The 247,386-nt window shown below is 29.9% G+C and overlaps 40 protein-coding genes, 1 long non-coding RNA gene and 13 other non-coding genes across 58 annotated transcripts; 19 read left to right on the forward strand and 35 right to left on the reverse strand.

Annotated features, from left to right (window-relative positions):
- Window positions 1-3,157: 3,157 nt before the first annotated feature.
- Window positions 3,158-5,596, forward strand: LOC124923921 (probable polyamine transporter At3g13620). The gene is made up of 2 exons (XM_047463920.1): window positions 3,158-4,209; window positions 4,925-5,596. The coding sequence occupies exons 1-2, from the start codon at window positions 3,271-3,273 to the stop codon at window positions 5,381-5,383; spliced, it is 1,398 nt and encodes a 465-aa protein (XP_047319876.1). The 5' UTR covers window positions 3,158-3,270; the 3' UTR covers window positions 5,384-5,596.
- An 8,787-nt stretch (window positions 5,597-14,383) lies between these two features.
- On the reverse strand, window positions 14,384-15,643 carry LOC124926971 (feruloyl CoA ortho-hydroxylase F6H1-3-like). Its single transcript, XM_047467306.1, has 2 exons — window positions 15,094-15,643; window positions 14,384-14,980 (listed from the first exon to the last, which is right to left on the reverse strand). Exons 1-2 carry the CDS (start codon window positions 15,606-15,608, stop codon window positions 14,407-14,409), a joined length of 1,089 nt encoding a protein of 362 aa, XP_047323262.1. The 5' UTR covers window positions 15,609-15,643; the 3' UTR covers window positions 14,384-14,406.
- Window positions 15,644-37,129: 21,486 nt separating this feature from the next.
- LOC124927079 (feruloyl CoA ortho-hydroxylase F6H1-3-like) lies at window positions 37,130-38,486 on the forward strand. The gene is made up of 2 exons (XM_047467423.1): window positions 37,130-37,652; window positions 37,754-38,486. The coding sequence occupies exons 1-2, from the start codon at window positions 37,165-37,167 to the stop codon at window positions 38,325-38,327; spliced, it is 1,062 nt and encodes a 353-aa protein (XP_047323379.1). The 5' UTR covers window positions 37,130-37,164; the 3' UTR covers window positions 38,328-38,486.
- Window positions 38,487-41,472: 2,986 nt separating this feature from the next.
- LOC124927068 (feruloyl CoA ortho-hydroxylase F6H1-3-like) lies at window positions 41,473-42,792 on the forward strand. The gene is made up of 2 exons (XM_047467411.1): window positions 41,473-42,010; window positions 42,106-42,792. The coding sequence occupies exons 1-2, from the start codon at window positions 41,517-41,519 to the stop codon at window positions 42,677-42,679; spliced, it is 1,068 nt and encodes a 355-aa protein (XP_047323367.1). The 5' UTR covers window positions 41,473-41,516; the 3' UTR covers window positions 42,680-42,792.
- A 3,387-nt stretch (window positions 42,793-46,179) lies between these two features.
- LOC124927102 (feruloyl CoA ortho-hydroxylase F6H1-3-like) lies at window positions 46,180-47,419 on the forward strand. Its single transcript, XM_047467450.1, has 2 exons — window positions 46,180-46,705; window positions 46,813-47,419. Exons 1-2 carry the CDS (start codon window positions 46,206-46,208, stop codon window positions 47,384-47,386), a joined length of 1,074 nt encoding a protein of 357 aa, XP_047323406.1. The 5' UTR covers window positions 46,180-46,205; the 3' UTR covers window positions 47,387-47,419.
- Window positions 47,420-49,399: 1,980 nt separating this feature from the next.
- Window positions 49,400-50,900, reverse strand: LOC124926913 (constitutive photomorphogenesis protein 10). The gene is made up of 4 exons (XM_047467236.1): window positions 50,618-50,900; window positions 50,050-50,123; window positions 49,797-49,944; window positions 49,400-49,701 (listed from the first exon to the last, which is right to left on the reverse strand). Exons 1-4 carry the CDS (start codon window positions 50,814-50,816, stop codon window positions 49,604-49,606), a joined length of 519 nt encoding a protein of 172 aa, XP_047323192.1. The 5' UTR covers window positions 50,817-50,900; the 3' UTR covers window positions 49,400-49,603.
- Window positions 50,901-51,100: 200 nt separating this feature from the next.
- On the reverse strand, window positions 51,101-53,112 carry LOC124927738 (glucan endo-1,3-beta-glucosidase 4-like). 2 transcript variants are annotated; one of them, XM_047468201.1, is made up of 2 exons: window positions 52,924-53,112; window positions 51,101-52,819 (listed from the first exon to the last, which is right to left on the reverse strand). In XM_047468201.1, the coding sequence occupies exon 2, from the start codon at window positions 52,799-52,801 to the stop codon at window positions 51,491-51,493; it is 1,311 nt and encodes a 436-aa protein (XP_047324157.1). In that variant the 5' UTR covers window positions 52,802-52,819; window positions 52,924-53,112; the 3' UTR covers window positions 51,101-51,490. The 2 variants fall into 2 exon arrangements, with proteins under 2 accessions (XP_047324157.1, XP_047324156.1); XM_047468200.1 differs by having other exon boundaries at window positions 51,101-52,830.
- A 360-nt stretch (window positions 53,113-53,472) lies between these two features.
- Window positions 53,473-57,234, reverse strand: LOC124926943 (serine/arginine-rich SC35-like splicing factor SCL30A). Its single transcript, XM_047467277.1, has 6 exons — window positions 57,154-57,234; window positions 56,670-56,836; window positions 55,243-55,320; window positions 54,274-54,456; window positions 54,020-54,157; window positions 53,473-53,935 (listed from the first exon to the last, which is right to left on the reverse strand). Exons 2-6 carry the CDS (start codon window positions 56,828-56,830, stop codon window positions 53,689-53,691), a joined length of 807 nt encoding a protein of 268 aa, XP_047323233.1. The 5' UTR covers window positions 56,831-56,836; window positions 57,154-57,234; the 3' UTR covers window positions 53,473-53,688.
- A 9,936-nt stretch (window positions 57,235-67,170) lies between these two features.
- Window positions 67,171-69,922, forward strand: LOC124926588 (IQ domain-containing protein IQM2-like). Its single transcript, XM_047466838.1, has 8 exons — window positions 67,171-67,295; window positions 67,456-67,998; window positions 68,096-68,161; window positions 68,252-68,340; window positions 68,416-68,506; window positions 68,598-68,834; window positions 68,926-69,027; window positions 69,123-69,922. Exons 2-8 carry the CDS (start codon window positions 67,477-67,479, stop codon window positions 69,708-69,710), a joined length of 1,695 nt encoding a protein of 564 aa, XP_047322794.1. The 5' UTR covers window positions 67,171-67,295; window positions 67,456-67,476; the 3' UTR covers window positions 69,711-69,922.
- A 7,045-nt stretch (window positions 69,923-76,967) lies between these two features.
- Window positions 76,968-79,728, forward strand: LOC124927812 (G-type lectin S-receptor-like serine/threonine-protein kinase SD3-1). The gene has a single exon (XM_047468292.1). The coding sequence runs from the start codon at window positions 77,199-77,201 to the stop codon at window positions 79,518-79,520; it is 2,322 nt and encodes a 773-aa protein (XP_047324248.1). The 5' UTR covers window positions 76,968-77,198; the 3' UTR covers window positions 79,521-79,728.
- Window positions 79,729-81,893: 2,165 nt separating this feature from the next.
- Window positions 81,894-84,054, forward strand: LOC124924088. Its single transcript, XM_047464141.1, has one exon. It carries the CDS (start codon window positions 82,159-82,161, stop codon window positions 83,794-83,796), a length of 1,638 nt encoding a protein of 545 aa, XP_047320097.1. The 5' UTR covers window positions 81,894-82,158; the 3' UTR covers window positions 83,797-84,054.
- Window positions 83,994-85,168, reverse strand: LOC124924089 (cytokinin riboside 5'-monophosphate phosphoribohydrolase LOG8-like). Its single transcript, XM_047464142.1, has 7 exons — window positions 85,033-85,168; window positions 84,869-84,966; window positions 84,745-84,775; window positions 84,575-84,674; window positions 84,431-84,501; window positions 84,213-84,356; window positions 83,994-84,126 (listed from the first exon to the last, which is right to left on the reverse strand). The coding sequence occupies exons 1-7, from the start codon at window positions 85,129-85,131 to the stop codon at window positions 84,052-84,054; spliced, it is 618 nt and encodes a 205-aa protein (XP_047320098.1). The 5' UTR covers window positions 85,132-85,168; the 3' UTR covers window positions 83,994-84,051.
- A 5,287-nt stretch (window positions 85,169-90,455) lies between these two features.
- On the forward strand, window positions 90,456-93,210 carry LOC124923767. The gene is made up of 2 exons (XR_007098264.1): window positions 90,456-90,630; window positions 92,654-93,210. It is a non-coding gene; the product is annotated as an uncharacterized LOC124923767 (long non-coding RNA).
- Window positions 92,369-93,601, reverse strand: LOC124923766 (transcription repressor MYB5-like). The gene is made up of 2 exons (XM_047463737.1): window positions 93,291-93,601; window positions 92,369-93,204 (listed from the first exon to the last, which is right to left on the reverse strand). The coding sequence occupies exons 1-2, from the start codon at window positions 93,599-93,601 to the stop codon at window positions 92,607-92,609; spliced, it is 909 nt and encodes a 302-aa protein (XP_047319693.1). The 3' UTR covers window positions 92,369-92,606.
- A 1,238-nt stretch (window positions 93,602-94,839) lies between these two features.
- Window positions 94,840-97,064, reverse strand: LOC124926461 (peptidyl-tRNA hydrolase, mitochondrial). The gene is made up of 8 exons (XM_047466689.1): window positions 96,747-97,064; window positions 96,583-96,667; window positions 96,435-96,502; window positions 95,653-95,703; window positions 95,497-95,570; window positions 95,349-95,407; window positions 95,188-95,264; window positions 94,840-95,091 (listed from the first exon to the last, which is right to left on the reverse strand). The coding sequence occupies exons 1-8, from the start codon at window positions 96,861-96,863 to the stop codon at window positions 94,960-94,962; spliced, it is 663 nt and encodes a 220-aa protein (XP_047322645.1). The 5' UTR covers window positions 96,864-97,064; the 3' UTR covers window positions 94,840-94,959.
- Window positions 97,065-97,864: 800 nt separating this feature from the next.
- Window positions 97,865-105,618, forward strand: LOC124923829 (importin-5-like). The gene is made up of 20 exons (XM_047463805.1): window positions 97,865-99,181; window positions 99,402-99,605; window positions 100,220-100,324; window positions 100,428-100,493; window positions 100,576-100,740; window positions 101,006-101,080; window positions 101,187-101,341; window positions 101,539-101,674; window positions 101,752-101,821; window positions 101,915-102,042; window positions 102,186-102,242; window positions 102,549-102,734; window positions 102,836-102,928; window positions 103,035-103,120; window positions 103,204-103,270; window positions 103,351-103,417; window positions 103,506-103,642; window positions 104,345-104,436; window positions 104,516-104,582; window positions 104,957-105,618. The coding sequence occupies exons 1-20, from the start codon at window positions 97,952-97,954 to the stop codon at window positions 105,119-105,121; spliced, it is 3,351 nt and encodes a 1,116-aa protein (XP_047319761.1). The 5' UTR covers window positions 97,865-97,951; the 3' UTR covers window positions 105,122-105,618.
- Window positions 105,619-107,218: 1,600 nt separating this feature from the next.
- LOC124925848 (mitochondrial dicarboxylate/tricarboxylate transporter DTC-like) lies at window positions 107,219-108,784 on the forward strand. Its single transcript, XM_047465964.1, has 6 exons — window positions 107,219-107,475; window positions 107,563-107,646; window positions 107,734-107,795; window positions 107,880-108,241; window positions 108,322-108,536; window positions 108,619-108,784. Exons 1-6 carry the CDS (start codon window positions 107,356-107,358, stop codon window positions 108,673-108,675), a joined length of 900 nt encoding a protein of 299 aa, XP_047321920.1. The 5' UTR covers window positions 107,219-107,355; the 3' UTR covers window positions 108,676-108,784.
- Window positions 108,785-108,795: 11 nt separating this feature from the next.
- LOC124925849 (elongation factor P) lies at window positions 108,796-111,198 on the reverse strand. The gene is made up of 11 exons (XM_047465965.1): window positions 110,872-111,198; window positions 110,657-110,687; window positions 110,511-110,530; window positions 110,387-110,437; window positions 110,072-110,141; window positions 109,860-109,926; window positions 109,694-109,761; window positions 109,421-109,544; window positions 109,246-109,285; window positions 109,087-109,154; window positions 108,796-108,981 (listed from the first exon to the last, which is right to left on the reverse strand). Exons 1-11 carry the CDS (start codon window positions 111,097-111,099, stop codon window positions 108,975-108,977), a joined length of 774 nt encoding a protein of 257 aa, XP_047321921.1. The 5' UTR covers window positions 111,100-111,198; the 3' UTR covers window positions 108,796-108,974.
- A 1,464-nt stretch (window positions 111,199-112,662) lies between these two features.
- On the reverse strand, window positions 112,663-113,755 carry LOC124926600. The gene is made up of 2 exons (XM_047466851.1): window positions 112,963-113,755; window positions 112,663-112,883 (listed from the first exon to the last, which is right to left on the reverse strand). The coding sequence occupies exons 1-2, from the start codon at window positions 113,672-113,674 to the stop codon at window positions 112,771-112,773; spliced, it is 825 nt and encodes a 274-aa protein (XP_047322807.1). The 5' UTR covers window positions 113,675-113,755; the 3' UTR covers window positions 112,663-112,770.
- Window positions 113,756-116,881: 3,126 nt separating this feature from the next.
- Window positions 116,882-117,490, reverse strand: LOC124927055 (arabinogalactan protein 21-like). The gene has a single exon (XM_047467396.1). The coding sequence runs from the start codon at window positions 117,370-117,372 to the stop codon at window positions 117,184-117,186; it is 189 nt and encodes a 62-aa protein (XP_047323352.1). The 5' UTR covers window positions 117,373-117,490; the 3' UTR covers window positions 116,882-117,183.
- Window positions 117,491-121,491: 4,001 nt separating this feature from the next.
- On the reverse strand, window positions 121,492-135,526 carry LOC124925398 (calpain-type cysteine protease DEK1-like). The gene is made up of 30 exons (XM_047465393.1): window positions 135,235-135,526; window positions 134,920-135,114; window positions 134,533-134,783; window positions 134,182-134,364; window positions 133,694-133,829; window positions 133,436-133,566; window positions 133,084-133,198; window positions 132,088-132,988; window positions 131,858-131,968; window positions 130,951-131,009; window positions 130,638-130,797; window positions 129,652-129,925; window positions 129,384-129,534; window positions 129,169-129,280; window positions 128,922-129,087; window positions 128,775-128,845; window positions 128,408-128,499; window positions 126,703-126,865; window positions 126,485-126,556; window positions 125,616-125,993; window positions 125,433-125,548; window positions 125,038-125,335; window positions 124,556-124,872; window positions 124,122-124,476; window positions 123,724-124,044; window positions 123,432-123,536; window positions 123,206-123,334; window positions 122,705-123,085; window positions 122,256-122,636; window positions 121,492-122,161 (listed from the first exon to the last, which is right to left on the reverse strand). Exons 2-30 carry the CDS (start codon window positions 135,042-135,044, stop codon window positions 121,856-121,858), a joined length of 6,360 nt encoding a protein of 2,119 aa, XP_047321349.1. The 5' UTR covers window positions 135,045-135,114; window positions 135,235-135,526; the 3' UTR covers window positions 121,492-121,855.
- A 1,312-nt stretch (window positions 135,527-136,838) lies between these two features.
- LOC124925255 lies at window positions 136,839-137,159 on the reverse strand. Its single transcript, XM_047465225.1, has one exon. It carries the CDS (start codon window positions 137,157-137,159, stop codon window positions 136,839-136,841), a length of 321 nt encoding a protein of 106 aa, XP_047321181.1.
- A 1,108-nt stretch (window positions 137,160-138,267) lies between these two features.
- Window positions 138,268-142,435, reverse strand: LOC124927359 (ruBisCO large subunit-binding protein subunit beta, chloroplastic-like). The gene is made up of 13 exons (XM_047467764.1): window positions 142,278-142,435; window positions 141,576-141,819; window positions 141,348-141,473; window positions 141,108-141,245; window positions 140,686-141,024; window positions 140,348-140,582; window positions 139,861-140,030; window positions 139,714-139,791; window positions 139,560-139,631; window positions 139,355-139,459; window positions 138,921-139,106; window positions 138,710-138,833; window positions 138,268-138,606 (listed from the first exon to the last, which is right to left on the reverse strand). Exons 2-13 carry the CDS (start codon window positions 141,810-141,812, stop codon window positions 138,593-138,595), a joined length of 1,824 nt encoding a protein of 607 aa, XP_047323720.1. The 5' UTR covers window positions 141,813-141,819; window positions 142,278-142,435; the 3' UTR covers window positions 138,268-138,592.
- Window positions 142,436-145,022: 2,587 nt separating this feature from the next.
- On the reverse strand, window positions 145,023-147,002 carry LOC124927360 (probable serine/threonine-protein kinase PBL16). Its single transcript, XM_047467765.1, has 5 exons — window positions 146,506-147,002; window positions 146,099-146,418; window positions 145,883-146,018; window positions 145,552-145,812; window positions 145,023-145,473 (listed from the first exon to the last, which is right to left on the reverse strand). Exons 1-5 carry the CDS (start codon window positions 146,567-146,569, stop codon window positions 145,115-145,117), a joined length of 1,140 nt encoding a protein of 379 aa, XP_047323721.1. The 5' UTR covers window positions 146,570-147,002; the 3' UTR covers window positions 145,023-145,114.
- Window positions 147,003-149,216: 2,214 nt separating this feature from the next.
- On the reverse strand, window positions 149,217-152,661 carry LOC124927978 (3-dehydrosphinganine reductase TSC10A-like). Its single transcript, XM_047468492.1, has 4 exons — window positions 152,505-152,661; window positions 150,162-150,901; window positions 149,901-150,048; window positions 149,217-149,817 (listed from the first exon to the last, which is right to left on the reverse strand). The coding sequence occupies exons 2-4, from the start codon at window positions 150,699-150,701 to the stop codon at window positions 149,513-149,515; spliced, it is 993 nt and encodes a 330-aa protein (XP_047324448.1). The 5' UTR covers window positions 150,702-150,901; window positions 152,505-152,661; the 3' UTR covers window positions 149,217-149,512.
- Window positions 152,662-154,765: 2,104 nt separating this feature from the next.
- LOC124925256 (beta-glucosidase 44-like) lies at window positions 154,766-157,255 on the forward strand. The gene is made up of 11 exons (XM_047465226.1): window positions 154,766-155,018; window positions 155,112-155,170; window positions 155,240-155,315; window positions 155,398-155,469; window positions 155,557-155,644; window positions 155,746-155,998; window positions 156,089-156,204; window positions 156,337-156,557; window positions 156,671-156,702; window positions 156,788-156,890; window positions 156,984-157,255. Exons 1-11 carry the CDS (start codon window positions 154,766-154,768, stop codon window positions 157,253-157,255), a joined length of 1,545 nt encoding a protein of 514 aa, XP_047321182.1.
- Window positions 157,256-159,002: 1,747 nt separating this feature from the next.
- Window positions 159,003-161,520, forward strand: LOC124925257 (beta-glucosidase 44-like). Its single transcript, XM_047465227.1, has 11 exons — window positions 159,003-159,255; window positions 159,348-159,406; window positions 159,478-159,553; window positions 159,647-159,718; window positions 159,806-159,893; window positions 159,993-160,245; window positions 160,338-160,453; window positions 160,602-160,822; window positions 160,936-160,967; window positions 161,053-161,155; window positions 161,249-161,520. Exons 1-11 carry the CDS (start codon window positions 159,003-159,005, stop codon window positions 161,518-161,520), a joined length of 1,545 nt encoding a protein of 514 aa, XP_047321183.1.
- Window positions 161,521-162,068: 548 nt separating this feature from the next.
- On the forward strand, window positions 162,069-164,856 carry LOC124925674 (2-oxoisovalerate dehydrogenase subunit beta 1, mitochondrial). The gene is made up of 13 exons (XM_047465746.1): window positions 162,069-162,357; window positions 162,671-162,782; window positions 162,921-162,956; window positions 163,049-163,108; window positions 163,188-163,245; window positions 163,329-163,426; window positions 163,665-163,754; window positions 163,827-163,895; window positions 163,970-164,056; window positions 164,141-164,236; window positions 164,334-164,411; window positions 164,515-164,601; window positions 164,681-164,856. The coding sequence occupies exons 1-13, from the start codon at window positions 162,197-162,199 to the stop codon at window positions 164,714-164,716; spliced, it is 1,068 nt and encodes a 355-aa protein (XP_047321702.1). The 5' UTR covers window positions 162,069-162,196; the 3' UTR covers window positions 164,717-164,856.
- Window positions 164,857-164,946: 90 nt separating this feature from the next.
- On the reverse strand, window positions 164,947-168,247 carry LOC124925673 (TATA-box-binding protein). Its single transcript, XM_047465745.1, has 10 exons — window positions 168,045-168,247; window positions 167,536-167,638; window positions 166,883-166,970; window positions 166,617-166,688; window positions 166,316-166,366; window positions 166,177-166,221; window positions 165,978-166,070; window positions 165,701-165,802; window positions 165,561-165,634; window positions 164,947-165,391 (listed from the first exon to the last, which is right to left on the reverse strand). Coding segments are annotated over exons 2-10 (603 nt in total). The 5' UTR covers window positions 167,613-167,638; window positions 168,045-168,247; the 3' UTR covers window positions 164,947-165,390.
- A 14,243-nt stretch (window positions 168,248-182,490) lies between these two features.
- Window positions 182,491-182,580, reverse strand: LOC124928333. The gene has a single exon (XR_007098535.1). It is a non-coding gene; the product is annotated as a small nucleolar RNA SNORD24 (small nucleolar RNA).
- A 72-nt stretch (window positions 182,581-182,652) lies between these two features.
- LOC124928353 lies at window positions 182,653-182,726 on the reverse strand. Its single transcript, XR_007098553.1, has one exon. It is a non-coding gene; the product is annotated as a small nucleolar RNA R12 (small nucleolar RNA).
- A 146-nt stretch (window positions 182,727-182,872) lies between these two features.
- Window positions 182,873-182,962, reverse strand: LOC124928335. Its single transcript, XR_007098537.1, has one exon. It is a non-coding gene; the product is annotated as a small nucleolar RNA SNORD24 (small nucleolar RNA).
- A 281-nt stretch (window positions 182,963-183,243) lies between these two features.
- Window positions 183,244-183,333, reverse strand: LOC124928334. The gene has a single exon (XR_007098536.1). It is a non-coding gene; the product is annotated as a small nucleolar RNA SNORD24 (small nucleolar RNA).
- A 92-nt stretch (window positions 183,334-183,425) lies between these two features.
- On the reverse strand, window positions 183,426-183,499 carry LOC124928350. The gene has a single exon (XR_007098550.1). It is a non-coding gene; the product is annotated as a small nucleolar RNA R12 (small nucleolar RNA).
- A 140-nt stretch (window positions 183,500-183,639) lies between these two features.
- Window positions 183,640-183,729, reverse strand: LOC124928339. Its single transcript, XR_007098539.1, has one exon. It is a non-coding gene; the product is annotated as a small nucleolar RNA SNORD24 (small nucleolar RNA).
- A 94-nt stretch (window positions 183,730-183,823) lies between these two features.
- LOC124928351 lies at window positions 183,824-183,897 on the reverse strand. Its single transcript, XR_007098551.1, has one exon. It is a non-coding gene; the product is annotated as a small nucleolar RNA R12 (small nucleolar RNA).
- Window positions 183,898-184,037: 140 nt separating this feature from the next.
- On the reverse strand, window positions 184,038-184,127 carry LOC124928340. The gene has a single exon (XR_007098540.1). It is a non-coding gene; the product is annotated as a small nucleolar RNA SNORD24 (small nucleolar RNA).
- Window positions 184,128-184,221: 94 nt separating this feature from the next.
- LOC124928352 lies at window positions 184,222-184,295 on the reverse strand. Its single transcript, XR_007098552.1, has one exon. It is a non-coding gene; the product is annotated as a small nucleolar RNA R12 (small nucleolar RNA).
- Window positions 184,296-184,434: 139 nt separating this feature from the next.
- LOC124928338 lies at window positions 184,435-184,524 on the reverse strand. The gene has a single exon (XR_007098538.1). It is a non-coding gene; the product is annotated as a small nucleolar RNA SNORD24 (small nucleolar RNA).
- Window positions 184,525-184,616: 92 nt separating this feature from the next.
- Window positions 184,617-184,691, reverse strand: LOC124928354. Its single transcript, XR_007098554.1, has one exon. It is a non-coding gene; the product is annotated as a small nucleolar RNA R12 (small nucleolar RNA).
- A 64-nt stretch (window positions 184,692-184,755) lies between these two features.
- Window positions 184,756-184,845, reverse strand: LOC124928332. The gene has a single exon (XR_007098534.1). It is a non-coding gene; the product is annotated as a small nucleolar RNA SNORD24 (small nucleolar RNA).
- A 53-nt stretch (window positions 184,846-184,898) lies between these two features.
- Window positions 184,899-184,972, reverse strand: LOC124928356. The gene has a single exon (XR_007098555.1). It is a non-coding gene; the product is annotated as a small nucleolar RNA R12 (small nucleolar RNA).
- Window positions 184,973-190,166: 5,194 nt separating this feature from the next.
- On the forward strand, window positions 190,167-191,372 carry LOC124925605 (uncharacterized protein At5g19025-like). Its single transcript, XM_047465655.1, has one exon. The coding sequence runs from the start codon at window positions 190,546-190,548 to the stop codon at window positions 191,251-191,253; it is 708 nt and encodes a 235-aa protein (XP_047321611.1). The 5' UTR covers window positions 190,167-190,545; the 3' UTR covers window positions 191,254-191,372.
- Window positions 191,243-192,532, reverse strand: LOC124925606 (transcription factor HHO5-like). Its single transcript, XM_047465656.1, has 6 exons — window positions 192,351-192,532; window positions 192,199-192,275; window positions 192,083-192,134; window positions 191,936-192,002; window positions 191,763-191,817; window positions 191,243-191,670 (listed from the first exon to the last, which is right to left on the reverse strand). Exons 1-6 carry the CDS (start codon window positions 192,490-192,492, stop codon window positions 191,413-191,415), a joined length of 651 nt encoding a protein of 216 aa, XP_047321612.1. The 5' UTR covers window positions 192,493-192,532; the 3' UTR covers window positions 191,243-191,412.
- A 2,135-nt stretch (window positions 192,533-194,667) lies between these two features.
- LOC124925603 (glucosidase 2 subunit beta-like) lies at window positions 194,668-200,326 on the forward strand. Its single transcript, XM_047465653.1, has 16 exons — window positions 194,668-194,910; window positions 195,062-195,187; window positions 195,299-195,394; window positions 195,910-196,149; window positions 196,634-196,830; window positions 197,599-197,679; window positions 197,783-197,887; window positions 198,288-198,618; window positions 198,701-198,805; window positions 198,892-198,993; window positions 199,114-199,171; window positions 199,256-199,324; window positions 199,479-199,566; window positions 199,701-199,762; window positions 199,845-199,896; window positions 199,996-200,326. The coding sequence occupies exons 1-16, from the start codon at window positions 194,799-194,801 to the stop codon at window positions 200,056-200,058; spliced, it is 1,887 nt and encodes a 628-aa protein (XP_047321609.1). The 5' UTR covers window positions 194,668-194,798; the 3' UTR covers window positions 200,059-200,326.
- Window positions 200,327-202,029: 1,703 nt separating this feature from the next.
- Window positions 202,030-204,690, forward strand: LOC124925604 (pyruvate kinase, cytosolic isozyme-like). Its single transcript, XM_047465654.1, has 3 exons — window positions 202,030-202,421; window positions 202,662-203,123; window positions 203,559-204,690. The coding sequence occupies exons 1-3, from the start codon at window positions 202,179-202,181 to the stop codon at window positions 204,375-204,377; spliced, it is 1,524 nt and encodes a 507-aa protein (XP_047321610.1). The 5' UTR covers window positions 202,030-202,178; the 3' UTR covers window positions 204,378-204,690.
- Window positions 204,691-204,807: 117 nt separating this feature from the next.
- LOC124926356 (E3 ubiquitin-protein ligase SIRP1-like) lies at window positions 204,808-206,538 on the reverse strand. The gene is made up of 2 exons (XM_047466563.1): window positions 206,253-206,538; window positions 204,808-206,069 (listed from the first exon to the last, which is right to left on the reverse strand). The coding sequence occupies exon 2, from the start codon at window positions 206,053-206,055 to the stop codon at window positions 204,991-204,993; it is 1,065 nt and encodes a 354-aa protein (XP_047322519.1). The 5' UTR covers window positions 206,056-206,069; window positions 206,253-206,538; the 3' UTR covers window positions 204,808-204,990.
- A 1,106-nt stretch (window positions 206,539-207,644) lies between these two features.
- Window positions 207,645-209,239, reverse strand: LOC124926801. Of its 3 annotated transcripts, XM_047467104.1 has the most exons (6): window positions 208,962-209,239; window positions 208,756-208,868; window positions 208,472-208,665; window positions 208,090-208,396; window positions 207,887-207,994; window positions 207,645-207,800 (listed from the first exon to the last, which is right to left on the reverse strand). In XM_047467104.1, exons 2-6 carry the CDS (start codon window positions 208,849-208,851, stop codon window positions 207,768-207,770), a joined length of 738 nt encoding a protein of 245 aa, XP_047323060.1. In that variant the 5' UTR covers window positions 208,852-208,868; window positions 208,962-209,239; the 3' UTR covers window positions 207,645-207,767. The 3 variants fall into 3 exon arrangements, with proteins under 3 accessions (XP_047323060.1, XP_047323059.1, XP_047323058.1); XM_047467103.1 differs by lacking the exon at window positions 207,645-207,800 and having other exon boundaries at window positions 207,813-207,994; window positions 208,970-209,239; XM_047467102.1 differs by lacking the exon at window positions 207,645-207,800 and having other exon boundaries at window positions 207,813-207,994.
- A 1,396-nt stretch (window positions 209,240-210,635) lies between these two features.
- On the forward strand, window positions 210,636-214,089 carry LOC124925840 (RGS1-HXK1-interacting protein 1). The gene is made up of 8 exons (XM_047465953.1): window positions 210,636-210,917; window positions 211,183-211,249; window positions 211,405-211,482; window positions 212,311-212,363; window positions 212,869-213,005; window positions 213,101-213,165; window positions 213,449-213,507; window positions 213,677-214,089. The coding sequence occupies exons 1-8, from the start codon at window positions 210,714-210,716 to the stop codon at window positions 213,767-213,769; spliced, it is 756 nt and encodes a 251-aa protein (XP_047321909.1). The 5' UTR covers window positions 210,636-210,713; the 3' UTR covers window positions 213,770-214,089.
- A 968-nt stretch (window positions 214,090-215,057) lies between these two features.
- Window positions 215,058-218,730, forward strand: LOC124924064. Of its 2 annotated transcripts, none has more exons than XM_047464111.1 (9): window positions 215,058-215,211; window positions 215,752-215,874; window positions 216,661-216,751; window positions 216,851-216,910; window positions 217,356-217,418; window positions 217,561-217,755; window positions 217,854-217,962; window positions 218,171-218,385; window positions 218,487-218,730. In XM_047464111.1, exons 2-9 carry the CDS (start codon window positions 215,759-215,761, stop codon window positions 218,577-218,579), a joined length of 942 nt encoding a protein of 313 aa, XP_047320067.1. In that variant the 5' UTR covers window positions 215,058-215,211; window positions 215,752-215,758; the 3' UTR covers window positions 218,580-218,730. The 2 variants fall into 2 exon arrangements, with proteins under 2 accessions (XP_047320067.1, XP_047320068.1); XM_047464112.1 differs by having other exon boundaries at window positions 215,066-215,211; window positions 215,755-215,874.
- A 110-nt stretch (window positions 218,731-218,840) lies between these two features.
- Window positions 218,841-222,157, reverse strand: LOC124924063 (protein kinase and PP2C-like domain-containing protein). Its single transcript, XM_047464110.1, has 11 exons — window positions 221,989-222,157; window positions 221,783-221,900; window positions 221,498-221,664; window positions 221,336-221,403; window positions 221,032-221,255; window positions 220,897-220,948; window positions 220,306-220,816; window positions 219,798-219,867; window positions 219,497-219,713; window positions 219,316-219,420; window positions 218,841-219,240 (listed from the first exon to the last, which is right to left on the reverse strand). The coding sequence occupies exons 1-11, from the start codon at window positions 222,101-222,103 to the stop codon at window positions 218,950-218,952; spliced, it is 1,938 nt and encodes a 645-aa protein (XP_047320066.1). The 5' UTR covers window positions 222,104-222,157; the 3' UTR covers window positions 218,841-218,949.
- Window positions 222,158-224,415: 2,258 nt separating this feature from the next.
- On the forward strand, window positions 224,416-225,171 carry LOC124923910 (cysteine proteinase inhibitor A-like). Its single transcript, XM_047463910.1, has 2 exons — window positions 224,416-224,704; window positions 224,810-225,171. Exons 1-2 carry the CDS (start codon window positions 224,495-224,497, stop codon window positions 224,993-224,995), a joined length of 396 nt encoding a protein of 131 aa, XP_047319866.1. The 5' UTR covers window positions 224,416-224,494; the 3' UTR covers window positions 224,996-225,171.
- An 8-nt stretch (window positions 225,172-225,179) lies between these two features.
- Window positions 225,180-227,008, reverse strand: LOC124923909 (cytochrome P450 98A2). Its single transcript, XM_047463909.1, has 3 exons — window positions 226,477-227,008; window positions 225,994-226,388; window positions 225,180-225,924 (listed from the first exon to the last, which is right to left on the reverse strand). The coding sequence occupies exons 1-3, from the start codon at window positions 226,958-226,960 to the stop codon at window positions 225,274-225,276; spliced, it is 1,530 nt and encodes a 509-aa protein (XP_047319865.1). The 5' UTR covers window positions 226,961-227,008; the 3' UTR covers window positions 225,180-225,273.
- A 6,002-nt stretch (window positions 227,009-233,010) lies between these two features.
- LOC124926325 (WAT1-related protein At5g07050-like) lies at window positions 233,011-234,900 on the reverse strand. Its single transcript, XM_047466526.1, has 5 exons — window positions 234,524-234,900; window positions 234,311-234,427; window positions 233,835-234,240; window positions 233,599-233,750; window positions 233,011-233,498 (listed from the first exon to the last, which is right to left on the reverse strand). The coding sequence occupies exons 1-5, from the start codon at window positions 234,781-234,783 to the stop codon at window positions 233,243-233,245; spliced, it is 1,191 nt and encodes a 396-aa protein (XP_047322482.1). The 5' UTR covers window positions 234,784-234,900; the 3' UTR covers window positions 233,011-233,242.
- Between the last annotated feature and the right edge of the window lie 12,486 nt (window positions 234,901-247,386).

Raw genomic sequence — 247,386 nt, forward strand, 5'->3', positions numbered from 1 at the left:
CCGCCGCCATAGAAATTCTCTAAAATAAAATAAACTTGTGTTCCAAAATTGAAGATGCCTCTGCAGAAAGTGTATCAATTTATTATTATTAATATTATCAAATTCAAGCATTTTTTTGAAGCTGTTATTCTTCAAGTTTAATAATATTAATTATTATTCCTGAAACTTTATATTAAATTATAACATACAAATAACGTGACGGCCTAAAAGGCTGTTTGCAAGCATATGTCCTGTCTATCAACTAATTAATTAATCCTACCTCAAATTATGGTTCATTATATTAGTAGTAATTAATTAATTAATTAATTAATCAGCTAGCTAGGTTATTTAATAAAAATCAAAAGCACAAGACTGTTTGAACTTATTTAAATTGGAATATGTAACAAATGGACAAACTCACTTAATATATAATTGGTTACTATATATATGCAAGTAATTCTATATTGATCCTTAAAAAATGATGAAAAACTTTAATAAAAAAGTGATGACATAATTTGAAGATAGATATTGAAAAGTGTTAAATATTTTACTGGTAAGAATTAAAATGTTTCTTCTTGCTATAATGTTTTTGTTTTTAATTTATAAGAATTAAAATTGAATTACAGTTTAATTATAATGAATTATTATGTTTGATTAAATTTATAATATTTAGGAAATTCATTTAGACACCCACATTTCAATTTTAATTATTCCTAACCAAACTTAACCTAATGACTTTTTTATAGTCAATAAGTAAACTCCAATTATTCAATATTTCAACACATTAAAAAACATGTCATGGGGTCAGGCCTAGGAATTTTGTTATCCCTACACACCAAAAAGTCACACCACATAACAACATTTTTAAAAAAACTCCTAATATAATAACATACGAATAATTATAAATAGAACAATATTTTTTCATTTAAACTCAAATTCGAAACAATCTTTAACGTGTTCAAAGTTAAACTATTGCATTATGAGGAATTACTTAATGAACATTTACATTAGAGGTTGGAGATATTTGAGGTAATAATCATCCAAAATAACTTAATATGGAAATGTCCAAATCAAAAGAAAGAGTCAAAAATCTTATAACAACAAGGAATAATTTATTGATAGGATCAGAACAAATTACATTATTTTTTTTTAACGATTAGGGAATAAAATATATATATATTCATGACCAATTGGCATCACAAAAGAAGAAAATAAAAGGATATTGATCACATGTATGTTGAGTTATTTAATTTAAATATATCAAAGATATCATTGAATGAGTGTGACTAGTTATTTTATTAGGTTATATATATACATTAATTTAGGTATATAGCTGTCACCCGAATTAAGGGATTGTTTAAATGATGTATATTATTTGAATAATCTAATATCTCATGAATATGCGTGTGGTGTCAATTTAGATTTTTGTTATCCCTAACTAAGAATTCTGAATTATTTATTAAATAATTTGAGACTGCAATTTTTCCATATCCATTTTAAAATATGGCATTGTTAATCTTTGATTTTTTTTTTCTTTTACCTTTGTCCAAACTTTGTTCTCAATTGATCTTTATACAATGTTAATTTTTTTTTTTTAAATCAACCAATCAAATTATTCAAGCATCAAATTAAATTATCAATTTAGAATTTAGAGAGTTTGGACTTGGAGTGATAGTATTTGACTAGCTAGTGATGGGTAAAATCTAGATGAGACTTTTAATCTTTAATTTGTTGTGTGTGAACTTAATTAGTGTAAGGAGAGTTTCTTGGAGCATTCCTCTACCACTTTAGTGATGATAACAAATTGAACTTTTTATTAAAAATGTTATTTGTCACAATTTGACTTTTTTTTTCCTAAGATCATGTTGAAAGGGGTATTGTCATGCCATGTGGGACTTGATTATGTTTTTTTAGTACATAAAATTAGAACGAATTATAATAAGCGACTACAATTTAATATGTTATAAGGGAGAAGGGTAAACTTTGATCTCTTATACATTTATCATTTGAACTACCTTATTAAATAAAAGAAATGTGTAGAACGATACTATTTAAGTAAGGAGTGAAAACAATTTTGTTTATATTTAATATAAAAAATATGAATAAATTAAATTAAAAAATAAACTTTGATAAATTTATAGATTATTTTACTCAAAAAACAAAACTTTGATAAACATTTTTTTTATAAGATTTTTGTCACATTGACAAAAGTGTATACAAAGAAAGACTTGGTAGAAAGTGAAAATTATAATACAATATCTAAATTACTATAATATTATGTTATGTTTTCTATTTATATATTATAATTTGACTGTAGTTGTTGCATTAGGATTTGCACTGTCACTCCCAACATAATAAATATCCATGAATTTGACAAATATTTAGCCATATGGTGTAAATTCCGTCACAGAATACCCTATAGTAAACATTCTATTATAATATCTGTGAAAATCAACTTATTTGTTGGTTACTTAAAGATGGTTTGTGAATAATATTTTTTAAATGATGATTTTACCTTATTTTGGGTTGATATATTAGTAGCAAGTAATTGTTATGTCAACTTGTTTGGTCATTTTAAATATAAAATTGTAACAAAACAATTTATGTAATCTAAAGTACTAGTATCACATAAACATATTAATAATAATATAGTTATAACTTAACTTGTTTCTTTATAGAAAAATCATCAATTATGCAAAACATATGAAATCTCATTATTCCAAATTTCCAAGATTCCTCCAAATTATATTTCCTTTATTGAATAGATTTTAGAGATAATATTATCAAAGTGATGAAGATACGATTCCATTCCATTCCACATCACTTATAAGCAAATTTATTCCAATTATATTAATATAAATAACTAGGTTAGTTTAATAATATATATATAATTTGATAATGAGTTATTATTTGTCTCAAATAACATACCCTAACAACTTCTTAATTATTTCCATAATAAGAAGTTTTACACTAACTTTGTAAATTAAATAAATAAAAATAATAGTAAATTATACTAAATAAATAATTCCAGTTTCTAAAATTTGTGATTAATATATTGTATGGAATTAAAAATTTTATCTAAAATGTTTTAGAATTATGAAAAAATTACAGATTTATAAACTGTATTTCTTCTAGTTTGACCATTTATCTCTCTTTCTCTCTCTCTCTCTTCCCTTTATATTGAAACCTCCCACCACATAAATCAGGAACCTTGAAATTGAGTCATCCAACGCTCTCAAATCTCCCTCATCCGTTTCCGTTTCCGACGCCGACGACAACATCAAACCATACATGACTTCTTCTGTCACTACACTTCCGACCACCACCGCACCCGCCGGCGGACCAATTCAAACAGCCAAGAAACTCACCCTCATCCCTTTAATCTTTCTCATTTACTTCGAAGTCGCCGGTGGCCCATACGGTGAAGAACCAGCAGTCAAAGCAGCCGGACCCTTTTACGCCATCATTGGTTTCCTCGTATTCCCCTTCATCTGGAGCGTGCCGGAGGCACTCATCACCGCTGAATTATGCACGGCCTTCCCCGGCAACGGCGGTTTCGTAATCTGGGCAGATCGAGCTTTCGGTCCCTTTTGGGGAAGTTTAATGGGTTGGTGGAAACTACTTTCAGGTATAATTAACATCGCAGCTTTCCCTGCTCTCGGCGTTGATTATCTCGAGAAACTATTTCCCATCTTTGAAGGTGGTTATCCACGGCGATTAGCGGTTACTTGTTCAACTCTCTTTCTATCATTCCTTAATTATCTCGGTCTTACAATCGTCGGTTACGTCGCTGTAATCCTAGGAGTGGTTTCTCTTCTTCCATTTTTAATCATGTCTGCGATTGCGATTCCGAAAATCAAACCAAAACGCTGGCTAAATCGCGGCCAACATGGGGTAAAGAAGGATTGGACTCTGTTTTTCAATACCCTGTTTTGGAATCTGAATTTCTGGGATAACGTTAGTACTCTCGCCGGAGAAGTCGATAAGCCGCAGAAGACTTTCCCGAAAGCACTCTTCGCCGCTGTCATCTTCACTTGCGTCGCTTACATTATACCGTTACTCGCCGTTACCGGATCTATATCCGTTGATCAGAATTTATGGGATACTGGGTTCATGGCTACGGCGGCGGAAATGATCGCCGGAAAATGGCTCAAAATCTGGCTTGAGATCGGCGCTGTGTTGTCGGCCATCGGATTGTTTGAAGCCCAATTAAGCAGCAGCGCGTACCAGGTATGCCTGTCAAATTTCTTAGATTTTGACCTTTTTTTCTTTTTTCATATAAATATAATATAAAATCATTTCAAAAAATTAAATAATTAATACCCATAATGTGAAATTATTTGTTATTAATAAAAAATAAAACTGATGTTATTAATAATAAATAATATTTTAATTTCTGAATTAAATAGTATATTATTTAAAATTAATATTAAATAACTCAGAATCATACTTCTTAGTTCTTAGTAATAAATATTATGGAAATAACATTTAATACGTCGATAATCAGCCTTTTTTAAAAAAAAGTATTGTTTTATTAAATCAAAGTTACTTTAAAAAACTAAAAATGATTTTATCTCTATTTCATATGGGAACATGTTTTTAAATTAGATGAAGTTATTTTAAGTAAAAAATTAATGTAAAAATCTTTTCTTTTTTATTATTTTTTGATAAGTTTGAGATTTTGCTAAAATGAAAAAATAATGTAGCGTAAAGGTTATTCTATGAATAATTTGTTTTAAAAAAAAATATATTTTTTATTAGTTTACAAGTTAAGCAAGTACAAGTATATAATTGTTCAATAATGAATTAATAAAAAAACGAATGGACTCAATTGATTGGTATGGGCCTTCCGGACCCATAGAAGGGCTTGTTCAATAGACTATATAGATTACTAAATATAAAAAATTTACTTATAGAATACATGAATTGCTATGTTATTTATTAGGTTCTTGGCATGGCGGAGCTTGCGATTTTGCCCAAATTCTTTGGCAAGAGATCTACAATCTTCAACACGCCATGGGTTGGCATTCTATTATCGATGATCATCACTATAGCCATGTCCTTCATGGAATTTGAGGTCATTGTGGCATCGGCCAACTTCCTTTATGGTTTGGGAATGATTTTGGAGTTCTCGGCATTTCTATGGTTGAGGAGGAAATTCCCGGGAATGAAGCGTCCTTATAAGGTGCCTTTAGGGTTATTCGGATTGACAGTGATGTGTTTGGTTCCAACGGGGTTCTTAGTCTTGATCATGGTCATTGCGAGTAGACAAGTTTACTTAATAAGTGGGGTTATGACTGTGGCGGGCATATTATGGTACTTTTTGATGAGGTTATGCAAATCCAAGAAATGGCTTAAATTTATGGAAGATGATGGAAGAGTTGAACTTGAAAATGAGGGATGACATTTTATAATGATCCATGAATGGATTCAAATTCGAGTAAGTATTTCCATGTTAACCTGTCCTACCAAGGCTTCAACAACCATCTTTTTCTCTCTTTTTTTTTCCCTTTTTCTTTTTTGGAAGTTTGTAGGGTTACAAAAGTGTTGGTGGGAAAAGTATAATAATGTGTTTGTATATTTTGGTATATTGATATTATTAGTACAAGATAATTTCTTAGATACATACATGATCTCTTTATTTCCATTTAAAATTTAAAGGATACTTCAAATCAATAAGGAATCAAAAAACCCTCAAAACAAAACAAACAATAGGAGTGACGGGTAAATTTGTGTAACGGATTGAGATAAAAACGCAAACTCAAATAAGCTTAATATTTCACTTAACAAGTAAAAAACAGGATTATAAGAATAAGACTCACTATAATTGTATAAAACAAATTTACCATTTCCCCTAATCATTGCAACATAATACTAAGGAACTTTCGTTAAATTTTAAAATAAAAATATTATATCAGTAATTTTAATACAAATACAAATTTTTAAAATGATCAAAGTATAATAAAAAAAATGATAAGAGACGTTTAAATATATCGATACAATCATGACATGCAAGAAAATATTAATAAAATAAAAATTCAAAATGAAAAAAATACAGTACATGTCTTTTATTTTTTTATTTTTTTATTTTTTTTAATATAAGAGGTTAACATGAGCCCACCTTTATGACACCCACTTCAAATTAAGACACAAATGTCTTCTAATAGATTATCAGCTAAATGTTGGATAACAAGATTAACTCACAATTTTATTTAAAATAATAAATTTTTGTTTGATCTTAATAATGTGGCTAGTGAAGGTATTTATTGTGGTCTCATCTGATGTTGAATGCAATTAATTGAGTTAGATAGACATCATGAATATCCTCACTCAACCCCTTTTAATTTGGCATTTGGACTTGGAAAAGAAAGAAAAAAAGGTATATATTCTCATTCAAATAAAATCAGAACCAAACAGGACATTGGAGAGATTACCAAAACTTTATATGGTCAGTTTAAGCATCTTATTCAGACAATAAATGTTCCTTTCCGATGACTGATAAATTTAATGATAATATAATAATTATAATAATTCACAATGGAATATATTCACAGCGTGAACAAAACGCTTCCCACATTCAGAAATCAGAATCTACAGTTCAATCATCTAATTTAAAATGTTTTTATTTTTGTAAAGACTCTTAATTCAAGGAGTCTTTCAATATTTTAAAAACAAACATGCATGCATCACTTTATAAATATAGTTATTTTATGATATCACAATTATCAATATTGTGCATGCAAGACACTGGTACACAAAAATTAAAAGGGTTCAAACCCTCCAAAAAGGCTTCATTTAAAAATAAAAATAAAAACTAAGATTGATTTCGAAAAAACTAACATGACCCGACAAATTAAACATGACCAAATATAAAACAAGACTTATAAAATCTTAATATATATTGTCTTTAATAACTGAATAATTTATTTTCCTCCGTTGTTAAAGTCTATTATGTAAATTAAAACCCTAATTTAAAATCACGCTCAAGCAGAAACTACACCAATATAATAGATGAATCTTCACTTATTATTTTTGGAGGGAATAAACATGAATATATAGATAGATGGTTAATCACTTGGAAAAGTTTGTCTCTACAAGGCAACAACAACATATGATATATATTTTTTTATAAATCATGATCACATTATTTTATAGATAATGATTCTATCAATATATATATATTTTTTTTATTTTTGTATTTTGACAAATTAAAAGCTTCAAAAATTGAACTTTTGTAACCAAAACAATAAGTCATGGGCTTCTTTGGTGAAAGAGCCCAAATGCTTTGAGTGTTTTGACTAATTATTGAAGAAAAGCCCAACCCAAGTTTTCTAAACAATTCTCTATAAACTGCACATAGAAACACATTTTATTTTGTAGCAATAAAAAATGCATAAACATTCAGCCCATTTTGGACCACATTTCTAATTAATTATATATATGCGACAGCGAGATAAACCAACTATTAAAGTTTTCATATATTTGAAAGATAAGTGATAGAGGAGAGAAAATAATGTGAAAATCATCCTAAAAAAATAAAAAGGGTAAAAAAAAATAAAGGTAAATTATTTTTTATTTTTTCAACCAATCAGATTACGCAATCATATTTCATAGTTCAAATTCTCTCCCAACATTTCTTTATTTCAAATAAGCAGTTTTCATCCCAATTCAATGGGCCTGTCTTTTGTTTATTGTGAAAGATGTTTCTCACCCTTTTACTTCTTTTTAGTTATTTTGTAATTTCTACTCTAAAACTTTATAAATAAATATAATCATTATTGTAAAAAAAAATGTACCAATTTATCAAATAAATTGATGACTGTGTTTTTGTAATAATAAAAAATGTTTTTATATATGTCGCTAAAAAGACGAAAAAAAAAGAATCAACAACAATATTAGAGTAAATGAAAAGCATATAGAAAAAAATGAATTAAACTAACAAGAATCACCCAAAAATACTTTGAACAAAATCAGAACACATCCTTATAAGCTCAAACAAGAGAATGAAATACATGTATGAAAGCTCATGCAAGAGGTCATTACCTTTCTTCAATGATATATTTAAATAATTTTGTTTGAAATGAGATTATGATAATTAGATTTAGTGAGTGACTATTAATATATAATAATTAAAATTATATATATATATATATATATATATATATATATTAATTTTTAATTTAGTTGATGTAATATGAAAGAGCAATTTGAAAAGATACTGAGTTAGTTGAGAATTATTCAAATAATTCATACCTAACTAACAATGTCTAAAGAGGTCATTTGATGTTGGACTTCTTACTTAAAAAAAAAAACTTTTTAACTATTCAATACTACAAAATATCAAAATTTTCTAACTATTCAATACATCAACCAAAATATCAAAATTCTCTTAACTTTATTTTTATAAAATGTAAATTTAAATTACAAAATAACATCATAATAATTTAATAAATTAAAAACTAAAATAATTCATTTTTATTATAAGAATTATTTTAAAACTTAATAAAAATCTCAAATAAACTAACATGATACTATTGACTATTTCATAAATACTCACCCATAACTAGCTAGTTATTTATTGAAAATGTTTATTTTCAAATAAAATAAATGTTTAGTAAGTACAATCATTTAGAAATTAGTATTTTTCTTTTTGTCAGTATTACATATATTCTTAAAAATTATTAAAGTAAAAAGTGAAATTGATTTATTTTTATTTGTCATGAAATATTAAACATTTTATCTCAACCTATGTTTGGAGGAATATAATTGGAATTATAGCACTACATAATTAGGGCCTAATTTATATTTGGGCTCTCAATTTTTATTTGCAATGTAGAAAATTATCCTTCATTTTTTTAATATAATTCACCAATTATTTATCTACTTTTTTTTTAAAACCCACCTTAATTCAAATTTTTTGTTTTTATTTTGACATAACTGCGTATAAATTTAATTATGATCATAAATATATTAAAGTTTTAAAAATATATAAATTTTAATAATTTCGAAATGGGAAGAACTAATTTACAAAAATCCATATACTTTACTATTATAATTCTATAGGCTGGAATAAAAGTTTGATTAGACATTTTAGTTTATAGTTATGATTATTGTTGACTAGTCAGTTTTTTTTTTTAAATTTCATTGGAATTCCTTATTTAAAATTATCAAACCATGGAACACTATATTTTGAAATTGTATAACATATTCCAAATCCAGTCAAATTACAGCATTTGAACCGGCAGATGTCTTAAAGTCAAATTGCAGCACTAGTAGATATTTATTATTATTATTATTTAAGGCCGACGTTGTTTTTTTTGTATTTTTTTTTATATATATATTTATAGAGAAATGAACGGAAATAAATTTGTGATAGAATTTGATTCTTTAAAAAAAAAAAAAAAATCTCTCTTTCTCTTTAGTCTTTATTATTTTTTCAGTCAATTATGTAGTAACATGTTATTTTTTAACTCATTCTCTTTCCCATATTTCATTCTTTATCATTCCTCATTTTATATTACAATTAGTCTCCTCTCCAAAATACAATCTAGGAGTGCTTTATAAAAAAATAATTATTAAAAAAAATAATTTTAATTCTTTCTTATTTATTATATAATTCATTAATTAATAATTAAAATAATTTGATTGTTTTTACTTATTTATTTATAATCGTCGCCAATTATTTTATTTAAATATTCTAGATTAGAACGATGCCATAATATTTGATTCTTATTCAAACTTAATCTCTAATCTACTTATTTTTTATTTTAATCAGTTCTACTTTAGAGATGTGACGAGTTCAAACCATCAATCTTTTTTGTTTATATAAAGTTAAATTATTCTTTAATTTTCTATTTTTTTCAATTTATTTCACTGTTCTATAATCATTTACTTTTCAAGTCCACCCAAAAACATTTTTAAACAACTCAAAATCCTATATTCAGCTATCATTGACCGCCTGAGCCAACCCCGGTTGTGGCGTTCACGTATTTGGTCGCGACCTCAAAATTGAGGCACGACTAAGGCCTTAACCAATCACTAATCAGAAAACAGGTGTAGGCCGCTTTTATCTATATATTCAAGTCCAACATCAATAATATTACACTATTAAGAAATTTATATCAAAATCATTTTTTTACAAATTAAACTCTCTAATCATTACTTACATTAACTAATGGTTGAAGGATTGATTCAATCAAGGTGTCATGATCAAGACTTGGTAGCATGATCAAGACTTGGTAGAAGGAGAGCAGTTATAGTTAGTGACATAGAGTTGGAGATTATGTTTTGGAGAATTTTTATAAAAAAAGTAAACTTGTTTAATAAAATAATAAGTTATTTTAGTTTTTAATTGATTTAATTAATTAATATCGTCTAGTATTTAAAATTTAACAAAAGAGTACTAGGGTTAGGAGAAATAGAAGGAAACATCCCTTTGTAAATTTTACCTTTGGGGGTCAAATATGGCATAACTTATAGCTAAAATCTTTGAAATTCTTGCCAAACCTCACATGGCCTTGTTTGAAGTCAACTTGTCATATTTCAAAGCCTAATTTTGAGTTTTTCTAGGTCAACTTCTTTGAATCTAACTGAATTTTAAGTCTTCTTTAATTTGTTTGTAAGACTATAGCTCCCGCTAGAGGGACCAGGTAATGTCTATATCAAATTGTCTTTAATATGAATTATAGGTATAGCTAACTTCAAAATTTATTACAAAATCATCACAATTTGAGCAACGACTCTCAGAAAAATGATCAGACCAATGTCACGACTGAAGTTAGTTAAGAAAATTATCAATAAATTAATTTTTTATCAATTTTTTTTGTAAATTAATTTTGTTTAACCATCTAAGATAGCTTAGGTGAAAAAAATCTTGCATCCAAAAGTTTTTATGTTCAATTCGCGTTAAGAATGTATTGACTTTGAAAGATCGTGCTATAGTATAAATTTTACATTTTTGTTAGAGTAAAAGTAAGCATTGATGTTGATGTATTCATATCCTGATTATTTTTTGTTGGACTATTTGGCTCGAAAAAAATCATAAGACGTTCAATGATCACAGTCGACTGATATGTTTACTCCACGATATAATTATGACGAACTGAGAGATCTTTTTGGGAAAATTGATATAGACATTCATGAACTTATTAATTTTTTTAGAATTTATGAACTCCTTACTAATTTAATTAGTTCGTTGAATTTTGACTTATTTTTGTATTGTTACTAGGTTAATCTTATATTATTATTATTATTTGTTAGATTTAAATTAATATATTTATATAAAGTAAAAGTAGGCATTTATATATAAAACACATGTTTACTATAGAACTGGACAGAGGGTTGGTTCAATGTTGCCTTTTTTTACATAGTATTATGGGTTGTTAGAGGAGAAGCAAAGGAAAACTTGAAAGAATAATAGGTGTTTTTTATATAAAAATTTAACTTTCTAAATAAATAATTCGTGAGCTCCACTATAAACGGTTTCGCAAGCCCAACAAAAATTCGGCTATACTCTTTTACATCCTTACATGAGATAATTTTAATTGATTTTTAGAAGCTTGTTTGGTTGCGAATTATTTAAATAAATCCTGATTTATTTTTAAAAGATGTATGTTTTTTAAAAAAAAAAATAGATGATATATTTATATTTTAATTAATAAATTAAGTGAAGTAATTATTAATAAATAAAATGTAATAATATTTGATTATTGTTGTCTTTATTTCTAAAACCCAACTGAAAAAGAATGTCTTTATTTGGATTGGGTTTATTTGAATAATCTAGAAGCAGAAAATAAATAATGATTAATGATAATTTTGAGAATGTGAAAATATTTTTGGTAAAATAACTTAAAGAGTATTAATATATAATAAAATAAAAAATAATAATTTAAAATAAAAAATATTTTAATAATTTAATTAATGAATTAAGTAATTTAATTAATAAAAGTGGAAGGAAATAATGTTTGAATGATTTAAGTTATTTAAATAACTCAAATCGACTCAACTATATAAAGTTAAAAATACAAAAATATTAAAATAACTTCTCACTATTTTTTTTTATATTAAAAAGGACAAGACATTGTTAATAAAATAACTTATCACTATTTTTTATTTTTATTTTAAGTAGGACAAGAAGACATTGTAACCTTAAAATTATAGAATTTTCAAATGGTTGAAAGTTTACAAGCTGGCATGGATATTACAATTTCTAAGAACTTGGGATCCATTATTTCTAATTGATAAGACCATCAATCTTATCGTTTAAGTAATTAATAGTGGAGTCAGTAGGTATTATTATTATTTTTTAATTTAATAGTTAATTTTTTATATTGTATTAAATAAATAATATAAATTTGTATTATTTAAAAGAAAAATTATTTAGTTAGTTAAATATTTTATTAATATATATATATATATATATATATATATATATATATATATATATATATATATATATATATATATATATATATATATATATATATATATATATATATAATAGTTTAAGGTCAAACTTTGTTAAAAAAAATTATTTTTATTTTTATGATTTTGGATATATGTATAGGAGGATAGACGCCTCTCGTTTACCTTATTGAAGGGGCAGCTCTGAATGAGCATATAATGTTGAAATAAAGTAAAACTATTAGGTAAGATGGTTATTGTTGGCATATACCGCTGGTAATGCAATTTTTTATTTATCTACCAAACAATTAATTAATAATTAATTACCCATAAACTAGCTACTGTAGTTAGCCGCCTCAACACTTAATTAACAACTCTAGCAATATATATATATATAGTAGGGTCCATTAATTTAGCTATAAGTTGTACTAAGAGTTATCCCTTAGTTAGTTGGAAGGAGCTCCATATAAAATAAAAAAAATAAATCAATTGTAAATAAATGAAAAAGGAATAGGCAATTAATAAAAGTACTCTTAAATGTTTTTGCATACAAATTTGAATGATTGTAATTATAATGAGCATTATTTACTCTTTAAAACTACCTATTAATAATAGCTACAACAAACTAACCGTAAGGTTTTACAAAAATATTATTATTATTTTAACTATTAATTAAATTGCTAAAATATTTTAAATTTATTTTTAGAAATTTAAATTTTAAATATAAGGATATAATTTATTTTATTAAATTAATTTAATCAAATCTCAATGACATTTTTCTATCAAACAATTTAAAAAAGAAAATAAATCCATAAAAATCTTGAAAACCCTAAAATTAAACGAATCTTAAAATATTTATTCATTGATCAATTTATTAACCAAATTAAATTATTATATTTTTTAAAATTATGTTTTCATAACAGTAATTCAACTTTTAGTAATCCCAAATCAAGTTGAGTTAAATAACTCCAAAACGATTAAAATAATCCTTATGAGAACAAGTCAAGACAAAATAATAAAAAAACAACAACTCTATTATTGAATGTTTCTTATGTATATATTATTGTTCTCCGTTTATTTAATTATTAATAACAATCAATGTCTAAGTATTAATTAACTTTTTTTTATTTTCTGGTGGCTACTCCAACTTTTTTATATGTTTTAATTTATAAGATAAAATAATGAAAGAAAATCAATATGATTAATATATCAAAGTTTGAGTGAATCTTGATTACAATTATATATCTTTTAAAATTCACACCAGATATTAGAGGGTAATTAATTTGACCACCAACAACTTCCCACTTGTTGTATTTGTATAATTGTTACCATCAAATCATGTTTTCTTCTCAATCTTTTACCATAGAAAATAACAATCTTTTACTATATATACTAGCTTATTTGGTTGAAATTAAAAAAAATATATATTATAATATAATCAAATATCGTTACCATTCCTCATCAATAACTTCACTCACCAACCAAAAGACTATATATTTCAACTATCCTAACATAATAATGATAAAAAAAAAACAATTTCCTCAAAATCACTAATTATTTACAAATCTCTATTACAAATCACTCTACCATTGACGCCTATAATTTAATTTTATATATATTAAAGTAATATCACAATCAATTATTTACAAAACTCTATTCAGAATCACGTCTATGATTTTAATAAACGGACATTATCAACTAGATTTACTAATAATGATCATGTAGACTGTAGGGTCGGACTTCCTTTGAATCAATTGTCGGCTAATCAAATTATTTTATCTTTCAAAAATTTAAAAAGCATAACCAGAATATATCTTTAGGATGCAAGATTCTAATTAAACATGCATGCTTAAATGTTATTCTGAATAATATTACATAACTCCTCAAAATATTTATAATTACATTGATATTATTAAGTACAATTGATCATCTTCTTTTCTCTTCAACAAACAAATTAAGAGAAACATTTAACCATTAAACTTACTACATATTATTATTACTATTATTTATTAGTGGGAGCTTGTATTAAATCTTGGCGAAGTCCACAGTGCCCTTACCGTCATGAGCCTTCCTAAAGAAGTGCTTCACGTAGTCGGAATAGAGCACTTGCTTGTAGATCGGAGTCTCCCCGCCCTCTATGACCTCCCGTAAGGGTCCGATCACGTCGTTTGGTCTAGGGTTCACGAATATGGGAACCGATATCCTGTTGTGGTTTCCGTTTGCAGCCACCCTGTGCTCCACACTCTTGTAGCGTCCGTTGCTCATGATCTGAAGGGCGTCTCCGATGTTGATGACGATGGCCCCCTCGATCGGTGGAACGTGGATCCAGCTGTCAGTTTCGAGTTTCCTCACGTAGAGCCCGCCCACTTGGTCCTGTAGAAGGATGGTGAGAGTGGAGACGTCGGAGTGACGTCCGACTCCGATGGTGAGCTCGGGGTTGGGGCATTTGGGGTAGTAGTTCATGTTGATCCTCTTCGATCCCATCAACAGGTTTTCCTTCTCTTCGTCAATCTCTTTCACGTTGAGCCTCTGAGTCAGCGCCCCGAGAAGCTTCTTGATCATGATTTCAGAGCTCTTCAAGAATTCCAAAGCCTCGTCCCTATATATATATATATAGATGATAATTAAGAAGCATGAATTATTTGTAATAATATGATTTGATGCATGCCTAGATAGATATGCATATATGAATGATAATGTTTAATTAATTACTTGCAAGCTTGTGGCCAATAGGCATCGGCCTCTTCTTGAGAGACGTAAAAGAGGCTGAGAAAGTCTTTCCACTCGAGAGCTTTCTCGGCATGAGGAGTAAAGCTAGTCCCGAACCGGACATTATTGGTCGGAGAATTATCCTTGGAATGTTTATTCTTCTCCTCCGCCGCCTGGCTGAAGAAGCGGTAGGTGGATTCCTTGACCTCGTCGAGTACCTTAAGTGGAACCCCGTGGTTGACGACTTGAAAGAAGCCCCACCTCTCAGAAGCGTCGCAAATGGAATCTGCGACTTTTTGATCGGAAAGGTCGGACATGTCGATAACGGGAATGGAGTGTTCGTCGATGACGGTAGTCATGTCGATTCTCTCGTCAATGGGCTGAACGTATTGGTTGGGGAGGGATTTTAAGCCCAATTCAGAGAGACCCTTGACTCCATGCCCTTGATGAACAGCATAATTGATGATATCAAATGTATCATCAGATGATGATGATGTGGTTGTCATTGCAGGGGCCATAATTTGATTAATGAAAAATTTAGTTAATTAATTATACAAAGAGAGAGGAAATGATATTTGTTGAGCAAAAGAAAGATGGTAGCATGTTCTTATATAGCTAAAGATTGAGATATTATTATTATTATTATTATTTATTGTAAGAAATAATATGGATATGCAATATTGAAGAATTTGTCCTCATAATACTGTAGCAGGAAAGCTCCACGGAGATTCTTGTGTGATAGACAAGAATAGTTATTGGGTAATTATTGGGACTTGTTTGATGTGTGGTTATCTTGAAACTTTTTTCTTATTTTTATATTTGGTTTTGAGAATAAATATTCTTTATATGAAAATAATAATAACATTTAAATATTACAAGAAATAAAATAAATTATTTAATTCACAAATTAATAGAGAAGTTAATTAATAAAATCAAACAAAACCTTGAATATAGTGTAGAAAACATAATAATTTAATTTAATGGAATAACACCACTAGGGGCAGCAGCTTTTCTAGTCAAAATTGTCAGACTTGGTTGTTAAGTTAACACTATTCTTCCAATCACATGCCAAATAATTAAAATATTCAAAAACTTTATAGTATAGTTATTTATTTTAATTCAAAAAATTATATTATTTTTAAATAAAATTATAAAAGAAAATAATATATATAAATTATTTTACAGTCCAAATATATTTTTTCTTTTCTAAATACAATCAATTCAATTTAAAAGGTTAGAGAAATCTATAACATATATTCAAATATTTAATTAGGAGTTAATCTATGGTCATATATATTAATATACAGATACACCAAATTATAAATAATTTGATAAGTAATGATTAGTTGGTTGGTTTGTATCCGAGAATATAAAGCTGGTAGTGAGATAAATTAATACTCAAATTAGTGTGTAAACACATATTTAAATTAAATATTCTTGACTGAACTAAAAAATTTATGCTTAAATTATAAAATGATAAGTCAATATTTTTATTATTTTTTATTTTAATTTTAATTATAATTCTAATGACGTCTTATATTTAATTATTTTAATTCAAATGTATAAATTTATAATTGTCATATATTTTAAGATAGTATTTTAAAATAAATAAAAATTATTAATCTATATAATATCAAAATATTTTTTATGATTTTTAGAATAATTTAATTATTTTAAAATAATTTATATTTGTAAAATATATTATTAATAATTTTTTGTTAATAAAATTGTTTTACAAATTATTACTATTGAATTATTTAAAAATAAAGTGTTTCAACAAATAATAATTCATAAATTATGTAAAAAATATATTAATAAAAATGATATATATTGTCTAAATCTGAAAAATAAATTATTATTTTATTTTAATATTAAAATTAATTAAATAATTATTATGAATTATTAAATTTAACAAATAAAACACAATGAGTTTTTTCTAGTTAAAATATTAACACTGCAATTTATAAATAAAGCTCAAGTTTTCCCTCAACCAAATGTGTTTGCACATGTTTTACCCTAACTTTATTTTTATAAATAATTTATATAAAACTTGCTTAAGTTGCTCAATCTTGCCCATTTTTTCTTGTTTGAATTCCTTTACGTTTAATCTTTTGGTTTCTAATCTCAATGTTTAAGATACATTTTTCAACTCTTAATTTTTTTATTTTTTTTTATCTTTCTAGCTAGGTTTTGTTTAAACTTAAATTAGCTAGTTCAAATAACATAAAATATTGAAATTAAACTAGTTCAAATAACATAAAGTATTGAAATTGAATTGTATTCTTTACATATTGAAATTTTGTGTGGAGTTCCATGATAAATCATAAACAATGACAAGCAAAATCTTGTAAATATGATACAATTTCTATTTTATACCAGCTACTTTCATTATCAGGTCTATGTCTATGTGGGCAGTGACGAACCAATGATTTCGAACTGCGGTGAACTTGAAAAAAATTTAGGATGGTCTTAAAGAGAAAATTTTGAAAAAAATAAATATATAAAAGTAAAGTTTTATCATTTTTTTAATAATTAAATAAAAAAACAATGAATTATATTAATTTCTTTAAGAAATTAAAGGTAACGTCATATTTCTACCGTAAAAATTTTTTATTTTTATTTTTACGGACTGGGTTGAAACATAGATTCGTCCTTGTCTGTGGGCACAAAACAAAACAGCATAAGATTCTTCCCTGGTTTACAAATCCACTGGTCAACTAAGAATATTTTATTTTAAACAAATTTCATGCATTAATAGTTTGTGAAAAATTAAAACAAAATGATCAAAAACATGAAGATAATACCAAATCCCATGACTCGTCCTAGGAAGGGGCCGGAGAATATTGGTCCCATGAGCCATATTCATAAAGCATGCTCACAATAATTATGGCTAATAAATTGACCCTATCTTCTTAAATCACCTAGATAGCTTCACATTGGACAGTTTCCTTACATTTTCTTGTTCACATTTTGTCGTCACATATATTTTTTATTATATTTTTAGTAAAATAAATTTCTTTTAATGCATTATTTTTGCGAAAACAACAGAAAAAATGATTAAAGTCCCATTCAAAATAAATGCGATCAACATAACTTAAAACGCAACATAAGAAACATTACATCTATAAAGGATATATGAAAAAAAAAATGGAAACATCACATTCAATCAAGATCAAAAGTAATTATGTCTCAAAATCTTATATTTAATTATTTTTATTAATATTCAAAGATATTATATATTTATTTTATTATTTTAATTCAAAATCATAAATTACTAATTGTTATATACTTTAAGATATTTATTGTATTTTAAAATATATATTAAATAATAATTTTTTTTTGAATTAAAGAGAATTAGAGTACTAGACCCTACAATATGCCCATGTTTCAACTTAGAGCACTCTCAAATTAAATCAAACTCGCTTTAACTATTGTGAGTTAGATTGCCGCATACCGAATTTCAGATCCTTCTTCTGCATGTTCCCAAGAGATATTCATTATGTCATATTCAAATTTTCCATAGCTTTGAGTGATCTTCCCGTTGGCTTTAGGATTTTTAATACGTTGAGTTAGCCAGATATTATAGGTTTGCAACTCTAGTCGAATCTGAGGTTAGGCCGATCCGGGTTACTACGGATGTGATGATTTAGTCGATTCTGTATAACCGAGAGAATGGATCAAGTTGGTCATTTTGGTTTGACGAATTTAGCCGATTCGGTTGAAGCTGTCCTACACATATAGTTGAGAATTGATTAAGTTTTTTGGATAGTTAATTTTCTTTTAATAAATTAACTATCTTAATTTTTCTAACAATATATATATATATATATATATATATATATATATATATATATATATATGAGAAATGATTGACAAAGGAAACGAGAAAGGAATGATCACGGGTCAAAAAATAACAAAATTTTGCTATTTTTTTTTATCATTTTCTAACAAGTGATGTAATGACACATCATTTTCTTTCTCCTCGTATATATATATATATATATATATATATATATATATATATATATATATATATATATATATATATATTTATTGGTATGTTCAATTTTTTCTACTCATTCTTATACAAAAAATTGAAGTCACCCTAAAATTCATTCTTATACAAAAAATTGAAGTCACCCTAAAAAATTGTTTGTTATTAAAATTTTATTTTTTTATAAATTTGTTATTTTATGTAATAATTAGATTTATATTTAATTGTTTTATTTTTGTTAATGTTATACATAATTAAAAAAAAGGTGTAAGACATATCCAAAGAATAACATGACAAATATTAAACCAACACCTGCACATACATGAAACCAATATCTACAAATATTAAACCAACATCTGAAAATGCATGACAAAACATCATTGTTCATGAAAAACTAGGAACTAAGGCCCAAAATCCCACAAAAGAGAACGGCTATAGGTGCCAAAGGTTGTGCCAAAAAAATACAATTTAACCAAAAGATACAATTTAACCAAAAGAAATGTTGTCTAGAGAATGTTGTGAAGGTTGTTCACTAAACTGTGAAGGTTGTTCACTAAACTATGAAGGTTGTGACACAGGTTGTCTTGCAGTAGATGGTGCATGCATCACTGCTGAGCATGTTGCCCTGTTATGGCCTCGACCGCCACATGAGTTGCACCGTCTCTGTTCCTTACGAGGCTCACCTTGTGATGGCATACACTTTGTTGTTGTCCGACCCTTCTTAATCTTGATAGGGAGTTTTAGGCAAACTCGTTCCTTGATATTTTCTGGAATATCCCAAGAACCTTCATTGCAAACTGGATAACATGTCTCCGCATATGCCATGCACCACGCTTCAGTTGTAAAAACCTGAAAAATGATATTTAAGTCATATAAATTCAATCTTAGAGATTAAACATACAATAAATCTCTAACCTTGATTAGTACTCATAGGGAATAGATTTTCGGGAACGGGCAGCATCTAGGGTATGTGTACAAGGAAGACCAGATATATCAAATACCCTACAAGTACAAGTTTAAGTTTGGAAGTCAACTTGAAAATCATGTTCACCGTCGTTCACATGAAACTCGAATCTGTTAAGCGGATTAATATTGTAGAATCTGGTCTTCTTGGCTTGTTCACGTAAGAACTTTTCATAATATGGAGATAAAAGTTCTGTGTGGTTGGAAGTTTTTTCTCTTCTATTATGAAACCAATCTTGTAGTGTAAATCGTAAATACTCAACTAATGTTGTTATGGAATATTTCTTAGCATTCATGCTCTAACTATTAAAGCTCTCAGCGTAATTGCTTGTCATTTTACTGTATCGCAAACTAGTGAAAAAGACACGACTCCATCTCTCCACTCCAATTTGTTCCAGATAGGCAACAATCCGAGGGTCCTTAGCCTTGATCTTGTCAAAATGGTGATGGAACTTTGACATTGTGTATGCGCGTGAAACCATATCAAACTCAACGTGGCAGTTATCGGTTTTAAATTTGGCCATAATATTCATTTTGATGTGGTATGTGCATGCACCGTGATGTGCTTCTGGAAAAACTGCAGAAAAGGCATTGACAATACTTGAGTGTCTATCAGATACGAAGACGAGATCCAGGACTACACCAATTGCCACCCTTAATTATTGCATGAAATATGTTCAAGAGTTATTATTCTCAGAATCAACGACGCCAAATGCAACGTGATATAGTTGTTCGTTCGAATCCAATGCAATCGCAACCAATAGTTGACCTTCAACCTTATGCTTAAGAAAACTGGCATCGACGCACAATACAGGACGACAATACCTAAAACCTCTAATTGAGCAGCATAGGGACATGAACATATACCTGAAGTGACCATGCTCATCCATTTGGATGTCAGTTATGGTACCTGGGTTATTCTTCGCCAACATGAACAGGTATGATGATAATTTTCCATAGGATTCCTCCACAATTCCTCGCACCGCCATTAAAGCATTTTCCCTGGACCTCCAAGCTTTATTATAGGCCAGCTTAAACCCATAACTTGTCTGCATTTCTTCTATTATTTTCTTAGCCATGTGGTCAAGTGATGGTCCATGTACTTACGTTTGATGAATTCGCAATTACCCATGATGGTGCTTGCCTCACATTCTCTTGTCTCGTCAAAATTGAGAATGTATGTTCTTTTACTAATTTTCGAATGTCAAACATCTCTTGGAATTTTCCTTTCACAACACGCAATCTTCACTTGTAGTTCTCATTCACACATTTCACAAACCAAAGATCTTTTGTTCACTTTTCCACTTTGAATTCAAAATGATTAGCCATTTCATATCTATACACCCTCAATTGAAGTTCTTTTTTGTCATAAAAAACGTACCCACTTCCAATCCCCTTTCAAGGGTTAATTGAGCATGTGTTTCAACCTGGATTGGTTCAAATGAATCAAGCAACTCAATATGGCTGGATGTTTTCCTCATATGGGAAGTGATGGGTTGCCGGAGTACAAAAGAAGGAGGGGTACTAGCAACCAATTCACTCGGACGCAAACATGGAACTTATTGTTCTTCATCTGCATGGTGTATGTCATTTTGACTTTGTAAGACATCCTGCTCAAATATAGGGAATTCAAGAACCTACTCTCTTTGGATTTCATCCGTTGGGTGTGAAGGTAGTGTCTTCTCTACTAAAGAGACACACAGAGGAGTGCGAAGCTCATGTAGTGAAGTCGAAATTTCTTATATATAGAACATCACATCTTTATCATATTGGATAACAGTAGGAGGAGCAGTTTTCAAAACTAAATTATACTTGACTTTTTACACTAAATTATATCTCAATTTGTCCACACTAATAGTATCATAAACAATGTCAATTAATTCGTCATATGTAGTATTTAGTGATAGAGACACACATACTAATGAACTTGAGTCAAAAGAACTAACACCATCATCATCTTTCCTCCACTCTCCATCATATAGGACAAAACAACTAACAAATAAAGTGGGATATGCAATTGATACAAATTGAAATGTTAGTGTAGTAAACAAAACCATATTATTGTGGTGTGGTGCGTGGTATTATCGAGGGACGCAAAGGCAATTGCGTGGGTTGTGGGATGCAATAGTGTGTGGTGCGTGGGACATCACTCAAATTGCGTGGGACGCAATAGTGCGTGGGACGCAATAGTGCGTGGGACGCAATAGTGCGTGGGACGCAATAGTGCGTGGGACGCAATAGTGCGTGGGACGCAATAGTGCATGGGCTGAATTCGTGGTGTGTGGGTTTTGGTCGTGTGTGGTGCGTGGGTCATGATTCGTGGTGCGTGGTGCGTGGGATGCCACTCAAATTGCGTGGATTGCAATAGTGCGTGGGTTGTGTTCGTGGTGTGTGAGTCTTGGTCGTGTGTGGTGTGTGAGTCGTGGTGCGTGGGACACCACTCAAATTGCGTGGGTCGTGTTCTTGGTGCGTGGGACTCCACTCAAATTGCGTGGGACGCAATAGTGCGTGAGATGCAATAGTGCGTGAGACGTAATAGTGCGTGGGTCGTGGTCGTGGTGCGTGGAACGCCACTGAAATTGCGTGGGTAGTATAGTAAACATACTCATTTTTACACATCATTTCAAACGTACCCATTTTGACACAACATTTCAAACGTACCAAACATATTGAGTGTTCAGCTAAATAAGAATGAAAGAAATGAGGAACATACCCATTTTGAAGGCAATGATGCTGGTCGATCGGGTCTACACGACAATGTTGTTGGGTCTAGTCGTCCTCCAGTATTGTAGGTGGGTCTCGTCGTTCCGAGGCGTTGCTTGGTGAGTCGAGGAGATGAGAATGGGGATCCCTAAGAATGGGTGGCAGTTGGGTCGCGGGGGACCAGAGAAGGGGAAAGGAAAAGAGAGAAAGTGGGTTGGTGAAATGAGAGGGAAAAAATTAAAAAATAATGTTATGGGTAAAATCGTCCAAATTTTTTAAAAAAGAGTTATATTTAAAAAAATGAAATTATTGAGGTTACTTTTGAGAATGACCCTCTTTTCAGGGTCATTTGATCAAATTTCCCCTTTGAAACCATATCTTTGAACTAATTCCAAAACTAATCTTGTTTCACGTTTAACTTTTCAAATTAACTTACTTTGTTCATTCATTTCCAAACTAACCTACTTTACTATTCAAACTCAGTTTTCTTATTTATTTTTATTTTTTTAATTTATTTGTATTTAAATTTATTATTTTTATAAATTAAATTATTTATATTTTGATATATATTTAAATTATTATTTTTATAAATTTGATTATTTATATTCTAATATATATTTATTTTTAATTATTATTTTATATAACATTTTATTTTTATTTTAAAAAGTTTAATCTAATATTATATAAATGAGAATTATTTAAATATAATAACAAAAACATTATAAAAATATATAATAGTTCAAATTGTCACCGAATAAAGTAGAAAATAAGAAATTAAGCATTCAAGAAATAATAATAAAAACATAAGTCAAATATGTTTATCAACTAACAAATCTAACATAAAATATAGTGTTAAGAAAATTAATATTGGACATTCTTAATAGTACATGATTGAAAAAATATGATAATTTTATTCCCAATGAAATTTTGAGAAAGAAGAAAAATTAACGAAGTTAAAATCAGCGTATTCAAATTGAGATAAATAGCTCACGAAAAACCATAATTTAAGAGAAATATGCCAAGAAGGTTATATAAAATGTAGTTAAAGATGTATTTGAGTAAAATTGTCAATAATTTAGAGAAAAATGATTATAATTATTTTTATAAATTATTATATATAATTATGGTTAAAATATTTTAAATATATTAATATTTATTAATTATTTATGAGTATGGTAAAGTGAATATTTATTATATTATACAAATAATAATTGAAATGTAAAAATATATATTAAAATTATAATTATAAAATTATAATTTAAAATATATATCAAATATAAATAATAATGTAAATATATACATCAAAATATAAATAATCTAATTTATAAAAATAATAATTTAAATATTTTAATAAATAATAATTTAAATATATATATTTAATAATAAATTTAAATATAAAAAATAAGTAAAAATAAGTAAAAATATAAAAACTGAGTTTAAATAATAAAATAAATTAATTTGGAAATGAATTAACAAAGTAGGTTAGTTTAAAAAGTTAAACATGAAATAATGTTAGTTTGTAAATTAATTTCATAACATTGAGTGGTCAGAATTTACAGCATTTTTGATATTTTTTTTATCTGAATTTATTGTTATCATGACCCATATTCTCTCTTATTGAAAGTAAAATTTGGGTCGGTAAAATAAATGAAATTTAATCATGAACATAAATTTACACCAAATTAAAATAAATGTAATTTTTTTTATTTAATTTTAATTTAAATAAAGATGAAATATGAAGAGACAAGAAAAAGTAATGGTTGAAATATCATGAGTAAAATTTTATTATTTTTTCGCCAATTGCGTTAATTCATTTTCTTTAAAATTTATTTTTCAAATTTTCACTCCAATCATTTCTCTAGTTATAATTTATATATATATATATATATATATATATATATATATATATATATATATATATTTGTTATCATTCTTTTAATATATATTTTTTTTTTCCATTAATCTCATTATCTTTCTAGAATTTCAAAATCGCCTTATTTTTCGAAAGTGTTATTCCAGTTATTTTTATCATTTTTTTGCTGAAACTCGTGATTGTCATTATTGTATTTTTATCTAGTTTGTTGAGCAGTGAATTTTTTTTTTTACTAAACCTGGTTGTACATTGGAAAGAAGCCATCGAAAAAAACTCTTCAGCACAAACGAGATACGGAACAAACGAGAAAAAAAATATTCTTTCTATTTAATAATTAATTGTATTTATTCTATTATCATTTTGTTTAATTTTGTTTAATGATGATGAATTATTTGAAAATTTTATTAAGTTATTTAAAATTTTATTGGATTAAATTATTATAATTAATGTGATTCTATATTTAAATTTTATAAAAATAAGTAAAAATATTTGAATTGTTTAATTAAATAAAAAAAAATTGTGTGACATGAGTTCTTGGACGACAGTTTTGAGAAAATGTTTTATTATTTTAATTATAGTGATATATATTTTCCCCGTTAGTAAAAAAAAAAGAAAAGAAAGTGTGATAAAACATTTTGAACCCATCATCATACAGCAATAGCTTGCATACTCACATTATTCAGCTGGCATTTATTTTTCAAAAACATCTACGGCTAGCTATCATTAATATATTGGTCCCATCTTCATAAACCATGCTTCACGTGATACACGACTTGGGGGTATCTTTCCTTTTGTTTTTTTTTTTTTTTATTATGTTAGAAATAAAATATATTAATCTATTTTATTTTACAAATATCGAAGAAAAATAATTAAAACCCATAAATAAAATTCATTGAAGTTATAACATAAATAGTAATAAATTATTCATAAAAAAAAAAAAAAAACTCAACATACAACAAAATAACCATGAGACCATCTCCAACCGAAAAAATCCATTTTTAAATTCATTTTGGTGTAAATGTCACATCAACCAGTAAATTTTCTCCAACCGAAAAACTTATTCTCAAACCCAAAAGAATATTCTTATAATATTCTTTCTTATATCAACTTTTTAATATCACCTCATATATTTTACAATATTATAAATTACACCACAATATTTCAATATTACACCATTATTTTAAATTTGATTATAAATAAATTATTAAAAATTACATTACACAAACTGAATAAAAAATTATTGTTCACTATTATAATATTTTTAAACATTATTATAATTTTTTAAATATTATTATAATTTTTTAAACATTATTATATATATATTTTTAAATATTATTATAAATTTATGTTATACAAAAATATTATATAAATAAATTAAACTATATAAATAAATTAAAATAATAAATTATATAAATAAATTTAATGTATAGAATTGTTATAAATTAAGTCTATGTGTTAAATTTAAATAACAAAAAAAAAGTTTTAAATTCCATGAATATATATTGCTTTTAGTAGTAGAGGGAAAATGAGGAAACCATTTTGGTATCAATTGGAGTGAAAAAGGGTTTTAAGTGTGGGTTTGGTGGGCGGAATTTTGAGCAAATGACCCTAAAAAGGGGCTTAAATGCATATGGTGTGGGTCACTAAATTTAATAGCGCTGATGATCCCTTTTTTTTTTTTTGACGAAAATGCCCCTACTGCGTCACGCATCCTCAGGTGCGTGACGCAATTTTTTATTTTCCAAAAAATTTTAATTATGAAATTTTTTGACGAAAATGCCCAGTTGCGTCACGCAACCCCAGTTGCGTTACGCAATCGCGTCACGCACCCCCAGTTGCGTTACGCAATCGCGTCACGCAACCCCCGATGCGTCACGCACCCGCTAGACAAAAAAAAATTTGAAAAATAAATAAATAAAAAATTCGATTGCGTCACGCAACTGGAGTTGCGTTACGTAAGGGTAAAATTGTCATTAAAAAAATAGGGTCACCAGCGCTATTTAAATTAGTGACACACCATATGCAGTTAGGCCCTTTTTAGGGCCATTTGCTCAAATTTCCTGGTTTGGTGTTTGGTGTGGATTTGGTGTTGGAGTTGCTATTACACTTAACAAGCCTACATAATTTTATATTTAATTATTTTTATTAATATTTAAAGATATTATTTATTTATTTTATTATTTTAATTCAAATATATAAATTTATAATTGTCATATATTTTAAGATACTTAATTGTATTTTAGAATAAATAATAAATATTAATTTATATAGTATCAATTTATTTAATATGATTTTTAGAATAATTTAATTAGTTTAATATAATTATTATTTTTAAAATATATTATTCATAAATTTTTATTATAATAATTTATAGCTGTTTTAAAAATTATTATTATTGAATTATTTAAAAATAAAGTGTTTTAAAAAATAATAATTAATAAGTTAACTATATATAAAGTAATATAATTAATTATATATATATATATATATATATTAATAGAAATAATATTTATTGTCTAAATCTAAAAAATAAATAATTATTTTAATTTAATAATTATTAAATTTAACTCATAATGAGATTTTTTTTCTGAGAAATGATTTAGAGAAGGAATTTGCAGAGAATGATGCAATTTGATTAACCAAAAAAATAACAAAATTTTTCTTTCTTCTCTTCTTCTCACCTTTTATTATTTTTCCAACCAGTGATTAATGTAGTGACACGTTATTTCCTTCTTCGTTCCTTCTACGTGACTCATCTTCTTTTCTAGTTAAGATATATGACGAGCCATATATGAAATAAATTTAAAGTTTGCCCTCAACCAGTTACTGCTTGCACATTTTTATCCTAAACTTTATTTGTATAAATAATTAATTCAAAACTTGTTTAAGTGGCTCAATTTTGCCCATTTTTTTCTTGTTTGAATTTCTGTAGGGTTGTCCTACTCGTTTTTTTTCACTACGTTTAATCTTTTGGCTTCTAATCTCATTTTTTCCAACTCTTAAAGTTTTATTTAACTTTATAAGTTTTATTTCTCATGTTTTGTTCATAATTTAATCTTAATATAATATAATATAATATAATATAATATAATATATTTTTAACTTAAACTAGTTCAAATAATATAAAATATTTAAATTGAAATGTATTCTTTGCTTAGAGTGATAATTAAAGCAAATAATTTTGACTAAACATGAGTAATTAATTAATTGATAGCACGATCTTAGATAAAATAGAACATAATCTTTTGACTGTTTTGAAAGTTTTATATTTTGAAATTTTGAGTGGGTCCATGATAAATAATATTCATAATTTATAATATACAATAACAAGCAAGTCTTTGCTAAAATTTCTATCTATAAGATAGAAGATTATGAACTACTTTCATTTTCAGTCCCTGTGGGAACACAAAAAAGTAGCCTAAGAATCTTCCCTGGTTTACAAATCCAGTGGCCAACTTAAATTATTTTATTTTTGTGAAAAAATAGAAAAAAAAAAATGATAATAAAATGAAGATAATCCCAAGACCCATGTTGAAGTATGTCATTACTCAAACCCCACCGGAAGGTACTAGAGAGTAGGACCTTAATTTTTAGCCTAGATTCCCACCAAGGTTTTGGAGTCAAACATCGAGGGGCAGGGATTTTATCGTGTGTTTTTTATCCGAGTTTATTTTCAGGAATGTTATCAATGACCCCACATTCTTATCTCTCTGTGATAATCGAATTTGAAATCAATGGTTTTTAAGTAATATATTTTGTCACTTGAACTTTTATAGTTTTATTTGTGTTGAGTTATTTGAATTTTTTATTAAGTTATTTAAAATTTGAATTGGTTAAATTATTATAATGTATATGTTTTTATATTTAAATTTTATGAAAATAAATAAAAATATTTTAATTGTTTAATAAAAAAAAATATGTGAAATGAATTTTTATTTGGATAACAGTTTTGAGAAAATGTTTTACTATTTTAATTGTAGTCATATATATTTTCCCCATTAGTAAAAAAGGAAAAAGAAAAGTGTGATAAACATTTTGAAAATATTGGTTCCATCTTCATAAAAGATGCTCACATTATTCAGCTGAATATAAAATCTAAGGTAATTTTTTTTTTTTACAAAAATGACATTTATTTATCAAAATTATCTATGGCTAGCTATCAATAATATATTGGTTCCATCTTCATAAACCATGCTTCACACTATACACGATTATAGGCATCTTTCCTCCTATTCTTCTTAAGTTAGAAATAAATTATATTAATTTATTTTCTTTTATAAAAATTGCAGAAAATAGTTAAAACCCATAAAAAAATCTGTCAAGTTATAACATGATTGTTAATATATTACCCAATAGAGAAAAATAAACACAAACTCAGCATTCAACAAAATAGAGTAACGATAGAGAATAATTTGGAAGAAATAGGAAAATGGATAACATTATTTAATCTATTTGTTTTAAAAAATAAAAATATTTTATCTCTTCTTACACTTTTTCAGCAAATAACCGTAGTATCACTATATTACTAGTTAGAAGAAAGAAATTTTTTGATAATTTTCGGTTTGTGTCACCTCATTTCCTCTCCAAATCATTTCTCATTATATAAATGATCGGTTTTATAGAAATTCTTCAGTTTCATTGGTTTATTCAATTAGTTATACTATTTATTTATTTTTATTTAATTGTTTTTAATATTATTAATGTTAAATATAATTAAAAAAATATTTGAGACGTGTGGATAATATTGGTCTCATGACTCACATCACCATAAAGCACGCTCACATTTTCGGCTGAAACTAAATTTAAGGTCATTCAAAAAAAATAAAGAAAAAAAAAGGCATTTATTTAAAAATAAAATATGGTCTAATGGCTCGATGTTTATAAAATACCCTAGTTTCACATTATACACGATTTTGGACAGCTTTCCTTACATTTTTTGTGAAACAAATTTTAGTCACATTTATTTTTTATTTTTTTTAGTAAAATAATTCTTGTAATACATTTTTTTTTGCAAAAAACAAAAGAAAAAAATGATTAAAAAGTCATTTAAATTACTACATAATTTATCGTAAATTGTCAACAACAACAAAAAAAACTTAATATGCAACAAAAGAAATATTACACCTCCTAAGGATATATAAAAAATAAACATTATATTCAATCAAGACATAAAAGTAATTATGTCTCAAAATCTTGTTCAATTGGTAGACTAATAAAATATGGAGGAGTCTAATAAATTTTGTGTTATTTTCTTTGTAGATAGTCTTCCGGCTCATTTTGTGTTATTAGTAAGACCTCTTTTTTATTATTATTATATATAATAATAATAATAATAATAATAATAGAGAAAAAAAATAGATATTTTATAATAAAATATTTAAGAGATGGCAAAAGTGGAAAAAATGAATATAAGATAAAGAGTGAACAATATAATAATACATTAACGCCCATGTGACATCAAATATATAAATATATGTATTACAAAGTTGGACTATTCAAAGTAAGACTAAGTGAATTGAAAACATTTGATAATTAAATCCATTATCCCTAATTAATTGATGTGAAATATTTTAATAAATGGTTTACTAAATTAGCGGTGAATATGATGTTCCTTAAATAAAAGTATTTCATTATGTGCTACATAAAACGGTTTGATTAAATTAGGGTGACCAATTTAACAGAAAATTATATTTAATACAACCTGCCACTTGATTAAAATTAATATATAATCACTAGTGAATACAGATTTGAAACTGTTAGATAATAATTTTTTATTTTATATAACCGAAATTAATCAAATCCAACACCACCACATACAATAATATATTATTTTTAATATTTAATCTTTATTTATAATATAAATAAAACCCTAAAATTAATTAGACCAATTGGAAGATTTTATATACAAAATTTAATGACTAAATATAAATATATTAAGATTTATTTTTAATTATTTTATTTTTATATATAAATATATATAGAAGATGATATATATTTTTAATTATATATTTTAAGATTAAAAAAAAAAATCTGTCGAATCAACCTAGAAAAGGACAAATACATTAATTAAATAAGTTAACATCGCTATTAATAATTTTTATATGTTTATAATAAAATATATAATTAAATTGACTAATCACATATTTAATTAGTTGATTGAACCGCTTGTGTAAGTCCGATTATAAATAATTTTATATAACATCTTAATTATAAATAACTTTACAATTTCATGAAAATTAAATGGTTATTATAAAATAAAAATTAACTAGAATATTGAAATATAATGACAGTTTAAATATAACTATACAAATATCACATTTGAGAATGAAAAAAAAAAGTCACCAAACATATAAATATAAATAAGAACAAAAACAAAAACATATCGCCCAATAAAATATTTAACTTTTAGATTTTTGAAAAAAAAAATTAATTATCTTATAGACTTCATCGACTCCCTGAACAAAAATGAGAAAACAACGTCATAAATGATATGTCACTAAATTTATTAACCAAAATAATAACATTATATATATATATATAATTTTATGATTTCAAATTCATGTAAATTCATATATATTTTTAATAAACATCAATTAATTTTTTTAAAATAATTTAATATTTATTCAAATAAATTTATACTGAATATAGCATCACTTATACATTCTTTAATGGCCGCCTCAACATCTTTCAACGAAAACCGAGACTCCAACATATATTTTTGCGTTAAACTAATTAAATCAAAATTAATATCATTCAATTTAGGTCTAACTTTAAATGGCTCCTCAAACAAATCCTTACAAAAAATTGACAATACTCATAGAAATTTCTAGTTCAATATCATGAATTTCTCCTCGATTGAGATAAAATTAATCACATTATTTATTGATTGCGCGTTAGAAATTCTGTGAAAAAATTTAGTGTTTTTATCTCTGACATTGAATCGGGATAGGATCATCTGCTCCCCATGTTCTCTCTCAAAAGAAGGGAGAAAAACAGTCATTATGCCCCTGCCTATAAGAGGAAAAAGGTAGTAGAGGAGATTTGAGAGTAGACAACTCTAAGTGCTTTTCATCATGTAGTTAAATTTCGTTGATATACTCCAAATTATTAATAATGTAAATCTGAGAAGTAATTAATCTTCTCTATGGAGAGTTAATGAACCATGAGTTATTTATTATTTAAAATTTATAAACAAAAATTAAAAACTAAAAACATTAGCCGTTAATGTTTTAAAAATAATACATCTAAATACCTAGCTCCTCTAGTGTAATGAATAAGCTATATCAAATTATTCATAAATTAGGATTCAATCAAAGCAATCAAAACCTTGATGTTGGTTATTTAATCATATCATGATCACCTAATAACTAAAATATGATACTATATATTAATCTCATGGTAAGAAAAATCATAAAATTGCATGGTAAACAAATATCAATTTCAGTTGAGCACTTAAGTTATATAATAAAAGATGAATTTTATTTATTTTTATTTTAAAAAAAAATAACACAACCTATCATAATTAGCTTCACAATTAGTCTTATATCATTGGTCCATTTTAATTTAAGTTATCATTAGGAGCTAGAAACCGTATTCTTTAATCTAAGCCTTTTTAAATGATTAATGTGAAAGCAAAAACGCATCCTTCAATCATTGTACCATGGTATTTAGTTTTACCGACGACCTGTATAAACCTGTTTTTTTCAAACAATTACTTTATTGAATAAAAAAATGATTTTTTTTTTAAATATATTTTTTTTTAAAAGATTTATGTAACATAATATAAATGAGAGTCTTCAGTAATTTAATCATAAGCACATAAAATTACAAAAATACAAATTTCCAAAGTATATTTATTTAAATATTTTTTTGTATTTTAAAATTAAAATTTAATAAAAATAAATTAAATTTATTTAAATATTTTAGATGAAGAATAAATAGATTTGATAGTTAGAAAGACACTTAAATAATAATGAAATATTTTTAAAAAACAATCAGATCAAACTACTTCCAAGTACATTAATTCTGTGTTAAGATATTTATAAAAATCAACTTGATATAAAGTGATTTATGATTTCATCATTACATGTTGATTACTATTTTGTGTGCATTTTATTTCATTTATCGTGATATATATATTATATAATTAAGGGTGAAGAAAATAATTAACATTAAGGACAAACTAATTAACACACCTACCATCCCAATGATATTTGGATTTTGGCATGTTACTGTTATTAGGGTAGGTGAGATAGTTTGGTGTGGATTTTTATATATTCTTTTAGAATTTTATTTTGTTTTTATATTATATTATTATATTTCTAATTATTAATTTTATTTACTAAAATATTCTCTCATTTTTATTAAATTTAATTTTTAAATAAAAAATATTTTAATAATTAAACTAATTAAAAATCCAAATAACCTACTTCTTGTGGAGAAATCAAGATTTTAGAAAAAAATATAAAAAACTAAAAAAACCAATATCAAACAAGTTCTTCTTCTTATTTTTTTTAAGAAAAAATTTAGAGCTTGTTTGGATACGTTGTTTGGAAGATGCTTGTAATTTCCTCAATGTGCTCCTATGTGTACGTATATATATTTAAATAAGTTTCAAAATAAAAAATGGTTTTAATTTGCATCATTTAAAAAATTAAATAAATTGTGATATTAATTTTTTATGTATTTAAAAAAAATTGTACTATTTGTCATATATCTTTATAACCTACTTATTATTATTATTTTATTTAACCTATTTTATTGAATGATATTACTAATAAATAAATAGATTGGATTATATGGAAAAAACAAATAGAATCAATAGTTGACAAAAGAAAAAGTAGAAATCATACCCAACTTGGTCAACAAAAGCATATTTTAGATTTCCTTTGTTGATTTCACATATATTACTACTTATTTTATTTTAACTTGCTAATTAGTTAATTAGGTCTTTTATTGTATTAATTTGATCTTTTAATATTCAAATCAAATTACCGACACAATATATAGGTTCATAACACAATGCAAAGACACAATACTCTACGGAAAAGATTTGGACTATGTGAATATGAGTTAGGACTTAGGGTTACTTAGGAATGTTACTATTTTATAACAAATCCATTTTAAATTAAAATCTCTTCTCGATATATCTATATATATATTTTATAAGAAAATTAAAATAAAATCTTATATTAATTAGAAACAAAAATTACATAACTGATAAATGAGTATAAAAGAACATTGAGGATATAAGTGGAATAATTTTTTAATTTTTGGTCTCTTATGTCGACTCTTACTACTGGGATAACTTGGTAGATATCAAATGGGGTAATTAATAAAACTAAAATGATGTAATTGTCTTACATGGAAATTAGTTCAAATGTGTTTAAGTTATAAATAATTTTTTTTAAATGTTTTTTATTTTATTTTTAAAAAACCATTACGATCTCATAGTTTTGAGATTCATCCATCTCAACTTAAAAGTTGACTGAACAGTACATATTATAAAAAAAATGAAATAATAGAACAAAAAGTCAAAAAAAAATAACAAAATTTAAATGAAAACAAAAGTTGTTGAAAACAACAAGCCAAGTAAGAAATGGACTTGAAAAATCATCAATTACAGCTCTATATATTAGAGACATTGACCCAGTGGATAAGGTGAGTTGGGCAACGCTTGTTACACGGACACACTTACGTCCAAATCATTAATCTGACTAATTTGTACATAAGTAATAGATTAATCGAATCATATAATTAATAATTTTTAATAGCTTATAAGTATTTCTAATTTATCTCGAAAAATGAAACTAAGGAAAACGAAAAGAAAAGCTTAATTAGTATAGTTCAATCATTGGCCCAACTCTGATTATAGAATGTGATTTCACAAAACCATGAACAATGAGCATAATAGGGTATATGGAAATATATTGTCCTTTATAAAATTTAAGGTTTCTTTGTATCATATCTTTATCCATTTTAAGAAAAGTTCATAGCTAGTTGAAGATATCACTTTATAAACATCTTATAAAATCAATCGATACAACAAAGAAGTACATAATCGCAGAAAGTTGCGTATTTCTAACTAGTTTAAGATAAAACAAAACAAATGTCAAATTAAGAACAGTCCTGAATGATCTTTGAATTGACAATAGATTGTAATGCTTTTTTTTTTATTTTGTTTCTTTAGTTAGCTTGCTGGTCAAATGAGAATTGGTAAGAGCTGAAGTGTTAAAACTCTTTAAGAATTGAACTTATTATAATATATTAGATTTGAAGTGTAAAGTTTATAATATGAATGGATTTGTTTTAGATGATAACTTAAATTACTAACTATTTAATGAGAATGATTATCTTTTCAAAAATAAATAGAAGGAATATAAATAAAAAATTGTCAAAGAAAGTTGTGATAAAAATATATATATGAGATAAGGATAATGGAAATTAGATATTAAAAAGTGCAATGTATTTTTATTTTATTACTGTATATCTTAATTTATAAGGTTGCTACCAAACCATTTTTTTTAATTACTTTCAGCTAAATTAATTTTCAAATCGGATTATAAAATGTTTATGCTGATTTTATTAGGTTATTTATGACAATTATTCTAAATTCATTACATGTTTTATTGTTGGAATAAGACATTTTATTTTACGTGAAAATGGAAACGAAAAAATTTCAACACTATTTTTATTTTTATTTTTATTGATGTCACTTGTAATCTTGCTCTACTTAAATGATTAATTTGTTGGCTAAATGATTTGAATTGTTAGATCATGATTCGTGTACTTGTTGCGTAATCAAGCACGATAATCTCACAATGAAATCGGGTTTTTTATGTCCAACGTAAGTTAGTTATTACCCTTTTAAAGAGCTATTGCCTCAACTCTTGTGATCTCCTCTCTGGATACCCAAAAAAGATGTGGATTAAAATATGTGTAACATAATCAGGCTCCTGTTCTATGTGAAGAAGTGGGAATGACCAATAAGAGACGACACACAATTGAAATGGGTTAAGAATGATGTAATATGTATTGATCATATGCTCAAGAAATGTTTGATTTTTTGTGTAGTGACATGCAGGGACGGACTCAGGATTTCGAATTAGATGGGCTTAAAATAATAACGAGAAAATTTTGAAAAAAATAAGTTTATAAAAGTAAAGTTTTACCATTTTTTTAATAATTAGATAAAAAAACAATAAATTATATTAATTTTTTTTAAGAAATTAAGAATAATGCCATATTTCTACCGAAAAAAAATAATTCGGGGTGGGCTTCAACCCATTCGAACCCCTACATAGATTTGTCCCCGGTGACATTGTCAAAAACCCGATTGAATGCTTTTTTGTTGAATGAGGTTAAATATTTATTTTTGTTTAAATGATTTATCTCAATTGAGTTTTAACGTTGGTTTTTTAGATTAAAAACTTGTGATAATTTGTCTCATTACTTAATTTAAATCATAATTATTTTGAATTAATAATATGGAACTTAAACTAAAGGAGGATTGATTAGTATTATTAGGTGGAAATAGTGGGTGAGGATTGTTGTATCTAGTATGAGCCTGGCCCTGACCCTGTTCCATTATTTAAATTAGGTTTGTTCTAAAATTTTATGTGGGTTAGTTTTTCAATTTGAAGAATGGAACAGGTTTGAATTTTTTAAATAATTCAAATAAAATCAATTTTTTAATCAATTATTTCTCAACAATCAACTCACTCATTTCATTAATCAAAATACTTAAATATCATTTATTTTAAATTATTATTTTTTATTTATATATATCAATATCATTTAATTTTTTTTTTTATAAAAAATAACCATTATTATTCAAAACCATTAACCATCATTATTTTTTCTCTCTTTATATTTAAAAAAAACTAATTCCAACGAGGCTTTAGGAGGTTGTTCCATAGATTTTTATTAACTGCTATTGATATTAAAATTGTTTTATTTATTATTTTTATGATCATAATTTGAAAACTAAAACACTAATTATTTAAATTATATATAATAATAATTTCTCTTAGAAAATATAAAATAAATAACCAACCAATAAAATAAATTATAAAATATATATTTTTCTAAAATTTCATTATTTTAATTAAAAAAAAAACTAAATATCATTGAATTCACTTATTAAGTTTATTTTTCTTATATATATATTTTTTGTTCGTTTGGATCCTGTGAGTTTCTAAACAACAGGATGATATTGAAGACAATATTATAAATATATATAATTTCTTGTTATACAAGGAAACTTGAATCAAACAAACTTAGTAATATATTTTGCAGTTTCCGCGAAGAAGATGATCTCTTTCTCTTAACATTAAGAATGAACAATGACTTCACCTACCCACTTTAATTTCAGTCCGCCCGCCATCATAAGTATCCATTGGATCACATGCCAATTATTATTATTATTATTATTATTATTATTATTATTATACACTATATATATCCCATTAATCCATCCTTGAAAATCATTCTCATAGTTATCAACATCTTAATTAATTCTTTCTTACTCTTTCGTTTTTCAATGGCCCCCTCTTCTGATCATAACACATTTGATGTCATCAACTACGCCGTTCACGAAGGGCATGGAGTGAAGGGTCTCTCCGAGTTGGGCCTCAAATCCCTCCCTAAGCAGTATGTTCAGCCCATTGACGAGAGAATCGACATGACCACCGTCATCGACGAACACTCCATTCCCGTCATCGACATGTCCGATCCAAAAGTCGCTGATTCCATTTGCGACGCTTCCGAGAGGTGGGGCTTCTTTCAAGTCGTCAACCACGGGGTCCCTCTTAAGGTACTCGACGAGGTCAAGGAATCCACATACCGCTTCTTCAGACAGACGGCTGAGGAAAAAAATAAACATTCAAAAGATAATTCTCCCACCAATAATGTCCGGTTTGGGACTAGCTTTACTCCTCATGCTGAGAAAGCACTAGAGTGGAAAGACTTCCTCAGTCTCTTCTACGTCTCACAAGAAGAGGCCGATGCCTGTTGGCCCCAAGCTTGCAAGTAAGTAATTAAACGTTAATTCATGCATGCATATATGCCTCAAATCATATTATTATAAATAATTCATGTTGCTTATCATCTGTGTTTAATTGTATGTATAGGGACGAAGCTTTGGAATTCTTGAAGAGCTCAGAAGTCATGATCAAGAAGCTTCTCGTGGCGCTGACTCAGCGGCTCAACGTGAAAGAGATCGACGAAGAGAAGGAAAACTTGCTGATGGGATCGAAGAGGATCAACATGAACTACTACCCAAAATGCCCTAACCCCGAGCTCACCATCGGAGTCGGGCGCCACTCCGACGTCTCCACTCTCACCATCCTCCTACAGGACCAAGTGGGCGGGCTCTACGTGAGGAAACTCGAGACCGACAGTTGGATCCACGTTCCACCAATCGAGGGGGCCATCGTCATCAACATCGGAGACGCCCTTCAGATAATGAGCAACGGACGCTACAAGAGCGTGGAGCATCGAGTGGCTGCAAACGGAAACCACAACAGGATATCGGTTCCCATATTCGTGAACCCTAGACCAAACGACGTGATCGGACCCTTGCGGGAGGTCATAGAGAGCGGGGAGACTCCCATCTACAAGCAAGTGCTCTACTCTGACTACGTGAAGCACTTCTTTAGGAAGGCTCACGACGGGAAGGGCACCGTTGACTTCGCCAAGATTTAGTATTTGAATCATATATACCATACGAATAAATTTATTATTTTGATTTAATTGATAAGTATTTGTCATAATTTGTTTGTTGAAGAAACAAGGAGATTAATGTACTCAATATCAATGTATGTACTTATTAAGTTTATAATAATTTTTATGATGAGAATCTTACATCTATATATGTCAAAAATCATTAAGAGAATTGATATATCAATGGAGATAAGATCAAAACTGTGAATAATATATATAAGAAATGGAGGAGAATAAATAAAATGCAATGAAAAGAAGGTGTTGAGTTTTAATATTTAATAAATCAAGTATATATTATAACTTGGGAAAAGTATTTTGTGTAACCCAAAGATCACTTAACATGTCATTAATCTAAATTTTCAAAACAGATGGAAAAATACATCTTTTAGACTTTTGTTTTGTAACTTTTTTAATTCTCCACGTATCTTAATGACAAAAACAATCTACATATCCAATCTAGCTTTAATATATGATAATATTTAAGAGAAAAGCTACAATCCATCATCTCAAATTTGTACTGTATGTAAATAATTAATTAAGTGTACGATGGAATTCGGGTGGATAGAATGAGATGCGAGTATTTTAGGACGTATTAAGCGTCGTTATTTAAGATAATGATATATGTAACTACAAATATACCGCTGGCGTAATTTCAAGTAAAACCAAGTGTTTGCCATATTTTCAAGCGTTTTTTATAGTTTATTTTATTTTCTCCTATAAACATTAATTTGTGATGAATGAATAATTCAACTCATTTAAATTTTATTAATTAGTGGGTTGAGTTAGATAATAGTTAGGTATATATACCATAATAATAAAATCCTACGCCGGCACTTAAAATATTCCTTTCCGACGTATTTAAGCGTTGGTAAATGTTTGATTGTGCCTTAATCTAGTGTCAGCCAGGAGCTCTGACGGAAAGTTTTTCCCATCCTTAAATTGGCTCTGATAAAAGAATTCTGCCGCTATTGTTGAACCCTTTATGTTTTGTGTGTATATTTTTTTTTTCAAGCTATTTATTATTGTTTTCTTTTCAAATATTAAAAAAAAATTAAGAAAAATATTTCTTAATATATAAAGAATTAATTCTCATTTATTATAATAAATAATACAAAATAATATCTACAAAATTAAAATAAATAATTAATATTTATATGTCAAATTGTATGAACAATTTTAAAAAATAAAATTTCTCAATAAAGAAAATAACTCAATTTGTTAAGAGTCATACCAAATCCAAACTCTTTTGAATTGAGTTTTTAAGCGTGATTGAATATACAAGTCAATAGAACCAATGAAGCGGTATCGAAAAAATCTATATCAAATATTTTAAATGAATGATAATTGAAATTATCCTTAGCCCGAGAGTTGAAAACATCGTCGAATTTTTTTGTCAAACCATCTATATATATATATTGTTGATATAGAAAAATTGTACCAATCATTAGAACATAAATATATAGAGTGTCTCTATATAAAAGATTAGTCTAGTAATTTTAATTTATTGGAAAAACATGAAAAAATAACTCGAGATCCGTTAATATATTTTTATTTTGCATTTAAGAAAAAGACGAATACATTCGATAAAATATTAATATAACACAATTGACGGGTATGAACAACAAACGTATCACCAATAGTATTATTTGGATTACAAAAATTTGAGACGATAAAAAATCCGAACCAACTAAATAAAATATTGAATAAAATAAAGCGCAACAATATCTTAAATCTGATTAATAAAAAAATACATAAGACACTTTAGATTTAAAAAACAATTGGAAGAACATAATTAAATAAATTTTCAAACTTTTATTTTTTAATTTGTGAGAGAAAAAAATAGAAACACGTTATTAAACGTAACTCAATTAATGGATCCATAATTATCACAAGAACACACTTATGTATATTGAATTAGTTAAAATTCAAACTCAAATTCAATTCAAATTTGTAAAATATCTTAGAGTTTCGTTAATTCTTATTACTAATCACAATCTTCAGGTTCTAATTAATCTCTCAGATGCATTTAATTCACTCTAAAATTAATTTATGAAAAGGATTGTCTACACTTGAAAATTAATGCTAGCTTTCTTTGATTTTAGTATATATGGTAATAAGAAATTAAGTTGGTAAGAGCTGGCCGTATTAAGACTTAATTGAGATATATTTTAATATAGATTAATTTATTAGAGAGTAACTTATTTATTATTCAACATGTTTTAAATGAGGTTACAATTATTATTATTATTATTATTATATAGATTGAGAAAGAGAACTCGGTTAATTTCACTAGGATTATAAGATGCATGTATTTGATTAATGAAGTAATTATTAGCAATAGTGATATTTGAATGTGTTTGAAAATAAATAAAATTATAATATAGTTTTCATTTAAATTTTTCTAAAATTTAATTATTTAAAATTTTAGATGTCTTACTCAAGCAAAACAGTCTATATATATTTTTTTTTTAAATGAGATTATTTTTCAAAAAAAATTCATGTTATTGACGTATAATTTTTTTTAATTATTTTTTTTTAAAGAAAAAGAGGTAACACAATATTCCATCTATATGATTTCAATTAAAGTTCCTTTAGAAGAAATATTGAAATTTAAAACATTAATCTCTTTTTAAGTCCAAATCCTAATCTTAGACATGAACTACTATATATATGGGAGGTGGTTGATTGCCGGAGAGATTTACCATCAATTGTAAATTTGAATTAATTCATTAGATGTGACTGAATACAATCAAAGATTACTCAACATCCAAAGTGGTTTTATCACGTTAAATTTTATTTATTAATTATTAGTCATACAAAGTTGACCGGACCCGACCACCTACTGGTGTCTTTTTCTAGCATTATTTATTTATTAATTTATTTTTGTTTGTTGGTTTGTTATACTCTATATTCCAATATTGACCCCAAAATTACTTTCACGCATTTCTCACACACGAGCGAAACTCCCTAGAGCTTTCCAATTCGTCGCTATATTATTATTTATTTATTTATCTTCTAGGCAAAATAATAATAATAATCTCATCCTCTATATAAACGAATTCCCTAGCTAAACATTAATTCCATCATCTTCTAGCTATTTATCTATCTTCTTCTCTATATAATTAATAGTTATACATTAACCATATACTTTGATTAACAAATCAATTATATATGGCACCGGCAATGGCTGATACCTTTGATATCATCAATTATGCTGTTCATGAAGGACATGGAGTGAAGGGTCTCTCCGAGTTGGGACTCAAATCCCTCCCCGAGCAGTACGTTCAGCCCATTGACGAGAGAATCGACATGACCACCGTCATCGACGAACACTCCATTCCGGTTATCGACATGTCCGACCTTTCCGATCAAAAAGTCGCAGATTTGATTTGCGACGCTTCCGAGAGGTGGGGTTTCTTTCAAGTCGTCAACCACGGGGTCCCTCTTAAGGTACTCGACGAGGTCAAGGAATCCACCTACCGCTTCTTCAGCCAGTCGGCGGAGGAGAAGAATAAACATTCCAAGGATAATTCCCCGACCAATAATGTCCGGTTCGGGACTAGCTTTACTCCTCATGCCGAGAAAGCTCTCGAGTGGAAAGACTTTCTCAGCCTCTTTTACGTTTCACAAGAAGAGGCCGATGCCTATTGGCCACAAGCTTGCAAGTAAGTAAACGTTAATTCATGCATGCATCATATATATCATATATAGTAAATAATTCATCTTGCTAAACATCATCTGTGTTTAATCGAATGTATAGGGACGAAGCATTGGAATTCTTGAAGAGCTCGGAAATCATGATCAAGAAGCTTCTCGTGGCGCTGACTCAGCGGCTCAACGTGAAAGAGATCGACGAAGAGAAGGAAAACTTGTTGATGGGATCGAAGAGGATCAACATGAACTACTACCCTAAATGCCCCAACCCCGAGCTCACAATCGGAGTCGGACGCCACTCCGATGTCTCCACTCTCACCATCCTACTACAGGACCAAGTGGGCGGGCTCTATGTGAGGAAACTCGAGACCGACAGTTGGATCCACGTTCCTCCAATCGAGGGGGCCATCGTTATCAACATCGGAGACGCCCTTCAGATCATGAGCAACGGACGGTACAAGAGCGTGGAGCATCGAGTGGCTGCAAACGGAAACCACAACAGGATATCGGTTCCCATATTCGTGAACCCTAGACCAAACGACGTAATCGGACCCTTGCGGGAGGTCATAGAGAGCGGGGAGACTCCCATCTACAAGCAAGTACTCTACTCCGACTATGTGAAACACTTCTTTAGGAAGGCTCACGACGGGAAGGGCACCGTTGACTTCGCCAAGATATAATACCCCAATAACAATAATAATAATAATAATAATAATAAAAATAAAGAATATAATATTTAATTAGATTTAATTGATAAATATATTTATCTTAATTATTTGTTGAAGAAGAAATTACAAATAGATGCAATGTACTCAATTAATGTCAATGTATCTACTTATTATATAATACTTATCTTTTTTAAACGTGTCTTATAAGGTTAATAATATATATTGTGATGACAATTTAGATGATCAATGTTAATATCATTTGGAGAATAAATAAAAATTATTGTTAAAATCATTTGGAGAATAATTAAATAAAAAAATAAATAAAAATTATGTGAAGACTTGAACTTACTTTATTGAGAACATAAAGTATTCAGCCAGTGTCTATATATACAGGCAAACATAATCAAATGAACCCGACTTTTTATCTACAAGCTATGTGTTTAATATGGAAGTTGAATTTCTTATACCTTCAATTAAAGTGGGTGTTAGCTAACTTTCTATATTATAAAATAAAAAATATGAATTTTCATTAAAAACTGTAAATAATATTTATAAATAAATACATACATACAACTAAAATAAGGTTCTGGATTTTAACATTTAACAATCAATTATTATCATATAATTATAATAGCTTGTCATTAATTAAGGACTGGTTATGATTGAAATTGAGTTATTTAAATAACTGGCATGGTTGAGATTATGAAATTGATTGTAAAAATTTAAAATATATTATTAATTATAATAATTTTTTTTTCAGATACAATCAAAATTTTGATTAATAATTTAACTTATATCATTCATGAAAAAAATATATGTTAAAGAATAATAATAATTAAAACATAAATTTACACAAAAGATATATTTTTTAATACTGATGCATTCAATGGTCTGAACGAATTTTTATTCATTTAATTCGAATTATATTTTTTATTTTTGAATCGAATTTTAAACCGATTAGAATTCAAATACGGGTTTGTGTTTGATTTTCGAGTTTACAAACCGAATTCAATTTATATAATATATTAAATTACTATGGGTCTCCTACTAAATTCCTAATATTCAAGCTCAATAATTCAATAAATCCATAATTTCTCATTCATTTTCTCCTTTTCTAGTCATCCTCTTTCCTGGCCTTTGTGTTCCTTCTAATTACTCACATATCTCTAATTTTAAGAATATTTAAATTATTCACTTATCTAGCTATTTCACTAGTAACATCAGCACTTTCATCAACACCTCTCCACCGTCATAATTATCGTCGTCGACACTATTTTACTTCCGTCGTTCATCAATTGACGAATATTGACGGTGAGTCACTAAACTTAGTTTGCGTGATTTATATTTTTTTATAATTAAATAGATAAGATTTTTTTTAACAACTTATTTGTTTTGTTAATTTTTTTTAAAAAATTTATATTATGAGTAGTTGATGTTCAATATATGGTTTAAACTGAATATCCGACCGAATTTGAACGAATTCGAATTTACTAAATTCGAATATAAATCGAATTCGAATTTATTCAAATTGGTTCGGTTTTTAAATTTTTTAAAAAAATAAAAATTCGAAGAACCTGAAAACCGAACCGATACATTCCTAGTAAAGAACTTGTTTGATCTTAATTAAGTAAGAATTTTTGGGTTTTAAACAATAGATTACTATCATAATATTATTATTATTTTAATCATTTCATTAATAAAAATACAAAAAATATTCTTAATTTATTTTATTAAATTTAAATTGTAAATACAAAATTTCAAGATTAAACAAATTCAATCCACAATCTATCAATCTTTTCAAATAAACTAGTTGAGCATCACCGCCCCTCTAAATAATTAAATAATGTATAATTTTTTTTTCAAATTCTCGTCAATTACATTATTTAATCTATTAATCAAAAATATTAAATTATTTTTTACTTTTATAAAAAAATATCATTATTTATTAATACATTTTAATTTTTTTTATTAAAAAATATATATTTCTCAAAATCACCCACTATCAACATTTATTTTAGTAACTCCAACACAAACCTCTTGCCCAAGCAATATGCTTTTTGTTGTGTCATGTTTTTTAGCGTATTTTGTGGATCAATAAAATTTAATGTGATTTTATGAACCCTAAATGAATTTCCTTAGGCCAAAAATATATTTTAATTTGTGAGTATGTTTTGTTATAAGGATAGTTAAAGTGATCCTTACAGTTTTAATTGCAAAACTTATATATAGAAATTTTCCACCCATTTATCCACAACTAATTAAACTAGTCCTACGAATAATCTATATCATATAATTGTATGGTATAAGATATCTTCATAATTTCTTAATGGAATATTTGAATCCTCGAAAAAGGTTGGCCGAAATGATATCCTATCGAATATTTTCTCTATTAAAATAACTTATTTAGCTAATTAAATAAAGTAAGTGAAATTTCTTAATGCATGTTTTGATCACCTTGTAAAAAATATATTTAAAGAAAATTAAATACAAACATGGGAATTAAAATCTCAAACAATCATCTCGACCCATTGTTTAATTTCCATTCTTACCGAAGACCAATCAAATTCAAAATGTAACACCATATATATTTGCATAAATTTATATGTTTACATGTGCTTAATTAGAATTTTATATACAACTAGATGCATTTAACGTTAAGAATTAATGCTTTAATTTATTGATTTATTACTTGCAGGTCAAATGGAAGTTGGTAGGAAGGAGCTAGATAGAGTATTGTTATGACTTAAAACAGTATTTAATAATTTAACTTATATATTGTTGAACATGTTTTAAATGAGGTTAAAATTAATTTTGTTATATAGATTAAGAAAGAGAACATGGTTTTACTAGGATGGTAATTAAGATATGCATGTATGTGAATTGTGAAATGAAATTCAAAAAAAAAATCATATATATTAGCAATATGTGGTAGTTTTTTTTTCTCTTTGTGGCAAAATAAAAAGAAAACCCACTTATATTATGTTTTCTTTTTAACCAGGGTTTGGATGGTTCATGGTTTTGAAGGAGTTAATTACACAAGGACTTTTCATGACCCATCAATTCAGCTAAAGTATTTTCTAATTATTTTTTTTAATAATATTTATTGCATATTAGGTGGTGGTCCTTTTTAATTTCTTGCTTTATTTATTAATAAGTCGAAAAAGCAACTTGCATCTTTTTCTAGCTTTATTTATTTATTTATTTATCTGTTTTCTATTTAGTAATCAATATTGACCAAATATATTACTTTTTCTCTCACAGAAATGAAAAAGGAATCTGGTTGGAGCTTTCCAACAGACAAATAGCGTCACTAATAAATAAAATAAAAGGAAAGGAAAGGAAAATTCGTGGATATTGCACACATCTTATTATCTTCAAAAACAAATTAAATAATAATAATAATAATAATAATAATTTCAACCACTCTATATATAAACTATCTAGCTCTTACTTCCATCAACACTTAACACAACACAACACTTAATTTACTCAATCTGTATAACCTTAATTAATTATTACTTAATTTGATTAACAAATTATGGCACCGGCAATGGCAATGGCAGAGACATTTGATATCATCAATTATGCTGTTCATCAAGGGCATGGAGTCAAGGGTCTCTCCGAGTTGGGTCTAAAATCTCTCCCCAACCAATACGTTCAGCCCATTGACGAGAGAATCGACATGACCACCGTCATCGACGAACACTCCATTCCCGTTATCGACATGTCCGACCTTTCCGATCAAAAAGTCGCAGATTCCATTTGCGACGCTTCGGAGAGGTGGGGCTTCTTTCAAGTCGTCAACCACGGGGTTCCACTTAAGGTACTCGACGAGGTCAAGGAATCCACCTACCGCTTCTTCAGCCAGTCGGCGGAGGAGAAGAATAAACATTCCAAGGATAATTCTCCGACCAATAATGTCCGGTTCGGGACTAGCTTTACTCCTCATGCCGAGAAAGCTCTCGAGTGGAAAGACTTCCTCAGCCTCTTTTACGTCTCTCAAGAAGAGGCCGATGCCTATTGGCCACAAGCTTGCAAGTAATTAATTAAACATTATCATATGCATATTCAGGCATGCATCAAATTAATCATATTATTACAAATAAATAATTCATGCTTCTTAATTATCATCTGTATATATATAGGGACGACGCTTTGGAATTCTTGAAGAGCTCTGAAATCATGATCAAGAAGCTTCTCGTGGCGCTGACTCAGAGGCTCAACGTGAAAGAGATCGACGAAGAGAAGGAAAACCTGTTGATGGGATCGAAGAGGATCAACATGAACTACTACCCCAAATGCCCCAACCCCGAGCTCACAATCGGAGTCGGGCGCCACTCCGACGTCTCCACTCTCACCATCCTCCTACAGGACCAAGTGGGCGGGCTCTATGTGAGGAAGCTCGAGACCGACAGTTGGATCCACGTTCCACCAATCGAGGGGGCCATCGTCATCAACATTGGAGACGCCCTTCAGATAATGAGCAACGGACGGTACAAGAGTGTGGAGCATCGGGTGGCTGCAAACGGAAACCACAACAGGATATCGGTTCCCATATTCGTGAACCCTAGACCAAACGACGTGATCGGACCCTTGCGGGAGGTCATAGAGAGCGGGGAGACTCCCATCTACAAGCAAGTCCTTTACTCCGATTATGTGAAGCACTTCTTTAGGAAGGCTCATGATGGAAAGGGCACTGTGGACTTTGCCAAGATATAAAAAGTAATTAATATTGAATTCAATTCAAATTCAATGTACCAAATGCCAAACATAATATTATTTTCAATTAAACACTCATAAATATTTTTATTTTCTTATCTCAAATTGTCACACAATTTCATGTGTGGGTGAAGAAGGTAAAGCGTTATTATAAAATTAATAAAAATAAGTCTAACAAACGGTTAATTAATTAGTTTAAAAACTAGTATTTAATTAGTAAAATGGAGGAGAAAATAACCGCTATGCTCAATCTAGTCAGATTTGATAAATTCGTAGGAAATTAAATGTGAAAATTAATTAGTTTCTTATTTTCTGAGAGATTGAGGTTAGGAGTTCATGACTCATGAGTGAAGTAACTTTATTTTATTTCAAGATGGTTGTTGTTTATTGTTGCATTCCATCTTGTTTATTATGAAACTCCTCTAGATGTAATTGTTTGATATATATAAGAAATTAATAATAAAACTCACTAAAATGGCCAGAAGGACAGAGTCACTTAAGAGATCAGGTCCAGGATTAATAATTTTAAATTTTCAAAATAAAATATTTTATTTTAATTTATTATTATTTACTTGATTTTTATATTTATTTAATAAATACTTATATTTATTCTAAATAAATATTTTGTTTTTACTCAAAATATTTTCTTATAATATTTGAAAAAAAATAGAGTAAGAAGAATCATGAAAATAGAATATTTTTATTATAAAAATAAGGAGATTTTTTTTTAAAGTAGTCATATATTATAAAAGATGAGAATGGTTTAAATACAACAAAACTAAATATAAAATAAAAAATTGAAATCAATATATTGGTAATCTATTATAAAAGGAGAATTGCATGTTACATACATGTAAACAAAACAAAACAAAACAAACAAAGTATGAGAAAATTAACTTTATTTTTTATTTTTTATTGAATCATTGTCTTGATAATAACAAGTTAACTTTTTTTAATTATATATTACCATTTAAAAAGAAAAAGAAAAAGACCTAATTTGCATCCATAAAGTATGTATGAGAAAATTCGTTAGAAAGAAAAAATAAAATTCAAAGACATAGCACTAAAATCCAAAGAGCTTGTTTGGGAGTTTTTGTTTAGTTTTCTTAAAAAAAAATTATTTGATGATAAAGTATATTATTTAAAATTTTAATTTCTTAAAATATTTTAAAGTTTTATTTTTAAAATTTAAATTCTATAAAAGTAAGGTAAGTAAATTTTAGTATTTTAGTTTATAAATTAAATAATTTGAATGTTAAAAAAAAATATGATAAAGATATATGCTTTTTGGATAATAAAAAAAACTCAAATAATTCAAATCAAACTACCTCTAAGTATTTTTAGGGGTGAAATAACTTGTTTGATACGATGTTCTTGGAAAAAAAACATGGGTCTCCTTTTCAAAGTCATAATTTATCAGGAGGAAAAGAAAAAAATGATGTGAACATTTTAAGAAATGAAATTCAAAACTGATTTTAGTTTTTATTACATTATTTTAATTCAGACAAATTGTAATAGTGACTTGGTTTTCAATCTATTTTCTTGACTAGCAGTAATATTCTCTCTATCCCATCTACCCTCTTAATTAATTGAATTTATTTTATAATAAAACAATTTTATATAGTCACATTTACTTTAGCTTTAGTCAAAAGTCTTGATAGTGTTAATTTTGGCATTTTAGGAGAAAATTGACTCCTTGTCTTAATTTTCTAACATCTCAAAGTATAGTAATCATAGCACTAGACCTCACTAAACATGTTTTTCCAATAGTAAATTGCACTTATTTCATACTCCAATTTGTCACACCACCAAATTCATAGACTGCCCAATTTGACTAACTATGAGACCTATATAAAAATAATCTCTCAAACTATAGATTAACTTGTAATATTTTTTCATTTAATAAAAGCATTTTCAAATGGGTTCTATGTTCAATGATAGACTTGTAGGTTTAGGGTAAAAGCAAAGTTCAAATTTGTGTTGTTTGATAAGAAAAAATGAACTTACAAACTATTAGCAAAAAGAAAAACAAACTTATAAAGGAAACAACAGTAAAGCTTATTGTGTGATTTGTTCAATTATGGCCTCAAACCGTTGTTTAAAAAAAAAAAAACACCCCAAACTGAACATGATACTTACTCCGTCTCATCTAAACCCCAACTGATACTAGGATTCACAACAAAATCTTGTACATGATCAGAAAAGTTTGTTAAAAATCTATTTTGCGAATCGAAGAGTCCATTCGGCAGCTAATTTGTCATGCCTCGCCCGATCAGCTAGATACATGTGGGCAATTCCCGGAAGTACTGGGTCATCTGTCAATGTACAAGAAGCAAGCTTCATGTTAATCCAATGAACAATTAAACGAGAAATGAAAGAAAGAAAAAGAAGGGAAAAAAGGATTATTCACATGGATCAGGATTGATGAGAATAGATCTGATAGCATGGAGAACTTTTGAAATGGTTAAAGCTGGACTCCAACCTTCTTTCAGCATGCCTAAACTAACTTTTCCAGTAGAATCAACATTGCAGTGGAAGATACGGGTTCTAAATACCACCTGCATCCTAAACCCTAAAATTTATAAAGCAAAAAAAGAAAGAAAGAAAGAACACTGCAGCCTATTTGGTTATTTATCATAAGAATTGGATTTTATGTCCTTTACCTTGGGAGGATTGAATGGATAGTCACTTGTAAAATCTATTTCGAGAAAAAATATACCACCTTCATATGGTGTTCCTGCAAAATAAATTGCCATAATTTAGATTGAATACTATAGCTTCTATAAGAACACAATGAAGGGTTTTTTTAGAACAGGGCAAGACCCTTTGTTCTGTTTTCGAATAATTAGGTTAAGATGAATAAGAATTGTGTAACAACTAAGTTTGATTAGCCACCCAATTAGGAATGATGCAATGAAGATCCTTGAGGGTACTAAATTTTGATCCTGAATTGATTTTCAAGCAAAAACTCTTGAACATGATTTATAAAGACACTAAGACATATGATTTCAAGTTAACCCCCATGTACATGTAATCATCATCCACACAGTAACAAGGCTATGATCCCAATGAACAACAGCATAATACAGAAACAAGATGAGTAATACACGAATATTACAGCTTGGTTTTGGTATTGCTTTACTGTTAAATTTCTTTCAAATTTGGTAACTTTATCATCAGATTTTTAAGGAAATATGTATAGAATGTAGAAATAGGGAAACAGGACAGGACCTGAGGGGCCAATGATGGTGGCGACCCAGTTGTAGAGATTGTCGCCTTTAGGACCGGCAGAGCAATCGGGGGGACAGTCGGTATTAAGATCCGACATCTCCTTCTGAATCCTCTTCCCCGACGTAGACACCGATGTCGTCGACGGCCACGACCGTCCTCCTCCACTGCCGCCGCTAGATGTTCCTAAGAAGCTTCTCATCGCCGTCGCTAGAACAGGATCAAACCCTTCTTTCTTCTTATCGCCGCTTAATTCAACCAAAACGGCGCCGTTTGTTATACTCGACGATCGATGCCCTCCTTATCCTTTCCATATATTCTGACCAACCAGTAATAAATAATATCTTCTTGTAGTCATTTTTTTATTACCTTTTTACCATGGTTATAATGTTTTAATTATTTTTGAAAACTCATTCATAATTTAAAAAATCAAACAACCCACTTCAAAAAAAGGCCTTATAAACAAACAAACAAACAAATAACAGATTAAAACCTACCATAACTACACATCTACTTAAAGTCAAAAATAAAATTAAAAAGTAACCATGTTTTGTTCATCAAACAACAAGCAAAATCACATTGATACATAGCAACACAATTCGCGACAAAATCTCCCCAACCCGAAGGCTTGAACTTGATCCCGTGTGGCTAATGGGTCTTGACGATGTAGGTGAGACCGCGGAATTCAAACTCGAATTTAAACTATACAAAAAAAACAAATGACTTATTAAAAAAAAGAAAAACAAAACCAAAATTGTAAAGATAACAAATATAGAGTGTACCTTCCCGTAAATATACAAGAACCATGACCTATAGAAAAAACACAAAACAATAAGTTAACCATCAACAACAAAAATAAAAACACGACGTTAACTACTACTCACTTGGATCGACGACAGTTAACATAGCAGTCCCGTCAAAATCACAATCTCCGCCAAACCTAATCATTTTCTGATAATAATCATTGTAACTATACGAGGCGTGATCATTTATCGTGTCGGGATTATAACACGCCTCCCCCTTTTGTATAGCCGAACAATTTGCACCACCTTGCCCGCACGCCCAATTCAGCCCCTTCTGCAGCTTCGACGTATCAGCCCCGTTTCTCACAACACAAAACGTCGATGAAAAAGATGCGTTATTGTTATTCCCCGTTCGTTTCTGAGGATTCGATAAGCTCAAAGCATACACACGACTCCCATTCGTCGTAAAAAGTCCCCAATCCCGTTTGTTTTCCTCGTCGAACATCTCGTAAACATATGTGTTAATAGGAACCGAAGGCCGACTAGGCGGACCGGAGTCATTCTGAACCCGCAATACCAAGTTCTTAATAAACGTCGCTGCATTCTCATTAGTGGCGTCGGTTCCACCAATCGAAGGCCATCCCGACTCTGTAACGAGGATCGGGATGGTCGAAAAGTTAAGAACCGCCATTGAATTGTAGGTGGCGTCGAGCATTGTGTCGAACATGCTGTCGTATCTTAAGAGGGTGTTTGGATCGACAATTTGTTTAACCGGGGGAAGAGGTTCGAGAAGCGCGAACTCTATCGGAAAAACCCCGTTCCCTTTAAGGAAACCGTAATACGGATACGCGTTCAACATGAAATACGAATTCGTGTTCTTCAGGAACTGAAGTAACTGAAAAACAATCGAGTCAAACGAGGAATTGAAATGTGCGATCGAAGGTGGAAACATTTTGGCGATTATATCCATAGATTGTGGGCTAGAAACCTTGATTAAGTTATTCAAGTTCGAAGAAACGAGAGCATTGTGAAGGTTATTCATCGCCGAAACTAAAACAGAGGCTGCTTTACGATTCGTCGTAAGAACATTACTTCCGACAGCGATAGCGGTGATATTGGTCGCCGGAAAATAAGCGGCGACGTTCTTATTAATCCACGATGCAGCCTTTGATGGGTATTCTCCGATTTCTAATACTTCTTCATTTGTGACACCAACTATGACTTGTATGCTAGTGTTGGAAAGGGCTTCGAGCAAGTGAGCATCGGCATTGAAGAGACGAACATGGGTTATTTGGTTTTGTTTAAGGATGTTGACAATTTCCGGTGCCGGAGGTAGACCGGAGAGTTGAGTGCCGATGTTTAATCCAATAAATGCAGAACCAGCTGCGGTTGTCGACATTAAGCCAAATGAAAACAAAAAAGTGACGATCCATTTCTCAAGCATTATTGCAATTCTACTTCTCTGTAAGGGAACTAAAACAGAACAATTCAAAATATGAATATACTTCTTAGATTTAGCAGAGAACCCTACAGCTTAAACGAACATTAGAAGAAGAAGAAGCGAACCTTGAAGATGAAGAAACTGGAAACCCCAATAGGCGAGCGATCCTTTAAAGATTTGAGAAACTATAAAAGCAGCAGCAGCAGCAGCAGCAGGAGCAAGACGAAGAGACTAGTGTCCGGAAACAGAGCATTACTTATCACATTAAATGCAAAGTACATCATAATAAATTAGGAAATGAAGGAGCTTTAGAAGAAGAAGATGCTCTCACCTCTTTCTTTCGCAGCAATGGCAAATTCAGTATTGAGGGTATACCCCATTTCACACCTTTATCTAGAACATTGTCATTTTTGTCAAAAAAAAAATTTGATCTTTATTATGTGAAAGTACTATAGAGTGCTTGTTTGTTTTCGGTTGATATTTTTGAATTTATTTACCAAACACGATTTTGATTCAAATTATCACCCAATAACCCATTTTCCATTAAACCAGATTTCTTCTAAAAATAACTAAAATGGGTGGAAATTGGCTGGCAGTGGACACATCGTGATTCGTGGGTGGGAAAGGGAGCGTCTGGGAGTAACTTTACAGAGACAGACAGAATATCATAACAGCATAAAAAAAGAAAGACTTTTAAGTTTCTTAGGCTAAATTGTCAACAAAACAAACAGTCTGACTGACAAACAGATAATAAACTTAAGTAGAGTAGATAAATTCAGTTTTAACCCTAAAAATTCCAATCTTGATAAAACCATCAAACAGCAACAGAACAAGAAAGAAGAGATCAAATCCAACACATAAAATAGCATTTCATTTGGCAGCTAGAGAGATCAATCCTCTACTGGGCTACGGCTGCGACTTCCACTAGGGCTTCTTCGGTTCACAACTACTCTTTCGACCCTCCTCCTCCCCGGAGAGCCATCCCTTACTGGGCTTCTAGATCGCTCCACCACAGGGCTTCTACTGCGGCTCCCTTCATACGGGGGAGAATGCTCTCTTCTAACCGGGGGACTCACACTTCGTGAGTATGACCTCTCTCTTTCTCGACTATCCCTTCTCTCTTGGGGGGAAACAGATCTGTCCAAAATTTATAAACCACTTTAGAAACTTAAAAAATTTATTCAAATCTAAATGAGAACACTACTAGGGAATAATTATTACCTAGAGTATTGCCTTCCTCCCTTGGGAGGAGAATAGTAGTCTGATCGGCCATGGCGTGGAGGCGGTGAACGAGAATAACGTGGAGAGCGCGAATGACGTGGAGGAGGAGAGCGTCTTCGGTCATAAACCCTGCCCCTACTGCAGCATGTAAAAAAACAACTTAAAACAAAATCATCTTCTCTGGAAGGAATTCAACAAGCAATTTAGATCACAAAGATAATTATTAATTGTTGGGGAGAGTTGTAAAACTAAACCTGCCACCGCCTCCGCCACCACCACGCTCCCTTGTCCTCATCTCAACAGGCTTTTTTCGGTTTTCTTCTGCATAAACAACAGTCAGCTGTCGGCCTAAGAGAACTTGACCATCCATGTGGTGTTTAGCCTCAGAAGCGTCAGCAGGATCAACATATTGAATGAAACCAAACCCTCGGGGATCCCTGCAATAATCAAAATGTTAGATAACCATCCATCTTTACAGGTTTTAACAGCTCAACAACCTCGTGATTGTGCAATTAACAACCCTTCATGGGTAAATTTTGTTAAAACAATATTAACCCTATCACAGTTGACGGTAACTAAGCTTTCTGTTTCATTAGTAACTTATACCTGCATAATGAAAGCTTGCACAGTAAAAAGTGCATAGAGCAAGCTAGCACATGGCTGCTAACCTTGGAAGTGTTAGTTTTAAAATCTTGAGATCTTGAAATCTTCACATTTGTATAGAGATATCAAAATCTTGAATCTTCCTTGTATAGAAACTCAATTTCCGTCACTTCTTCTTTACCATTATATCACCCTGAACACAATCTTTTACTACTTCATTGATCTCAACAGAACTCTTTACTACTTGATTCTCTCAATGTACTCTTAAAACTTGATTGGTGTCTTCAACACTTTTATTCCACTGTTAAGTATCAAGAACCTTAACGGAAAAATCAAGTGTAAATAACAGAACATTAGATTGATCAAAAAGGAGAGACCACCTTCAGGAAATTACACAAAGTGAACGGGGTTGTGTACAAAATGTTTTGTTTTCATGTGGATTTAGATGAGATCACGTTTGGGAATATAACTTAGCCAAATACACATTCAGAAATTTATTAGTGTTTTCCTTGTGTGGATCCAGATTCAGATCCAGAAACAGAAAGTGATTCTATATAGGTTTCAAAATGAAGATAGCCTGTAAAATCATGGGTGTTCCTCCCTAAAGGTAGGAAACTTACCCGGTATAGTAATCCCTTGGAAGGTAGACATCCTTTAGAGGACCAAACTGCCCAAATGGCCTACGAAGGTCTTCAATTCTGCAGAAGATCAAAAGTAATAAAGATATGAATACTCAAAATTCTGGAAAGTACAAAGACGATACAACAAAAAGTTAAATGGCTAAATAACACTCTTGATATTTCTCATGTCAACTAACAGCTTAATTGTTCCTCCACAATCTACATTATAGATGAAACGTGTTTGATGTGGGGTGTTTTATAAGAAAACGTGAAAAGGCGGATTATTTAGGTTAAATGACAGAAGTATCATTTGAATTTATTTTTCGTATTTTAGTCGATGATTTGAATAAAGTGATCGATAAAGAAATAAGGGACTATTTGGATCTTTTGTCTTTCGTCCTCGATATGGAAAGGTGGGCCGATTCTGGTAATAAGATGTTATTCCCGCTTCATAGAGTCCTTAAATCTTTTCCCAGACAGCCTAGATTCCAGGTATTTGTTTAGTCATTCAGATAGTGACTGACATTTTTTTAGCTATGCATTACACAACCCATGTGTATCTAGCTTATTTTTTAATTTAGTTAGGAAGTTAGCACGACCTCCGACAGATATATCCCCCCACTTCAACTTAGGAATCGAACCTCAAGCCTACGATCTCTTGCCTATGATTATTTGGAAAAAAAAATTGAATTCAGGAAGTCAGCACGAACTCCCACAGTTATGGTCCCCCACTTCAACTTAGGAAGTTCTTAGTGGTGATCGAACTTCAAACCTATGAACTTTCCACTTGAGCTACCTAGTGTGTTCATCAAACAAGTCCCGACAAAATAGCAATAATACAAAATAAAGATTAGGGTTTTGAAGGGAAAACCAGACAATGACAAGCGGCTGGAAGATTATAAGTATTAGACAACTAACTAGTAGATAATTATTAATAGTTTATTAGGATAGCTATGTTAGTCTTTCTGAGATATCTTTTTTGTTAGTATAGCATATAAACATAGGATTATGTTTTAGTTCTATAAATAAGGTCATAATCCTATGATGATTATTCAACGCTTATTTAACATAAAGAAAGTTCATTAACAGGTAATGCAGTCAATTCCCCTTTCTACATTGAATTCTACAAACCCAATTTAGGGTTCATAACGCAAAATCATTAAATAATGCTACATCAAAATCAATAGATGTGCATATCTAACAAGATAATAGCTTCATCACATATCAGATAAGTCGTGGGTTATATTAACAGATTCATCAAATAAGACAAAAACTACTCCCCAATAACACATAGGAGACCAAATAAAATCAAAAAGTTCGATCTTAAATACCTACACATGTCAAAGAAGAGTAATTTATCGGACAAAGGTGACATAAGAATGAACATACAAATTTAGAATCAAAACAATGAAGTTTGTCAATCATACCTGCAATCATGACGAAGGTTACGAACTAACAAACTAGTGGGAAGATCTCGGCTATGACCCCCACCACCACCACCTCCACCATATCGTCCTCTAGGGCTAGGGCTCCTTCCCCTCCTTCCATAACCCCTTGGCGGTGATGGGCTGTAACTTCTACCTCTCATCTCTTTCTACGAGTATTCAAAAACAATAAATTTATAATAGAACTAAAGAGTAAAATATGATCCAAGACAAACAAACCCTTGATAATACAAGAAATAGAGAAGCGAAACAGTAAATTGGATCTTATACAAGAAAGTATAGACCTTTAATCATCAAATAACAAAAACCAACGAAATCGGTACTCATAGCATGGAATGAATAAAGAAAGGGTTAGAAACAGCAAGATCGGCCGATTAAACGACATGGATTTCGAAGTTCACATAATATCTACAAAAGGGAAAGGATTTGTATGCATATACAGAGAAATAGAGAGAGAGAAGAATACCCTAATCTCTGAAGAAAGATGAACAATCAAAGCTTTTGCATAAACGGCGGTCTAAAGCTTAACCCTTTAAGTCGAGAGTTATATTACTCCCTGAACCAAATAATCAGAAGAGCACCTAAACTTTACTCAAGGGACCAAATAGACTTTATATTTTGAAACATTACCTTACAACCCATAACTTATATTAAAAAGTCTAAATTCACCAAACCGTTTAATAATCAATAATAGTTGGTTGTTAAAATTTTTATTCAAATTCTTAAAATAGTATGATTATAATTTTAAATAAGCTTAATAAGTTTTATTGAGAAAAAAAAAGTTAAACTTTTATTAAAAATTAAATTTTTTTTATTAATATCAGATTTGATGGAAACCATGCTATTTTAAAAAAATATAAAATAAAATAAAATAAAAATAAACCGAATAGGAAAAATCGTCGCAATATTTGTCTTAAATTACAATCAGATAATAAGGAAGGTTTCATATTTATTTATTTTGAAATATTAGAGGTTGAACGTTCTTATTTTTTTGTTATACTATTAATATTTTTGACTGGGCCTGTTATTGGGCCTGTACAGATCAAATATTTATTTTTGGGATATGTTGGATCAACTAATACAATCAAATAGAATTGTTGAAAAAGTCTGAGGCCTTATTACTTATTAGATTTGAATGTTTAAATAATTCATTAAATAATAAATTTTTACATTCTCTAATTAATTATGTTATGTTGATTTTTTAATAATTAAACTAATTATCTTTTAATTTTTTTTTTAAATATATATATATATATATATATATATTATAAGAACAAATATTATTTTATTCAAAATAACCATAAACAATAATTTTCTAATAATTGAAACAAAATAAAGTTGTTTAAAAGTATTATCCATATAATTATCTACATAGAAAGTAACAATAAATTTGATCAAGATGAATGTAGATTAATATTATTAGATAATAGTATGAATAATTATTACTCGAGCACTCGAATTTTCACACTCAAATTATTTACATAATCATGAGTATTTTCGATAGATATATATAAAATTATATTTTATAATTTATAAGATAAGTCACAAATTATATAATAAAAATAACTTGAATCGCTAATTTTTTAAAATGATTATACATTATTATATACAAGAAAATACAATTTAGTTTGCATCATACCTAAATAAACAAAGTAAATACCAGAAACCATTTTCTGGGAGTTTTTTTACCAAAAAAACTAATCCCCCTACAAGATTAAGAGCTGGTTTAATCGTCATAATTATGTTCTTAATTATCAGTTAATCACGTGGCAAGTTGGCAATAATGATCTTCATTATGATTAATCATATCTCAATCACACGTTTGCCTCCTTAAATTATTAATTATATCACTATTTTTTTTAATCATAAAAATAAAATAAAATATAATAATTAGTATTATAAATAAAATTAAGACATTGTTTAGTTAAGATTATTTAAATAATTCAAATCAAATATCATTTAAATCTCTTCTAATTAATCATATCACTTAATTCATTAATATAAACAAAAAAAAAACTCATATTTTTAAATAATATATTTATATTAACATTATATATTAATAATTTTGAAATAAAAATAAATAAATAATAGGAACATTTCCTTAAAATCACAATCCTCTATTGAGTTGGGTTTGTAAAGAGCGACATAACAAAATTAAGATAACTATTTACATGTTAAAAAATGGGTTGACCTAGAGCGGTGGATAAAAAAACATAAATGGGCTATACTACTGGTGGATGGACTATCCTTCTGGCTCTGTTCAAAATATGTTATCGAAAACGAAAATAGGATGACAATGGATAAATTTGTGAGCAAATATTGCTTTTATCATTGAGTATCAAATAATTTGCGCTAAAAAAATTCATAAAATTGTATAAACATATTATTTAATATATTGAAATATATATTATTGTGAATAAATAAATTCAGTATTTTTATAAATTATAAATAATAAATAAATATTGATAATGTTATATATTTAATTTTGTTTATTAGTGTTTATGACAGAATTTGGTGAAATCGAGAGTGGAGACAAATATCATCTTCATACTATTTTTTGTCGTCAAATCGAGGAAAAATCGCGGAACAATTCACATAAAAAAAACGCAGGACGAAATATAATTTGTATTTATAAATTCAAGAGATTAATTGAACATTAGTTGAAAAAATATAAAAATAAATGATTCCTTCAACAACAATAATAAAAATAATAATAATAATAATAATCTTTAGTTGGAATGGATTTTGAGCAAATTAAACATAAAAGGGAAAATACTATGAAAATAACACAATTGTATGACACGTTAAATCAAATTAAAAAAAGAAAAATGACTATTATTTTATTTATTTTTTATAAAACTAAAATTGTGACGGAAGCATGTTACTTGAGTAAATTTCCTATCTACTTCACTCTAGTCAATTGGTTTTTTCAAAATTTCCAGATAGTGAATAAAGAAAAATCTATTTCAATTTATATATAACACGTCAATCATATATTGCTTAAGGAAGCAAGTACGTAATGCATTTATTGTGTCTTTGATTCGGTCTTTCACATTAATTAGTGGCTAGATTTTATATTTACAATATTCAACTAGCGAACTATTCTTGTAACATATATATAACACTGTATGATTAGTATACAATTTTATATCAATTTAAAAAAATCATTAGTATGTATGATATTATTTTTTTTAATAAAAGTATATGTCATATTAAAAATATATGAGTTAATTTAAAAAGAAATGATAGTAAGAGTAATTTGGAAGAGATAATGGATGATCACCTTATTGGTCAAAAAAATCTCTATTATCTCTCCTAAACTAATCTCAATTAATAAATAAAAATTATTTTCTTTCTCATTATCATAATTTCAATTTAATTCTATAAATGTATAAATATCATCCATTTTAAATATGATTTTTTTAAAAAATATTTGAATATCTATAATTAAAAAGATAAATACATATTTCTTAAAGTTATATAAAAAATATCAAATAAGTTTAATTTTTATCTAATTTAAAAGATTAAATGTTGTATTCAAAAGAATAGGTTCAAGAAAGTATCCAACCTCTCTATGGTTATAATCTTATATATTTTTGGAATAATCAATAAATTTAAAGTGAATGGTGAGAAATTGAAATTATAAGTATGGATGGTTGAACGTGTGTTGAGGACCTAAAGTTGGACTAGGCAGAGTCGTTAAACGAGTACGGCACGGTGGTGCGAATGAAAGAATTAACAATCAAAATTAAAAATAAAATAATTATTTGGCTAACTTTTTTCTATCTAGCTAGCGTGTGCTGCATGCAGGCAGGTCCTCAGTCTTTAAAAGCGCGTTACATCTTTTTGCGTTGTTCAATTAAAAATATTAATAACTCCCCATTTTTCAAATTTAATAATATCAAAAGAATACAATTAGAGACCGTCACACAATAGACAGCAGCAGCAGCAGCTGGCTGTGTCGTACGACACTTCTTTTTGTATATATGAGTTGTCAGCTGGCAGTTCGTCGGCTACTTTTCAACACTAGTTGACTTTCTTAATAACAACAACAAACAACAACAACGTTTTTGTTAATTAATCAGTCTCCCACCATTTTCTACTTCTAGTTTCTCTTCAATTTCCCAAATTTATCCAATCAATTTATAACAAATTAATTTAAAAAAAAAAAAAGATAGAGGAGGAAATTTTTGTAACGACTATAGAGATAATTCGTTATTAGTATAAGTGCGTTAGTTACTGATACTCTTTTATATCAGTGATGAATGGTAACGACTTGTAATATAGTCATTGAAATTCATCTGTAACAATTTTTTTCAATTTCAAAAACAACTTTGACTCTCAAAATGATGTCATTTTATTTTATTAGTGGAGGATAACTCAAATATATAGTATATATGTCATCTCAATCGCATAAATGTAAAATTAAGTAAGCTGCTGACTTAACCAGTAACTCTAGTATAATATATTTTCATGTATATATTATCTGTTAAAAAATTTATCGTAAATAACTTACAATTTATCTAAAGAAGACTAAGATCTTTGATAGAATCTGTAAGGCCATTTCTTTTTTACAAAATATTGATTAAATATTATACGTTTGAGGTTTATAATTAAAATAAAAATCGTGGGAGTTACGCATAGCGTATGGGAAGGAAACACGTCGATTAGCAATGGCATTAATCCAGCTTGTACGGATATAATGCGGCATTGGAATCCTCCCTCGTGTAAGGGTCCCACACATCCTCCATTCCATTTTCAACGAGATCTGAAAATGACAGATATTGATTGGACTCTCTCTCTCATTTGATCTTCAACGATTTCTTTGTCTTCTCATAATTAAAAAATTATAAACATCTTTCTCTCTTTTTTAATATATAATAGTCATTGGTTTATGCTTATTTGTTTATAATTATATTTTAATCTTTTTCTTCCTTCAATAATTACACTCTCTATATATATTTTAACTTATGTATGGTTCATCTTCTTTCTTCTTTATTATGGATTTGATCATATATACGACCTTTATTTCATGAGATATATAATTTGATCCTTATATTTTTTTATTATAAAAAACAATTAAAGAAAAATGACATTAAACAAGCCCTGGGTATACGTAATTATACATTCAACGCTGACTTTATGTAGTGTGTGTAAAGTACGGCGGTCGGTCGGTCTAACATTACTAACAATGTAAAAACGATGTCGTCGGTTTGCTATTAAATAAACAAAACTTCCCTTTATTGCTTTTTTGCTTTTTGAATGGTGGGGTGGGAAGAGGATTGAGGCGGGTACTTAGTATGCAAAATAAACAAAACCCACTTTATTTGTGTGCTGGATTTCCTTTTACCTTTTTAACAGAAAATAAGCTAAATAATTGTTTTCTTCTCAATCAATATATATTATGCAAATTGTTTTTTCTACACATTCTTATATTTCCATTTTCTGCACAATGCTTAATTAACTTCAAAATTATTTATTTATCTTTATTATTTTTATATATTTATCTTTTTTATTTTATTTTATTTAATTATTAAGTTTTTTAACATTAAATATAATTAATTAATTAATATTTAATATCTTTTTCTATTTTATTTAATTAAAAATATAAAATATTATTATTTTTATATTATAATTATTTAAAATATATAAGATATTAAAGTGTGTCTTGATTTAATAAAATATAAATATTTAATATTTTATTATATTAATTATATATATATATATATATATTAAAATACTTATAAAAATAATAGTTGAATGATTCAATTTTTTTTTATATAAAAATAATTTAATAATTAAATAAAATAAAATAAGTAAAATAAATAAAATAAGAAAGGTAATATATAAAAGTGATAGGGATAAATAAATAATTTTGGAGTTAATTAAGGAGTGAGGGTGAAAATATGGGAGGGGTGAAAAAAACACCTCCCATATATTATACAATATATATTATAAGATGATCAATTTTAAAATAAATACTAACATTTTCAAATACTACCTAATAGTAATTGATCTGCTACTAATTTGCTACTAATTAATTAAGTAATTTGAATTGTTTTGAATTGTACGCACTTACATATGTCACACACTCACTCCCACCTACCTACGTAATTGGATAAACTTTTGATAATTTTTGGGTGAATTATCTAATTAAAAATATACCATCGTAATATTAATTATATCGTAGTCGTTCAATTCGTATAATTCATAAGGTTATAAATATTAGACGTTTTATAATATTTATCCGAAAATTTAAAAGAGTTGACCGAGAAGTTAATCGTCTCTTAAGGACTTAAGAGTTCTATAATCAGTACTGGCATCATGATTGTATCATATTTTTTATTTTTATATTTTGTGACTTTTAAATGTTCTCATGTAATATTTTCTTGGTTATACATTAATAATTCTGTCATTTTATAATACACAGACTTTTAAAAAATATAAAAAATAAAAATACTATAATTTTGTTAAGAAATTATATAAATTCCCAAAAATATTAACAAAAAAAAGTTGATTGAAGAATTGAAATTTAATACGAGAAATAATTTTTAGATTTTCAATTTATTCAATAAATAACCCATCATTTCTCTCAATATTTTTATTAATATATTTTCGCTCCATATCATCTATTTTTATATTTTTAAACCGAATAACTTAGAAAATTATATATATTAACCGTTATTAAAAAATTATTTTTGAAATTAAATAAAATAAAATTTTCATACCATAATCTTGAAAATGATATATTTATACTAATTTAAGCAAATGAAGTCACATTATAGTCTTAATAATAATAAATTAAATAATCTTATATTTTCAATATTTTTAATATCCCACTAAGACAGCTCAAGTGTTAAAAGTATTTTTTAAGAGAATAAATGTAACTGTATGGTTATTTAAATTAGATGAATATATTTTTTAGAGAAATAATTTGAGAATAGAATTTGGAGAGAGAATTTGAAAGGAAATAACGTGTGATTCAATTATAATTTTTTTCTGTTACTTCTTCTATTCACCATTTATTATTTTTTGAGTGATGCAATGACATGTTATTCTCTCTCACAAATTCCCTTCTTTATTTCTCCTTTTTTTTAATCTCGTTTTACCTTTTTCAATTTAAGATTTGACATTTATTTTCTTAATTACAAATTATTGTTATTTGAGTTAATTTTAGTTAGTTAAAATTAGAAGGCTAAATAATATTATGAAAAATAAATAATATTAAATTAATTAATAATTTGAATAATGATTGATAACTAAATAAAGAATTATGAAACGATAGTAAAAGGTAAATCATAATTATGTGTTTATATGCACGTCTACCTTATCCACAAATTATTTAATTAATTAAGTAGGAAGGAAAAATTAGACATAAAATTCAATAATTACAATAATTTGAGTGACGTCAAGTAGGTTAAGTGGTCTCCTTTCTTTCCCAAGTGTCTAACCATTGTCGTCTCAACCTAACTCTCTTTATCAATTGGTCAACTCTTGTATTCTTTTTCTTTGCTAACAATTATTTCTTTATTTTTAATGTAATTTATTAGTTGGGTTTGTTTGAAAAAAAAAAAAAAAACTATTTAGATAGGAACCCATCACACTTGAGGCGATCACTGCCTATGAACAGTGTTGTGTCGTCGGGTTACGAGTTTATATCTAGACCAAATGAAAATACAAAAATGGTTCGTGACACCAAACGAACTCAAACAAATTTATAACACTCATAGTGGAAGAAAATCCAATTAAAACAAATAAAAGGGTAAATTGAATGGGCTCAAATGAATGTACTTAGCTGGTGGTTAGCTTGTATGGTGGGGATAAGACTCATCTGGGGTTATCATGAACTGTTTAATTAGAATATGTCATATTTTGTTAATATATATTTGGGGATGGATGGTTCTAGGATTGGCTAAAACATATTTTCTCAGCATATGAATTTTCTAGGGGTTACCAACAAATAAACATTTTTTTTTATAAAATTTTATCGAAAATCAATAAAGTTGTGCTCAGAACATTGATTCGATTAAACAAAGTTATTTAATTTGCTTAATCAGAAACTTCAAAAATTTTACTTTACTAATGAAATAAAAAATTAAACTATAATTTAGATTATTTCTGTGTACCAAATAAATTGATCAACAAGGATTATCGTGTAATATGACTCAAAAATATGATTTCATCTCAATTATTTAAGTTGTTTGTTAGGACTATTTCATATAATTTTTATAGAAAAAACTTTAAGAGTTAAAGATTTCATCCAAAATCTTGTTATTTGAATAAAGTGTTATTCAGGGTGAAATTCTAACAGATAATATGTGCATGAAAAATATTGTATTATTGATAATCGTATGTGTCAAGAAGAAGTTGAATCGACAACTTCTTTGTTTTTGCATTGTCGATGAGTGACTAGTATTTTGAACTTTTGTGAAGTAATATTGACATTAATTGGGTGATGTCTGAGTCTTTAGGTAGTTACTGAGAAATGTGGATTGATACGGCTGATATGCAAGACCTATATATTTAGGTTATCATCCAAATTAATCTTTGGTAGACTAACTGATTAGAGAGAAATTGCCGAACTTTCAATTATCGTAGTCATACGATAAATATCATTCATAATATTATTATTTTGATGATTTCTGAGATTCGTTCAAGAAAATCAGTTGAGTCTGACGGAGAGTTAATCGTTTTCTCGATAATTTGCGAGCTCAATAACTTATTAAGTATTATTTTTTCTTATTTTTTTATTTTTATTTGTTATTTTCATGTCATGATTTTTTGTTATGATTAAACGATTTTTATTTTTAATATATAGGAATTCATAGAAAATAAATGTCTCAAAAATAATTTAGTTGATCCTAATCAATCTTTTAATAAATAAACAATTTTTATTCTCTTTTTTACATTGAAATTAAGCAAAATAATAATTAATCACAAATCTTACCACAATAGTGATAGTTTTTGAATTCGTTGAGAATTTCACCAATTTTTTACTTATATCTACTCTCTGTTATATATTAATATTATTTATTAAATTCCTTGAGAAGCAAGCAAAGCTCATTGGTCATGGGAAATTCAAGATCATCAAGGAGTCAGTTTCCATGCAAAAGGTAAGCTTTGAAATTTCAATGAAATTAATTAATATTGTAAATATAGGGCTAGTTTGATTCTGTTTATTCGTAACTTATTATTTTTAAGTTCATTCTTTAAACTATTTGATTTTAATACGTTTAATCGTTAAACTTATCATTTTTTAGTTTATTTTTTTTACTAAAATTAGGGAAATTAACATATAATGCAATATGATTCTTATTTTGTTTAAACTTCAAATTGTACATATCCAAACAGAATCTCATAGCTAGGTAAGCTCATAACTCATAAAACAGCTACGATAACGTCATCATTTTTGGTTCGACTGTTTGAAATATATAATAAACACAACCACTAATTAATTATTTTAATAAAACCCACTATTTCAAAATACTTTTTATAACAAATACATATGATTATATGAAAGTACCATATAATTATATATAACAATTAACAATGTCCGGTGAGTTGAGACATAATTTTGTTTTAAACATTTAATATCAAGCTTCTTATGACTTTAATTAATAATATATATTTATTAATGGGTTGAATACAATTATACAAATATTGTTTTTATTATAATTATTATTATACGTAATAGATGATTGCAAATGTTAAATAGTGATGATTTTTTTATATACTTGTTAGATTAGTATATAATGAGATACTTTTCAATTAAACTGATTAATCAAATTAAAATACTCATCAAGGCTTTGAATTTGACTTATAAATTTCTCAATCAACAAATATATAATCTTGATTTTATTTATTATTATATATATCACCTCAAAATGTGAAATAGTGATGGATTTTTTATACTTGTTAGATAAGTATATATATAGGTAGTGAAATACTTTTCTCTTTAAATCGATTACTTATATTGGAATACTTCAATAAGACTATGAATTTGACTTTATAAATTTCTCAACAAATATAAATTTAATCTAGCTAGATTTTAGTTTTACCAATTCTCAGTCAAAATCTGATGTAAATAACATTAGTATATATTTCTCTCTAGTAAAAAAACATATATATACAGCAATAATAATAAAAAATAAAATGAGTTTATATTTGGGTAAAAAGTTTTGAGATACAACAAAAATACAAATACTGTCATGAATGGTTATTTAGTATTATTTTATTTTGTATGTGTAAGCGCAACACTTATAAAGTGAAAATTTTATTTATATTTAAAAAAGAAAATAATAATTAGAAAATAAATTTCGTCTAAAAAGTCAAATCCACGTGCCCTGGGGGTCTGCGTTCTCCCATTTACCGACCCTTTTCATTCATTCATACTCTCTCTCTAGTCTCTAGTATTAGTATTGACCTAGCTCCTATATATATATAAAAATGGCTAAGCTAGTAGAGAAGACAACATAAGTTAAATGAAATAGATACAGAAACAGACCCATGAAAAATTCACAATCATCCTGCTCTTAACAAACGAAAGCAAACATTGAATTCTGTTCTTCAGCCCTTCAAAACCCTCTGTCCACCTCTATTATTACAAAGGTAATATCTCAATTCCTCCTTTATACTGTCTATTTATCAGCTTCAAATTTCTGGGTTTCCAAATCTAATGATATGTTCTTCGGCCTATAATATTCAATTTCAGAGTTTTCCCTTGATGGGTATGTCTCTAATCGGATCTGATCTGTTTTGTTTCCCACAGGAATCTGGAATCAAAATCCGTATGGGAATTTCTTCGTCTTGCCCGTTTTCAGCCAACAATGACTTAGAAAGTGGCATTGAATCAATCATCGTGAGATCAATCAGTTTCGGAGACGATGAAGTGAAAACACCAACTAGATCAATTAGTTTCAAGGGAAAAGATTCAATGCCCACTATAATGCAATTTGATGGGACTGGTAAGATGATGGTTGAAGGATCAATTGACATGAAAACAACTTCGACCGAAACAATAGTCACAATTGAATCATCTCATCCTTTACCCATTATTGAATCTCCAAAACAATTAGTGCCTGTTCTTGACATGAACAATCCCAGGCATGAAGCTGCTATCAAGTTACAGAAAGTTTATAAAAGCTTTCGAACAAGACGAAAGTTAGCTGACTGCGCCGTCTTGATTGAACAAAGCTGGTGGAAATTGCTCGACTTTGCTGAACTCAAAAGGAGTTCCATTTCTTATTTTGACATCGAGAAACGCGAGTCTGCAATTTCTCGCTGGTCCAGAGCAAGAACCAAAGCTGCCAAGGTATATATATATATATATTTTACTTTTCAAAAAAGTTTTGATTTTGATTAAGATGGTCAGTTACTTAACTTGTTATAAACATGATTTTTTTTTCCAGGTTGGGAAAGGTTTATCCAAAAATGGTAAAGCACAAAAACTTGCTTTACAACATTGGCTTGAAGCGGTAAGAATTGATTTATGATGATTTTATAACATTAATGTTCTTATGGAATGTCTTCAATATTCATGATTTGATTCTGTTTTCTCAAACCAGATTGATCCGCGACACAGATACGGGCACAATCTTCATTTCTATTACGATAAATGGCTAAATTCTCAGAGCAAAGAACCATTTTTCTACTGGTAAGCTTGTAAACTAATAATATGACTTCTTCTTTTTCTTCTCCAATTTATTAATGATGTTGAAATCTGCTGCAGGCTTGATATTGGGGAAGGGAAGGAAATGAATCTTGTTGATAAATGTTCAAGATCTAAGCTTTTACAGCAATGCATCAAGTATCTCGGCCCGGTTAGTAATTCTTGTTTGATGCAAACTATATATAGCCTATGGGAAGTTATATATGATTTCTTAACGGGTTTTCGATTTGATGTTGTTACAGATGGAAAGAATGGCTTATGAAGTTGTGATTAACGATGGAAAGTTGATGTTCAAGCAAACAGGGGAGCTTCTTGACACTAGTGAGCCCAAAGGGGCTAAATGGATATTCGTCCTTAGTACATCAATGTCTCTTTATGTTGCTCAAAAGAAGAAAGGAAAATTCCAACATTCTAGTTTCTTGGCCGGTGGAGCTGCTTCTTCAGCGGGTAGGATTGTCGTTGAGAATGGCATCTTAAAGGTATTACATTTACATAAACAAAACAAAATCTGAATCTGGGCTTTTGATTATTTCACAGATTATTAATCTATTTTTTTAATGTTCTTGACAGTCAGTTTGGCCTCACAGTGGTCATTATAGACCAACGCCAGAGAATTTTCAAGATTTCATCTCCTTTCTAAAGAAAAACAACTTAGATCTCGAGGATGTTAAGGTAAGAATATTAGCTTATGTTAATCAATTTTGATCATGGATTTGTATCTTTTCCAAATCATGAACTGACTGCAAATGATTCTTTTGTATGATCAGCTCGATCCGGCAGATGAAGACGAAGAATCTCTTGCGAAAACAAACAGTATTCAAATAAGAAGCATCCCATCCATGGAAGTAGACACAATCGATAAAAATGGGTTGGAGAAAGCTATTTCATCCTCTGAAAAACCGTTAGTTAACCATGGAAGAAGATTGTCTGCCCTTTCGATACCAGATAAAGAAGATTTTTTGGAGACATTAAGGAAGGAGAATGAAACATTAACTGTTCAAGAAACAAAACAATTAACATACTCGGATGATGATGATGAAGACGAGACACCAGAAGTGAACCGAATTCTTGAAGGAATCAACTCGAAGGAGAAGAAGAAGAATTCGTTTCAATTAGGAAGGCAAATGTCGGGTAAATGGAGCACGGGTGCTGGACCACGAATCGGGTGTTTGAGAGATTACCCACCCGTATTACAGACACATGCTTTGGAACAAGTAAATTTGTCGCCAAGAAGCATAATTAACCGTCAAGAAGAAGAAGTTGTTCATATCAAGAAAAGTGGTTTTAGTGGATTTTCAACTCCACAACCTTCTCCTTTAGGTAATAATAGGAGAAAATTACCACGGTTAATTTGATAGGGTAAAATATTATTCGTTTCTTTGAATTCTTTTCTGTAAATAGAGAAGATGACATAGAAATTATTCTTTTTTTTTTCTACCACACAACCATTATACCATTTTTTGTTGTTGGTTGGTTGGTTCATATTTAATTTGTACAACACACACTTACACACACAAGTATTGTACAATTTTGTTGTTATATTCAAATGAAATATCACTCACTTCCTAATTTAGGTTAAATATATTCTTCATTCCTCGTTATTAATATGTAAATTTTATTGAAGCCCATTTTAAACCTTAATTATTATAATTTATTTTATTTTATTTAATGTAAAAAGTTAGTATGATCCTAATCCTACCGCATGATTTTCATCGTAAAAATATAAATTTGATTTTTTAAAATATCAACAAATTTATAGATGATTGTGAAATCAAGTTATATTTCAAAATATTATCTTAGATTAAAAAATAATTTTCAAAAAAAATTATAAATGTTTTATATCTTAAACATAATCCCCTCTAAGAAGGGTTTTCAAATGAATATTGTTTCATAAAAAATTAAGTTATATTGAAAAAATATATTTTTTAATAAAAAAATTGAAAATATTTTATTTGTTAATTTAATTGATGTAATTAATGAAGCAATAAATAAAAAATAATGAATTATTTAAATGTGATAGGATATTTTGTTTATATTTTTATTATTATTTTTTATATGGTTAATTAGGTTGTGTTTTGAGTGTGTTTTATGGTCTTTACTTTTATATTATTTTTTATCGTTGAACTCGAACAATTTTATATTATACGAGTCTTTTACCATTCAAATAGTAATTGACAATTTATGGAATAATTTGAGGTATTATTTAATATACTTAATTATCATTGCTTGATAATATAAAAAAAATATTACCAAGTAAAGTTGAAAGTGATCACATCATGATCAAACCTAGCTATTGAACTATTCAAATCACTTTTCATCCTCAATTCAAACTTTCTATTCCTTGGACCAAATCATGGTTTGATTATATCCACTTGACCTTTGAAAATCACTTTCTCTAAATCCATTATCTTAAAAAGTAATATTACTGTTCACGTATGGAATTTAATTATATATCAAATTAATAAAGCTCATTAAAGTGGACGTGGACATGGATCAATGATAGAAAAACTTAGAACAAATGAAATTATTATTTTTTCAATTTTAACTTACTATTTTTATGGAGACAGATTTTGACAAAATATTAATAAGTTAATTAATTTAAACATTAAAAAAATAAACGAATTGCTTACCAACTACCTACTTCGTACATGGCAATGTTTTTCAAGAAAGGAATAGTAGTAATAATAATAATAAATAATAAATAATGAAATTGGTAGGTAGTTGAAAAATGGGAGTGAGTCGACATTAAAAGGGTTTGGAATTAAGCAAGTGTGATTGACTATTGGAAATTCCATTGCCGCGTATTGACATTGACAAGGAAATTCAAACCTATTTATTTTCTTTAATTTGCTTGCTCTTTAGGTTACAAAATATATTATTATTATTATTATTCTTATTATTCTTACTCGTCTTAATTTGTACTCTTCCTGTTTTCATTTAATTAAATTTTGAGATATTAATATTTCTCTAGTTTTGAAAACGACACACATAGAAACTTAGTCATTGTTTTGCTTGCTTGCTACGTACATATGTGTTTGGGTATATTCATTAGTTTTAACTAATTTTTAGTTTTTCTTATAACTTATTATCTAGAAGTATATATAATGAACCATGATAAAGATCAAGATCAATATTAATACTAAACCACAAAAAGGTAGAAGAGAAACAAATAATGACAGTAAGATACTAATAAAAATTCGATCATAATATCCTCTCTTTTAGCATAGCAACAACAAAATGTGGATATCTCTCCGGTCTCAAAGATGTCGAGCCCGTCAGACAACAAATTTTGCGTCTGATTAAATGGTAATTAATGTATTTGCGGGTTAAGTGTTTAACACGCATGAATTAATCGCACTAAAAAAACGAAACCAACATTCTCAAAAATAAAATTATTTCGTAATCACACTAAACCCATTACCCGGGCTAAGAAAATCAAAGGTAAATCAGATTAAGTACAATAATAGTATAGATGACTGCTCCTTGTCTAGACAGGCTGGCAACAACTAGATATTTTAATTAAAAGAAAGAGATCGAGGCAAAGACTGATTTGAGTCAGTCTTTTATATTATTATTGGATGCTTTGTGCAATAAAAAGTACACATAAATCCGTAGAAATAAATGTACTTTTCGAGACATAGTAAAATTATTTATTTGTGACCCATAAAAATATCATTATAAACAAATATATATATGTATGGACATAAGAATCTTTGAACTTGTATTGTCTCATAAACATTATTGATCAAGAATTCGACAATGCACTATATATTTTGGTTAAATGAACAGACAATAGTATAGTAATTACTAATTAATTATGCATTAAATTCAGAATTTGAATCAATCATTAACTCACAATCTTAGTTGTCCATTATTAAACTTAACAATAATAGTTCAAGCATATGAGGGTTTCCTAGAAATCGCTTCTCTGCCCGTCGCCCATAATTTGTGTTTTATTATATTTCTTATCTGATATATAGTTTAATTATTTTATATAAATAATACTTAAAAATTCTTTAGTCATGAGTGTTTTTATTACTTATTCACTTTGATTGTGTAAATATGGTTTATTTTTCTGAGTTTAAATATTTAAATAAACTGAATAACCAAAGATCATTTGGATCTCATTAACTTTGTTTTTTCTTAAATGACAGTATTATTATTATAGGACTGTGACACCTATGTTATATGCATGGGTGTGGCCCCCACTTAATTACATAATAATTGCTAATTTTGAATTGGAGTAGAAATAGTTATAATATGATAGTATACTTTTATTTAAATGCCTCCAATAATTAATATGATTCAAACAAACTATTATTTTATTGTTATTAAAATGGTAAGCCTGATAAATGTGGAGATGGCTGGCTGGCTGCTTGCCTTTGACATGCATCTCCTAGAAGATTCACTGCATTTGGATTTGGTTGGTTGTTATCAAAATTATTGTGAGAAAGTTCTTTTTAGTTAACAAATCTCTAACTAAGATTATTAGGGTCATTTAAGGTTGTGACTTATGATCAATGTCCCACAACCCGAGTCTACCTCACCAAATGACAAAGTCTTAATCGCGATAGATTAAGGAACTTATAAAAAATAATAATTCATGTAAGTGGTTAGGGATAACCAAATTTTCTTAATCAAAAACAACTAGCTTGTAGCATACACCAACTAGTTGCATCTATTTTTCTTTTCCTAACAAATATTTTCATAACATTTTAAATCACTATAATAATTTTAGTATTGACTAAAAATTAAAAAGTTTTAAGTTCGATTTATACTTAAAATAATGTTGTAAATTAGAGTGAATCGGGTTGTTAGTTTTAGAATAAACTTTTGTTTCAATTAAAATAATAATAAATGTACTAGCTAACAATTTGTAGGTAGAACTAAAACTAGTTGCATATATACTTGCATATGCTGTACTTGATACATTAATTTTCAAGCTGTGGGTCTCAATTCCATCTTTGGTCGGGAAATTTATTTATTTTTGGCAGGGCATCATAAAATAATAAATTCTCAATCCATTTGAATTTTGAATTTCAATTAAATTATTAAATAAGGCCCAGCCCACTATACATCGAATATTTCATTATTTAATAGGATCTATAGGTGGCTCTAGGGTCGCCAGGCCTCGGTTTCTCCATGGGTAGTTAATTTGTGTTCTGTCAAAGGGCCCGCCCAATGATGGTCCCTCCTACTTGAGCATTTTAGTCTCTCTCATTTTTTGTTTTTTAATAGGAAACACATTTAGATGAGAGCCAGACATCATTTTCTCTCATTTTTTTTCCATATCGGTGGAATATATATTGTTTTTAAATGGTAACTACAACCATATTATAAATGGATGGATGTTTAAACATTTTTGACAAAAACCTAACAATATTGGAGTGAAATTAAATAAATAAAAATTAATATGGGCAAAAATCTTCTATAATGAGATCTCCACTTGAATTTGTCGGATTTTTCCTATCGAAGTTCATACAATATCAAGATGATAGCATTTTGAATAATTCATCATTAACGTTTGATATTAATATCGAAGGTTCTATAAGTACATGTATTTTATTTAAATATAGGTGTAATCAATGACGAATCCAATAATTATAGTTGGTGTAGCCGAATTTTTTTTAAGAAAAATTGGAAAAGAAAAGAAAAACTATGGATAAAATTATTAAGTTTTTTAATTTTTTTAAGAATTTGATAAACATAAAAAATATAAAAAAATAATAATTCGGGTGAACTTAAGTCCACCTCAATCCTAATGTAGATTCACATGTAGTTTTCATTCAGCTTAGTTGGTTAAATTAATTTATTCGATAAATACTAAGATATATTTAATAGTATTGAGTTTACTTAAATCACTAATATTAATTGTGTTTGTCACTATTAATATTTTAATTGTTCAAAATTATCTATGTAAGTTTATATATATATATACAGTATATATATTTGATTTTAATTATTTGCAGATAACTTTTTTGCTAAAACGATAGTAATTATTAATATTTAATACTGAATCAAAGTAACTCCTAAATTTAAACAAGAAATAATTGGTTATTATTGAATTGGTCTCAATTTTAGTTTTAAATATATTTGTATCCTAATGTACCATATCAATAACAAATAAATATTAAATATAAGATGAAATCATGGATACATTGCCTGTAACATTGGATCCAATCTTTCTTTGTAATGTGATTGTTGTTCGGTTCAATTTCGTCCGCTGCATTCAGATAGAATAAATATTTTATTTTGTAAAAAATCAAAATAAATGTTAGAAAAAGTTGATAATATTTTTTTAAATTGATCAAAATAATATTTTATTCTCATTTTTTACTTACAAAAATTTAATCACATTTTTTTACCAAATAAAAACAAAACTACTCTCACTTTTTACTGCAATAATTTTAAAAATAATGGTGATTTTGATGATGACATTAATAAACTGTTGAACAAATCTTTACATTACATTTGAGGTATAAATGATGTTAGCATATGTGTGATAGAAGCAAAATCAACTTGACAAGAGTCTCTTTCAAACCAAGCCAGTTTATAATCATGAATATACAAAATCTACCTTTCAAGTTCAAATTTTAAAGGAATCCAAAAACATTACCAATCATATTAGCTAATTCAAATTTAAATTACTTGTTTATTTTATTTCTAATTTTCCAACAAAATAAAATAAAATTCTGGACACATCTTCCCAAATAGGTTAAAATATATTTTAATCTCTCCATTGGATACTCCTACAAAAAGGTGAAAAAAAATTACCTCACATTTTTGTAAACTAATTTATTGTTCATAGTAAGTTAGCATTATAAGTTCCATCATTTCAATTTTCAACCCAATTTATAAAAATGTTTTTTACACACAAAAAAAACTTTTAATTTAGTTAAAAATATTATAATTTAATAACGATGATAAATAATTGAGAGAGAATTTAAAAGAAAGAATGAAATAGTAAATAAAGTGATCCACAATCTAATAGAAAAATAAAATTATTTATTTAAATTCTCTCTTTCTCAAACTTTTTTATTTTTTTTAATTTTTTTTTATTCACTTTCTTGTTAAAATACTTTCGGTATCCCTCTTCATAAATTATATAAAAAAAAAACATAAAAAGGAGGAGAAGTGTTAAAAATATATTAAGAAAATAGTAGGTTGAAGTGAAGAGTGAATGCAGTCAAGACACAATGAGTGGTTTGTTGAATTTCTTTATGAATTTTCACGTGCTATTAATTATTTCACTTTTTGAAAAAGCTCATTTCTTGGCTATTTCTTTAACAAAAATATTTGATGCATTCAATTCAAAAATTTAAGAAATGTTCCAAGTATTATTCAATATTTTAGAGAATCTCAAATTATAATTTAAATATGGTGTATGCTTAAATCTAAACTAATTTGAGCCTCAATAATAATAATAATATATGAGTGAATTTTTATTTTTTTCTATAATACCAAATATTTCAAATTTAATTATACTAAGAAAATTTTAAATTAAAGTAAAAGTAATGATGATAAAATATTGTGCTAACTTACTCTATTTAAAAAAGCAAGATTCAAATTTGAAAAGTTGTCTAAATGTGCAAAATAACTAGCTTTGAATTGGTATCTATACAAATTTTGATTCTTAAATTAGACAAACCTGTCTTATTTTGAACTGAACTTAGTTCAAATTATTTTTATTAAGAAAACAAAATTAATATAATAAGATAAGATGAAACAAAATAAGTAAAATAAGTTACCAAAATATATATATATATATATATATATATATATATATATATATATATATAAATAAGAGATATTTATAAGTTAATGTCTTTATTGATAAAAACAAAAAACATATAAATGATTCGTTAGTGAAGATTTGAAGATGATATAAATTATTGTGCTTTATCATTAAGTCTCAAGTCTCCAGATTATTCAAAAAAGAATTGTTACTATTTTTCACTTATAAAAATAAAATACTAAAATAAATTTTATTTTATATATTATATAAAATACTTAATTTCTTAAGTCTTAAAAATTAAGTATGAACAACTCATTGCAATCATCCAAATTAAATATTCTTCTATTAAGTAAAATTATTTTCACATACTTTAATTGTTTATATTTTAATATTAAAGATTAAGAGTTATACATTTATTTTTAAACTAGTAGAACATAATATATAAGAGTAGCACATGAATCATGATATATCAAAAGTTTATTATTTTACAAAATGGTAATATATAATCTTTTAAAACATGACCATTCAGCGGAATAGTAGATTCCTTCGAATAGTTACGTCTCTTCCCTGTGAGAGAGATCATTTTATAGTTTAGCGACAATAAAATGTGGATACTCACCTTAAAGTTTTGGGTTTAAGTCCGTCAAACGTTAAGTTTTGCGCCCGGTTAAATTGTTAAGTGTGTTTACGGGCTACATACTTAATCTGTTGTTTGGTTAAATGATTAAGTGTGTTTACGGACTACATACCTAATACTTATAATTAAGAATATTTGCTCTGTAAAGTGGTATTTTAGTTTCTTAAGTTAAAATAAATAAATAAAAAATTGAAACAAATGGCATAATATATAAAAGAAGAAAGGAAATAAAGTGAATGATAAAGTGGGCGAGCAATGTTTTATATTATAGGAAAGATTCAAAACATGGCCAGCAGAAAATCTGTTCGCAGGTCTCCAGATATTCTCACCCATTCCCTAGCCCAGCTCCTTTTCATATCGCACTTTCCTCTTTTCTATCTGTGATAATATCTCACTCTCCATTCTCTCTCTGTGTTAGTACTACATCATCATCTATAGACTATAGACTATACACCAGCAGCAGCACTTCAAATGTTCGGCCATTTCCATTCCCACCTTCCTTCTCCTGGTAAGAATTCCACTCTTCTGAGGTTTAATTCTCTTTTAGCCGCGATCACATTTCTGGGTTTTGCTTTCGTTGGTTTCTGTGATGAATTCAAAATGGTTTCACTTCCTCTTGGTTTTCGATTTGACAATACTAGGATTTGGGTATCTCAAAATGGACTTTTTCAATTTGGGTTTTTGGAGACCAACGATGCTGCTGGAGGGTTTGTTCTCGGCATTAGGCATAACTTAGGTGATATCAAAACAGGGAATTGGCATGTTTGGTCAGCTGGTGGGGGTGTTAGGGTTTCTATGAACTCCACATTCACTCTTTCCTTAGATGGAAGGCTGCTGTTATGTGATAAACCTAGCGCTCTCATTGTTTGGAGTAGCAATACCTCTAATATGGGTGTTCAGAAAGCCAGTCTTTTAAACAATGGCAATTTGGTTCTTACGGATGTTCATGATAATCTTCTTTGGCAAAGCTTTGATAGCCCAACAAATGCTCTTCTTCCCGGTCAGTCTCTTCATTTCCCTCAAAATCTTAGAGCTCCTTGGACTAATTCAATTTCCAGTTACTACACCTTTGTAATTCGTCGATCTGGGGAACTGGCTCTCCTTTGGGAGAACAATGTGACTTATTGGAGTAGTAGTAGTAGCTTGAGCAGCAGCATCATCTCTAAATTGAGGTTCAATGATAATGGAACTTTGGGGCTTTATGATTCTAATGAAAAGATGGTTTGGTTTGTTCAAAGCATCGACTTTGATGAAGTTACCACGGTTTTTAGGCATCTCAGGATTGACCCGGATGGGAATTTGAGAATCTATTATTGGGACAACTTGGTTCGTGTTTGGAGAATCGGTTGGCAAGCGGTTGATGATCAATGTCGTGTGTTTGGCACTTGTGGATTGTATAGCCTATGTGGGTACAATTCTACAAGACCGGTTTGTAAATGCTTGTTGTTTTCGGATTCGGATTATGGTGGAATTGGATGTCGAAAAATGGTGGATTTAGGAAGTTGTGAGGGAACAACTAGCATGTCTGTTATGAGACAAACGGTTCTTTACGGTCTTTATCCTCCGAACGATGTTGATCTTTTGTTGAGTCAAGAAGACTGTAAACAGTATTGTTCTCGAGACAGTACTTGTGTTGCTGTGACATCGAGAAACGACGGTTCTGGAATCTGTACTGTCAAAAGAACCGGATTCATTAGCGGTTATAGAGGCCCTTTTGTTCCTGCAACGTCGTTCTTGAAGGGCTGTTTGATTCCCCAGGCAGTTGAAGCTCGACGACCAGACAATGTTATTAATGTGGGATCGATGAGTGGCGGTAGGAAGAAGATTGCTTGGGCTGTTTTTGCGATAATCTTGATAACTGTCGGTATTATCGCGGTTATGGAAATTTCCGTGATATTGTATCTATGGCGGAGGGGAAGGGAAGTTAAGGATGGAGAGTCTCGATTGATCCCACTTTGGAGAAATGCTCAGCCGGCGAATATTCTCGTCAAACTATCTTTCGAGGAGGTGAAGAAGCTGACGGATGATTTTGCTATTCAAATCGGCCCTTCTACTTTTAGAGGGTCCTTGGATAAGATGGCGGTTATAGCGAAAGTCTTGAACGACTCGCCTGTACCCGAGAAGGATTTTTGCATGACGGTTTCGATACTATGTTGTGCAAATCATAGGAATCTTGTTCCTCTAAGAGGGTTCTGTTTGGAATCGACGAAAGGAATTGTTCTCGTCTATCAGTTTATTGAGAATGTTGTTTCCCTCGACAAATGGTTGTTTGACTCGGAGACGCGTAATTGGGAAGAACGACTCGAAATAGGCCTCGGGATTGCAAGAGCCTTAGCTCATTTACACTTGGGATGTCAAAAGTGCATACCTCATGGGAATTTGAAGGTGGAAAATGTCCTATTGGACCAAGAATGTGTCCCCAAGTTGACCGATTATGGGGTGGAGAGTTTAGTTCGAAAACAATCTTCTTCTTCGAATGAATCGCTTCCGGAAAGAGATATTTACATGCTAGGTGAAATGCTTTTGCAGATTGTAACTTGCAAAAGGGATATTAGACCCGATAAAGTCGACAACATAGTGGGGGATCTTCGACATAATGACAACGAGTGGAAAGGGGTCGAAAGAGTGGTGAGAATTGCTTTGTGGTGTATGCAAAGTAAACCTTTCTTGAGACCTTCCATTAGCGAAGTTGTTAAGGTTCTCGAGGGCACGCTTTCGGTTGATAAGCCACCGTCTCGTCCAGACATTCGAACCGTTGATCACGAGATCATCGACGAGGCTCATAGTTCTTGAAAATTGCCTTGAATAACTGCTTCTTTTTATTCTCTAGGAAGAAAATGAAAATCCTAGAAGTAAACATCAAACCGGAATGAAAGATTTGGCAAAAAGGCAAATGAGTTGAATATCTTTTGTAATATTGGAAAATCTTTTTGTTGGAGTAGAAAGAAAGCATTGTTGATAACTTAGATTAAAAGATAACATATAACTCTTAGTTTTTGTTTACTAATAAATTCAAAATAAAATGTTAATGTTCAATAAGTATTTCACATTCTAAATACAGAATAAAATCTCAAAATAAACTACGAACATACACAACTAAGAGTGAATGTTATTTGGTCGATTAAATACGAAATACAGCACCGAATCTAGTTCAATTTGATCAAGTACAAGATTAGTCAATTATAATTAAATATACAAGTATATCTAAAGTTAACTTTTACAAACAAATAGCACCAATAATAATAAAATGAACTTAACATAAATAATTTCTTTCCAAAAAATAAAATCTTTTCTAATATTATAATTTTTCAACATCTAAGATTTAAATGGTTGAAAAGCTCCTTAGGGAGATAATGGTTAGATATGTGAAATGTTTAGATATTATCTCGGGTCATTTGCATGTTTTTTAAAAATATTTCGAGATAATTAAAGTGCTGAATGGGTGGGTTGAACCATTTAAAAAATATATTTTAATTGGATTGAGTAGTTTATTTTAATCCCTTATATTTAACTATAATTAATAAAATGATTTTTGAAAGAAAAAATTTATACATAAAGGATATTAAAATAATATAAAGATTTAGAAAAATTTATACATAAAGTATATTAAAATAATATAAAATTTAAAAAGATTATCTTTTTTCTACCTCAAATTTGAGTTAATATTGTGTTTTTTAATACTGAATCTTATTTAATCAGATTAAATATTTTATCATAGATTTGTGAATAATATTCTCAATCTTTAATCAATTTGTTGTTCATATCATCCAATTAAGGCCGGCAAGCCCTCGGGTTAGGGTAGCCCATTTATTAAAAATAGTAAGGTTTTAATTAAAATTATTGTAATTTTGAACATAAAATATTGTAGTCTAGTGGTTCTAGATAAAAATTTAAAATTTTTATTTAGTTATGGGTTTTAAACCTCACTAAAAACTATTTTTTTATTAAATTTTTTAACTCGACCTAGGACAACAAAAAATATTGAGTTTTTTTTCTAACGGGGGCTGGGACAGCCCAAAACTCGTGGCCGACTTTACATCCAATATATATAAAAAAGAGTAATTGAATATTTAAGTTAGATCGTAAGTTGATCGTTCATAAAATTTTAAAAATAAAATAAAAAAGCTATCATATTTTTATCCTATTTTTTTTTCCAATTTTTTTTATATATATTACTCGCGCAAATGCATAGGCTACATACTAGTTATATTAGTGATGCTTATTCAAGTCCATGTCGTCCCCTTTTTTAACCGCAAAAGAGACAAAATTATCATATAGATCTCTAGATATTTTTATATATATTTTCAATAATAAGTTATTTAATTTATTCTTTAATATGGATGTCATATAAATCATTTCATTATTTGGACAAGTTTTTACTATTTCAATCTTATACGTAGATGATCAATTATCATTTAATAATATGACGTTATTTATCGCACTCGGAGAATTAATATAATTTCAATTATCGCTAAGAAATTTAATAGAGATTATTTTAACAACTAGCATGTATCCCGTGCATTTGAACGAGTAATAATATTAAAAATAGTGAGAAAAAATATTACGGTAAAAATTTTATGGGCGGGTCAACCCACAATACGACCCAAATATCCATATACTCTCACATACATCCAAATTAACCACAGCTCTCGACCCGGCAATCCGGATACTTTAAAAATTAAGCATCATTATATATATATAGATTAGTTAGTTAAAAAGTTGAACTTATATTGTTAAAATGTCACGCGTTTATCAAATTTTGGGTTGAATTTAAAATATAAAGTGTTATTAACCTAGTTAGTTAAAATGTTGTACTTGTTTTTGTTACATACCTATAGCATCCGACCCAAGTATCCATTTACTCTCACGTATATCCAAATTAACCATAGCTATCGATCCGACAATTCGAACACTTTAAAAATTTAGCTTCATTTTATATATATATATATATATATTTATAAGGTTAGTTAAAATTGTTCTAACTCAATATTTGTATGTTTATTTTTTTTTTAATATTTTTTATTAGATGAGAACTAATTATTTATAAAATAAATAAATAAAATAATTAGGGATATTAGTTTGGATAAAATTTAGTAAAGGGGTCAACATCCATGATTTAGGTGCAGAATTGAAGTATTTTGTTGAAGAAAATGGCAGGAATCTTCAGATCTTTCGCTTTCCTCCTCCTCATCATCTAAAAACACTACACCACCGACTCCAGCTCTCACAGATCTACTCTGCAATCCCAAGATTCTCTCTCTGTCGGCGCGCGCGTTCGCCACTCATGCGGCAAACTCTACCGTTACATTCTCCTTTAGATCGGAGGTGAGTCAATCTTGCTCATTTCATACTCTTCCTATTGTATTTACATCATTCTAGCTAGGGCTTCCATAATTCACAGTTTTCAGTTATAGAGGATCTCCGTAAAACCATGGTAGAACCCTCGAACTCGACCACGGACCCGATTGGGCAAAACCTAATTAAATTGATTAGCAATGTCTGTTTCTCCGTCTTCGTTTTCTCTGCCCTCATACTCACAGTAATCGCCATTTCATACAAGCCTCCCGATCCATGGGAATCCTCTAGGGCCCTAACTCGAGTTTTCACCCAAGTAGTAAACGCTACTTTCCAAACCGATTCCTCCGTCCTCAAAACAGGCGAAGACATGTCAGGTATTGCCGAATCCCCTTCTGCATCCGCAATCACCGAGGCAGTAATCGAGAAATCCGAAATGCAAGCTAATAGCTCCAGCTTCAGAACAGCTGGTTGTGAGGACTTATCTCGGGTAAATTGTTCGGATCCCCGATTACTGTTTGCGATTGAGAAGTTCAATCTCAGGGTTTTCAAATCCATTACATTTCTTGATTATCAAACTCCAGTAAACGGCACGAATCCGAGTGAATGTGATGTGGCTTGGAGGTATAGGAACAAGAAGGAAAAATCATGGAGAAAGTATAGAGATTTTCGTAGATTTAGAATTGGGTATGGAGAGAATTGTACTTACAAGATCTTGAATGCAAAGGGTTGGCATTCTGGAGTTAACGCTCGAAGACCTAGACCGATCAGATTCAGACCAAACGCAACAAGAGGATCAGACGACAATATCAACGACACGATCCCAGTTTTGTCATCTGAATCAGCCTTTAGGAAAGGAAAGTACTTATACTATTCAAGAGGAGGAGATTACTGCAAAGGAATGAATCATTTCCAATGGAGTTTCTTATGTGCTCTTGGTGAAGCTCAGTATCTTAACAGAACGTTCGTTATGGATCTAAGCATTTGTCTAGCATCAACATACACATCCAGCAATAAAGATGAAGAAGGAAAAGACTTTCGATTCTACTTCGATTTCGAGCATCTGAAAGACGTGGCTTCTATTACTGAAGAAGGAGACTTTATTCGAGACTGGAGAAAATGGGATAAAACCCACAAGAAGAAGATTCCGGTAAGGAAAGTTTCGGGTTATAAAGCGACTCCGATGCAACTCTTGAAGGACAAGAGCACGATCATATGGAGGCATTTCGATGGTCCCGAGCCTGAAAACTATTGGTACAGAGTTTGTGAAGGTCCGGCTGGGAAATACATTCAGAGGCCGTGGCATTCTTTGTGGAAATCGAAGAGACTGACGAACGTCGTTTCTGCAATAAGTGGGAGTATGGATTGGGATTTCGACGGAGTTCATGTGGTTAGGGGAGAGAAGGCGATGAATAAAGAGAAGTGGCCTCATTTGGACTCGGATACTTCTCCTGAAGCTATTGTTTCGAAGCTTGAGGGGATTATACAACCTTGGAGGAATGTCTACGTGGCGACGAACGAACCTTATTACAATTACTTTGATAAACTCAGGTCGCATTATAAGGTTCATTTGCTTGATGATTACAAGGAGTTGTGGGGAAATACGAGCGAATGGTATAACGAGACGAGGATATTGAATGGGGGTAAACCTGTTGAGTTTGACGGTTATATGAGAGTTGAAGTTGATACTGAGGTGCTTTACAGGGCTAAGACGAGGGTGGAAACATTTTATAATCTCACGAGCGATTGCAAAGATGGCGTTAATACATGTTGATCAGGTTTGAATTGATCGAATCATCTCCTTGTTTTCTTTGTTTCGGAAAAATTATGTTTCATATATATGAATTGTGAAGCAATCATCATCATATCAATCAATGTATGGAGTAGTGAAAAGTATTCTTCATCTTTAGCTGACATATTTTTGTTTGAGATATTTTCATTTGCAAATATTTTGTCAAACATTCTTGAATTTGATAATTGTAAGTAAGTAAAAGAAGAGAAGGATGCAATGAATTTGTTTTTTTAGATTTCAGTTTGCCTCCCCTGTTGTTCCTCGGCTGTTGCTGCTATCATCATCACTTGGTCCGACCATTGATGCATAATCCTATAAAGATGGATCAGATGTTTTGTTTGATCTAGGTTATTTTTTTTTTTCCAAATAATCCTATTTGAAAATCTGTTGGAAAGTACCTCAATCTTGTCTAGTAGTTCGGAAGGAGTCGAGGCAGAGATGACAATGTTTCTTGCCGAAGGATAAATGAAACCTTCCTCCACTCCTTTGTCGAACAATCCTAGCAACAAATCGTAATACCCGTCCGTGTTTAAAACTCCAACCTGCAGTTTTTCCATCCAACATTCGTAATCGAATTGATTTTAAAATCGCTAATGAAAGAAAGAAAGAGACTGACAGGCTTGTGATGAAAACCTAGTTGAGACCATGTTATGATCTCAAGCAGCTCTTCCAAGGTTCCATATCCACCTATTAATGAATATTATTATTATTAGATTAAGGTTGGATTAATAATATTAATTATGTAGCAATTATTAACTACTGGGAAGAGCAATGAAAGCATCAGCTTGACGAGCCATGTTGGCTTTCCTTTCGTGCATATCTGATACAATCATCACTTCCCCCACACCAGGCCCTGATATCTATTTCAAAAAAATCATATATATGACTGCTAAAATGGATTGTTAATTGATTGATATTTTATATTTATACCTCAATTGGAACTAGTGCTCTTGGAATAATTCTGCAAAAGAACAAAAACCCATATTATTATTTATCATAATATATATAAGATAATTAAATGAAATGAAATGAAAGAAAGAAGATTGTAACCAACCCAAGAACATGACGACCACCATGAAAGACAGCTTGAGAAACTAAACCCATGAGGCCAGCACTTCCTCCTCCATATATTAGGTCCTTTTTTCGATCAACCTATGTATATATATAAATATAATTAAATAAAGTAAAATAAAATAGGAATATATATATATTAATTACCAGTTGTGTAGCAAGATCAAGAGCTGCATCACTGAATATCTTTCTATAACCTTCATTGCTTCCACAGAAAACACAAACCCTTTTCATCCTACTACCCATTTGATCTCCAATAATTATAATAGAAATTAGTAATTTATGATATATATAGACCAAAGTTCTTGCCGCTCTTCATTTTTCTTTCTAATATAAAAATGTAATAGTCATCATTTTATTTTATTAAAAAAATCCACATTAATTAATTAATAATTAAAACAATAATAATATCAAGTACAGTTTGATAAACATACAACAAATTAAAATTCCTTTTTCTTGGGACTCAAGAACAATATCAACTTGCTTAACCTTGTCCCAGTACTGATCATCAGCTCAATGATCAAACCCTAAGTCAGGTTGATGATCATTCTGCTAGCTCTGGATTGTAGAGGGTCATTTGGTTTTATAATTAATTATCTCTCTTTTTTTCCTTTTTGAAGTGTATATAATTATTAGTTAACTAATTTATAATTAAATAAATACACAATTAATTAATAATGTATCCAAGCAAGCAAGCGTGCGGTAAGGATGATGATGATCATGATATTAGAGGGAAGGACCCACAAAATTGATTCGGTCGACTATCATTCAATAATTCATATTTCATTTACTCTCACTAATTAATCAATTAATTCATTAGTCATTGCATGCCTAATGTTGAATCCTTTCATTTGATTAGTTTGTTTAGAATTTTGGATTGAGATTTTATATATATTGTGATCAGCTTGTTTAAAAGAACTTGATTAAATAGCTTGATTAAAAAAAAAAAAAAACTTAATACATTTTTTGATAATCATTTTAATTATTATTATTTTCAAATTTATATTATAGTAATAGTTTAGTTAATACATTACTATCATACGTTAAAAAAAGTCAGTCTCGGTTAGAGAATTAATCGCCCTTCTCGATGTTCTACGATCACGATAATTTGATGGATGACGTGTTTATTTTTCATATAATTTTATGTTTTGTGATTTTTATTTTCTATGATGTCATATTTGTGTCGTCCTTACTCATTTTATTTATTTTTTCACCTTTGTAGTCATTTAAAAAATAAATAAAAATAATAATGAATTAATATATAAAAAAACATAAGATCTTAGGCTTTATTCACTTGCTTTCTATAACCCAAACATAATTTCTTTTACACAACGTGCTACTCCTATTAAACTCCATTTGGCTTTATACAACTTTTTCTTCAATAAAATCTTGTATATAAATTATTATAAAGTATATGTGAAAAATAAAATTAGGAAAACTCAAAACCAAAACAAAATAATTAATGGAAAAAATCTTCATTGTAAGATTTTTTTTATAAAAAGTAGTTTAAACATATACATGAGTAAAAATATGCCCGAACAAATGGGTGATTAAGATAAGCAAAAAAACTACATTGTTGACGTGTCAATTGATTTGAACAAAGAAATATTGGACCAAATCTTGCAATTAGCTAGTTTTGGAATTATATAGCTAATTAATTAATAGCTAGGAAAAATGTTTTCCACATAGAAAAGTTTAAACTTTTTCCTTGAATTTGCCTTCTTTGGGGGCAATGAAAATAACAGGTGCATGCATTTTTTATTTCTTTTAAATTAAAGGAAGCTAAATCAAATGGTCTTTCTCATCATCTATAATATATAATTAATATATCGATTATAATATTATTTAATTCACTTTCTAAACTCTAACTTTACTCTTTATATTATATATATTGCTCTTTGAACTATAACAAATAAATAATATTCTTGGAAAAAACCAAACCAATGAAAATTAATCATATTTTCCCCTATTATAACTATTTATTATTATCAGTATATTATTGCAGTTCACCACACTTAATGCACATAATACAAATGGTTTAATTTGAATTTTGAAATAATTGTTACAAATTTTTAATATGATCCTTAATTAATTTGTTTGGTTTCTAAATAGAGTTGACATGTGACTAAATAGAATGTTAGTATACCTATGATAATAATTATTTTATGACATGCTAATTAGTTGTATTATGTTAATAATTAAAGTAAAAATTTCTAAACTAAACTTGTAAATAGTTCTTCTTTTATATTGTTAATGTAAGATATTACTTAGTTGTGTATTTTTAAATAAAAATTAAGAGTTTGATCTTAATTAACGTGTTTAGTCTTTATTAAAAATGTTTTCTTCTATATTTTACTCATAATATAATATATTTTCTCCATCTAATTTATAGCTATTCACTTAATTTTTTAATTTAAAATTAATCTATTATTTTAATATTTTATAAGTGTTATTCTAAAATTAATTATAAACACCACAAATAATGCAAATTAACCAAATTATTCCTTAATTTTGAATAAATATTATAACAATATATGATCAAATAATTTAAGAATTAATATTTTTTTTTTAAATCCATGTCATATACAAGAAATTATAAAAATCTATAAAATCAAAAATAACAATCAATTTCGATAATAATCTTACTATTCTATGATAATAGTAGTTCTATGTGTATCATTCATAATACTATTATTACGACGATTTTTAAGATTCGTTTAATAAAACAAAGAAAATTCGTTGGAAGTTAATCGTTAGGACTTACAAGTTTGATAACCTATTAATTAACGAGTTTTTTTTATTTAATGTTTTGTCGTTATGTTTATATGATTTTTATCATTTTAATATACCTAAATCATTTAAAAAAATAAATTAAATTAATAAAAAATAAAAATAATAATAATTTTACTAATATTTTTAACGAAGATACTTGAATCTTTCTACAAATGAGTCAAGTAAAATGTTATGAGTTAAGCAAATAAATAACCAATAAAAATGTAATAGCTAACTAAATTAATCCAATGAACAAAACTAATCGTTCATCTTGTTAAATTATTGTTATTATTTATTTTCTAAATAACATTATATATATATATATATATTTTTTTTTTTTTTTAAAAAAAAAAAGACAAAAAGGTGGTTGTTGGGAAATTTCATGGACCATACGCAACAACTGGTGGGCCGGGCCGTCATCCAGCCTAATATAGACACCGGATGAAATCCAGTGATCAAAATATATATATTCACACAAACTTAATAGTAAAAAATAAATAAAGTGAAAAAACAAAGATAAATAAACTTTTTATTCAAGTTGTTTCACATTTTAATATCAGTCTAAACTTTAATTAGTTTTTTTTTTTAAAAAGGTCCTCTAAATTTTAATTAGTTTTTTTTTAAAGGTCATCTAAACTTTAATTAGGTACAAGAAGTTTCATTATTTTATATATAATAACTTTTTCTAATAAACTTATTAGAATAGTTTTAACTGGCAAGTTTCGTGCATAAATCATACTAAAATTACGAATACATTTATACTAGTTTCATGATACTAGGAAAAGTTTGATGTTATTTAAATTAAAGAATACATTTCATTTTCATGTCTATTTAAATTTTTAAAAAAATATATAGATATGCCTTTATTAAAAAAATAAATTATAATGGCCCAATTTGAAAATACCCAGGCCTATTTGTGTTCAAATAAAAAAAAAAATTAAATTTGTTTAAAATATACTTTAATTATATATATTAACAAATTTAATATCATTTATCTGTTTAAACTTAACTCTACTCTACTGCAATCCAAAGTGTTTGTGTAGACTGTGGAGTATCTACTTAAATTTATTCCAAATTCATATTGTATTATGTAGTTTCATATGGCCCAAGATATTTTGGATAAAGTGTTTTAAATATAGTTTGGATTTGGATATCAAAATATATAAAAGGTAATATGTTCAATTTTATTAATGTAGGTAATTACAAATTGGGATTTTAAAAAAATTATCCAATTAAGGGAAAATATTACAATTTATGACTCATAATAAATTACTGAGATACTATTAAACAATGAATATATTTGTCTTTAAAATAAAATTAAAAATATTTAAATATTAGTCGTGGGCTGTAAATATTTTTTATAATGTATAAGTAAATTGTTGAAAGATGTAACAAATGAAGCATAAAGATGATGGAATTTCTTGTATATTTCTTCAGAGGCATCAGAATCAGCTAGGACTAATATTGTATTTACATAGAATGAATTTGGTAAAGAAATATACGAAAATGAAAATGGTACAATCTAATAAAAGAAATAATATTGTTAGGACACCATGTGAATGACCAACTATTCTTGCTTCATGGGAGACCGTTGGAGAAAAATAGATTATCTGTATGACACCCTACTATAAATCTTATAAGGTTGAGAGGAATAATATATTATATGTGCACACATACATGATAGTAAAGACCAAACATAAATAAATAAATAATTCTTCAAAAGATTATCGTATTTACCTTTTTAACATGTCACTAGTCATACTTAAAAAGCAATCACAATTTTCAAATCACTTTTTATTCATCTTTTTCTTACAAATTATTGGGTTAAAATATATATTTTATATTATTACTTAATAGGTTTATTTAAATAATATACATATTTTAAAACTATAATTTTATTTTAAATTTAAAAGAGATTAATATTGTGTAACGTGTTTGTATTTGTTTCATATTTAATGTTTTGTGATTTTTTTTTTATCTTCGTCGTTATACTTAAACGATTCTAACATGTTTGTATTTGTTTAATATTTAATGTTTTTTAATTTTTAAAAATTAATTACCTTCTAATTTTGTTATACTTAATTGATTCTTGTAATTTTTTAATATACAATGACTATTTTCAAAACAAATATATTATAAATTTTATTTTAAAAAGAAAAGCTTATTATATATATATATATGTATAATAAATAAAATCAAATTTTCAATATATTTTATTATTTGTTATTTTAAATAAATTATTAAATAAAATTATAAAATATATATTTTAAACCAGAATTGTGATTGAGCTTAATTAGGTCTGGAATCCTGCATTGGGGGGTAATAACTCACTCGATCGACTATATTTATAAGGAAAATTGTATATATAAATATGCACATGTATATGCTTTGTTTCACTTGTGAAAACAATTATATTATATTATATTATATTTAGAAAGAAAGAAAATATTTACTGGATTTTTTTCAAATCCACAAAAAGATAGAAGGTAGTTGAGAACACATGCATTTGACAGTTAGGTTAATTAATTGAAGAAGAAAGATTGGTGTCAAAATAAATATAGGCAGACTGACCATGACTTGAGGAAATATATATTGAAATTAGAACGTTTGGTATTTATAATTAATAGGATCTTCATCTTCTGGTCATATATATGATCATATATATATATTACAAAATCTTGGATACAAATTAAATCTACTAGTCAATCTTAACAGACAATAGATGATCAAGTACATATTGCACCTTATAATTATTATTAACAAGTCAACAACTTCCTTCACATTAACGTTTTAAACAGTGTTCAATATATCTATATCTATATATGAAATCATCATCTGCTTCAATGAGAAATATATATCAATACTTCCAATACAGAAACAGATTGTATTTTTTTTGAAAATTCATGTTCCATGCATAGATAGCTAGAGAGAATTACTCGATCGTCTCTCGATCGATCGCCACTTTCATTTCAGGTCAGTGAAATAAACTTTATTCTTCCTCTTTCTCTCTCTATTTATCTATTCATGTGTTTGCTTTCAGCACATGAAATCTTATTATTTCTTTCTTTTGAACAAGATCAATAAAGAAGATCATGAGATGTTTGATCAGCATTTTCAATTGTACGTTTCTGGGTTTATTATATATAATATAAAACTACAAACATATACACAGGCATATAAGATCATCATAATGATTTAACATAATTAATCCCCCAGAATTGTTTTGTTTTGGAAGTTACTTCATCTAAATGATTTAACATAAACCGGCCCACTCAAATAAATTTGAAAAAACATGGTATTTTATAGTAATGAAAATGTAAAAATATACCCAATTTCTTACTGCTGGAGTGGGGTCAATCCATACATGGGACTATATTTTGTTAGTTTTTCCAAAGGAAACAAATTAAATACAACAATAGTAATTTTTAAGTACATTATTAAAGCACAAATTAGTGACAAAGAAAATATCAAAGTACATTTAGATCATGTAGGTTTTTGCTAACAAAAGGTATATATTACTTCATTTGAGACAAATACAAGTATTATTGCTTGACGTTATATTGTAGTATGCTAGAAACAAAAATATATTAGAAAATGAAATATAGTAATACTTTGAAGGTAAATTATGTTCTTTTTTTTTCTTAATTACTAGTAGAAATATGTATGCTGCTTGTATGAAATATATGTGTATATATATTGTATTCTTTTACACTTTTTTATATATATAAAAGTGTAATAGAAAAACGACCCAACATGCTTAGTGCAATGGTGTAAATATTTGTGAACCAAATTATTAATTATGAATTTTTGCAGATTTTTTATAATCATTTTTTTAGGTCTAGAATATAAGGATTTAAGTTAGATATTTGAGGGGTTGAATAAGTCAAACAATTGGATTTTGGGACTATTTTAAATTTTGAGGACAATAGCCAATAGGTCAGCCATATCTACCAATCATGCACTACAAGAAGATTGGTAGCTTGAGGTTTGAGTGTTAGCTAAAAGTCCATTCAAAATCTCTTTTATTTATTTATTAGAGATCTACCAATTATCAAAAAAAAATGTACATTAACGTCGAGTTCTCGAAATTACTTTGGTCACGAAAGTCGTTAGGTGTTGTCACATTCATTAACATTTTTCTAGTCATTATTAACTTCGACGCACTCTTATAATTTCTTTATTCAATTTTAATTTATCAAATAATATTATTTTTCCATAAAACGACATGCTAAAAATCTTCTTGATTTTCCTTTTTTTTTTTGATATACCAACATGAACTTTTCTATTGGAATGAGTTTGCACTTGTTGTTCATACAAGTATTGCTATAAAATCATTGCATCTCTTTTTTAACGTTGGTCAAAATCAAATCTCTCATTTCACAAGTTTCCCTTCACAATACATGTGGTTCTTCTACTCAATTGGTTCAAATCCTAAATACATCCTTATGAGTACCGAGTACCCTCATAAGGGTTCTTAGTTTTTCTTCCATCCTATTCATGTGTTCGAATGAAGGGAAGAGTACATGAGATCCTACTCATAAACGGTGTTCCCTCCTTATTATCAATTCACAAACAACAAAAACTAATCAAATGAGGCGATAGAAATTAAGTGATCAAGCTTGAACATATAATATTTATTTCTTTGAAAAGACAATTTTCGCTACACAATTAGTGGTGAATAATATTTAATATCGTATATTAATACCATTTGTAGTAGAAATATTATAATTCCTCTTACAATTACTCAAGAAATCAAACCAAATTGAATTACAATAACATACAATACAACAACTTAAAATTACAAAAAAAAAACTCAAAATAGAAATACATAAATCGAAACACATAAAATTATATCAAGACACACTTGTCATTTCAATAGCAAATATAGATCGAGCAAGCCCAAGCATAAAATAGTAGGGCTGTAAATTATATGCATATGATAACTCAAGCTAGTCGATGCTAAGCTTCTCCGAATCTTTTGTTTTCACAATTACAGGCTCCGAAGAACACACTGCCTGAGCATCCCACCCGGCTCCAAAGATGGAAAGTTGAGGCGCGTTCAACAACGGGTGGTGATCGTATGGAAAGGCTCCATTAGATACTTGGGGTAGTTCATGATGTTCTTGGAGTAATTGGGCGTTAAATAGTTCCTCGTCAATTAACGAGTTCAAGAATGACGAAAAAGTGTCATCGTTGTTCCCATAATTTATCTGATCATCGTGATCATGCTCTTCTTTGTTGCTTATCACTCCAATTGCCTCGTTATTTTCAGGTATAGGACTCGAATTTCTATTTTCTTTTGGCTGTTGTTGTTGTTCTGGTTGTTGGTGATGATGATGGATGACATGGATATTAGGGTTAGGGTTTGAGATAGAATTGGATGGTTTATTCTCTTGTTGATCAGGAGGATAGGTAAGATTGACGAGTGGCTTGTGGGTTCTTGGATCTATACCTTGACTAATAAGTTTCTTACTGAGATGGGTATTCCAGTAATTCTTGATTTCATTATCGGTTCTTCCAGGAATTCTTCCGGCTATCAAAGACCATCTACAAGTAAGAGGAATCTAGATCTGTAAGAATAGTGAAACCCTAGATTGAGAAACCCTAATAATGATCTGGGTAAGTTTAATTACCTATTGCCGAGGAGACGATGGAGACGGAGGATGAGGTCTTCTTCATCGGGAGCTATATGGCCGCGTTTGACGGAAGGGCGTAAGTAATTCATCCAACGGAGGCGGCAGCTCTTGCCGCAACGGAGAAGGCCGGCGCGTGTAGGTAGAGTACGCCATCGACCTTCTCCTTCTTTGTTAATGTATGAAGATAAAAGCTCGTCTTCTTCCGGCGTCCATGGACCTCGCTTCAGACCGACTTTGGTGCAGCACGGCGTCGTTTTGCTCCCGTTTGCAGCGGCGGATGATGAAGATTTTGATGCTGGGATCCTCATTCGATCGTCTTTCTCACTCAAGAATGTTGTTTCTTCACTACTCTTTCTCTCTCTAGATGACAGATATATATATGTGCGTCAATGGCGAATGGATGGATGCGTCGACGTTTTGCTTTAGACCTACACATGCGAGCTCTGGCATTCTTTTCTTTTTCTTTTTCTTTTATAAGTCCCCGCACTATATTGGCGCGTGCTTCCCAATCCCAGTACCTGCAAAAATAACATTATTTAATTATGTTTTAATATTAATTATATTTCCATTGTATTATTATTATTATATATTTTTTTAAATGTATATATATTAGAAATGAAAAAAATGGTTAAAAATAACCAAAAAAACATGAGATAGAAAAACTAATACTCACCATTATATTATTATTGGAATGTAAATTAAGCTTTCATATATATATATATATTATATAAAATCTTAATAACTTAGAAGTGAAAGAGCACAAAAATAGTGCTTAAAAGTTCGATTAATACTAAAAAAATATATTTTAAGTTATAGTTAAGATATTATCTAAATTTAAAAAGAAAAATATATATATATAATAAAAGTTTAATTTAATTTATTTTTTTATATTATTTAAAAGAAATTAAGTTACCAAAATAATTCTTAAAAATTAAAATTCACAATTATTTTGATACCAACAAAGAAATGAAATAAGTTTGTAATTGTAAACAAACAAATATTATTAAATTTAATAATATATATATATATATAATTAAACAAAATTCAAAATATTATTTGATGTAAAATTAATACCCAAAATATAAAAAAAAAAAATATATTTTTTAATTAAATTAAATAAATAATTTGTCATAATCAGCTGTGCTGCGGATAAACTATAGAAAAAATATATAAAATAATATTCTCCAAAACCAACAATAGGATAGAGCAAAGGGATAAGATACAGAATTCAAGTTCCCCACTCGCCATCTATAGCGGTACAGTTCACATATTTTCAATATAATACTTTATTTTGTTTAATAGAGTGCCAAATAAATTATTGAGGTCCCTGAAAAAATTCATACTGTGTATAATTGACCCAAAACTATAGATTGATGAACAGAAGAAACAGTACCTTGTGGCTCTCATGTGGCCAACTAAGAAGGAGATGAAAGATTTGTAGCAAAATTTTTTATAAATTATAAATACAGACACAACACATGGAGAGGAATTGATCTACCAACAATTGAATTATTCCTATGTAATACTTAGGACATGACAAATACAATAATATAAAATTTAAAATATATTAACTTAAAATAAGAAATCTTGATATACAGATACAATAAAGGCATGAACCAAAATTCAAAGTCTTGTTTGATCAAAAAACAGGCCAATTTTTTTTAAGTTATGTGGGCAATGTCTGAAATCTTATATGCTTGTACTTCTGTTCTATGTTGAATCGTCTGGAACTCTCTGTGAAGCCAATGTGTATTATTTGTTTCAAAACATCAACCCCTTCTGGTAAAGCAGCATCAATCTTTCAGTTCATGAGAAAACAAAACGTTTTATCAGTTATAGTCGTCGTCATCATCATTTAAATGAAAATTTACAACGATTCTTGGCTCAAACCTACCCGCTCTCGAGCAATTGCATTAAACTTTTGAAGCAAAAACGCTTTGGGATCCATTTGACCAGGTGGGCTACCAATACCTAACAGATAAAAACAGTGTTTTTTAAACAAAGCCGAAACATCCTATAACAGATTTTAATCAACAGTTTGAACATTAAGCTAACCTATTCTCAGTCTACCGAAGTCTTTGATTCCACGAAAATGATGGATCACATTCTTCAACCTGATAAATGAAGCTACATATAAGAAGAAAAAAAAGAGAACAATCGTTTTCTTATTTATTTTTGCCAGAAACAAACACAGCAAGCATACCCGTTATGACCTGCATGACCTCCTTTAGGCTGAAGCCGAAGTACACCACATGGTAAACTCATATCATCATGAAACTACAGTAATTATACACAAAATGTAAGAGCAAAAAGCAACTGAAGAAAACATAAAGAAGAAAATGTGCATTAGGTAGTGTACCACAACAATGCGGTTAATAGGAAGTTTGTAATATTGTGCCAATGGACCGCTCTGTAAGTAGCCAAACAAAGAGAGAGTAGAATTTAGTTCTTCATTATCGTATTTCAATCTATTGTTTTTATTGTATCGAAAGCCAATGCTAAACTAGAAAGAAAACACAATCTTTTTTTGTGGGGGGCATATGAAGATACAAAAGGATGTAACATCAATTTCTTCTTTTTAAAGCAGAGCTAGAAATGTGATAGGATCATGTTCCATAACTGCACAATAATGGTCTTTGGAAAACATGAGCAATTATTGAAACAATGAACACTAACCACAAAAACCCAGAAAGGTTCTTTAAGTTAAGAAATAAGAGTATGGAAATATTAACATTCACTCAGTTTGTAGATATGTAACATATATTGTATTATTAATCTCATTCTATTTCAAGTTCTTGGAAGCCCAGATCGTCGTATCATCGTGAAACTCTATCGATAATCATTTCCTCTATACCTTTTACAGTAGTTTTCCTTACAAATCCATGATCCATACATACAGAAGGTGGCAGCATTCAAGTGATTTCTAAGATTCAATTATCAGTCAAGTAGAGGTATAGTTAGTGATTCAAAACCCTAGGCTATGTTTGGTTTTGAAGCGGAATTGATCCAATTCCAATGGAAGTCAAACCTATACATTTCCAGTAGTAACCAAACCTAGCAATGAAAGTTCTTATAAGGATACATTATTGCTTCTTACAAAATGAGAGTGAATTCTTAAGTAAATTTACACAAGTAACTTACTGATTCACCGCTCAAATTCATGTAAGTCTGGGGCTTTGAAAGAAAAATAGGCACGTCTCTCACCAAACCTGAAATGAATCAGAAAAAATCTGAATAAAAGAACATCCAATAGCATTCTAGAAAGGGATGGGAGGGAAGAGGAACATGCCTTTTCCAAACGAAGCTTTGCAGAAAACGGTATCCATGGAAATTCCCTGCGATTCTGCAAATGCATCAATCATTTCAAATCCTACCTGTATTAAGCAAGAACAAAGCAGAAGTTAGATGTATTTCAACAACAAGGCAAAATCATTCTTACACTCTTTCTTATACATTGTGCCTGGTTCCTTTGAACTTATCCCCAGGATTTCCCAATCCGACGAAGAGCCATGGTTGATGTGCAAGAGAAGAAGTGCAGAAATGACGCTTAGAAACACTGCGGGCCATCATTTTCGCTCATCTCTTTCGCATACAACTCAATGCCAAATTCATGGAACAATAAACCAAAACGCCTGGATGGATGTTAATAAATTTTGTATCTTGCACAACTTCACGAATCAAACGCCTCACCTCCTCTAGACCCTACCAAGAGCGAGTTCTACTAGAGAGAAGAACGGCTAGGGAAAAGATTTCTCGTCTCAGCCGAACCGCTGAAACAAGAACCGGGTTCGGTCCGTACCTCATTACCTCTACACGAAATTAATAATTATTTTCTAACATATAATTGTTTTCATGGACCGACCTCATATAATATTTATTTAATAATATAATAATCTAATAAATTGTTTTTGGGTCACTTGTAGTTGTTACTTTGATTGAACATTTATCATTTATAAGTAAAATAATGTATTTAAATAACATGTAATTCCCTTTTCTAAATTTTTCTTTCATAAGTATTTTTCATATATTATATTAAACAAGTATTTAAAAAAACTCTCAAAATTAAAAAAAAACTCATTATCAAACAAGCTCTAGTCTAAACTTTTTTAAATTAACATGATTATCTCCATTTTTTTAACAAACAAATGAATAATAAAAAAATAATATTTAATAAGTTAATATTAGTTAAAAATATAAAACAAATATTATAATCTTCAACAGTTTTAATTGGTTTTTCTTCAAATAATTTATTTTATACCGATTAAATTGTTTCTAATTGTATTTAAAATCTTATACCGGGTCGAATAATGAATTATTAATTTATTATTAACTTTAATAATATAATGAATTGAGTTGTTCAACCTACCGAAAACCTTTATTTTTCTCAATTTAATTAAATAATAGAAAGAAATACTTGTAGAGGGTATTTGAGACATTTAGTAGGCCGTCACTTAATAATGATAATTTACAGCTAATGATCCATAAAGGCAAAGAAGCTTTTCCCCCCAAACAAGGCCCTAACCAATAGCAAACCCTACTTACTTACTATATCAAAACTCAATCCCTCTTTTTCATTATTTCTCCACTCCCTCCATTTCATCCATCAGGTGCAGAAGAAGAAGAAGAAGAAGAGAGGCGACGCACCCTATCTGATTGCCATGGATCCTCAGTCAGCACAGCTTCAGCAAGCGCAGCTTGCCGCCGTCCTCGGTCCCGATCCCGCGGCCTTCGAGTCTTTGATTTCGCACCTGATGTCAACGTCCAATGAACAGCGCACGCAGGCGGAGACGATCTTCAATCTACTCAAGCAGAACGATCCTAACTCCCTCGTCCTCAAACTATCCCATCTCCTTCAACAATCGTCGCACCTGGAAGCCCGTGCCATGGCGGCAATTCTACTCAGGAAGCAGTTAACTCAGGATGATTCTTACATATGGCCCAAACTCACGCCATCTACCCAGTCCTCTCTCAAGTCGGTTCTTCTTTCATGTGTTCAGAGCGAGGAGGCGAAGACGATAACAAAGAAGCTTTGCGATACCATATCGGAGCTTGCTTCCAGTTTATTGCCGGAAAATGCTTGGCCCGAACTATTGCCTTTCATGTTCCAGTGCGTTTCGTCTGATTCGCCAAAGTTGCAGGAATCTGCTTTTCTGATCTTTGCTCACTTGTCCCAATACATCGGCGAAATCCTACTTCCTCATATTAAGAACTTGCACACTGTGTTTTTTCAGTGCTTGACCACTTCTCCTCACTCTGATGTGAAGATTGCTGCTCTCAGCGCAGTGATTAATTTTATCCAGTGCTTGTCAAACTCAAATGACCGCGATCGTTTCCAGGATTTGTTGCCGGCTATGATGAAGACATTGACGGAAGCGTTGAATAGTGGGCAGGAAGCTACTGCTCAGGAAGCACTCGAATTGTTGATTGAGTTGGCTGGGACGGAGCCAAGGTTCTTGAGGAGGCAATTAGTTGATGTAGTGGGAGCAATGTTGCAGATCGGTGAGGCAGAATCTCTTGAAGAAGGAACGAGACATCTAGCAATTGAATTCGTTATTACATTGGCGGAGGCAAGAGAGAGGGCGCCTGGTATGATGAGGAAGCTGCCTCAATTTATCAGTAGGTTATTTTCCATTTTGATGAAGATGCTATTGGACATTGAGGATGATCCAGCGTGGCACTCTGCGGAGACTGAGCATGAAGATGCAGGGGAGACTAGCAATTACAGTGTGGGGCAGGAGTGTTTGGATCGGTTAGCAATTGCATTGGGTGGAAACACTCTTGTGCCAGTAGCATCGGAACAACTGCCAGTCTATTTAGCCGCTCCAGAGTGGCAGAAGCACCATGCTTCACTAATTGCATTAGCCCAGATTGCCGAGGGGTGCTCAAAGGTATGGTGTCATTTGGTCCTTATTTGTCTTGCAAAATCCTAATTGTAGCATTTTCCTAACCATGTCATGGTGCTGACTTGGATAAATGGATTACTCAGTGAACAAATGTTAAATTCTTTAATGGTGGACACTAATGAACACTTGTGATTGATTAGCATACAACAACATAGTGGTTGATAGAAAATGAATCCTGAAATTCTTCTCTTGTCATAATTTACAGGTAATGGTAAAAAATTTGGAACAAGTATTGAACATGGTTCTGAGTTCATTTCAAGATCCTCATCCCCGAGTTCGATGGGCAGCCATCAATGCCATTGGGCAATTGTCTACAGATTTGGGACCAGATTTGCAAGTTCAGTTTCATACAAGAGTCTTGCCAGCTCTAGCTTCTGCCATGGATGACTTTCAAAATCCTCGAGTGCAGGTATCTTCCTTAAGTTATCCACATATTTTTCCTTTCTTATCATTCATACTGTTGCATATGTGACTCATGGTAGATCTGCAGCTTCTAATATGAAATGTGGTGCAGGGTTTGACTATTGTGCTTGTTCTTTTTAGCTTTTTTATTTTTATTTTAGTTATTCTGCGCTATTTTTTGCGTGTACCAATTGAGGTATTTTGAAAAAGGAACTAAAGAATATGCAATGCAATTATCTTTTGTTCTCTTATGTTTACAATCCTACCAGAGAGCTGCAGTGAACTTGACGATGTCTTTATTTTCTAAAGCTGACATGATACATTTGAAGATAAACTCTCCTTCAGTTTTATCTGCTCTGAAAACTTGTAATAGATGAATATTTGTATCTCAGACTTAGACTTGATGAACATCTTACAGAACACTATTCATTGTTTTGAATCCTATAGTTGCCTTGCCTCTTAATTTCATTGGCTAATTCTTATTTATGTATCCTTCTCCACCCGTTATTTTTTCATACTTGTCTCCCATCTTAGATGGTACCTTGTATGCTATCACTTTTACTTTCATTTTCATTAAAAGGTCATAGCACATAATGGAAATTTTTATTTTTATTTTTGCAGGCACATGCTGCTTCAGCTGTGTTGAATTTCAGCGAGAACTGCACCCCTGATATTTTGACGCCGTACTTGGATGGAATGGTGAATAAATTGCTTGTGCTTTTACAGGTATGCCATTAACAGCTTTTATTTCAGAGTCTAGAATCTGTATTAATTTGTTTATTCAGTGGCTTTAGTTGGATTGTGTTCCTAACTCTATTGTTTGTCTCAGAATGGTAAACAAATGGTACAAGAAGGGGCCTTGACTGCTTTAGCGTCAGTTGCTGATTCATCACAGGTGTTTTTTCTTCTCTATCTCACGGCACGGTACTATGGAAGTAGATTTGCACTATTAGTCCTAACTTTTATTCATTCTATAGGAACACTTCCAAAATTATTACGATACAGTTATGCCTTACCTGAAAACTATCCTGGTGAATGCAACCGATAAGTCTAACCGCATGCTTCGAGCAAAAGCAATGGAGTGCATCAGTTTGGTTGGAATGGCTGTTGGGAAAGAGAAGTTCAGAGATGATGCTAAGCAGGTAATCAACGATTTGCACCCACCATGCATATATTTTATTTGTATTTCTTGATAATTAATACGAATGAACTTTGCCAGTTCTGCATCCAAGTTAAGCCTTTTCCTTATTGTTAGTTTCTTGCTTTTCCATTGTTTCGCTTCAAGTTGCAAGGGATAATATTATCTGCAGGTTAACAAGTTGTAGAAAATGAGATTCTTTTGTCATTTGATCTAACATTATAATCTTCATCAAAGTTGTCCCAATAAAACTTCATTCTTTATTCTAGGTTATGGAAGTGCTAATGTCGCTACAAGGTTCACAGATGGAAACAGATGATCCAACTACAAGTTACATGTTACAAGTATGTATTTGTGTATACTTAAAAAAAGTAGAGTAATTTCTATATAATAATGTATATCTTGTGGTTAATCACTTTTGTTGTGTAATGTGTTGAAATAAATCTCCAGGCTTGGGCTAGACTGTGCAAGTGCTTGGGACAGGATTTCTTACCTTATATGAGTGTTGTGATGCCGCCACTGTTGCAATCAGCTCAACTTAAACCTGATGTGACAATTTCATCGTTAGACTCCGATAACGAGCTTGATGAGTCTGATGATGACAGGTTTGACTTCGCCTTGTTACTTTATGTGCATTAATTAATTATAGAAGATGTGGATCACCAGACAATAAAGATATGTAGTCAATCTAGAAGTTTTCCACATGATGGCCATGTATATCTATTAGGTTTGCTTTGTGTGTCCAACCTACCTCTATTAAATGCTAAAAATAATTGAACACATGGCTTTGTGCTTGTTGCAGTATGGAAACTATTACTCTTGGGGACAAAAGAATAGGGATCAAAACAAGTGTTCTTGAGGAGAAAGCTACGGCATGCAACATGCTATGTTGCTATGCTGATGAGTTGAAGGAAGGTTTTTACCCATGGATTGATCAGGTTTGCTTCTTTTCAGAAAATGAAGTTACTTCTTCATCCTGAAATGTGACAATTTAATGATAATATATCTGGTGCAGGTTGCTCCAACATTAGTTCCACTTCTGAAGTTCTATTTCCATGAAGAAGTTAGAAAAGCAGCTGTTTCAGGTACACACTCAAATATATTATGTCTGATATCCTCGTTTCTTCATCCCCTCTGCTTGTAACCGAGGTTGAGTGTCGGATGTTTTTCTTTCCCAGCTATGCCAGACTTATTGCGTTCAGCAAAATTAGCTGTAGAAAAGGGACTTGCTTCAGGACGTAACGAGTCTTATGTCAAGCAGCTTTTGGATTATATTGTGCCAGCCTTAGTAGAAGCACTACACAAGGTACTTGTGATTCCACAGTTTCAATGCAGTTCCATTCTAATGGTTATAACTTATAATTAATTTTTCCCAATTTTTTTTTAATTCATTCAAGATGTAAATTTTTCTTTATCATCAATCTTTACACCTTCAACTTGAAATGACAGGAGCCTGATACGGAAATATGTGCATGCATGCTGGATGCTTTGAATGAATGTCTGCAGGTTTGTCTATTTTTATAATTCTCCTTTCCTTGTTGGCATAAAGTGTGGTATGACAGAATTTGGTCATTGTAAACATACATGTTCTTTTGCACTTGGGATAAGCTATTTTTCTGGTTGGAATATGATGGATACAGGTACAATGACCTTAATCTCAGGCTTAAAATATGTGGTATTAAACACTGGATTGTTTATGAAAATTTAAATAATTTGACTGTTTTTTGCTTTTATCTAGTGTTTACATGCATATAGTTCTATATGTTTTAAGTGTATTTAGAGACTAACTATATTAGCAATTTTTACATTCAGATTTCTGGACCACTTCTGGATGAAGGCCAGGTCAGAAGCATTGTGGATGAGATAAAACAGGTTTTGACTGCTAGTTCAAGCAGAAGAATAGAAAGAGCAGAGAGAACAAAAGCTGAAGATTTTGATGCTGAGGAGAGTGACTTGCTCAAGGAAGAAAATGAGCAAGAAGAAGAAGTTTTTGATCAAGTTGGTGTTTCTAACTTTTGACCTTGAGGAGCACATATATGTTAGACTTTAGATTTTTCAACTCTTCTTATCCTTATTTTGCAATTGAATTTCATTGTTAGGTTGGCGAAATTCTGGGAACTTTGATAAAAACATTCAAGAGTTCTTTCTTACCTATGTTTGATGAGCTCACATCATACCTCACGCCTATGTGGGTAAGTTTATCAGCTTACCATGCTTATTTGGTTATTCCTAGTTTCATGTTTTTAGTAGCTAAACAGTAGTTTGCTTTTCTGAAATAATTAACATATCTTAATATAGGGAAAAGACAAAACACACGAGGAGAGAAGAATAGCTATTTGCATCTTCGATGATGTTGCAGAGCAGTGTCGGGAAGCAGCTCACAAGTTAGTTTGCTTTTGAGATGCCTTCTTAATACATTTTGATCTCTCTACAATGCACTGATTTACATATTTTTGAATATGATCAGGTATTATGAGATATACCTTCCTTTCCTTTTGGAAGCTTGCAATGACAACAACACTGATGTTAGACAGGCAAGTGCTAGAGACTTGTTATTAATTTTGTTCGATTGTGGAAGTATGTATAGTTATTGATGGTGTGGTTTTGTTTTCAGGCTGCTGTTTATGGACTTGGTGTTTGTGCTGAATTTGGTGGTTCTGTTTTCAAACCTCTGGTTGGAGGTGAATTGCTCTGCATATTTGTTACCTTGTTTAAAAAATAATAGTTTGTATTTTCTTGTTGGATTTACTTTTCTGTGTCTTCTTACAGAGGCTCTTTCAAGGCTAAATGTTGTTATAAGGGATCCTAATGCTTTGCAAGTTGAGAATGTAATGGCTTATGAAAATGCAGTTTCTGCATTAGGAAAGATATGTCAATTCCAACGTGATGCTGTAGATTTATCTCAGGTACAAGCAATCTTGTTTTTTATGTTTATCAAGTATTAGTCATACTGAATAATGATGCAAAAAGACTGACTTATTCTTCAGAAGTTCCTACATGTTCTAATAAACTCATTGCATTGATAGGCTCCAATTATGTATCTCCTATCCTCGCCCAAGAAAAAAAATATGTTAGAGAGAAAAAAAGGTCATAGTTAGGAAAGCTTGTTTGGATAATCAATTATTACAGAACTCCTGATTCTAGATGGTAACTCCTCCTGGTAGCAGTTTTCTTCAATAGCTGCAGTTTGGACCTTGTTTGATTAGGGGTTATTTGGATCCAAGTAACCCTTTATCCAATCATCAATCAAATCATCTTCTAAAATACACTTATTTTTTTATTACATTTTAAAATATTAAATACAAAGGATATTTTAGTAATTTAACTCAAATCATCCACTTTTTCATAAAAAAAGATTTTTCCCAATTTATTTTTATAAAAAATTACATCAAACAAGCTCTTGATCTATGGGATCTTGCTAGATGTTTCATAAGCTTTTCATGTTGTAAACTACACTCTTTAGTTGTATCCCATTATTTTTCTTGTCATGAAGGCATTTATTTAAGAGTTGGCTACTTTATATCTGCTTTGGCTAACATATCTGTATTTTATATTTTTCATGTTGTCTATAGATCCTTGCCTCATCTTTCAATTGCTGCATTTCTTAGGTTGTTCCTGCATGGTTGAATTGCCTACCAATAAAATGTGATTTGATCGAAGCAAAAGTTGTTCATGACCAGCTATGTTCAATGGTAGAAAGGTAGGAGCTGGTCGCTTTCTCCTCTTCACCCAATTTGTTTCCTTTTCCCCTGCTTCTAATATTTGAAGGTTCTTTACAGATCTGCTATAGAAGTGTTGGGTCCCAACAATGAGTATCTTCCTAAAATTGTTTCTGTATTTGCTGAGGCGAGTTCTCTCTCTTTAACTAATCTGTCCTCCGTTGTAGATGGACTTTATTCTTTTTGCTGCATTTTTTAGATCTTATATAGTCTGGTCAGAGATTGTATGCCCATATCATTTTGACTTCATTAAATTTTATTGTTGTTCTTACATGAATTTCACATAAGATAACTTAGCTCCATAACTTGTAAGTATTTGAGATTAATTTCATATAACTCACTATCCAATCAACAATCTACTCATTAATTGCATCATTTACAGTTACATTTAAGTTGGACCTTGTTAGTTGTAGGTGTAAAAAGTTGTTTATTTGGGTAAAAATGACTAAAATATCCTCTTTAATATTTTAAAAATGATTTGAAGGACAATTTTGTTTTCAGGTTTTATGTGCGGGGAAGGATCTTGCAAGTGAAGAAACTGTGAGCAGAATGGTAAATCTTCTGAAGCAGCTTCAACAGACACTATCACCTTCTGCGTTGGCTTCAACCTGGTCGTCCTTGCAGCCTCAGCAGCAGCTTATTTTGCAGTCCATACTCTCATCCTGACCGATAAAAGAAATGAAAAGGTGGAAGAGCTTGTTGTGTTTTTTTGTCTAGTTGTTGTTGTTGTGTCTGTTGTGAGGGTGATTATTGGTTTGCCAATTCATTTGCTATAAGAAGCCATATTCATACCAAAAATTGTTTCCATGGTGTGTGTCATTTGCTTTACAGCAGTAAGTAAAAGGGTTTTGAGTGCTGAGTGAGTGCCAAATCTTATGGAGATGATGGTTCACAAGTCAGAGTATAGTATATCCAACAAAAGGATATTTTCAACCTCGAGAGGAGGGTAAAAACACGTCAAAGGGACCCTTTGACGAAAAGAGACAGAATTTGGATCAGGTTGAGTATGGTTGGTTGTATGTAGGCAAGGGAATTCCTGTCTCAGTTTTGGTCTCCTGGTTTTCTTTTCTTTTTTCTTTTTTTGTGACAAATAAGTTATTGGAATTCTGAACCTTCTTTTTTGGGGAAAAAAAAAGATGTTTGAATGAAGAACTCTTGTGGTATGTTTTGATTTATTATTATTATTATTTTGAGTTAATTTATACATATTAATTGGGCTGTGAATGAGCCCAAATTACACACTCTTGCTGCTATGGCCCAAATTCTCCATGAGGATGGGTCATGGGTGGATGTGAGTAATGATGCCCTTTTATCTTCTACATGTCCACAAAAATCCCTTTCAAACATATTCTCTCCTATTTTCTATCATTTATTTTTCAGGAGAAAAGTTTTTTATAAGTGAAATTTATTCTTTAATAAAAATATCTAGCTATTGTTACTGGTCATACTATAATATATCATTTTTTAGATAACATTAAATTTTCATTTTTTTTAATGGAGAATCAACTAAATATTACATTTTTCTTGGTGAATAGTATATAATAGTATCATGTAAATTCTAACAGCAACATGTAGGTATCCTCAGCCTCTCTGGGATCGAGTGGGATCGAGTGTGTTTGCGAGTTAAGCACTTAGTGCTTAACGTGTGAACACTCTAAAGGAGAATCGGAACCTATTTGCGAACTTGTGAACACTCTAAAGGAGAATCGGAACCTATCGTTCTAAAAAAAATAAAATAGTTATTTATCTCACTTTAAAACAATAATGGTGAATGATAGAGTTAATGGTTGATGGTCCTATATTCAAATTCCATACTTTTGCCTAGCATTGGTCTAGTCTCAAAATGCTTCTCCTTTCTTTTCTTTTTTCAATTATTATTTAGAATCTTTTGATGTTTGTTTTTTTATTTATTAAAAATTCAACTATTATATTTTATTTATTTTTAATCATTTAATCAATCCATTCATCAACTAAAATATCAAAATATCCTTATTTTACTTTTTATAAATTTAAATACAACAAATTATTATAATTCATTATTTTTTTTAAATCCAATAAAATCCCTAAATATAACTCATCAACAAACAAGCACTAAGTTCCCAAAATGCCTTTACTGTAATTTTTCTTCACATATTTAATTAAGTTTCTATTCCCACCTTGAAAGTACTCTTTGAAGCTAAAATTAGCGATAGTTGAGACTTGAGGGTAGAATATTCCTTTAATGTCAAAGTTTAGAAGATAAGAAAAACTCTTCCTCCAAATTTATATTTTCCTTTCTAGTTTAGTTTCCAAACTGTTTTTAAAAGCTCAAAATCCAGAAGAATGTCTGATTCAGTTCGCTAAGAATGTTTGACTTTTGAATTAATCTTCCGAAAAATATCAAAGCTCTTATAAGTCGTGTTTTCTTTAATTTTCCCTCGAACCTTTTGTATCGTATTTCCACCTTCCATTTTAATGATCATGTTTTTGTTGTGTTTAAACGTAAATCGAATTAAATAACTATGCATTCGCTTTTAAAATAAAATAAAAGTGCAAGTATCTTGCCTCCAAGAGAAACAGCTTGATTCTTGCTTTTTATTATTATTTAGAACAAGGGTCACAGATAAACTTAACTATATATCTATTATGATATGATGTAATAATTTGTGAGACTTAAATAATTATAGTTTAATTATTTTATTACTTATTTTGGGTTCATCTGTTTTAAATGTGTTATTAAATTAGTCATCTTCTTTTATCTGAACATCGTATATAATCTCACACAAGTTATCATCATAAATGGCGATGGATATGAAAAGTTATCTGCAAATATAAAGCTGCTCTCTCTCTCTCTCTCTCTCTCTCTCTCTCTCTATTTCTCTCCAAGCAAGCGAGTTCAACAGTGAAGAAGAAGTAAGGAAATGGCTCAAGAGAAATCCAAGGCAGCCTCAACCGTATGGCCGACAGTGAAGCCATTCGTCAATGGTGGAGCTTCTGGCATGCTCGCTACCTGTGTAATCCAGCCCATCGACATGATTAAGGTCTACTAAGCACGCACCTCCTTTAGACTCTAGATTATGTTTTGCTTCTATTATCTGATTTTGTTTTTTTTTTTTGGCAAAGTGCAGGTGAGGATTCAGTTGGGTCAAGGATCAGCAGTAGACGTGACCAAGACGATGATTAAAAACGAGGGTTTCGGTGCATTATACAAGGTTCATTTGATTTCTTCATTTTGAGCAAATAGAGAGTATTTATTCTCTTCTGAAGATTGTTGTTGTTATTATTTATGTTCATTGAAGGGTCTATCTGCTGGATTGCTTAGACAAGCTACATATACTACTGCAAGACTTGGAACATTCAAGTCAGTCATGAGCTTGTTTCTCTTCTGTAAATTTAGTTATTTTGAGTTGAGCTCATTGAAGACGAAAGTGTTTTTTTTTTACAGGATTTTGACTAACAAGGCAATTGAGGCTAACGATGGAAAGCCATTGCCCCTGTATCAGAAAGCTTTGTGCGGGTTAACTGCTGGTGCGATTGGGGCAACTGTTGGAAGTCCGGCAGATTTAGCATTGATTCGAATGCAGGCCGACGCAACATTACCTGCTGCTCAACGTAGAAACTACACAAATGCATTCCATGCCCTTTATCGTATTTCTGCAGATGAAGGAATTCTTGCACTCTGGAAAGGAGCAGGACCCACTGTCGTTAGAGCCATGGCTCTTAATATGGGAATGCTTGCCTCGTATGATCAAAGTGTTGAGTTCTTTAAGGATTCTCTTGGCTGTGGCGAAGTTGCTACTATCTTGGGTCAAGATTCATTCATTCATTCAATTATTCCTTTTATGTCTTTTTAATGATGATGTGTATATTCTTGTTTGTCCGTTCAGGTGCGAGTTCAGTTTCAGGGTTCTTTGCTTCGGCATGCAGTCTTCCATTTGATTATGTGAAAACTCAAATACAGAAGATGCAACCTGATGCTGAAGGCAAATTGCCTTATAAAGGTTCTTTGGATTGTACTTTGAAGACTCTGAAATCGGGAGGACCTTTCAAATTCTATACGGGTTTTCCTGTTTATTGTGTCAGGATCGCGCCTCATGTCATGGTTATTGAATTAGTTTTCTTTACCAATAATCTCTCTATCTTATTTTTGAACATTTCTTTGATGTTGTATTTTTGCATTGCAGATGACTTGGATATTCCTCAACCAAATCCAGAAGTTTCAGAAGTCTGCTGGTCTATAATCAAACTTCAAAACTTTAGTATCATTTTTCTTGTTAAAGATTAAACAAAATACAATATTGTTGTTATATATATATATATTTTGAATAGAAGGTTCAAAAATTTTCATTATTAGTCTACCATCAACATTAAATTTGTTGATAAAATTATCAATATGGAGTTTACATAAATGCCACAAAACTTATTTAATCCATTACTTTAAAGTATCAAATTTGAACAAAGAAACCACTTTGACCATACATGTCAAAAGAGTGGAACATTTATGGCTGGTTTATATCCCATCCCCTCTTTGATGTGATTCTTATGCCCTGAAAAAATATCAAAAGCACATTGAATACAGATTGATTATAAGGGGGATTTTTCATAAGATAAAACCATCTGAATGTATCTAAGATAGTTATAAAAAAGCTGACCTGCTATGAAAAGAATTGTCTACAGTGTTGATGATCACATCATCCCCAGTTAAAATGTATGGTGGAACCTGAAATATTCAACAGCCAAATACAGGAACCAATTAACCAAATAGCATAACACCTCAAACTTCATAGAATTTATGTATGTTAAAAAGTTACCTGAACGACTAGGCCATTATCCAGATTAACCTTCTTGTAACTGTACAATAGAGATAAGCGAAGAAAACATTAAGGATTCTATGAGACCACGTAAATTACACGAAAGCCAATATTGGTCATCTATCTATCTCATGCCAATTACACGAAGAACAAATTGAGTTCAAACAGAGCTTACTGTGGAGTCGCTCCAATCCCCTTAATAGGAGTTTGTGCTTCAACGACTCTGCATGTTACTCTTTGAGGAATGGAAGCAGACATGAGTTTCTCATTAAACAGTTGAACACTGACAGTCATTCCATCTGTTCAACAAAATTGTATCCTTTTATGTTTAGAAACTGGAGGCTAAAGAAACTAAATATTGTGGAACACTTTACATACCGAAAAACAAAAAGTCTGATATCAAAATGTATAAATAAACACAATTATTTTGTCATAACTCAGCCATTACCTTTCAGATAAACAGCAGTATTTCCAATCATCTTGCTTGAGATTTCTAGTTGCTCATACGTATTAGGACTAATAAGAAAGAAAAAAAGAGTGAAAGATTACTACACAATTATACAGGTTCTGAAGTCAATAATAACAGAGAACATTCTTACAAAAAAAAAACTTACTCCATCACAACCACATCATCACCATCAATATACAAAAACGTATATGCTCTTCCTTCAACAAATATTTCTATATTAACATAGAACAGACCATTAGTTCAAAGCATGCAAACACGTTCCATATTCATACATAAATGCAGTGTCTTTAAATACAAAGTGTGGAAATCTAAACTTTAAAACAATCAAAGAAGTTCCAGACTTTCAAGATTTCTTACTCTCAACCATTTCGTCTGTTCGGAGCCTTTCATTACTTTTGTTCCCACTATCAACATCACGAAGTTCCACCTGTCAATTTGATAATTAGGTTTAACCGGTTGGCACAATAGTAATAATAAACCAAATGTCAAGAAAAATGCTGTCTTCAGTTTAGTGGCATGCATTAGTTATGTGCATTTTTTAATGCTATCAATACAAACAATATTTAAACCAAGTCTTGAACATGTTACCTAAAATTTTCCTCTAAGCTAGCATTGAACTACAGTTTCATATAAAGAACTAAAGGGAACAATACGAGAGATTAGCAAAACAACCTGTATCGATGCTCCCCCTCTGCCTTGCACTACATGCTCTAAGTGTACAACCTTAAAAGATCCAGAATTTAGATCCCAAACATAATCATATACGAGAAGAAACTATGAAAAGAAATACAATTACCTCATACATTCTCTCGGATCCTGATATAGCCACAATATTGAAAATGCAAAGGTTAACAATAAAGTATCCATGTCGATAAATGAAATCAAGTCTTGAGTCGCATACATTATAACAAGGGAGAAAAATGTGAAGAAAATGAGCCTAACCTTTCTTCTGAATGTAATTTCCTGGTTTGAGCTGCATTAAGCAAAAAAATAAAGAAAATTGAGGAACATTCATTTCACTGAAGAAGACAATACATCATAAATTATTTTTGCATCAAATCGAAGTGATAGAGGAACTCGATCGTTGAAAAAAGAGTGACAAGCGTACTAGGTATAAACATGAGAAATAGGTATTGAATCGAAAGAAGCGTACTAACGTCTGAAGATCGGCACTTAGCGCCTCGGCGCTGCATGGAAGACCATGGAGAGTTGAAGGTAGCAAGAGAATCTGTGATTGGCGGTTGAATTAATGTTCTTCTACATTGTCCGTAAGTTGTTAGGGTTCTGAAAAGCGCGGGAACGCCAATGCGAGATGACAGCGGAGGCGATGAAGATGAAGTCCGACGAGAGAGAAGGAAGAGGCGTTTGGAAAGGAGGAGACGCATCTCCGGCCGGTCTGGCTTCTACTCCTTCTTCTCTATCGGTGTCGACTGGACTGCGGCGGCTGTGTGCCTAAATTATTTATGATCCTTTTTATTATTCCCCGCCGGAAAACAAACTGGCCCTAATTGCTATTTATTTGTTTTTATATTTTGGTTTAAGATTTTATATTTATAAAAAAAATAAAATTAAAATGTGTAAATATAATTCTATCATGGTTCTTTCTTTATTTTTTTTTTGAATTTTGGGAATAATAGTAAAACATATTGAAAACTTTTATTCTTTTAATTATTTTTGTTTGGAATTTTAGGAATAATAGTAAAACAAATTGAAAACAAATAAATGACTCAATTGTTATTTGAAACTAAACTTGGATTATTTTTACATTATCAAACTTTTAGTCTTTTAAAACTTTTTTCAAATAGACAAACAATTAATCATCTTATTTCAACATATAATTTTTTATTAAATAGACAAAACTAAGGGTGTTCAACCAGTTAAACGATTACAATTGGTTCCGGTCAGAGCAGTTTAACTGTGATAATTCAATTTTTTAAATTAAGTATTAAACTTATTAAATGATTTTTTTTTTTTTCAAAATTGTTATTAACACCCTACTTTTATAATATTTTTAATTTTTTAACTATATTATAATAATATTTCATAGATATATTTAGAAATATTTTATAATATAATATAAAAAGTATCCATTTTATACTAACAAGTATATAAATTAATTTTTTTAAACAACTATATACAAATTATAATTTGAAATTAAAAGAAAACTAATATATATATTATTAAATATTATTTGTAATATATCTAATATTTAGAAAATAACTAATATAAATATATATATATTTAAATTATTACTGTATTACCGGTTAAATCGTTTGAAAAAATAGTTCAACCGAAAAATAAGCTATCAGTGGGTTATCGATTTTCCAATTTTTTTTAAGTATAATTTTTGTTTCTTTAACTTAATTTGTCACGTTTTAAAGATTTTTTTAAATAGACAAACATTAGTCATATTATTTCTAATGTATAAATTTTATCTTTTGAAATTTACTTATTATAATTGGTTAGAAATTAATTTAGATGACTAAAAAATTGTGCAATGTAAGGAAAAATTAGATAGTGATAATTATTTTATATATTTTTCAAAAAAAAATTATAATGACCTAATTTTGTATTTTTTTGAATTTGAGTTACACCCTAGACTTAAAGAAGTGAACCAAAAACCTTCTTAGAAATCGGTTAGTGGCCTCTCCCTCCCCAAGTGGACACATAATTCCGGTTTGAAGCTAGTTAGGTAAGTTCATACAAAAAAAGGTTAAATCGGGTTTGTGAAAAAACCCTTAAAGAAGCATATTCTGTAAAATCGACCCAAATAACAATAGACGAATGATAAAAAGACTGTCCAGTTGATGTCTTTTTAAGACAGATTGGATTCCTCTGTCTTAAAAACAAGAGTTGAAACTGTAACCCTTAAACCCTAAATTGACTGAATATCATGCATGTATGTATGTATATGTTTGATTAGAATATCTCAATTATACAACAGTAACATCAATTCAATTCAATTCAATGCGATAATGAAGATAAAATGGTTCATAATCGTTCTGATACAACAAAAATGGGGTTTAGGGTTTAATATTTGTTCTTACTTACTTAGCCTAGGCCAAAGAATCCACCATCCTCACATCTGATTGCTTCTTTCGCCTGCATCTATGGTGGGCTTTCTGCAACGTATTCTGATCACCACCCGCCACCATCTCTACATTAGATTCTGTATAAACAAACACACAAAGGTTAACAACTGCTGCAATTGCAAGCAAGCAAGCAAGCTAGGGTTTTATTAATAATACCTGGATGATGACCCCAAAAGAGAACTCTTTGTTGATCATCTTCTTCCTCATCAAACTCATCACCATACCCAAATTCAGCATCTCCCCTGTATCCAGGTTCACTACCATAACCAGATTCGTTTCCTTGATTATTCTCCATCTGTCCATGACCCAAACTTGAATTCTCTTTCTCCCCACTCGAATTATTATGATTATTATGATGATTATTCCTAGCAGCTGCAGCAGCAGCAGCATTAGCCTCGCTCACATCCGATCCCCAATTCAAATCACCATTCAAGAACAATTCGCCGCTAGAATCCGTCCCCGCCACAGTCACCGGAATATCCGAACAGGTGCCGTAAGCAGCCGAAGCACCGACCGAACAACATCTACGCCTATTCCCGCTCCTGTCGCTGCTCCGACCCGATACCGATCTGGATCCTCTCCTTCTCCTTTTCCTAGCGAACCATCGCTTGTTATGGGAAGAAACGGTCCGATCGTCGTCAATTAAGCTCAGTCTCGACATATCAATCGCGTCGATTGTAAAGGATGTGGCTCGATCGGCGCGGCAGGGACGTTTGCTATAGTTGTTGTTATTATTATTGTTGGCGCCATTGGTGGATGAGGAGTAGCAGGGTTTGGGAGAATCGGAATCTAGGGTTTTGGATAATCGAAAAGGGCTCCAGCTTTGTAGCTTCAGCGTACAAGACTCGATAGATCTTTGAGGCACCATCGATCGATCGATCGAACAATCTAGGTATTCTTCTCCCCTTCCCTAAATTCTCTCTCTTTCTTTCTTTCTTTTATTTCCTGCTCAATTAACGTTAAATATACCACCATGTCTCTTGTCGGCACTCCGAACCTTAGCTTCTACGGATCTTATTTTATTTTATTTTTAATTTAGAAACTTAGTTTATTTTTATTTAAAACGTTTTAACTAACAACATAAATCACACTTAATTTACTTAGTGAGATAATTAAGAACTTGATTAATGTAACTTTAATATAAATTTATTAATTTGTTTAAATGGTTTGATTTACAAATTGAATAATTTAAGTTCATTCAAAATAAATTAATAATTTTGATTGAATTTACAATTATTTTCTCTATTTATTTGGGGCTTGTTTGATTTGGTGTTTATAAATAATCATGAGATTATTTTAAAATAATTTTATTTAGTTTAAGAGGTGATTACATGGATTTAATAGTAGGTTGGATGTATATACTTACGTACGTTCACAAGGATATTTTTGTGTTATGATTAATTTATTCATAAGTAGTGGTTGTTTAATATGAAACTTGAATTAAATAATTTGTTATCAATCATTTTTAAATTTATTAATTAAATATTAATTTTTTTTATTTTATTATATATAATAATATTTTTAATTTTAGATTTTTTTTTTTTTATAATTAACCAACAAAATCAAATATTTATTTTTTTATTAAATCGAAGTATACTAAAAAAAACTAAAATTAACTAGATTAAACAATTATCATATCATTTATAAGTTATTATAATAAAAAGTTCAAGATTTAATTATAATTTAAAATGTTTTTAATTAAAATAAATATTATACTTATAGAATCATTATAGTTTTTACCATAAAAAAAATGCTAGGTATTATAATAAAATTTAACTTTTTATGTAAATAAATAAATATAAAAGAATATACATTTGTATCTTCACAAGAATGGTTCCTAATAACTAAAAGTTAGAGTACATCTCTCACAGAACTTCTAGTATATTACTTTTACAATATATATTTTAATCCTTAAACACAATTAAAATTTTTTTTAGATTAAACTTTACTTTTTTTCTTATATGTTTTGTTTGGTACGTATAATTACTTATTTTATTCGGATATATAAATTATATGTTAAATCGATTAAAAACTCTTTAAATTATTAATGATTAATTTATCGATAAATTAATAACTCTCTAAATTAATAATTTTTTCCGATCCCGACATTATTAATTTAAATAGTTTCTAACATAGTTTGAAAGGTTAGAGAATGTGAAAAACTTGTTTATTGTAATTTTGTTATCTAATTTAAATTAAGATCCAAATGACATATTTAAAAATAAATAAATAATTTTATTCAGACCCTACTGCTCCGACATATTTCATTAAAATAGCTTAGGTGTATGCTCCACTTACTCAAGTCCTTACCACACATTTTATACAAAGATTGTATTGTTGTATTTTCAAGATTTTATATATAACTTGTGGCTATTTCTTATGACACAGGCCTTCCTCAGTCCACACAATATTTTTGTAATTTTAAAATTAAAGATTTTTGTAATTTTCAAAACAAATATTTTTGTAATTTCAAATAAAGACATTTATAGTAAGAAAGATTTCATGTGGCATGTCTGAATTCGTGAACCAATGACAAAGTTCCCTCAACTTTTTGTCTTCTTCACTTATTTTTTTTCTCTCTCTTAATTTTTGGGTCACTTTATATAAACAGAGATACATATTTCTTTATTTGTGTTGATTTTTTAAATTTTATTTTATTCTGTAAAAAATACATTGATTGATTACAAAGCAGGATTTATTTAGAAGTTGAAAAAGGAGTATAAATTGCATCAATATAAAGTAAAATTTAGGGTTATAAGTAGGTAGGTTAAAGAGTTTTTTATATATAAAAAGGGTTTTACAATCTATTCTATTCATAGTGGTTTATCAAAAGCTTACAAATGGGTATGGTGTCCTTTAAAGATGAATGTTAATGACTCAACTCTTTTTACCTAGAAAATCAAGATTGAGTGGTCTTAGCTTTTACGATATGATAAAAAGAGTTTATTCAGCTTTATTACAAAAGTGATTTTGTGATTTTGGGGGATGACCATGGTTTAAGATATGGAGTTTGATTGCTGCAAAAAGTATGGATTTCAATAATGCTATGTTTGAATCATATTATTGTCTTTTAGGTGTGGAATATTGTCTTGAAAAGTTATAAGTTGGAACATTAATCCAAATGTGGAAATACGAAAACTATATTCAAATTCATATTCATGTTATTGACAAGGATAAGTTTACTAGGGAATAACTTTTTAAGTGAATTAGTGAGTAATTTTTTTTATTAATAGTCAACTCAATTGAAAAAAAATACTAAGATTAAATGTCTCAAGTTCCTTGTTAATTTATCCATTATGAAAAATAAAATAAAAATTGTATAAACACCACAAAACTAAGCTTAATATATAAAATTCAAAACTTAAAATTCATAGTAAAAAATAAAAAATAAACTAGCTCAAGAAAGGCTATTAACTTTGAAAATAGACACGGTTTTAAATCTAAAATAACAAACAATTCTTTTTGTGAAACTACAATCACGTCAATATATATAAATCTGAAAGGGAGAAATGAACAAGAAAAACATACATTTACTTTTTTACCATAATGAAATAAAATGTCAATAACAAGTATACATTAAAGTGTACTACTTTTGGATGTTATTTTATTTGATAGTTGTTTATCATTTACTTGTTGGAACATTTTTTTACCTTTTAAGATAAGATTTACCATCCAAAAGAATAATCAAAATCAATTTTCTTCTTTTTGATAAAAAAGATATGATAGAAATTGGTAGTTCATCATCCATCCATCCATCATCCATGTTACCCACCATTGAACATGATGATTCCATATACTGACATACAAGATGCCAAAGAGACAGCGCACGAACTTTTGGTTCGTTCTGCCACCACCACCAAGATCATCGATCTACTAGGCTACTACTAAATTCGATTCTAATCACTCTATCAAATTAATAATACCAGACTGCAATTTACTACTGATAATTTGAAGTTCAATAAATGTTATCAAATAATACTAATTAATGTATGCTTCTTATTATTATTTAAACAGCAAGCTAAAGATCTCAATCTCTATCCATTACATACAGAACATGTAATGATAATAATAACAATAATAAATCACACCAAAATATATATAGATCCAGAAAATGTACATCAACAATATTCAAAGGGGATAACATGTGGAATAACCGATACGAAGAAGAAGAAGAAGATGAAGATGAATACCTTATCTCTTTCTCCAACGGAATCCATTGCAGAGTATTTTATAATAGATAATGATAAAGAGCGAGTGAGCTAGTACTGGATTGGATGAAAATGAGATCAATATATCAGATCTATCTACTTACGACGATGACGAGGAGAAGATGAATCGTATATCCATCAGATCAGATCAGATCAGACAAGCTAGAGCTCAGATTAGGAATCCGAAAGCCAGAGCCAGAACAGAGGCGATTGCCGTAGGGACAAAGACAGATGCGTCAGAGGTTGGGCTCGGTGCTGGTGCTTCTGCTGCGGAGACGCCGTGGAAGGCCGTGATTTCAATCAGTGTCACCGCTACGATGGCGACGACGACGAAGAGCTTCATCCTCAATGCCTCCATTGTAGAGAGATTCGAGATAATGCGGCTTCTCTATACTATTCCCCTGCACTGAATCGTAGTAGAGTAAATGCTGAAGCTGTGAGTGAGAGAATATGATTGATGAGGTAAATATAATCTGATGATACTGAGAATATATATAGCCAGAAATTTACGGGCAGATAACTGCTAAGATGGGCAGGCGTTATGTATTCGTTGCGATAGCTACCCGCTGCCCGACATTCGTTGGCATTAAATAGTCATTTTATATTATATTTTTTTCAAATAAAAGAGACTAGGGTTTATGAGTGAGTGAGTGTCTTACAGCTGTCAATCAAGTGGGCCTAAATCCCTCCCTGTCTTTTTAAATCGTAACCACTATTTATTTATTTTCTTTTAGTAACGTCTCTTTTTATTCCCTTGAACCGATAAGTTTAAATTTAAACTGATAGTAAAGAATAATTAAAGATAACGAAAATTTTCATTTAATATTATTTAGAAAATTATTTTTCTCTTTATTATTCTAACTGAAAAATATTTGATTCATGAAATGAATATTTCATGAATATTGAGTCATAATCTTTGACATTAATACTAGTTGTTATGTTCAAGGATTGTTTGATGAAACTAATAAAACTAGTATGTATCCCGTGCATTTTCATGAATAATAATATATAAAACCGTGAAAAAAATATAACGGTAAAATTTTTATGGGCGGGTCAACCCACAATCCGACCCAAGTATCAATTTATTTTCACATATATCCAAATTAACTACAACTCTCGGCAATCCGGACACTTTAAAAATTAAGCATCATTATATATATTATATATATATATATATATATTAGTTAGTTAGAAAGTTGAACTTATATTGTTAAAATGTCACACATTTATCAAATTTTGGGTTGAATTTAAAATATAAAGTGTTATTAGCCTAGTTGGTTAAAAATGTGTATTTGTTTTGTTAGGTTGCAAGTTTGAACCATACCTATAACATTTTTAATATTATTTTTAACCGTTTTAAGTTTATGGGACGGGTCAACCCAAAATCCGACCCAAGTATCTATTTACTCTCACATATATCCAAATTAACCACAGTTCTCGACCCGGCAATCCGGACACTTTAAAAATTAAGTATCATTATATATATATATATATATTATTGGTGGTGATATTTAAGTTAGTATCTTCAATTTACATACTATTATATTTGTTGAACATTTTAATTATTTTTTGTTATTGTTTGTTTATTATTATATTTACTTATTTTTTTTACTAGACCATGCTTCATGTCTTTGTTAGATACATAGTTTTTTCCAATGAATTATGATTTTATTTTATTTTTGTACTTTACTTCTTCAAATTAATTGATTTGAAGTTGATTTATAAATTTATCATTGATTGATGAATTGGATATTTAGAAAATCAACAAATAAACCAATATTGATACATATAATTCTACAATATATCAAATGTAACATGAAAAATGTTAATATATAATGCGAACTAGCACAACCAAATTAATTAATTAATTTTATTAATGTAAGAAGACATACCACAAACATGACTTCCACTTTTGTTTAAATATTTTAAAGTGAGAAATGAATCCAATTCAAATAATTTGATTAAATATTTTATATACAAAATATTATTTTCCTTATATAATTACCGTTATTTTAATTTTTTTTTATAAAATGTGTATTCTTATAAATCTCCCACAAAATATGTCTATAATATATTATATAGTATTTGGTCCAGCTCAGTAAAAAGTTTCTAGTCAAATACAAGGAGAAGACAAAAAATAAAAAAAAATAAAAAAAAAAAGAAAAAGGAAGAAAAAGAAGTAAGGTGATATTTCAAAATGATGAGAAAAGATCGTGCGCTGATGAGTATTGATTTTTGTTAAGTGGTATTATAGCATTATTTGAGAAAAGCATCTACTGAATAATTATTATTTCATTTTTGTATGACACAATTATTAAATATCTGAATAGCAAACAACGAAATCAAACACACATAGACAAAATAATTTTAGCGTTTTCAACAATGATAAAAAAATCACGAGACTCATATATAGGCTTCTTATAACACTTTTACTATATTAGAATGAGTTACACTAAAGTCTTGTCTATCACCTTAGAAGTTCACAAATACAGAGTCTTCATTTTTAATTGGGTAAAGAACAAGAGAAAAAACATAAATAAAAGTAAGGATTAAAAAATATTCAGAGTTTATGCTAGAAAATCGAGGAGTAGATGAGTATCGGTTCTGGCTCGAATCACAGGTGGTGAATTTTCGCACTGTTCTCTACAATCTAATTTGTCTAGATCTTTGTTTGGACTTTTTTCATATACTCATTTGAGTTATTCAACTTCGGTGAAATAATTTCTTGTTATTGTTTTTGTTGTTGTAATCCACTTTTAACAGTAAATATTTTGTATTAGTGAACATTTATGGTGCTAGAAAAGACTTTTGTGTAATTCACTCTAATATAGTGAAAGGAGGTTAACGAGTTTTGTGTTTTTTATCCTTGTGGATTTTCCACGCTAAATTTTTTTTGCCCTGTCCTTGATTCATTATTGGCTATTCAAATACGTTTTCTTAATTATCATATTGTAGCCTAAGAGAAAAATAACAACTATTTCATAACGTAACGTTAGATAGAGTTAGATAGAGGTTTTTTCACACAAATATAACTTAATGGTTAAAGTGCTATCACTTAGGGATTAAAGTATTTATTTAATTGAAATATACTCAGTTCACCACATAATTTATGAATTTTTAATAAAAGTAATGTACACCCTGTAATCTATGTATTTTATTAAAAGTAATGTATAATTGTATTTTATTTATCATATTTCTTTTATTGTAAGAGTAAATATCTTCTTTACAAAAACTTAATGTGAAAATTATTTCAAATTTAATAAATAAATTATAATTTAAGTATTAAAAAAACTGAAAATAGATAAAATAAAAATAAAAATAAAAAATAATTTATTTCCATCAAATGAACGTTATCTCTATCAAAGGTGGATGAAACAACATATTCACATTAAATAACTCAGAGTCCTTACAAAATAATCTATTGGGCTAACCCCATGACGTCTTCCAACCTCCAAGCTAAGAAGGATTTTTTTTTGAAAGATGTTACAATTAATTTTAACTATTTGAAATAATTCAAAATTAATTAATTAACTATTAAGGTTTACAAATTATATGCAATGTTTCTCTTTTATTAGTGAATTGATGCAATTTCATGGAAAACGAAATTTAAGAATTTGGTTGTTTTATAATAATATCAAAACCTCATAGATGAGATGCCAATGCAAATTTGCCAACAATATCAACTTTGAATTTAATTGTTTACAAATAAAATATATTTTTTCTTTCTTTTGTTTTTGTTAAGATTGATTTTTTTTTTTTATAGGAAATCGGATGCCAAGAGTAACTTTTAAATATTCAGAGTAACTTAAAGGGATTCTTCTAGTCTTTGCGGGCTATGTGTTTAACCCACGGGAATTAGTTGCACTCCATATGAGCAACGGAACTCAGCGTTCTCAAAAAAAAAAAAAAAAAAAAAATGAAATTTGAAAAATTAACAAATTCTAATCTCACTTAAAAAGAACTTTGATTAAATTATGAAAGGATGAGAAGTGAGATATTATATAAATAATAAAGGAAATCTACACTCCATTAGTCCATTGTATATCTAAGATTGAAAATAAAGTTTGGTTTTGTTTTTTTCTAGTTATAAAATAAAAACAGAATATGTGAAAAGTATTATTTAAGAGATATTTTTTATATAATTTTTACTAAAAATGACTTAGAATACTCCATAAAATTAAAAATAAAATACAAATAATATAGATTTGATTGATTGTTTTGTTTAATACAAGCCTCTATGTCTTGGGATTTGTGGATACATATTTACATGAAAAATCAAATGCCTTCCCATATATACAATTGTTATTGCTGAAAATGAAATTAATTAAAATCATGTTGGTTATGGTAGAGGGCATGCAAGTCCAATTGTCACATTTCATTTAAGTTCTAGTGATTGATTCTAACACTGTCGGTTATTTTTTTTAATTCCACTGTAAGAATTACATATATTGAGAGGGTCTTCTCAGCATGTAAAATAGTAAATAAAACATATATTGGATTGATACTAACCATAAATAATAATGTTAATTATCATCAAATAAATAGAGCACATCAAAACTCTGCAGCTGAAACTTTTAAACTCAATTTCAACTGCTGCTTTTACCTCAATCTGTCATTTACAGGATGAAATCCTAAAATTCTTACATTATCTACTACTCATTTGTAGTCAGTACAGATTAATTGATTGGTTACCTTTGACAAGTCAGTATCCTTCCTTCCTTCCTTCCTTTTCAGCAAGACTCACCTTCTGCATCATTTCCATGCTTGCATTAGCTAGATGATTGTAATATTTACAGTTTTTTATTCACAAATTGACAGATGTGGGCTGGCTTCAGCAGCTATTATAAAGCTTCCAATGTTATTGATGCTTTTGTGAAGACAGTAAGAACGAAAGGAGCTTCTTCTCCTGGGTGAATAGTAGTAGGCACTATTGTATAACCCTTTGGATCAGGATCCAACACCATTTCACACGATATTTCTCTCGAATTCACATAATCCGTCCCACCAACTGCTTCATGCATATATATGTTGTAAGCAGCACGTCGACCTCTTGTCTTCAGAATCCTCAACCCAATGTAGAACATCATCGCATCATGGCTAGATTGATAATTTCTGAAACCAGCACCAGTTCTTGAGAAACTCACACCCTATAGTAGATAAAGAACAACATGTCATACATAAATAGGGAATAAGAAGAAGAAAAAACACAAGTAAAAATTCAATTATCATCAACTTAATTACTTGAGTAAGTGTGATGAACACATGCATAGGAAAAGAAGCATCTTGACCATTGGCTCTGATCCTGAACTGTGGATTTTGATGCCACGTGTCGTAATCTTGGCAGCCACCTGCGCTGTATCCTCTCCATTGCCCATTGAATGAGTAACGCATCTCGGGTGGGTAGACACGACAAACATATATCGAACGGAAGTGAATTTGGAAGTCTTGCCATGAAATCCAGAATATACCATCTTCCTTTGAATGTGAGACATGCTTATTAAGCTTGTGTCTCATTCTGTCAGTCCACTGGGGTGAGGAATCAGACCAAGGCCCATTCCATTCAACTTCATTTGCCCATGGGTTTCTAACTTGAACTAGTTTATGCCCATCTACTTCCCTCACCTGAATTTTAAATTTTGAAGGTCAACTTTTCATTAAAAAACGAAAAAGACTATTTTAGTGCACAGTACCTGCAATAATGAGTAGGCATGGCCTTGAACAATTCCACTGGAAGAGATATGAACATCTGAGCCTGAAGGACTTCCAGCACCAAGAAGAAAGCCGGCTTGCTTGAATAGTAACAATTGAGACCATAATCTGCCACTTGCAAGATCGATTTGAGCTTGAGAGCTTCTCATGTCAATTTCCTCGCCAGCACCGCCAGTCAGATCCACAAGAGCATCTTGGACAAGACCTCCTTCAAGTGCCTCATAGGAACCATGCAGTTTCGCATACGCCTTCTCCAATAAAGAAACCCACACTTCGTTCCCCTTTCTACTCGTTGCAAATGCGGGTTTTGAGGGCAATTCACATGGAATCCAATCGTCTACTACAACAGGAACCCACTCTCCCTAATCATTTTAGCAACAGGAACCAACTCAATTCTAATTACAAACATTTTTCTTTTTTGTATATGGATCCTTGTACAAATACATTTGTTTTTGTATCTGAATATAAATATAAGTAGATACCTGAATACAGAAGCGAACAGTATAGATCCCTTCTTCATTGTATTGAGGAGTAATTATGATGTCTGATACTCGTGAGACCTCGGTTAAAACAGCAACGGCACTCAGAAACCAACAATCACCTAATCGTCCCTATAAAACCACCCCATTTGATAAACACAGCTAAAGAAAATAAGCATTAACAATAAAAACAGTTAAAAAGTTTTGATGTGTCTAGAAAGAACTATACTTGGCAAACATCAGAAGCATTTGGAGACCCAGAAAATAAGCATGGAAGTGCTTTCAACTGGTTCTTCTCCACAATTTCATTTGGCCTCAACCACTCCGAGACAACCTAGACATAGAAATTTTTACATTATCAAATAAACGAAAAAATGGAAGAGAGTAAGAAATTAAGATCAACACAATTTAAACTTCTTTTTCTAAAACAAGATTTCTTCATTGGTGTAGGTTAACACAACATCTCACCGCGATGACCCCCACTTCAATCAAGGTGCTCTCATTGAGAATCAAAATTTTACCTGTAACTTTGAAGGGGGATTGTCCGGGTCTACAAATAGTGAACGTTCATTTGGGGGGAACTCCTGGTCGGTGAAATGAGTCTCTCCTCTAGCAGTGAGTGCTTCTTTAACAGCCAATTCAACAGACAGCATCCTCTGATTAATTTCTTCTTGAGTTTCTATCCTAGGTTTCCTCAACCGCCTAGCAAAAGAATCAATATCTAACACCACCCCTTCACGTTCTGTTCTTCGTTTCCTTCCACTTGAATATTGCCCATCCCAATCTACATCATCCCTATCATAAAGATCCACGTCAACAGGATCACTGTCCCACCCATCAACCTGGTCAGAACACAAATTGGCTATGAGATAAAACATGATTTACATGTACATAAGACAATAGAGAGAAAGGAACAAACCCTAGCTGGAGAATCCGCCCATAGCCAATTATCTTCTAGGAGATCAATCATGCTGTATTCAGCAGTACCGGTTGAAGCATAAAGCGAACCCACTTCATCTTCGGTCAAGCACCTTCCCCAGAGGAAGACATCCATCAAATGAACCTTGGACTCAGTTCCTTCACTATCCGATCTTCCAAATGCATCAATATCCGTAGGAGGTCTAATTCCAATCCAAACTTCTGTCCCTTGTTCCCAAATTCCACCACCACCCACATGCAATGGTAGGCCTGCCTGATAGCCATCAAAGCCACCATCCAGATAGCAGGTGGCTTCCCCCAAGTCAGCATCTAGGGTTACCGTTACAATATGCCACCTGTTACATTGAAGATGAATGAGAATTTTCAAATTCTAATGTGATTTTACTTACAAACTAGACTACAGGAAATATGCACCTTCCATCAGCAATACTAGTGGCACCAATACTCCACTCCTTTGATACTGTAGTTTGTCTCTCGCCTTTAGTGATTAGTCTTATCCCAACTTGCCCAGCCTCCATACCTTGTTCTGAACCGGCCACAAGGACTTCCCAGCAAAGCTTCTTCTGAAATTCTGTACCCAAAAGACAAACTGGACCAGACTCTGGCTGTACTAGCACCCCAGCAGAGAAGCTAACCTTTTGACTACCACATATACTTTGATCAATCAGTCCATAGTGTTTACCATTTGTTGGCTCATTATCAAGAATACAATAAGTGCCAGAAATTCCAGTCTGCCAACAAATTTTAAAATCTTTTTTAGTAGAAGCTCAAACTAAATACTTGGACCAATTACCCAAAAATCATCAAATTTCAATACAATGTGGTAGTGGAGGGGCTGCATTGATTTGCAGAGAACTATAAATAATTAAATATAAAATTAAAAAACATGAACTTACCTGGACTGCCCGCTGAGATAATTGAGATGCTCGTATTCTACGTGCAATGCTTGAAATTCTTTCACGTGCAAAGGTATCATCCAAAACTGAATCACCCCCAACAGCACGCACTGCTGCTGCCATAGCTTCTGCCTCCCTACCACCAACATTTGGAATGGATGACAATAAAGAGGCTTCGATTTCCTTCCATTTCCATTCTTCTTTTTCTAGGAGAGCCCTTCTTCTTTCCTTTCCCCTGCCCTCCTCTTCTCGTCTCTGCATCAAGATTTCTTCTTCCATCTCCTTCTCTCGTAAATAACTGCAAGTTTGAATAAACATATCAAATAAATTGGGGGACAATCGACACTGCTTGCAGAAAAAGAAGAAATAGATGGGCTGAAGAATAAACTAACTACCTTTCCTGAATCATTTCATATTGTCTCCGGTCTTCTGGCATCCATTTCTTGATCTTCTTTGCACTTAGATCGGAAAAACCTATGCTATCAAGAAACAGCCTCAAGCGGACCTCATCCTGGAAGAAGGAACAATCATTATAACGAAACAAAAACATTAAATGAACTCAGTGAATTTATATTCACCTGTACGCGTTCGGCTTTAGAAGTCAATCCAAGTAAAAGGAGTAGGTATCCACCAAACTTATCCCACATATATACCCATTCTGTATCAATTGCCTCCTCTAAAGCTAGAATTCGAGCATGAGCACACATTTCCCTCATGTGGCCCAAATTGCATGCTGATTCGTGGCTTAGAATTCGTCCATCTCTTATTCTACGTAAATATGATCGAGCTGCCAATTCTTCATTTCTTAGACGATCTCTTAGTTTTAATACATCAGCCCTAGGAAGTATAAAATTCCCAGCCCTATCACGCATAACAGTGGGGTCTCCAACCAACAGAGCAGCTGAACTAGCAGATCTTTGTGGCGCAGAACAAGTCCCAGATATAGCATTTCTTGTCTGCACAGAAAAACAAACCATGTATATTTTAAAAACATTATGAGGAACAGAGATTAGGGATATGAACATACATGTACCAGTTTGTTAACGCAACTTATCATTTAATCATTTATTTGATTTAAGTTCATTTTCATAAATGTTACTTAATACTTAATACTTAATATTTTAGATTCAGCTCAAATTAAGCTAAAAAATCTAGCTTAATTCGATACGCAATTGATAACTTAACTAGGTATTACAGTAAGAGAGTAAAAAAACAACTTTAACCCCATAAAGTTACTTCATCATAAGGTATTGATTTTAGTGACTTTATTGATATTAGTTCCATATTTTATCAAATCAACTTAAATATAAAGTACTTAATATTCAGATATTTTCATTTGAAAATTCTAACATTTATTTATTAGACACTTAACTTATTCGTCACTTAAATTTTGATATTAAAACATTTAGCCATAGGAAGGATACCTCTACAAGTCTTTAAAACTGACCTTAGTAGCAGATCTTGCTATAGCCTGCAGAATAGTTTCTTTACTAAGATAGTGCACAGCATCTTCCATAGTCTGTTGGAAAGATGAATACCAAAAAAAAAGGTTCAATAAGTTTTCCATGAATGTTCATAATTCATGACGAACAGATATATATTGCAAAAAAATATATATATTCTTTTAACATGTTCTTATAGCAGGATGAGTTTCCCTTTACTAACCTTCAAGGTCAGGCAAGGACGAGAGACAGCAAATCCAAAGGCCACAACAAGTGTAATAGCTGATACAGCAGCACCAACAAATGGTGGATACAGAATCAAACTGGCAACCACACCCCATCCTTCAGTTGCTAATACAACCCCATAAAGCACCAAAAATGCCACGCTGTTAAAATTTTTGGGAGGGGAAACAGTAATGAGAATCAAGGAAGATCTGTAAACCCAACATGTAATAATGAGAAGTTTCACAAGGCTGTTTTGTTATAAAAAAAATTCAACGGTTATCGTGGTTTGAAAAGCTTGGTACGTTTGTGAAAAATCACAACGATCTAAAAAATAATATAATCATTATCGTGAAAAAGAAAATCTGTATACTAAATGAAACAAAAAATTGCACTATAACTTTCGCAAATTTCAATGCTATCTTGATTGTAATAAAGACTTAGACGGGTAAAATACCAAATTTATCTATAAAGTTGGTCGAAGATCTAAAATTTATCCATTAACTAATAATTATGTTGTTTATAACCTTAAATTTGGTAAAAATATTCATATTGATATAATCTAACGGTACACACAAACGCAGATAACTTTTCACCATGTTGTCAACTGCGTGTTGTACACGTGGCTTACACATAATTTTTTTTTTAAATTCCCTTAATATTTTTTTTAACTTTCCCCTACATTGTTGTTAACCTGGATGTCGCCGTTAGCCCTAACCTCAGTTAACCCGGGACTGAGTCTTCGCCAATATGGACGAACATTACAAGAAAAGTTTGTCCTATTTACAGGATGAGGTTTCTATTTACTGTTATAGTTGTCTTCTCGCTAGTTTATACCAAAATCTATCAAGTAAACCCACAATAAATACAAAAATTATAGGTTATTAAACTCTTATGTAGTTTACAACTGTCAGTTAAAATGAGGTTTCTACTCTATAAACTATAATAACGAGGTTTCAAAATTTTGAAAGTATTTAACTTTGGATGTATATAGTATATTTATTCAAGTATTTTCATAAACTTTTAATTTTATTTTTTAAATATGGCCTGAATTTTTAATTTTTATAGAGTTTAACCATTTCTCTTTCTTTTTTTCACAATTTCAGTTTAATTTGAAATGAATTTTTTTCAAAATGAGGGTGTACGGTTGAATGTTACATAATTGTCTTCTATGAAAATGTGTTACTAAGATTAAAAAGTGATTGAAAGGGAAAGAGAGAAACAAATTTACTTGGTTGTGTATGCAAAGATCGTACAAAAAGGTGAAAGTCCACATATTAAAAATCAAAAACTTTAGAATTGCTAGTTATGCATCTGTTACAAAATATCAAATAAAACGTATGCAAAATTTTTGCATTAAGTAGAATTTGAGAAAACAGAATTTTAAACCAAGATAAGTTTAATTTCCTTCATCATCTTTATTATCGAACATGTTTCAAAAACCTCACCAAGCAATAGTAATAGTTTTTGCAAAGTTTTTAATTTGAGACTAGAGACGAGCTGCATTCTGAAATCGAGAGGTTGTTTTACACCAAGTATTGTTTTTCAATATGAGACTTTCGACCAACCTTATGCATAAATTTGGTATTTAACCCGGCAAAATAACAGTTTCCAAATAGGCTTAGTACTATGATGTGACAGTTCAAATCATTTAGATATTCATCAAATTTAGTTGCAACTAAAACTGCATGCATATTTGGACAAACCTGACATTTTTTCCACAATCTGCATGAGCATCGTAAACGTAAACTGGTAGAACTCTAGGTGAATAGACAACTATAGGAGGTGAGAGGAGTACCTGCACAGAGAAAAGAATGAGAAAAGGGCGAAAAGGATAAAAGGCACCAATAAGAGAAAAAAATATAAACCTAAAAAATGTTTATATTTATTTACAACAAGAATGATCTTGAAAATCAAAATGTTCAGGGTAAACTATTCTGGCAGCTGGTAACAATATAAAAAGTGAAACCAAACGAGGGATGAGGTAGAATAAGAGAATGGTTAGAAATGGTTGTCAGAATTAGCTTGTAGATAACTAGCCTGAAATTCCAAAATTGCAGAAAATTAACTCACAGTCAGAGCCCTTCCAGCCAGAAGAAAGAGAAACGAAAAATATCCAACAGATGCTCCAACAAAAGATTTCCCTGTTTGCAAAATACATACTTAGAACAAACATTCCAATAAAATCAATAGACAATATAAAACAGAACAAACTGGTACCTTCAAACCATCCTATTAGAAATGCAGCCAAAGCCAAAAGAAAAGAGAGGAAACAGACAAAGAACATTTGCATTCTGGTCAAATAAAAGTTGTTTGATGCCCAGCAGTGAATGACACCAATAGCAAGAACTATAAGTAGAAGAAGTAACAGGAAAGCAGCCCCAACCTGTCTTAGAAACGAAAAAGAATCCAATTTAGATACAAGCATAATCAGATGAAAGAAGTCAATGAAATGAAGGAATCCCACCGTCCAAGGCTCAACAATGACAATTACAGCCGATATTGCCCCAAGCAGTAGAAGAACACCCACAGCAACAAACATATACACACCACGGGAAAGTTTCCAGTTATCATCTTTCCTGGTAACATTTGATGCACAGTATATTTTGAAAAGGACGAAAATGGAATCGTATATAACACAGTAGTATATATTCTTCAACGGAATTGTGAAAGGTCACTTACCATTTAAGCAAGCCACAACCAAGAGATAAAACTGCTGGTATGCCAACCAAAGGGAGAAAGGAAGAAAGGAAATCGGTTGTGGTTGGTGCATTTCCATCCCTAGAGTTGACGATCCCCAAGTATGATGCGCCACAAGATACCACTAGGACAACTACATATACCAGAGACATTTTAAAATTTAAAAGCTTTCACAGTTGCCAGTCTAACAGAATAAAAGATGTTTCTTATTTACAAATGAATTAGTACATAAGAATGTATAGGATCCTACCTGCAAATGTAGCAATACAAATTGCAGAAGAGATGGAGAAATGATAAGTTGAAAACCAGGAGAGAACAGGCAGCACTCCAGTAACTCCTAAGGTAATTGCAGTAGCTATGGCCCAGCCTAGATAGATCGAAGATGCATATGGAGAAGTAGCCATACCACTTACACCAGTCAATCCCTTGTAATGTAAAGCATCCAAAGGTTTGGAAGATACTATTGCACCAAGTGCAATTACAGATCCAGCAAAAACAGATATGCAGATGAAAAGAATTACAGTCTGAAAATGGGAGACAATGGCATAATCAGAACAGAGGCAGCAATCCAGAAACAGAAATAGGATAGATCCTCTCAGAGAATAAGATAAAGGACTCAACAAATGGAACAGTTTAGGAACCAGACATGAAATAATATGGTAGAGCCAGCTAGTTGGGTAGTCCCACTGTCAAAATTAAGCAAAATGAAAAGCAACTTCTGACCTGAATTGCATAGGAAATTTTTAGTTGTTTCTAATGTTACGAAGTTTGAGTTCAGAGTCATAATTATTATTGCTCTATGCGGATAAATAAGCCTTAAAATTACAATTTTACAATGAGACCTCTGATTTCTTATATGCTTTCTCAATTAAAAGATTTAGACCTATGAAACAAATATTTGAAGATCCACAGTTCATTACTCTCCCGTAAATAGTAAGAACTTATGATTATCAAAAAGAAACAAATTATACAAGATCAATAAAAAAATCGGGATATTTGTGGCTAGGATAAAACATGTATTATATAACCCTCCCAATTATCACAAATTTTAATTCATTAGCATAACAAAGAGATATTTAGAGGGATCAAATGCAAAAAAAAAAAGACATAAAAAGGAAAAAGAAAAGAGGTGAACCACCACACGGGAGCAGACAATATCTAGTCAACAGAAAATATTTATCAAACTTGCACTCATTTGTTAAGTTGGCTAGCACATTATGAAGAAAGTAAACTAACCTCCTTAAACCCAGATCTCTGATGGTCCCCTCCATGATTCACATCATTACTTGAAACTGAAAACTGGTAGCCCTTACGAATCCATATTGGAATGGAAAATGACAAACATACAACCATAAGAGGGACAGTCAAAGACAGTCCCAGCATAATTGATGACTTACTGCACAAAATGTGAAGTAAAAATCAATCTACCTTACCAAAAGTGAAAGATGTGCAGACAGAAATGATGAAAAGATGCGGTAAAGTAAAAAGGATAGTATCCTCCACAATATACCAGTGAGATATGACGGTTCATTTGTACCAATTTTAATACCTTGAGAAGGAAAGCAGCAGACCAACACAAGTGCTCAGCAGCCAAGCAACAAAGCCATACTGAAAACAAATTGTAAGATTTAGTCACAACCAACTAAAAAACAAACTAGAGACGAATGTGAAAGGTAAAGTAGACAACAAGAACTCTTATAGAGAAACAACCATCATATTCATCTGAGTGGACATGATAAAATATACAACTATAATACTTTCTGCAAGTGCATTATTGCTGATTACACTTATTTATTAATTTGCAAAACAATAGCACAAGGGTTATGAAATATACCAATTCTTAGAGTTCAATTTATATGAGAATTCCAGTGAGAAAAATATGAGGTCAGAAAGCCAAGAATCCAATCAAACTGCTTATCAATAACGTCATATATGAAGAAATAGAGTAACAACTATTTATATGCTAATCTATGTAAGGGTCGCGAGTGGAGTGGAGGAAAACTTTAGGCTAGAGAGTGGAAAGTTACTGCTTCAAAACTTTCGACGAAAAGGAGCAACTCTGTCCATCTATACTGCCAGTGAGTTACCTTTCTTCGTTCCTCTCATACCATAAGAGAGCTAAGTCTTGCCTAAGGTCAAGAGATCTTACTATTAAGCCAGTTTCTGGACGACAAAAGGAAGGCCTTTGGGAAGGTACGCTTACGAGGAAAGCTTAAAACAGAATTGAGATGAGAAGAAGATAAACCCTTGTATTGGGTATCAGAAACAGAATATAGAGCTAATGAAACAAGAAAAGGGTAGGTAGGATTTAGATACCATATCTTTTTTCTTTCTTTTTTGAGAAAAGGACTTAGATACCATATCTTAAGTATACCCAAGCCAAACATATGTTGGTATTTTACTGAAAGAGACGTAAAGGAAATGCAACATAAATGAAAAGAATTTTTTCCAACTACCTTACGAGGTTGTGAGCTTATTGACATTTCTTCTGCTCGAAGTGACTGAAGGAATGCCATGATGGAACAGAAAACGGGAGACAGTAGCAAAACTGCCAAACCAAACTCAAACTGCAGTGAAAATGGACCAAAAGATGAAAATCAACTTACTTATCACAACAAAAGAAATAAAATAATGGACAGTAACAAAACAAAGTAAAAAAAGGCAACATAGAAAAATCTCTTCTTACTTGTTGATGGGTGGTATTTATGACTGTTATAGTCTTGGGACGGAAAATGGCCACTATGACCGTCTCAACAATAAAAACCAGGCTAAAGAGCACCCATGTTCTCTTTGGAGTGCTTGATATATGGTGAACAAAAACCCTACATAGTTGAAGCCATTTTTCCATCCCCTTCAGCCTAAGTTCTTCTGACAGAGAAAGTTGATGAGGTAATGCATTGTCTAAACTTGCGGAATCAACAATAGCTGAATCAGTATTGTCCTTATGATCTCTGTCTGCATCTAAGCTACTCCTCTGCAGTAATGCCAGAATAGTTGGGTCCATTCCCTTCTCCTTCAACATCATGGCAAAATTAGGATCCAACCCTTTATCTTGCAATAGGCTAGTCAGTTCAATGTCACCATGTGTTTCTCTCTTTCTTAACATGGATGTAATCCTAGGGTCATTTAACTTTTCTTGGAACGCAAGTGCCAAATTCAAATCTAGACATTGTTGATTTGCGGAAGTTGATGCACTTGACTCACGTCCTTCACTTTCAAGACCACTACTGGAACAAACAACTAAAGAACCGCTTTGATCAAAATTTCTATCAACAACATAAGATGTTCCTGTTTCAGTTTCTTGAACAACTGAGCGAATAGAGCTGCTTCTTAACACTGTACTTGGCCTCCCACTATCCATGCTTTTATCACTGTTGACCCCTTTAACATCTGTCCCACCACCTTCAGAAGAGCTAGACGAAGTATTGTGCTCTTTCCTTCGAAAACTCTCTCTTAAACGAATCACTGTACTTTGCAGAGCATCCCTGCGTGCCGCTAATGGGTCTTTTACTGATAAATGACGTGAAACAGCAGCACATAAAAGCACTGATGCAACAATGGCATAACTAACACAATGTCCAAGGTACCTTCAATGGAGAAAAATAACACCATTAGAGATGATGATAGGTTTGGGTCACACGTGTGGAGAACTATTTATAGTTTATTCAAGTAGAAACCGAACCAGTAATGAACCCCAAAGGAGATCAAGAATACTCTGTAAGCGCCAGCCACAAAAAGTGCTGTAACACGACTATCTAGGAGCTGAAATCCGTATAAGCATGTACCCATGTTCCAATCTACAACATTTAGCTACCATAATTAAGAACAGGAAATGTACTCATTTGGAAACACATGGATATAAAAATCATGAATCCAAAAACGTATCTAGATTATGTTTGAAAATTAAACTTAATTACAGACATAAATTTATTTGTTGTTTCTCATCTGGATCTAGATACATAAAAAAATTACTATATGTGTTTCCAAATGGGACCAAAATTGTCTAATAAAAGTGTATGATAAGCTATGCTAACCAAGAACAATGATGGCAACAGAAGTAATGGCCCCAAGCCAACGGGATTCTTTTGCTGTCAATCCATATAATAAGGAGTACACGAGGAGAACCACTAGTGAGCCAAGGTATAGAAGCCCAAGATGCAAAGCCCTATTGGTTAGCATAGATGAAGGCAACATCAAACAATATTAAAACCCATCATAGGTTAGGAGATCCAAGCATAGAAATAAAAGGACATATCATAAGCAATCAACTGCAAAGAAAAAATGAGGCCTGCCTTCGAGATTGTTGAGGATATAGCTCATGAGGATCTGGTGGTTCAGGTGAGCATGCAACTGGGCCAGCTTCAACACAATCAGAATATGCATATTTGTATGCCCTTCTGACATATTCATCCACATCTAAGCCATTTCCTGATCAAATAAGGGGATTTATGAAGATAGATGATATTGTTACTCAAGAAGCCAAAATTAATTATAAATCCAGCATCAACTCAATTATTTAGAGCTTGTTTGTTGTAGGTTTTCCAGTTTTTTGAAAGAAAGTAAAATAGTTGTTTGATTGAAAATGGACTATTTGGGTTAAATGACTAAAATATCCTTTGAATTTAATATTTTAAAATGTCATAAATAATATAGTAGGGGTATTTTAGTTGATGATTTGATTGATGATGGGATAAGGGGTCACAACCCATTCTCAAACAAGGTCCTAAGTGTTGTTTCCAATAATGAGGCTCTCACTCATATGTATCTCAAAAGTTCTTACCATTAAATACCATCCTGCAAATGAAAAGCATGTTTATTGCAAGTGCAATTGCTGATACACCAAAGAAGAGACCAGACGGTGAATATCTTTCTGATGCACGTGAACCTGCTGTAACATAAACAGCACAAAGTTCATAGGCACAGAGGAGAGAAACAGCAAGAAGAAGAAGAATAGCAACAGCCCCTGCAAGAAGAGAGAAAAATTATGTTGAGCGGGTGAAACAAAAATCATTCATTATTGTCCACGTGAAATAATCAAAGGCACTTTAAAGAACAAAAAAAACATCAAAAACAAGTATATAATTGATAAAAAAAAAACAATATTTTTTCTCTTTTGATGTGTCTTACTTACTTGAGCTTTGCCATCGAGTTCTCCACCAAAGCATAATCGAATAAAATGACAAAAGAAGAGCAGTTCCAGCCATTATAATAGCCAAACCAACTATATCTCGACCCAAAATGATAATCAACCAAGATCCCCAAATAATAAGCATGATGACTGGAGAAACAACAAGTGTCCATGCAGATAGTGATAGAAAGCCGCAAAACAAACCAAGCTGAGGTTCTTGTAAGAAACCCGGCCATTTTCGAGCATAGATCCAACTGTACAATAAAACATGTTCTGGCATTAACATAAAAGAAACATAGCCATTGTTAAATCAAAGTTTTGGAAATTTTTATAATTATTTCAAGTATAAGAGGTGCATTCAATCAAAATTTAAAAGCACCATTAATTAACCTGTAAATCCTCCAAGGTCGCCAGTTTACTTTCCAAAGAACAGAAAATGATGCTGAGCCGAGAAGAGAGAAAAGGGTCCCAGAAATTACACATGCCAACAATAATTGATGGTGGTCTCCTTCCATAACTTCAACTATATACGTTTATCTCTCATCCATACCAAGTGCATCTTCTTAACATTATTTCAGTGCCAAACTAGATAAGGAATCCAACTCACTTCCACCATTCAATTTGAAGAACAGTAGAAAGAACCGAGAGGATAAATGGGAATATGAAAAAAGTTGGCTTCTTTTTGACAAAAAAGAGGATTTTTACCTACTTCACTGATGATGACTTGTGGCATTACTCAAATTTCTGCTGAAAACAGCAACCCATATGAAGTTAGGGTTTCTGGGTAGCCTGGAATTTAGACAGAAGAAAATGTCCAGACTTTTTATCTTCTTCCTCCCTACTGTTTTTTTGTTTGTTTGTCCAGTTGCTCCCGGTCAAGAAAGATCAACCCTATTCAGCTGGGTATGGATTAGAAAAAAAGCAAGAGATAACACAGTCTTGTTGGTAATGTATCCTAGAAAATGTCAAAAAAGAAATGAACAGCTCAACTTACACTGTTACTTACATGCGTATGTCTCGGAGTGAACACAGGAGATAACAGTTCTATCTCTCTCAGCTTACTATACACTTTCTGAAAGAAGATCAGATAGCCCCCCTGTTTTTATCGATAAATATCGTTTAATCCCTTACTCTGTTTTCAATGTTTCTTGAAAAAAAAAAGGTCATAACCAGATGGGAAAAGGATCGCACAAAAGAAAGAAAATGAGAAATAAGGTCAATATATTAAAGTTTAAATGCCTGGAGGATGTATTATAAAGTATAGGGTTTGATTTTCTCTTTAAATATATGATTAGGGGTGAATATGATCTTCTTTTCCTTTCGCCGGCGCGTGGAGTATTTGGTCCGACGGTTGTTTTGTCGTTTTCCCAAACGAGAAGAATTATCGACAAAGTGGTCCGACAACCACACGAATATTTTCTCACTCCTCCCAATCCCATGCTTTAACTTTTTTCAAGGTTAAAGAAATATTTTATTAAACTCATTATTACATTTAAATTAAAATTTAACTTAAAAAGTATAATTATATAACATAATATATCACATTATTTCAAAATAAAGTCATCATTATAAATGTGAATCACAATAATTACATCAATTGATTATCATTATAAACAATAAAATATTTAACCAAAAAACAAAAAGCAAAAACTAATGCATATCAAAGCACAATTGATCCCTATTCTACTCTTTCTTTTATAATTTTTTTCCCACCTAACCCACTTTTTAAATTCCATTTATAAATTATCAATTTTTTCTCATTAAATTCATAAATTATTTAATTTTATAAATATAATATATATAATTAAAATTAACTTAAATAATAACATTAAAATACATTCCTATATGGGAAACTTTTCACAAAAACTTATTAAAATAAAATTAATTTAATATTTGTTTTAATAAGTTATTATTAAAAACATCGTACACTAATGTTATAGTGATTATTATTAGTTAGTTTTTCCAAAAAAAAATTTATAGGATATAACATTACTCAATATTTGTGACACCCATCCCAATTTTTATCCTAAGTTTAAAGTTTAATCAATGATAATATACAATTAATCCATAAATCAAAGAAACAAAAGTGTCCAACTCTAAACAAACAGAACACATCCAAGAAAGCAAAACAAAAGTCCAAATAATCCAAATTAGAAACAGATAAATTTAAATTGATTATTAACAAGCATGATGTAATGAAATTGTTGTTTATTTATGAATAATAATAAGTAGCTAAATTAAGAAGAAAATAGTAATTATATAAAGTTATTATTATTATGTACACGTAACATGATAGGGGAATCTAAAAATCAGTCGGAGTGCGAATAATTGTGATAGCCGTGGTCGTCGTCGTCCACGTCATCATCGTCGGCGTAGAAATAGTACGGACCACCGGAGGAGGAAGAATCGGAGTAATTAGATGAAGAAGAAGAAGAAGAATCGGCAGAAGGGGGAAGACAGAAGAAAGTCCAAAGACAGAAAGCCAAACTGCCGATTTGCTGAAGAGGGAAGAAACAGAACAGATCCAACAATTGATCGTTGCTTATTCTCTCCGGAAAACATCCTATTTCTTGCCAAACTCCGGCCGACACTTTCGCCACCGACAATAACATCAAGCTGTTGAACACCATCGATAATCTTAATCTTGATCTCCCTTCAAAATCAAGCAAACAAACAAAGAAAAGAAGTGGTTTTTTCTTCTGGGATTCTTGAGTATTGGCAGTGGCGGCTTAATTTGTCTCTTGCTTATTACATACAGTAGTAGTGTTGTAGATTGAATGATTATTAAGCTCGGACTTTATTTTCCTGTTCCTCGAGAATGTCAATTTTTCTATCTCTTCCTTCCTTCCTTCTTTCCAATCTAATCCCCTTCTCCTCTATCCTTTTATTTATTTATTAATTAAAGACTCATATTTTATTCTATCTCTACTTCAAATAGTTGACATTTCCTTTCATAAATCATCATTTTATTACTTAAATAGCAATCAAATTAACAATAACAACATTTCCCTTTTACTCTTATATTTTTGTAGTAAATAATAAAAATAAATGAACATTTTTAGAATTTAATCAAATTATATAGAAATTTATTAACGTTAAAATATAAAATAATAAAATTAAGAAAATATTATCCACTAATTTAGATTTAGTGATATAAGCAAAATCAGGGAACTGGGTGGGCTTGAAATTTTTTTAAGGTAAACTTAAATAAATACCGATAAAATTTTAGATTAAACGGGTGAAAAATTTACGTCTTATAATCTTTTTAATAATTAGACAATTAAACAGTTAATTATATTATTTTTTTTAAAAATAAGAAATAATATCACATTTTTACCTTTATTTTTTTAAAATCCCTACATAAATCCTTTACCACTCTAAGCTAAATATATTTATTATTTTGTAATAATTTTTTTGTTTGTCTTTAAGAATATGATTGTACATTTCAGTCTAACAATAAATTTATAAGTTTAACCTTAAAACTTTCTTTTTTTTTTCTTTAATGAAAATCAAGACAATTATGTTAACCTAATTTAATAATGAATAATACTATTCATTATAAAGTTTGGTTGAAAAGTTTGGTTGAAGTGATACTTTTTATTATTAATGTTAACTTGTAAGGTTAGTTTTAGTCAACTAACAACCACCTCTATTAGGTAGAGTATTAACAATAATAATGACATAAACCACCTAACAATTAACAACAAATAATATATAACATATAGAGTTTGTAATTGGTGAAGCTTTTAAGACATCCAAATCAAAGCTATGGGATTTGGTTCTTTTATAATTGCAGTTAAAACAATAACAATCTCATATCTCTATCCCTTTTGCATTGAACACTACAAAATATCATCTTCATCAAAATGCAATTAGATAGAAAGACATCCATCCAATTGCAGCTCATCATTGCGAATTGATTTCACTAAACTATTAATTCATCTTTCCCAGTCTCACTCACTCCTATCCAGCATCAAGATAAATAATATACAGAAAAAAGGAAAAGATGAGTCTTCTTTATTTGTCCCTTCTCCTGGTCGTCTCAATCCAACAGCTCTTTCTTTTAGTACCCATATCCTTCAAATATTTAAGAACAACAACCAAACAGCATTAGTTACAATTCAATCCCATAAATGTCTTAAAAAGTATGATTATTATGGTTAGAAGACATTAATAATACCTGAGTTGTCCATGGGGTTGCCAGCAGGCATGGGCTCGGGTTCCTTGATTTCAACAACAACACAATCTGACATCAAGAATGTCTTCGCCACAGATGCAGCATGCTCCAGACAACATCTCACCACCTGTTTTGTTTTTGCAAGTAAACAACAATAATACAGTTAGTAGAGTAATTTAACTAACTAATAATAATTCAACATCAAAAAACTCACCTTGGTTGGGTCAATTATTCCAGCCGACATTAAATCTTCATATTTACCGGTTGCAGCATTATATCCATATCTTGGATTGTCACTAGCAAGCACCTTCTCGCTAACTACACTCCCATTAACACCAGCATTCTTTGCAATTAGCTTCAACGGATAGCTCAATGCTCTTTTCACTATATCTGCTCCAACCTATATCATCCATCACCACATTCAACAGGGTAGAAAAGGTTCAATAAGAAAACTGAGATGTTTTTCTCATCTTAGGTGTATCTAGATCTGGTTATTTGGGTTAATTAAGAAAAAAAAATTATCACATAATAATGAACTTTTTCATCAAACAAGCTCCTAAAGAAAAAGGCACCCCAGCCACACCTTTCATACCAAAAGGTATCCAAGACTAAGATTTCAAAATTGATTTATGCATAATGAAAAAGCACCTTTTCTTCATCATTATCAAGTGTCTCCTTAATTGCATCAACTTTTGATGCAAGTCGCAGGAGAGTGCATCCACCACCCACAACAATACCTTCCTCAACAGCAGCCTGAGAGAGACAATCAAGTGCATGATAAATGTCAGAAGATGACGGTCAAAAACACACACAAAAGGGTTTGGGCACTCTAACAATGACATCAAGCACTTGCCTTTGTTGCATTGAGAGCATCTTCAACTCTCAGCTTCTTTTCTTTAAGTTCTGTCTCAGTTTGAGCTCCAACCTTCATCAAATATTTAGAACATGGATTAGCAAAACTAAATGAACCGAATGAATTGCCATTATAGAGCCAAACTAAAGAGTACCTGAATGACAGCAACTCCTCCAGAGAGTTTTGCAATCCTTTCATTTAGTTTCTCCTTCTCATAATCCTGATCAGCAGCCTGGTCATAAAATGCGTCAGTATGCACATATCGATTGTATTCAATTGAAAGTGAGAAAAAAAGATCTACCTCTATCAGGTTTCTAATTTGGGCCACCCGTTTATTAACTGCTTCCTGTGTACTCCCATCACCAACTATTGTTGTGGTATCCTTAGTTAGCACAACCTTTGCAGCATGACCCAAAACATCTTTGTCAGCTTTGTCCAAACTTAACCCAACCTCTTCTCTAATAACCGTTCCTGTCCATGTTCACAAACTTTTTTCAATACCCACAAACAGAAAGAACAAACAATTCTTCAATCCTGCTGTTACATAAAAGGCCTTGTTTGATGAAGGGTTAATCCAAATAACCCCTTATCCCACAAGAATACTAAAATATCCTTACTCTATTCTTTATAACATTTTAAAATTTAAATACAAAGCATAACTGTTTAAGTCATTTCATCCAAATCACCCCAGACAGTCCACTTTTTCAACAAACAAGATTTCTTCCAAATTATGGGATAAAACCCTTGCATCAAACAAGTTTAAAATATTTAAAATATAGCATCTTTACCTCCTGTCAGGATAGCAATGTCATCAAGGTACTGGCTCTTCCTTTCTCCAAAACCGGGTGCTTTTAGAGCCGCAATCTTCAATGCCCCCCTAAGTTTGTTCACAACTAGGGTTGCCAAAGCTTCTTGTTCAATATCCTCGGCAATTATGAGGATAGGGTATCCACCTCTAATAGCATCTTCCAAGACAGTGATAAGATCTCTTGCATTTGTTACTTTCTTGTCAACTAGTAGAAGCTGTACACAACAAACCCAAAAATAAAAGGTTCAATGTCCACAATAAACACAAGTACTTAGCAACTAAACTTGCTATCATAAGAATTGAGAAAGAAATCAGAACCTTGCAATTCTCAAATTCAACAGACATCTTCTCGCTGTCAGTTACAAAGTAAGGAGAGATGTAACCGCGATCAAATTGCATTCCCTCGACAACATAAAGGCTGTTCTCGGCACTCTTTCCTTCCTCGAGTGTAACCACACCCTTCCTACCCACCTTACTCAATGCCTCAGCAATCATATTTCCTACCTCATAGTTATTCCCAGCACTAACCGCAGCCACATCTGCTAGCTCGCTATCTTCCACCTCTTTTGAAATTTTCTTTAGCTCAGCAACTAATGCTTTGGCTGTCTTTTCAATGCCTCTCGTTATTAAAACCGGGTTTGCACCAGCTGCCACCACCTGAAACCGTATAAAATTAATAAGTAACAGCAATGCAAGTGAGTGTGGGAGGGGGGGTTAAGAATACATGGATCTACAACAACCTTGACACCTTCTGCAATAAGACCCTGTGCAAGAACAACAGAAGTAGTTGTGCCATCACCAGCCAAATCATTTGTCTTAGCAGCTGCTTGTCGTACCAATTTCGCACCAATGTTCTCTACTGGATCTTCCAACTCAACCTATAATTCAGAAAAAACTACTTGACTCTTAATGTTCTAATTTCTGAAAAGGAAGTGGTACAAAACATGAATCGATTCTAACATTCTCAAAAGTAAAATTACCTCTTTAGCCACAGTGACTCCATCGTTAACAATTTTGGGAGAACCATATTTGCTCTCAAGAACAACATTCCGACCTTTAGGACCAAGGGTAACACCAACTAGATCAGCAAGCTTGTTAACACCATTCTATAAAAAAAGAATAAGAGAATTGCATCATCAGAAGATAATCCAAAACTTTACTAAATTGAGAAAATCATCAATACCAATGTTGGTTTATTATATACTCACTTGTAGCTTCCTAATGGCAGACCCATCCTTATTAAAATATAAATCCTTTGCCATTGCATTTATTCTAGGCGAACGAGCTCTTTGAAGAACAACTTTTTGATTCCTACCAAATGAGGCTGAAGATATAGAAGCAAGAGAAGAAAGCTTGCTTGATGAACTCGTAAGTTTCCTTTCTGCCACAACATTGTGTGCAGCCAACGAACCGACTGAAGACATGGCAGCAAATGTTGAAGCCATTTTTTACCTTTGGAGGATGAGCAACAAAATTCATAGTTAGAGTTTATAGAAGTAAAAACATATCCAACCTTTATCAGCAACATTAACTAATAGATTCTAGATTCTAAAGATAAGCTGAAACAGAGCAATTCCAGAAACTAAAACAATTAACTTAAATCTACTCTAAAGAATATCGGTAACGTTCATTCAATCAATCGATGACATCAGGACGCTAAATGTGCTCGCTTGTCTACAGCTAAAAAGCTGATGTCTTTAACTATCTTAATTTTCAAGCAAGACTTACTGTGGTTCAAAAGGATATACATTTCCTTATGCATTAAACGAAACCCTCATATTCAAAAACAATTCTTTACCCATCGATAGAACTTTTCGTCCAACCAATATAAGTTGAGTGATTGTATCAATAATGGCAAGAAACATAGAGAGAAAACGAGTTTGAGTTTGAGCCTGAAGCTGGAATCTTACCAGAAAATTAGAGTTGGGTTTTGCCGGTGGGAGGAGGAGGAAAGGGCAGAAATAGCCGCAACAGCAGCTAAGAAATGCTCCTTGAAGAAGATGAGGAAATGGGGTTTACAGTTCTTCTTTCGCTTCACTTGGGTTTTAGAGTGTTACTAGGTCAAGGTAGGTATAAATAAACGGCCCATCATCACTCTTGAAAGTTCGAGTTGATCTGAGCCGTTAGTTCTTCAAGTGCAGTTTGTTTTCTCCGTCCTTCAAAACCCAGGTCGGAACAATCTAGAATTACATTTCCCTATCCATCTATCATATTCATACATGACATATTATTATTTATTTTATCTTATCAGTAATTTATTAAATTTATGTTAATAAATATTTGGTCTATTATAATTTTTTTTTTCGTTTTTAATCTCAATTTACAACATTTATTAATTATTTGTTTTTTTTAATTAAAGAAGAACTAGTCTGACACCCGCAGTCATGACCCCTACTTAAACTCGAAACGTTTTCGGATGGAATCGAAACTGTGACATTTTAGTCTTTTAAACGGACTCTTACCCCTAAACTACTTTGGTTGGGTGTTCGTATTTTAATTCACTGGCTGGATTGCTTACAATTTCTAGGGGTGAGTCGTTACGGTATACATTAATATTTTATGCATACCTTATATTTTACCTAAAATTTTGGTATGCAAAAAATGCATATATTTACCTTACCTTGATTTCGGTATACCTTGTTTCTATATACCTTAATTTCAATTTCGGTATACAAAAAATTCATACATTTACCTTACCTTAATTTCGGTATACCTTATTTTCGGTATGATATCGGTATTATATATTTGATATCTAAAAAATATATTAATTTTTAAAAAATAAATCCCATCGGTAAGGTAGAGATTGCATATATGAAATAATATTTCATAATTATATTTTGATATTATTCAAAAATTATATTTTTATAATTAAATTAAGAGTAATGATAGAGAAAGCGACTTTGGGGCCCGCGAATATTGGATATTCTGTTTAATCATAGAATATTATCTCCTTATTTCTCTCACTCTCATTTATCTCTTATCTCTTTCATTAATTATTTTCCCTCTTCTCTCCCACTAATTAATTTATTTCCTCTATTAATTAATTTATCTCGATTATTAATTAATTTATCATTTTCTTTTTTCGAATTATTAATCTATTTTCTCTGTAGATATTAAGTTTTTTTATTAATAAATATTAAAAATATTTTTTAAATTATAAACTCTAAACCCTAAATTCTAAATCTTAAATCCTAAACCCTAAACTCTCCTCTCTTTTTTCTTTTTCTTATTATTTTTTCATATTTTTTTAGTTTTATTACTTATAAATGTTTATCTAATATTTCTATTCTCACGAAATTTTTTTCACCCATTTCTTTCATAAATTCATAATTCAACTAAATATAGATAAGAGATATTAATTATGGTTTAAGATTTATGGTTTAGAATTTAGGGTTTAGAATTTAGGGTTTGGAGATTATGGTTTAAATAAATTAATCAGAGAAATGAGAGATAAATTAATTAATTCATAAAGAGAGAGAAATTAAGAGAGAAATTAATTAACAAGAAGAGAGAGAAATTAATTATTAAGAGTAGAGAAATTAATTAATAAAAGAAGATAGGATATTCGGTGTTTTATGAGAATATTCTATTTTCGCGGACTTTCGCGGCCCCAGATTCGCGTTCCCTATCATTACTCTTAAATTAATTTCAAATTTATTTAATTATTTCCTTATAAGTATTATATATATATATATTAAATTATAAATACTATTTCGGTATTTCGGTATATCTCGATATACCAAAATTTTAAAAATCTCATACCTTTACCGTATCAATAATTACGGTATCGGTATTATACCTTACTTTTTTTCGGTATACTTTAAAAGTCGATATTTTTGATATATTACGGTACGGTATTTTCGATATATCTTTAATATCGGTAATTTCCCACCCCTTCAAATGAACAAGAAACTCACCATTTATATAGTTTAAATATTTATTTGTCTTTGTTTAAACATTTTATCAATAGAATAATTCAAAAAAATATTTTAAAATAATATAAAACAAAGTCCAAGATTCATATAGTTATTCTTACCACTAAGGTATTATTTGTTAATTTAGATTATAATTTAAATCATTCAGCTACTTGAAATTAAAAAACTAAAATAAATAAAAATTAGGTGTGTTTCATTTTAGTTATTTAAATAATTCAATCTAAAAAAATATCATTTTATTTTATTTTTATTTATTACATTACTAAATTTTTTAACTAAAAAATATATATAAAAAATATATTATTATATATTAATAAATTTTATTTTATTTTATTTTATAAAAATTCACTTATTTGAAAAATCCTAATCTGAACGAGTCTTTGTGTTATGTTTTGAGTTTTTTTTTATTTGAAAATGCATGCTTTTGGTGTTCATGGCTGGTAAGACACAAAATACCTTACTTTCTTTTTGTGGTGATCAATCAAGTCTATACTACGAGTATATTTATTTTTAACAAAATTCTTTATCACTTATAATAAAAAAAAAAATGAAAGAGTAAGAAAATGGAGAATATAAAATCAAACTTGAATTTTTTTTCTCTCTTTATCACATGAACTATTATACTATAATAGTTGGCCAATAATATTGTCCTAAAACTCAGCTGGTTTCATTAAATACAAATATTTTACTCATTCCCCCAAAAAGAAGAATCCATTGTATGCATTAGTAACATTAATTAAACATAATACAAAAGCTACACAAAATATAAAAAAAAAAAAATCAGGAAACTCACTATGAGATGATACAACAACTTAAGTTAAAGTAGGGGTAGAAGGATCATTGTGATGATTCATTACAGCTTCATATGTTTCTTGAAGAGGTTCAAGAGAATCGACGATATCTCGCATCAAAGGCCTCGCTTTTGGATTGCGGTTGAGGCAGTGATAAGCGAGCATGGCCGCCTTATGAACACCTTTAACCGGGTAGTCTCCTCCTAGTCTTGGGTCAATTATGTTCAACAATTTCTTCTTCTCCTTTAGATATGGCAGTGCCCAATCCGTTAGGTTCTGTTCTCGCGCACTCCGAGTCTTGTCTAGCGATTTTCTCCCCGTTAACAATTCCAAAAGAACAACTCCATAACTGTAAACGTCGCTTCTAGGAGTTAGATGCCCTGAAAAACACAAACACGAGGTTTGGTATGTATGGTTTATTCAATGCAGGACCCTCCAAACTAACACAAACAACTCACCTGTCATGATATACTCTGGTGCAGCATAACCATAAGTTCCCATAATGCGAGTTGAAACATGAGATTTGTCACCCACCGGTCCATCTTTAGCCAACCCAAAATCCGAAAGCTTTGGATTGTAGTCAGGGTCAAGCAAGATGTTAGATGTCTTAAAATCGCGATAAATTACTGGTTTCTCAGCATCATGGAGAAAAGCAAGTCCCTTGGCAGCTCCGAGTGCAATCCTCATTCTAGTAGACCACGGAAGAGGAAGCAATACTCCTAAGAAGACAAAATTTTAAATCAAATCATTGAATTCACGAACAATGATCAAACAAAGCATCTTACTTACTCGAGAAAAGATTGTTTTCGACGCTACCCTTAGCCATGTACTCGTAGATGAGCACACGATGCTTGTCTTCACAACAATATCCAATCAATTTCACCAAATTCGGGTGCGAGAGCTGTCCTAAGAAAATCACTTCCGCCTATATAAACAAACAAACAAACAAAATTATAAACCAGATTGCAAATGGAAATAAAGATGAATTGTTGTTTAATTTGGTACCAGCCATTCTCTATGGCCTTGAAAGCTGTTATCACCATCATGAACTTTAACAGCAACCGGAACTGTCGGAATCCCTTCCTCCCTATGATTAAGATCATCACCGATGAACCCTTTATACACATTTCCGAACCCTCCTCCACCCAACATGTAATCTTGTCTGAAATTGGATGTCATGATCTTAACTTCCTGGAACGTGAAAACAACCAGAGGATTCATAGTTGAATTCCGACGAAGGTGTTCTACTTCTTCCGGATTTGACGGCAACTTATTTTCATCTTTCTTTACTTCCTGCACTAGTGGGCTTTCGTCCTTTGGAGACTCTGTACATAGATGGTTTGTTTCAGATAAAAAAAAAAGTAAACCCAAATGAAATTTGAATGGATTAACACAAAACCAAGAGGAATCACCTGATTTAACATTGGAAGAGACTCTATACACAGACGGCTCAAACCCACAACAGCAGTTTCCCATATTTGAACCAAAAGATCTTCTAACGAAAACAGAGCTCACCAGAAGCAAACCATCAGGCGTGTTGAATTCGGGTTTCAGCTCATTTTTTTAGCATAAACACCATAAAAGTGCCTGAAATCATCAACCCGAGAAGAAGAAGAAGAAAGAAAGAAAGAGGAGAGATATTGGAGGTCCAGAAAGAAGGAGCTGGGAGAGAAAATAAAAGAAATCTTTCTCGATTTCAATGATGGGTCTGAGTTTTGAGTGGGTAAGGAAGTGGAAGTTGGGGTCTTTCCTTTGCTTAATTCTTTGGCCGATTTAGGGATTGAAAGAATGATACCACTTTTCCTTTAGTGCGCATTTTTATTATCACCGGTCAATCAAGTCATCAAAACCTTTTCTTTCTTTCTTTCTGTGTTCAGTCTTGAGCTGGTTCTTTCGTTCTTTCTTCCTTATCCTTCATTTTATTTTCCTTGTTGCCACGCCTCTCTGTCTATTTGCAAACCACTTTACCTACCACAAATTTGGTGCATTATATATAAATAGTGCGATTCATTATTCCATCACAATTATAATTTTGGGCGTTTCTGGCGCTCAAAATATTATACTTTATTTATTTATTTATTTATTCATTGATTGTGACAACCATTCAACTTTAATCAGCTCTCTTGTTCCTTGTTCCTGTTGGTTGAAATTATACTTATTCTACTCTATAATTGATTGGGACAAGCGTTCAACATTAATCAACTCCCATTTTAACTTTTTTTTTTTCTTTCTTTAGCACAACTAAAAAAACACACCGTATTGTTAAACAAAAGACATTGAAGAAGAGTATAAGAAAAACAAAACAAGAAATCATGGAAACGTGAGATATGCTCCACCCAGAAAATAAGGGGACCTTATCTTTCTCAATGTCATAAAAATTGAACTCAAAATTATACGTGTCACACTAGAAATTTTTCTATTTCTTTTAAGAAAACCACTTACATTATTTTTTTTTTAAGAAACATTAGAGATAATAATATTATACTTATTAGAAGTATTTATTTTCTAATTTCCTTGTAAGGGGAGTGGTAGTCGTAGTTGGTCGCCTCATCCTAGGACCAATTCTAGTTTTTTTTTTTCATTTGATATTTAATTTTCTATTCAGGAAGTAATTTAATATCTTCTTGCTTTCACTATGACGACAAGCGTCATGACCTCATCCGTCAAAAAAAAAAACAATAAAATATAATTTAGAGCTTGTTTGATGTTTGGTTATTTGAATGTTTCCAGTGCTTTTTATTAAAATAATTGTTTTATAAAAAAGAAAGTAATTTATTTGAATTAATTAATTAAATTACTATAATATATATTTTTATTTAAATTTTATAAAATAAAGTAAAAATATTTCATTAATATATCATGTTATTTGATACTGGCAAGTATATATGATAGAGTTTGAGTACAATATATATATAAGTAGAGATAAAAAGAGAATTTGGTAAGGGAATTTGGTGAAGGAAATTAAGGAATGACTTGGCATCACCTTTCTTTCTGGCAAGTATATATGATAGAGTTTGAGTACAATATAATTTCTATATCACGTCATTCCCTCACTAAATTCCCTCACTCTATCACTCCTCTCTATATATATATATATTAACTTAACTCATATTGTACATATTATTTGTTTTTGAGACAATTTTTATGCTGCCCATCATTCTTCAGGGATATTTTTTTTTTTATTTTTATGAAAATGATAAGTTATGTTTATTGAGAAAAAAAAACTTATTATTATTTTCTCACGCGGAATGATGGGAATTGGGATGCAAAAAGTCACAAGTTTGTAGTCATATTCAAGGCTGTCAAAATCGAGAGTTTACGTAGAATCGTTATCTAATTGTAAACTCGTAAAATCTAGAGTTTACATGAAATCGTAAGAATTTCATTTAAAAAAAATAATAGTTATATATTATTATTATTTATATATATATAATTAAGTATTTTATACTTAACCAATTTTAAGAAATTATATATTTTAATATAAGATTAATTAAAAATTAATAATAAACAAATAACACTATAAATATGTATACTTACAAAATAATTATATTAATTAATTTATTTAAATAAATAATAATTTTATTTTTAAAATTTTAAATATAAATTTGTTTTTTTATAGTAAAATCGTATAGAATCGTAAAATCAAAATTATTTATAAACTCGTAAAATCGTAAAATCTTATTATCGTAAATTTAAAATCGTAAGAGTTTACCTATTTAAGAGTTTACTTAAAATCAGACTCGTTAGCATAATGTGAAATCGTAAAATCGTAAGATTTTAAGAGTTAACTCGAGATTTTGACAGCCTTGGTCATATTAGAGTAGAGACCAAGGTTTCAGCCCTCTTATCAGTTAGATCTATTTAAAAGTTGTCAATTTTCTTTATTTTTAAATTGAAACTAACAGCATCATATTTTAATTTTTTCTTAATAAATTGTATAAAAGAGAAATAGAATTTAGGTATTTTCACATCTTGTTTGTCATGTCAATCTTCACAGAATAAAATTAAGCTCTCAAAGTTTTGTAATAAATTTTCCTTGTATATATAGCATCTCAGATTCTGAATTAGCCAGCAAATAGAAAGATAATATATAATAATATACTAGGTAGGCATGCAATAAGTGTGTTAGAATGTCATAATCGGATCCTTCAATTGGTATTATTTAATTTGTTCTTACTAATAATTCACATAAACTGTGAATGGAACAGGCACAGGCAGGACCAATTGATGATATTGAAAATAAGAAACCTTTTTAGAGTCAGCATAGTACAAACTACTAAGCACATTCAAAGAAAGAAACCTGATTATAAAAATCCAATGATAAGAGTGGCACATTCATTCACTTCCCGCGTAACCTAAGACCAAATAACGCAAGAAAGTTAACATGTTAAACCCGAGGAAAGTGCATTTAAAAGCTTACTATATATCCTTCTTCTTCTGAGTTTGGTGCCATTTCTCGATGGAGCTGTACCAATTCCATTGAAAACAGAGGGCTACTATCCTCAGTATGCTTGCTGAGAAAACCTCAACAAAAGCTATTAAGTAGGATCTTTGCGGGGATAAACCAGCTGTAACCAAAGCTAATAGGAATCCTTCAAAGTTACAAGGTACTATGAAACTGCCAGATTTTATCCCGTCTAAAGCTTTCTTCGCAACTTCGTCAGCGTTCATCCCACCAGAAGAAGCTGATATAATACTTGTTAGCTGTGGCTTCGTTTTATTCTCTGAATCAACCAAGGATGAATATATTCAGGAATCATAGCTGATGAAGAAGAAGAAAGTAAAAGATAGTAGTTTCTAATCAAACCTTCTATGAATCCTGGTGTTTCAGTATCCGGAGGAAATATAAGTGAAACGTGAATATTGTCCATTATAATCTCTTGCTGCAATGATTCTGCAATACCCCTCAACCCGAATTTACTAGCTGCATAAGCAGCATAACCGTATATTCCCACCTACAATCATAAAAGTAACTTGCAGAAATCAAATCTCTACTGCAATTATATTGAAAAAGCTTAACAATTCTTAAAATATCGAATACAGAGTTGGAAGGACAGCTGATATATACCTGACCGGCCTGTGAAGAGGTAATTGAAATTGAAGCTGGTGCTTTGTCTTTTCTATTCTTCATTCCAGGTAATGCGGCCTTAATCAGATGAATTGTTCCCATAAGATTAACATCAATCATGAACTTAATCTCATCCATTTCTTGTTTCTCAAATTCTAGTGGCTTTGAAAACCCCTGGTTACAGACCAGCACGTCGATTGGGCCCGCGTCCTCAATCGCCTTCTTCACAGCTTCGAAATCACGAACGTCGACGCTGAAAACAGAAACGTCGATTCCTGTGGCCAGTCGGATTTCATTTCTAGCTTCCATCAGCTTATCTTTACTTCGAGCGAGGATCGATACACGCGCACCTTCCGCCGCTGCAAGGCGAGCGAGAGACAGACCGATACCGCTTGATCCACCGGTGATGAACACATGGCGACCCTTGATTGGGACCTTGACTCCACGAGGACGCACGATGAAAAAGAGAAAGATGAGGATTGACAAGGGAAACAAGAGGATGAGGGAGATGAAGGTAAGATTGGAGTACGCCACTGCCATCGCTTAGATATTTTTAGTTGAAAAACCAACTTGCACTTAGTTAATGCACGATAACTGTAACGAATTTTGTTTTCTCACAAAGAGGATGCAAGTGCAACAAACATGAAGTTGTCACACCCAATAGCTTCTCAACGGTTCGATCAAGTGCGACAAACAGTGTCACTCCGGTTGCATCCTCCAATTCAAGGTCCAATTTTTATCTGATAGACATTAAAAAGGACCGATAAAACATAGAGAATTACAACAAATAAAAAAATTGCACATTGGAAGTGGATGGATAGTTTCACACAAATTTGCGCAAAAGAAAACATCTCCATCAACGGATACTTTCCCATACTTTCCTACGACAAATATTGGAGAAATAATCAAACCCTAATCATGCATTCGAAGCAATCAAGATATCATAGCATCAATCAAGAAGGTTCGATGGAAATAACATGTAAATCAATCACCATCAAGGACCAACTCCAAGTGCAAAGCATGTTATCATTTAACCGCACAATCCAATTCATCATGCAAAAGCAAGTAATCAACTCAATTGATACCAAGTCTAATGATCATTGAATCAAAGAAACAATGCAATTCAACAAATCAATCATGCTTTCATCCATTCATTATGGTCATTTGAAAGCATTCAACTCAAACAATCAATTCAAAGAACACTCAAGACATATCTATATCCGATTCAAATCAATACATTTGCGTCAATCCATTCTCAAATCAAACATCTTTTCAAACAGTTCTTAAATCCGAGGCCAAGTGTAGCCTACTGTCGAACCAAATATTCTTGCATCAAGCAACATTTTCATCATTATGCCATGCCAAGTCTAGCTTGAACATTGGAGCAAAATTAGCACAAAACAACTTTAAAGCCCATTTCAAAAGAAACAGATAAATCTCCACCAAATGATCTATGATCAGATAAAGCATAACAGTTTTTTAACATGAGGCAACACATAGAATAGATCATGCATTTTGCAAATTGGAAATCTCCTAGATTCACCTTTTATCAAAGCATATAATGCATTTACAATTAAACTGTTCCTAGATTCTAGACTAGATCATGGAAGAATCTTCATGGCATTCAAACAAAATAAAGAGTTTTCAGAACACATTCCATCCTACTTCTCAAGTAACTCTTAATCTAATAATACTTAGCCAAATATGAGTATAGATCTGATATATAGAAAGATAATGATAGTGAGAGACATCAACATGAAGTCATATTGCAACTAAGCACAGACATACAGCTAGAAACAGGGAGCAAAAATAACTCTAGTTGAAATCCCATTGCAATATGGTAAACTTGTACAATTCAAATGGTGATCAAATGGAAATTAAATCTAGAAGAACTGATGTACAAATAGACTGTAAGCATAATGTGCACCAACTTGAAATCTATTTGCATTTAAGCACATTAGCTTTTAATAAAACAGCTATAGTCCTATCCTACAGTACGCATGTTGCAATTAAGAAATGTCTAGAACATTTTCAACATTCCAATCTCAAACTGTTGATCATCACAGAGCAACCAAAACGTAACAGCATTAATTATTTCATCTCAAAACTCTAGATCTCAATCAATATCAGCAATTCATCAAATCAATTCAATTCAAGCTTGAAAATAAATCGTAAGCTGATATTGATTATTTCGTACAGATGAAAGATGAGAAAATTAGCCATGGAAAAATCAATTCTATTCATTGCAAATTCATTACGTAAACTTCTCTATTAGACATCCTTTACACATTTCTGATCTAATCGGAGAAGTTACTGATAAGTTATGAATCGTATAAACAGAACCTGACACTCAAGAGCAAGGTAGTCCGATTTCGCTACTTGAAGCTCCACGAAGATCAGTAGCCTTCACAAAATGTAGTCCCAGTGAAGAACTGAAGATCGACTTCTCTCTTCGGGTGAATCCAAAAAAAACGAAGTACCCTTTTTGATCTGTTTGATTCCATCTTTCTCCTTTTCCCTCCATCTTTCTTCTTCTATTCAATATAGCCCTCTTCTCTTCCTTTCGAAACTTACTTATTGGGCTGTGGTCTGGATTTTATCTTAAGATCTGATTACCCACATGAAAAAAAATTATATTAAAGCCCATAAAAATATGTATGGCATTTTATGTAACTAAGATGATTTGACCCATTTTTTAAAAATCTATTTATATAATAAAATTATAAAATATTTATATTAATGTTATTTACTATAATTAATTATTTGTTAACCGCATGCGCATATATATATATATAATAAAAATAAAAAAATATTGACAAACTAATTAATAATTAATTTGGAACACTTTAATATTTGTAATATTTGTGTTTGAATTTCTTTTGAAAGAAAGAAAAAAAAGGTAATGATTTTTAAAATGTAGATTTTTTTTTTATTAAAAAATATTAAATATAATAAAAAAATAAAAAAATAATAATTTTAAATAAAAATATTTTTAATATTTTATTAAATAAATTAAATAACCTAATAAATTAATGGAAAAGAAAAAGTGTATGTTAAAATTAAATAAAATATAAATCCTTAATTTATTTCTTAAAATTACTTAATATTTAATTAATATTTTTATATTTAACTTTTTATTCTTTTATATATATTATTTATTATTACAAATATATGTTTTTTTTGTTTTTTTTTGTTTTATCTTAAAAATAAATTTTAAATTTGGATAGGATAAGAGTTTTACTAAATATTTTTAAAAATTATTTCAAAATAATTTTTGTTATTAATTTATTATTATTATTATTTATATATTATATTATTTATTATATATATACTATTTATACTATTTATTAAATTATTATATTTTTTATTTTTATTTTTTATTATATTATTATTATTATTAATAATATTATTTGTATTATTATTATTTTATAAAGTAATAATAGTATAGTTGGTAAGAAAATATAAAATATAAATAATAATAATAATTTACATTTATATATATTCAAAACAAAAACAATAGTTTATTTCTTTATTATTAACACAATGTGCATTATTTTTCTTTAAAAAATATAATAAAAAAAATGTATTTTTTCAAGCAATTTTTTTTTTTAAAAATTAATTAATATTTTTATAAAAATATGAAAAAAAATCGTTAAACTAAATATTTTATAAATTTTAATCTCTCTTATTTATTATTACAAGATTCTTGATAACTATTTCCTATAAAATAATAAAAATAATAAAAATAATTAATAAATAATAAATTATGGTTTTGTTTATTTTTTTATTTTATCTTACAAATATATTTTAATAAATGTAAGTCTTATTAAATATTTTTTTTATTATTTTAAACTTATTTTTATTATTATTTTTCTTATTATTATATATTCTAATTATTTATTAGATATTATATTTATATTATATATTATTTATTATATTATTATTTTTATTATTAATATTAATTGTATTATTATTATTTGTATTATTATTATTATTATTATTTGAATTTTATTTTATTTATTATTATTATTTATAATTTTAGTTTTTATCAATAATAATAAAAAAAATTTAGCCAGAAATATAAATTATAAATACTAATAATAATTTACATTTATATATTTATTATTAAAAATATATGCCTCATTTTCCTAAAAAAAAAAATAGAAGAAGAAAAAAATATATTTTTTCAAATATATTTTTTTTGACTTTGTCAAACTTTTTTTAGTTGGTTAATATTTTTTTATATTATATATTTTTTTTAATATGAAAAAGAATTGGTAAACTAAATATTTTATAAACTTTAATTTTTTATTATATTTAATAGAAGGATTAAGATCTATTCTCTTATTTATATTATTTATAGCTATAAAAATAGATCTTATTCATTCCATTAAATATTTTAATTTTTATTTTAAATTATCTTATCCATAAAAAGATTGATTCAAATAGAATAAATGTTTCCTAAAAAGTATAATAAAAACATGAGAAGGAATCGGTACACTAAATAATTAAAGAAATAATTAATAAATCATATTCAGCTATCTATAAAAGGACCCCTAATCCTTTTATTACATCTCACAGATAAAACTTATCATAAGATAACAATGGCGAGAGTACTAGTCTCTTCCTTGTTTTTGTTCTTAGCCATAGCCATTATTCAAGCTACACCAGAGTTAGGTTTATCAAACGACCATAATGCATTGGAAAGCATGATATTCGACACTGACGGTCTTAATCGCAAGAGCTTTCCAGAAGGATTTGTATTCGGAACTGCAACCTCTGCTTACCAGGTTGAGGGAATGACCGATAAGGCCGGTCGTGGTCCATGCATATGGGATATATTTGTAAAGCAACCAGGTAACAAATAATAATAGCCAATTCGAATTCGACAAAATAAAAGAACCGTACATTTAAGTTTTTTACATTTTTTGTTCTTCTTTATGGCATTAGGGATTATGGAAAACGGTGCTAATGCTGACATTACAGTCGATCAGTATCATCGATACAAGGTACATACATAATATACAAATTAATCTTTGATAAAAGATTTTGTTTGACATGATCATTTCTTATGGCAGGAGGATATTGATTTATTGGCTAAACTCAACTTTGATGCCTATCGATTTTCAATATCTTGGTCGAGAATATTTCCAAGTAATAAATTGTTTTGAAATGATAGATTTTTGTAAATATTAAAATATGTTTTTCTTGTTTAATTTGGTGATATTTTTTTTAGATGGCACGGGAGAGGTTAATGCAGCTGGAGTTGACTACTATAATAGATTAATTGATTACATGCTTGAAAAAGGTATAACATAAAAAGACAAATAAGAGTTGTTGTGTATGATATAACATAATTTGTTAAAAAATTTAAGGGATCATTTTGTGGTTTTAGGTATCACACCTTTTGCGAATCTTTATCACTACGATCTTCCTCAAGCTCTTGAAGATAGATATTTGGGTTGGCTTGACCGTCAAGTAGTGTAAGTGTTTATTTTAATGAAAATATGTCATATATTTATACTTCTCTTGTAAATATATATCATTTTTTCTAGTGACCTTAATATTTACTTGATTTTGACAGGACTGACTATGCTGATTATGCGGAATTTTGTTTTAAAACATTTGGTGACCGGGTAAAACAATGGATGACCTTCAACGAGCCTAAAGTTATTGCTCAATATGGATACGGTGACGGCTTACATGCTCCGGGAAGGTGCTCCAAGGAGTATGGAAACTGTACTGCAGGAAATTCCGCAACTGAATCGTATATTGTTGGCCATAATTTGTTATTGTCTCATGGAGCTGCAGTAAAAAGATATCGAGAAAAATATCAAGTAATCAACATTTTTCATTAAATTGACATTGACTTCACATTTTCTTAATACCATGTTTTCTAAGTGTCATTTGTTCTCTATATATTATAGGAACAACAAAAGGGAAGAATTGGTATTGTATGTGATTTTCATTGGTACGAACCATTAACGAGAGGAAAAGCTGACAACTATGCGGCTCAAAGAGCTAGAGATTTTCATCTTGGATGGTAAAAAAATTATAACCTACGTACATTAATAGTAGCTCCAATGTATTTAAAAATATAAAAGTATTATGTTTAAAATTGTTTGTTAACTTGCCTTATTTGATCACTATATCATAATTGTTCATAACCATATAGGTTTCTTCATCCCATAACTTATGGTGAATATCCAAGGACTATGCAAGAAATTGTTGGCGACCGATTACCTAATATTACAGAGGAGGACAGAAAATTGATCCAAGGATCTACCGATTTTGTTGGAATTAACCATTACACAACTTATTATATGTATTTTGATCGTAACCAACCTGAACCAGAAGTGCCAAGTTATCAGACCGATTGGCATGCTTCCTATGCAGGTAAGAACATTTATCCATTAATAAGAATAATTATTGTCATAATATGAAAAGAATAAAACTGATTCTGATGTATTCATTTTACAAATAATATTCTCTAACTCTTGTATTTGTAGGTGAAAAAAACGGAATACCACTTGGTCCTAAGGTAATAAGACTAATTACTTGTCACTTATAAGTTTATTTTTCATGTTTAAAGATATTTTTTTAATGTTTATCATGAACTGGTTTAGGCAAATTCGGATTGGCTGCGTGTCGTGCCATGGGGCATTTATAAAGCAATGATGTACGTAAGAGAGCGTTATGGACAACATAGCATTATCTTATCCGAGAGTGGTGCGTTACAATTAGTTTGATAAGTACATCTTTATCGTTTAAACAATATTTTCATTCTCATTATAATGTTTGATACTTGGCTTGCCTCGACAGGAATGGATGATCCCGGTAATTTCACAATTACTCAAGGCACAAATGACATTATGAGAATTAATTATTTCAAGTCATATTTAAGGGAATTGAAAAAATCAATTGACGATGGAGCAAGGGTGGAAGGCTATTATGCTTGGTCATTAGTTGACAACTTCGAATGGAGGGAGGGTTACACATCAAGATTTGGCATCACATATATCGACTATAACACTCTTGCCCGATATCCGAAGATGTCAGCTTACTGGTTTAAAGAATTCTGCAAAAAAACTTAAGATTAAGATTAGAAATGAACTTGTTCTAAATTATCTCTCTAGTTGTCTTAGAGTCATAAATAAATTAGTTTAGAACATTAGATAGTTTGTCAATCATTAGATTGTTCATTCTTTCTATTTTCCAATTTATTATGTTAACATTCATTTCTACTTAGTGGGTTCATTATTCTATATAAAACATCAGTGTTATGGTTCTTTATCCCTTGCTTAGTTATTCTATTTTGTATATGTGAATTAAGCAATGTCTAGATCATTTTCAACATTCCAATCTCAAATTGTTTTCAATCAACAAAATCATATCAATTGGAGCATGATCATCACACAACCCAAACTAGTAGCAGCATTAATTATTTCATCCCAAAATTCTAGATCTCAATCAATATCCAATTCATCAAATAAATTCAGCAAATTAGCCTTTAGAATCAATTTTATTCATTGCAAATTCTTCACGTAAACATATCTATTCGAAGAAGTTACTGATAAGTTATTCAATTTAATCCCTATTTTCTTTCCTTTTGAAACTTACTTATTTGGCTATTGGGCTGCAATCAAAGTTTTAGCTGAAAATTTGTAAAATCTGTTGAGTTTAACTTAAAAAATATTATATATATTTATCTATATAATTAAATATTTTATATATTAATAATTTTAAAAAACATATATATTTACATATAAAATTAATTAAAAAATAATAATAAGTAAATCACATTATAAAAAAACTTATATTTATAAAATTAATTATATTAATTAATTTATTTGAATAAATAATAATTTTATTAATTTATAAATATAAATTAACTCTTTTAATGTAAAATAGTAAAATTCTTGAAAGAATATCAAAGACTATAAAAATATGTTATTTTATCTCAACTATCCCTTATTTTAACTAAGATGATTTGAGTTTATCCAAAATAATTATCTATATATATATATATATATATATATATATATTAAATGATAAAATATATTATATTAATGTTATTTATTATAATTAATTAATTGTTATTTTATATTGTATATATGTCAAATATTAATATAATAAACATGAAAAATGGTTCACAAACTTGACGATTATAGTTAATTAGAAAATGATGTTTGCCTAATTCTTACCCAATAAATATAAACTATTAAAACTTTAACTAATAATAATTTACATTTTATATATTCAATAATAATAATTTATTTGTTTATTAAAAAAATCATTTCCTAAAACATAGAAGAAGAAAAAAGGAAGAGAGTAATTTTTTTTTAATTATTTAGTTTTTTTTATTGTATATATGTCAAATATTAATATAATAAACATGAAAAATTGTTCACAAACTTAACTTATTAATTAGCAAATGATGTTTGCCTAATTCTTACCCAATAAATATAAACTATTAAAGCTATAATTAATAATAATTTACATTTTATATATTCATAACAATACTTTATTTCCTTAATATTAAAAAAAAAATCATTTCCTAAAAAATAGAAGAAAAAGATTAAGAGAGTGTTCTTTATTACTTTTTATATTATTCTATTTTTTTGGGATAAAAGTTACTAAATATTTAAAAAGAAAATTTTGAAAATATAATATCCATAAGATTGATTCAAATAAATGTTTCCTAAAAACTACAATAGAGAAAGAATAGGTAAACTAAATAAATAATTAAAGAGATAATTTATAAATCATATTCAGCTATATATAAATAGACCATCAGTCCTTCCATCATATCTCACAGATAAAACTTATCATAAGATAACAATGACGAGAGTACTATTGTCTTCCTTGTTTTTGTTCTTAGCCATAGCCATTATTCAAGCTACACCAGAGTTAGGTTTATCAAACGACCATAATGCATTGGAAAGCATGATATTCGACACTGACGGTCTTAATCGCAAAAGCTTTCCAGAAGGATTTGTATTCGGAACTGCAACCTCTGCTTACCAGGTCGAGGGAATGACTGATAAGGCCGGTCGTGGTCCATGCATATGGGATATATTTGTAAAGCAACCAGGTAACAAATAATAATAGTCAATTCAATTTTGCAAAAATAAAAGAATGGTACATTTAAGTTTTTTACATTATCCTTTTTCTTTATGGCATTAGGAATTATGGCAAATGGTGCCAATGCCGACATTACAGTCGATCAATATCATCGATACAAGGTACATGAACATAAAATACAAATTAATCTTTGATAAAAGATTTTTTTTGACATGATCATTTTTTATGGCAGGAGGATATTGATTTATTGGCTAAACTCAACTTTGATGCCTACCGATTTTCAATATCTTGGTCAAGGATATTCCCAAGTAACAAATTATTTTGAAATGATACATTTGTGTAGATATTAAACTATTTTTCTCTTGTTGATTTTAGTTTAATTTTGTGTTATTGCTTTTTAGATGGCACGGGAGAAGTTAATGCAGCTGGGGTGGACTACTATAATAGATTAATTGATTACATGCTTGAAAAAGGTATAACATAAAAAGACAAATAAGAGTTATTGTGTATGATATAACATAATTTGTTAATAATTTTAAGGGATCGTTTTGTGGTTGTAGGTATCACGCCTTTTGCGAATCTTTATCACTATGATCTTCCTCAAGCTCTTGAAGATAGATATTTAGGTTGGCTTGACCGTCAAGTAGTGTAAGTGTTTATTTTAATGAAAATATGTCATCTATTTATACTTCTCTCGTAAATATATATATTTTTTCTAGTGATCTTAATATTTACTTGATCTGACAGGACTGACTATGCTGATTATGCGGAATTTTGTTTTAAAACATTTGGTGACCGGGTAAAACAATGGATGACCTTCAATGAGCCTAAAGTTATTGCTCAATATGGATACGGTGACGGCTTACATGCTCCGGGAAGGTGCTCCAAGGAGTATGGAAACTGTACTGCAGGGAATTCTGCAACTGAATCGTATATTGTTGGCCATAATTTGTTATTATCTCATGGAGCTGCAGTCAAAAGATATCGAGAAAAATATCAAGTAATCAACATTTTTCATTAAATTTACAATGACCTCACATTTTCTTAATACCATGCTTTCTAAGTGTCATTTGTTCTATATATTATATATAGGAACAACAAAAGGGAAGGATTGGCATTGTATGTGATTTTCATTGGTACGAACCATTAACGAGAGGAAAAGCTGATAATTATGCGGCTCAAAGAGCTAGAGATTTTCATCTTGGATGGTAAAAAAATTATAACCTACACTAATGTTATGTATTTCGTTTACTGTAGCTCCTATGTATTTAAAAGTATAAAAGTATTATGTTAAAAAATTGTTTGATTAACTTGCCTTATTTGATCACTATGCCATAATTGTTCATAACCATATAGGTTTCTTCATCCCATAACTTATGGTGAATATCCAAGGACTATGCAAGAAATTGTTGGCGACCGACTACCTAATATTACAGAGGAGGACAGAAAATTGATCCAAGGATCTACCGATTTTGTTGGAATTAACCATTACACAACTTATTATATGTATTTTGATCGCAACCAACCTGAACCAGTAGTGCCAAGTTATCAGACCGATTGGCATGCTTCCTATGCAAGTAAGAACATTTATCTATTAATAAGAATAATTAATTTCATAATATGAAAAGAATAAAACTGATGCTGATGTATTCATTTTACAAATAATATTCTCTACCTCTTGTATTTGTAGGTGAAAAAAACGGAATACCACTTGGTCCTAAGGTAATAAGACTAATTACTTGTCACTTATAAGTTTCTATTTCATGTTTAAAGATATTTTTTTAATGTTTATTATGAACTGGGTTAGGCAAATTCGGATTGGCTGCGTGTAGTGCCATGGGGCATTTATAAAGCAATGATGTACGTAAAAGAGCGTTATGGACAACATAGAATTATCTTATCCGAGAGTGGTGCGTTACAATTAGTTTGATAAGTACATCTTTATCGTTTAAACATTATTTTCATTCTCATTATAATGTTTGATACTTGGCTTGCCTCGACAGGAATGGATGATCCCGGTAATTTCACAATTACTCAAGGCACAAATGACATTATGAGAATTAATTATTTCAAGTCATATTTAAAGGAATTGAAAAAATCAATTGACGATGGAGCAAGAGTTGAAGGCTACTATGCTTGGTCATTAGTTGACAACTTCGAATGGAGGGAGGGTTACACATCAAGATTTGGCATCACATATATCGACTATAACACTCTTGCCCGATATCCGAAGATGTCAGCTTACTGGTTTAAAGAATTTTGCAAAAAATCTTAAGATTGAGATTAGGAATGAGTGTGTTCTGAATGATCTCTTATTAAATAAACTAATTTAGAACATTAGATAAGTTGTCTATCATTAGATAGCTAGTTCTTTCTATTTTTCAATTTATCATGTCATCATTCATTTCTCCTTAGTGGATGAATTATTCAATATAAAACATTAGTATTATGGTTTTCTTCCCTTGCAAAAAGTTATTGTCAATATGAATAACACCTTCTTCTTCTTTTTATATGTGTGGACATATATTTACAAATAAATAGAATACAATTAATAAACATTCTATATATATATATATACCCTAAAATTCATGTATTAATGAATAATTATAAATGTTTGTATTTTTACAATTAATTTATTAAAATCTTTGATGGGTTGTTCCATTTGAAACTAATTTCTTTTTTTGATAATAAAGTTAATAATAATTAACTTAAACAACTTAATTAAATCTACCAGTTAAGTAATTTATATATAAGATAAGATAAAAAAAAGTTTGGTGAAAAAGGTGATTATCATAATAAATTGATTCATGTGCTGAGGCGGAGGCATTATCCAAAATTATCACCACCTCTCTATGAGTAGTATCTATCATATGATTCAGTGTTAATCTTCTTCTCTAGATTGTTCAAATCCTTAATCCTTGATTGTACAAAGATTAACACGGAATAGTGTTATGGCGACAAGTTTGATGAAATTGGCGAGGTTAGCTTCTGTTTCATCGACATGGAAGAAGGGATTCTCAACAATCAGTAGCAACTCCATGGAAGGGAAGTCGATTAATCTCTACACCGCCATCAATCAAGCTCTTCACATTGCATTAGATACTGATCCTCGGTATGTTCTAGTTGTGGCGTGCTTCATTGATAATCAGTTGCTGCTGCCAATTTTTATCATCTATGGCCTTTTGTATCGAATTTTTATGCCCTTCTGTTTGATTGCTAGAATAATCTAGAACGCAGAATCTTTACTTATGACGGTTGCTTCCAACAGAAAACTTTTTTTGTTTATGTTTATGTTTTTGTTATTGATACTTTGATCTTGAATTATTTAGCTATATAGCTCTATTATCTAGACCTCAGTCTCGATTTACTATTAGCATTATCTCGGTGTTTTGCACTTTTCTAAAGAAGATTATTGGAGCTTTCAGTTCATATGTATTTGGGGAAGATGTGAGCTTTGGTGGAGTTTTTCGATGCACAACTGGATTAGCTGAACGATTTGGTAAACAAAGAGTTTTCAACACCCCTCTGTGTGAACAGGTATTCCTACAATTCAGTACTTGTTTTGAAGCATGTAACATAATAAATCAATCTAGGATTTAGGTGCAACTGATTCACTGTATTGTATCCACTTGATTATCATCTTTGAAATTCTTATACCAGTATTATGATTTCTAGGGCATTGTTGGATTTGGTATTGGTCTGGCAGCAATGGTATGTTTATTTTTTACTTGGACAGACACATTAGATAAGATGATTCATTGATTTGTTCTACATAAATCAAGTTGTTGTGACTGATTTTCTAGGACAATCGAGCTATAGTTGAAATACAGTTTGCAGATTATATATATCCTGCTTTTGATCAGGTAATGTGTTTATCAGATATCTCTATGCTTTGTAGTACCTTTTTTGTATCTCAATCAAACAGTTTAGTGTGCTTCTTAGATTGTCAATGAAGCAGCTAAATTTAGATACCGAAGTGGAAACCAGTTCAATTGTGGAGGTAGTTTTTTTTTTAGAGAATGGCATTTTGTGAGTTGAGTTGAACTCTACTACACTGATGCAGTAAATTGCATTGTTGGTCAGGTTTGACGATAAGAGCTCCCTATGGTGCTGTGGGTCATGGAGGGCATTATCACTCACAATCCCCTGAAGCTTTTTTCTGCCATGTTCCTGGTATTAAGGTAAGGATTCTGTTTTAGTAAAGCAGTTGCCTTAAGTCTTTAACAGGAAAAAATAAAAGCTTCAAAGGGGTTTATGGTTTTTATGTGATATGTTGGTTTGATAAGTGATCAGTTCTTTTAGATTGTATTTGATTCACTTCTTTTTCTTCGATAATTATTTGTCCAACAAAGACTACTATGGTCTGTTAGATTGGATTTCATTGAATTACAGTAAGGATTTACTGTGGTTCTTCTGCAGGTAGTTATCCCACGAAGCCCTAGGGAAGCAAAGGGCTTATTATTGTCTTGCATCCGCGATCCAAATCCAGTAGTCTTTTTTGAACCAAAGGTTTACCTCTAAAACTTTTATCCTTTTGGGGAAAATACATAATAAACAATTTAGATCTGATGAAATTTTCAGTGGCTTTATCGCTTGGCTGTAGAAGAAGTTCCTGAGGAAGACTACATGCTGCCATTATCAGAGGCTGAGGTAAATCTTGAAGAAATCATGGGGTTAATTTCTGAAAGAAGAAAATAACTTAACCTAGTTGGTAAATTATGAAGGTGATTAGAGAAGGCAATGACATTACATTGGTGGGTTGGGGAGCTCAGCTGTCCATCATGAAAGAAGCTTGCGTTGAGGCAGAAAAGGTTTGTTTTATTAACATTTTAGGATGATAGAGTTCAAGAATTATGATGATTGATGACAATATGAATGGCGGGCTTCTGTTACAGGATGGAATATCATGTGAACTGATAGATCTAAAGACTTTGATACCATGGGACAAGGAAACAGTGGAAGCTTCTGTTAAGAAGACAGGAAGACTTCTGGTTGGTATATCCTTTTTTTTTTTCAGAAATCCAACAGAAAACAAAGTGTTACACAAATTTAGACAAGATTTCATCAAATAAGTGATTTGTCTTGTAGATTAGTCATGAAGCTCCAATAACTGGTGGATTTGGTGCTGAGATTTCGGCTTCTATTGTTGAACGTTGTTTCTTGAGGGTAATTGATTAAACAATATCTCCCTTTTTCTTCCTTCAATAAAGGAAATTCAGTTATTTCTTGATCTAGAGCAGTTTTGAGCTAATAATTCTCGTCCATGCAGTTGGAAGCACCTGTGGCTAGAGTTTGCGGACTCGACACTCCTTTCCCACTTGTTTTCGAACCATTCTATATGCCGACAAAGAACAAGGCATGTCATTTTTAACATTTTCTCAAAACTTTTGGAGCTTTATGATTTTTCTAAAGTGTTTTTTTTTCTCTTTATGAAGATCTTGGATGCAATCAAATCCACAGTGAATTTCTAGACAACAGCTCGGATATAGGATACAGTAGGCTGTTTGTTCTCTGTATAAACTATCAAGTAACTGCTATTTGTACATGAAACAGTCTGATCTATGCTTGTTGAATTTGATTATTAATAAACCACTTTGTTTGATTTTAACCACATTTTATTCTTGTGACAGACTAAAGCATGATAAATTTCAAGGTAAATAAAGGGTATTTAAATTAAGCATGCGTGAATAGGAAAAAGTTAAAGAACAAAACACTAAAATAAGGGAAAATTGCACTCCATTAATTTGTCCAACCATGCACAAATAAGAGCTCATGAGGATGCATGCAGTTTGTGACTCTGCATATATCTATTTTTAATTATGTCTCTATTATTGTATATTATTAAACTACAATTGCAATACAACGCAAAAAAAAAACAAAAAAAAAAACTTGATTCCAAACCAACTTTCATTAGTTCCCATTGAAGCAGGTGACAAACCATCTCTTTTTTTTTCCTTTTTTTTTTATCTTAGCCACAAACATTTGAACTGATACTTCCCCCCCATTGAACAATCATCATTTTCATATAGTATTTACAGTTTCATCAGTTTTCATAATTGTCACCCCCTCCTACTCCCCCTCCTCCATCAAACAAAGCCCCCTTCCCCCGTTTCCGATGACTTTCACCCACCAGTAAGCCGGTCGATCTGCCACAAAGTTAAAAACTTTTAGGCCTTGTTCGAATTGGGGTTTATTTAAATAAACCTTGTTCAGATTTGGATTATGAAAATTTGGCTCATTTGAATAGATAATTTGATGGGGTTACTTGAAGATTATTCAAATATTGTGTAGGAAATAATATACAATTCCATTTACCATTGTTGATTTTTCCTGAATTCAGTAAGCACGGGGTAAATATTCTCAAAGGCTGTGTAAGTTTCATCTCTCACCTGAACAAAAACAGAAGAGCATTAATAACACCTTAAAAAAACACAACAGTATCTACTAATCTTTACCTTAGCTCCAGTGAGAACAATTTTTCCAGAAACAAAAATGAGAAGCACAATCTTCGGTTGCTTCATACGATAAATTAACCCGGGAAACAATTCTGGCTCATACTGCAGCCAACAACAATTAATACTATATTGCATAATAATATATGTACAGTATATGTAATGTAGTTATCTCCAAAAATTACTACTGTCCATTAATTTTAAAGAATAATGTCCTGTGAATGAGTTAATTCGGCAAATTGATCAACAAAGTAGTACTCGGGTCTTAAGCAATCCTTACACTTGAAAAGGCACCATGGGAATACGCAAGACCTTCAAGTCTGATGGGAAATTTAACATCGCATGAGGCAACAATGTTCTGAATTTTAAAATCCTATCACCAGAAAGAAGCCCACCAAAAGAAAACATATGAATAAAGAAATATGGTACATGAGCTTTTCCATGTATGGATGGATGAGAAAGAGAACACAATTGAATACCTTGAATTTAGCAGGGAAACCAAGTTTCTGAATAATTCGAGCATACTGAAAAAAATGATAAACTGTGTAAACAAATATGATAAAACTAATGGTAATTTAAATATGTCCTCCCCGAGCCATTAGATAAACAACATGCTACCTTTCTGGCTGCCAATTTTGATTGTTGCTCACTTTTTGCTCCTGTACAAACCTGAAGAGAACACTCAGATTAGAGAAGATAGTTAAAAGGGTAACAAACATATTCAGAGATGTACGCATATATCTTTTCAAAGAAAAAGAATTCATTCTAAAGGTACTTTTAACAAGGACTGGTGAAGTGTCCAGGGGAGAGTATTACCCTACCCTAGACTTCATGACAACATACAACATCCTTGAGAATTGAGATAATACAATTATTCAATTAGTTGAGACAATAATTCTATGAGCAGAATTACACTTACCATCTTTCCTGATGCAAATATCAGAGCAGTAGTTTTTGGTTCTCTAATCCTCATGATAACAGCAGCAAAACGCTGAAAATCCAAAAAGAAAAGAAATTTGTGTGATTGCATGAAACAAATATAGAGGTATGAACGTCTAATTTGTGAAGAACGCAAGAAATGAGACAATATTCCCAAACTGGCGCCAATATCTTAGACCTTAGGTATAATTGGTTATATAAAACAAAGGAATATAGCTCCATGAAACAGAAACAAATTGTGCATGCCTTGGGATTATATTCAGCATTGCGAGCTTGAAGGGCGATGGCTTTAAGATCCAACTTGCAGTCCAAGTTTACAGTTGAAACAATATTCCTGCATGGAGTTCTTTGAGATCAAACACATGAAGAAATATGACTACTCATCTCTAACACGTGTTTCATATAGAAGCTGCTCTGGATCTTTATGCAATTGTTTAACAGTCAATACAAACAATTTACAGTCTGAACTTAATGAATGCAAATTTTCCAATTTCCACAAGTCTTTATTTAGCCAGACAAACTAAATCTAAGTTAACAACATGAATAATATCTACAGTTATAAGCAGCATCATAGTAATAAGATCATTGGTTACTAGCCATGGACATACTTAACTTTGCAGTTTGTTTCTCAAATATATAATACCACAAGCCTGGTTACAAGTACTCCCTAGTTTAGTCAATGCTAATTACCTGCTCTAAGAACCTGACCGACAGTTTAACACCAATTTATGAAATCACAATGTTATGGGAAGTGTCCGATTACACATACACATGAAAGACCGTACAAACAAGAGATCATTGATTGTATATAATGCTAACCCTAGTGAAATTTTTTTGCATCCCGGTCATGACACAAGGCAACAGAAAGCATCTATGTATTATGATTGGTGAAGACTCACTGAAGAGTAGGGACAATCCCAGATGGATGTCTCGTTAGATCCACTGGTTGACTACCTTCCATCGCCTGTTCAGCCATCTAAATCTGGAGCTCAGATGATGAAACTGCTTCAACCCCATGGTCAATTATGATCCAAGATCAAACAATACAAAAGAAAAGAAAAAGGGTAAATCAGAAATAGATAAGACGGTACTATTTTCATTCCAACTCAAGAAAATCAAGAAACAGATGCGTGCTTATACAGTAAGTAAGTAGTACATCAGATCATATAAAAAAAAACCCATTGACTAAAAGGGGGGAGGGGAGACAGATAGATAGATAAATAAATAGATCAAGCTGATAATATAATTGGATCTGGTGGGTTACAGCTTGAAAGAAACAACACAGGACATGGTAGCGGTTGAATAATTTGTAAGGAAATCAGAAAAGTTATATATATTGAGGAGAAGATGAAATCGTAAATCTAGGGTTTGATGATTTGAGTTTGGTAGAGAAAGAAAGAGAGAGTACTTGTTTCTTATAAGCGAGCAGAGATCTTGGTGGACGAGAGGGAGAAGAAGAGCGGGTAAAGAATTTGAAAGATGTTGTCTTTTATAATGAGATAGAAAGAAAGATTTATAGTCTCTCTCGGGCAAGAGATGATATATATAAGAGGAGAGGCTTGGGACGAACGAACAGCTGATACATATATAGAGAGAGAAACAACCTATCTTATATCAAGAAGAAGAGAGATGAGAGAGAAACAACCTATCCCCCTTCTTATGAAGGCGTCAAAACGCGTCGCTATTTTTCGGCTTTTTCCCCAAAATACCCTTCGCATAACGCTGCGTTTGCGTTCTGAGGGCGGGCGATTATCCTTTTTATCTTTTATATATATATATATATTATAATAATTTGGAAGGTGTCATTCACGCGCTCACCAAAGTAAGCGGCGGGTAGAATAGAAGTTCTCGCGGGTCGGGTCTTCGGGCGGGCGGGCGTAAAATTCTCATGGGTCTTATTATAAAAAATTCATTATGATGTTTTTCTTTCTCATCTATTCATTATGATCTGTTCTTCGTAGATTAATTTAATTGATAAGTGGATGTAGATCATCAAACTTGTAAGTCTCTGTAAATGTCGATCTAATATTGAAATCATCCATGTTTTATGCCTTAAAAGTAGTTTCATTTTCCTTAATGTGGTTTAATCAGGATGTTGGGTTTTCTTGATTCAAATTCTAACACTATATTATTCAATCCTTAAAAAGAATAAATTCAGATAATGGAAATTGAATGAAATTGCACACTGAACAAGTTTAATCAGTAATGCAGATATAATAATAATGTCTTGCTATTCTCTGTTGGGAACAAAGATATACACATGGTTAGTTGAAAGAATTGAAGGAAGAGATGCTCCTCAAAATTTTCAGATACCTATCTCCTTTTGATTTGCATAGTTCTAGAAGCTATTGGCATAATTGTTGTCCCTTTACTCAGCTGCAAGAAATTTATACAAATGAGAGAACCAGAGGTATTTCCAACAGCATTCATTGTTGATATCAAAGTTCAGGTACATTTCCCCACATTTGAGTCTGGTGATCTTATTCTTAGTGATGATGGTGGGTACCTTTAGCAGCACCACCACTTATAAAGTTGTGGCAATCTCAAGTTATGCCCGTATCGAATATAGAATCTAATGAGCTTTCAGACATAAGACTAGTTATAGTGACTGAGATCATACATGAAGGAAAAAAAGAGAAGGAAGGAATTGAGATAGAGGCAGATGCTAAGGTGGAAAAAGAACAAGGAACAAAGAACCCAGTAATAAATACAGATTTTATGTTGTTCTTATGGATGAATACTTGTGGAACTACTCCAGCATTGGTTTATACAAACAACATGGGATGAATATTTCAATCTCAACTTAAAAGCTACACACCTTCTGTTTGTTTTGTTAGTATTGTCTTCAACAGTTAGTTTCTTTAGGAGGGAATACAAGGTATCAACTTATCTTATATGACCAAAATCTTAGGAAAGATGAGCATTACTTAATTTTTTTTCACAAAAAGAAAATAATAAGAATTAGAATTCATCACTTGTATAACTTGTGTATTTCAGGAGCCCTAATTGCGATTATCCTGATTCCAATGCCTGGTTCATATTTCTTACTTACAAGTGAAAGTAGCATCAGCAAACAATCATTATATATAGGAGCCTGCAATGGAGTCTTAAATTCAATAACCTTAGCCAGCCAGCCACATCATGTGAGATTTTTGAACATTAAGTCAGAATCTTGTTCTCACAAATTAATATTCTATTTGGTACTGTGCTCTTTGGGCAAATAGATGCACTCCTATATGACAATGAGATTGAAATTGGAAAGAGCTATCAGTCAGGAAACATTTATCAACTGGGGATCTATATATTCTGCAGTTAAGAATTAGGAAATTTTATAAATAATCAGAGTTGATAGATTGTCAGGTTCTATAAAATTTTATTCTCAGCAGAAGATGATTCCAATTCATTTTTATAAACATAGACTTAAAATTAATCATCTTCCTCTATGCTAATTTATATCACACTCTTCTTCTCGTTCCATATAAATAAATTGCAAAACCTTGATAAAGATATATCTTCTTACACGTAGCTTATAGTTTAAGTGTTTAATTATAAATATTCTTTCGTTTTTTCTTCAACTTTAAAGGACCTAACACTAACTTAAAAGACCCAGTGGATTTCTTCATCCTAGTCCGAAGGTTTAATTTTTTTTAAAAAGCAATCAAGAGAGAAATTAAATTTTAATCCAATAAAATTTATATATATATGTTAATTTATTCATGTTTTATCTTGATTTAATAGTTTAAATAATTAAAAACTATTTCATATATATCTAAATAAATAGGTAATATATATTTAAATAATAAAATGTATTTAATATTATACTTTTGATATTTTTAAATAATTGATAAATGTTATTATAAATATATATATATATTTACACAAAAATACTATAATATCAAATTATAATTATTAAAAAAATTAACAAATAATATTATTGTTTAACAAATAATAAATATGAATATATTAGTTACTATAATATAAAATTATTATTGTTAAATAAAAATAACCAATAATATAGTTTAACAAATAATATATATGAATATACATGAATAATTTTGATACAAACTAGAGAGAAAAGCTTTGGAGATTTTCGACGAGGATTTTCTGGCGACGGAATCTTGAATTTCTTCCCCAAGTATGTGCACATCCTCATATTTAACAAGAATCGCGTTGTAATCAAGATCGTCTGGCACGTTCGGCACAATCGGCACAATCAACACGGTCGCGCGATTCGGTTGATTTGGTAGTCGGAGTAAAGATTGGCGACACATATGGCACGTTCGACATATCGGGAAAAATTGTCTAGGGTTATAAGTTGCGAAATTAAGAAATATCGGCTAGGGTTTGAACAAGGTCGTTGTTCAAGATTGTTGCTCTTACTTTAATCCCTTATTCTAAAGTCTTATTAGAATATGGGTAAAGAAAAATCAATAAGGCAAAAAAAATGCAAGATTTTGTTTTAAAGGAATAAAAAAATTGTAGAGAAGGAAATTAACAAAATAATTGAATAAGTAATTAATAAAAAAAGTGGAGAAAAGTAATAAAAACTTAATTGCTGCTCAAAATCCTTTAGAAAATAATGCATGAAATAAGGAGTTTGGATGATAGGGTATAATAAAATGGCCAATTTATTTGGACTAAAAATCAAATTACTAAACTTCTGATGCATTATAAGAAAAAAAAAAAGGTTGTATTTAGTAAGGAGAAAATGCAAAACACAACCATCCAACTTAACATTCATTATCTACAGGACTGAAGTTTACTCAAGAATGATGAATATAAAGTGGTAGTAAAATGGTATGTTGAAATAATGAGGGAGTTAATGAAGGCTCCTAAATTAAATATATACTATCAGAAATAATTCTATATGGAAAATTAATGAAGTATGAAAAAACAATATTGGGAAAAGGCTGAAGATCATGCATACAAAGGAAATTGTGTTTTGTAGTAGAAAAGTGGAGTAGAGGTACTGTATTCTCCTTTCGAATTTAAATTGTCTATTGTAGTAGAAGAAAATGTGTTAAAAAATGAAAAAATGTAGTGATGGGAAACTGCATATGAAATAATAGAGTTTTCTTCTCAGTCACCAAAGAGACACTTATTAAGCAATGGGAGAAAAAAGAACTGAAGAAAATTTCAGCAAATATATATGATCTCTATTTTCTGAAATCCAAAAAGGGATGAAATCCGGATAAAATTCTAAAAAAACGGGCATGCATATATTGGATCCAATTGCATGAAGTTAGAATGATGGTCTAAAGATTTGAACATATTAAGCAAACCTAAGGAAATAGCTCAGATATGGTTCAAACTTTGGAATATCTCTGCACACATGTATAATATAGAAGATTTTAGTCATTTTGCATATTTATTGTGTATACCATTATATATGAACTCACTTACTAAAGGAGAATAACATCTTTCATATGCTAGAATTAGCATTGAGGTGAAACCTCGAAACACATTGCCAGATAAAATGATAGTGGTTAACAAAAAGAAAAATCTACTGTCATGAGAATCATTTATGAGTGGAGGACACACAGATGTTCATTCTGTAGTACTTTCCAATATGCCAGCACGAAATATGTTCAAATAAGGAAGAAGAGGAGTATAAAATATTGAAAGTCCAGAAAGAAAAAAATCAGAAAAATAAAATAGATGAGTCTAACATCAAACAGCAAAATGTGGAAGAAGAGCAAGAAGTTGAATCAAAGGACTCTAAAAATGAAAAAAAATTCTCAAACAAGTCAAGTTGTAGTAGAGAAAACTAGAGAGAAGATACTCAGACTAATCAAGCTGAAGTAGAGGATATCAAGGCTGATGTAGATGATACCAAAGCTGATTCTGAAAGAAACAAAGTCAAGAATCCTGAAATTCAAGTAGATGATAACAAAGATAAAAATCTTGAAAACCTGAAAAAAGAACTATTTAGATCAGATTAACACGTGTCTTACAAAGAAAGATTACACAATGAGAATAAGTAAGTCTCATTATATTCTTCAATTTAATCTTCTTACATCGCAAAAGGAAAGGGGAGGAGAAAGGGAAGAAGGTCTTATGACACAACATGTTTATATAGAAATAAACACCCTCTCAAATTGTATTCTTTTCGTTTGTAATCTATATTTTTTGTTTTTGTGAATGTTACTATTCATTTTTTTAGGCTCTTTTGATTGTTATCTTTTAAATATAACTAGGTTTTGTATAGCTTTAATTCTTAACCCTCTCAAATTTGGAAATTATAATGAAATGGTATTAATCGTTTCAAAAAATATGAATATATATATTCTTTTCATTAATTAAAATATTTCTCACCTAATAAGTATCTTTCTCAATTTTTCATATTTTGTTTCTCACTAAACATATAAAATTTATAATGTCTTATCAATAATTTTAATATTTATATATATATAAACAAAAATATTATAAAAGTAGTACTTTATATATTGTCTAATCAATAATAATAATTCATTTTTCTTTTATAATTATTTTTATTATTATTTTCTTTCTAATAATATATATATATATATATATATATTTTCATCATTAATTTTGAATAAATATATTTTATTTATTATCATAAATATTTATTTTTCACTCATTTATAATATATATATATATATATTATATTTTCTGATCGTATAAATATATATTTTTTAACTTAATGTTATATAAATATTTTATTCACTCAATAAATATATATATATATATATATATATATATATATAAATAAAAGCTTTAACACATTAAACAAATTTCTTTATTTTTATAATATATATATAATTATTTTTCTCCTAATTATTATATATATAACATTTCATATATATAATAAAAATATTATATCTCACTCCTAATTATAAAAATATCTACCTTCATTTATTTCTCAATATATAATATAAATCATTTATTTCTTATTTTTTTAATATATAATATATATATATATATAATAAAAATAATTTTATATCTCATAAATTTTTAATATATAATATATATATTCTCTCGTCATATATATATATATATATATATATATATATATATATATATATATATATATATATATATATATATAAATATATATATATATATATAAATATATATATATATCTTTTTCTTAATTTTTATTTATATATATATAATATTTTCTTTTTATGATATGTTTGTTAAAATAATAATTAATTAACTGGTGGTGAAACAATTTGCATATACGAAATTATAAAACTATTTCAATAATTTTAAATAATTTAGTGATTAAAATATTTATATTTCATGTTTGAGACCAGTGAGATAATGAGATTAGTGGACAATTAAGAAATTAGTATTTTGTCGAAGGATAAAAGGTGTATAACACAAATGATATATTGGTGACAGGACTCAGGAGTATGAAAAATGTCAAAAGATTATAGGTAAATTAATATTGGTTGTTGAAGGATAAAAATGATGAGAATTTATTGTTCATTTGTCGGGATAAAGGGCCGGTAATAAAGAAGATATTGATGGTTAAAAATGATTGAGGTTGATTGGCAGTTTATTGAGACGATAAAGATACATATGAAAATGTGTGAGTGAGATGAAAAGTCGATTAAGATGATTTGTGGTTAGTTTTACGAGAGGTAAGAGGTGTTTGAAGTTGTAACACGAGATGAGATGTTAATTGAGATTTTGTAGTTAGTTTGCCGAAATGACACTAATAAAAAAAACATTAATACCGAACGATTTTCCGCTCGATAATACCTTGATTTTCAATCGGTATAGAAAAATACTAATTGGATTTAATACGATCGTAACCAATCGCTAAAAGTTTTCACGATAATATAAATTCAAGAAATATCGATTGGTTATTAATCAATCAGTATAGTAAAACATTGTTGGGTTAATAACCAATCGGTATAGAAAAACACAAATTGGTTAATAACCAATCGGTATAGAGAAACAATGAATAATCAATCCGTATAGAGAAACACCGATTGGACTTTAACCAATCGGTATATGGAACACCGAGAAACACCGATTGGACTTTAACCAATCTATGTAGGCAGCGCCGACCTTGGGGTAAGCTCGGCAAGCCCTCGGGCTAGGGCAGCCCACTCCTTAGGACAACCCATTTATTAAAAACGGGAAGCTATTTAGTTAAATTTATTGTAATTTTTAACAGAAAATGTTGTAGCTTAATGGTTCAGTATGAAAATGTAAAACTTTTATTTTATTATGGGTTCAAATCTCACCAAAATTTATTTTTTTTATCAATTTTTTTAACTAGACCTAAAGCAACAAAAAAAATATATAGATTTTTTTTACTAGGGTTAGGCAGTCCAAAACTCGGTGTCGGCGCTGGATATATGGAACACCGAGAACATCGATTGGTTAATAATCAATCGGTATAGATAATGTAATTAAAATTTTATATTTTTTAATTAAATTACAAACCCTGAAATAGAAATATAATTAAATCATATTAAAAATCTTTTAACAATAATTGTTCGGTTTAACACCAAAATTTGAATTCTAAATAATAATAAAAAAATATTCTTAAACAAACACAAAATAATAATAATAATAATAACCTTATTTAATATGTGTCTTCTTCCCTATAATCATTGTCGTCTTGTTGTTGTTGGAGTTGCACGGGTGAAATTGTTGTGGATGAACCTTGCCCGGCCCGATGATTGACTGACATTAGTAAACTGTGCAAACACTACATGATTGATTGATGAACCGCCACACATAAACTGTGACATAATCCACATCATCTCGATCATCTCCTCCCTCATCATCCTTCAACCAAATCCACATTAGAAGTGTCTAGACATTCAGCTCGCATATGTCTCAAATCATCATACAATAAAATATGTTAATCTCAGTAATAGATAAAATGTAAAGTAACTATATTTTATACTTACCACTTTCTCCAGTACATCCGGATTAATAGATCTATCATTTTTGGTGCTAGTCGCCAAAATGAAATCTTCATAACTTGGAGTTGCTCATTCTTACACTTTCTAAAATTGAAAGTTCAATTTTAATTTATTTGAAAACAAATTTAAAAATAAGTCTTACCATTTCTCGATGCATCTGTGTGAATGATACCAAACCGATGTACATATTTTAATTTTATTGTACATGGGGTAAAATAGAGACTGTAATAATATAAGAGGACGATAACAAATGAGATATTAGTGGTTAAAAATATATGAATTAGATATTAATTAACCGAAGTGTGAAAATGTGTGAGGTCACAAAAATAAAGGTCGATTAATGGTTAGTTTGTCGAGGGGGATAAGAGGCGTGTGAAAAAGTGTGAAGTCACGAGATTAGAGATTAGTGATTGGTTTGGCGAAAGAAAATAAGTAGGTATGTGAAAATGTGTGAGGTCACGATATGAGAAGTGGATTGTGGTTGATTTGTCGACGTGGGGGTAAAAAATGTCTATGAAAATGTGTGAGGTCACGATATGAGATGTCAATTGAGATTTAGTGGTTGATTTGTCGAAAATGGTGGTAAAATAAGGTCGCGGTAATATAAGAAGATGGTAACAAAGGAGATTAATAGTTTAAAATATATGAATGAGAGTTGAATGACTGAAGTGTGAAAATGTGTGAGATCGCGAGATTAAAGGTTGATTGATGATTGGTTTGTCGAGGGGATAAGAGGGTGTAAAAAAGTGTGAGGTCACAAGATAAGAGGTTGATTGATATTAGTGGTTGGTTTAGCGAGAAATAATAGGAGTGTGAGGTGACGTTATGAGAGGTGGATTGTGTGATTGGTGCTTGGTTTGTCGAAGTGGGGGTAAAAAATGTCGTTGTAAGTGATTTGATAAGAGATTTGGTGGTTGGCTTGCCAAAGTGATGGTAAAAAAAACAGTTTGCGATAATATAAAAGAGAACGGTAACAAATGAGATATTGGTGATTAAAAATATATGTTGATTGACCGAAATGTGAAAATGTTTTAAGTCACGAGATTAAAGTCGATATGTGGTTTTGTTTATCGAAGTGGGGGTAAAAGGTCGTGGTAAGGGATAAGAGGTCGGTACTAGAGTAAAACATGTATATTATTACTTTATATAAGAGTATAATGTATGACTTACTTTTAAGTTCTCCAAATCGATCTATCGTAACTAATAAGATAAATGGTGTAATTGACTTGATTTTACTAAATAGAAATTTGTCTTTATTTTTAATGTAATAAATTAATTTTGATATTGTTGAGATGGTTAGGTGTAGAAGTGAGGTCACGAGATTAATAAAATGAGAGATTCATTAAAGAAGAAATAATATTGGTAGTTAAATGAGATTATGCGTTGACCGAGAAATAAGAAAAGAGATTGAAGATGAAGAAGTCGGTAAGTTAATGAGAAAAAATGAAATTAAGATTTTCTTATCAAATTTGTTATTAATTTTTTTATCTTTTAATGAATAACAAAAAATATCGATGATGAATTAGAGGATGAAGACAACCAATAGGCTGCTCCAACCTTGTTTGTTCCGACCACTAAGTTCCTCATATTTAGTGTATAAATGTAAATGATGAAGAGGATAATTAAGGTAGTGAAACTAAATATGTTAAGTTTAAAATGATTGGGAAATTATTTTAAATTTATTTATGATTATAAAAAATAAAATGAAACATTATATACCTAAAATAATATTTTTGAAATGAAAACAAATTAAAAAAAAAAAGAAAAATATCAATTACTATATATTTTATATATTTAATTATTTATATATATTTTAAGAAGTTGGTAATATTTGAAAGTAATAATATAAGAGGTTATTCAAAAGAAAAAAATAATATTAATAGTTAAAATAGGTAAATGTATTTGTTTGTCCATGTCACTAAAAGATTGATTGAATTCTTGGATGGATGGACTGAAATGAGATGTTTAGGTAATATTAATATTTTTAAAAATAAATTTTAAACAATTCATTTTTAACAATAATAAATATTATTTTTTTATACTAAAAAATTATTAAGTAAAATAATATTTTAAATTAATTAATTAATAAATATTTAAATAATAAATCAAATATATTTATCCTAATATTTTTTTGTCTTTTAATATTTATATTTTTTTTAATTATTAATTATTTATATAAAAATTATAAAATTTAACAAATATGAAATATTTCTCCTATTCAAATAATAAAATCTATCAAATATATTTAATATTATATTTTGACATATTTTAAATTATTAATAAATATATGATTTTAATTTATAAGGTTCTTTTTTAAACAAAATATTATAATATTAAATTATTAATAATAAATAAAAATAAAATTAATGTTATTTTTTTGATAAAAAAAAATAATAATTACATATTTTTTATTATATTATTAAATAAAAATACTGAAATTAAAGAAATAAAAAATATTTTAAAATATATATATATATATATATATATATATATATATAAATAAATAAACAGAACTTTAAGATAAATTAATAAAATATATTTAAAATAGAAAAAAAAAATTGAAAATTTTAAGATTGAAAATTATTAGAGATGTATTTGAAATTTATTTATTATTATAAAATTTAAAATATTGAGATACTAAAATAAAAAATAAAAAAATAATGTTACTGTTTAATATAAAAAAATTATATTTTTTTAATATTTGAGACTTATTTATTATTATAATAAAAAATAACACTAAAAATAATTATAATGTTATTGTTTAATAAAAAAATAACAATAACTATATAAATTTTTAATATATTATTAAATAAAATATTGAAATAAAATAAATAAATAATGTTTCGTGTGAAAATAAATTATAAAAAAAACAAATAAATTTTAAGAAAAAATAATAAAAATTATATAAATTATAATAAAAAAAGTTATTTAATTAAATATATTAAATTTTAAAATGATTGAAAAATATATTTAAAATATATTTATTATTATTATTAAAAAAAAAAAATTAAGGCATATATTTGTATTGAAAGAACCATTTTCAAAAAAATTAAAGAAAATAATATTATTTATCATATATTGTCAAGTAATTTTAGTCAAGTCAATGCAAAAGGTTATACATAAATAAATGACCTTATCAAAATAATTGTGCAGAGTAAATTAAATTAATTATTTTTAATTAAAAAAGAAATAAAATAAATTCCATAGTTACTTAAATTATTAAATTATATATATATATATATATATATATATATATAAATTAATTATTTTTAAAAAATTATATATTTAAATATAAAATTAATTAAAATAATAATAAATAACACTATAAAAAAAATATATTTACATAATTAATTTATTTATTTGAATAATAATAAAAAATATATTTATAAAAATATATTTTTTAATTAAAATTATATATAATTATAAAATCAAATATATTTATAAACTTGTAAAATATTATAAATTTCAAATAATAAGAATTCAATTATTTTTATTTAAAATTAGCCTTTAACAAAATTGTCAAATTTTAATGGTTCATTAAAATTTAACAGCTTAAACCCAAAGTAAAAACTAATAATTTATTTAAAGAGTCTTTGGAATTCCAAAAACCCAGTCTGTTGGGCTCTATACGAACTACACTGCCCATTGGCTTTTGGACTCGCTTGTTGAAGAACTACAATCATGCACCCAATTTTAATTTAAAAATGACAATGGAATCCGTGTACCCCATATACATCCAATGACTAGGTTCGGATATTTTAAGACAAGATTGGTAGGGCTGCAAATTAGTCAGGCCGCTCGCAAGTTGTTCGGTCAAAGTTCGACTTGAGCTTGACTTTGACCGAGTTCGAGCCGAGTTCGACTTGAGCCGAGTTCGACTTGAGCTTGACTTTGACCGAGTTCGAGTCGATTCGTTTATTATTCGAATCGAACTAGAACTTATATAAAATTTGCTCGATAACTTGTCGAACTTTTTCGAGTCTTATAATACATATAAATATTTTTTATTTATTTAATATTTAAATATTAAATAATATTTTTTTTCCTTCCTTCTCTCTTCAAAACTCATATGAAGACCATAATCCTTACATTAAAACTTTAATTCTTAATATATCGTTTATTCATCATATTCTTCTTCAGTTACTTTATTTTTATTTGTTCTTCTTCTTTAGTTATTCTTATTTTTCAATTACTCTTATATTTCTTCTTTACTTTTTTTTTTATCTTTTCTTATTTAATTTTCATAATTTCTTTTACTCTTCATTTCTTCTCATTTCATTATTTCATAAAAGCTTATAGATAATTAAAATTTATTTTAACTTCTTTTATAGTTATTGTTTTTGTTTTTAGATAATTTTGATTTCTTTTTGTTTTAAGTAAATCTATATATAAAAGAAGAAAACAACTATTTTGTTAGTTAACATCGATAAGTTAGTCTTCTTCATGTTTTTTTTTATGTTTTTTCATGTATTAGGAGAAACTTATGTTTATATAAATAGAGTTGAATAAATATAAAAAACACTAATTTTCAATTTAAAAATAGGATTGTTTGATAATAGAAAAAAAAGTTTAAAAACAATATTATTGATATATTAATTAATATATTATATATAATATGGAAAGAATGAAAAATGTTAATATATTATATATATATATATATATATATATATATATATATATATATATATATATATATATAATAAAAGTATATTATAAATAATAATGAAAGAGATAAATAAAGGTTAATAATATATTATATATAATAAAAATAAATATCGAGATATAATAACTAATATATTATATATAATATTAAAAAAGATAAAAAAAAATAATATATTATATATAATAAAAGTAAATATTATGGATGTAATAATAAGAATATTATATATAATATTAATGAAAAAGGTAAAAAAATATTAATATATTATATATAATATTAAAAAATATAAAAAAAAATTAATTCATCATATATAATAAAAGTAAATATTAGAAATATAATAATTAGTATAATATATCTAAGATTGAAAAAGATAGAATATATATATATATATATATAATATTGGAAGAGATAAAAAAAGGTTTAATATATTATATATAATAAGAAATAAAAAAATATATTTTATTTTATTTTTAATATAATTTTAGTTATTTGTCTTAACATTTATATTTTTTAACTTAACAATTTCATATTATTTAATGCAAGTTATGTATGTATATTATGATTAAAAAATATAAATAAAAAAATTAATATATTAAATGTTCAAACAATTTATATAATTTTGTACTTTAATTTTATGTATTTTAGAATTTTAATTTGTAATAATAATTTGATGTTTTAGACAAAATGTTTTAAAATTTTGAATAGTTATAATTGTTTCATATTTTAATTTAAAAATATCATACTTCAAATATTGAATATATGTGAAAGTTTGATATTTTCATTTAAAAAATAAATTTTGTTTGAATTTAAGCTTAATAACTCAATTTTTGTTTAAGCTTTCAAGTAGAGCCAGACTTTTGAGTAGAGTCGGGCTTTCAAATCCATTGGTCGGAGATTAGGAGTGAAAAAGATTACCTTATCAAATTCGAGGTCGAAGAGTATACAAAACCAAAACCCGATATCCGAAATATTAATATATAAATATATATATATATATATATATATTTGTGTACCAACATTTTAATTTATGTTCTCATAACTCAATTGGAATTTTGATCCTTTCAAGTATTTTGATCCTTTCAAGTGTATATACTCTCTTAGATAAAATCAAATTATTCTTCAAATCAAAATAATTTTTTAAAAAAGATTCTCTAACTTTAAAGAATAATTTTAATAATTTATTAAAATAAGATCCTTTAGAGGAATATTATTAATTTTGAAGATCTATAATTTTTTTGAAATTTTAATCAAAATCCTATATTCTCAAAATAAAATCCTTTTAAATATATAAAATATATAATGATTTGATGAATGAATCAATTATAGATTTCTTTCAATATTTTTTTTTTATGCTAATAATACTATGTTATTTTTTCTCAATATATTTATGCTATAAATCTAATAATGGACCCAATGTTTTATCTTATATAATTTTTTCGTTGCATATACTATTACTATTACTATTACAATATTGTGTAAAAAAAATTAACTATAATAAATAAAAATAAAGATTAATAATTTCATTTTTATTCATATTAAATTAAATAAAAAAATCTTTAAAAAACAATAACAAAATTCAAGAAGTTGATCTCTAAAAAAAATTAAAAATTTAAGAGAAATAAAAACAAAAATTATGGTTAAATTAATAAAAAAGAAAAAAATTATATTAATATTAAAATAATAAATATATAAATTTAAATTTAAAATCAACTATGTTTACTATTTTTATAGTGGTACGATTTAAAGGATATAAATGAGCTTTTTTCATAATTATATAGTAGAACTATAGAACAATACATCCAATCCTCCTAATACATAAATCAAACATTTTATAATCAAATATATATATTTTCTTCAACATCATAGAAGAAATACAATTACAACAAAAAATCGTCTTAAGGATCATCAAACAGAAATAAAAATCAAATGAACAAGAGATTCAGCTTACTTATGGAAAACAGAACCTCTGAAATTATAGAACCCTAAAAGGTAATCTTCTGAATAAAATAAATAAATATTCTATTTCTTTCAATTGTGAATTAAGAGATCATAGTTATTGACGGGAAATTGTGAAACAGTCAACTTGGTTACATTAATAAGACAATTGTTTGGATTTTGGAGCAAAATTGTTCAAGTAACTGGAAATCTATATTATTAAAACATTTGCATTATATTCATCATATGAAGACAATTAATAAGACAATTAATGTCAACTTGGTTACATTAATAAGACAATTTCATGCTTTCAGATTCTTTGAAAAACAAAATAAACATTTTGATTAAGCCTCAGAGATCTTGATGGATAATAATCATCATATGAAGAAACTAGTTCTCCAATCAAGAGTAGCAAATATTTGCTTACATCACTGGCTCATAATAGAAAAGAAGATAATGAAGGAAAGAATCAAGAGTAAAGGATCTAGAAAAGATAAATGGATGAAATAAAAAGTCAGAATACTTTTCATAATCAAAATTAATATTCAGTGGGAATCCGAATGATTTCTTTCATCATACAATTCATACATCCATTCATCTCAAAAAATAGAAATGAAAAGGGTTTTTGTAAATATTTTAAACCACCACTTTGATAATACAAAAATTCTTCAAAAAAACACATACAATCCTAATAGAAATTGAAGCTCAAATAAAACCTAAATGAAGAGAGGTCTCAGAGATCTTGGTGGATAAGAATCATCATATGAGAAAACAAGTTCCCCAATCAAGAGTAGCAAATATCTTCTTACATCACTGACCAATTTATAAAATTCAAGTCTTTTTAAAATCAATCAAGAATCAGAGAAAATTAACAAATCCATAAAAATTAAACAAGATAAATGGATGAGATGGAAGAGTCAGAATCATCTTTTATAATCAAAATTATATATTCAGTGGGAATCATACACACATTCATTATATCATATTGGTACAAAATTAATAATAAAAACATATCAAAACTCAACTGAAAAAACTTGTTTTATGGATTTTACAAACAACCACTTTGATAATTACGGTGAAACAAATCCTAAATGAAGAGAGGTCTCAGAGATCTTGGTGGATAATAATCATCACAAGAGAAAACAAATTCTCCAATCAAGAGTAGCAAATATCTTCTTACATCACTGACCAATTTATAAAATTCAAGTCTTTTTAACATCAATCAAGAATCAGAAAAAATTAACAAATCCATAAAAATTAAACAAAACAAATGGATGAGATGAAGTGTCAGAATCATCTTTTATAATCAAATTTATATTCAGTGGGAATCCGAATGATTTATTTCATCATTCAAATCATCCATCCATTCATTATAACATATTGGTACAAAATTAACCATAAAATCATATCAAAACTCAATTGATAAAACATGTTTTTATAGATTTTCTAAACAACCACTTTGATAATTTCGGTGAAACATATCCTAAATGAAGTGAGGTCTCAGAGATCTTGGTGGATAAGAATCATCATATGAGAAAACAAGTTCCCCAATCAAGAGTAGCAAATATCTGCTTACATCACCGACCTATTTATAAAATTCAAGTCTTTTTAATTTCAATGAAGAATAATCAGGGAGAATTAACAAATCTATAAAATTAAACAAGATAAATGGATGAGATGAAGAGTCAGAATCATCTTTTATAATCAAATTTATATTCAGTGGGAATCCGAATGATTTATTTCATCATTCAAATCATACATCCATTCATTATAACATATTGGTACAAAATTAACCATAAAATCATATCAAAACTCAACTGATAAAATATGTTTTTATAGATTTTCTAAACAACCACTTTGATAATTTAGGTGAAACAAATCCTAAATGAAGTGAGGTCTCAGAGATCTTGGTGGATAAGAATCATCATATGAGAAAACAAGTTCCCCAATCAAGAGTAGCAAATATCTGCTTACATCACCGACCTATTTATAAAATTCAAGTCTTTTTAATTTCAATGAAGAATAATCAGGGAGAATTAACAAATCTATAAAATTAAACAAGATAAATGGATGAGATGAAGAGTCAGAATCATCTTTTATAATCAAATTTATATTCAGTGGGAATCCGAATGATTTATTTCATCATTCAAATCATACATCCATTCATTATAACATATTGGTACAAAACTAACCATAAAATCAAATCAAAACTCAACTGATAAAACATGTTTTAAAGATTTTCTGAACAACCACTTTGATAATTTAGGTGAAACAAATCCTAAATGAAGAGAGGTCTCAGAGATCTTGGTGGATAAGAATCATCATATGAGAAAACAAGTTCCCCAATCAAGAGTAGCAAATATCTGCTTACATCACTGACCAATTTATAAAATTCCAAGTCTTTTTAAAATCAATCAAGAATCAGAGAAAATTAACAAATCTATAGAATAAATCAAGACAAATGGATGAGATGAAGAGTCAAGAATCATCTTTTATAATCAAATTTATATTCAGTGGGAATCCGAATGATTTATTTCATCATTCAAATCATTCATCCATTCATCTTAACTGCAAATTGATTATGAAATGATTGAAAAATAATATTAATAAGAGGCCTCAGAGATCTTGGTGGATAAGAATCATCACATGAGGAAACAAGCTCCCCAATCAAGAGTAGCAAATATTTGATTACATCACTGGCCATAACACAGAAAATCAACAAATCTAGAGAATAATACGATAAATGGATAAGATAAACAGTCAGAATCATCTTTTATAATCAATATTAAATTCAGTGGGAATCCGAATGATATATGTCATCATACCAATTATCCATCAATTCATCGCAAGTAAAAACTGAATCATATCAAAGCAAATTGAAGGAAAAATTGTATCCTCCTTATCACCGAAAAGATCTACTTGAAGAAAGATTATTCGGATCTAATGAAACCGTTTATACATATATTATACGTATAAACGGAGGCATATGCTTTGGCCTAACGATAGATCCTTGTTCCACACATATTGGATCAAGGAATTGCAATATTAGGCAAGAGAAATCAATGGAGAACAGAATCTGAACAAGACAAAGAGAAATACGAACTGACTTTGTATGTTGAAATCCTCAAACCCTAGTTTGTGATTGTATATCGACTTCTGCAGAATCATCTTTCCTTTATAAAGAGAGAGAGAGAGAGAGATAGACAGAGGCGCCGCCCCATTGAAACCCTAGAAAACTCATATAAAACATACTTTCGGGGATAAATTATCATTTATGCCCTTAAACTTATAAAACATATCTAAATTTAGTTTCAACAAAATGTAAAGTTAAGAAACTATCTTTGAAATATTTAGAAACAGATAATGGAGTGAACTTTTAAGAAAAATAACAATTACGTTAATTAGTTGACCAATTTAGCCATCAAATCTACAAAAGAGGGTTTATTAGTCAATTGAATTTCTAAGTTAATTGGACCATTATGTAAAGATATTCATTTGTATATATATTATCTAATATCAATTTTAATAACAATATTAAAAATTATTATTTTAACAAAATAAATGTAAACAAAAATAACATTGTCGAACCAAACAAAAATTATAGATTTAAATATAAACAATAAACATATATATTTAAAATTCCTTTAAAAATAAATTAAGAATTTTGTTTGTTAGATGAACTCAAATTTATCTATAGGAAGGAAGTATCAAATGACAAATATATAGGATGCCAATTTGAAACTGCTCGTAATAATTGAATCGAATTGTTCCATTTGAGATTGTTTTTCTTCAAAATCGAATGGGATAGTGCGGTGATTATATGGGTGTCTCCCGCTCTCATAATGATTATTCTCCGAACACTATAAACACAATTAAATATATAAAATCACCAATATATTTATTTATTAATTATATTTTATAAGAGTTATAAATTTAATTTTTTTATAATAATATAAAATTTCAATATATTACAATATATTTATATTAAAAAATTGTTTCTATAATTTTATTGTGTATTTTTTTAATTTTTTTTATATTTTATAAACGGTGCTCCGCGGGAATTTCCCGAAACCAAACAGGACGGGGTTGGTATTAAAAATATCCTCGAAATAAAAATAGGATGAAAATGGTAAATATAATCCCCGTTCCGAACCGCCCTATTGTCATCTCTATAAATATCTTAAAATATCAATATATAGTAAAATGTATAAACAGATAAATTTATAATAGGTTGCTTCAACTTAGGCCTTTTTATTAAACACATAGTCCGGAATTCATTTATTCAAATAATAAGATGTTTAGTCAAATCTATTGTATTTTTAAACATAAAATATTATAGTTTAATGGTTTAAGATAAAAATTTAAAATTTTATTTGGTTATAGGTTCAAATCTTACCAAAAATCAATTTTTATCAACTTTTTAAATTAGACCTAGGGTAACAAAAGAATACATTTGTTTCTACCGGTGACTAGGACAACATAAAACTCGGGATTGGCCCTATACCTGACAGACTGGAATTTACTAAAGAAAGCAGAATATAAGGAGATAGTTAAATGGTTAGTTGATGGAATGAATGAGCTGATGATGACTCCTATTTCAATTTGACGAAATACACTTTGGTCTATTTCTAATTCAATAACATAATAAATGATGGTCTATTTCTATTTTACTTGTTACATGTGTGTTTGTTTGTCTTCAGTTTATTTGTTTATTTGTTATAATTAAGTTGGGCAAATAACGTTCCTTGCATACCGTATTCACCTGGAACCGCCACGATCAACAAATTTTGTTTTTCAAAATCCAATGGATCATCAATTACTGATAATAAGGATGATGATACCCTAAAAGTGATGGCGGTTGCGTAGAAGTAATCCGATTATACTGTTATCGATGTCGATCTATACGATTCTAAGTTCGGAGTAGAGCGGCTAAGAGATTTCACTTACGATAACTATCTAGATTGATAATCTAATTTGTAATTCTTCTCTAATTTTGAGATTAAAACTATAGCATTGTTGAGACGTGAGAACACTAACTAAAAAATGTAGTGTAATTAGAAATCTTAGAATGGGTAGTGGAACATCATTATCTATGTTCTCTGTTTTTCAAGATATTAGGATCATTGATAATATATATTTTTCATGTTGATCTCTTACATGTTCACGCGGATAAGAGCACTTTTCATCTATTTGATAAATTCAATCTGAAGTATAATTCTTGTGGTCATTGTGGTCAAAGTATGCTTAGGAAGATCTTTCTTAAACAAGACAATCTTATATAGGATGAGTCCTTCATGTTTTTCTTTATCAACATTTTTCTCCTTGGATATATAAATATATTTTGCATGTGTTGCTGATGTTCTTGAAATGGAGCAGTTCTGCCCTTATTAACAAGTAATTCCCCACAAAACTTCATAATTTTGGAGCAAATCAAATCTAGGTTGTATGTTGCTTATCATACCTTTGGTAATTTTGTCAAATACAAAAATGTGTGATCTTGTTCAATGTTTATTTTTTTTTATGAAATAATTAATGGCGTGGAATTAATGGCCTTGGTCATGAATACTAATTTGCTCCCAATTTAAAATTTGTATGGACAATTTTGCATTTTAAATAGTTCAAATGCAAATACACTACAATTAAAGAAGTACACTTTGTTATGCAGTTCTAATCTTATTGTTTAAATTATTGAATGATGTAATATGTTACTTTAGATAGCAACATGCTAATATGCTGATGCTGATGCTGATGCTGTGATTGCAACTCTCAACTTTTAATTAGAGTCAATATTGCACTATTTTCCTAGTAAATTTACTATTTGAATCATATTCTTAAATAGGTCAATTCATGTATTTGAATTGTCATATCTAGTTTTGTCTCTCATTAAGTAAATTTTTCAGTCACTTATGTTTTCTATCTTAACGGATTATCTTCCATCTTCTCAACATCATCAAGACATTTCCTTGCTGAATTGACAAAATAAGTTTTTTCAGACCTTTCTGCAAACAAATATCATGTATTTTTCATGTATTTTTTCTTGAAATATGAACATAAGGCTTACTTGAGTAATATTTTGTATCATATTCTTCTAATCGGTTGAACGATCTATGGTTCAATTTAAGAGTTCTTTGATAATCTGTTCCTAATTCTGATAGTTTATTTTGTTTCGATTCATATTTTTTTTTTCAATTTGACAAAATACACTTTGGTATATTTCTAATTCAATAACATAATAACAATGTGGTTTGAACAAAAATTTTTAGACGGTAGAGATTGAAAAGAAACTGACCAAGAGGCAATATTGTGCTAGTGTTTGGATTTTGAATTTGAACAATTAGAACAATTTACTGAAATTGAATGATGTAAGTTTAACTTGGTTCGGTGATGCTCTCTCTTTTATTGCATTGACATGATTTTTTTTTACCACACTCTATTGAATGATTGTAACTTGATGTATTTATTTAGTTATTTTTTTTATTATACAACGATTGACATCTTTATATTTTTTTATGTTAAATAGGATTATTCTCAAATAATGAATGTGAATCAAATAAGAGACGTAAATATATTGGATATTGCTGCCATGGAGAAGAGCCGTTTGTTGGTCCATACATGTATAATAATTTTATTTATCTTTTTAATGTGTTTATTATATATAATTGTTTGAATAACACTATACAATATATTTTAATTGTATGATATTTTTGAAATCTTCGTTCATTATAAATGATCACTTATAAGTTTATCTAAGTTTTCTTTTCATTATACTTAAATTTCTATTATTATATTTCTATTTTAGATGCATGATATGTTTTTATGCATTATATATTTATTTTTATATGTATATATAATTTTTATTTTATTTTTATGCATAATAGATTTTAAAAATTAAAATTTAAATAATTCATGTTTAGTTTAGAAATAAATAAACTTATATTATCCTTAATTTTAGTTTAACTTTGTAAATGTTAAAAATATTAATAGAATTTGTATTAGATTTATTAAATCTTATTTTACATTTTTTTTATTTAATCATATATAATTTAAATTTTAAATACATCAAATTTAAATCAAAAATATTACTTTATTTAATTTTATTTTTAACATAATAATAATTATTTTTTATATAAATTTATTTTTTCATTATATTTAACTTTTGTATTAAACATATTTTTATTAAATTTAAATTTGCATTTAACAAATTTTACATTAATTAATTTTTATTTTATAGTTATATATTTCTTAAGAATATATATATTTTTTTTTAAATATTCTCGAACACATAACCTTAGAGAGGTAAGTATCTTGTTGACTAGAAGAGAAGATCTCTTAGACCTTGTAACCCTTGTTATTACTAGTTATTTAACCTAAACTAATTAAACATTATTTCAAAATTCATTAATCAAAATATTAATTTATTATTTATTTTTAAATATTATTTTATTATTATATATTAATACATTTTAAGTTTTATTTGACTAAAAAAATATTTATTTTCTAAAAATCTTTGCAGTTTTCTCTGACCAAGTTAATAAAAACAAGATCCAAACAAAGCCTTAGTTTATAGATATTAAAAATGTTTTTTTAACTTGTTTTTTTTAATTATCTATTCCATCTTAAATTACTATTATAATAATCATCAAAACAACTTAATTTATCATAAAATGACATATAGGTAATTAAAAAAAATCATATTTTTTCTAAATAGTTTTTTTTTAAATAAAATCCTATATAAAAAACTTAAAATCAAACCAGTATTAATTTAGTTTAGTTACATTAGATTCTCTCTTATCAATTTAATTTTTATATATTTATCCTATATTTATTAATTTTCTCCTTAAACTTTATATAATTTAATAATGTTTCTATCAATAAATATATACTAACATATCGGGAAGCATCTCGTGTCTAATTATCCTAAAAAGTTATTAAATTAAAAAAAAAAAAAAGTTAGAAATGTGAAATTAGTTATGTGAATTATAGTAGCGTCTGGTAAGATATAGAGTTTTACATAACGTGTAACATATTAATTACTATTAGCGTTGAATGAGCCGGCTCCATTGATCAGGATGAGGAGGAATCTGACAAGCTTCTCAATTTATTATTAATACCCAGATCCCATTTCACTGTCAGTCAGTCCTTGATCCTCATTTTCTTATATTTTTCCCTACCAATTTCTGACCAATTCACGTCCATTTGTTTGCGGATCTCGCTCCAGGATTGCATCGAATCATAAACACTGGATTTTATTAATTTATGTCTAGTAGATCTTGTTTGTTTATCTTCCTTCTGAATTCCTCGTGACCCATTGATTGATTGATTGATTGATTGATCATCCGATCCGATCAAGGTTTTGTTTGATCTTAGAATCGGTATATCCGATCAAGTTGCTGCCTTTGAACATGAGACTTCCGATGGTGGACTGTCGAAGCTTGATTGAGTTCTGCAGGACTTTTGAAGAGCATCAGAAATTATCCGATTCTGTTCAGTCAAAAGGAAGACGAATTCGCTGTCGTGGAGTTTCAGGCAACAGGAAGAAACACGGCAATTTGAACCATCATCCATTCTCTTTCTGCCATCATTCATCCGTCGCTGCAATGGATGTCTTCATGCTGTTTCTAGTTCTGGGTGCGTTGGGTCTTCTAACGTTTCCTTCTCTCAGATTAGTCCTTCACGAATCATCACAGTTTTTCACTGCTCTTTTCTCTATCATCTGGGATGGCTTGAAAGACGCACCTTTGGCATATCTGTTTGGGTTCAGTGCAGGAATTGTGCTGGTGATTCTCACCATTGCAGTGTGGGAGTTGTTAGATACTCAATCAAGGAAGTGCAGGAGGAATCCTTATTGCAAAGGGCTTAGGAGGGCAATTGAATATGATATCCAGCTAGAATCGGAAGAGTGTGTGAGATACTTGCCCCCAACACCAACGGCTGCTTATGGAATGCCATCGCTCGAACTGGGGAGGGACCACAAGGAATTGGAGGCTGAGCTGAAAAAGATGGCGCCGGTTAATGGAAGAACAGTCCTCATATTTCGAGCACCTTGTGGTTGCTCTGTTGGAAGAATGGAAGTTTGGGGAGCGAAGAAAGTCCGTGGAATGAAGAAATAAAACTCTTTTAATTTCCTTAAATGTCTTATTATTAACCTCATTACTGATCAGTATTATTAGATATATATTAGTTCAGAGGACTTCTCTTGACTCTATGAATAAAGTTTGGTCATTCGAATTCGCTTTCATCATCATCATCATCAACTGCATAATGATAACTTAGCTGTCTCTGGTTTCTTCTGTGTTGAGAAATTGCCCATTGCTTCTTCCAATTCTTAGAGTTAAATCATCAGAAGCATCTCGTGCAAGGAGGAGCCAATTGTTCCTTGAATCAATCGCATTCTCCTCTTCTTCTTCAAGTGAATCAATCACATTTGTTGCTGAACCATTTGTTGCATTTAGGCTGTTTTGTGTTTTTCCAGGATTTACAAGAAGAGAAGAAGAGCTCACTATGCTTGGACCTGCTGGTATGTATGCCTGCAATTTGTTTTTCATAATAGTTAATTGTGCTATGACCAAGTTATTCTCTTTTGTCTAAACCTATTATTGAAAGACAGATTATTGTATACCTCATTCTGTGCATGAAATCCGTAATACATGCTTGGTGCTTTCGGGAACTTCAAACTTGTAGATAATGTAAATCAAATGTTGGTCATCATGGTAAATGATAATTATGGTATTACCCAAAACATGTAAATAAAACAGAAATGTTTCTTTTTGCTTGCAATTACTTTTCTCTTACTTGTTTTTCTGGTAAGGAATATTCAGATGGCTTCTACTTTCATGATTGATTTCAAGCATCCTATCTTCTGTTAATGCAAATACCAGCAAAGAGAAGCCTTAATGAACTTAATTGAATAGATCTATATATAGAGAAGGTTATTAGTACCTGTCCTGTAGATCATTGTGTTTGATTGTCCGAACTTACTGAGTCTGTACTTCTGTGGGCAGGTAAATAAAAGGATCAGTTTTGAATTTTGATGTTTAAGAACTCCAAGAACATACCTGGAGATGACTTTTTAGATGGCTTAAACCAATGCCTGGGACGCCCATTTGGTTCATGATACTCTTTGGAGTAGCTTCTGCGTTTTTTTTAAACTCTTAACTAATTAGTTACCATGATTTATTTTCTTTAATAAAAATACTGCTTTACTTACTATAGGGTCCTCCAAGGTGATTAACTGCTTCAACAAAATGCTCGTGCAGTTCGGTTGTCCATCTGAGCCTTGTTCTGTGTTTGGTCTCTTGGTAGTGTCTTCTTTCCTTGATTCTATGCACTTCCATTGGGAGGTTTTCCATCTTGAAGTTATGTTGTTATTGCTGAAGAAACAGTGGGAATTTAAAAGCTTTTGTTTTGCTCCTTTTTCTGCATGACCCTCTTTTGTAAGTGAGGATAGATAGATTCTGTTGGCAATTTTATTCCTCTTTAGGTGACTGTGGTCCTAGAATTTTTTGCAACTTTTCATTGACTGTCTTAGATACAGGATATAAATAATCTTTCTTTCGTCGAAAACAATGAATTATCCAGAAAGCTACTAGATATGCTTCTGTACTTCAGTTAAGTTGATTGAATTCTCCATTCCGTAATAGTCTCTAAAAATGGTGGAAAATGAACCGGTTACTTAAGTGGTATTGTGTCTAATATAGAAACCAAGTATAGGTTGCTAATGGTAATGGATAATAGATTCTTGCATGACCTTTGAAAATTTTATCCCTTCAAAAGGGATTCCCTTTTTTATTCTAAATGGAATTGTCTTCCCCAGTTGGGAGGGACAATTTTTATTTATCCCATAAGAAGAAAAAGAAAAAAGCAAGTTGATTGAATTTGGGCAATTGTTTGTTCATGTGAAAAGAGATTTATATTCCTTGAGAAAATTGAAAAGAGATTCATATTCTTAAATCTTTATACTCAATCCCACTGTATGATTGGATTGGAATAACTTAGGGGACCCCTTAGAGCCTTCTTCTTTGATTCCTGCCTTTAAAAGGAATTTTGCTATGCTGTCTTCTTTTACAATTAAGCCTTCTAGATCTATAAACTCAAGTCGATCTTGATTGAAGTATAATTTTCATTTTCAGTACCTTTTCTTCTTCTATATCGTAGTATAATGAGATATTGTTTGCTCGACTCACTCTTGCATCACATTGACAATAGATTTTGAATAAGATCTTACTAATTTAATAAAAAATTAAATGTTACGAGTTAAATTCTATTTTATAGATTCTCATTTTAAACATAATTGTGGTATGGGACAAGATCTTGATGGTGACTTGCTTTTGTAAAGCTTGCTTTATGAATCTGATTAGAAAAAAAAGATGTTAGATCTTGTTTGCTTGTGAAATAATTTAATTTAATCTGTTATCCTAAAATATGCTATTAAGTTGTTTATATAATTAATTTTTATTTAGTATTTAATCAATGTTTTAACATCATCAAATTTCTTAAAAAAATCACAATCTATAGCATCAGGAAATATAATATCTGTCCACTTCCTCTATTTATTTACTTATATTAATTAATGTCAATTGATATTCTCTTAAGAATAAATTTTGTTTAAAAAAATGTAGTTATAATTATTTAAAATTGGAATTACAACTGGACAATATAATTAAATTTATTAAATAAAATAGTATAAATGATTTAATTCTTTATTAAAAATCCACTTTTTATGTTTTTTATTATTCCACCCTATCGTTTTATTTTTTTTATTTTTGAATTAAAGGAGAATTAATTTGACACTCTACAAACATCGTCCTCCACTTAAACTCAAAACCCTCATAAATGAAATCGTAATTTTTTATCTCTTAAACGACTCTTACCCGTGACTATCTTGGTGGATACCAAATCACTTAATTTATTTATTAAAATAATTTAATTTGTTTACATAAAAATAATTTATAATAATTTAATTAATTAAAATTCAAATAATTTATTTATTAAAAAAATCAATAAATTTTTATAATAAGTTATAGATTCATTTAAAAAATAAAACAGTAACAAGTTACGGACATATTTATAAAATCTCAAAAGGACAAAAGCAACATTAATTTATTTATTTTAATAACACTTTTGAGAGACATGCCTAGAAAATAGATTTGTTTAGTAATAATATTATATCAAATAAATAATATATATTATTAATTTGAGAGCACCCCACATACCCATTTCAATGCAAGAGAATGATATATGTTTTTTTTTTCTTTGATCAAGATTTGTATCACTTAATCACAAATGAATCAAAACTCCATTTTAAAATTATATATAGTATTTTTTTTATTTCCAACATCTCCTTTATCTTTTGTATAAATTTTGCATTAAAACAATTATATTATATGAATAAAAAATAATTACAATAGCAAATGGGAGTGTAACTAATTATATTTGCTGACAAAAATGGAAAAGAAAAATAAGTTGACGAGTATGCCATATACGACGTCGCTTAATAACTGGATCCTCTGAACGAGTTGCCGTTCTCTTTCAGTCTCTACGATCCATCTCGCCGCATTCGTCAGCGGAGGAAGAATCGAAATTTTGTAAGGGTTTATGACCGATTTGAGCTTTGAATCAACCGCAATATTGGCTTTAATCTAATTCCTTAACAAGTATGAAGCCAAGGATTGGTGCATTTTTCCTCTACGTAATCTTCCTCATTGCGAGCATTGACAGATCGATATCCAGTTCTTCGAATTCAGACTTCTTTGGGATTGCTCCGGAAGGTATTTTGTTCTTTTCTATATGAATTATCCAAAAGTATCTACGTTTTTATACTGAAGTGTCAACGTATCTTACTGAGTAAACAATTAGGAAATGGTCTCTGATTTTAGATTTTTGTATGCGATCTTATTGGATAATGGGTACCTATGACAGATGAGAACTATTTCAAACCATTATTATCATCCGGATCAATCAAATGCAAGGATGGATTCAAGAAGTTCACCAAATCTGAGCTGAATGACGATTTTTGTGATTGCCCTGATGGCACTGATGAGCCAGGTTCCTTCTTTCTCTCACTTTGTTGTATATGTGCATAACTTGTGTGTGTATTTGCCAATCTCGACCAATGGATTCTTATTAATCTGAGAAAACAATTATTTTGCCTTGCAGGTACATCGGCATGTCCCAAGGGAAAATTTTACTGCCGTAATGTAGGACATATTCCTCTTACTTTATTCTCTTCAAGAGTTAACGATGGTATTTGTGGTAAGGATCTTCTCTAATTGCACCTGTTTCAGTCAATTTACATATTAATATTCAGCATCTCAAGGGGGTTAGGATTATGCTCTTGGAAAACTGAATTCTTTGAAGATAGATTGGTTAATCTAGTTTATCATGCAAATGGCACTGAGATTGGTTGATTGGAAATATGCAAGTCACTTGTTACTTAATCATCTGATAGTTCTCTCATTTGATAATGTGAAGTAGGAATTGCATGCAAAACTTATTGAAATAAAGTATTTTTCTGGTTTGTTGATGGTGATTTTCTGTTTACCTGGGCATTTACTGACTCACATACTTTTTTCTTCTCTTTCCAATCTATGAAGAACACATGTTCACTTAGAAAATTTGTGTAATGAGAAAGCATAGTATGATTACATTTTGAAAAAAAAAAAGAAATAGTTTTGTGATTCTCTCACTTATCACAAGCTCAATGCACTACATAAGTATGACCCTTTCTGCTTATTTTTGTTCTGATTTTTACTCATTCCTATGAACATATTGCTGTGACGGGAGTGATGAATACGATGGTCGAGTGAAGTGCTCCGACACTTGTTGGGAAGCTGGAAAAATTGCACGAGATAAATTGAAGAAGAAGATTGCAATATACAAGGAAGGATTAACCTTGCGCAAGCAGGAAGTTGAACAAGCAAGATTGGCTTTAGCCAAAGATGAGGCTGAGTTGTCAAAACTGAAAAATGAAGAGAAGACACTTAAAGCTCTTGTTGACCAGCTTAAGGGTATGTTTATTGCCTTAACTTCTTAATGTCTTGTAGTCTTTTTTGCTTCCATAACTTGTTGCTAATAGTAGAAGTACAAACTCCCAAAAGTTGAATGGGTTTCCTTTTCTTTGTTAATACATGGGACTCCACAGTCCACCCCATGTAATTTAGATTAAGGTTAGTTTCAATAGACTTGAACTTTGTTAAACACATTGATATCAACTCACTGAGAGGTTTTCTTATGTGTAGTTGAATAAAGACAACTGAATGTAGTACTTCCCCGATAACCTGTCCAATGGGCACAAAATGGACTGTAACTTTTGTATTTCATTAATTTCCCAATTGGTCTTCTAAGAAATAACAGTGATGCTTTTAGGCAGATGATGCTATCAATGGGTGATTGTAGCCCAAGATATATTTATTTGTTTCCCAGTAGATGGTCCCAGCTTAAAAACAAAGAAGAAGTCTAATTTATTGCGTTGCTTATTAACTGCTTCACCAGAGCACAAGGAACAGATAGAAAAAGAAGAGGAGAAGGAACGGTTACAAAGAGAAAAGGAAGAGAAAGAAAAGAGAGAGGCTGAGGAAGCTCTAAAGAATACGACTGGATCCGGGGAGGAACCTGAAACAGAATCCAAGACTGTCGAAGATGCTGATCTTGACACAATTGGGCTGGTAGAGGACCCTCCCATGGATGAGGTTAGATTTTCCTTTTCTTTTTAGGATGCACATGGAAAACTCCATCTCACATTCATAATTAATGATCAGGTAAATATATTGTATATGCGTGTTACATAATAATGCCCATATCTCAGTACTTACTGTATAATGGTACTGATCTACTAAACAAACAAAAAGCCAGGAAATTCCTTGACTTACAGTCTTGTTTGAAATTTGAATAGGTGAAGTAATTTCTAGACTTTCTCTTTCCCCATGGCTGCTGCTGCCTCATATCGTGAAAATCAAAACCATGTGCTATTTCTAAAATTTCTTTCTATTCTAAAATCTCTTGGAGCTTTTCTGACGTAGGGTTATTTGAAAAAAAAATTGTTCGATGAAAAAATGGATTATTTGGATTAAATGACTAAAATATCCTTGTTGTTTAATATATATTTTTTTTGAAAGGACCCTTGTTTAGTATTTAAAAATGTTTTCAAAAATAAATTAAGGGTATGTTTTTGTAGTTGATGGGATAAGGCCCATAAGGGGTTATTAATAACCCTTCATGGAATTGATTTTAGTACCTTCTTTAGCTAATGAAGTATAATTCAATTAAATGTGGGCTCTGCTTAAAACTCTATTGCTGTAGTCATGTCATTCAACAAGTGTTTGTTGATTCAAGGTTAATTCAGAGGAGCTTGTACTATTTCCATAACTGAATACATCTACCAACTTACGTAGGGCAGTATTCCTTTTATTGTGGGAATTGTTTCAATCTAGTTCTTACATTTCAATACCTTCTGGCAGGAAATGACAAAAGACGATCATGACTCCATAGGTAAAGACCATACTGAAATTGAAGGTTCTCTAGTAACTGAAGAACAAGATGTAAGGGCATAAAACATTATTCTTCTAAACCAAGGTCATAAAATCTTGGAAGTTGGACCTTTTATTCTATATCTAAATATTGTCTCATTATCCCATAATATAGGATACTGTCGAGAAGGTGGAGGAGATACACACTGTAGAGAAGGTGGAGGAGACACACACTATAGAGAAGGTGGAGGAGACACACGTTGCTGATACTTTAAACAAGGTAAATTCGAAAACATTGATTATTCTAACAAATTGCATAGGACCTTTTTTTTCTTCTCCATTTTTGTCCCTTTTGATGGTATGTTATGTTTATCACTCTCTACAGTTAAATCTACTATTCTTGCAATAAAATCAACACATTGTTCCTTATACATTTACTACGTCCTTAAAACTTGCTTTTATAATTCCAAGGGAGAAAATTATGGGTTTACAAAAAAAAAACACTTTTTAAAGCACACTACACGAAAAATGTAAATGTCAAATAGATTTTGATAAAGGGAGTAAATGGTATCATCTCATTAAATAACAAGGTAGAGAGCAAGATAGTTTAGATAGATTCCTTTTCTTCGGTATAATATAGACATTTGTTGGTGGGATTTTTATGAATCGAATGCTTGTAGGAGAAAGATGCATCCGAAAATACAGAGTCGTTGTCAAAGGAGGAGCTGGGTCGTCTTGTTGCTTCCCGTTGGACAAGTGAAAAGTCTGCGCAACAAGATGGAGCTGTTGATGATGCAAACGATGATAATTATGAACATACAGATGCACATGAAATTGCCAAAGATGATAATCATGAACATACGGATGCACCTGACGATGAATATGAAGACGAGTATGATTCAGAAACTGAAAATCACAAATACAATGATGAAGAAGAGGACCATGATGTTGCAGCAGAACATGATAGTTCAAGTTCTTCTTACAAGTCAGATGATGAAATGGAGTTTGCAGGTTCCTCTACTGCTCTTTGAATACTCATACCATTTAAAGCCTTTTTATGTTTACTTTATTCTTTTTCATTGCTCATTTTCAGAGACAACTACCTCAAGCAACCGAACTTGGTTGGAGAAGATACAACAAACTGTTCAAAACATTCTAAGTGCTGTTAACTTGTTCAAGACTCCTGTTAATATAACAGGTACAATGTTAGGCTCAATTTAATTAGACATTTTGTAAGTTCATGGCCTTGTGCAATAACAATTTTCAAATATTCCTTGATTGCAGAGGCTGCTCATATCCGGAAAGAATATGATGACTCCAGTGCCAAGTTGTCCAAGTTACAGTCCAGAATATCAAGCTTAAACAAAAAACTCTCCCAAGATTTCGGTAATTTTTTATTCCTTTTACCTGCTCATTTCCTTTCCTTTTTTTTCTGATTGAATTGAGCGTCATTGTGTTCTTTGGTTTGTTTATGGCGCTTTAACCAAAAAAATTCTATTCCTACAGGACCTGAGAAGGAGTTTTATGCATTCTATGATAAATGCTTTGAGGGCAAGGAGAACAAGTACACATCTTATTCTGCCATTTTATCTAGTATTTGTTTGTTATTGTCATTCTCTTATTTATACTCTTGCCATTGTTTCTTCAGGTACGTGTACAAAATTTGCCCCTTTAAACAAGCTTCTCAGGAGGAAGGCCACAGCACGACTCGTTTGGGGTAAGGTTCTATTTCCTCTTCTTTTCGCCTTACCTGCAGACTTTGCTGCTGGTTCTATGGTGTTAATTTTTTGATCTTTATCAGTTTCCTGGCATATACTTTAGCTGATTCACCTTTTATATATATATATATGGTTGTGTTGTCGTGATGGCAGTAACTGGGAGAAATTTGAGGAATCGCACAGAGTGATGGTATTTTCAAATGGTGACAAATGCTGGAATGGGCCAGATAGAAGTTTAAAGGTAATGAACCTGAATTTGTCCCTAACTAACTAAATTTTAGTTTCAAATGTTTCAGTAATTGGACATGTATAGAGAGACCAGTTGGTTATTTTAAACCTTTTTGTGTGTATGTGTTTATATTAAACATACTATAGGTTAGGTTAAGGTGTGGATTGAAGAATGACGTGACCGATGTGGATGAACCTAGTCGTTGCGAGTAAGGAGATGTTCAATTCTTAATTCTTATTAATTTTGTGTTCAATATATATGATCTAATTGTGAATCTTTGATGGGGGCAGATATGTGGCGCTTCTGTCTACCCCAGCTGTTTGTTCAGAAGCAAAGCTCAAGGTCATAATAATAATAATAATAATAATATCTCCTGTTAATTGTTTTCTGGTGAATGGTAATAACTAAAGAATGCTAATGGGACGATTGACATTGTAACAGGAGATTGAAGAAAAACTGGATCTATTAAAGAAGGATCAGCCACAGGGTCGCGATGAACTATAATAGAACATTAGGTCGATTCCATGTAAAGTTGAGGAATGAATGAATCTGAAAAAGATTCTCATTTTCCTTTTCTTGGTTCGTTTTAATTGAGAGATGATGATGAGCACAATCACAGGTGATCTATATATATATATAGGTAAACAGCATCGGAAAAAGACAGTAGAATTTTGGGATGGGTTGGGATCTATTTATTGGTAGCTGGATTTTTGATCGATTGGTTATTATTTAGAATTGAAAGAAAAAGAACATCAATACTTTTTCTTATGAATTATTGGATGGATGACTTATGTTTTCTCTATATTGGTCGGTGTAAGATATAAGGGCTTGTTTGATTCATAATTAAGAATGAATAAATAAGATGGTCATAGAAGAAGTGGAGTCGTTATCATGGTTCATAATAGGCTAAATTAAAAGCATGCTCCACAACAAGAATATAATATAATATTATATAATTGGTGGGACTTTGAAAGGGTAGAGAGAAATAAAGAAAGAAATTGTGACCCTTCAAATCAATGGATGGCTGGCTGCTTCTTAGCCCCGCATCTTCCTCTTTTTCAAACTCATTTCTTATAAATAAACTATTCAACTGTCAACATCTATTAATGTTACATTCTATTAAGAAAATTCAACCATTAGTACTTGTAATTGATTGAGTAATAAAGTTTGAGTCTTCACACTTGAATTATTTAAAAAAAATTAATAATTTAAATCAGTCAAACAAGCCTAGGTACTTGTCAAATGTTAAACATTAATGATGACAAAAACAACAGTGCCTGCGACCAAACAACCAACCAGGGAACAGGGGGCAATAGAGTTTTTTTTTTTATTTTTAAAAAAGTGATAAAATGGTTGAATTGCATTGGACAGATGAATAATTATGAATATTCGTGTATACAGTACAATCCATGACCCTTGGATGCGGGCCGGTAGTAGTTTAGTTAATTTACCACGAGCCTTTCTCTCTTCACAATTTATGCATGCATGGTTTTTACCAATACCATGAGCGACCGACCAACCGACCGACCGTTCGTTAAATGCTTTATTCTATTTACAATTCAATATTTATCTCCAAATTCTTTACATTAATTACATCAACTAAACTACCCACTTAACTTTTGTTGTTAGTTATTGTATAAATTATTCACATTAACAAGTTTTAATTTAAACAAGTGAATTGACAGATAGTGGTGTTACTCTCCCTAATTAAAAATAAAAATAGTGACTATTTTAAAAAAGTTTGTAACATAAGATTTATTAAGGGTGAATTTTCATATTTGAAAATATTTACAAAATTTTAAATAGTATTATTCAACTAAAACATAGTTAATTAAGTTAAGCTATATATATATATATATATATTAAAAAAACATTATAATCATATTTTAGTAGCTCAAATATATAAAAAAAAAAGAGTTTTTTTAAAGTAAAATATCAATTAAGATTTTATATTTGATTTCCATTAAAAAAATATCTTAAATTGTGGGTGGGTAATACTAACTTTAATATAGTTAATGATAATATTCTAATATATGAACTTATGGCAATAAACCATTAATTAAATTGTCTCACAATTGAAGTATTCAAGGTAAATTTGAAACTAAAATTATATATCCTTTCCTAATTATTTATTAGTGGGTTAGGAAACAATTACAATCCAAATTTCAATTAAAGAGAACGAGAATCAATTAGTGCTTGACTCATTAATATTTTTATTTAGGGTTAGGGACACAAAGAATATTCCTTTTGTGATTTATTTTTCATTTGAAATTAAAAATAAATAAATCTGATTATTTCAAATATAATCATATATATTAGCTCCTAAAAAATAGAAAAAGTTTAAAATAAAATAAAATTGCTTTTAGTTGAACACTCTGCTTGGCGCATACGCATACGCTCTTTTCTCTCTCTTTCTCTCTCCTCTCTCTAACTTTTTTGTCAACCGTTTGCATATAAATAGTCTTTTGTGACCCATAGTTTTGGTTGCCCCTTGCTTTGTTAGGTCAATCTCTCAATTTATTTATTTGACCGATCTTCAGCAGAAAAGAGATTTTCATTGCCGCAAGAAGAAGAAGAAGACTATAGTTCAATTTGATCAGAACTAAGAAGCAGCAGAAGCAGCAATGGAGATGATAAGGAAAAACGGCGATGGAATGGAACAGAGGCCCAAGACGAAGATCGTCTGCACTCTTGGTCCTTCTTCGAGATCTGTACCTCAGATTGAAAAGCTACTTAGAGCCGGTATGAGTGTTTCTCGTTTCAACTTCTCTCACGGTTCTCATGAATACCATCAGGAAACCCTTGATAACCTCCGTACTGCGATGGAGAATACCGGCATCCTCTGCGCCGTCATGCTCGATACCAAGGTCTTTCTCTACTTTGACTTAATATTAACTATCTATATGTTTAGATTAGACACGATTGATGCATCCGATCTGAGTAATCTTATTATTAACACGAACGATCTACTTAGCATTTTGTGGAATCTAGGATTTTGACTCTTTTTATGTTTGCTAATTAAGTGGTTCTACAATCCAGAAGCATTTGATTTTTGGTTTCATTAAGATTCTTATGAAAATTTCTGTTTAATGTGGGGAATGTAACAGGGACCAGAGATTCGAACTGGGTTTTTGAAAGGTGGAAAAGCCATACAACTGACTTTAGGTCAAGAGATCACTATCAGCACTGACTATAGCATTGAGGGTGATGAGAGCACGATTTCCATGAGTTACAAAAAGTTGGCTGAGGATGTAAAACCAGGGAGTAACATACTTTGTGCTGATGGAACTATTACCTTCTATGTTCTATCTTGTGACAAAGAAAATGGTTTAGTACGATGCCGATGTGAAAACACAGCCATGCTCGGTGAGAGGAAGAATGTTAATCTGCCAGGAGTTGTTGTGGATCTTCCAACTTTGACAGAGAAGGACAGAGTAGACATTTTGGAATGGGGAGTCCCTAACAAGATTGATATGATTGCTTTGTCTTTTGTTCGTAAAGGTTCAGATTTGGTGGAGGTTCGTAAGGCGTTGGGAGTGCATGCCAAGACTATCCTTCTGATGTCAAAGGTTGGTTAAAATCTATTGTAATTTCCTTAATTTATTAGTTTTCATGTTGGGTAAAACCAAATACAAATCAGATGGCCTTGACTTATTTTTGAGTTGATAATTACATTATTGTGAACAATGAAAACTAAACATTCATAGAATCAATTGATAGGACTACCTCTCTTAGAAATTGGTGGTATAGAGCTTGTTTGGGTATGATTTGAATAACTAATAGGGTACTTTGATTTATGAGTTAGACTGTTGATTGAATATTGGGTTATCTAGATTTAATTTCAAACAACCCATACCAAATAGTGATAAAAAAAAATGTTGAATTATTTGAATGTATTTAGGTTTAATGACTAAAAGATACTTGGTGTTTAGTATTTTAAAAGGATAAAGAATAAAGTTGCAGGATATCTTGTTAATTTCCATATCCATGTTCCAATTTGTCAGGTCGAAAACCAAGAAGGTGTGGCCAATTTTGACGAAATCCTTGCCAATTCAGATGCATTCATGGTTGCTCGAGGTGACTTGGGAATGGAGATTCCAATTGAGAAAATATTTCTAGCGCAGAAAGTGATGATCTACAAATGCAACATCCACGGAAAACCCGTCGTGACAGCAACTCAGATGCTCGAATCGATGATAAAATCCCCAAGGCCAACTCGTGCTGAAGCCACCGATGTCGCGAACGCAGTTCTTGACGGAACTGACTGCGTCATGCTCAGCGGTGAAACAGCAGCCGGGGCCTACCCAGAACTAGCAGTCCGAACCATGGCTAGAATCTGCGTTGAAGCAGAAAGCACAATTGATTATGCAGATGTTTTCAAAAGGATAATGGCTAATGCACCTGTTCCAATGAGTCCACTCGAGAGTCTAGCCTCATCTGCTGTCCGAACTGCTTATTCAGCTAAAGCTGCCCTTATTTTGGTTCTTACCCGCGGTGGAAGTACTGCAAAACTGGTGGCAAAGTACAGGGCTGGAATTCCGATCCTGTCTGTGGTTGTGCCTGAGATTACGATTCAGACTGATTCATTTGATTGGTCTTGCAGCGACGAATCTCCCGCAAGGCACAGTCTTATTTTTAGGGGTTTGGTTCCGATTTTATGTGCTGGGTCTGCTAAGGCTTCACACGCAGAGTCGACTGAGGAAGCTTTGGAGTTTGCTCTTCAGCATGCAAAGACCAAGGGGCTTTGTAAAGTTGGGGATGCGGTTGTGGCTCTTCATAGAGTTGGGACTGCTTCTGTTATCAAGATTGTCACGGTTAAGTAAGACAGCGATTGTTGGTTGGTGGTGATGGACGAAAGATTTGTTGGCATTTTGGATATTATTTTTTTTGTTTCGGTTTCATTTTACCTATCTTTAGTTATAATCTGCCTCTGCTGCTGCTACTGCCTTTTGAAGATTCTGAAATGGAATTTAACCACTCTACATTGGCAGAATTTTTGCACTTTATTTACATATCATTGATATTTTTGTCATGTAATCAACTTGTATTTGCTCTTGAACTTGAAAAAGGAGCTTAGGGCATTATGGAGTATTATTATTATTATTATGGCAACACAATATATGGTTGATTTTTCATAATATATATTTGAGTTTATTTATCTCTTCTTCTAAATTGAGGTTATGTTAGTTAACTACAACATAGACTTGCTGCAGAAACCAAAAAGAACGAATGAACATGAACAAATATTTTCTCATGAACAAATATTTTCTCAAGAGGGGAAATCCAGCCATAGATAAAAAGAACAACAAAACACCTGTCTTGCAAGATTCTGAATGCCAAACATGATATGTACACTAAGGATCTGTCTCCCAAAAGGAAATGTGGAAGGAAAAAAGTACAAGATTTAGGGCATAAAACGTCGTTAAACAAACATAATCAATTCTCATTACGAGTTCGAGAAGCACTTCCATTCTCATTACGAGTTCGAGAAGCACTTCCAGGTGCTGATGAAGAAGACGAAGGCCAACGTACAGGCATTGTGTATCCACGGCTGATGTCAGCACCTCTATCGAGTTTCGGTTCTTCGAAAGGAAGCTGATACCTACAAACTGGACAAGTGCTGTGAAGTTTCAGCCAAGGGAGAATACACTCGCCATGGAATTTATGCTTACATGGCATTTCCTTTGCTTCTTCTTTTCCGACTTCAAAATCATCCAAACAAATGCAACACTGAAGACATTCTTCGATCTTAACTGTTGGCATCGATTCCACCACCTCTTTTTGAGCTGGTGGAGTTCCATATCGATTCGGGTCATTTTCGGATAAGTGTTGAAGTAACAAGTCTAAGCCTGGTCCTACAAAGTAATCGCCCAATGATCCTGAATTGAAAGAAGTATCTGAATCCAAAGAACCGTTTACTATGATCGAGTGGTCGAACGGATTGATCAAAATTGAATTCTCTTCACTTTCAGCAGCAGCAACAACTTCCCTTTCCCTAATATTCAAATCCAACATCAGATTCCTGTTGTTTTCGTCGTCTGGTTCTGATAAAATCCGCGCTCGAATACGATGAAGGATTTGGAGAATAGTAGCAGTGTACCTCCTTCTCCTTCGGCGGAGCAATTCAATTTCTCTATAGATCTCATTCTCTTGGTAGCCTCCTTCAGCTTCATCATAGTCCTCAGCATCTATTCTTGGTCTGAACCTCCTGCTACGTCGCCCAGGATTGCTCATCATGCCTAGCAAGATCGGATCCCAAAGGGGGATAGGTCGTCGATCAGATTGAGATCCTCCTCCAGCTAAGGAATCCGAGAAATGTCCAAAATCTTCAGTATTCTCTACTACAACTCCCAAGCTTAAGCCTGAGGAGGGTATATCTTCTAGAAATCCCTCATGGCACAATGGGCACTCAACAATCTCAGCTTCAATCCTGACTGGGTCTATAGGCTGTACACATCTGTGACACCAATATCTTGAGACAGCAGCCACTTCTCCATCCATTTCAGTTTGAGTTTCTGCCACAACAAGAATTCAGCATACAACAAGATGGCTCAGAAAATTCACAAAAATGGTTAATCTGAGACAGATCTAGGCAGCGTTGAAAGGAAGCAAGGTCGTATAACAAATAAATGTGAAAGAAAGCAGCATGCATAAGAAACCTAAGAAAGAACAAATTGAAAGTGAGGGAAAGAGTTTACCTTTGAGAATCCAGGCGAAGAACAAGGGTTTCTTCCCTCCTTTTACCTTTCTGTCTCGTCTCTTGAGAAAACAAACAAGGAAAGCAAGCAAGCGGACGATCGAAAGAGACGAGACGGAGGAGGGCTTACTGGAATCGAAACCTCGAGAGGACCCTTTTCTATCCCTTTCCCTCTCTTGATGATCTTGAAGGAGATTGGAATCTCTCTCTTCTCTCTTCTCTATTCTCTCTTCTCTCTCTCTCGATCAAAACCTACCTCCCTCCCTCCATAACAATGCCTCTCTTTGCTTGCTTGCAATCAACTGACATTTGTTCAACAATTTCTGTATTTATTAATCAAATTATTACTTTTTAAATCATTTCATTCAAATAAAATAAAAAATACATATAAAAATTCATTTATAACTAATATAAAATAAAATAACTAAATAAAAAAGTAAAATATAATAAAAAACTTATTAATATCATATTTTTCTAACTCTCTAATAAAAACTTATTAGCTCTAAAATAAATCAAGTTATACAAAAAGAACCTCTATTTATCTATAATAAAATGTATTCAATGAAACATACTGAATTATCTCTAAATAAAAGATAAAATTTAATAATATTTATTAAAAAAAATCTCGAGATTCAAAATGTCATTTCCTTTATTATTAAGGAATAAAAACTCAATAAAAATATAATGAGATGCAAAATTTTTGAACACCAATTAAATTTGAGCTTATAAAAAATAATAATTTAAAGATGCTCCAATCCTTAAAAAAGAAAGAAGACTTCACGACTGATTTTGAGTTGTAATTATTTTTATTTAAAATTGCCTAATGTATATTGATAGAAGTAATCTTAAAACATTTCTCAATTATTATATATATACATAGACAATATTTAGGGCTACAAGATGTCAATGGGCCAAGTCTATATTAGTGGGATGAATGACACGATAAATATGATTAATATTCAATATTTACCTAATTAAGATGAGAAAAGGGTAATCTTTTATAAGAAAATTTTAATCTTTTTTATTAAAATTGTTGACAAAGACATCATTACAATTAATTTATCACTTAAAAAAGAAAGAAGCAACCATAAAACAAAATTATTAAGTTGAAAGGAGATGCTATGAGTGTCAGTCTAAAACTTTAAATTAAAAAAAAAAAAAAAATTTCAACTTCAATTCCTCATTTGAAAATTCATTTTTAAGTAACAGATTTGCCCCCAACAACAACTTTGTTTTATTTGAATTCATTAGCATTTTCTTTAGTTTGCCCTTTCTTGTCACTTTGAAAAATCTTGTGGTCCCATTTTTCTCGGTTTCTCATCTTCCATTATTCTTCAAACCCTAGCAAACCCTAATGTTTGCGAAAAAACAAAAGATGTAGTGAAAGTTAAGGTGTACAAAGGCTGGCTTTCATTGAAATTTCTGAAATAATTGGCCAAGTTTAGTACAACCAACACTAAGAATGAATCTTCAACAAATACAACTACAAAATGAGGGCAAAATTCTAATAATCTCATCAAACACTCTGAAACTTGTCAAACACATTCTCCTGAAACAAACATAGAAAAACAAAAAAGATTATGTTAGAAGCAAACCCGAATGAAATGTGCTCGATCTAATGCTATAATTACTTACCTCACTACTACCAAGAGGAGATTTGCCCAAAGGTGGCTTCCTCTGAGAACCTCCATCACCACTAGAGACCACAACCGACAGTCCTTCATTTAAGCCATTTGTGCCACTCTAAAGACCAGAGGAGGAAGAACATAACTAACCATTATTTTTATACCAAATTTTAAGAATAATGTAAGTTTAAGAATAAAACATAGTATGCATACCACCACTGATGAATTATTAACATCTTCAAAGAGGGAAGAATAATAAGCTGGATCGTAGACAGACCCTCCTAGAGCATCATCTGAACCAGATGTATGTCTACCTATAACAGGGGTTGCAGGACTAAGAAAACTATTTCGAACATCAAATTCACCATCAGCTCGATCTACACTAGAAACACCCAATCTATACACTTGAACCCATAAAAATGATGAAGACAGCCTAACAAACAATCCAATAATCTGCATCAATAAGGTCAGCTTCACTGAAAATACAGCAAGGACCCCATAAATTTCAGAAGATATGTTCCTGCAAACTCAAGCATACAAACAAACTTCACAATCCAATCAGAGACACCTTACAAGCAGAACATAGCAAACTTACCAAATGTCATGAGCAAAGAGCGTGAACCAGACTACATCGAGTATGATTGAGAAGAACAGAAGAACAGCATAGGTTCTGCATAGGGTTTGACTGCTACTTTCAATTGCAACAAGTGCAAATAGTCCAATTGCTAAATTGATCAACGCAACTCCGTTATACAATGCTCCAACAGATCCAACCAATGCACAACCAATCTAAAAGTTGAATTATCCACACAGTAATCAGAGAGGACATATAAGGAAACGATATTATATTCTTATAAGATAAGAGAAAGAGATGCATACTTGAATGTAAATGAGAATCACGGCAAGGGATTGAATCCTATCATAATCACGAAGCCAAGACTGTATACGACTTCTCAAATCAGAACAAAGCATCATATACAAGATCGAATGGACTGGCCAGATCGCAAACCGGTAGAAGAAAATCTAAGATTAGCAAGATACGTACAAATATGAAGGCGGGTAAAGGGAAAGAGAAAAACTTTTACATTGATACCATCAGAACGGAAGGTTTGAAATGAAGCGGGATTTGCTGCTGATGCTTATTGCCCCGAGATTCTGTCATACGTAGCACATATTGACACTGATGGTTTTTACCTGGGCGTGATCGCAGTCTGAGCTGTGAAGGAAGAAAGAAACAGAGATGGAGACAAAGAAGAGATCTTTTTCTTGAAATTTCTTTCCTTTTCTTCTTAAATCTATAGTGAGCCCAACAGATAGTTCAAGAGGAAAAACAAGAACAAGAACAAGATTGATGATGATCCCATGTACCCTTCTTTTTCTCGGGTGCCCTTGTTTAAATTGACCACTTCCTTTTATTTTTTTACCTTTACTTTTTGGCATTTTTTTATCAAATAGGTTTAAGTTAAAATTGGTTAGCTGCAATTAATTTTCCTCTAAAATAATAAAAAAATAAAATATAGAATTATAAATTTGAATTTTTTTATTGGGATTTCAATATTTTTTTTGCATTTCAAAATTTAGGACTCATTAGGGTTAAAGTTAAACAAGATGAGTACGAGTTACTCGTTAACTTACACACATCAATTATTCATGTTTCGTGTTTCAAGACAGGTCTAATGGGAGTTCATAAGTCAATGTTTGAAGCGTGAAGATGTTAAGCACGCCAAAAGGCTCATGCTGTAAAATCGATTGGAACGAAAACGTCTCCACGAGCGTAACAAAAGTCCGAGCTTTAGCCTCTGTCCCAATCGACACTGATTCACACCACAAGCCGATTAGTAGACCGACTATAACCGTTCCACATTTGATCGTGATGGATCCCCAACCCCATCCACTTCCCTCCCGTTTTGCGTTTTGTTTAACGTTTTCAAACACAATTTCCATGAAATCAATAGTCAAAACCTTCTGTTTAGATAATTAAATTAGTGACATTGATTAATTGTACCATATCCGAGGGTATTGCCAACCCATTTGCCCCTCCCGTTTTGTTTTAATGATGTCAAACACAATTTAAGTGAAATCGGTAGTCAAAACCTTTTTTTATATATAAAAAAAGTTCACATATATTAAAAATGAAAAAAATTGTTTAAGCATAAAAAAATCATGACACGAAAAAAAAAATATTTAAAAAGTTACCGAGCTCGTAAATCTTCGAGAAGACGATTAACTTCCCAAGAGACTCTACTGGTTTTCCTGAACGAATCTAAAAAATAATAATAATAGTACTATGAATGGTACGCATTAGACGACTATGATAATTAAAAGTTCGACGATTTCTCTCAAATCAGATAGTTCACAAAAGAATAATTAGGATGATAATCCAAATAAGTAGGCACATATCAGCCGCATCAATCCAAACATCCCAACAACTACCTAAAACTCGGACATCACTCAATAAAACTCAATAAATCTCAGTAATACTTCACAAAAGACTTCAATTATTATTAGTCACCCGCGACAATACAAAAGTAGATGAGTTGTCGATTCAACCTCTTCTTAATCAAAACCTTTCTTCACGAATTTGATAGTTAAATTAGTGATATTATTTTTTTATAAATTGTAAATAAATAAATAAAAGTTAAATCACCATTTGACAACAATTCGATCATTTAAAAATGGTAAATAATCATTATTAAAACGATTTATTCTTCTCAAAATTTTGGGCTTTGGTAAGTAAATTGGTTGTGCATACCTAGCGGCGAGAGGAAAAAGACATTAGCAGGTACATACAGGGGGAAAAAGGAGAAGGCGATAGAGATCAAGAAAACCAACAATAGATGGGAGAGGAAGCATCTGATTCTCCGAATCTTGAAGGAGAACCATCGCAGCTGCACGAGACGGCGGCCAATTCATCAGCATCATCATGGTACTCATATGTCTCCGAGGATCTGCCGCGAACTGTACAGGAGTCCACTGACACGGCCGTTCGCTCTGCTCGAACTTTCCGAGATAACTCATCCACTCATCTTCGTTCCCTCCAAGTACTCCTCTCCGTCTCTCTCGTTTTCTATGCTTTCCATGTGCTTATCCTGTCATGTGGTCACCGGATTGTGATGAAAGCTCATTGAATCGGTTATATGGTTCTAATCATAGAAAATGGGATCATTTTTCATGCCAATTACCAATGTGACTGTACGCAGAGAGTGTTATTTAACTTAGACATTTACCTAATGGTTTGATTGCTATTCAAATTTTTATCACAAAAGTAAAGCAAAGATGAATTTATTCATCTCCCTCGTGGTGCAGGATTGGATACCAGAGCTTAGATCCCATTATAGGGAATATGAAGATGCATTTTTCAAAACAGTCAAAGGTGAATTTCTAAATCATGTAATTTGAACCATATACGGTCCTGCTGTAGATCTCTGTTAGATTTTCTAATTATATAGAAAATGAAGTTAAAAAGTTCTTGGTCTTCTAATTTCAATTTACTGATGTAGAGAATGTTGATTTTTTTTGGCATAATAGATGAGTTGATTACTGCAAAAGAGAATCCACTTGCAACTGGGGTTGCAGTTGGGGCAGCTAGTATCTTCCTTTTGCGAGGTATGAGTTCATAGTTTTTATTACTAATCACTATGTTTGAAGATTATATGCTCAATTATGGTGTTATTTGATGTTTTGAGTGGTGTTTCTATTGATGCCTAAGTGAGATGATTTTTGTTTCATTGACCTAGTTTCCTTAGAAGTTCATCTTTGTCTCCTTGCTTTTCCTTTTGGGTTGTAACAAAAAGGATTTTTGTGAAGAAGACAAGGCTGAAGATGTCACTCCAAGGCTCAGGACCTGCAGGATATTTTCCTTTTTATAATACTGAAAGTTCCTTAAGAAGACAAGTTTGGTACTTGATTTAGCACAGCTTCTTATTTTAGTAACACTCTGTAAGATCTCAATACTCTGGGATGGGTATTTATCCATGTTCTTATCTTTATGATGCTAGGTCACGGGAAAGGCCCTTTTCAAGCTGCATTGAATAGAGTGATAAAAATAATTTTATTTTTTATCTGAAAAAGCTTCTATTTAAAAGAGTGTTAAGTAATAGGTTTAGAAAATGAAATGCCATTTATTTGTAGTTTTTGAATAGATTTTGCTATAATAAAGCAACCATTTTAGATCAATCAAATCAATTTATTCATCATGTTACTGGGATCTTATGACAACTTCATCACTTATTGATTCGTTCAATGCTCTTGTCACTGATGCTTCTGATTCTAGAAGATGTACCTGAGTGCTGCCATGAAATTTGGCCCTCAGAAACAGTACATTTTCATGAGAGTTTCCAATCTGTAGCCCATCTAATTATCAGCCTTCTGTTGGAACATATGATACTATTCTGCATAATGCACTGTAATGTTTTACTCTTCCTTTATCTGTAGGATCAAGGAGGTTTTTATATCGTCATACATTAGGACGGTTTCAAAGTGAGGAGGTAATCATAGCATCAATGTTATTTATCACTGCAACTAAATAGCATACTGCATATTTATCACTGCAAAAGTTTTATAGTTAAATAATTTGATTAAACCTAATGTGATTATTATATAAAATTTATTATTTTTTCTATTGATTTTCCCCAAAACATACTTATCCATAGTTATGAAGATTTTCAATAGATTATCTCGTAAGTAATAAAGTGGTAGAAACTACTTATCCATGGTTATATAATAGAACTACAATATTAATGGAATAAATATTTGAACTCAATATATTACTCTAGCACTATCTCACATTTTATTAGTAGTAATCTATATGTTAGTTGATAAAAGTTTTAATAACATTTCTCTCTGTGGTTGTTTACTTCGGCATTCTTTTTAGAACACATTATTGTTCTTTATTAAAAAAGTATATCATAACTTTTCATAAACACCATGGTTTTATATATTGATTCATTTAATTCCCCTGTTCTTTTGGATTGACTGCAAGTACACTTGCAGGCAAAGTTCGTTAGAGCAGAGAAGAATGTGAAAGAGTTAAATCTGTCGGTTGACTTGATGAAGATGGAGAGTAAAAAACTAATAGAGAGAGCTGCTCTTGCTGAAAAGGATATGAGACAAGGCTGTTCTGAGCTGAGGTAACTAGAGAGTACCCTAACTAAATCTTAAATATTTGTGGCTGTTTCTTCAAAACATTGTATTTGATTGTTTGCCTGACTACGATGATGCGTAGGAATGCTGGATCTCAGATCCAACGTCTTGCGAAGTCTCTATACAAGACTGAAGCTCAAGCCTCTGGTATGTTTATTTTCAAACCAAATGCATCTATTAAGTTGATTTAAATGGAGGTATTCCAATGGAATGAGAGTTTGAGATGTGTGTGGTCATGACCCAAAGAACAATATGCTGATGATCAAGTAAAAAATAACATCTTTACCAATGAAAATAATTTGCATACCAAATAAAACAACAAAAATCACACTATAATATGGATCATGATCAATCATGATCCAGATTATGACAAAATACTAGTTAGTTTCCAAATAGGCTAATTTGACTGATTAATATTGTTTTTTGGTAGAATTGATGGATGGTTTAAGAGAAATCCCTGGTCGGGAGGCTATCAAACTTCGAGCTGAGGTTAGACATATCTGTTATTTACTGCTAATAATATATCAGAGTACCCTCTTTGTCTATCTGTGTAAATTTTCATTATATGCATGTCTACAAGAATCTGCCTAGGCCATTAATCGAATTATTGTAATACCACCATGTTATAAATTATGACCACATTTACTCCAATGTTCAGGTTGCTTCTATGGCTTCACTAGTCAGGCAACAAAGGATTGGTGCGAACAAATTGCTATTGAAAATTTCTGAATTGGGTACACCTGCTGTTTAATCTCCCGAGAGGATAAACCCGATATGATTTATTGATTGACCCATTGTTATGAGAGTATATTAATTTGTATGCTCAATGTATGTTTTTGTCGTCAACATAAGGTTGGTTTCTGAAGTCTGAAGGGGGTTGGGGACATGTTATCATCCTTCATTTTAATGTCAAATAGTAGTAGTACCTTGTTTTATTTTAAAAAGAAAAAATGGTGATGCCCATTGATAAAGTCAGAATGCAACATTTTATTTCAAATAAAATTGTAATGTGCAGCACATAACAACACATATACTTCTTCAAGTTTTGTATGGCCATGTCACTTATTTTTATCTGTCTCCTTTATTTCATATGTTTTGCCCATTTTTCTGTGTTTAAATCAATTTTTACTCATAAAATAAATTCAGATTTTGGAGTATGATTCTCATTTTTACAATTTACAGAAATAAAATAAATTTATATTTATAAATTAACAAAAAAAATTATTATTCATTCAAAAGAAAAGAACTGGATTTAATTGATTTTGTAATTATAATTTTACAGTGTTTATTATTTATTATTTTTATTTAAATTTATTTTATATTTAATTATATATATATAAATATAAAATAGAATTTTATTTATAAATTAAAAAAGAAATTATTACTCATTCAAAATAAAAAAGTAAAAGAACTCGTTTTTAATTGATTTTATAATTATAACTTTTTTAATATTTATTTATTTATTTATTTATTTATTATTATTACTAAACTTAATTTAATATTTAATTATATACAATCATAATAATAAATAACTAATATCTAAAAAAATATAATTTAAAATAAGCACTAAATTTTATAAAATATAGAAACTGACTAAATTAATTTATTAGATAATTATGTATGTATGACAACTACTAATATCTTATATTAATTTGTTTTATTTATTATTGGAAGGCATTGAAAAAAAATCTCACTCTTATAAGATAAAAAGAATATTAATATTATAATCATATAAATATATATTTTAATAATTTCGTTTTTATCCATATAAATAATTAATTTCATATGTAGAATTAGGTTAGTAAAGAATGAAACATGTATTTACTTCACATACTGGTTTTTATTTTATTTTTTCTAAATCTGTAATATTATCTATAAAATCATATTTAAACTTTTATGAAAAGAAAAAGATTGACATTTAAATTAAAACAAATTGTATTTAATTTAAAATAATTTGTTTATAATCAGGAAAAGTAAAAAGGTTATTTATTGATTGTGGGATATAATCAACAGTAAATATTTTGTTGGTTATTAAATCAATCATCGCTAGACGAAGGAAGCTCCACGAGAAAGAAAGAAAGATCGGACACCGTAGGGTCGTTCCAGGAGAAGAGAGGTGCACAGAATTTGGATTGATTTCCTTTTCCGATCTGAATACACCAATTCTATCTGCTTTCGGATTTCCTTTACCAGGTTCCTCTCTCTTTCTATATTACTCTCTCTTTACGCCGTCGATTTATATCACTTGATTGCTTCTTTTTGATGGATCGCTTTCTGGGATCGGTGGGAGAAACTTTCGTTTAGATTTTAAATTGTTACGCTTTGGGTTGGATTCTATTTTCTTTTCCCAGTTATTTGGATGATCGACGTGTTTGCTTATTGTGCTCGCTTTAATTAAGATCTGTAATATTCCTGTTGGGATTAGTTCTGGGTCATTGAAATTAATCCTAGACTTTGGTGGGTAGTAGCAAAGATTTGACCTTTGCACCTGTTTAGTAAACTGGGTGCTGAAATAGGAGAATGATGAACTCAGATTATTAGTAGAGTTGAATGTGAATAAGATGATTTTAATGCTGACAAATTGTGCTACAGGTTTGGTGTGTATTCATTAACAAATAAATTCATGTAGCATTTTCTCATATTGGTTTATTTTGTTAGTTATTTATTGGTTAACCTCAAACACCACAGTCACTCTTGCTTGAGTATTTGCTAAAATAGATTTTTTCTGAACAGAAGAAAGATGGAGAAAGCTGCGGTGGTATTGGTAATGTTTTTTCTTATTGCTTCTCAAGTTCCTTCAGGGATGATGCATCCTGATACTTTCCCTGCATTTCTATGGTCATCTCATCAGGATAGGTATGTGAAGGATTGCTCTTGAACTTTTTATTAGCTTACTAGCTGTGGTTATTTGCCTATGTTCAATAAAAAAAGTCTGACAGAAAATGCCTAATTAGTTGCTACATGCTTCTAACTTAATACATCTGAATTATCAAATGGCCAATGCATGATACGATACCTCTTACAAGAACCTCATGTTTTGATATGTATGTTTTCATTAGTGATCTGAATCAAGTTATAACTACTGCTTTCACACTGTACCTGCCTTGCTCTTCATGTGGATTTAAAAAATAGGGTTAAGGCTCTTTACTCATAGTTGCCTTGTGAGGAATTCCTTAAGTGTGATGTTGCTTTGGTTTTTATCTTTTGTTGCACTAATTTGTTTAGAAGCATCCATCATTGGAGGTTATCAGACCTAACATATGAAGTCTTTTTATTTTTTATTTCTTCCTTCTTCTTCCTCCTTCATATTTATGTTTCTTTCGATTGTTGTGTGTATGCAACTTTCCTAAACATATGGATGTTAAGGACATGACAATTATTTTGAGAAAATTTTAATTAAAAAGGTTTTGGTGCCTTTAAGAGTTTTTTTTTTTTGAGAACGCCTTTAAGAGTTTAGTGGTTCTATTAATGGATCTCTGCTTAATGTTCATTCTATATACACGATATCCATGTAATTCAGCTACAACGCATGCATGAGAACGTTGCTTAGTATAGAGATTGGTATTTACTGATTTTAAAGGATAAAGCTTTAGGCGAGTATTGGTGTTATTTTGAAACTGTGTGTAATATGACTTGTAACAGCATAGTAAAGGAAGCAGTAAATTATCAAACTCTGTCTCTGAAGGATTTGGTCAAGTCTGTTTTGTTTGAAGGAGAGTGGTCAAACTTTCTGGTTAGTTTGTTTCTCATTGTCATCCCATTTTTTCTAGCTTTATGTAGAGCCTTTTATGATAATACCAATGTAATCTTTTGTTGGTTTATATTCCTTTAGTGTTCTCATATGGAAAGACAGCAGCCTATGGATGTTGCACTTCTCATTGTTGGAAGAGAGGTATTACTTTTCAACCTACCATACATTGTATTAATGCTTTCATTTTCATCTGATGCTTTCTTCATGCAGCATGTATGAGTTAAGGGGATAAACACCTTCATATATTAATAATAGTTTTCTATGTACTGGAAATGCAAATAAGTAAGGTAGTTCACGGCCATTACTGTAAATAACATAATAGTAAATAGTTGCAGAGAATTGATATACATAGCTATGAGATTGTAACGGAATGTTAGGATGTAAAATTGAGTCAGTTATGGCTATTCACCTCTTTTTTCTCTATTACTCTTTATCTACTCCTACAATCCCTAGCCATAATTTCTGATTTGATACGTATCACTATGAAAAATGAGATTGAAGGTGTTTGTTTGACTCTATAATTGGTTATTTTTCACCTTTTGTTGTTCTACTTATCTTATGGACATCTCATTCTCTCCCCTTGTAGTTGAAATCTCTGGATATTTCAAGGCCTACCCTTGGGGGTGCTGCCCAAGTCGATTTTCTCAAGGTAAATTTCCTAGAAGGAATCTGACTTTTGATATCAATTAAGATTTAATGCAAACGGCTTGTGTTACATTTGGTTTATAAAAGAGATGTATATTTTTTGTAACTGTTCTCGAAATAAGTTTAGAATTTCATGTAAATGGCAGGATTCTTTTATGAGTGCCAACTTTTCCATTGCTTTCCCATATGTTTCTGCTTCAAATGAGGAATTTGCTATGGAGAAATCTCTAGTTTCAGAGATTGCAGAGAGTTGTGGTAGTCCTTCCGAACCAAACAAAGTTGTTTTCCTGGATTCCTGCTCTTTGGAGGGTGAAAATTTTGAAAAACTTGTCTCTTTTGATGTAAGTCTAGACATTTTTTTTAATGACCTTTGCAACTTTTAACTATGGCGGAAACTGAAAGATCACTCTTCCTCCTGTCCGTCCATAAACTCGAGCAGGACTATCTTGTTTCAAGAAAGGAAAAGAAACAAAATGAACAAGCAGACTTGGTAGTGGCTTGCCAGGGAGCTTCCGATTCTGACCTGTATCATGATCATTCACAACAAGGTATTGGGTTCATTTAGCAAACATCATTTTTGCCCATCCAGGCGAGATCACATTTGGATTAAAAAACAAACAAAAGTGTATATGAACTTTGTTTCGCAAAGATTAAATTAATTATACAGTTTGGATTCAAAAACACAAACAAAAGTGTTTCAAAATAGAGCCATTATTAAGTGAATTGGCACAAATGACTAGTGTGTATAACGTGCAGGTCAAATGTTAACCGGGCTTCTCAATTCTGTGAAACTATCGGGAGCAAGATACACAGTTCTTTATGTTTCGGACCCATCTAGGCCAGTTCCACGTCCTTTACCTTCTCTGGGAAGATTTCTTGCAGAGAGGACTGGAAATCTATCAGACAAATCTGAAGTCTTCTGTGATGAAGTTTGTCAGATCAAATCCTCACTTCTCTCGGGTCTTCTAGTTGTAAGTATCCATCTGTTTCTTTCTTGACCATAAAAGAACATTTTTTTTAATTCAGATCTAATGATATTGTTTTGTGTCCAATTGTCTCTTCTTCTTATTAGGCAATTGTTCTGATCATAATTTTGATATCGGGTCTTTGCTGCTTGATGGGCATCGACACTCCAACTAGGTTTGAAGCACCTCAAGAATCTTGACTTGATTTATTCTTGGGCGAACGGCGATCCTTTTTTGTCATTACAAGAATGTCTGTTTCCGAGACATAAATAAACTCAAATGTGTATCATCCGTTAATTTGAAATTACAATGTAACACTTATTTATTAAAGTTTGTTTATTCATTTGAGAATTCCTGCTCATTTTTATTACCCGAAAGGGTAAACAAACCTTAAAGCTGGCTTCCAATATAAATTTCTTGTGCTTGATATTTTTCTACACAATGGCAGCTTTCATATTTCATTTCAACTTATAAATCAATCAATATATTACTCAATCCAATATCTTATAAAGACAGAGTTCACATTTCATTTAAAGATCATACTAAATTCAATTTAAATCTTCTCAAACCCTAGTAAATTCTTTCAGCGGTTGATACAGGTCGCAGGAAAACAACAATAACTGTAATATTATCTTTGCTTCCGCGTTCAGCAGCTTCAGTTGCTAATCTTTTTGAGCACATCCCAGGTTCTTTAACGGTGTCCTTGATTATGCTCACAATGTCTTCACCGCTCATCACATCCCAAAGGCCGTCGCTAGCCATTACCAGGTATTCATCATTCTCAGATATCGTCGTCTCAGTTACTTCTGGTTCAGCTGTTACAGCCGGTTTTAGATCATCATCGCCAATCGAACGAGTAACCTAGAGCAGTAAAAGCAGAATATGGTCATTCATTCGTGATATAGAATTTCAAATTCGAGAATAAGGAGAAAGAACCTGAAGAGCAGCCAAACCAACCCTCCACGTATCAACTTGCCATTTCACATCTTCACCAGCCAAGATAACTCGATTTCTCTCCTCATCACAACTTGCCAAATGATCCTATGTCATAAAGTCAAAATTATGATTCTCAAGTTTTTATTGATGAGCTAATAATGGAAACTTCCTATTTATGTACCTTACTTAGAGGATATGGACAGCCAGAGCGAGATAAAATTGCTCTGCAGTCACCCGCATTGGCAACAAAAAGCTTGTTTCCAACAATCAGTGCAACAATGGCTGTGCATCCCGGATGCCAGTCTTTCTGAACTCCCTTGGACCGGCGACGCACCTCTAGTTCATTCCTGAACTCAGAGTCTGTTTGGATGAACGCTTCCACTAATGCATCAGATGGTCTGCATATTATCCAAAAACAATTTAAGTAAGAAAACTTTCTCATAAAGACAACAACACTCACATATGTATCTTGAGAAGACAACCTTTTCTTTTGACAAAAGGTCGAAATAAATTTTGGTATAGCTCGAACAGAAAACTCTGCCGCTGCAGCACCTGAAAGTACTTTTTGTTACATGCATTATCTGGAAAAGATCAAATAACCCGAGACCACATGAACAAATCAGTTCAGATTTCTTATTTTTTTTTTAAGTTTCCAGAGGACGGCTAGCACAACATCCCACTTCCATGACCCCCACTTCCACTTCAATCAAAATGGGAATCAAACTTCATACCTCAACCTCTTCTTTGAGTTTGTCAAGACTTGAATATGTCAATTCAAAATCTTGATAAACCCAAAAAGATTCTTTCTGGTAATGGTATTGACAGTTAAAGTTTTAATTAATAATTTGAAGCAACCAACTCAGGATAGCTTAAATGGTAAGAATCTTGAACTAATATGACTGTGACAACCTTTTCAGGAAAAAAAATCATAATATGAAGCCATAGTGATGTCTAAGAATGATCATCAACAATTCAATATAATGTATGTACCTCGATGACCATCAAAGATTCCAAATACTTGAACATCCACTTGGGGCATTAGAAAGTGGGTATCCTCCATTGTCTCCCTTCTACCACAAGTGGCAAAGGATCCCCAAGACAAAACTGGACGGTATGCCAAAGGTGATTCACTTACTGGATGATTAACCCAATTTCCATCTTCTTCAAGTTGAGACCTCTGGAAGATTTCTTCACCCAGACTCAACCAATTAACACTTTCTTCATAAACAAGACTGTTAGTGCTGTTGCAATCTGCCAAACTAGAAGATTCATAAAATTCCCCCTCTTCTTCCAATCCGTTTATAATCTGGTCAAGTTCACTAACTATGACATCAAAAGAAGGTCTAGTTTGGGGCTTTGGATCCCAACACCTCTCTATCAATGACAACAAAGTTGCAGGAACATTTGAGTTAAGTTCAGCAAGTAAAGGGCGTAGTCCTTCAGAAGCAACAGCTCCTGTCAGTTGCTGCTCGGTGTAATTCATTTCAAGCACAGTATGAGCCTGAGGCACGAGAAATTAAGGATGAGTCAGATTACATGCTAAGGAAAATCTACACAGAGGATAAAACACAAAAAACAAACCTGCGCTTCAGCTCGGAGATTAGTATATGGGACAACACCAGTAAGCAACTCACTGTTTATCATTGAGATAACGCTATTAGAATAAGATAAAAAGACGAGATAATCCACAAAAGGATCGAGGATCTCTTTATTTACTTGATTGTGATACCAAAGCTGTATACATCGGACTTTTCAGTGTGTACTTGTTTCTTTAATACTTCAGGAGCCATATAAATAAGAGTGCCCACCATATTCTTTTTATGGAAACCACCCGTAGGTTTGCCAATCGATTTCCAGTTATCAACAGAAACTTCTTTAATTCCTGTCTTATACTCAGCCAGACCAAAGTCTGTCAGGTAAGGATGGAGGAGTTTGTCAAGCTGCATACAAAATGTGTGAGCTAATTAATAATAACAACTCAATTGAACTGACAAACCAACAAATGGAGAATGATACTTGCAAGAATATTTGCTGGTTTCACATCTCTATGCAAAATCCCATTGTTATGTAGGTATTGAATTGTTCTTCCTGTAGAAGGAGGAGCAATAGAGAGAAGAAACCAGTTTGTAAGAATAATTAACTATCCTAAGTGTAAATGTAAAGGTAAAGGTAAATGTAATACCTAAGTGGATTGCCATGGTAAGCACCTGAGGTACAGTTGGAGTCCATTCTTCAACATGAAGTTTATCAGCCAGATTGCCGGATTCATACAATTGAAAGAAATACATGTAATTTGGTGGTTTGGCATGTGCGGCGATCAATGTGGCTAATCCTCTATGCTCTAGCTTGCTGCTTCATATGAATACAAAATATGTGTGTGTGTGTGTTTAACCAATACAATAGATCAATTTTGTTTAAATGGGTCATTTGGAAAACGGGAGAGAGAGAGAGAGAGATTCTGACTGACCATAGCATCTGCAATTCTTTGTGGAACTTATCTATGTCTTCTGAGGTAGACAAGATTGGTTTTTTAACAGCAACCTTCTTACCGTCCAAAGTGCCGGCGTAGACGACGCTCTCTGCTCCTGTAAATTGAAAAGAAGATATGGGGGGGAATAAGTTGGAGCAGGGATGATCGATGGGAGAGGAAACATATATATATTATATATATACCTCGAGCAATTGGAGATGAGATAGAATAAGCAGATGGGGGTAGATGCAGAGGAATTGATTCACTCCGGCAGCAGCCTCGAATGCAGGTATTTGGCTCCACGATCGTCATCCCCATCTCCTTTTCTCTCTGTGTAGAAAACTGAAAATGGAAGTGATACCAAACAACCAAAGAAGAAGAAAAAAGAAGGAAACTTCAGCCTGCCTGTAACCAGGTGAGGTCAGTATGCTACAAAATACACAATAATTTTAGATGTTATGTATTCTTCAAATTATATATTGCTTCTATTCTTTTTACAAATACAAATTTTATATATTTTATTTTCATGTTTATATAATATTTTTTTTAATTTAACATTATATCATTTTAATGTAGGGAGTGATAATTTCTGAAATATTTGAATATAATAAACATTAATTTTGTTATAAAAAATACTTAAGAACAAAAATTAAGAAATTGTTTATACATTTTATTCAAACAATATAAATAAGTACAAACTTCAATTATTTTTAAAAAAAAAATCTAATAAAAAATTAAAATTATTAATTATTCAAAAATAACGTTAAAAATATTAATATTATAAATTAATAGAATTTTATATAATTAACCTGACCATAAGAAAAATAATTATTCAACAATGTAATAATTCATGTAGAAGTATATATAATTGATTTATAAGTGATGACAGGTTAATTAATATGTTATAGATAAATTAATTAAAACTTTCAACATAAAATTGTTAATATATATATATATATATATATATATTTATTTATTTATTTATATTGATCTCAATTAAAAAATCAAAATTTATTGTGTATGTAAAGTTAAATTTTAAGTGCATCCATTTTTTTTTTAATATTATAAATTATTTAACTTATAAAATAAATAATTTATAGTTAAAAAATAAATATTATAAAAAAGTATACCAGATTCATATATAAAACATATAATATTCTAAAATTAATAATTATGTTATTATATTAATATTAGACTAATATAACAAATAAATTACAAAATCCAAAAAAAGAAAGAAAAAACTGACCTAGAATAAGCCTCAAATCATGGCTTGGCGGGATATTAAACTTGTAACCAATTATTCATATGATGTCAATAAGTCAAAATTATAATGATACATCAAATCCGTGACAAAGAATTAACTTCCAGGTATTGCTCTAACTGAGAATCATCTATCAACTTTCAATTATTTATATCTTTTTTAATAATTATAAATATGCAAGAAAGAAGTATAATTATTGACATCCAACTCTTTTAACTAACAAGAAATCGTAATATATTTTAACTAGACACTTATAATATGATATCATGTTCCCCTGGTAGAAATATATAAATTTTGTGAGAAATATATAGTTTCTTTTTGTCGTACACGATAATTTATTTTTTTTGTCGCAATTGTCTTATTAGTTTATTTTTAGGGTTATTGTCTTGTAATTTTCTTTGTATATATTCAATAATTTACTTTTTTTTTTTTTCTGGTAGTCTTCTTGTGTCATAAACAACAATAATTTACTTATGTATCAATTTTCTATAATTAATTTATTTTAGGATAGTTGTATTGTAATAATCTCTTTTTGTCGTATAATTTATTTTATTGCATATGTTATTTACTTATTTTAGGGTTGTTAAATATTACATTATTTTTTTTATTCTGTTGTTTAATCTCCTTTTGTCGTATATCTCATTGTCTTATTTTGTTGCAAGACAAATAAATTTAACCGACTAGCTATTTAAATAACTCGATTATTACATTAAGTGTCTGAACTTTGTTATTTTTAATAACTTATAAATTATTCAAATAACCTGAATTTAAGATAGGTCAATATATTATCCGGTCAAAATTAACTAACATAAAAATAATCAATTTTAGGTACATATCAATATATTTGTTTTTAAAATAGTATTTCTATTCTTATACAAGGCGTTCTAAATAGGAATATAGTTTTTGAAATTTGATTTCTTAAAACATCTTGGCTGCACAATCTAATACATTTGTTAATTCTTGAAATACATATGCTACAAAATAATACAGAATAATCATAAATATTAAGTATAATGCTAAAAATTGATTCTAATATCACAATATATATAGAAATTGATAATATTAACATTTGGTCATGCTAACGCATCAAAATTTCATCATCAGAATCTATCAAATATCATAATACATTTTAACTTCATTTCACATTCTTAATTATAGATCTCAAATTTACACTTTCACTTTATAAAAATAGAAAAATATAAATAGAAGGATGTAGAAACAACCATGTCCCATACTTTGATAGGCAAATAGATATTAATAATTTAGCAAAATAATTCAAATAAAAAATGAATACTTTAGCCAAAAAAAATCAAAGAAAAAAAACAAAAGAGATCAATGAATAAACTTATCCCCTTTCTCTCTCTCTCCTACCAATAAATCAAATCCTTCTTCCCTAAGCAAATACCGGTATCCAGGAATCGATTTCATAGGGAGAGAGAGAAAGCAAAATGAAGAAGAAGATACCAATCATGGCGTCTCTGTGTTTTCTGGTGCTCGTCTTATCTTCTTTCCCGGAATTAGGTCTATCTAAAGACGACGGACATTTTCTCGGCATTAAAAAAGCCCTAGGCGGAATTGAAAATATCAAGGGCTTTCAGAACAGCGCCGAGATAAAAAATCTCTGTCGTTTCGCCGTCGAAGAGCATAACAAGAAAGAGGTATTCATTCTTCATTCTTCAATTCAATCATCTATCGTTTTCCGATTTCTATTATTATCAATGAATCATTCAATCAATCTACGATTCCATGTTCTTTGTTTTCAGAACACTCTTCTAGAGTTTACTAAAGTTATTGCTGCAAAACAACAAGTCGTTGCCGGCACGATGTACTATCTCACCTTGGAAGCAGTTGACGGAGGAAAGAAAAATGTATACGATGCAAAAGTTTGGGTGAAGCCATGGATGGATTTCAAACAGTTGCAGGAATTCAAACCATCTTCATCTCCATGAACTGATTGATGATGATGATGATGTTGATGATGCCTCCTTCCATGTGGTATGTAACAACATGCTTTTTAAGTTTTCGCTCTACTCTGTTTCATATTTGCAAGTTCTGTGTAAGATAATATAATGAAGATGAAGTTTATGATGATGAAGATCTTAAATAAATAAATCAGTTGTGTAAATCGGATCATAGTTCATATTATATATTGCAGTAACTGAAATCCGTAGAGCTGATACAACAACTTTCTTTGAAAATTCAAAAGAATGAAATCGAAAATCAAAAACTACATTTCTTCGTAAGGGATGCGTTTGAACAAATCTGCATCATCCAATCGTGGTTTAGCAATCGCCTCTAAAGGTTTCTTCATATAAGTAACCAATCCAGGATTCTCCGACATATCAATCTGCTCCGGCGTCATTCCTTCCGGCGGGAACCACGAGAAATGGTGAAGAAGATGCGCCAGCATCGACGTTACCAGATTGATTCCCAATTGAGCCCCAGGACAGACTCTTCTTCCCGCACCAAAAGGTAACAGCCTGAAATCATGACCCTTCATATCAACATCCGCCTCAAGAAACCTCTCCGGTCTGAATTCCAATGGATTCTTCCAAACCGCAGGATCCCTAGCCACTGCCCAGACGTTGACGTGAACGTTGGATCCTTTGGGGATGTCGTAACCGCCTATCTTGACATCTGCATTTGCCCGATGAGGGAGCATTAACGGAGTGGGCGGGTGTAGCCTCAATGCCTCTTTCGCCACACATTGGAGGTAAGGGAGGTTCGAGAAGTCCGTCTCGTTGATAACCCGACCTGATCCGATTACTCGATCCATCTCTTCCTGCGCTTTCTGTTGGACTCGAGGGTATTTGATCAGCTCCGCCATCGCCCATTCTACTGATATGGCAGTCGTGTCCATTCCAGCCGTGATCATGTCCTGTTTGTTTTTGTTAACAGGATGTTAGACACAGAATTTGAATACCTTCATAAATCATATAAATCATACCCAGAGAAGACCAATAATGGTGTCTTCACTTAGATCATATTTATCTTGAAGAGTGAGTAAAGCATCAACAAAGTGCTGCTTAGCCCCGCCTTTCTTCCTAGCCTCTGTGTGTTCATCCATGATCGATCGGGTGAGGTTGTCTCTCCTGGCGCCGTGTTTGGCGAATGACTCCTCCTCCAACGGGAACATCCATCTTAGCCAAGGAATGTGTTCCGCCATGGCTAAGGATGCGCCCAGCTTCAGACCATTGGAGACGATAGCCTTGAATTCAAGACCTTGTTCATCCATAATCCCTTCTGCATTCACAAATCTCTTCCCAAATGCCAACCTTGTTATGTTGTTAAATGCAACCGCACCTAAATACTTCTTCACCAACAAAGCCTTTCCTTTGTTCTCTGTAATAAAAGTCGTTACATTTTAGAGATCCATGATGAATTCTATTCTATTCAATTCATCATAAAGAAAGAAAGAAAGAAACTTTACCAGGATTGTTGCAATCTATGAAGATGGATTCAACCATGGCAGTGACTTCATCTTCTCTGATGGGTCTGAGACCTTCGAGTCTCTTTGGAGTAAAAAGCTCGACAGTACAAACCTTTCTAACCTTAACATAGTGAGGACCATAATCAGCCCAAATCAAATCCTGACCATCCCGACTAAACTTGGCCGCCGATCGGCTTCTGTGTCGGTCGGCTAACTGTTGGTCCTTCTCCTTCAACACTTCCTTAGCCAATTCCGTGTTGGAAACGACCACGTTCAAGGTGGAACCGAACCAAACGGAAATGATAGGACCGTAGACTTGAGCCCATTCGTAGAAACACCGGAATCTGACCGGTTTGATGTCGTAGAGGTTTCCGACGACGGGAAGTGGACGTGGACCGGGAGGAAGCTTGAACCGGAAACGGCGGTAGAGGTAGTAGGTGACGAGAATGACGAAGAAGGAGAAGGGTAGAATTGGGATATCCATGGTTGAAATGAAGAGAGAGAAAGCAGGTTTGGCTTAATAATGAACGAGACAGTGTGGAAGAAGAAGTTGAGATTTATTGATGGTGGAGAGTTGGTGTCACAAAATGGGGTTGGTGAGATTATTTTTTCTATTTATATATTTAGGTTTTTATTTTTATCTGATTTTTCAAATAATGAAGAAAAATAAATAAGAGAGACAATGGGGAATTGTATTTTGTATTATGGGTTATTCATATAATCCAAAAATATTAAATATGAATTCACTGCATCAAATTAATCAATTTATTTATTAAAATATTTTTTATTTTAAATTATTTTTATTGATTTTATGTATATATATTATTACTTTTAATTCTTTTTTTCAAATAAAATATTATATTTTTCTCAAAATCATCAATTTTTTTCCATTTCTAGATTATTTTAATAATAATGTTTGAAATGGTTATTACATATCTTCACATTTTTTTATTAATTATTTTAATATATATATATATTATTTTAATTAAAGTTAATTGTATTATGTCATCTCTTAGTATATATTATATTATATTTTACAAATTCATTTTTTTCAAAGTTAAGTTTGTAATGTCCATGTCACACACACTATATAAACCCATTTCTTTCTTCAATGGTTTAAAAAGAAATTTAATAATTTTTCTTTCTTCAATTTATTATTATTAAATTATTTAATATGTTATTCTCTTTTAAATTTTATTATTATTAAAATATTTTAATATTAATTAAATTCAAATATAAAGTTATTTTGCCATTGACTCTAAATATTTAGCTCCCATGTCATTATTTTTTCTTTATGAAATTATAAATACAAATTTATAAAAACTTAGTTTGTATATATAATTTAAATTTATAATATATGATTCTTTTTAATATTTATTATATTTAAATATTTTAGTATATATATTACAAATAATTTATTAATTTACAATTTTAGAAAAAATAATATCATAAATATATATAATTTTAGAAAAAAGTTGATTTTATATATTTAAAATGATGAATTTCAAATTGATGGTACTTTAAGAAATAATTCAAAAAAAATTCTTATTTTATGGGTGAATATATGTATTATCTCATTTCTAAATTAGATCAATACCAAAGGTAAGAGTTGGTGTGGAAAAATGAAAAAAAAATAAAAAGAGGAAAGATGGAGACTTGAACATGGGCAATAAAAAATAGTTGGTGAGAGGTGCCCACAGTTTTCCCAATTTCAATATTGGCCAGATTCAGATTTCTTACAATTTTTTATTTAATATTATTTATAATTTTCAAACATTTTGTTGTAAAAAATGTTTCTGAATTCATCTTGTATATATATTATTTGAAAATATCAAGATTTATAAATTATTTGATTTTTTTAAATATTAATTTAAATTAGATAATATTAGGTAACATATATTTTAATTATACATATATCATGTTCTTATTTAAATAACATTTTAGCTTCAATTAATATGATTCCGAAAATATATATTATCAAAGTTTGGTAGTTGTAGTTGATGAGAATATATTCATTATTATTAATTTCCCTCTCATGAAAACAAATAGAATAATAATTGTGTATTGTGAGTCGTGACACTTTATCCATCCACCTACCCCTCCATTGTAATTTGTAAGCTTGTGGGACTAAAATAAATAGGTAAATAATGCTATTTTATATATCTATTATTTTATTTTATTTTGTAAAGAATGGTGGTTTTATAAATATAAGGCAATTAGAAATATGTCCTAATATATGTGAGATTACAAAAATATAAATAAAAGGAAATCTTGAACAAATTAAATAGCCCTTTTATTTTTTAAGGAAAATATATTTATTAAATAGCAAATAAATCACCGTGGGATTAATGAATCTTTTTAAATAATATATATATATATATAGAGTGATAAATAAAATATTAAGTATGTCACTATATTGAAATAAGACCACCACCCAATAAATGAAAAATAAAAATCAGAAATAATATCACAGTCACAATACAAGGGAGGTAAATCAAACTTAAATATATTTCCTAGAAAAACTCTTCTTAAGTTTTTTATTTTAATTTGTTTGCTAAATGAAGAAAAAGAATAAATATTTTGAAGAGAAGCTCTATTTTTCATTTTGTCACATTTCCAAACACAGCGAAGATGAGCATAGTGAATCAATTCTATGTTGAACATATTGCCTGTAGATGGTTTTGCCCATTTTGTAAAATGGTTGTAGAATTATTGCATTGAAACTAAAATCTATTGTTTGGTTTATGATTATAACGTTCTAGACACTCATTTTTTACACTCGAATTTATAACTTTTAAAAGTCTCGAATATTTTAAAAAAATTAAAAAATATAGATAATAATAAAAATATAGCACAATAAAAATAAAAATAAAAGATGATAATAATGGTGACATAAATAAATAATCTATAATATTGATATAGAGATTTGAAATAATAAAGGGAATAAATAAAAATAAGTATATTTGTTAGATTTTAATACCCTCATTGATTTCTTGCAAGAAAATAAAAATATTTAGAGCTAAAAGGGAAAGAACAATTTGAACCTATTTGAGAGAGTTGCACATATGCTGAGGGAATACTTAGCTGTCCCTAAGGGCAAAGCTCCAAACGCGCTGATGTAACCTCTGCGTTTGGACGGGAAGCGTTAATATTTGTAGAAGATGAGTCTATCTTCTTCGACTTTGTCCTAAAGAACATGACTAAAATGTGACAAGATCAATTCTCACCGTAAGTGTTTTGAATAGAAAAATACTCGTTTCACATTAATTAACAAATTGGGCACTTCTAGTTGGATAAGTTTGAAACTGATGGAGAAAGACTTAGGATATCTGTTAAACATCTTTGGGCAACGGCATACCAGTCCAAACCATATGTGTAGACTGCATATATAAAGTGAAAACATTGGAAATCAATATAGAAGTACAACATTGCAATATAGGCCTAATTAAGATCCTTGAACAATAAATTTCCTAAAATCGAAATAGTCAAATATAGCTATTGGCGCAAGTACTTTATGATTAAGAAATATTTGTCTCTTGCACAAATAGTGTATGAATATTAGGCTTTTTTTTTTTTTTTTTTTTTTTTTTTTTCTTTTTTTGTTAATTTTTTATGTATGAATGTTGGCTTTTTAAATTTTTTTTTTTTATGTTGATGATATTCGAAAAATCTACATTTTTATACATTTTTATGTTAGGCAAAAATTCACAATGATTTTAAAAACAATAAGATGATGATCCACAAAATAATAGGATCACGATGATTGATACCAAACATACCAAACGAGACAAAATTATATTATAATTTGGATCATAATCAGTAAAATAATGTGCATCAGTAACAAAAACTACGCTATAATCTAGTTCATTATCAAAAAATCATTTTTATTGAGATTATAATTGTGATAAAAATACTAGTTTTTAAATAGGCTAGTGATCCATAAAACTATAAGATATCCCTCTTTTACTCTTTCACTGATTACTCAATTCACATACACAATGAAGGATAAAAGTAAAACGAACTTCTATGTAACTTAATAAAATAAAAATATCTATTTCAGTACAGACACTTTTATAATCGACAATTCAATGAAGAAGCCAAGATTTGCACATATATAATGATATAATCAGTTAGCCCTCTCAGTCTGAGAAAAATCAATATTCAATTTTGCTACTAAACCACGATTTTACAAGTTTACAATTAATCAACCATCTTTTTAAAGTAAACTCTTGAAAGATCAGGATAAAAAAAATAAAAATATAATGAGGTTACATGTATAATTGGATTTTGTAACAGTTTCATTGATCTTATATATCCTAATTCTTTTTATGTAACAAATCCGAATCCCAATTTCAAATGGGCTTCGTTTTTAGTCACGAGCTTTCTAAATTTCTTATGATCCACTCGTGGTATTTGTCTTTGTAGTTCTTGCACGGGCCTCCCAAATTGGTTAATATATATAACTGGACAATTTTATTTGAATTTAGTTGAAATCATTTATAATCATGAGTCCATGACCCAGTTTTAACCATTAAGTTCATTTCAATGGTCCAATATTCCAACTGCATAACCCCAAAACATATGTGGTGGCTTCTAAAGGTATTGTGTACTTTGGGAAACTTATTTTTTGTTCACTTAGTATTATACACTATGAAGTTTGAAGTTCAATAATAAAAAAAAAAAATCATTCATGAATAGAATTAAGAATTGTTGCTTAAAGATGCAAAGTTGTCTCGTTATCTAGACTATGGTCAAGATTTATATATTTGACGTGCGAAAATAAAACCATATGTTAACTAATTTTAGATACTTTATTTGTTTTTCGATGTTTATTTGTTTCGATATTGACTAGAACACATACATATTTCAAAATAAACTAAGTTATTTCTTAAAATATTTTTGGAATTTCTATATATTCACATAGAATTAAAAATAAGTTATTTTGTATTATATATATATATATATATATCTTTATATGGTAGAACAATACATTAAAATAAACTAATTAAAATGACTATTTATTTGGATATAGAGATATGTATAATTAAGGTAAGTTATGACTTATGATGTGGAGAATAGATGCTGAATTTTAAACATGAAACTAATTAATTAATTACTCATTCTTTTATGTATATATATTTTATATAGATACCATATCCTTAATTAGTAAAGTGCTTATACAGTGGTTATCGCACTTATGATTCTTACAGTGAGCAATCCATTTTGCAATTTGCTTACATATTTATAATTCAGTTAATTCTGAAGTTACATAAATTTATGCTTTTTAGGTTTTACTTCCGGTTATTAAATGAGACACCCTTATGTTTAAACAATCCTTAATATACATGAAAATGAGAAAAAATTTAAGAGTTTTCAAAAGAATGGTAAAAAGTATTTTGTCAAAGGTTAAAAACAATTTGATTAGTAGATAAAAATGTAACAAATGATTTCAAAATGTTAACGAGAGAATATCGGCTAGAACATAGCATCAACAATTATCGTTCTTACCACTTCGAATGTAAAACAACTCTGACTAATATTATTATTTAAGTGTGTGACTTAACATGATAAGTGGAACGATAAAAAGAGTCCAATAAATTGTGTTTTAAAACAAACAAGAATAAGAACATTTATAAAGTAAGCACTTGCAAAGTGCAAACCCTAAGTGGAATCTGAATCAAATGTCAGCCAAACTGTCTTGCTATAAAGTTGTAGACATGAACTTAAATTATTCAGTGGGACACGTCATCCCAAATATATATTCTTTTGTGGGTGATACGTACATAAATCAACATTTTATTTATTTATTTATTAAATTTAATATATGTAAACCTTTTAAATTTCCGTAGGATTCGATAGTTTCTTATATTTCGTTACACAAAATATAAACTGAAAATTAAAAATTAAAAACTTTAGCCAATAAAATAACTAGCTAATTTCCTTAATAGTAAAAAGTTAAATAATAATTAATATTTTTCTGATTCCTATTACTAAACTAGCTACTAAAAAAATCCGATATATAATAGTCCAAACGGAGGAGACACAATAATTGAGAGATCGATCGAACTCTTAAAACACTTACCGAAATAATTATGGTAACTCAGATATATTCAATTTAAACTCCAATCGAACTACTTAGAATTAAGATAAAACATATATTATTCAATAAAGATTAATTAAGAATAATTCATAAAAGAAATCTAATATTAATTAACAATTTTTATTTATTTCCTTTTCAATTGTCGTTTCAATTTTCTATAAATTAATAATGCTCTATTATAAAATAAAGAAGATTTTGAAATTAATACAACATTACCACTTCCAACTCTGAGATATGACATGCCTCTTTGACAACTAAAGTAAAAAGATTAAATTCAAAGTTAAAAATAGTAATTAAAAGTCACCAGTTGATTTAACTTATTGAAAACTAACATTTTACTTTGTTATTATTAGTGTTATTATTTTAATTTTGATGTATATATAGTAATTTTTTTTAATAATATTTATATACTACAAAAAGAAAAAAACATGTGGTAACTTAAATTTCTCTCATTATTCAGGCTTACAAGAAAACACGTTACAATAAGTAAAAAAGACAGACTTGCCCCTTATGGCAAAAACCAAAATTTGAAAATGTCTAAAACACCCCCATTGATACTCTTTGAAAATTGAAATTATCCCAAAATTAAAAAGACCCTCCGATTATCAGTTAATGACATTACAGTCCCTCAACTTTATATTATTAAAAAACACCCCCCTAACTCAATCATGGTTTTGGACATTCCACGGCTATTTGTGGAACAGGGCCAGTACTGACGGCGACGGTCGGCAACGCCGGTTTTTGCATTTCTATGTCGTTTTCTTCAGTAATTGCCGGCAGCATATGGCTGTTTCCGGCGTCTGAAATCACTTTAACCGGTTCAAGGATTGAATTTAATTCCATCTCCTTTTCTTTGTACTCCTTAAACTTTCCCCACAGTACGGCGTATAATCCTATCACGATCAGAACAGAGCCCAGAATTCTGCAGACAGATCGATCATAGTGACAAAATCATTAATAAAGATTCAATTTTTATACTTTATACCTAATATCTTGAATTGGGTCTCGAAAAATTTACTTACCCTCCAAGGAAGATTTTCTCGGCGAGGATGAAAGAACCCATGATTGCTACAATGATCATCATCAATGGACTGAAAGCTGTCACAAAAACTGGCCCTCTTTTCTCCATAACCAATCCTTGAACGTAATAAGCAATGCTTGATGACACAATACCCTGTTGATGATTTTCATAAGATCATCGATCGTGTAATTAATTAAGCCAAATGATTTGAAACAGAGAAAGGGAGATAGATCTTACAGCATAGGCTGCGGCGAGAAGATTCATGTCGAATCCGATAGCCCAAGCGGAGGGTTTATGTTCCATGACCAAAGTAACAGCGATTGATTGCAGAGTACCAAGGAAAACCACCATGGCCGTGAGAGAAAGCTGAGCAGTGTATTTTCTCATAGTGATCGCCTGAAGAATGAAGAAAGCAGCCCAAGCAAGAGTAGCTAGAATTAGAATGACAGAACCCTTCACCCAATCCTTGTCGGCGGCTGCAGCCACGGCAGCAGAGGTCGCCTCAATTGTTCTGTTTTCCGACCAGATCAAGTTGATGACATGTCCTTTGTAAAATGTCATTAACATTGCCCCTGCAACCGTCAGTACTGTTCCAGCCACCTTAGCTTGGCTTATCACTTTCTTAATGTTTATCTTCTCCATCCTATAATCATAATAATATTTAAGAATCTCAATTTTATAAAAAAAATATTTATTAAAAACCGACTTATTACCTGCATATGACGGCCATGACAAAGGTCATCGCCGGAAGCATGTTACTAATGGCGCACGAAAAAGTTGGGGAGGTGTATTTCAATCCGGCATAGTAGAAATTTTGATCAATCACTGGCCTATAAGTTATGTGACATACATTAATTATCATCAAAATATTGGTAAGTAGAAAATGAAAAGGAAAAACATGTATAGTAATTAAGTAGTATACATACCCTAGAATTCCCAAGGCAAACATTTGCATGAAAATGGTGAAAGTGATCTTGGGGCGAACCTTCCTCTCGAGAACAATAGCGAAAGGGGCGATAACTAAGGTTGCAAAGGCGTGTCTATAGACAACGAGAACATAGTGGCTCATTCCTCGATTTAGGGAAACCTTGCTTATGATGTTCATGCCGGCGTAACCGAATTGCAAACAAATCATAGCTATGTATGGTTTGGCTCTCTCAAAAGAAGAAGAACCTTTTCCTTCCATTTTCTTGAGTTAGTTTCTTGTTGTTGTGTATGAATTAGTTAGCTAGGGTTAAAGAGGGGAATTGAAAGATGAAGAGATTTAACAAAAGCTATATGAGAGATATGTATAGCTTGTTGTTGTGTTTCTCCTGAGAAATAGATGTGAGATTTCAACAAGTATTTATAGGAAATTCAAGAGGTGGTGCTGACATGTCATGGCCCAGCTAGCTGTATTCCTTTATTATTTGCAAATTAATGGCCAATTTGTTAATTAACCCCACCATGCATGCAATGTAATGCAATGCAATTATTATTATTATAGATGATTTAAGTGAGAATGAATTTTATTTAGTTTGCAGAATATTTTGGGTTTTAAAAAAAATGTGGCAAAGGATTAAATATATAGTTAAATGAAAAATCGGGACAAAGAGATATCAATATTATCTATAATTGGTAAAAATTAAAAGAAGAAGAAGAAAGAACAAAACTATACTATGTTTTGATATTTTCCAACACATTAATCAAAGAAATTCAACTCTAAATTTATATGAGCTTGTTAATTGAGAACATTGATCTCTCTAATAATGATTTTCCAGATATATATTTGTTGTAAAATTTTCTATGTTCCCATTTTAATTAATTCCATAATCAAAATTTTCAATTTGACCTTTAAGTTCTGTGAAAAAAAATAAATTTAAATATAAACCGTACCATTTTTTACTTACTTATTATTCCCTCCATCCTTAATTTATTATTTATATTATTGACCCCAATTTAATAGTCCTGTAAAGAAAACTAGTGCTTAATTATATTATTATAAAAAGAGATATCAATTGGCTAATCAGTTATTAGAATACATATTTGACTATATTTTGAATTTTTTAAAAATAAAATATTTATATTAATGACATAAGAAAATATTATAAATAAGATTTTATAATACAAGTTATTCAAAATAAACATGAATAAACATAAGCAAAAAAAAAGAAAAGAAAGAATTTTAGTACATTTGGTGGGGAGGGAAAATTAGCTGGGGTGCGTTTTGAGTGGCATCAATTAAATAAGAGAGAGTTAAGAAGGTGGAATAAGAAAAGAGCTTTATGGGGATTCCAAATTAAGCAAATTAATTAAATGGAAACACAAATATATATGATCATAATGATCAACTTCTTAAATAGTTAGTGCAATGCTGATGCAATAGCTATCAACCACAAAATATTAAAATAAATAAAATATATGCCATGCACACTTAAATTCTTGTTGGGATCAATTTATGATTGTTTCTCTTAGAGCATCAGCAGCGCAAATGACCTCTGCCCTCTTATTTTGTCAAATTAATGTTCCACCTCAGCATAAAGCGGGCACATATTGTACTTGGGCAAAACACTCCAATGCTTTGCCCGCCCTCTAATTTAAATAATTTAAAGGTGTTTTAAATAAATAACTAATTTATACTATTATAACTAATATTCCTATATTATAGGAAAATTTGAAAATATATAACTAATATTTTTATATTATAATAAAATATAAAATATTTTTATAATTTAAAATATATTATAATATTATTATAATTTAATATATAATTAATATTCTTATTTTATAGTAAAACTTTAGAATATATATTTATTTAATGTTATTATAACGTTACTTACAAATATAAAAATAGTAGAAAAAAATATTATAATTAAATATATAACTAATATTCCTATATTATATAATATATTATATAATCATGAAAAAGTCAGAAGAGGGCATGACCAGCATAGAGGGCACTGCCCTCTTTTTCTTTTTATCTACAATGCAAAAAATGAAAAAAACCAATGACCTGCCCTTTTCCACGCTGTCCGATGCGGGCACAGGTCATGCGTTTAATTTTCACAAAATTTCCTCTATTCTTATTTTCCTTCAAAATAAAAAGGACCAATGTTTTACATGTTTTTTTTTTAATAAAATGCAGCAATTTCACTTATGTACAAGTACACAAACACCTTATAAATGTTTATATGTAATGACATACAATACAAAAAAAAGAATGATTTAACACAAGAATTACACCCACAAATTAACTCCACAAACATTAACATGAACAAACAAGGGGTACTTAGAGTGCGCGGGTCATTTGGGTCGTGTCGACACGAGCCACGACACGACGACAGGTCAACGGAGTGGCACGAGACTATCTCGACACGACTAATACGCAACAAGACATGGCCGACAAGACATGACCAAACGAGCGTTTGTTTGCAATATGTATATTTGTGAGTAGTTATAATTTAAAATGTATTATATAATTATATTAAAAAAATATATACTTATAAAAAATTATTTGTTATTCTCTGAACGCTATGAATAGTTGCGGATAACTGCACAAAGACAAAAATCACATAGATATAAAAATGTAGAATGAAACTTTATTCTGATTAAGAAACCACTAAAATATATACAATGAAAGCCAACACTAAAAATACTCTTGGAGTTCCAATGTGTTTTCTAAATAGACCTAGACATCTAAATATGTGACCAATGTGCCTTTTCTTATAAATATAACTGAGAATGAAATATATATTATCCTTTTTAATCCAAATGTATGATGTCATGAATATGAATGTGATCATCTATTTTTTACAATTGTTACTCCTAAAAAATCTTTTTATCCTCAAAATTTTGATTTTTTCTCATTCATTTTCTGCAAGTCCTTCCCATAAGGAGAAGTCTCCCGATCATGAGAAGATTGAGTTGTGATTTGGAAAATATCTTGGAAGCAAAACTAGCCACATCTCATGTAATATTATTTATTTTAAAGATGAAATTATTTAATTAATCTATACTTTGCAAAAGAAAAAAATAGTTAAGCTTATTAAAAAATAATTGATTACAAGTTTGACTTTAATAGTCATAAGTTTCAACCAAAGTCAACATATGGCAACTCAAAAATTACAAAAAAAAAAACAATTAAAAACCAATTATGTCCAAATAAATCTTCTATACCCTTGGTTGGGCTATTCTGGTTGCATAATCTATATGTAGTCCATATTTCAATCACATTTTATCATTTGTTTTAACACTTTTTAAAAACTTTTGTTAACAATTAACCTTTTTTTTACTGTTGTTTGGGTTGTTAGCGAACTTACTAGGCATTTCTCCGAGCATAGACATTCAGAAGACTATAAACTATATATTATATCGGTGAGAGCTATATATGCATCTTAGAGTCAACCTTCTTCTTTGTTCAATTCCAAATATTTTCAAAGAAAGATGGTTAAAATGTAATGGATCCCCCAAATAATTGTAGATCTAATTAAGGCCGACTATAGTTTATTTTTGGTTAGTCTAACCTTAGGCTAACAAATAAGGAGGTCTTTGTTCTGTACATGCCAAGCTTGAGCTAGGTTAAAAAGAGCTTTATGTCACTAATTAAGTTGGACATTAAATTTTGTAATTTAATATTTGTATTGAACTTAAAAAAACAAAATTTATCCGGATCGACGCGGCCACACTCCAACGCGTAGCTTCAAGAGATTATGAGAATGTCTAATAGAAACTGTTAATTTGTTTATGATGGAATTCCTTTATTTTTTTTAATTTTTATTTTTTTTCCTTATTTTAGAATTGATTCATTTTGCTGTCTGAATCATCTCCCAATTTCCTTTGTCTAGTGACGAAATCGCAGGTGAAGTTAATTCAACTTTAATAGAGTATTCTATCTCACACACACATACAGAAACTGGGTGGGTAGGTTTAAATTTATGGTGGTGTGCATAATTCATGTACCACAATTAGGTTACGTTGTTTAATGGAACGTTACCCACTTTATAAAGCTGCCTACTTTCCCATTCTTTTTACTCCTATTTTCCCACCAAAAGTATGTGGATAAGAATGATCTATTTCTAACACGATAAGATATTAGTCTCAGTGTCCGAAACATATATTCGATTTCTACTTATAAACGGGCTAAGATAAGTGAAAGCATAACGGGTTTAAATTTGCTAATAATTTTTAAAATTAAATAATAATAATAATAATTTTAACTGCGTTATTATATTTTAGTTTTCACTTCTATTAATAATTAATACATTTTAAATCTTGTTAAGCTAAATTGAACAATGATGGATCTTTTGAATTGATGTTTTGTATTTTGCTTTTGTTTTTTATTTATTTTTTATATTTGCTTTTGTGTTCATGTTTTCAATTGACTAAGAGCTTGTTTGATGGAAGAGTTTTTGAGATAAAACTTAGTTTTTATCCCAAAATTCAAACATCTTATCAACTATTCAATCAAATAATTTTATCATTTAAATATTAAAATTATCCTCTAATTTTATTCTCTCACCTACACTATATCCTTTAAAGTCAAAAGGTAAATTAGTCTTCAAAATTTAAAAATTAATTTTTTCCTAGTTTTTATCAAACAAGAATATTTAAGATAAAATTCAGGTAAAACCCAAAAAACTCTTTTCTCAAACAAGCCCTAATTCTCCTTTTTTGTCATTTTAATTAATTTCTCTTTTAAAAACTCTTATATATAGACACGATTACTTACATTTTATTTTGCATTGCCAAGAAAATTATCTTCTTATTAAAAATGAATAATATAACAACATTTAATGAAATAAATGTTAACTCACATCACATCACATATATATATATATATATATAATATAAAAGAAACAAGAAATTGAGAATAGAGAAAAACGACAAGAATTTGGAATATCATATATATCTTGGATTCCAACAACCCAACTATAAAAGAATATAATTTTTGCCTCTCAAAAGAAAAATAGAATATATTTGGATTCCTACATTATATATATATATATATATATATATATTGAATTAACTTTTTTTTTTTCTAGGTTTGGTATATCTCACACATTTTAAAGGATACTATTCCTTATATTAATATTTGAATGTCAAAAATAACTTTGATCAGTAAAACAGTAAACGAATAAGAAAATATAAGCCAACATATCCATCACCATATATATATATCAACAATAAGATAGAAACACATATCAAAATTATTGCATCGAATAAAATAAATATTTTTAATCTAAAAAAGAAATATATTAAAAATAATTTATGTATTTATAAAAAATTAATATATATTAAAAATAATGAAAATCGTTTAAACAAAACTACTAAACATGACATAAAAAAAAACGTTACTAGATCAATAAGAGCTCGTAAATTCTCGAGAATAACAATTATCTCTTGTCTTTTTAGAATGAATCTCAGAAAGCGTTATAAAAATAACATTATGATATTGTACGATTATACGGTTAGCTAGTGAAAGTTCGACGATTTCTTTCCAACCAGATAGTTCACCAAAAAATAATTTGGATGCTAACAAAAATATGTAGATTTTTCATAATAGCCGTATCAATTCAAACTTTCTAGCAACTACCAAATATTCGGACATCACCTAATGAATCTCAGTAATACTTTACAAAAAAAGCAAAATATTAGTCACACCTCGACGATGCAAAAGTTCGTGACACTTTGAATGCCGTAGTTGAGTATATAGCATCGATGACTTCTACTATCATGATTCAACTATCAAGTTTGTAAATTTTCTTTTCGGCCCTCATATCTTATTTCTCTCCACATTGACTCCACATTGTAATCAGATTTTTCATTTTTAGGGTTTTCATCTACGTCATTTACTTGATTCACCCATTTTGTCATTCATTTCCTATGTATAGAGAATTATAAAATTTCATTGGATAGAAATCATTTTTGTTTTACTTTAATACATGTTATATATGATGCAAATGATAATAATTAATCTTCTAAGTCTGATGTTAAGATCTCCATAAACAAAAATGTATTTGTCTTCGTTGTTTTAAGGTGCCACGATGAATCTAGCTAGCTAAGTGGTCCATCGAGATCAAATAGTAAATAATTATTGAAAACATGTCTGCCTGTCGGTGTCCTCTCATAAGGAATATTAGTGCATGTGTTGTTGGATCATATATATAGACAATATTGACAAAATAGAAAGTACAATTAATTAAATAAATACCACAATTTTGAGTGAGCATTGTTGGTCCTTTTTCCACCATAAGAATAGAAATCATGATCAGCTTCATTTGGGATTAATATATATTTTAAAAAAAATTATAGGTATAATAAATAAAAGATAAACATTATAAAATATGTCTAGGAAGATTTTTAACATATTGAATAAGAAAATAATCGATGTATTATGATCAGCATCTACAATCTCCTAATAATCTCATTGACGTGTGTATTTTTGATCACCCAAGTGAGCCTTTGTAACTTTTATTTCAATATAATTTATTTACTGAAATCGATTAAAATAAAATGTCGAATAAATACAATCTCTTGGTACATAAAAATTAAAGTAGATCTTAAATGGGAAAAGACAAAATAGATGAGGAATTAATGGGGATCTAATCATCCTCAAATAATAATGATTATAATAAAAATAATAATTAAAAATATTATGCATAAACTTGTCGCCGCGTCACATCAAGCAAGCTAACGTGAGACATTATTATATGCACCACTCAACCATGTTGGGTTTCCCTCTTTCTTTATAGTTTGTTTCATCATGTTTTTATTAAGATTTTGTAAAATAAAAAAATGTATTTAAATTTAATAAAAATAAAATAAATATATTTTTTATGATGAATTGATTGATTTAATAGTTAAATTAATAATAAAATGGTAAGAACTTAGGCTTTGTTCGGATTAGAATTTTTTTTAAATTAAAGGAAAAAAAAAATTGTTGATGATTTTTAGAAGGTGATTATTATTTTTAGTAAAAATAACTTAAAAAAGTAATAATTTAATAGTAATTTTATTAATGAAATAAGTGATTTAATTATTTAAAAATGGTTAATTAAAAAATTAGTTTTATTTAAATATCAAAAATAAAAATTACTTTCTAAATTTACGCTAATAATTGTTTTTTAAATAATTCATAATGTAATCACTTTTAAATTTATTATTATTTTTATTTTAAAAAGTTAACCCACCTATCTTTCTAATTCCATTTAAAAAGTTCTTATTTCTTTTTATTATTTTATTTTTTATAAATAAAATCCTATTTAAAATGTGTTTGAGGTGTACAATTATTTTTTATATTTAAATTATTTATTATAATTATAAAATATCATAATTAAATTAAATTAAATTAAATTAAATTTGTTTAATTTAAATTTAATTATCCAATTAATAGTATCAATACAATAAGTCAAATTTACATATATTTGAATGGTTAAAAATATAAATAGTATATCTTTTAATAACCATTTATCTGATTGCATTTTACACAAAATTATCTTCATAATATTACCCATTGGTCCTCTGCTATCAATCAACCATCTCATCGTTACAGATATCTTTAGTACTAAAGAGTCTCGTAATTTTACTCCAAACATTTTTTTACACAACCATCTAATCGTTACCGATCTCTTTGACCAACCCAATTTGATTTTTACACCTAACCATTATTTCGATAACTACCCATCTCAATCACATATTTAACCATTACATATTCTCTTTTACCCCAATCGAAGTCTCATCATCTCATCAATAACCATCATTATCTATTGTTTTCAAATCGACCTCGACTTCATTCCAAATATTTTGTACCTAACCGATGTGACACAATTTACGTAAATCGTATATTTATTAAACAAAATCAAGAAAGTTGTGACTTGCGACCTTCCTTCATTATAATTCATGCATCTATCTCAAAATGTCTAGAACCGTTAGGAGTTGAAGTTTAATCCATGCAAAAGGAATTGAGCACAAACTGAAATCGGAACGGATTTATGTCAGCCTGCCTCCAAATTTTTTTTTTTAAAGTTAAAATTTGACATTATTCCATTTTTAAAAAAATCAATAGAATTCACTATTTTGTTTATTTAATTATTAAAAAAATGATAAAAATTATATTTATTTACTCGTTTTATTCAAAATTTTCTCGTTATTTATTTAAGTTCACTCTAAATATTTTTTAAGCCCACCCCACAATCGAATCATGGGTCCGTCTCTGAATCTAGATACTCTTTCTTTTATAATATTTTAAAAAAAATCTCCCATTTTTTTTTGTTATTTTTTTTTGAAAAATAGTTATAACCATTTTGATTAAAATTCTAAAAGTGGGAGGTAAGAAATTAAAGTTAGACAAACTCTAATTATGATTAAGTATGATAATCAAAAATTCCTAAAAAAAATTATTAATAACATTCATACATTCTAAAAAAATAGAGATTACAAACATAAAAGACTACATTCAAACCTAATCATCCAGCCTGATATTTTCGCATGTCTTCCGTTTTCATTGAGAGGTCTTCTAATTCCCCTTCTTCTTCCTCTTTCCCTTTTTTTTGAATGAAAGAAGATTGTATTGAAGATGATGAATATTGTTATTTCTCATTTTGAATTCTCTATTTGTACGAGTCTGTTCTAATTTGATAGAAAGAATTGTTTATGATAATTTAAGGGTTTTTATATTTGTTATCTTTAATTTGAATTTATGTGTTATTGTCTTTCTTATCTTCGGTTTCTTCCACGATTGTTTTTCTTTGTTATTTTGCCTTGCACCCTATTGTGTTATTATCCTCATGAATCTTCTCTCTCAATTGCTTTTTTTTTTTTTCACTTCAACACTAATTTCCACCTAAACTAATTTTATATATCAAGTGTAGCATTTCTTTATTTGGGGTTCTCATATTGGAGCATTATAATAAGTTTATTTTTATCCAAAGAAAATTAAATATATACATTATATATATATATATAATAAAAAGTAAATCGATTTATCTAAAACTAAAATATGTATTTACTATAAATTAATAAAATAAAATAATAATAAGTGAATGCGACCCGAGAGCCATCTCAAACCTTTTTTATCGGCGATATCATCACCATTTTGAGTACTCCATACGCCACATTTACATCTTTTAAAAGCTAAGGATATATAATAGGTCGATACAATTAGACGATAATATATTCAAACTTTTTTCGACCACGACTTAAAGCCAACTTTTAAGAAAAAGAAAATGAAAACAATAAAGAAATATATATACGGGTAGTTTTGCATCAACGGGATGCCATTTTATAATCAACAATATACTTATAAGAAATGTAGCAATCACCTAGTTCAATAGTCAATACTACTTTGTCCCTCTCCTTCTTTATTTATCACCTTTATTTCAACCTTTGAATGGTCCTAGTAGCTAGCTGGTTGTAAAACAAAACTCCATCTATTTCTCTCCCTTTTTAGGTAGACCATATCATGTTAAATGAACTAATTATGATCGCCTTCATTTTATGAGAAGAAATTAGGTTATTTATATAATTGTGTTTTTTTGTTGTTTGAATTGAAAAAGATATTCAGACCCTCAAAGTTATAAGTGGAGGTGAGCATTCAAATCGATATAAATATAATGACTCAATTCAAACCGAAAAATATTCGATCCACCGAATATATATGGTTTTGAATTTTGATATATAAAACGATATACTAAGGATCACCCTTTTTTTTATTTCTCAGAAAAGAAGAAATTTGGACAATTATCTATCAACAGAGAATTGTGTTTTTTCTATTGAATTGAGGAAGATAGACCGAACACTACACTAATAAATTGATTTAATTCGAACTAAAAACATTTGATCAGTCGAATATATGGTTTTAATATAAGATCTATTGAATATGATATAAATTGTCTTTTAAATAACTGAAACTAATGCAATCCACAATTGAAATATATTAATTAATGTTATGATATATGCTAATTTTTTTACAAATATATCAACTTAAATTTTATTTCTTCCTGTACTATTAAAATTTATTATTATATATATGTGTGTTATTTTAGTTGATTTTTTTTAATTGATTTTTTAAAATTAGTTAAAATGAGTATGAATTATTTGACATATAAGATTAATATCAATAATTATCAAATCACTATCTAATATTTAATATTCGATAGTTAAAACTTAAAACCACAAAATATAGGATTGGAGTTAGGGTCTTAATAGTGTAATCCACATAATAGAGTCATATTTAAATTTATCTAACTGACCAACTCGCGATCACTCTAAGAGTTGGTTTGTTCTTTGATTTTTAGGTTTTAACTATCAATTCATCAATCTAATAATTAATTTTATTTATTAAAATATCAAAATTAACCTTAAATAACAAAAAAAAACATAGAAAATTAAAATATAGGGTGTTTTGGTAATATTAACCCAAACAACAGGTTTTTTATAAAGAATTATCAAACAGGTTTTTTAAAGATTATTTTGTGTGTGTATGAATTAAATCTAAAATCTTTGTTTGTTTTTTTAAAAGATTATATTTTTTCTAAGAATACAATAAACACTATATGTTTTAGGTGAGAAGCAAAGCAAAGACAATTAATACATAAATAAAAGAGCACCAAATTTGTTTAATTGTTTGTATCACAACAATCCAAAAACTCAAAGTGCACCCCGCTTTAACATTATCTTGACCAAAAAGCCACACATACTTTTTTTTAGAGAGATTGGACACGTAAAACTCAAAATAAAATTGCTGTTTATTTTATATATATTAAAAATAAATTTGTGGACATGCATGCATGTCAGTTGTCAGTACTAGTGTTAATGAAAAGTTATGAATAATTGAAATTATTCCATGTAAAGAACACTCTTTTTTGGTCAAAGATTCAGTTCCGTGACGCCAGGATTTGTTATATTATTTATTTTAAGATCAATCATTCATTAATTTCTCAACTTTTTTGCTTTTTAATTTGCCCTTTCAATTATTGCATTCTATTTGTTTGTACATATATATATATATTATATCATAAATGATTAATTTAGTAGCAAAATATTGCTACAACTCCAATCGGTTCAACTAATTAGAAAATTAATTAGAGCAACAATTGTTCCAATAATATTTTAAAAAGCATTAATTTGGTACGTAAATCTTTCATAAACCACCGTGGAAGAATACTAAAATTAATATGAATTTGAAGTATAAGAATAAAGAAAAATTAAATTAAACCTCACGCCTAGTGAAAATGGTCGAACCATAGCGAAGTGTATCGTCATAGATGTAGGGTGTCATATTAATTTTTGTAATTAAAAAAATGAAATTAGGAATTACTAGATAATACAAGTGATTTTTTATAATTAAATGGTTAGATTAAGTCTTATCTAACATATTAAAATCTAAATATTATGATTTTCATTAAAGTATTAAGTTAAAATGAATGGTCATAATTAATTATACAAGATAATGTTAGTTTTTAAAATTATTATTATATTTTTATCTAAAACCTTGTTTGGTTTCAATTTTTACCAATAATTATTATGACTACCAAATAAATTTATCATAAAGTCTAAAAACATGGATGATGTATCTAAATATTCAATTTTATATAATTATTTCAATAGGAAAATTCACTTTTCAAAGCTAACTTAACCCTATAAACCTAATATCAATTATGACAGATGTGTTTCCACCTTGTCTGCTTCAAGAGGCTCAAACAAGCTCCAAGGATTTGTGTGCTTCACCAAAATAGTCATACACATTAAAAAACAAAATCATAATTAAAAACTGCAGTCCTTTCATTATTAAAAATTTGACTTCTTTTGTAACCTTCTTGTCTGGGTCTCTTTTTTTAAATACACATTATTTAATTAAAACTTATTTCACTAAAATAAAGAAATCAATAAATTAGATAATAAAAAACTTACAAAATATGAATTTAAGCCTTTCCCTTCTCCACATGAATGGAATGAAAGATGGATTCTTCTGAAAACACTTTAAGTTTAAGCGGTGAACAGGAGAAGTGTGGTGTTATATTAGTTCTTTTTTAATTCTAAAAAAAAGATGAACTGTCTAATAATTTTAAATTCATTAGTTTTTTTTACAAATTAAAATAAAAATTGATTCAAAAATATATAAATTAATTTGTAAGTCAAAAATTGAATCGAAAATATAAAAATCACATTCTAACTAAATTTAAAATACAAATATTGACTTAATTACCTTACATTTTATTATTAATCAATTTTTGTAAGAGAAATTAATTTTAATAGGCAATGGCTTGCCTGGGCTAAGCACCAAAGCCCAAGTAGACACATCTTTTTAGCGAGAATTGCTAAGGGCCTAATATCCAAATAATATAAATTGGATGCATTTGGATTAATTCATTATATAAGTTTAAGGACTTTAATGCACAAAAATAAGAACTTTTTAAGAATTTTTTTTTTATCATTTTACCATTTTTAAATATTTTATAAATTATTGTGGTTATACTATTTTAACTTGTAGAAACTCAAGTTTGATGTAATTGTTAAATAACTTTGTTTGTGCTATTTTTGTTTATAGTATACAATAGCTAAAAAAATATTTTATTTAAAAAAATTAACAATTACTTTAATAATCAATTCTAATATTTTATTATTAAGATGACATAAAATAAATTATTAATTAACTCACGTTGAACCGGAGCTGCTAGCACTTCTGAGGCGAGCTAATCAGCCTACATGCAGAGTCGACATTGAATTTTGGTATGCCCTAGTCATATAACATTTTAACTTAACTAATATCCCACGTTGATAAGATTTCTCTCACTCTAACATATAAATTAAT

The sequence above is a fragment of the Impatiens glandulifera genome, chromosome 2 (genome assembly GCF_907164915.1).
Source record: "Impatiens glandulifera chromosome 2, dImpGla2.1, whole genome shotgun sequence".
In the NCBI taxonomy this organism is placed as follows: domain Eukaryota; kingdom Viridiplantae; phylum Streptophyta; class Magnoliopsida; order Ericales; family Balsaminaceae; genus Impatiens; species Impatiens glandulifera.

Coding starts and splice junctions, on each gene's coding strand:
- LOC124923921 (XM_047463920.1), top strand. CDS start 3,271: ATGACTTCTTCTGTCACTACACTTCCGACCACCACCGCACCCGCCGGC. Junction 4,210..4,924: donor TAAGCAGCAGCGCGTACCAG/GTATGCCTGTCA, acceptor GTTATTTATTAG/GTTCTTGGCATGGCGGAGCT.
- LOC124926971 (XM_047467306.1), bottom strand. CDS start 15,608: ATGGCCCCTGCAATGACAACCACATCATCATCATCTGATGATACATTT. Junction 14,981..15,093: donor TATTGGCCACAAGCTTGCAA/GTAATTAATTAA, acceptor ATATATATATAG/GGACGAGGCTTTGGAATTCT.
- LOC124927079 (XM_047467423.1), top strand. CDS start 37,165: ATGGCCCCCTCTTCTGATCATAACACATTTGATGTCATCAACTACGCC. Junction 37,653..37,753: donor TGTTGGCCCCAAGCTTGCAA/GTAAGTAATTAA, acceptor TTGTATGTATAG/GGACGAAGCTTTGGAATTCT.
- LOC124927068 (XM_047467411.1), top strand. CDS start 41,517: ATGGCACCGGCAATGGCTGATACCTTTGATATCATCAATTATGCTGTT. Junction 42,011..42,105: donor TATTGGCCACAAGCTTGCAA/GTAAGTAAACGT, acceptor TCGAATGTATAG/GGACGAAGCATTGGAATTCT.
- LOC124927102 (XM_047467450.1), top strand. CDS start 46,206: ATGGCACCGGCAATGGCAATGGCAGAGACATTTGATATCATCAATTAT. Junction 46,706..46,812: donor TATTGGCCACAAGCTTGCAA/GTAATTAATTAA, acceptor GTATATATATAG/GGACGACGCTTTGGAATTCT.
- LOC124926913 (XM_047467236.1), bottom strand. CDS start 50,816: ATGAGAAGCTTCTTAGGAACATCTAGCGGCGGCAGTGGAGGAGGACGG. Junction 49,945..50,049: donor ATCCATTCAATCCTCCCAAG/GTAAAGGACATA, acceptor TTTAGGATGCAG/GTGGTATTTAGAACCCGTAT. Junction 49,702..49,796: donor TCTCATCAATCCTGATCCAT/GTGAATAATCCT, acceptor GTACATTGACAG/ATGACCCAGTACTTCCGGGA.
- LOC124927738 (XM_047468201.1), bottom strand. CDS start 52,801: ATGCTTGAGAAATGGATCGTCACTTTTTTGTTTTCATTTGGCTTAATG.
- LOC124926943 (XM_047467277.1), bottom strand. CDS start 56,830: ATGAGAGGTAGAAGTTACAGCCCATCACCGCCAAGGGGTTATGGAAGG. Junction 55,321..56,669: donor AACCTTCGTCATGATTGCAG/GTATGATTGACA, acceptor GATCTTCTGCAG/AATTGAAGACCTTCGTAGGC. Junction 54,457..55,242: donor CCAAGGGATTACTATACCGG/GTAAGTTTCCTA, acceptor TGATTATTGCAG/GGATCCCCGAGGGTTTGGTT.
- LOC124926588 (XM_047466838.1), top strand. CDS start 67,477: ATGGGAATTTCTTCGTCTTGCCCGTTTTCAGCCAACAATGACTTAGAA. Junction 67,999..68,095: donor CAAGAACCAAAGCTGCCAAG/GTATATATATAT, acceptor TTTTTTTTCCAG/GTTGGGAAAGGTTTATCCAA. Junction 69,028..69,122: donor TAGATCTCGAGGATGTTAAG/GTAAGAATATTA, acceptor TTGTATGATCAG/CTCGATCCGGCAGATGAAGA.
- LOC124927812 (XM_047468292.1), top strand. CDS start 77,199: ATGTTCGGCCATTTCCATTCCCACCTTCCTTCTCCTGGTAAGAATTCC.
- LOC124924088 (XM_047464141.1), top strand. CDS start 82,159: ATGGTAGAACCCTCGAACTCGACCACGGACCCGATTGGGCAAAACCTA.
- LOC124924089 (XM_047464142.1), bottom strand. CDS start 85,131: ATGGGTAGTAGGATGAAAAGGGTTTGTGTTTTCTGTGGAAGCAATGAA. Junction 84,967..85,032: donor TTGATCTTGCTACACAACTG/GTAATTAATATA, acceptor ATATATACATAG/GTTGATCGAAAAAAGGACCT. Junction 84,502..84,574: donor TGCTTTCATTGCTCTTCCCA/GTAGTTAATAAT, acceptor ATTCATTAATAG/GTGGATATGGAACCTTGGAA.
- LOC124923766 (XM_047463737.1), bottom strand. CDS start 93,601: ATGAGGATCCCAGCATCAAAATCTTCATCATCCGCCGCTGCAAACGGG. Junction 93,205..93,290: donor CATCGTCTCCTCGGCAATAG/GTAATTAAACTT, acceptor TCTTACTTGTAG/ATGGTCTTTGATAGCCGGAA.
- LOC124926461 (XM_047466689.1), bottom strand. CDS start 96,863: ATGATGGCCCGCAGTGTTTCTAAGCGTCATTTCTGCACTTCTTCTCTT. Junction 95,408..95,496: donor GGTCATGCAGGTCATAACGG/GTATGCTTGCTG, acceptor TTCATTTATCAG/GTTGAAGAATGTGATCCATC. Junction 95,265..95,348: donor CTTCGGTAGACTGAGAATAG/GTTAGCTTAATG, acceptor TTTATCTGTTAG/GTATTGGTAGCCCACCTGGT.
- LOC124923829 (XM_047463805.1), top strand. CDS start 97,952: ATGGATCCTCAGTCAGCACAGCTTCAGCAAGCGCAGCTTGCCGCCGTC. Junction 103,271..103,350: donor ACAACACTGATGTTAGACAG/GCAAGTGCTAGA, acceptor TTTTGTTTTCAG/GCTGCTGTTTATGGACTTGG. Junction 104,583..104,956: donor TTGTTTCTGTATTTGCTGAG/GCGAGTTCTCTC, acceptor TTTTGTTTTCAG/GTTTTATGTGCGGGGAAGGA.
- LOC124925848 (XM_047465964.1), top strand. CDS start 107,356: ATGGCTCAAGAGAAATCCAAGGCAGCCTCAACCGTATGGCCGACAGTG. Junction 107,647..107,733: donor GTTTCGGTGCATTATACAAG/GTTCATTTGATT, acceptor TGTTCATTGAAG/GGTCTATCTGCTGGATTGCT. Junction 108,537..108,618: donor GGATCGCGCCTCATGTCATG/GTTATTGAATTA, acceptor TTTGCATTGCAG/ATGACTTGGATATTCCTCAA.
- LOC124925849 (XM_047465965.1), bottom strand. CDS start 111,099: ATGCGTCTCCTCCTTTCCAAACGCCTCTTCCTTCTCTCTCGTCGGACT. Junction 109,545..109,693: donor TACTGCTGTTTATCTGAAAG/GTAATGGCTGAG, acceptor TTTGTTGAACAG/ATGGAATGACTGTCAGTGTT. Junction 109,155..109,245: donor ATAATGGCCTAGTCGTTCAG/GTAACTTTTTAA, acceptor TGAATATTTCAG/GTTCCACCATACATTTTAAC.
- LOC124926600 (XM_047466851.1), bottom strand. CDS start 113,674: ATGGTGCCTCAAAGATCTATCGAGTCTTGTACGCTGAAGCTACAAAGC. Junction 112,884..112,962: donor CTTTTGGGGTCATCATCCAG/GTATTATTAATA, acceptor TTGTTTATACAG/AATCTAATGTAGAGATGGTG.
- LOC124927055 (XM_047467396.1), bottom strand. CDS start 117,372: ATGGAGGCATTGAGGATGAAGCTCTTCGTCGTCGTCGCCATCGTAGCG.
- LOC124925398 (XM_047465393.1), bottom strand. CDS start 135,044: ATGGAAGGAGACCACCATCAATTATTGTTGGCATGTGTAATTTCTGGG. Junction 130,798..130,950: donor CTGCTGCTTTCCTTCTCAAG/GTATTAAAATTG, acceptor CATTTTGTGCAG/TAAGTCATCAATTATGCTGG. Junction 126,557..126,702: donor GTCCTTGCCTGACCTTGAAG/GTTAGTAAAGGG, acceptor TCTTTCCAACAG/ACTATGGAAGATGCTGTGCA.
- LOC124925255 (XM_047465225.1), bottom strand. CDS start 137,159: ATGGTGTTCAACAGCTTGATGTTATTGTCGGTGGCGAAAGTGTCGGCC.
- LOC124927359 (XM_047467764.1), bottom strand. CDS start 141,812: ATGGCTTCAACATTTGCTGCCATGTCTTCAGTCGGTTCGTTGGCTGCA. Junction 141,025..141,107: donor TTATTGCAGAAGGTGTCAAG/GTTGTTGTAGAT, acceptor ATACGGTTTCAG/GTGGTGGCAGCTGGTGCAAA. Junction 138,834..138,920: donor GAATAATTGACCCAACCAAG/GTGAGTTTTTTG, acceptor AAAACAAAACAG/GTGGTGAGATGTTGTCTGGA.
- LOC124927360 (XM_047467765.1), bottom strand. CDS start 146,569: ATGGGAAACTGCTGTTGTGGGTTTGAGCCGTCTGTGTATAGAGTCTCT. Junction 145,813..145,882: donor CGAAAACAATCTTTTCTCGA/GTAAGTAAGATG, acceptor TTGTCTTCTTAG/GAGTATTGCTTCCTCTTCCG. Junction 145,474..145,551: donor ACCAGAGTATATCATGACAG/GTGAGTTGTTTG, acceptor TGTGTTTTTCAG/GGCATCTAACTCCTAGAAGC.
- LOC124927978 (XM_047468492.1), bottom strand. CDS start 150,701: ATGGCAGTGGCGTACTCCAATCTTACCTTCATCTCCCTCATCCTCTTG. Junction 150,049..150,161: donor CCTCTTCACAGGCCGGTCAG/GTATATATCAGC, acceptor TTATGATTGTAG/GTGGGAATATACGGTTATGC. Junction 149,818..149,900: donor AACACCAGGATTCATAGAAG/GTTTGATTAGAA, acceptor TGGTTGATTCAG/AGAATAAAACGAAGCCACAG.
- LOC124925256 (XM_047465226.1), top strand. CDS start 154,766: ATGGCGAGAGTACTAGTCTCTTCCTTGTTTTTGTTCTTAGCCATAGCC. Junction 155,645..155,745: donor TGGCTTGACCGTCAAGTAGT/GTAAGTGTTTAT, acceptor TGATTTTGACAG/GACTGACTATGCTGATTATG. Junction 156,205..156,336: donor AGAGATTTTCATCTTGGATG/GTAAAAAAATTA, acceptor ATAACCATATAG/GTTTCTTCATCCCATAACTT.
- LOC124925257 (XM_047465227.1), top strand. CDS start 159,003: ATGACGAGAGTACTATTGTCTTCCTTGTTTTTGTTCTTAGCCATAGCC. Junction 159,256..159,347: donor TATATTTGTAAAGCAACCAG/GTAACAAATAAT, acceptor TTATGGCATTAG/GAATTATGGCAAATGGTGCC. Junction 159,719..159,805: donor TGATTACATGCTTGAAAAAG/GTATAACATAAA, acceptor TTGTGGTTGTAG/GTATCACGCCTTTTGCGAAT.
- LOC124925674 (XM_047465746.1), top strand. CDS start 162,197: ATGGCGACAAGTTTGATGAAATTGGCGAGGTTAGCTTCTGTTTCATCG. Junction 162,783..162,920: donor ACACCCCTCTGTGTGAACAG/GTATTCCTACAA, acceptor TATGATTTCTAG/GGCATTGTTGGATTTGGTAT. Junction 162,957..163,048: donor GTATTGGTCTGGCAGCAATG/GTATGTTTATTT, acceptor CTGATTTTCTAG/GACAATCGAGCTATAGTTGA.
- LOC124925673 (XM_047465745.1), bottom strand. CDS start 167,612: ATGGCTGAACAGGCGATGGAAGGTAGTCAACCAGTGGATCTAACGAGA. Junction 166,971..167,535: donor GGGATTGTCCCTACTCTTCA/GTGAGTCTTCAC, acceptor AACTCCATGCAG/GAATATTGTTTCAACTGTAA. Junction 165,635..165,700: donor TTGTTCTCACTGGAGCTAAG/GTAAAGATTAGT, acceptor GTTTTTGTTCAG/GTGAGAGATGAAACTTACAC.
- LOC124925605 (XM_047465655.1), top strand. CDS start 190,546: ATGAGACTTCCGATGGTGGACTGTCGAAGCTTGATTGAGTTCTGCAGG.
- LOC124925606 (XM_047465656.1), bottom strand. CDS start 192,492: ATGGAAAACCTCCCAATGGAAGTGCATAGAATCAAGGAAAGAAGACAC. Junction 192,276..192,350: donor TCACCTTGGAGGACCCTATA/GTAAGTAAAGCA, acceptor AAAAAAACGCAG/AAGCTACTCCAAAGAGTATC. Junction 192,135..192,198: donor ATCTAAAAAGTCATCTCCAG/GTATGTTCTTGG, acceptor ACCTGCCCACAG/AAGTACAGACTCAGTAAGTT.
- LOC124925603 (XM_047465653.1), top strand. CDS start 194,799: ATGAAGCCAAGGATTGGTGCATTTTTCCTCTACGTAATCTTCCTCATT. Junction 195,395..195,909: donor AGTTAACGATGGTATTTGTG/GTAAGGATCTTC, acceptor TCCTATGAACAT/ATTGCTGTGACGGGAGTGAT. Junction 196,150..196,633: donor TCTTGTTGACCAGCTTAAGG/GTATGTTTATTG, acceptor CTGCTTCACCAG/AGCACAAGGAACAGATAGAA.
- LOC124925604 (XM_047465654.1), top strand. CDS start 202,179: ATGGAGATGATAAGGAAAAACGGCGATGGAATGGAACAGAGGCCCAAG. Junction 202,422..202,661: donor CCGTCATGCTCGATACCAAG/GTCTTTCTCTAC, acceptor GGAATGTAACAG/GGACCAGAGATTCGAACTGG. Junction 203,124..203,558: donor CTATCCTTCTGATGTCAAAG/GTTGGTTAAAAT, acceptor CCAATTTGTCAG/GTCGAAAACCAAGAAGGTGT.
- LOC124926356 (XM_047466563.1), bottom strand. CDS start 206,055: ATGGATGGAGAAGTGGCTGCTGTCTCAAGATATTGGTGTCACAGATGT.
- LOC124926801 (XM_047467103.1), bottom strand. CDS start 208,851: ATGATGCTTTGTTCTGATTTGAGAAGTCGTATACAGTCTTGGCTTCGT. Junction 208,666..208,755: donor TGATTCTCATTTACATTCAA/GTATGCATCTCT, acceptor TTCAACTTTTAG/ATTGGTTGTGCATTGGTTGG. Junction 208,397..208,471: donor CTCTTTGCTCATGACATTTG/GTAAGTTTGCTA, acceptor TTGAGTTTGCAG/GAACATATCTTCTGAAATTT.
- LOC124925840 (XM_047465953.1), top strand. CDS start 210,714: ATGGGAGAGGAAGCATCTGATTCTCCGAATCTTGAAGGAGAACCATCG. Junction 210,918..211,182: donor CTCATCTTCGTTCCCTCCAA/GTACTCCTCTCC, acceptor CTCGTGGTGCAG/GATTGGATACCAGAGCTTAG. Junction 213,166..213,448: donor GACTGAAGCTCAAGCCTCTG/GTATGTTTATTT, acceptor GTTTTTTGGTAG/AATTGATGGATGGTTTAAGA.
- LOC124924064 (XM_047464111.1), top strand. CDS start 215,759: ATGGAGAAAGCTGCGGTGGTATTGGTAATGTTTTTTCTTATTGCTTCT. Junction 215,875..216,660: donor TGGTCATCTCATCAGGATAG/GTATGTGAAGGA, acceptor GACTTGTAACAG/CATAGTAAAGGAAGCAGTAA. Junction 217,756..217,853: donor AAAAACTTGTCTCTTTTGAT/GTAAGTCTAGAC, acceptor AAACTCGAGCAG/GACTATCTTGTTTCAAGAAA.
- LOC124924063 (XM_047464110.1), bottom strand. CDS start 222,103: ATGGGGATGACGATCGTGGAGCCAAATACCTGCATTCGAGGCTGCTGC. Junction 221,901..221,988: donor CTCATCTCCAATTGCTCGAG/GTATATATATAA, acceptor TTCAATTTACAG/GAGCAGAGAGCGTCGTCTAC. Junction 219,241..219,315: donor TTGGTTTGGCTGCTCTTCAG/GTTCTTTCTCCT, acceptor TTACTGCTCTAG/GTTACTCGTTCGATTGGCGA.
- LOC124923910 (XM_047463910.1), top strand. CDS start 224,495: ATGAAGAAGAAGATACCAATCATGGCGTCTCTGTGTTTTCTGGTGCTC. Junction 224,705..224,809: donor AAGAGCATAACAAGAAAGAG/GTATTCATTCTT, acceptor CTTTGTTTTCAG/AACACTCTTCTAGAGTTTAC.
- LOC124923909 (XM_047463909.1), bottom strand. CDS start 226,960: ATGGATATCCCAATTCTACCCTTCTCCTTCTTCGTCATTCTCGTCACC. Junction 226,389..226,476: donor CATAGATTGCAACAATCCTG/GTAAAGTTTCTT, acceptor CTTTTATTACAG/AGAACAAAGGAAAGGCTTTG. Junction 225,925..225,993: donor CCATTATTGGTCTTCTCTGG/GTATGATTTATA, acceptor AAAAACAAACAG/GACATGATCACGGCTGGAAT.
- LOC124926325 (XM_047466526.1), bottom strand. CDS start 234,783: ATGGAAGGAAAAGGTTCTTCTTCTTTTGAGAGAGCCAAACCATACATA. Junction 234,428..234,523: donor TTTGCCTTGGGAATTCTAGG/GTATGTATACTA, acceptor CATAACTTATAG/GCCAGTGATTGATCAAAATT. Junction 233,499..233,598: donor GAGAAAATCTTCCTTGGAGG/GTAAGTAAATTT, acceptor ATCTGTCTGCAG/AATTCTGGGCTCTGTTCTGA.